Here is a 288358-nt window from a genome sequence, read left to right on the forward strand (position 1 = left end):
ATCGTGCATATTGATATGATAGGTCGATAAAATGAGCGCGCCACTGAAATTTAGCAATTTTCGACAACTGGTTGTTTTAACAAATTGAAATTATTCAGTTAGTCAATCTCAATTTCTAGCAAAATCATTTTAGTTGCTTCGTCTGACAGAAAAATCGATTGATAATAACTTTTTTTCTGAAAAACCTTACTTTGATGAATTGTAGTTTGCGAGCTAAAACAAAATACTAGAATATGGTAATATGGCTTCCCATAAAAAAAATTATTTTGGTGTTGAACTTTGGTATTTTTCATAATAGCAGCAAAAAACTGTTTAGTCAGGGTGTTACCGTTTTAATAGCTCTATAAAACTAACAGATTTATTGCGGTTTGACAAGTAACCGCGATAAGATTAATTTTGATTGGTGCGCCATTGTGTATTGATACGCCACACGTATGGTAGGTTTGTAAGAGGCATGGTGCAGCCAACAAGTTTTAACGTGGTAATACAAGCAACCACAATACATTTGCTTTATTAATAGTTTTATTATGGTTTTCTAGCTAGCTATAAGTGTTTTTGGACTCGTATCCAGAGATGCCAGGTGATTTTTTGAAAAGTCTTCACGAATCAAGGAAAAATGTCTTCATTTGTCTGCTTTCGGCTTTCCGCCCATTTAAATTGCATGGTGAAGACATGTCTTCACATGTCTTCAAGTGAAGACATTTCACTTTTTTGTAACAAAAATGTCTTCAAAATGAAGACATGTCTTCACTTCTGGCATCTCTGCTCGTATCCTCTTGGTATTGCGCAATACCACAATAAAACCAGAGGTAATGATCAATATCGCAATAAAACCTTTATAAAATTCAAGTAAAACCAAGTGGCTTTAGAATTGTTACTTGGGTTGTCACGCCAACAACCGATTCATGCAAATCTGATGTATTAAAGTGCATTTGCACCTCCGTGATAAGCGAAAGAGAAGAGACCCAAAGAGAATCTCTCATTGTTACTTAGGTCCTTTTAAAAAGTTTCGCGACATTTCTATGGATTCAATTATGGCAATTGCTAAAGCCGGATTTTTAGGAAAACTACCAGCGTTTGTAAACATAAACAACACGACTTGAGTTACTTTTTTACTTATTGTTATTTTTTGCTTGGGAGAATTAGGAACAAAGTCGCGCAGAATTGGGAACATGCGCATGAAAGTGCGTAGAAATAGGCACCGTAGCTGTAGATAAGTTTACAAAATGAAAAATATACTCAATTGTTGGTCGACTTTGAATACCCATACTTTATACCAGATATTATATGCAGTAGTTTTACTGCATCTAACAATATTAATACAAATCTAAAATATTAACAATAACCGGAGAATCGTAAAAATATCTTAACTACGCAGAATAGGCACATGCATGGTATATTTAATGCGACACCGGGATCGACCCCCTGATTGGTTCCTGAACAGTTTCTAAAGATATTTATATAAATACTAGCTGACCCGATAAACTTCGTATTGCCACAAATTATACTGTGTTGTGCATAAATCGTGAATCTCGGATGACCTTTGTCAAAATCTAGAGTTTCTGAGGAGCTCAATCTTAGATGATTCATTTTGGCAGCAACGTAACTATAGAAGCAAAGCAGGTAGTTTAACATACAAATTTGGAATTTTTCCTCATAGCAAAGTAGGGTCTTAATTCACCATATAAAAAAAATTCTTGCCTCCAAAAACACCCACTTACCAAATTTGGTTCCATTTACTTGATTACTTCTCGAGATAAGAGGGAATTTTTATTTTATTTGCATGGGAACTCCCCTCCTAAACAGGGGAGGGGTCCTAATTCATTAAAAATAAATTCTTGCCTCCAAAAACTCCCACATGCCAAATTTGGTTCCATTTGCTTGATTTGTTCTCGAGATAAGAGCAAATTTGTATTTCATTTGTATGGGAGCCCCTCCTCTTAAAGGGGGGTGGGGTCATAATTCCCCTTCTAAAGAGGGGAGAGGTCTCAATTCACCATAGAAAAAATTCTAGCCACCAAAAACACCTACATGCTAAATTTGGTTCCATTTGCTTGATTAGTTGTGGAGTTAACAGGAAATTTGTATTTCATTTGTATGAGAGCCCCCCTCCTAAAATGGTAAAGGGTCCTAATTCGTCATAGAAAAAATTCTTGCCTCCAAAAACACCCACATGCCAAATATGGTTCCAATTGATTGATTAGTTCTCGAGTTATGAGGAAATTTGTATTTCATTAGTATAGGAGCCCCCTCCTCCTAAAGCGGGGAGGGGTCCAAACTCACCATAGAAAGAATTCTTGCCTCCAAAAACCTTCACATGCCAAATTCGGTTTCATTTGTTTGATTAGTTCTCGAGTTATGAGGAAATTTGAGTTCGAGTTATGCGGAAATTTCATTTGTATGGAAGCCCCCCCCTCTTAAAGAAGAGAGGGGTTATAATTCCCCTTCTAAAGAGGGGAGGGGTGTCAATTCACCATAGAAAAAATTCTTGTTTCCAAAAACACCCACATTCCAAGTTTTGTTCTATTTGATTGATGAGTTCTCGAGTTATGCAGAAATTTGGGTTTCATTTGTATGGGAACCCCCCTCTTAGTGGGGGAAGGGGTCTTTAACTATCAGAAGAACCTTCCCTGGCCCCAAAAACCTCTACATGCGAATTTTCACGCCGATTGATTCAGTAGATTTCGATTCTATAAGGAACATCCCGACAGACAGGCATACAGAAATCCATTTTTTATACCTATAATTATTTGTTATAAAAATTTATTTCTATCCATCTATCAAAAAACAGTAGATTGTATATTTTCATAATAAATTTTTAAGCAACTGAAGGGAGTCTTCGTTAAAGCGATTGTCGTGTTCAGTTGTGCTTTGTCGTCGTGACTCTTTTCAATGAATCGATGAATCATTAAGCTTTAAAACACAAATTAAGATTTTATGCTTTTTGTTCCATGCGTAGTGTCTGTATAGTTTGGGTTTAAAATGTCCCCATTGTGCATTTCCATTAGTTTCATTTCAAGGCGATGTGATTTGGTGTGCCACAAAATGACTAATCATAAAATCCTGAAATGTCTCCAAAAACCGGGTACAGGATGTTCCAGAACCGATGGTGAAGTGGCCATTTGGCTCCAAAATGTGCTCATTGTATTTCCATTAGTTTTATTTTATTAAGTCGATGCGATTTTATGTGCCGCAAAATGAATGTCCCCCAGAACCAGGTAGTGGGTGTTTCGGAAATGACGCTGAAGTAGCCGGTAGGTTTCGTACACAAATTACGTAATACATATGTGGGAGATTCGAGCTTGCGTTGCTTTTTGTTGCATGGGGGAGCGGGAGTCATGAAAATAGTTATGCAACAAATTTATCGAATTGAAAAAAAAATCAAATAAAAGGGGTAGGAGTCTTGGAGCCAGGGAAGGTTCTTATGATGGTTAGAGACCCCTCCTCCCACTAATCCCCCCCCATACAAATGAAACACAAATTTCTGGATAACTCGAGCGTAACTCGAGAAGTAATCAAGCAACATGAACCAAATTTGGCATGTGAGGGTTTTCGGATGCAAGAATTGTTTCTATGGTGAACTAGGGCACCTCCCTAGGAGGAGGAGGAGGAGGAGGAGGAGGAGGAGGAGGAGGAGGAGGAGGAGGAGGGGGGGGGTCTCCCATACAAATGAAATACGATTTTCCTCATATCTCGAGAAGTAATCCAGCAAATGGAAGCAAATATGGCATGTGGGGGTTTTAGGAGGCAAGAATTTTTTCTATGGCGAATTCTGACCCCTTATAAATAAAATACAAATTTCTTCATATCTCAAGAACTAGTCAAGCAAATGGCACCAAACTTGGTATGAGGGGGTTTTTGGATGCAAGAATTTTTTCTATGGTGAATTAGGACTCTCCACTTTAGAAGGGGGGGATCGCATACAAATGAAATACAAATTTTCTCATATGTCGAGAACTAATCAAGTAAACGGAACCAAATTTGGCATTTGGGGGCTTTAGGAGGCAAGAATTTTTTCTATGGTGAATTAAGACTCCTTCCCACTTTAGAAGAGGGGGCTCCCGAATCAATGAAATACAAAGCTCTTCATAACTTGAGAACTAATCAAGCAAATGGAACCAAATTTGGCATTTGGGGGATTTTGCAGGCATGAATCTATTTTATGATGCTTTAAGACCTCTCACCCCTGTGGTAAGGGGATAAGGAGTCTCATACAAACAAAACAGAAAGTTTTGTGTAACTCAAAAAATAATCGAGCTCGAGAAATTTTGCACACTCTTCCATAAAACCTAACAGTCAATAACAAGACCACCAAAAACTACCTGCATCCCCCTCCCCCGCCGAAATCACCTCTGTCCAGGCATTTTTCGTCAAATGGTATATTCCGCGAAAATGGTATTCGGCGAAATGTTATAAAATCACGGCAAATATTTAAGTGCTATACGCATTATTTTATCTGACTAAGCAACGGGTGGATTGTTTTTTACTTTACTATGAGGAAAAATTCCAAATTTGTATATTAAACTACCCATACTTTCATAGTTACCTAACCACCAAAATGAATCATCTATCTTGAGCTCCTCAGAAACTTGCAAAACTCAAGACAAAGGTCATGCAAGGTTCACGATTTATTTACAACACAGTTTAATATGTGGCAATACGAAGTTTATCGGGTCAGCTAGTTAAATATAAATAATTATAAATATAAATACAGTGGTAACCCGATTTTGTCACTCCCCGATTTTGTCACTCCCCGATTTTGTCGCTCCCCGATTTTGTCACTCCCCGATTTTGTCACACCCGATTTTGTCACGTTTTTTACCCGATTTTGTCACGCTTTTGATTTATCGAAAGCTTAGTTTGAAAATCATTTTTAAACATGTCAAATGTGTTAAAATACTGTGAAAAGAACTGTGTTGATTATCGTGGAGTTTCCACAAAAGTTGTTTCTTATCTCCACAACTATAATAGCTAGAAGGTCACTTTCTTTGGCAAAGTTCTTTATAATAATTTTATCAAACATTTTGTAGAACACTGTTTTGTTCTATCTCTCACTGCTTGAAAAATAAATTTTCTATTTTACTTTTAGGGGGGTTAATCAAACAATTGTTTATACCATAAGAAAGAACTTTTTACGCTGTGAAATTTCTCTGAACATAGTTAACCAGTATAATCAACCATTTCGGCGCAATTAAAAAGCGCGTGTTTTCATACCTGTGGGACCTGTGCTGTGAACACGTGACAAATGCCAAAGAGGTAGGAGGAAGTGCGAAATGTCCAAAAAGTGATCATTATGAAATATATGTGGTTCGTTCTAAGTTATCTGCAAAACAATAAAAATTGAAAAAATACCCGATTTTGTCACTGTCCCGTTTATGTCACCCCTAAATTCATCATGGGGGTGACAAAATCGGGTCATTGCTGTATTTGTAATGGCCTTATAAGATTACAACATTGATTATAACAATGAAATATTGTGTCTGGCAGCAATTGTACGAGTCATACGCAAATTCATATTTTAATGATAATTATCCTGTACCTAAACCAATTACATTGAAACTATACTTGTCAAGCAAGGAGGGGTGCAGTGGGGAGGCAATAACGAAAAACTGATGGCTCAAATTGGTAAATTGTCAACATATGTGGGACACGCAAAAAATAACCACGTTAATAATTGACGCGTGGAAGTCTAAAAAGGTGGAATTTCCGTTTCTTTCTCTGGCATTGCTTACCACAGCGTGCTTTTAGATAGAGGGATTGGATATAGCAACGTTCAAAATTTATTTTTCAAAATATTAAAATACAGCTAAAAGCAATCATAATTTGTTTAATAAAATTGCTCAAGTTATAAGGTTTGAGAATTATTCTGAAAAAATCGATTTATTCAGGGCTCCCCGAGTATGTAAGTAACCTTGTAAAACGATGTCAATTTTATTCGCTTGCAAATCTCAGGTCTGCAGGATTGACATGTACGCATGCTCCAATTGCTAAGAGGCTGACCTAATTCTAACTTCGTCTTCAACGTCTCATGAGCTCCTGTTCTAGTTTGGGAGGTTGAAATTTCATTATGTGAAATATACCACATTTATAGTAATACAAAACCACTAGTTGTACGGTTTTCCGCAAACGGTACCACATGCTGTAGCTCTATTATTGCCATTATCGATCATGGTCGCCTGGATGAAAGAAAGAAATCGTGCACCGTTTCGGTTTCGGGTGGTCCAACTCCTGATTTCAGCGAATTGTTCAACAAAACAAAAAAGCTAATAGGCTGGTATGAACTCCTGGAAGACATGATACCAATACGACTGTAGCAAAAATGTATCTCGTTCAATTCAAACCATAAAGTTCTGGCATAAAAAGTAATGTCAGTAAGCAGAGAAAAGTCATCCATTCGGGTCCACATGTTCTGTCAGCTGACAAAAAGACAGTAAGCGCAGAACTTCAGTGCAGTAGCACCACTCACGGCTGTTGCTACCGGGCTGTAAGGAATTTGAGAAGGAGATTCTGCCCGAGCTCATGCTTTGACACTGGTCACTAATTAAACAAACGCGTTCCGCTAAGGGGCACATGTGGTCAATCAGCACTTCGTGCTAATTATTGAGCGGCATGAGTAGGTATGTTCAGACTTGGTTTGTTATTTTCACTCATTAACCTCCGAATTTCATCGGTTGCCAGAATTATGGCAGAGGTGATGCTGTCGGAAACACAACACTTTGTTGTCTGTTTATTTGCAAACAAACGTTTAATCCCCTTATCACATCGACCCCTCTAGCTCATTAGGTACGGGAATCTTTGCCGAAACTCGCTCGCCTGCGAATCACACACATTATTGAAGCGAAATGTTTCATCGATGTATATATATACTAAATTCGCATATACATTTTAGCTTCTAGTACATAAAGATTTCCCTCAGCAGCAGCACGACAGTTTAATTACTCTCCCTTGGATGTTTTATCTCAACGCACTCATCAGACGGAGACGAAATCGCACGTGCTCCATTTAGCAATTGCCACACGTAACCGTAAGGGACGCAAACTCCCCACGGATTGGCATGTTATACGAATAGGGTTCAGAGTAGCCCGAATGACATCGCTTTTGCCTCGAACTGCAAATTGCCTCTATACTCTATACAGGATTGAATGTTTTGATTTTATCAATATTTTTGGGAGTTCTAAAAACCTAAAAGTAAAATTTTTCAAAGATAACGAAACGCAAATAATTAATTTTACAAACTTTAGGAAAAAGCTTTCTAACTTAAGTTGAAGTGAGTGCTTCAAACGTGTTTTCCAAATAAATTACAAACAATATCCGCTTGTGACGTGAATGAAAACATGTCAAAATTTGTTGAAGTTTTTGTATAACTCGTTTTAGGAGTTCACTATTTACAAAACTCAGCTGTTTTGCTTAACTTTGAGTTTATCACGATTTCATTATATCTATATAACTCCAAGATCGGAAAAAGGGACTTCGCTATCCGTGCTTTATGTAAGCTATGTATGTATCACAGTGACACAACATCTCTATCCGTTGGGGTTCGGATCTGATGTTTCACTCCTTTTTTCAGGACAGTCGCAACAGCGCAGCAGCGGTATAGCGTGACGAAGGGAGAGTAATTAAAAAGCATTTCCCTTCCCTCTTCCATCATTCTTCGCGCAGATCCCAAAGTGTTCCCCTTGGTCACATGAGCACGTGGCGTTATGTCCGATCCGAACGAATGTAGCCTATGTAGCTGAACGCATCGCATCGTTTCCGCTAGCTACCGGTTGGCCGCTATGTTTTGGCTCTTTCTGGCAAATGAACGGATTCTGTCTGCTGGGGCAATTTCGTCTCTGATGTGTAGGTACACAGAATTCCGTTTCATGATGACGAAGACCGTGGACCACTGACTCCCACTTCCGATGTTTCGTGAAGCGGGAAGTTCTCCTACTTTTGTTTTCACGGCAAACAAACTTCTAGCCGAGTATGTGCGCCTGGTAGCGTTGCAGCTTAATGAGTGAAAACTACGAAGAGCCACGGTCACCAACCACAGCTGATTCGGTTGTCCTCACATCCTCAGTCTAATAATAGCCGCAATGTTGATACCAAATTCGGTGATACCGTCCAAATAGGGTAGGCATTAAATGATGCCACCGTATTTCGTGTTCGTTTTCTTCAGGCCAATAAATATTTATATAGGATTTATTGCTAATTCCCGTCGTAATAAGAGAAGTCACTTCAATTTTCATCATTTATTTATTGGGTGATTTTTAACTTATAATCCAAAAGTTATTGTGCTGATTTCACTAAAACACAATTACCTTCCGATCCGTGCACTTTTTCACTAAAAAGTGATTTTTATTTTATTAAAACTACGTTTGTCTTTTAAATTCGTCGTACCGTTTGTAAATCTTTCCATCAAAATTTTCCATCATTCGAAACCAAAATTACAACAATGCATATTCCAAGGGATTTTCATTTTTGTTGTGTATTGAAGAGAAGGGAAATGGGCAAGTACGACGAAGCAGCACCATACCCTCCCTTCGACGTTCCAGTATCTCAGACCATAGCGTAAGATGGCCGGCCTCTCAGCCGAACATCCAAAGTAACGTGGGTGAAGGCATTTTAGAGGTCGGAGAGGAAGCGGCGGTTACGAACGAGGAACTCATTGAGATCGCAAAGGCCCTAACGCAACGAGACCAGACGGAATCCCGAGTTTGCCCATTAAAGCGGTTATTTTAGAGGCTCTCGAATTATTCGGAGCAGTAATGAGTAGATGCCTGGAAGATGGCCACTTCCCGGACAGATGGAAGTGACAGAACCTGGTCCTATTGCCGAATCCGGGAAAACCTCCGGATGTCCCCTCGTCATATAGGCTGATCTGTCTGCTCGACACTGTCGGCAAGGTGCTGAAGAGGGTTATCCTTAACAGGCTCGTACAGTACACTGAGAGTACAAACAGTCTCTCGAAAAACCAACTCGGCTTCCGAAAAGGCAAATCTACGGTGGCTGCCATCTTGTCTACCACTAAGACAGCCGAGGTGGCAATCCAAGAGGACGCATATCCGCTATTGCGCAGTTGTCACGCTCGACGTAGCGCTAGTTGGTAGGGTATGTTACTGCTTCGTCGTAATTGCCTATTCCCGTCCTATCTAACACAAATTATTAAAAATATCAGCATTTTTATGACACACAATGCAAAACTAGTTATTCCCCAATATTTTAGTTTGTTGTCTATCATGCGCGATCAATCAAAGTGCGCTGAGATCTATTTAAATGCTTTTTATCATTAAAGAAGGCCTACCAGCCCGATTCTTGCATGACCTGCAGAAATTTTGCAGAATAACATTTGTCATGCCGTCCTACAAAAATGCATGCGCGTTAGCTTCGTAAACATTGTTGTGATTTTTAGTTCGGACGATGAAAAATTTTGATGGACGGATTTTAAAACGGTATGACGAATTTTAGAAATAAAGTCAGTTGCGTAATTTCAATAATATGCTTTAATAATCGCTTTTCAGTGATTTCAAAGTTCACGGATCGGAAGGCAAGTGCGTTTTAGTCAAATCAGTACAAGAACTTTTGAAGTATTCATTAAATCCATCCAACAAATGATGAAAATTAGAATGGCTTTCCTTACTACGACGGGGATTAGAAATAAACCCTACTCCCTTGTCAACTCGCTTCCCAAGTAACAATTTGGGTTTTATTATACTCTTATGATGGCATTCAAAACCAAAATTGGTCTTGAAGGCCATCATAAAACGGAGGTTATCGTGGTGAAAAACCGCAAGTCGATGCAACAAGCAAAGATCAGCATCAGGGACTGCACTATTTCGTCTGCGCGGTCCTTAAAACTCTTGGGAGTCATGGTCGATGACAAGCTCAAGTTCGGGAGCCACGTCGACTATGCCTGCAAGAAGGCTTCCACAGCTATTTCGACATTGTCTCGTGCGATGTTAAATAGCTCGACGGTACATGGCAGCAAGCGAAGGCTATTAGCCAACCTAAGTATGGCCTGGACCGGTGTGGTCATCGGCGTAAGGAACCAAAAGCTACCTAGGTAGGTAAACTGGAAAGTACCTATCGTCTCATGTGCTTGAGAGTGGCGAGCGCGTATCGCACAGTTTCACGTGACGCAATCTGCGTCTTAGCGGATATGATGCCTATTGGTATCATCATCAGCGAGGACATAGAGTGCTTCAATTAACGTGGAACTAGAGGCATGCGAAGTACCACAAGATCGGCCTCGATGGTCACATGGCAGCCGGCATGGTCTAATTCCACAAAAGGCCGGTGGACACATCGACTTATTCCGGAAGCATCCGGGTGATGGCCGTTATCATTCGTGTCGGTGTGCAGACTGTGGGGTCCTATTACCGGTCTATGCATTTCTTTCTTGCCGACTTGAGCATTCATATCCCCGATGACGATCTTAATGCCCCGTGGCGACCAGCTGTCATACGTTGCCTCCAGCCTCGCATGCTTGCTTGCTTTTCATCCTTCGGGTCTAAGGTATACGACCTTCATTTCTACCGGGGTTGGTTACCCGATCTCCACTAAGGTTGTGAACCATTTCGTTAGGATAAGGATGGATAGGCTTCAAATGGTGAGTTGACAACCTGGAAGGAGCGTCAAACACACCTATGGACCTCACAAGCTCCCGCCTCACGCCTCCACGAGTCATATGATACCAAATGCGGCGTCAATCAGACAATAACAAATTGAGGAGGCGCGACGCGAATAATGGCGCGGTAACCTTACCATGGCGGTAGAGGAAATGCTTCGCCAAAAACGAGCGTCTGTTCACCATGTTAGGGGCGGCTGATTATCATACTCGTCCTCGTGCCAGCAGGGACTGTAAACAGTGCTGTGCACGATGCTCCTCCGGCGAGACAGGGGGTTAGGGGCAGGCCCAACAAGCCGCCTTGGAAAATAAAAAATTACCAACAACGAAGAAGAAAATACGGATCGAAACAATCGGCGTCGACCTACGCGACGAAATAATACGATTGGAAACTCGGGACATGGAAATGCAAATCGCTCAGCTTCCAGAGTTGCGATAGGATAATCTATGATGAACTACATCCCCGAAACTTCGAAGTCGTAGCACTGCAGGAACTTTGCTGGACAGGACAGAAGGTATGGAAAAACGGGCATCGAGCGGCCACTTTCTACCAGAGCTGTCTACCGCGCGGCAGCTGGAAGCAGCGCCACCAACGGAAGAGCAACTTGGCGTAGCAACTCTTGAAGATGGTTGGAAAGGCATTAAGACTGCCATCGGTAGTACTGCTTTAGCGGCACTAGGTACAATGAATCCGAACCGATAAAACGATTGGTCCGACAGCGAACGCCAGCAATTAGTGCAGCAGAAAAATGCAGCACATGCGAGAATGGTGAAACACCGTACGAGGGCGAATGTGAAGCGATATAAACAAGCACGGAACAGGCAAAACTCGGTCTTCCGGAGGAAAAAGCGCCAACAGGAACAAGGAGATTGCGAGGCGATGGAAGAACTGTACCGTGCTAACGATAAACGGAAGTTCTACGAGAGGATAAACCGTTCGCACAAAGGCTATGTGCTATGCTTCTCACGAACGAACGTGAGGTGATCGAGAGGTGGAAGCAGTATTATGACGAGCACCTTAACAGCGATGTAGCTGAACATGAAGATGACGATATGGCAATAGATCTTGGAACACGTGCAGAAGACTACAGAATACCAGCCTCCGACCTCCAGGAGGTAGCAGAAGAGATCGATCGGCTGAAGAACTATAAAGTGGCTGGGGCTGATCAGCTTCCCTGCGAGCTGCTGAAATACGGTGGTAACGCACTGGGTCATTGTCAAGATTTAAGAGGAGGACCTACTACCGGAGGAGTGGACGGAAGGCATCGTGTGTCCGATCTACAAAAAGGACGACAAGTTGGATTGTTGTAATTACCGCGCAATCACACTGTTGAACGCTGCCTACAAGGTACTCTCCCAACTTTTATGTCGTCGATTATCACCATTTGCAAAGGAGTTCACGAAGTCCGTCCGGCTTCTTGGTTTCGCTGACGACGTTGACATCATTACACGTGCCTTTGAGAGGATGGGAAAGCAGAGTAAGTAAGTAAGGATGGATTGTGGCAGATATTCACATCAGTAAATCAACTCAGTCGAAGTTTCCTGTTATGAAATAGGTAAGGTACGTTGCTGCTTCGTCATAATTGCCTATTCTCGTCCTATCCGACACAATTTATTAAAAATATCAGCGTTTTTTATAACACACAATGCAAAATTAGTTATTCCCTAATATTTTAGTTTGTTAACTATCATACACGATCAAACAAAGTGCGCTGAGATCTGTTTAAATGCTTTTTTTTTCAATAGAGAATTCCTGGCAGCTAAATTTCCTACGTTTTTTCTTGCGACGAAGATAAAATGTCGACTAATCGTTTCAATTCCCGTCATTCATGAAAGAAAAATAACGCATTGTCGTTATTCTGCAGCCGAAAAACTTGCATGACCAGCAGAAATTTTTGCAGAGTAACATTTTTCATGCCGTCCTACACGAATACATGCGCGCTAATTTCATAAACACTGTTGTGATTTTTTGTTCGGACTTTTTCATCGTCCGAATTTGATGGACGGATTTTAAAACGGTACGACGAATTTAAGAAATGAAGTGAGTTGCGTAATTTTAATAAAATGGTTTAATAATCGCTTATTACTGAATTTAATGTGCACGGATCGGAAGGTAAGTGGGTTTTAGTCAAATCAGCACAAGAACTTTTGGAGTATTCGTTCAATCCATCCAAGAAATGATGAAAATTAGAGTGTCTTTAGTCTTTACTTATTACGACGGAAATTAGAATTAAACCCTACCAAAGCAAATACCAAACCGTTCGTGATGAACGGTGAACCCGACGAGGCATGAAACATTTTTCGTTAAATTTTCGTTTGTGAAAAAAGCACCAGAGGGTCACGGAGTAGAATCGGTAAGAATGGCTGTAGTGCGCTGTATAGCGTAGCGACATACAGAATACTCGTTCAAATTATCTGGAAAGGTATTTGCCTGGTATCCTTTTCTGTGAACTGCATGGACATTACCAAAGCAGTGAAAAGAAATTTCGATACGAATGAGCCGGTTTTCATACTTTTTCAAATCAATTAAACTATCGTATGATACTACTACCCCTTTTATGGACGATCCATTCTGCGTTATCAATGCAATGGAAGGACTGTAACAAAGAAAAGAAATAAATTAATTAAAACACCCAAACATTTAAGTAATGTTCAGGGGGAGCGAATGGAACAGCAGCCGTGTTGTTTAGTGTTCGTTGGGCTGACTATGAACAGGCGCCGAAGCGAGCGGTTGCTCTTAGAGTAGGTGCGATAGACGGGAGCAACAGGGGGCTGGGCTGGTACAATGAACGATGAGATGGGTGGGAAATTTTTTAATTATTACGATTACGTTTATCGCACCGACGGCAGGCGGTCGCTTTGCTACCTCCTGATTGTTTTGAGTGACCGTTCTACCGATTTGGTGAATGATGACGACTCTACGATCAAGTTCGATGTTTGATGCCATCCACACCACAGCTAAAGCTGGGTAATTAGATATAGCCAAAATATCCTGATACATATGCTTGAAAATGAATAATATTAGCGAATAATCAATGATATTATTTTGTGCCTCGAGAATAACTGCATTCAGCAGCTCTCGTACGTCTGCCTGCAATGACTTTTAAAAGCTTACTGGTTTCTTTCGCATCAGATGAATTCCATTCCTTGCACGAAGAGACTTTAGCGTTTAATTAACCGAAGTCTAGTAACTGATAAGAAATGAAATCGACTGATACCGCTACCGACTAGACAGGCTTCTACTATTTGGTCAGTCTGCGGTCCTGTGCCGAGCGGTGCTAAATGAGTAAAAGTTTTGTGAAATGGATTCCGTCAGTTAACTTGGAAATAGGGTGTTTTTGCTATTTGTTTTAATTGCTGACCACTCATTTGGTCGCTAATGTTGTGTTTTTGTCTGACGGTAACGTTTCAGCCCGAAAGTCGTAACGAGCGATGATTTATAGCGTTCAACCCATTGCTGTCACACGGCACCAGGCGGAAATGAGTAAATAGGAGGATTGGTCGTATTTGTTTCCATTTAGTGCGTTTTGGGGAGTAATTAAAACGCTAGTTAGTTCGCTAAAAAGCATCTCTGGTTTGCCGGAGAGTTGTGATAGTGGAAAGGGTTATATAATTTAGCGATTAAATGAAATTTTATGGCGAGATGCTCGAAAAACATTACACTGTAATAGTACGATTGTTTTTAACACTATAAGTCAGCTCAAAACAATGTGAAATAAACCAGGTTAAATTTTGTTTACTTCAAGATAATCGAATGGATTGCATTTTGATTGAACGACTCGATCGAAAAAATATTTTGTCAGGAAAATGTGGACAAATTTTCTCAGAAATTTTTCTACGAAAAATATGGTATGCGGAAAAAGTTCTTCGCGAAGTTTGCCACAGTGGGTGGTGCAAAGAGTGGTTGGAAAAAATATGTTCTACTTCGTGGAAATTAAATTTTTTTTTCTTGTTTAAAAACTTCTAATCTTTTAGTAGAAAAAAATTGTCGATAAAATAATTTTCTATTTCTGAATTTTGACCGAAGAGAAACAAATTTTTCTGAAATCTTCAATGCTGTTTGAGTGTATGTCCTCGATTTTTATCTACGACTTTTACACAAGTATGAACGAAACGATAATAAATCATACTCAATCCAAAGTCCATGATCTATGTAGTCCCCGTCAATCAACTCTTTAGTTTACAAGTGATTAACAACCTTTATCAAATCATCTTACACAAATCTCTAAATACCGTAAACCGGCATTGGAGGTACCATAAAAATACCTTAGCCGTGAGCTGGATTCAATTCGCTTTGGAATAGACACACTGTCGGACTGCCAAATTGCCGATTTCAGTTTGATATGTTATCAATCGAAGTAGCAGCCTAAGCAGCCGATAAGTTGCCCGCGCCACGGAGCTACCGAATAATGTCAAACTCATTTTCAAACCAGTCAGTCGTGAAATATGAGCCTACTTCCTGCCGCTTGTTTGCTGTTTTACGCAGTTTCCCGCTGTGTAGCGACGCAGAGCATCCACCAAGGGCAAGTAACCACTGCGGATTTGATAGTCTCGTCCGGTTATCCTGTGGAGCAACACTCGGCAGTGACGCTAGACGGTTACGTGTTGGGCTTATTTCGTATTCCTGGAAGTCCTACGAATCCTCCAGCGAAAGGAAAGCCGGTAGTCTTTTTGCAGCATGGCATTCTCTGTTCATCAACTGATTGGATCATTATGGGCCCGGGCAACTCCATTGCGTATCTGCTGGCAGACGCAGGCTTCGACGTTTGGTTGGGTAATACGCGAGGAAATACCTATTCCCGGAAACACATTTCGGAGGATCCCTCTTCGGTTAAGTTCTGGGATTTCAGCTGGCACGAAATTGGAATGTACGATTTGCCAGCCATGATCGACACCGTGCTGCAAAGCACCCACGAAGATATACTACATTACATTGGTCATTCGCAAGGAACGACCGCATTTTTTGTGATGGCTTCGCTTAAACCGGAATACAACGTAAAGATTCGTTCGATGCAAGCGTTCGCTCCGGTTGCATTCATGGGTAACCTGAAGTCACCATTTATACGAGCGATAGCGCCTTTCGTAAACCAGATTGAGGTCAGTGGTAATTTGCCTGGCTACTATTGTCTATTGGTTTCTAATTTCGATTGCCTATTCTATTTTAGTGGATAATGCGAATGCTTGGAGTGAAGGAATTTTTGCCGAACAGTGAAATGTTTACCTTGGGTGGTCAGAAAGCATGTAACGATGACTCCAGTTTCCAGGAAATTTGTGCTAATGTTTTATTTCTCATAGCTGGTTTCAATTCGGATCAGCTAAATAGAACGGTTTTGCCAACAATTTTGCAGCACACCCCAGCCGGTGCATCAGTGTCGCAGTTTGTACATTTTGCGCAAAACATGAACTCTGGTCACTTCCGACAGTATGACTACGGTATGTTGCTTAACCTACGACGATACGGATCTATTCTGCCACCAAACTATCCTTTGGAACGAATTTCCGCACCAGTGTTTTTACACTACGGAGAAAACGATTGGTTAGCTGCGGTATCCGATGTCCAACAATTGGAACGAAAGCTTGGAAACTCCGCTGGTCTGTTCCGTGTCCCTGACGATCGCTGGAATCATTTAGACTTCACCTATGGTATCGAAGCACCCAGTTTACTATATGCGAGAGTTATCGACGTAATTCGGCGACTGAACGTACCGATAGAAAAATAAATTGATCATGCCATTGACCTCATTTTATTTTATTCAGTCTATCGTTTTGCAAACGATAATTTTGTTGAGGAACTGCGCATCCGCAGCCGTAACCTATCACAGCTATGAATAAATTTTAATAGGCTATTTTCTCAAGCTACAATTTATGTTTATAAACTAACAATGTTTACGTTAAATTAATATACGTAACCAATGTACCTCGGCAAGTATTAGTGCAACGTGCTTTTTGTATGTGTTCGTTGCATCTGTCAAAAAACGCCTGCCTACAATATATCCATTACGTGTCCATTTGCTACAGCCGCACGAAGTATTTTGCCACGCTCTTCTTCGGTTTTCTTAGTTCTTGAAAATTTATCTGATCAGACAACTTAAAATACCAAAAAAAAAAATTTTGTGTGGAAAGAATTAGAAACGATTTCTTGTGAATTGCTTAGAGCCGTAAGAAACAATTACTCCGGTTGACAACTACTGTGATTGTATTGTGGCACCATATCTACACTCCTCCTTGACACTATCTCACTACTCCGATATTCTCGCGAAACGTCTACAATCGTAGATTTGCAGCGACTTTGTGAGAATATCTGCCAACTTAAGATCGGTGAGGCAGTACTCCAGAAAAAATGATACGAATGCAGCTTCGATTGTCGATTCGATAGGAGAACACTGGTTTGGAGACATCTTCGCCCATGTTGATCAGCAATTTTCGCATCCAGTTTGATTTCTGACAAGTTTCAACCAATGCCACTAACTCGCTTCGGTTGCCGATAGCGCAACACAATTCTATTTGCGGGATGCCCAACTAAAGACGCCTCCTCCAAGTCGAAGCTAAACACCGGAATGGGACTTCCGATATCGATGGTCTTCTGCGCTGTCCGCGTCCGCGAACATCTCCGGCCCCGTAGCGGTGTACCCTAGGTGTAATTTATGATCAGGAATAGATTTCAAATACCTCAGTACCATCTTGGGTTTTTGACAATCCAGCTGTGCCAGGCAGTTTGATTTTTGAGCTAGGATGGATACGCTTCCGGAAAACGGCGTCGATGCTTTAGTTCCAGACACGAGCGTACAAACCTTTCTTCAGCATGTGGACTGTGTTTCCCAGGGTGTAAACTTCTGGTTCATGGTTTCTTCCAGTTTTCCATCAAGATACGCCTTCTTTCCAGGTGTTTTACCAACATCTCACGCTGACTTGCGATGACGAGGAGCGTCCAGAGGGTCATATGCTTGGCGATGGGATTCTTCGTTCTGAAAATCCACTTGAAACTAATGGCCTTGCGGGTCGGGTTAATTCAACCAGGTCCCATGTACCGTTCTCAATCAGAGACAGATTTTTTTAGAGGCAGATACTCGTCATCTCTCACGTCGTTCCAGAGTTTCACCTATGGTCTTTTCAGGGCTTCGGATGCGTTTCATAGATTTCTATTGGCCAATGGTTGACGTCTGGCTGCTAGTTCCTGCTGTTGTGCGCTTGCCTCAGGTTCAGGACGACCGCAGCTTCCTCCAGTACTCTCGTTGGTAACAAGCTCGGAAAATTTTTTTAACCTGCCTATCAGGTTAAACACCTGTGACTCGGGTGGATTTGAATATGTTTCCGTGGGCCGCAGTAATGGTCACGTCACTTGTTGGGTGTTGGGTCGTCATGATCTTTACCATTGCTTGATTCGTCGTCCTCTATCGGTTTACTCTAAGCATCGATATCGTGTGCATTTTCTTCTTTCTGTGGGAGTTTTCTTGCTTCAGAGCCATTCTTGAACGGAAATGGATCATTCAGATCTAGATGGACTATTTTGCGATCAGGTGCCGCTGACTGAGTGTTGAAAGATGATGACGGATGCTCTCCTGAAATCACCATTGAATGTGACATCTCGGGACTTGACAATTATCTTGGATTTTATGTCCCACAAACGGTACGCCTTGGTGTCTTCGTCGAATACAGTGAGCATGCATTTGTAAGCTTTTGCATCCCACTTCTTGCGCTTTGGTCTGAGAACATGTGCCATCGCTTTCGACATTTGACCCGAATACTCGAACATGTGCCAGGTTGGGCTTCTGAAGCTGAACGTAACCGTATGCTTACGTTTTACAATCTGATTCACCGAAAGCAAATTTGTCGAAAGTTCCGGAATCATCTGCCACGCTAGGATCATCTGGGCAGCATTTCGGCTTTAATTTCATGCTTCCTTTAGCGATTACCTTCATTGTTCTTTTGTTGCTGGCAGCGACTCTTTCACTTCACTGCTGCTCGAGAAGCTCTCCTAGAACCTCTTCGACTTGGCCAAAAGATTAGAAGTACCTGATTCAAGGTACCAATCATTGTCAGCTTTCTCGAATACCGACAGCAATGTATACCACACATTACCCTTCTTGACAGGTTTGGAATTATGGCACGCACCGCCGCCACATTTTGGCCTTTTGCTGGATGCCGGACTCGGTTCTTCCTTTTTCTATACTGGGTTGTTTCAAGGCCTAGTACTTGCGTCTCTGACAGGTCCCTGACAGGACGTCATCCTTTCATAGCAATGCAATGGGTTGTATTCTCAGTCAACTCACTGGTCGACTGAGCTGTCCGACTGAACTGTTCGATTCGACTGCTCGACTCAACTGCTTGATTGGACAGATCGACTTGACTGCTTGACTGAACAGCTCGATTTAACTGCTCGAGAGGACTACTCGACTTAACTACTCGATTCGAGTGCTTGACTTACTACTCGACCCGACTGCTCGACTCAACTGCACGATTCAACTGCTCGACTGGACTGTTCGATTCGACTGTTCGACTAGACTGCTCGACTAGACTGCTCGACTAGACTGCTCGACTCAACTGCTCGATTCAACTACTTGAATCCACTGCTCGACTGGACTACTCGACTCAACTGCTCGACTGGACTACTTGACTCGACTGCTCGACTCAGCTGCTCAACTGGACTACTCGACTCAACTGCTTGAATAAACCGTTCGACTGGACTACTCGACTCAACTACTCGACTCAACCGCTCGACTCAACTGCTCAACTCAACTGTTTGACGTCTGTTTGATTCGACAGCTCGACATAAATGCTTGATTCAACTGCTCGACTGGACTACTCGACTCAACTGCTCGACTCAACCACTCGACTAGACTACTCGACTCAACTGCTCGACTGGACTACTTGACTCGACTGCTCGACTCAGCTGCTCAACTGGACTACTCGACTCAACTGCTCGACTCAACTACTTGACTGGACTACTCGACTCAACTGCTCGACTGGACTTCTTGACTCGACTGCTCGACTCAGCTGCTCAACTGGACTACTCGACTCAACTGCTCAACTGGACTACTCGACTCAACTGCTGGAATAAACCGTTCGACTGGGCTATTTGACTCGACTGCTCGACTCGACTGCTCGATTCAGCTGTTCAACTGAACTACTCAACTCAACTGCTCGAATAAACCGTTCGACTGGACTACTCGACTCAACTGCTCGACTGGACTACTCGACTTAACTGCTCGAATAAACCATTCGACTGGACTATTCGACTCAACTACTCGACTGGACTACTCGACTCAACTGCTCGAATAAACCGTTCAACTGGACTACTCCAGTCAACTGCTCGACTCAACCGCTAGACTCAACTGCTTGACTCAACTGTTCGACTTAACCGCTTGACCCGACTGCTTGACTCAACCATTCGATTCGACTGCTCGAATCAAGTGCTCGACTAGACTACTTCATTCAACTGCTCGACAGGACTGCTCGACTTAACTGCTCGAGTACGTCAAAAATGAAAAACTAAAAATAAAAATTAAACTGTTTCTTACTTGGCGCTCTTCGGGATGATTAGTTTTGCATGAAAAACAGAACTTGTGCTTCTTTTTGTACTTGTGTACAAAAGAAATAAATGAAATAATGAAGAATAAAGAAATAATGTACCTATTTTCGAGACAACTCGCCTTGAAGCCACAACACAAACCACATGCACACTAACAGCCCGGCTTGTCGCTTACCGCTCCTTACAGGGGCATAGTACCTTTTACGCCCTATTTTTTACCTTATCCCAACCCCAGTAAGAATTTTTCGTTCGATTCCGACGTTGCAACACCGCTAGCAAATGATTCGCTTGAGTTGGACGTCGCCTGTCCGACATCGTGCGAAAAATTCTTATTGGGAACTGGGATACGTTTTATGAACATCACACATCAGACATCACACTTCTCTTCATATCATGTTTGAACCGTCTCCCGTGTTGGGAAACACTGAATGAATACAAAAAGAAGAAAACAACTGCCTGAAGTTCAGTTAGGTAGTAGTTTTTATTTTCTTTCTGGCTTCTCCCATAAACCAAAATAAGCAAAGCGGTACAATTTCCGCAGTAGCCATCGCTAGTGCAACTGTATGTCGGTTCAGTTAGGCAGTTTGACGAACGGGAGCAAAGCATACTTACCTGGCATAGGGGTTACCGTGATCAGCAAGGCGGTTCCCCCAGGGTGAGGCCCTTCCATTGCACTTCGGTTGGGTTGACCCCTGCGATTATTCCTCATGTGAATAACTCGTTTGCGCAATTTTTGGTAGCCGGGACGTGCGTACGCGCACATCCCGACCACTCACTATAACTAAACTACCATTGAATAAATTTTATAAGTAGATTAAAAATAAAGAATAGAATTTGCCAAGTTACTTGAAAAGTTATGCGATGCGTTAAGTTTATTTTTCGTCCAAAATTTTCACATTATTTATTGTCATCTAAGATCTAAGTATCGTAAAGAGCAGGCTTCATTCTCGGTTTTTTGCTCATTTGACTACAGCGCCTCAACTAAACAGAATTCGAAAAAGTAGTGTAAAGGGCAATTCTAGAGCTAATTATTATCTACATTATTGTTGAAGAAAGTATAGTTCTATCTTTCGTATGTACGGCGCTATGGGGCTGCTGAGTGCTGCCCCGTTGGTAGCAAAAAGAGCGCTCATTTGGCTACCAACGGGGTAGCAGCCCCATAGCGCCGTAAATACGAAAGATGGAACTATACTTTCCTCAACAATAATGTAGATAATAATTAGCTCTACAATTGCCCTTTACACTACTTTTTCGAATTCTGTTTAGTTGAGGCGCTGTAGTCAAGCGAGCATCTACTGAGCAAAAAACCGAGAATTGAAGCCTGGTAAAGAGTTGACAATTCCAGCAAAGTGCAGTGCTGTCTGCTGTGTGCTGTGTGTTATCTTTTCGCGTAAATTTATTTTTTTTGGGTAAATTAAAGATAACGACCTAGTTATATAGAAAATCTAATTTAACGCGTGGCCAATTTGTTGGTTCCCGATTTTCACATGTTAAAAATTTTGTTAACAAATTTTGATATGCTTCTTATATTGGCGGTTCGCGGTAATATCGTGGAAGAATTAATTGTAATTTAATTTAGGCAAAAGCACGTTTTCATTTAATCAAGTATGTAAAAGGTCACATTGTGAATTGACAGTAATACAGTGGCGGTGAGACAAGTAGATCGAAAGCCGAAATTGTTGACTCCCAAGCCCAACACATATTTCGTTTGCTTTACTGAAGTTAGTTGTTTTGTTGCAATTTTTCCTCCGGCGTTTTTAGTATAGATAGTAGAGTAGTTTACTCTTCTATCTATAGTTTTTAGTGGTATAGCTGTTAGTTTGCGACTAGGTGGTGGTGCTGGTCGTTTTCTGAGCTCCTGGTGCATACAGCGATTCGGCATATCGATTCCTGGATGACACTAATAACCTAAGGTTAAACCACGTTAAACAGTAGAAGTTCGTTCAGTTCGTTGCAAACGTGCGATTATCTGCCGATCCCATATTGAGATACACCTTGTAACTTGTAAGCCAATAATTCGCTTCTTTTATTCAATGGCCAAGAAAATTTCCGCCCGGTTCGCTGGTCTGGCACCTAAACTTTCTTTCTCTCTCACTCTCTGGAAGCAATCGCACAAATAATTTCTCACGTTCATTGGGAAAAGAGCAAAATATTAATGAATGAAAACAAACTACGATCGCAGCGTGCTCATGAGACGGGATAGGGACTTCACCGCGGGTATCCCTCCAGCGCGCTTCAGTCGACTTCGAGATCCAGGCGCGTTCGGTTAGTGTGTTGCTCTAGTCGCGTGTGCTAGTGTAAATTTTGCATTTCAAGTGTTGTTCCTACAATAATCAGCAAAAAGGTATCTACGAAACAATGAATTTATTTTTTATTAAAGTATGACGGTCTCACGACCTACTGGAAACGACCCGCAGGAAAGTGTTTTAGTGAGACCATGAAGACTCGCACGAAGTGAAAAGTGCGCGCGTTAAATGTGTTATTGATATTGCGCTCGCCTGTAAACCTGTAAACCGCACCAGTCACCACTTTTACCAGATCGCATCATCATCATCATCATCATCATCATCAAAGTCGCATTCATTGTCTACAGAAGAAACAAACATATGCTGACTTGTTTATACCTACGTACATAACCCAGATCGGAACAAGTGATATGAATAAAGTCTGCTCCGGCTCACTGGTCGAATTTTAAATGAAGAAAAGTTTTTTGCGCGCGTCAGCGGGTAGCACGAAGTACGAAAATGTCATTTGTCACAACATTCTGTCACAGGAGACCAGGAAATATTTATGTACCTATCTGCTTTTCTTTCGATGTTTCTGCAACCTGTGGACGGAAAATGAAAGTTGTTGCTTGAACTTTAAACTAGCTAACACGGACGGATTAGTTGCAAAGTGAAAAATAATAAAGTGCAATTTTCATATCAATATTAAAGCTAACAGAAAAATTCGTTTTTGTGTATGTACAACAGTTTGGACAGTTGGTTTTTATTTAATACATATACCACTTTTCAGATAAGAACGAAATATACCTGTACCTATATTAAATTGGTTATGGGACACAAAATTGTCGAAGGTTGCAACTGTAGTCACTAGCTATGTAGTCTGTCTGTCGGATACAAAAATCCAATTTAAAAGTTTAAAGCGGAGCCAGTCGTTCTTGGCTGTTAGCTTTGGAATTGATAAGAAAAAAGTATTCCGATTGTAATGAAAGTTGTATCAACTAACATCAATGAGACGATATTAGCAATATTAGTATGCGCGGAAGGGAATACTGCTCCATATACTGTTTTCATTAGTTGCAGACAAAATAAATTCAGCAGAACCTAGGAGGATAAAATCTAAAATAACGAGGTTTGATACAAATTTGTTTCGTTTGGCTAGGTGGTCAGATCAATAAACAGTTTACAGATTCTTACAACAAATTCGTATGTATAAGATTCGTATTTTCTCGTCTATAATTAAGTCTTCAACTTTTTGGACGAACGAGGCATAATGCATAATACTTTGGTATGGAAATTACCATTATTTATGTAGGCGACGTAAAAGTAAAATTAAAAACAATCATTATGATGTTGTTCATAAATGCAGACTATAAAACATTTTTTTGATTGGAAACACAGCCTTGGGCTTAAACATCTTTTCTAAGATTTGACCCTTCTTTATCGACACAGACTACACAGCCGGCTATTAGAGTACAGAACAGTTACGGGGCTAGTGCAACAATCCTGCTGACTCTATCTAGCAGCACCGCCTAGCCGAGATTCGAACATACGACGACTAGCTTATTAAGGCCAGCATCGTATATCGAAACCAACTAAGCGGTTTTGAACACAAATATTTATACTGTATCAAAATTTATTATTATATGTTAATATTGTATTTTTCTTCTAAGATAATACGGAAATTCAAACAAATGTAGGCGAGTTAATGCGCTCTACAGACGGAGCGACAAGCAACAGAGTCGCTTAATGTGTATCAGAGCGTTTAACGTTGCCCTTTGACACACGCTCGGTATGATTAATCGTTTCGCGTGAAATCAACCAATACTGCCGGCTAAAGATGACGCAGACTGAGTTGATAAGCGCCGCCAGTGATTGTTTTGTTTTGCGATAGAAGCTAATAGAGCAGAATATGCCTGCCCTATTTGAGCGCGCGCCGCAGCGTGATGCAATGGAAGAACAATCATCATATGCAAAAAGAGGTACAAGTCTGATTGATGATTCATCCATTCTACTTGGAGAAGAAAATTTAATTGGGTCAATCCTTGTGCGGTTGTATATTATCGATCCAAAATATAGATATTTCAATTTCAATGTAAAGAAACCCATTTGGGTGTAGTGATCAACATCGGACCGGGTAAAGTCCGGAAAGTCCGGTCCGATACCCGGTCCGAAGTCCGATCGGAACGAAATTTTTGAGTCCGATTTTTTATCGGACCGGAACCGGAACGAAGCGTTCCGGAACCGGACCGGACCAGGTCTTCCGTTGAAAGTCCGGAAAAGTCCGGAGCACTTTTGATCGTAAAACTGACCGCAGTGGAAACGATGACTAAGACTTGCTTTATTTGTTTAAAACTAATTTCCTTGAACTTCCTCAGTATTGAGGAAAGACAATAATTTCGCTAGCAATAATACACTTTCTGTTGAAGGCTCCAAAACAAGTCCAACGAATCGATTTATTTTTGAAAAATTAGCAAATATCTGCGGGTCTTAAAACCGAACGTTTCGCAGCATCGGTTCGTGCCTTATGATCCCTCAAAATTTAATTTCAAAGAACTAATTTTAAAAGTTATGTAATTATAGCACTTCATCTGCTCGGTAATGCCATAGGTAACCAATATTCACGCTTATGGTCCAATATGAAAGATAACTCAGTAGTTTCATCGGATTTTTCAAAATTATCGTATAGGTTTGGGCCAAGAGTCTCAGATTTTCATGAAATTTCGCTTACGAGCATAGGGTGTTAACTTTTTAATGAAAACAATATGTTGTCCTGTTTTCCCAGAAAACTCCACTAGAAATTTTTCGATTTTTTTCGAACACAGCTCATTTCGAAAGTTTATACTTTTAAAACCAAGCATTGCAGAAAAAAATTTTTTTTATGAAAATACAATAAAATTTTCTCAGCAATCCAGGAAAAATATTAGTTGGAACAAGCTTTCCACATCATTTTCTATAACGGTGCAAAATTCTAAGCAAATATTGGAAATCCCATGTTCTAAGTCTTAAGAAATTTTGAAATATAGTGGTCTCTCGGAAAAGTTAATCGATTGGTAAATGGGTCGATTAACTTTTTCGAAATATTACCTATTCTGAGTAGTCCTAAGAGTCATTGAAAATGATAAATACAAAAGCGATAAATATATATTCTCGGATGCAGGATACCCATTGTTAAGTATCTGGAAGTTGTAACGTAAAGAAATATGTAGCAAGATCTTTATGAAATAATGCTTCCCTACGATAAAACTGAACCTTGTCGTGGTGTAGGGCTTTTTAACTAATCAAAAAATGAACAGTGGTCACGTTTACTTCTGAATGTGGGTATATGTCAAAATACTTTTATGATTTCAGGTGAAACTCGGGGTAAAAATTTACCAAATGCGATTGTTGCGTTGTTCAGAAAGTGCTTTTATTCCGTTTAAGAATAAGGCCAGTATGGGGATCTCTGATAATTAATAGATGAATGTTTTTGGGATTCATCCCTATTTATCACAGCTGTCACAAATATCTCCGAAAAATGTCGGATTGGTTGGGTCGATCGGGGGCTTAGGGTTAGTAAGGGGATGTAAGCGGGATACCTGATCCTGCTGGATGCCGAAGGACCACTCTACAATGATTACGAGTATAATAATAGAAGTTCTTAGGTAGCAGATGGGAAAATTAGGTCAATTCGTATCGTGTGTTCGAGTCTCAGCTGGGCGGTGCTGCTAGATAGTCAATAGGATTTTTGCACTGGCCCCATGGCTGACCTGTGCTCTGATGGCCGGCCGCGGGGTCTGTCGATAGGGAGGGGTTGAGTCTTAGAGAGACGTTTAAGCCCACAGCTTTACTGCACTAGCTCTTTGATCTCGAGGGTAGGAAGGCGGGTGCGTCTCTATAAAGCTTTATAAGCTCTAAAACTTCTGTCGACTACCGCGAACGTCCGGGTTGTACTGCGCTCAATTTACTTTGTATCTTGGGACAGTGCATAAATGCTGGGGGAATGAAAGATTCAATTTGCCCTGATAAGTTGATAATCGCCAATGATCCGAAATTTGTCTTTCCTATTAGTCCATTTGTCGTTGTTTGTGCTAGAAAATAGAAAGCGGGCGCGTGGTTGATGACCGGTGTCAGGCGGGGCTGACGAATCCTCCACTTCACTATACTACATTTTACAACTCAAGTATGACCGCATTTCAAGGTCAAGAATAAAAACATGAGATTACTCTAACTCAAGTAGTACAAAAAGTCCAAAGCACATTTACAAATTCGATCTATCATTTTTCTTATCATCATCATCATTATTATCATCGTCGTCATCATCATTATCATCATCATTACATTTAAAATATGGCATTCCAGCCTTTGGCAGAGAGATCTTAGAGTCAGTTCATGGAGTCTGCGCAGGACCGGACCGCCTCCGCCTGCGGGCATAGGTGTGACGGCTATGCTTGGGACTCTACCTGTGTTTAAGTGGGCGACATTGCCTGTCTCGTCAGGTAGAACTGATGTTTGAGGTCTCCCTGACACTTTGTTGACTTCACAAAAGGGCCCAGCGCAGAGTGTTATACGCTACTAGCTGACCCTTACGCGGAATGTCCCATTTCACGGAAAACCTTTTCATGAAAAGTACTATTTCGATCCTCGGGGTGATCCTCTCCTTACTCGTTGTCGCTCTTTCGGACCCAACTGAAGCAAAGTAATAGAGGTCAGTAGACTTAGGAAAACAAATCAACCTAGACAGAGCTGATTTCTGCGGGGGGCTGCAGAAAGTTTTTGGTGGTCTTGTTATTGTCTGTTATGTTTTATGGAAGAGTCTAAAATTTCCCGAGTTCGATTAGTTTTCGAGTTACGTATAAATTTCTGTTATGTTTGTATGAGAGTTCTTATTCTCCTACCCCAGGGATGAGGGGTCTCAAACTATCACAAAAAAATCCTGCATGCAAAGTCTCAAACATGCCAAATTTGGTACCATTTGCTTGATTAGTTCTAGAGTTATGAGGAAATTTGTATTCCATTTGTATAGGAGCCCCCCTCCTAAAATGGGGAGGGGTCCTAATTTACCATAGAAAAAAGTCTTGTCTCCAAAAACCTTCACATGCCGAATTTGGTTCCATTTGCTTGATTAGTTCTCGAGTTATGAGGAAATTTGTGTTTCATTTGTATGGGAGCCCTCCCTCTTAGTGGGGGAGGAGTCTCTAACCATCATAAGTACCTTCCTCGGTCCAAAAAATCCTACAATGCAAATTTTCACGCCGATCGGTTCAGTAGTTTTCGATTCTATAAGGAACATACCGACAAACAGACAGACAGAAATCAATTTTTATAGGTATAGAAGATTAAGCGACCAGTTAGATAACCCGAAAAAAGAAACAAACATCTTTATGAAATAATACTTAGTTCCTTTCAGTCAATTTAAAATAGTCGGTTATACTAGTTAACTTTTTATTTTTCGTATTCTACGCCAACGTTTTGATAATGTTCGCGTTTATTTTTCGTTCCTGCTGTTCCTTTTTTTGCATTTAAAATTCAATCTAAGTTTGCGCTTTTCCAATATGTTATCAAAAATCCTGAGATAAGTATGTGCCCGTATTGAACTGTTGCTACAACTGTCCAGTACAAGCGTTTAATTTTATCCCAGTTATGATGAGACTCAGTAAGAAACTGTGAAAAGGCGTCAAGAAATCGAAGAAGGAGAAATAAAGATAGAAGGAGAACACACGTGTGTGAATGAACGCTTTGGATAACCAAAAAATTTAAGCTCTCAGAAAAGTTAAGGCAAAAATTAACTTTTTAGAGTGTTGCATGGGAGCTAATATTTGCATAACTTTTCTGAACAATTAACTTTTCAGAGGGTTAACTTTTCCAAGAGTCCACTGTATTTTTTTTCTTATTTGATAATTCATTTGTCTGTCAATTTCACTGCAGCGATTTTATTTTTCTACAGGAGTTTTCCACCACCGTGAGAAATATTTTTTCCAACTGGTATTTTTGCTAAGTGGCTGAGAATTTTTTTGCCGTTTCATAAAACAAATTGTTTAAAAGTTATGAACTTTGTCCTATGTCCGAGAAAACTGGAAAATTTGATTTGAAGTTTCCTGAGAAAATAAAAAATCGCGAATTTAAATTGATTTTCATTAAAAAGAACATAAACTGTCGGTTGAAAGACAATTTTTTAATTAAAAGCTGACTTTCATGTCTGAAAGTGTACCATTCCATGATGGGTAAGCTACCAAGCACCAGTTAATGGTGTCACATTTTCATTTTTTTTAAATGATCCGTTTCAGGCCGGTTAGCGTTTAGAAGTTACAGAAGGTTTCACACATTCAAAGCTTTGCCTTTGACATTTACCTATTTTTTAAAAATTGGTCAATTTTGCATCCCGACAATTTCGGACTTCCGGACCGGAATCGGACCGGAACCGGAACAGAGCTAAATCGGACCGGAACGAAATCGGACCTAAAAAATTCGTTCCGATTTTTTACCGGACCGGACACCGGAACCCGGACTTCAATTTTCGTTCCGATGTCGAACACTATTTGGGTGAGTTTGTTTTGATAGTGGAACAATCACAGTTTCGTTTTCTGTTTAAAAAATGGAACAGTTGCATATATGTACTATGAAACAAAAGCATACCGTTAAAAAACAACCAGTTTTACTGTACTATGGTTCAGAATTACAATGTGAACGAAATATTTTTTTAGTGTCTTTGGATTTTCATTCACACACTTAACGTCTTTGAAAACGATGTGATAAGATTGTAGAAATAGTTGAAACAAAAAATTTCAGAGGTTTTTGAAAATAAAAATCATGGAATAAATCACAATGTAATAAAATAAAACATGTTGTTTCGCTTTTTCAATTAATTCAGTGGCTATTTCATTTAGTCGCACTTATGTTTTAAATTTGTATTTAATGTCACACCTATTTAATTTTAACGTAGGACTACGTCTTTCAGGAAGGTAGCTGGTATATGGGATCATTCCAAAAAATGTGTCTTGAAAAGAGGTCAGATTTTGAACGGTAATGGCTTTGCGATTTCCTATATTTTTAGACTAATCGATCTAAAAAGTACAAATAGAGAACGGCATTGTTTCTTGAAGTTGCTCTATTCAAAATTGAAAATAATGAAGCACTGTCCAACTAAAAATTCTTACTTCGTGATTAGTTGGAAAAGTTTTAACATGATTAACATTAACATTTAACATGAGAAAAAAGTGACAGCATCTGGGTAGCCATGAAAAGCACTTAAACAACGCTGCGCCTGTAAAGGCCCAAACAGAATGCTGCGTCAACGCATCCGTCAGCGTCAATTTGACAGTAAACCCATGGGAAAACTGTCAGAATAACGCTGACGGACGCGTTGACGCAGCACTCTGTTTAGCCCACCCCATCGGCAGGCAACCATGTTTTCGCTGCCAACATCTCGTGTGTGCGAAAATGAGATAGCAAGTCAGCACTGCGTTTCACTCAACTGCCAGCAGTCTGATTTGGGCCCGCTGTCAAATTTTGAGCCCAGGACATGCTGTCGCTGACGTTCACTCCAGCTCGTTATAGAGATGTCGATGGGGTGGTTTAGCCCTTAAGGAATGTTCCGACTCGAGGACGCCAGTCGTACATCCTCACAGGTAATCAAAGGCGTCGAACCATCTGGACAGTGGAAATGAATAGATTCGGGATTCGCGCCTACTATTTTTGCACAGTATTAAAAACGGACATGAGCGGTCTGCCTCGAGTACTGCAAATGTTCAACTAGGCTTATTCGCAGTTTTCGGGACGGCTGGATCGAACTGCGATGAATGCAAGACGACGAGCAATTCTACGGAATAATATGCTCTCGCAAGCAGATATCGATGAGATACAGCAACAGGTCCGTAGCGAAGTGGGCAGGAGGAATGACAGAGCGAGTGATGTGTCGAGATGAAGCTCAACGTGACGGCAACGTGATTCAAATGCAAGTGAGGACCACAAATCCTTAGCCCCGGTGGAGGTAAACGTAACCGCATCATTGCCAGAAGAACCACTGCTTGATCAGCAGCTGTTACGAGATACTGACCCTCTATTGCGGCACAAATTACCAAAATTGAGATTCTATTGCAAGCTAGTAAATGCACCTAGAGGTTTTGCATTTGATAGTGTTTTGTGCAGCTCTGGCTGTGACGGCTGAAACGCATAAGCGGTTGGAGCAAAGAATCTCAAACTAACGAGTTGCAATTGGAAGACTGAAGGCGTAAAGAAATGGCGGAAGAACAGCCAGATTGTGCCACCATGTAGCTGCGATCATGCAACCTACTGAGCTTCGCTTTCATCTGAGAGCTCACCAGACCTCGTGCAGAATTTCTGGTACAGTTCATCCCAAGATAGCCGAGTGCTTCAAAATGGTACTACGTGAGCCTCTCACACTTCCTGGTTTTGCCACCCGAGGCACCACTTTCCTCACCCCAAATTCAGCAAACCCATCAAAGTACAGGCCAGTCACATGCTTATCAACCTTGTACAAAGTACTGAATGTCATCATTGCCGCGAAAATCTCATTCCACTGTGATCGACAAAACATTCAGACGGAGGAACAAAAAGGATGCAAAAATAATACCCATGGCTGCAAAGATCAGGTCATCATTGATGCAGTCATTGTGGGACAAGCGGTACACAACCAGAGGAATCTTAGTATGGCCTACATTGACTACAAGAAAGCATAAGACGCCATACCTTACTCGTTCTTAATTAAGGTGTTGGAGATGTATAAATCCTCTAGTAGTGAGGTTCCTGCAGCATGCGATGGAGGAGTTGACTACTTCAGTACAACCACAGACAAACAGACGGGACACTCGCGTTAGCATGTTTCGCAACATGGCCACACCGCGGCGCGCGTGTGTTGCTTCAAGATTTAAGTATAAAACCATACAAATGTGAAAACCCTACAGCATAAAACCCTGCAAATGCCAGCTACTCCGCGACATGCATAACAGAAGGTGCTAGTGTGCAAGCAAAATGTGTAGGATGATGGTTTTTGAAGCATTTTCTTCTATGTGTCTATGTCTATGTGGGAATAAGGAACGAGCACTGAATACACTTGACATTCCCGTGGTGACCTACAGTTTTGGAATAGTGAAGGGGAGCAAAACTGACCCAGAAGATCTTGAGAGGAGGGTACGGCGAGAATTCAAACAAGTTGGTATACGCCCCCCTCAATTGACACTCGAGAGATTTACTTTACCACGAGTAGAAATAGTCGACATTTAAACACTGTACGCTGCGTGCGTCAGATGCGTGAATATTTCGTAGAATGCGCAACTCGACACGGAATATACAGAACTGTTTGTGCCGCTGATAGGGGCTTCAGCGCTTTACATCTGGCGTAACCAGACTACGACCTCAGATGCAATCTATTGATGATGGAAGAGAAGATTGCATCTTGGAAGCAGACAGTAGTATATGGTGCTCACCCCCTACCAATTAAACCGGCCTTATGTCGACAAGGTCGCGTCGAACTTATGGCTCTCCCGTGGTGAACTCCCTCTAATGGTCGAATCCAATATGATAGCCATTCAAAACGGGATTATGCCGACCAGAAATTGTAGACGGAATATTATCTGGCATCAAGATGTGGAGGATGTATGCCGAATGTAGCAAAGACATTGCACCAAAAATTGGCGCTGTAACATGGTTTGTTGGAGGAAGATGTGCCAAATTACCACTATAAACCATATCCTGTTTTAGAAAATGACCGTTTCAAGCTGTATTGGGACCGCGCCGTTCTGACGGACCTTTTTATTCACCATAACCGACCGGACATTATGGCTTACGATAAGGGTAGACGAATAGTATCAGTATTGACGGCGCCATTACACTGAGCCGTAATTTAGAGTTAATACGCGGTCACAAAATTGTAAAATATCGTCCGCTGGCTGTGGAGTTGAAAAAGTTGTGAAGAGGTCCCAAGAATAGTTCCGATAGTACTTTCCGCAACCGGACTGGTTCCGAAAGTATTGCTGGAAGACTTAAAGGTGCTGAGGTTAGATCGTGAGCTAGCTGCATTGCAGAAATCAACGATACTTAGCACCTGTGCAATTGTCCATCAGTTCCTAAGTCAAGACGACAGATATACCCCAGGATAATAATGCTATGTAAAAAAATGCAGATCAACCGACCCGAATGCTCCTTTGGCAACCTTACTGGGTAGGTGAAATTTCGCGACTTTGTCGTGAGTGTAAAAAATCGGGTAAAAAAGTGACAAAATGTCCCTGTCCCAACAAGATTTTTTACGTACCACGTACAATCCCCACGATAACATTTTGACATAAGCTCGGTTCATCGCTGAAGCTGTTTGCAGTAGGAATAATATCAGCAATATTAAATTCCAAACAGAAATATAGATCACTTTATCCTATTGGCAAAAATGGAACGTCTTGGTGCTCCGCCCGTCATAACAAAGCACAGCCTAGGTACTACATTCCGTTATCGAAACTTGAGCTTCTGTTTTTATACGACAGGCCTCGCAGCCAGCTGTTAGAGTACAGCACCATTGCAGGACCAGTTGCTACGATCCTATTGACTCTCTAACGGCCTCTCCCAAGCGAAATTCGGACGTACGACGACTGGCTTATTAGGCCAGCATCATACCTTCAGGCCAACTGGTAGGCTCCGCCCGTCATAGTAACATGGATAAAACTCTACCTTAACTGGTTACACTCTGTCTGAAAAATAGCCATAAATCACAGTTTTCCCAACTGCTTGGGCGTACCACATGGAAGTTACCTAGGACCAAGGATAGCTCGATCACTTTGAGTTACTTTTTCGTTCATTTGACAGTACTGTCTCAACCGAGTAAAATTTGGCAAAGTTATATGTATATCAGGCTTCATTCTCGGTTTTTTGCTCAGTAGATGCTCACTTGACTACAGCGCCTCAACTAAACAGAATTCGAAAACATAGTGTAAAGGGCAATTGTAGAGCTAATTATTATCTACATTACTGTTGAAGAAAGTATAGTTCTATCTTTCGTATTTACGGCGCTATGGGGCTGCTACCCCGTTTGTAGCCAATTGAGCGCTCTTTTTTGCTACCAACGAGGCAGCAGCCCCATAGCGAATATGAAAGATAGAACTATACTTTCTTCAACAATAATGTTGATAATAATAAGCTCTACAATTGCCCTTTACACTACTTTTTCGAATTCAGTTTAGTTGAGGCGCTGTAGTCAAATGAGCATCTACTGAGCAAAAAACCGAGAATGAAGCCTGATGTATATGGGACATTTGGTGTTAAATCAGACCGGACCAAGTCGCAAAATTAAAAAAAAATAGTTAATGACATCCATCGATTAAAAATGTTCTAAACTCTATTGTACTAGAGTAAGATGGCATAAATGTTACAAACAGCCAGAGTTTTTGAAATGATTTCGAACGATTGATAACTATAAAACATACAGTTTTTCTCGAAATCAGAGTTTTGTCACTTGGTTCGGTCTGACTTAACACCGACCATTTGTAGAACTATTACCATTTGTGGCTATTGTCTATAATTTGCCGAATAAAGTTTTGCTATATCTTCAAGAAAAATTGGGTTGAAAGGCGTTTATGCCGCCATGAGAAGCGTAAGAGAGGAGACGGAAAGAAAATCTCATTTGCACAGAAGGTCCTGAAATGTTGTTCGTGAGCAGCGATGCCACGATTGTCAGATATTTGAAACGCATAAAGTTAGGATCCTATCATTTTCTCCAGGGTATTTTATTTTTTCAGTCTAATATTTTGCATAACAAAAATAGTGTGTGGAGTTTCAGGAACATTAGTAGAACCAGAACTCATAGAAAGTGAAATAATTGGTGGTTCCCAAATTTATGCGTGTCAAGTACCTGGCAATCAGGCTTGGCATACACCCTTCGCTTCGATTTTGCTCTTTTAATTACTGCATCTCTGCCAAGCCAAATTTGAAAAAGTGATGTATGAGGCGTTTGTAGAACTAGTTTATTATCTACAATATTGCTGAAGTAAGCACTACTATGCCTTTTGCATATATGGCGCTAAAAGGCTGCTGCCCTCTTGAGCGCTCTTTTTGCTTCCAACGGCATTGCAGCCATACAGCGTCGTAAATACAAAAAATAGAATTTTACTTTCTTCAGCAATATTACAGATAATCACTAGCTCTACAAACGCCTCATACTTCACTTTTTCAAATTTTGCTTGGCAGAGATGCAGTAATTAAGAGCAAAATCGAAGCGAAAAGTGAATGGCAAGCCTGCTGGCAATAGTTGCATCTCTGCTCGTGAGATAACCGGCAAAGAATTACTTTATCCATTCTCCTATTACAGATTCTCTATCGTTAATGGCTTTTAAAAATGTTCTTAATTCGGTGTTTCCGAAACAATCAAATGATTTATTTTGGACTTTTTTGGAGCCTATGAATCATGGTTGATTTTGCTCGTCATGTTTACTCATTACTCTTGCAATATCTTGAGCAAGGTTTATTCATTTTAAGACTACCGGAACTAATTAGAAAGCTTTAACTAATATTAGCTGTTATTTTCGGTATACTGGCTGGTTCCAAGTTGTCGCCGTGCATGGATGTGTAGTTCGCAAAATTTTGACAATTTCACACCCCTTGTGTAGTGTAGGTAGAGTGTGCTCTCTGCACTCAGGGATGATGGATGACCGAAATTTTCAATTTCGATTACAGATTAATCGATGAGCAATTGAACATTGTCTTTTTCAAAAGGTCGCATAATGACGCATAATTTTGTACATTTGAATGGTTTTATACTGAAAACTCAAAGCAACGCTTGCGCGCCGCGGTGTGGCCATGTTGCGAAACATGCTTTTTTGAAAAATGTGTGGTTTTATATTGGACGATGGAATTATCGCGAGTGTCTCGTCTGTTTGTCTGAGGCATTACTTTCGAGCCGAGCTACCTAGCGCCTTAATGTCACTACCGTTAATTAACAATGCATAACATAGAACTTCAAACTACACATATTAGCTAAAATTTGCAAAATATGCAAAAACAACCGACCTGCTGGCCTATATATTTGAATTTTGTCTCTTTGAAGCATCCGACGCCTCCCGTTGTTCAACAAAGAAATAAGCGACAAACATCTGTCAACATTCGCCGACGTTTTCTTCCACTCTGCTTTCTCTTACAGTACCGGGTTCAACAACCATACCAAAACACAAACCGGCACGGCCATTCAAGAACCGGTTGGACGAGTTTTAAAAAAGCCATGACCTTGGCCAAAGTAACCCAGCATCGTTCGATGCCGGTCACTCATGGCCTACTTCTGTTGCTGCTGCTAGGAACCGGCCAGCGCAATTATGCGACCGCGGCCGTTACATCGCCCGGCAGCGAAAGCATCTTCGACAATTTCATATCTGGTCTGATGTCGAAGGCAGTGTCTGCAAAAAATTACCTAGAAATGGCTAGCTCGAATGAGCGTGATCCAGCGCTCCAGCAGCCGGTGCATAAAACGGACGTAACAACTTCGTTTTACACTCACCACGGCACCGCCGGTTCAACAGCCGGCATCATCACTAGCTCGACGGTTGCCACTAGAACTACTACATTGACCACCACCGAGAATACACCGTTCTGGAACCCGTTCACCTGGCTTAAACCGCGAGCTGTGTCTATTCCCTATAATCCAGATACGGATCTTACTACGGTAAGTGGTTTTTTAATGTCTTATTCGATTGTTATTAACTATCTGTTCTCCATAAACTGGTCGAAAATATCTCAGGAAAAGTATATTCGTTGATTGGTGTGGGGCGAAAAAGGAAAAAATAATTAAAGATTGAACGCCCATCTCAGTTAGTCTCCAATGTGTGGAGTGGAGCTGATACAATTTGTATTTTCCGCGCAAACTGCGTATTGCCGAAACCAGAAACTATATTGGAAATCATGCTTATCGCCAAAATTTGAAAGGTTTGTTGTTAGAAAATGCATAAATTTTTATGCTGCTACCTGCTAACAGGCTTGGCACGCACATTTCGATTAGATTTTGCTCATTTGACTGATACGCTTCAGCCCAGCAGAAATTGAAAAATTTGCGTGGGACATTTGTGGAATTATTTTATTATTATTCACAATATTGCTGTTCAGCATAACTTTATCATCTGCATTTAAGATGTTATAAGCAATAAGGGTGCAACCACGCTATTGTTGGTAGCAAAATAAGCGCTCATTTGTCTATTCATAAGAAAATTTGTCCAGCAGAGATTTTTAGTTTGTTTTACAATTTAGCCTGCCACTTAATAATTCTGTTTTGAATAATGATTAATAACGAATATTAGCTGCATGCTGTTAGCTAACACAAAATAAAATACTGCCCGCTGGAAGCCTTGTTTCCATCTAGTTAATTAAACCTGCGACCTATGAGGTTGTCAGTTGTCACGTTTTATACTCAGCTGTCATTAAAAATTAACATTCCTATTAAAATTTTCGCGATGTAATGATGATATTCGCAACCGCATGCATCTTCACCGCTACCCGCGAGCTCTACCGATACCGAATACCGATTGAAACTTGTTCATGATCTGACGTCGGGCCAACGCAAGTGACTCCTTTGACTCTTGTACGTTGTGCCTAACCTACCTACATAAATCTGTTCAATCTTCAATGTCTGACGATTCTCATGTCTGACGATTCTCATTGAGCAATAAACAAAAAGAAATTGATAAAGGAAACAACCAAACAGATAGGATCCCCTACGACTACGACTACCTTATGAATCCCATTTTCGCCAAGTAAGAGCCTAACAGCAGTCAAAAAGCGGGAAACTGGCATGCGCGAAAATCAAAACAGGAGGCTTCCACCCCAAAAGACTCACACAAAAACAACCCCTTGCACATGGAAACCGTAGACAGACCGGCCGGCCGGCGGTCGATGACGGCAACGACGACGACGCGTCGTTGCGTCGTAATCAGCGGAAGGGGAACAACGGAAAAGAATGTTTTCTAATCAAAGCGAAAAAGCGGAGGGAAAAAGTTCGCTACCCCATGCATGGCGCGCCGACGATATTTACGCTGTGTAGTTCTTTTTCACTGTCGGTTACACATCGCTAGCGTAGAAAGCGCCGGCCGGCAGTACTGCTGCCAGCGGCCGTTTACTCGTTAGCTTTGCGCAGTGGCGATATCGTAACCAATGAGGTTCTGCCGAGGTGCGATTATTGCTAGTTGAAAACTAATACCAATACCCCGCCTTGAGGACGTGAAATACCGTCCGCTATGGCAATTTTTGACAGCCCCGCAAGGGGACATAATTCCGTAAAAATATCTTACTTTTCTGCTCCTACCTTAGGGTAGTGATGGGCAAAACGGATCACTAGACTGATCGGATCAGAGCCGGTTCATTTAGTCAACAGTCAAGGATCCGGATCTTCGGAACGGTTCATCGGATCTTTAGTTACACAGAACATGTTTAGTTGCACTGGGGTTTTCCCTACTCTTCAGGCAAAATTTTAGAAAAAGAGTCAATGTTACTCCATAGAGAGAAAGACATAACTCTGAAGAAGATTCTACGGAGATTATGGTCACGCTCCACGCATGCTTTACGTGCACACGTTTCTCGTAGAAGCTAGTACTTTTAAACGGGTTTCCTCATCCCTGCACGAACGTCATTCTCATACATTTTTCTTGAAGCCGTTTGAGCCAGGCTTGCGGCTCGATTTTACGTACGTCAAATTTGACAGCAGCTGTAAGAATTACGCAATCATACGGTTTTATGCTTCAGAAAATTTGTTGCATGTGGGATGTAGATAATGAAACATGTTCGTTTTTTCTGTTATCGGCAACGTAAGAAAGGAAAAATTCTGACTTTTGATAATCTTATTTTTTACGATAAACGAAAGAGGGGAAACAACACGCTGCATTCGTCATACATGCGTTGTCTCGTATAAATTTTGTTTAAAAATTTGTTGTCTAGCTCTATTACCACCACTATCGGAGGCGGCTTTAGCTGACAACTGTCGTGACAGGGATCTGGTTTTCTCTCATTTTGTTAAAATGCGGTATGGCTACGGAGACATTTCCATTCAAACCCAAATTTGAATTTCTTATTAAAGCGCACGAAGAATAGAGCCATTAGGCCGTATGAATAAAACAGTTTGCTTTGCTTTTCCCGTTAACGTATGGGAGCATTTGCTCTGTTTTATTCACACGGCCTATTGTCTCTGATCTCGTTTTATCCTGCCTTGTCAGTAGTCTGTCTTCATGACAGCAACCTGAAATAGAGTGAAGAGAACGAAGAACTACTAGATAAGACATAGAATGAAATTTTAGGTACAACTGTCATCAGCGAAATAAAACCTAATGAAAACCGCTGCAAACTAAAAGTCGCACGGGCAAGATCCGTGTCTTAAAAGAGAAGATTCACGGATCAGTCATTCTTTTTACGGATCCGGATCTTTTACATGGATCCAGAGCGGATTACCCATCACTACCTTAGGGGAATGTCTGTTAATTCTTAACTGTTATTTGTTACCTTAACCGTATACCGAGACCGACTGTGTGTAAAGTGTAACGTGAACGTCACCGTGTAGTGTAGTATCAGCGGGGTGGTGTGTGGCTGTCAAACTACATACATTGTCCATGTCCCACTCATTGGTTTTGGTGCCTACTTAAAGGTTTATTCATTTTAAGACTACCGGAACTAATTAGAAAGCAGTTAAACACAGCCTTTTAACTATAACTTAACTAATATTGTACTAATATAACTTAACTAATATTGGCTGGTAAATGGCTAGGTAATGCGTACCATCGGTGCCTTGTGCACTGGGCATAAAATAGACCCCACAGTGGTTCACAGCCTCTTACCTAGCAACTCCTACCCCAACCTCCTCGTGGTACCAGCCGGGATACGAGCAACCTCGGGTGGAGATCGGGTAACCAACCCCGGTGGAAACCAAGGTCGTATGCTGACAGGGGGGGAGGGCTCCTTCGAGCTACGTTGGCCCTCCGGCGATACTGTGGGGTTGGTTGCGGGCTTTGCAAGCCTGAACCACTAAAAAAACCAAAGCAATGGACTCCGTAAGTAATAATAATAACTCTAATCGGAACAATCGGCAAAGACCCAGGCGACGAAAACGGACTAACGATTGGAAATTAGGAACATGGAACTGTCGGTCTCTAAATTTCCTCGGAAGTACCCACGTGCTTTCTAAAGAAGTGAAGAGCCGCAAGTTCGACATCGTAGCGCTGCAGGAGGTATGCTGGAAAGGAACGATGGTACGTACGTATAGAGATGGTCATACCATCTACCAGAGCTGCGGCAATACACACGAGCTGGGCACAGCTTTTATAGTGATGGGCGAGATGCAGAAGCGGGTGATCGGGTGGTGGCCGATCAACCCCCGAATGTGCAGATTAAGAATCAAGGGCCGATTCTTCAATATAAGCATAATTAACGTGCACAGCCCTCACCTCGGAAGTACCGATGATGACAAAGACGAATTCTACGCGCAGTTGGAGCGTGAATACGACCGCTGCCCAAGACATGATGTCAAAATTATCATCGGGGACTGTAATGCTCAGGTTGGTCAGGAGGAGGAATTCAAACCGGTGATTGGACGGTTCAGCGCTCACCCGCAAACGAACGAAAACGGCCTAAGACTTGTCGACTTCGCCGCCTCCAAGAACATGGCCATACGTAGTACCTTCTTCCAGCATAACCTCTACCATCGGTACACCTGGAGATCACCCAACCAGACAGAATCACAAATCGACCACGTTCTGATAGATGGTCGGCACTTTTCAGACATTATCGACGTCAGAACCTATCCGGGCGCTAACATTGATTCGGATCACTACCTAGTGATGGTAAGGATACGTCAAAAACTATCTGTTGTGAACAACATACGATACCGCCGCCCGCCACGGTATAATCTAGCGCGACTGAAGCAACCAGAGGTCGCCGAAAACTACGCGTTATCTCTCGAAACCGCGCTGCCGGAAGAGGGAGAGCTGGATGAAGCCCCTCTTGAAGACTGTTGGAATGCCGTGAAAACAGCCATTAACAGCGTAGCGGAGAACGTCCTAGGCAGTGTGGCACCGAATCGACGTAACGAATGGTTTGACGAGGAATGCCAGCAGATATTGGATGAGAAGAACGCAGCGCGGGTACAAATGCTGCGTAGAGCCACCCGTCAGAATGTGGAGCGATACAAACAGAAGCGGAGGCAGCAAACCCGACTCTTCAAGGAAAAGAAGCGCCACCAAGAGGAGAAGGAGTGCGAAGAACTCGAACAGCTGTACCGCTTTCACGACACACGGAAGTTCTATCAGAAACTCAACGGATCTCGCAAAGGCTTCGTGCCGCGGGCCGAAATGTGCAGAGATAAAGATGGAGGTATCTTGACTGATGACCGTGCGGTGATCGAAAGGTGGAAGCAGCACTACGATGAACACCTGAATGGCGTGCAGGCGGAAGACCATGATAGCGAAGGAAGTGACCACATTGGTGCAGCAAGCGACGAAGATGTGCCACCCCCATCGATAAGGGAAGTTAAAGAAGCCATCCAGCGGCTGAAGAACAACAAAGCAGCGGGAAAGGATGGCATTGGAGCGGAACTTATTAAAATGGGCCCGGACAAGTTGGCCGGCTGTCTGCATCAATTGATTGTCAAGATTTGGGATACGGAACGACTACCGGAGGAGTGGAAAGACGGGGTTATCTGCCCTATCTACAAGAAAGGTGATAAGCTGGATTGTGAGAACTACCGAGCCATCACTATCCTGAATGCCGCCTACAAAGTGCTGTCCCAAGTCCTCTTTCATCGACTATCGCCAATAGCCAATAGATTTGTGGGAAGTTACCAGGCCGGCTTCATGGAAGGTCGGTCTACAACAGACCAAATCTTCACCCTGCGGCAGATCCTCCAGAAGTGCCGCGAATTCCGAGTCCCCACGCACCACCTGTTCATCGATTTCAAAGCCGCATATGATAGCGTAAACCGACAAGAGCTATGGAAAATTTTGGACGAAAACGGCTTTCCGGGTAAGCTTACTAGACTTATCATGGCTACGATGGATGGGATCCAGTGCTGTGTGAGAATCTCGGGTGGATTGTCGGACCCATTCGAATCTCGCAGGGGACTTCGACAAGGGGATGGTCTTTCCTGCCTGCTATTCAACATTGCGCTTGAAGGTGTTATAAGGCGAGCGGCGATCGAAATGCGGGGCACGATTTTCAATAAATCCAGTCAATTTATCTGCTTTGCTGACGACGTGGATGCTGTCGGCAGAACATTTGAGGCGGTGGAAGATCAGTACACCAGACTGAAACGCGAAGCAGAGAAGATTGGATTGCAGATAAATACGTCTAAAACGAAGTATATGCTGGCGGGCGGGACCGAGCGCGACAGGGCTCGCTTGGGCAGCACCGTGGTAATCGACGGGGATGAGTTCGAGGTAGTCGACGAGTTCGTATACCTTGGCTCGCTGGCAACAGAGGACAACAATACCAGCCGTGAGATTAAAAGACGTATTATCAGCGGAAGTCGGGCCTACTACGGACTCCACAAACACTTGCGGTCGAACAATCTGAGCCCCCGTACAAAGTGCACACTGTACAAAACGCTAATTAGACCGGTTGTCCTCTACGGGCACGAAACGTGGACATTGCTAGAAGAGGACCTACGAGCACTCGGAGTTTTCGAACGGCGGGTGCTAAGAACCATCTTTGGCGGAGTGCAAGAGAACGGTGTATGGAGGCGAAGAATGAACCACGAGCTCGCGCGTCTCTACGGCGAACCAAGTATTCAGAAAGTGGTTAAAGCTGGACGGATACGTTGGGCAGGACATGTTGCTAGAATGCCGGACAACTATCCTGCAAAAATGGTTTTCGCATCAAATCCGGTAGGAACAAGACGAAGAGGGGCACAGCGAGCGAGGTGGCAAGACCAGGTGGAGCGAGATCTGGCGAGCACTGGGTGCCCGCGGAACTGGAGATCAGTTGCCATGGACCGAAACAGATGGAGAAATTATACTGCGCAGGCCTTGTCATAAGACGTTAGGCCAATTAAGTAAGTAAGTAAGTAAGTAAGTAACTAATATTGGCTGTTATTTTCGGTATACTGGCTGGTTCCAAGTTGTCGCCGTGCATGGATGTGTAGTCCGCAAAATTTTGACAATTTTACACCCCTGTGTAGTGTAGGTAGAATGTGCTCTCTGCACTCAGTGATGATGGATGACCGAAATTTTCAATTTCGATTACAGATTAATCGACGAGCAATTGAACATTGTCTTTTTCAAAAGGTCGCATAATGCATGCAAAAGGGTTGATTATGCGACCTTCTGAAAATTAATAACAGAATTTATCGTGGGCTTCGTCGCGTAGTTTACAAAGGACGTCCGGTATTTTTCGGCGTTTAAGAACCACCTCATCCCCCATCACCCCCTCTTAATTTTCATCCACATCAACTTAACCTCCCCAGCCCCACTAGAATGGACGTCCAATTCTAAATATTTTTAAAAAAATTTAGCCTTTTTAGCTATTGAGTCAATTCTATTGACATATAGTATTGACATTTTCATATCAAGCTGCAGCTAAATGATAGGTGAATTTTTTAATTGTTCTTGATTTTTGTGATTAGACCCTCCCTCCCCCCGTGCCCGTAGTCAAATAGCGTCCGTTTTTTTCAAAGCCCCCCATTCCCCTGTTTGACAGACCCCAAGTAACCAAGAGTTCGAATAATGGTGTCTAACAAGGGTTAAACAGCTTTATGTATATCAACCTATAAATTGCTAAGCAGCGTCACTTTTAAGTAATTAACCGAACTTTCAAGCTGTCTTGGGTTCACTGCATAGAACGCTAAGCAGCTTCGAAATAAACTGTCAAAAACAAATTTAGCAGCACTTCTATGTTCTATTTTTATACTTCTACCTTACTTCTATATTCGTTGCATTTGCCTGCTGTTGGGTTTGAACCCGGGTGTTCCGCGTTGTAAACCTATACCGATCCACTGCGTCACCTTTGTCGTATACAAGCGATGTGAATTTTGCCAATGAGTTGTTAAGTAAAAGTTCGTTTCAGAACTTGCAGCAGCTTTATGCAGCGCGAGTTAATTATAGAACATAAAGTTTGGAACCAGGCAATTAACTATAGTAGTGAGATACCGACAGCATATGCTACACAACGCAATAATGAAGAGCATTACATTCTAATTTATATTTGTAATTAGAAATGTGCGAGGATTAAATTTATTCAAGTGAAATAAAAATAATTAATCTCCAATAGTTCCAGGTTCTGCTGGTTTGATCACCAGAAATATAAACAAAAAAGCAGCACGCAGAACTTGTTAGCAACTAAAGTTACTTCAGAACTTCTTGTAGCATCCTAATAGCTTTGAATAGCTACGAAGTACTCGCAGCACTTCTTAAAGCATTAAGTTCCACGTATACTTGATATACACTATACAAATCAGCAAGAAAGTTCCACGGGACTGAATATGAACTAATTATGAACTTTTGAGTTCGCGTGTCAAGTAATATTCGAACTTTTGGTTGCTTGGGTAGTATTCGCTTAAAAATCTTCGAATATTTCTTTTGTTAATTCGATTAATCGAACGATAAACAAGGATTATTCATATTCATGTTCCCTTAGAACTATTCGAATAATCCAACTACTCATGCTGGCAGTATTCGATAAAAATTATTCGAATATTTCTTTTATTAATTCGATTAATCGAACGATTGACCCAGCATTAACTGGCTTAAGGGCGCATAGTACTTTTTACGCCATATATTTTGCTTCAAATATTTTTTTCTCGATAACGCGAAAAGCGATTCGGCTTTTTTGCATTCAAAACATTGCATTTTGTACCAATATTTACAATTTTGTTTTCATGCGTAAACTTCTTCCCCTCTCCCCTACGGCTCCTTGGACATGATCATTCGACAAAAACATGATTTGCGGTACCATGGATTGGCACTCGGGGGCTTATCCGAAATGAAAAATTCCAAAAGGACATGAAAGTATATTAAATTATCTTGTCTTTGGCCCATCTTTTTGTAATTCGAACGAATTTCCCAGATGGCTCCAGCATAGACATGTTCTGTCAAACACATTCGACGAACGTCTATGAACGACTGTCAAACTGCCTTGCAATCTGATTGGTCCACCTAAAAAGACTGGTTCAGATTAACCATTATCAACCGTCAACAACAACGGAACAGCAAGAAATTATGACGTGTAATCTGTATCAGCCTTAAAGTTTACTCTGAATATGCCACGTGGGGCTTAGAGTCCATTTATCGGCATGAGTAAAAGCTAGAAATACTCAGTGACAGAGATGCCATATTTTCTAAAAAACTACAAGGTATACAGCCCTAAGGGTTGTACGAAATGGTGACGTAGGACTGTGTCATATAATACTCATTATAAATGCCGTTGCTTTCGCCACCAATAGCCGTCGATGGTAAATACTGACCGTCCATCAGTGCGATTGTGCGGTGAATGAGCAGACGGCGAACCAAGAGTACCATTTTATAGTCACTGGCACTGCCGCTGCTGCTTGTAAGCTAGTGTAGGTGGTGGAGGAAACCATATCGGCTGATGCTGCTTAAATGATTGTCCGACACTGATTGAGCAAGCTATCGAACAATTTCGCATGTCTGCGATGGGGATAATGCAAAATGTAATGTTAAATGCATCGTGTGGGATTCACGTTGGCCATTGCCCTCTGATTCCGCTTGTCTTTGGGACCGGTGTTGCCGTCAATAGCCATCGATGTTGCCGATTGGATTGGAAAAGGGGTGTGGCTTACAAAGTGGTCTCAAGGTTATCATTTGGATCCAAATCCTTTGGTGTATCTAATTGTCATCCGTGCCTGTGAAGCTAGGCGATAACAAGGGAAATGTATGGAAAAATTCGACCTTGAATCTTTACACACATTTTCACTATTTAGCGTATAAAAAATTATTATTAGTATGTTACTATAAAATTGCTGGACATTTTATCTATCCAACGACATATTAACTGTTATGTTTCGTTCAGTAGTATAGTAGCTATTAGCGTTTGAAATATTTCATTCAAACGTTATACTTCTATTTCTCGTTTTTACAAAGTGCTACCCAGTCCCAGTATAGTAAACAAAGACGTAGTCCTACGTCAAAAATGTTTTCAACTGCTCGAAAACCAAAAAAGCGAGCAGTTTTCCGGCTACTCGAATTTTCTGGTTTAAAAATAATCTGCGAAAATCTGCACACTTTTTCAGGAAGTCTGTGAAAGTTTAAAGAGCTTCGAACAAAAATCTGCACCAAAACAATAAAAGTCAGAAAAACTGCACATATCTGCAAATTTATAATGATCTGCAAGACCGTTCCAAAAATCTGGAATTTGCAGACAAATCTGCAAGTCTGGTATCCCTGCTCAGTGGTGAGAGATACGCGGAAGCAGCCATCTTGGGAGCCAATCGAGCAGCGAGAGTTGTCAAAAGGAAGCCAATCGAACACGCGTACTTTTGCTTAAATGTTTGATTAACAAGTATTGAAATAGTTTTGAAATCTACTTAAGCTATTGTCACGCACCTTGAATATTATACTCGGACACAGTGTGTATAAAGCATTGCAATGCATTTTACATTGATTAAGTTGAAAGATATATCGCTCTATTATGCAAAATTGATGTAAACAAAACAGAAGCGGATCATGTTGAAAACATTCAAGTCACACTGCTACAGCATTTTGCTCCGCAGCAAGTTCTAGCAGTTTTTGTACACTGATGCCAAATCGTTGGCTTTAGTTTCCGCTTATCTCTTACTGTGAGTATTTCTATTAAAAGCTACCTACAATGATCCATTGCTTGAGCCGTTCTTGAGATATTTAAGGTAGGGTTACGGACCCTACCTTATTATTTATTGCGAGTTTTTATAAGAATTATGCCGCAACTGCGGCCCGCAAGTACTCAAGCTTTTTACACCAGATAAATCTGACACATCTTGCCTGTACATTAGAGTGTCCCAAAATAGCACTATGTCAGAAAACCCGGGGGCTCACCCCTCAAATGATAGCTTAGGGTGTCAAAACAAAACTTTTATATGACGTCAACATTGGTTGCCGCGATTTAGGGGTCGCACATTTGAGTTTTATGAAAAAATGGCAATTTTCAGGAGTAAATCCAGAAAAATATTTTTAGAAATGTTAAAGTAGGTGAAAAAAGGTACTTAACTATTTTTTTCACAATCATTGGGATCTGATACATTCATAAAAAAGTTATGGTGGCATATCTGGAGTCATATTTGGTTACAAAAATTTATTGAATTTGGCAAAAATTTAAAATTTTTCGAAATTTCATTTAAATAAACGTTGAAACAGGGTATCGAACAGTATCTCAGAGTAACGTACGTATACTGTATAGATGGGAAATTTTATGATGAACAACTTTGCCGAAGAAAGTATGGACAAATGTTCAAATCTCGTTGAGGTATTCACGTTTTTCTGAAGGCGGGACCAAACATATTTTCGTAATTTTCAAATTTTAGTAGTTTCACGTGAAAAAGGTAAATGAAAAAACTTGAAGTATTTATTCTAAACGTTACCTAGGTGTTTGATAGGAAGAAATATACACCTTCCACAGAATTTAGTACCATTTTGGCTCAAGAATTTAAAAAGGGCGTATTTATTTTAATAGGTAGGTAGGTAGCTCCCGAAACTAGGGTTGCTCCAAAATGATGCCTAAGCGTGAGTTGTAGAAAATTGAATTTTTAACCTGAAAAAATAAACTCTGAAATTTTTTTTTACCCTTTTTGTACTATCAGTAGATGGTAGAATTAGCAAGGTGTATTCAGACAAATTGAAAGGTAATAACACGGATAACACGGATATAACATAACAAAAGGGCACATTTAAAATAAAAAAATAAATATATTAAACTTTTTTTTTCAAATATCTTAAATACGGCTGCATTTAGAAGCTAATTATTATTTTGAACACGTGTTGTCAAGCACATACGAAGTTTTTTTTTTGAATTTGAAGTTGTTCTTCAAATTCAAATTACATATTTGTATAACGAGAAATATAAGAAATATAATAATAATCTTAGGATACAAAATATTCATAAAAGTCGTTGTTCTACAAAATCCTTTGATAAATGTTGCACCATTTCTGAAAGTCTCAAAATGCATCAAATCACCACTATTTTTCAAAAAAAATCGAAGTTACCGTTTGCTGTATATTTTATTTTACATTTTTTCCTGACTTTAGAACATAGTGATTTTTTCCAGTGTTTATTTTTTCATGTTCAAAACTCAATTTTCAAAAGCTCACGCTTGGGCGTCATTATGGAGCAAGCCTAGTTTCAGGAGATACAATTTCTCAAACATAGTACCTATTAAAATAAATACGCCCTTTTTAAAAGTGATTCTTGAGCCTAAATGGTGCCAAATTCTTTGGAAGGTGCATGTTTCCTCTTATCAAAAACGTAAGTGACGTTTAGAGTAAATAGTTCAAGTTTTCTCATTTACCTCTTTCGCATGAAACTGCTAAAATTTGAAAATTACAGAAATGTGTTTTGTTCCGCCTTCAGAAAACGGTAAATATCTCAGCGAGATTTAAAGATACGTCCTTACTTTCTTCGGCAAAGTTGTCCGTCATAAAATTTCCCATCTACAGTATAGCTACATTGCTCTGAGACACTGTTCGATACCCTGTTTTGACGTTTATTCAAATGAAATTTCAAAAATTTTAAATTTTTCCCAAATTCAATAAATTTTTGTAACTAAATATAACTCCAGACATGCCACCATAAATTTTTTATGAATGTATCAGATCCCAATGATTGTGAAAAAAATAGTTGAGTACCTTGTTCATCTATTACAACATTTCTAAAAATATTTTTTTGAATTTACTCCTGCAAAATGCCATTTTTTCATAAAACTCAAATGTGCGACCCCTAAATCGCGGCAGCCAATGTTGACGTCGTATAAAACTTTTGTTGTGACACCCTAAGCTATCATTTGAGGGGTGAGCCCCCGAGTTTTCTGACATAGTGCTATTTTGGGACACTCTACTGTACATGTATACGGGTCATTCCACGCGAAGTGTCCGAGACCTCCAAAATCGACCTTCACGGATTTGAACCAAATTTTGCCAGATTGTTTGTTTTCGATCAGAAAGTAAAAATCCAAAATTTGGTGCCGATCGGACATTGTCTCGATTGATGTGAGCACCTTAATTTTTAAGGAAAATACCCGTTTTTATCAAAACCTCTTATTTTCTATTGCTTATATCTCCGGAAATATTAGGTTTAAAGACACTATTTGCACATTTTCAAAGGAAATTATGCAAGGGAGCCGAAAAAGATATTATTTTTGAGCACCAGTGCTGCAAAAAAAATTTAAACTCAAATTGAAAACTTAATTTACATTTTTCTTTCAATGAAGACAATTTTTTCTCAAATATTCCAATTTCATCGTGTTTCGCCGATTTTTTTACATAGGAATCACTCATCGTCCCGAGGTATTCTTTGCCGATCCCGAGATACAGCGTTTTAAAGCAAGCAATCCCCTAATTTTAATGTAAAATTAAGAGCAAAATAACTTTACATTCTAACCGAAAACGAACAATCTGGCAAAATTCGGTTCAAATCCGTTAGGGTTGATTACACGTTTGAACTTTTTCTCGATCATTTGACGTGGAATGGCCCATACCGATTTAGCCCGAAAAAATTATTGAGACTTACCCCTATATCAACTCCTATATCAATGTACGAAAATGATCGTTATTGACTTTTATTAAATTCAGTAACGTAAATATAGCCTAATGAAGTACACACAAATTTATATTTTGTCGTATTTGACGATAGCAAGTGATTGACCTACGCCTTCCAGTACAGAATTGTATATAGCATTATAAAACTAATCGCTTTGATTCGGATCTTATCGCATACAACGACTTATAAAGTTGAATTGTCAACGTATATTTTGTAGTATTAGTATTAGGCCTCCAAATTAGTACGCATATGCTAGTTTTGTGCATCAGATACGATTTTTCAGGGTATATATAGGTACAAATAACTCATTTGTTACTCTGATATGTATATGAAAATGTTTACTGGGACATTTCTCAGTGGAACCATTTTTCATGCAACAGCGGGAGTTCGTCATTCGAAAAATCACTTCGTCAAGAGGCAGGATTTCTTTCGTTCACCATGGACAGACAGCAATTTCTTACAAAAATCTATGCATGTATTCTTGGAACCGTATGCAAGAGCTATCCAACTACTAAAAAAAGTGGAAATAGTTTGAATCCCAGCTCAAAATTTCAAGTAGCTACTCTTCGTCATACTCAAGCTTCTCTTCGTCACACTCAAAACTGGTAGGAAAACCAAGAGGACTTCTATTTTTTGCACAAATAGTGAAAAATAGTAATTTTCTAACATATAATCTTTTCCTCGATAGCGAAGAGACAATCTATAAATATCAATACCAGCGCGTAGTTTTTAGGTTAAATTATCATTTGGGCCACAAGACCTGTTGATGTACAACTAAATAAACAATAAACCAGGTTAGTTTGACTGTAATTTGGATCAAAATTGGTTATACGGCTGGTTTCTTGTCCATATATCTTGAAAGTAGACCAAGACCCGCCGTAGACGAACCCATCCAGCACCCTATCGGCTTTGAAAGTCCGTTTAAAGTTTGAAACGTAGTTTGAATGTTTTTGGAATTCATCCAAACGGTTTCAAACACATATGCTCAAAATGTCAATCTTTCGATATCTATACCTATAAAAATGGATTTCTGTCTGTTTTTCTGTCCGAATGTTTCTTATAGGATCGGAAAACTACTGAACCGATCGGAGTGGGGGGGCTCCGTAGCCGCAAGGTTACCGAGTCTGCTTTGACAAGCGAGTGGTCGTGGGTTCGAATCTTAGTAGAATCAAGCCATTCTATGTCAAGTGACTTTAGCATGGGTTTATTCTCAGGCCCCTCCATTTACCCTTCCTTCGTGCTGAATTCTATATTTACCCTCTGAAGCCTCTTGACAATGCAAATGTCCCTCCTATAGTTAAGTGTACTGGTCAGAGGTACGAATGAGTCCTCGCCAGGGACGGCTATAATATGGGATAGTGCTGGCAGCGAGGAATAAGTGGGTAAAGTAGATTAAGCTTTGAAGGAAGGGTAAACCCCAATACACGCAAGCACGCATAAAATTTAATAAGCATATCGCTCACTCATTGGCGATTATAGCAAAAAGAAATGCAGTGCAGGTCATACAGCAAACACCCGGGCGATATTACAATAGATCAACTATACTGGTCGCAGTAATGAGTCCACACATGAAAAAAAAAACCGATCGGAGTGAAAATTTGCATGAACCACTACATGGTTCATTTGGTGCCAGGGAAGGTTCTTATGATGGTTAGAGATCCCTCACCCCACTAAGAGGGGGGGGCTCCCATACAAGTGAAACACAAATTTCTGCATAACTCGAGAACTAAACAAGCAAATGGAACAAAATTTGACATGTGGGTGTTTTTGGAGACAAGAATTTTTTCTATGGTGAATTGAGACCCCTTCCCTGTGTAGAAGGAGCATTATGACCCCTCTCCCCTTTAAGAGGGGGGGGGGCTTCCATACAAATGAAATACAAACTTTCACATAACTCGAGAACTAATTAAGCAAATGGAACCAAATTTGGCATGTGAAGGTTTTTGGAGGCAAGAATTTTTTCTATGGTGAACTAGGACCCCTCCCCACTTTAGGAGGGGGGCTCCTACCCAGATAACACAAGATCGTAACAGAAAGTTCACATTAAATCGTTTTCATGTCAATTTTACATTGGAATTGTATAATGATTAGAGTATGTCAAAACAAAGTGAACAATAAGTTTATTTGCAGTCGTGCGTGTCTTGCTATACAACTCATGACTGTGAATTATAAAGCAGTATAGACGATTGCAATATTTAGTTTTATCTCAATCATATATTCAGGAGTATTAAGTTGCGTGTTATAAAAACCACTGTATAAAATGCAAGATAGAATTAAAAAAAATCGACAAAATTTCGCACGTATATTGCCTCCACTTTGGTACATATATGCTTTTATCTGACGTGAAATATATCTTTTTCGTTCAGATATGAAGTCGTATTTCTCAGTTGCAATCGAGGTATACAAACCAAATGGTTTACTGGGTATACAAATTTCCTCATAACTCGAAAACTAATTAATCAAATAGAACCAAATTTGGCATGTGGGTGTTGCCTCCAACATGAATTTATTCTATGATGAATTAGGACCCCTTACCTTTTTAGGAGGGGTGGGGGGCATTGGATGGTATTTCCGGTATGCTTCTAATTATTGGGCATGCTCTGTTTTCGTGTTACCTGAACCAGAAGAACCAATTTAATCACAATGAAACGAGTGTGCAGCCATAATAGTGTATATTGGTAAGAGTTAGTGATAATTTTCCCACTAGAATGCGGAGAACAGATGGTATAGGCCCAAAATAGAAACAGGCTGAAAAATTAGTACCGAAATCCCAAGAAATATTTATTAGAAAGGTACTATCGACTCGACTCTACATTAGTATTGCAGTGTACCCTTACGTGTAAAAGTTTTCTGATGCACATTTTTTTAAATTTTGCCTGAGATCAAAGATTTTGACGTAGGACTACGGCTTTGTTTACTATACTGGGACTGGGTAGCACTTTGTGAAAACGAAAATAAAAGTGTAACGTTTGAATGAAAGATTTCAAATGGTAATAACACAAATTTCCTTAGCACTCCAGAACTAATCAATCAAGTAGGACCAAATTAGGCAAGTAGGGGTTTTAGAAGGCAGGATTTTTTTCTAGGGTAATTCTGAGAATCCTTCCCCTTCTAAGAGGGGTGGGGGCTCCCATACTTATGAAACACAAATTTCCTCATAACTCTAGAACTAATCAAGCAAAAGGAACCAAATTTGGCATGTGGGGGTTTTAAGAGGTAAGATTTTTTCTGTGGTGTACTGAGACCCCTTCCTCTTCTAAGAGGGGGCTCCCATACAACTGAAATACAAATTTCTTCCTAACTCTAGAACTAATCACGCAAATGGAACGAAATTTTGAATGTGGGGGTTTTTGGAGGCAGGATTTTTTCTATGGTGAATTACGACCTTTGTCGTCTTTCCCATACAAATGTAATACAAATTTCCTCATAACTCGAATACTAATCAAGCAAATGGAACCAAATTTGGCATATGGGGGTTTTTTGAGCGCTGAATTTATTTTATGATAGTTTGGGACCCCTCACCTCTGTTGTAGGAGGATAAGGATTCACATACAAATGAAACAGAATTTTTTGCGTATGTGCCATATTTTCTACTATGCAATAAGCGGTAAGCTGTGAAAGTAAACTGGTAAAATCTTCTCGAAGCAAAAGACAGTGTACCGAAGCCACTAACTTACGTGCCTGTTGCCATTCATGTCAAAAAAGAAGGACATTCGAATGGATATTTGCGATGATTGTGCTTTGACTTTAATGTTATTTGTAACCAATGGCCCTTTTAAAGACCACAAGCAAGTTAAAGTAAGATTATTGAAACATGTCAAGCTACGCATAATCATATTTAATACAATAATCTGTGGGCTGGTCATTCATTACTATTTCAACCTTTATGATGCACACAAGTGATTTTTAAAAGAAATCTCTATGTCTCAATGGTTGCAGGCGTTGTGCTTATAAATCCCCGTCCACTTATTTTCAGTCTTTTTTTTAGCCTATTTTTAAATCTGAATATTTCGCTCTTCTCTTTTAACCCTTTATAAGGCAGTGGCAACTATATTGCCACCAACAAAAAATTTTTATTTTGCTTCTATAATTATATTGATGTCATTATAGACGCAAAACAAATATTTTTCGTTGGTGACAAAATAATTACCACGGCCTTATAAAGGGTTAAACATTCACTTAAACAATGGCACTCACAGATTCTTATAAACATACATGTGCAAGAAATGCAGTTTACATTAATCTTTAATATAATGACCTAATATAGTCCTACGTCACCCTTTCGTACAACCCTTAGGGCTGTATACCTTGTAGTTTTTTGGAATGGCGTTCTTCGATGTCTACTTGCAACTTACCAGTCAAAAGTCTTTTCTCGCTTTTTCTGACGTTTTTGAGCTTATGTGTCTTCGGAGAAGTTCCTTAAATAAGTATTCTGCATCTCTTGATATTTTCATATCATTGGATATTATGGGGATAACACATTTGAAACAATTAACTTTTTATAGGAACTAGATAGCATGTTCATGTTTTCGACAAAGTTGTAGATCTTTGAATTTCATTAAACTTTGTCGAAGATACTAAGTATCTGCATCATATGGTTTGCGAGATATAATTGATGTTCTGTCGTGACCTCCTTAAAATCAGTTTATTACACTTTTTGTGAACAAAACCTCTTTTAACGGGTTTGACATGTTCTACAAACTTTTTGATACTATCAAAATACGTAACTTTCTAGAAGGTTTAAATATCGTATGTTGCTTTATTTGCTTTAAAAATTAATTTGAAGCATAAAATTTCCCGTTTTCACAAGCATTTTTTTCCGTAAATAGGGACCTTCTGGCAGCTAAAGTTAGCATCGCTTGAACCGCCATAAAATATAGTATAAGTGTGCCAAAAATCACGGCAAAAATCAGGTTATGTAGAAACAGAACAACAAAAGAACCTAGAACTGAGCCTTAGGGTACACCAGACGTTATTTTTACCATACTTAAGAAACAACCATTACAAAGCACCGTTTGTTTCCTACCTAGTAGGTATGATTTGAGCAAGTTCACCGCAGCAGAAGAGAAGTTGAATTCTACTTCCAATTTGGCCAGTAGTTTGTTCAAAGTTTTGTCTACACTTTGCGCTCTGTAACAAATCCCTATTTTGCTTCACAAATAGAATAAATATGGGACAGGTTGCAGCATCGTTTCATGCAAATAGCGAATAGGTGTAATTACATATCACACAGCTCGTTAATTCACATTTATCGACTTGATTAAATTCAAAAATTTGCAAGAACCTATTCAATCGTGGCTATGCAATCTGTATCTACTAACAGTGTAGAAAATTCAGCCACGATGTTGTTTGGTTATTAACGAAAGTTGGTCAAATAACTGACCTGCTGGGAACATAAAAGCAACCACAAAGAATAAAAATAGAATTACCTTTGCCTGAATTCCTGCAGACGTCAGTCTAAAAATGACTATGGTTATAGTGTATACAGCGCCGCAGATCCACACTACTTAGCAGTGGGCTGGCTGGTGGAAGGGCATGGCAAGGCCGTTTCCTTGCTAGGCCAACGCTATAATTTACGGTCAACCAGCAGCAGCCAGCGGCACGATGGGAGTGAACCGGTAGTGAAAAATTGCCTCCCACTGTCTAATATCAGGAGGCACGGCAATCATAGATTTTCTTTTGCGATATTTGTTCGCTCGTTATGTGAACTTAAGTTAACGAGACGCAAAATGGAAAACTTATTTTCGAATTAGGAGCTCTGTTGGCTAGAAATGGTAATATTTTGAAGCTCAATTAACAAACAAAAATATATTTTTTGGGTTTATTCTGTTTCTGCATTTGATTGTAAAAGCAATGCATTCAAATTGTTCAGGAAAACCATTACGATGCATTTTAAATGCAAATTATCGATTTAGTTATTTTACTGCCATTCCTGGAACTGTGTTGGCGGAACCACCGTCTCGAAATGGCCGAGTTTCAGTGATTAGCGGTGGAATAATAAAGCAACCCTATTACTTCAGACGTTGCTGAAGCGTGAAGCACGCTACTACGATTGCTGCTAATCTATATTAAAGCCTTCAAGTCCAAGGAGTGGCTGAATGAGTTATTCATTTTTCACACGCTGGCCGGTGACAATAAACGTGTGTTTGGAATGCCCAGCCTTAAGGATATTGTTATTCGTTTTTCTTTCAACTGGACCTTCTGTCAAAAACGGAAACTCGTAAGGATACCTCATTGGTTTCATTATAAAGACGTAAAAACATTAATTTCAATGGTACAGCCGAAATGCTCACGTAGAAAAATATTGTAATATTGCGCAGATTCCATTTTTTTAGACTCCCACGTGAAAATTATTAACGTGGTTATTTTCTGCGTGTCCCATATATGGTTGCAATTTAGCAATTTGAACAATCAGTTTTTCGTTATTGCCTCCCCACTGTACCACTCATCGCTTGACAAGCATATTTTAAATGTATTTGGTAAGTACAGGATAAATATTATTAAAATATGAATTTGCGTAGGACTCGTAAAATTGCGACAAGGCACAATATAATCAAAGTATATGTTGGTGCCACGGGAATGACACTTCCAATACCAACCTGTACAAAAAAAAACGTAGCCAACATAGAGCGGGCCCAAGCTGACAGCTTCATAGATGGGCTCAAGCTGACAACCGAGTCGGATGTGTAAATTGTTAAATTTGGTTAGTTTTAGTTTGATTTTAGCCAATTTTATCTGTATTTTTTTTTATTTGACTTCTAAGGCGACGCTTTCTGATCAGTCAAGGTGGTTCCATAAATGCAATTATCTACCATCATCAATTAAAAAATAAGAACTGGACAGATTTTAAGCATTGGCACAGTAATTAATCAATTACTTATTAGCATAGCTGGCGTTTTTAACAGCACGTCGCTGTATATTAGCCTTTAATTGCATATCTGTTGAAAATTGGCATCTAGAATTAATTTTAATTCTTGTCGGTAATCTGCTGCAAATATGCATTGGCAGCACTATAAGATAGTTAGCAGTAGTGTAGCCGTATATTTTACCAAAATGCTTTTAAAGTAGCATTTAAGGTGACTTAAATACCCATAGGTTTGCATTTGAACAGCATTGGCGATGCTTATTGATTACTTAGGATATCAACAAATTAGAAACCTATATTCGTTTGTTTTTGGGATACAATTTGCTATGCCAAGGATAATTGCCAAGCCAAAGTTGCTAGAACGCAATGGAGGCCGGTAAAAACAAAACACCATCGGAATAACAATCACCAAACAAAAGTGTAGCAAATTATTCTCGACAGTACTTTTTCTGTTGAATTGCTGATAGAACATTAACATACTTAATTAGGTATTTATTTTTCATTCTAACAGCCAGAAATCGCCGTTCGGCATGGATACAGTGCAGAGTCCCACACCTTAAAGACGGCGGACGGTTACCTCTTGACACTGCATCGGATTCCTTGTGGTCGTGCTGGTTGCAGTTCAGCTGGCAAAGGAATGGGTCAACCTGTATTCCTTCAGCACGGTCTACTATCCAGTTCGGCCGACTGGCTATTGAGTGGACCAGAGAAAGCTCTAGCCTTCATCTTGGCTGATGCTGGGTATGATGTGTGGTTGGGCAATGCACGCGGTAATACCTATTCTCGGAAACATGTAACCATGAGTAGCGACGAGACGGCCTTCTGGGATTTTAGTTGGCACGAGATGGCTTTGTACGACATTCCAGCAGAGATTGATTTTGTGTACGCAATGCGAAGTAAGTAATGAAGTTAGTGTACTTTTAAAATCAACTGATAGATCACTTCTAAAATGTTGTAGAACTGGAGCACAACGACACCGCCCATAATCTACTGTACGTTGGACACTCGATGGGAACTACGATGGCCTTCGCACTGCTATCCAGCCGCCCGGAATACAACGAGAAGATTGAAGCTGTCTTCGCAATGGCGCCAGTCGCATTCATGGGACATGTCAAAAGCCCAATTCGTTTGCTTGCTCCCTTTTCTAACGATATTGAGGTAATTAGGAAAAAACTCACCTGCCTATTGTTACTGCTGCTACTCACAAATCAATGTTAACTGCTTCCATCTTTCCACTTACCATATACACACACAAATCCCTGTACAACTCTCATCATCGTCGTTCGTCCCTGAAGATACCGCTAAGTCAGTTTCCCAGTCTCCATATTCCCAATTGGGTAGACGGGCTCGCTAACGATATCCTCAAGCGACTGTCGCTGCGTCTGTTGGTGAGTTTGCTTCCACTTTACTACAAAAAATACAACCCCCGTTCCTCTAATGCTTTTGCTGTCCGTGACCCGATTCTGTCTTATTATCCTCTATTCTATATAACAATCTCCGTTCGTTTCAATCATAAATCTGTACAGCTCTGTTCACTACCAGGAAGAGGGTAATGTCCACTACGAGGTTTGCATTTCGGCTAAATCGGTGCAACATATTCCCCGTTTTTCACAAGCATTTTGATGCATCCCTTTCCGTTTTCTTTTTCGACAGATGATCCTGAAGTTCTTCGGTAGCAACGAATTTATGCCACAGAACAAAATCATTCGTTATCTGGCAAAATATGGCTGTGAGCTCACGGAAGCGGAAAAGTACATCTGCGAGAACACCGTTTTCGTGCTGTGCGGTTTCGACAAAGAACAGTACAATGCCACCCTGATGCCAGTTATCTTCGGCCATACGCCGGCCGGAACGTCGACCAAAACAGTGGTTCACTATGCCCAAGAGATTCACGAACAGGGCAACTTCCAGCAGTTCGATTACGGCGAAGCGGAGAATCATCGCCGGTACGGTCAGTCTAAGCCGCCCAGTTACAATCTAGACAACATCTCGACCCCCATTGCTCTGTTCTATGCTAACAATGATTGGCTGGCAGGGCCGCTGGATGTGGCCAATCTGTTCAGCCGGCTGACGAGTACCTCGATCGGAATGTTCCGCGTACCGAACGAAAACTTCAACCACGTGGACTTTCTGTGGGGTAACGATGCACCGGAAGTCGTCTACAAGCAACTGGTAATGCTGATGCAGCGATATAAGTAGTTTCAGCTGAGGGAGAAACCGAGGTGAATGTTGATAGGACTTGTCCTTTCAACGGAAAGCGTCAATCGGGACATGACGAGAAACGCTCTCTAGACAAATCGAGAAACGCTTAATATTTGTTATACTTTTATACTTAGAGCAAATGGAAGTACTTGTAGAAAATTAATTTGAGTTGTTTATGCTTTTATTTAAAAATATCCGAAATTCTATATTATCCCCTAGATTGGGTTGATATACACTAAAAGGCAAAGGCAAATCCCGTAAGAGTTCTTAACCCATTTCCTCCCAGCGTTGCGAAAACGCAAAGCGCCCTTCTCTCGATTCTAGGGAAGGTTAGTTTTGAGATATCAACTTGGACCATAAGAAACAAAGAAAGATTGGGAAAAAAATCTAATCGACTTGTTTTTGCTCAAACCTTAGATGTTATGTACCGTGGACCCCCGTTGTTTTGCACGACGTGCAAATTAAAAATGGTTCAAACGTCATACTCATTATGACATCATTTGCTTATGCAGACAATGCACATAAACATGATTTGTTTGTGCTGATCTAGCGTGTTTATTCTGTTTCACATTGCGTTTTCCCAACGATTATGGTAGAAATCCGATCGGAGAATGAATATTCGCTGCTTGCAACTGCCAACTGAATCAAACTACCAAAACAATAACAAAGAGCAGGGCAGCCAGTTCACACAAGTCCAGCATATTTAGGGTTACCAGTTGTTCAAATTAAAAACTAACCCCGTTAGTTTGCATGAGGAATCGTTCAAACGAACGGGGGTCCACTGTATAACAAAATTACACCCGTGTAAATATCGCAGGTCTTGCTAATTTTCAGTCAGCTTGAACTAGTAACACTGACGAACTGACATGACACTTAGAAGAAAATCCTTTAAAAACCATCGTCCTGCACATTTTGCTTGCACACTAGCACCCTCTGTTATGCATGTTGCGGAGTAGCTTGCATTTGCAGGGTTTTATACTGTAGGGATTAGTACATTTCAATGGTTTTATACTGAAAACTCAAAGCAACACTCGCGTGCCGCGGTGTGGCCATGTTGCGAAACATGCTTTTTTGTAAAATGAGTGGTATTTAATTGGACGATAGAATTATCGCGAGTGTCTCGTCTGTTTGTCTGTGATATACTATTGACCTGTTCGACAGAAACTTATGCGCTGACGGTGGTGCTCTTTGGAACTAGCCGAACGGCGAGAAAGTTGACACACGAACGAACTGACATGACATATAGAAGAAAATCCTTTAAAAACCATCGTCCTGCACATTTTGCTTGCACACTAGCACCCTCTGTTATCTAAAATTATGCATGTTGCGGAGTAGCTTTCATTTGCAGGGTTTTATAATGTAGGTTTTTTACATTTGCAGGGTTTCATTCTGGAGGTTTTTTACACTTGTATATGGTTTTATACTGAAAACTCGAAGCGCCGCGGTGTGGCCATGTTGCGAAACATGCTTTTTTGAAGAATAAGTTGTTTTTGAATGGACGATGGAATTAATGCGAGTGACTCGTCTGTCCCGGTGAAAGCGGGAACTTTAATGACAGTATTTCTGAATTCGTATCTAATGTTCTAACATCTCCGCAATGACAAAGCTATGTAAAAACTGCATAGCATTATCCCCACCACCCGCACCCCATGCAAGCAGCGCCGTAGCGTGCGGTTGGCTAGAATGGACCTCGCTTAGGGCGCTTGCTCTTAGGGGCACCAAAAAGGGCCTGTCTTTCAGTAAAGCATTAGCAATAACACAGGATATTTTTTATGCCACGTTATCAATTTATTTGCATCCAGCAGCCTTGGCGAAAACTGTCAAACAACTACGCTCGACGCTTTGTTCGTACTACAAGCTCCACTCCGGAGCGAACAAATTAGATACAGTGAAGCTCTTTGTATCCGCTGAACGGAGCCAATGTGGCATTTACAACATCCTCTTTCGCGAGAAAGGTGAAAGCGTTGAATGAAAGCCTGGTTTCGGCCGCCTGACAGTGCTGCGCGACCGTAACGTACAGCAGAAGCTGAAGTTGAAGACAAAGAGCAAGGTAGTCTCATCACTCCGCGCGTTGGACTGGGAAGTCGGAGCTACCGGTTAAACAGTGAAGAAGTACTTGGCCAAAATGGACATGCTTATGCGAAAGCGCCAGTCGAGGCTGGTTGTCTCTGGATAGCAGGCAATCGGCGAGGGGCAAGACACTTCATAATATTATCATATCTATTAATATATTAGGCCCTGTTAAAGCTCTATAAATGTATAAATAGATGTAACTTTATAGGGTTTTAGGTTATATTATGGGTGGGAAAGGTCAATATATTAAGGTTGAAAAAATATTTCCATAGAGAAAAGTAATATATTTTCAACAGTGTCTTGCCCCTCGGCAATCGGTCAGGGAACGGTCGGACCTGGCCTTGGCCCATCATGACAAGAACCACTTGGAGAGATGAACCGGCTGAAAATAAACGTACCGACGATCACCAACTCTCCCAACAGCCTCCAACTGCAACCAATAAAAAAATCGGAGCGGTTGTGCCCAAGACACAACCGCATAGGTGACGTAGGACTACGTAAGCCTCTTTGTAGCGATAGTAGGATGTATCCATGTATGTAATAATACGATTCTTCATGTATACAGGCTACATACGTTATGTTTATCAAAGTAGTAACATTGTATACATTCAATCCTCAACCGATTTTGGAGTTATATCCATGAATTGATTGAATCTATTTTATTAAAACGAATCGAAGTCACACTAAACCAAACAGTAAATAAATTTTCATGATCTGTTTCTACGTTGAATAGTGCTTTTTCTTTGGTAATTGGTAGACGGTACGCGCGAGTTTTCAAAAAGTTGAAAATTTTGTGCAACTTTTCTACGGCTTACAAAAGAACACTGATAATAAAGCATTTACAACCTGCAGACGTTTTGCAAATCGCAGAAAATGTCGCCCGTGACCAGAAAACTTATTTCCGTCATTTGTTGGTCGTCCACAATGGCAAAAAATTCAACTTTTCCCTCGTTGCCTGTGTTATTATGGTATTAACTGGGCAAGAAAATATAATAAACTCTTCAATCATTGTGTGGCCTTAAAAGGACCGATTGTTTGATTATTATAACTCCAGCTGCTTGCAATAAACTTGTGCTAAGCGCACTTAACGTAATCCTTTGTTCGGTAAATTGGAGTACCGATAACCGCAAACCAGGCACGGCTTGCTGCAACGGACCAACCGGCAACCATCAGCAGCTATGCGATCGACGAAGCTGTTCGTGTATGGTCCTGAGTCACGATGAAATACCACTCCAAGTGGCCAGTTGCAAGTGACGTGTGATGATTCTGGTCGTTTTGTTGTCGCGAGTAGCATATTTCCTGCCAATTCCAGAACTTCACAAGCCAGATATTTCATTACGGCAGTGAAACGAGTGCTCCAGCTCCAACACACGCTCAGCATACTTTCCTTTCCTCAGCAGCCGATGAACACGACCGACCGGGAACTGCAGACGTGCACGAGTCGAGCGTGGCTCGTCTGCCCTTGGTGCTTCTTCCTTTGTCGCGTCCAGACAATAAGCCTGACTGAATCATAAGCCGAAGCGTGAAAACGCGTTTCTACTTTGATGACGTCATTTCCAACAACCAATCACGAAACGAGAATTCTGATAAAACGTAGGTTCATTATTTTCAATTTTTCAATAGTTCAACATCAAGAATCCATACTTTTCTTCATTTGTGTCAATTGTTAGAAGATTTTCCAATCGATTGGTGTAAGAATATTGAAAATCGATCGGAAAACCGCTGAGCTATTAGCGCTCAAAACCTTTCATTTTTCGTGACGCTCGACTTTTTCGATTTTTTGGAATGACACCTTATCTCAAAACTTCCCAAGTAACCAGTAAGCACTAAACACTAGTCCTTGGACAACATTATATAAGCATACAGAACTATGATTAAAAGCATATTTTTCTTTATATACTTCTGTAAAACTCACATAATGCTAAAAAGGCGAAATAGCGGGTTGTTAAAATGCTACGCCACAAGCATCCAATAAGCATTATCAGTGTTTGTTTGAGGCTTAAACGAAACGTCATTTTGTCTACATTATCGACGTATCGAAAAAGTATCGATGGCATATCGTTTGCTTGTTATGGTAAATAAAAATAGATTCGGTCGGGATTTAAAAAACTAAAAAAGCAAGCGATTTTTTTTGCTGCATCTCAAGGGGAGCAGGATAAACAGAACCATTTTTGGAAATGCTGAATAATCTTACCACCTAGACAGGGCTCGAACCGGGAGTTAGTCATGAAACCTCATTCGTTTCCTTGCACCTTTGCTATCTAAACCATAGCGGATGTGATTGAGTGAGGTGAAATTAGTCGTATTTAAATCTTGGTGATATTCCCTCTCATATCATAGCTACTTGTCCTGCATTACCAATAGGTTAGAAAAAGACGGCAACCGTCAGATGGAAGAGGGCACAAATAGTGACCGTAGAATAGCAAAATAAGAAGTCAACTACAAGCCGTTCATCAACACTTACGGCTCGTTTTAATGCAATTGACTAAATGCATTATATTGTTACGTTATATGCGCATATATTGCTTTCTTTAATGCTAATTTACGTTAATGCTTCTATGCATCAACAATGTTAATATTCGTTTTATAAGCATTAAGATTGCTAATATACAAAAGTTTGGCACTTGGGATGCAGAATTATTTCCAATATACGGTTTTAGATTAATGCTTATGGTTACTTGGGTTACCGTCCCAACAAACATTTTTTTGAAGAGCAGTTTATTCAACCATTATACAGCTAATATCCAGTAAACAAGCGCTTGATAAGCTGTTATTCAACAAAAATGTTTGTTGGGGTAAGACAGTAGAATCAATATATATAGAATGCCAGTGTCGCTGTTTTTCTATAGGACTCATTGTGGTAAACATGATGCTAACAATCTGTATCAAGTCTGTGAATCGGGAACTTCATTGTCAAAGTTGCTCATTGTTATTTATCTGTTCTTTATCTGTGCGCTGGTTGGTGCTGTCATCAGTGCGTTCTCCGCTGTGTTTTTATGGTTTTAGAAGTTCTTTTTCGTTTCGTCCGGATGAATCGGATGAATAGAATCCCACAACTGCGCCCTTTTGCACCGATTTTTTCAGAAATTTGAAGCAAGCGAAGTTTCCAATCACATTACTTGGCAGTCATATTTGAAATTTTAAACTGGTTTTCAAAGTTTGACAATAAGATTCCCCTTTTGATGAATCTCAGGCACACACACATTTGCATATATAATGTAAATACATTATCTGAACATGTGTGATGTTTACCACGCGCACTGCAGCGACACTGGCATTCTATATATATTGATTATACTGGTAAGACGTAATCCTACGTCAACAATAGAGCCTGAGCGAAGATCGGGACCACCATTGTCCCAAGTATCACGTCTAGGTTCAAATACACGAAATATGCGATTAAAATGGTATTATTCGCCATCCAGTCCTCATTATTGATAACAAGAGCATTAATACTAATTGTTTTTAGAATACTGTAAAAGAGATACTTTGCGATCAACCAGAACAGAGCTGCGCGCAACTGTTAGGCGCACAACTAAACCGACGAAACAAAAATTTTAGATATTCACCTTTATTCTTGTTTACGGCCGTATCCTGCATTCGTACGAATAGTTTGCTTCGAACGAATCGGGAAGCACTATTCTCATATTCGAATGAATAAAAGGAAGGGGAGCTCGAACGTTCGAATTGATTCGGACGAAAACAAGAATACGAATCGGCTTAACTTTCGAACGAATATCATTCGAACGAAAACAAGAATAAGGGTGATTGTCAATTGCAAGGAAAATTGTACCATCCTAAGTGCGATATCGCTCATAAAAGTGCTATTTTGCATTAAATCGTTTCGGTATCTTCAGCGCACTTATTGCTTGGAAGATAACGAAAAAGTGCGCCGAAGATACCGAAACGATTTAATGCAAAATAGCACTTATATGAGCGATATCGCACTTTGGATGGTACAATTTTCCTTGCAATTGACAATAATAATCGCAATATAATTATCAATGAACTGTTCTTAAAAAAATCTTCACTTACATATTGCATAATTGATACATATGTCGACCAACATTTGAAAGGGGCGGATAACCCAAGTAACCAGTAAGCACTAAACACTAGTCCTTGGACAACATTATATAAGCATACAGAACTATGATTAAAAGCATATTTTTCTTTATATACTTCTGTAAAACTCACATAATGCTAAAAAGGCGAAATAGCGGGTTGTTAAAATGCTACGCCACAAGCATCCAATAAGCATTATCAGTGTTTGTTTGAGGCTTAAACGAAACGTCATTTTGTCTACATTATCGACGTATCGAAAAAGTATCGATGGCATATCGTTTGCTTGTTATGGTAAATAAAAATAGATTCGGTCGGGATTTAAAAAACTAAAAAAGCAAGCGATTTTTTTTGCTGCATCTCAAGGGGAGCAGGATAAACAGAACCATTTTTGGAAATGCTGAATAATCTTACCACCTAGACAGGGCTCGAACCGGGAGTTAAGTCATGCAACCTCATTCGTTTCCTTGCACCTTTGCTATCTAAACCATAGCGGATGTGATTGAGTGAGGTGAAATTAGTCGTATTTAAATCTTGGTGATATTCCCTCTCATATCATAGCTACTTGTCCTGCATTACCAATAGGTTAGAAAAAGACGGCAACCGTCAGATGGAAGAGGGCACAAATAGTGACCGTAGAATAGCAAAATAAGAAGTCAACTACAAGCCGTTCATCAACACTTACGGCTCGTTTTAATGCAATTGACTAAATGCATTATATTGTTACGTTATATGCGCATATATTGCTTTCTTTAATGCTGATTTACGTTAATGCTTCTATGCATCAACAATGTTAATATTCGTTTTATAAGCATTAAGATTGCTAATATACAAAAGTTTGGCACTTGGGATGCAGAATTATTTCCAATATACGGTTTTAGATTAATGCTTATGGTTACTTGGGAAGCCAACTGTCAAACAGAACGAGTGAGAGTTATTTTTTGCTGGAGCAGCATAGGAAAATGAACTCTCACTCGTTCTGTTTGACAGTTGGCTTATCCGCCCCTTTCAAATGTTAGTCGACATATATGATAAAGTTTCGTTGGCTTGGTCACGTCAGTCGCGTCACTTCCACACCACTGTTGTGTGAATGCTGATTATTAAAAGTAAAACGCCGGTAGCGCTACCTCAAAATGTGGCGGTTTTAGGAAGCATGCTAGATGCCCGAGGGTTATTGGTCTTTGCAAACTGACTATATAGTCTGATTAAATTAAACACGGGTAGTAGGGTAACCAACGTATTTTGGACCCCTTCAGTAACTGTACATAATTTGGACACTTACAGCAAAATCAAATAGAAGTGTCCAAATTATGTGGAAGGTATTCTTCATTCCGCCAGCAAAAACAAATTCAAATTCGGACGAAATCAAAATTCGTTGGAATGCAGAATGAGGATGTAAATTTACAAAACTCAATTTCAGTTACGCAAAACATTACTCGCGTGTAGGAAACCAAAATGCCTATTCAAGCACAGAGAAATTTAAGCGTGCAGATCTCTTGTGCTATTCTAGCGCCACATTATTACAGTGGCGAGCACGTACAATGGCTGTCGATTCAGCAAAACTGTCGAAACGAAATCGCCAAAACAACTGGAAATGTCACTTTGTTGCAAACTCATTCTCTTCTGTCAAACATTCAAGATTGAGCATTACACATTTTGAAAGCGTTTAGTGAATTTATTTCAAATAATTAAGCTATATTTCTCTATCTGAGTGGAGTCAAACTCGAAAACAAGCATTATGTCGACTGCGAACGTCGCAAGCTATCTGGCAGAGCAGAAGAAAACCACTGATAAAGATTTGGCCGCCGAATGGACTCAAATTGAAGAGCTGTACAATGAGAAGTAAGTTTTGCATAAATTTCTTACCATAATTTTCTTTCTTGATGTTTGATTGTAATGAATTTGTAATTCCTTACAGGCTGTGGAACGAATTAACCATTAAACTAAATAGTTTCGTAAAGAATCCAGCTTTGCAGAATGAAGAAGCTCTGCTAGCTTTGTATCACAACTTTATCACTTCCTTTGAGACGAAGTAAGTACTGTTTCTAAAATCAATGGTATTGTTTGTAAAGTTTGTGGCTTTATTTTCAGAATTAACCCGTATGGTTTGGTAGAAATTTTGACTGTCGTAATTTCGTTCATAGCGGACAAAAAGGAAGCCGTCAATTTCCTGGAGAAGCTAAAGGAAAAAGTTAAGGTGTGCGACGAAGCACTGTGGATGTGCAAGGTACTCCAGGGCCAGATTTATTTGGAGCACCTAAACGAGCTGGACGAAACGAAAAAGATAATCGAGGATCTGAAAGACATTCTCGAAGAGGCCGGTAATGTAACCCCGGTGCACGGCAAGTACTACATGCTAGCGGCTAACTATTACCGGTGAGTAAAACGTAGGCTACCGTACGAAACAACGGTGTCCGAGTTAAAAAAAAAAGCTTACTGTAAGCAAAAGCAAAGCTTCTGCTGTAAACGCAGTGGCTTTGATAACACTGCTTTTATGTCGGTAATGCAGCGCGATTCAACATTGAAAAGCTTCAAAACATTACAAATGTTTTGGGTTTATTTATAGCAACGATAAAGAATTTTCTCATATATTTATTTTTACTTTATGTTTTGAATGCAGAATGAGAGTGTAAATTTTAAAACTCAATTTCAATGTCACAAAACATTACTCGCGTAAAGAAAACCAAAGTGCCTATCAATACATTATGTTTAATTGACTTTTTAGACTGGTTGGACAGCATAGCGACTACTACCGATGTGGTCTTCAATTTTTGGGTTGCTCTATGGACTCCTACCCGAAGGACCAGTGGCCCCAACAAGCGTTTTTCCTAGGTTTAGCAGCCTTGCTGGGCGAGGGTATTTACAACATAGGCGAATTGGTAATCATTTTCTCCAATTTCTATTTTTAGAATAGAATATATAATGATTTTGTGTGTTTGTTTCTCTCAGTTGGCTCATCCCATTCTGGAATCGCTAAACGGAACCGAAAATGAGTGGTTAGTGGAATTACTGCGTGCATTCAACTTTGGCGATATCGCCAAGTTCGAACAGATGAAACCTAAATGGTGTACCATCGCTGATTTGGCCGCCCAAGAGGTAAAATTGCGCCAAAAAATATCCCTGCTGTGTCTCATGGAGATGACTTTCAAACGACCCGCCAATAAGCGCACCATTAGCTTCGAGGAGATTGCCACAGAAGCTAAACTTCCTATTAAAGAGGTGGAGATTCTAATTATGAAGGCACTGGCTCAGGGTTTGGTTAGGGGTGCAATCGATGAAGTAGCCGGGGTAGTTAATATGACCTGGGTTCAGCCCAGAGTGCTGGATCGGAAGCAGGTTGCAGCTATGGCTGGAACCCTCGACACATGGATGTCATCGATCACTTCCATGGAACAGCTGATCGAAAGCCGGGCGAGTGAGATTCTCACGAATTAAACTGCTAATGTAGATTTTTTTCTTTTGAATAAGAAACATTTTTGAGTAACATTTACCCTTTTTATTTTCTGATGAGAAAGCGACCGTTCCTAGTTACATAAGTTTCTAATTTTGGTTTGATTTGTCTGTTTATCGCTTATATAACGCGGAACTGAGTTTGTAACACATGGCGTGCTAGAAATACAGTTTGCAATAGCCTGATTGATTACTACACAGAAAGCTACATAAAATGTATATACATATAAGCCTCACATTCGGTAAGCATATCATAGTGGAATAAAAACGATTATAATTAGTAAAATGACATGTGATTCAAATGTGCAAACAGCGCAAATTTTTCTCTGGAACACGTGAAGTATATTCGAACGAAACGTGCCGCCGAACCTCTTCGTGCGAATCTCGGCGAATTCGACGCGGTGTACTGCCGAGTAAACTTCCGATAGTTACGTTCGCCTCCGCCACAAACCTACGCACCAGATCTTCCAGTTCGAATAGATGCGCATCAGCCGCCCCCGGTAGTTCTTCGCGCATGAACAGCGCCAATCGGATCAGATATTCGACATTGTGACCGCTCGGTCCCTTGCACTGGGCGATCTGACGGGCCGTTTCCACCACCGGTTCTTCACCAATCCATAGTTCGTTTTTCGGCGTTGCAATGTAAACCAACGCCAGGAATGCCTCGCCGCTGAAACCGGAATGTTCGCTTGCAACCCGCGGGAAAAATTTGATGAAATCCGTCGCGTAGCCTCCCAGGGTACACTCGCGATGCTTTAGATATTCCAGTGCCGGCCTGCCGGTCACGCGAAATGCGCAGCCCCAGGTGATTCCCTGCAAAACACAAGAAAAAGGCAATTAATTGTTGGTATGATTAGTGAAGGATAATTTGTTTTGACTTGGCCAGCATAGGTTTTGAAGACAGCCATTGATAAACTTTTAGAAGAATAATTTTGTTTGACAATTTTTTTTGCCCCCGATTTTTCAAGCCAAATTCAGAGTGGAAGGACAAAAACTTAAAAAATAATTCCCAATGGCCTAAATACATAAACGTCCTGTTTTTTCCTGTATTAGGCCGTATGAATAAAACAGTTTACTTTGCTTTTCCCGTTTAAATCGTATATGGGAGCATTTGCTCTAACTCTTTTATTCATACGGCCTATTGCCATAGTTAATGAATCAACCAATCACGTGCTAGCAAAGTTTTGTTTGCTAAGGTTGGGACAAAAACCGTATATACTTGCGAATTCATTTGCCTGTTCTCGAGTTATGAGGAAATTTGTACACTCAACCCCCGCTAATATGAAAAACAGCTCGTGCAGATTGGGCGAGTTCATTTTAATCTGAATATTTGGTAACTCTATTCATTTTCACACACGCGCAAGACGCGCACCCTATGAACTTGTTGTTTTGATTTGACGAAAACAAACGTTTTGAAAACATCTCAAACATGCGCGAATTCTAAAGGTTCGGTTTGTATAATACGAAATTGGCTCGGCAGTTTCGACTAAAATGGTCTATTTTGAGTGCTGGAGAGAGATAAGTTGCATATGAGCTACAGTCAGCCGCAAAAATGAGCGTACACACATGACGAAATTATTTTTACTGCCCTTTTGGGGTACAATAATATTTATAAATTTTTTTTTTTGATGCTATCTAATAGGTTACACTTTTATCTAGATTTGTATATAAATAAAGCTTCCAACAAGTTTTCAGTTAGTTTGTAAATCTAAAAACACTTTAAAATGCACTCCTTTCAGTATCGCAAAATTGAGCGTACACCTTTACATTTACCAACATAACACCAAGATCATAACAAAATAATGTAGCATTTTTTATCAGTGCCAAATGTCAATTATCAGCAGCTTATTGGAGAGTGATTGTTTACGTTTTTGTCGAAGTTGTAATGTGACTAAATCAAAATGTCGAATAAAAGGAAGGAAACGGATATAGCTACCAGAACATTAATAGTTAGTATGTCTTGTCGTGGACAATTTCTACGGGAAATAGCAGCTGCCGTCGGGCGACCACATTCTACAGTACAGAAAATCATAAATAAGTGGAAATACGAAGGAACCTTGAAAAACCTGCCTGGTAGAGGACGCAAACGAATTTTGAATTCTGCTGATGAACGGGCAATAGTGCGAACGCTACAACGAGATCCTAGAACAAGTGCTCCGAAATTGGCTGCAGAGGTTGCTGACACCAAGGGAAGGCCCGTAAGTGCAGATACTATCCGGCGAGTGGCACACAAAAACAACTTGAGAGGTCGGGTTGCCCGTAAAAAGCCTTTTATCTCAAAAGTGAATTCAAGAAAACGATTGGAGTTTGCCCAAGCATATGTGAATAAGCCGCAGGAGTTTTGGAACAAGGTTATTTTCACTGATGAGACGAAAATTAACATGTTTGGTTCTGATGGAAGACAGATGGTCTGGAGAAAGCCGAAATCGGAGCTACAGCCTCAGCATTTGATCCCAACAATAAAGCACGGGGGTGGCAGCGTTATGCTGTGGGGATCAATGGCTGCTGCTGGAACAGGAACCATGGAATTTATAGACACCATAATGAATAAAATGGGCTATTTGAATATCCTGAAACGCAACATTCAACCTGCCGTGCAAAAACTGGATCTACCTCATGACTTCTACTTCCAACAGGATAACGATCCGAAGCACACCGCTGGCGTCGTTCGTGAATGGCTACTGTACAATGTACCACATCAGCTTAAAACACCTCAATCACCCGATCTGAATCCTATCGAGCATTTATGGTGGGAAGTTAAGCACCGCTTGAAGAATACCAATTCAAGGAACAAGACTGAACTTAAAAAGGCGATTAAAGAGATATGGGAGCATATTCCATCAACTGTGACCAAGAAACTAGTGGAATCTATGCCACGACGTTTGCAGGCTGTACTGGACGCAAAAGGTGGTCACACAAAGTATTAAGTAATTGGTTTCATCAGTATTCTACAATAAAAACACTTGTTTTCCAAGAAAAATACGAACTGTACGCTCAATTTTGCCACACGTGAATTGGTGGTTTTGATTTATTTTTTTGAATAGTAAAAAAAGTTATAATCGCTTTTGTTTTTTTTCTTCATTACAAGAGAGTAAATAGGATATACATCATAACTCACGGAAGTTGTTTTTATTTATCTTTTTATTTATCCCAGAAAAACCAGATTTAACTGCTAAATCACGGGTGTACACTCAATTTTGCGATTGACTGTATATTGCCAAAGCTCCTGAGCAAGAGGAAACGCATTAAGATTTTTTGCTTTTTTTAAATTTACCGGTCCACTTTAACGTCAGTTGTGTGTGACGCTTGATCGGGTTTTAATGTGAACGCATTCATACCACCGGGGTACAGATTAAAAATGTTCAGATTAAAGAAGGTCATACCAACGGGGGTACACGGTATTTCATTTGTATAGGAGCCCCCTGTTAAAAGACGGATGGGTCTCAGTACACCCTAGAAAATCTTGCTTTCTAAAACCCCCAGATGCCAAATTTGGTTCCATTTGCTTGATTAGTTCTCGAGTTTTGAGGAGATTTGTGTTTCATTTGTATAGGAGCCCTTCATAAAATTACTCTCTTACCCCCTGCATAAAATTGCTGGTCATTTTATCTATCCAACGACATATAAATTGTTCAGTTTCGTTCAGTAGCTTAGTAGTTATTAGCATTTGAAATCTTTCATTCAAACGTTACACTTCTATTTTCGTTTTCACAAAGTGCTAATCCGTATAGTATAGTAACAAAGACGTAGTACGTCAAAAAGCAAAAAGGGTTCGACGACGCAGTTCACTCTTAGTAAGCCCCATTGTGCTTGTGAAACGGAAACTACGCGGGGTAGTCCCTGTTTTCATTACCTCATATATAACTTTATCCGTCTGGCGAATTTGCAATACGTCCATGGCAGACCATGCAATACGAAACAAAGATTAGTTTCTGACACTTTCTGTCCTCGGCCTGGGGACTTTACCCATGGTGCGCCAGTAAAGGCGAGTGAGAGTTATCGAGAAAACTCTTATGTGACCACGAGAATTGAGCTAGAGAGAACCGCTTTACCCTGATAAGTGCATCAATACCAGATCACTTATATACGAAGCGAAGTGCCATTTTAGTTCTAGCGATGGCTATTACGATAAGCTGACTAGTGAAAACTATGCTATACCTGCAGCATAATCCATGAATGAAATGCATACTTACATTATTATCTTCGATCAGGGTTGCCACTCGTCCCGGCTGAAAGTGTACGAGAAAAACAAACGCAATTTTAGACATTGTTTTTATTACTGACTTGACATTTGATAGAAAATGTGGAAGCCGGAAGGTTTAATACGATGAAGGAGTGTTGATAAATGGGCAACAGTAGGTAACAAATGAAAAATTTAAGAAAATATTATTTTTACTGAAATTCTCGGAAATAAATATGTTGTTTTAGAAATAGCGTCTTCATAATGCTTGTGTGTTGTGTTTAAAAATTATGCTGAAACGAATAAAATAGGTAAACGAACGATAATAAAATTTGTTAATTTAAAATGTCCTCCTTGAGTTCAGTCAGGAAACTAAGGCAATAATCTAAGGTGGATGAGCTAGCAGCTAGGAGCGATCAAAATAATTTACTACAAGGATAGATCCTTTGGATGCTTGGATAATGTACGCTTAAGCTTTTTGCGTTCATTAACGGATTAATAATAATGTGCTGCATAAGCCAGCCAGATGTCAGTTTCTTTTCTTTCCACCTTCATTAGCGGAAACAAAGCAATAATCAAGCTAATTATGCTCCAATCTTTAATGTTTTTTTTGAAAATCAGCGTAGCTCGGAGCAAGATCGAACAGAAATTGTCGAATATGACCGAACTATCCAAAAACTGTGGACTTATACTTGATAAAGTAAAGTCCGTTTAATTGTGACTGTAGTCGACAAAACCTTCCAAAGCGATCAATGCTGTACATATTTCATTATCGATGTAGAAACTCTCTTCCAGCTGTACTCTCCAATTACGTTTCTCATGCTCGTGCTCTCCCAGCCCAACTACTATTATATGAATATGATTCGTATTGTAAAATTCATTCATTCCTATTGGTCGGTATCGGTATATCAGGTAGAGCGTGAGCACAGGAGAGGTACCAAATCCGATAAAAGCATTTAAATTCTGGCTTCTGGGATATATGATATTCATGTTGATGCCGAATGTTCACATTCTTCACAAGCACAATGTTTGCCTACTTTTTAGTCCAATTTCCAAACCCGACAATAAAATTTCCAAAAATAACTACTTATACTTTGATTTAATAAGGAAGCAAATCAACACCCACATGGGGATGTAAGAGCAGTTGACATAGAACTGTCAATTTTTTTGTTGATTAAAATATATTTATTCCAGATTCCAGCTACCTACTGCATATCCAGATTTTAACCCATCAGTTGCAATTACATGTACTTAGTTTTAATAGGAATATCGTCGTATTTCTAAAGGTTTCGCGTGACTTATGTACAACCACGAATGCCGTTGTGCCAAATCAATTTAAATTTCACAGGGTTTTTGCTTATCAAGTAAAACCTCCTACACTCAAAATAATTTGCATAATTTCGATATGAAAATCCATATGATTATCATGTGCCACAAATAAACACAATCCGCTCAGAAGTACACTGAAGTCGCTTTTTACGCGACTATTTTTACGCGAATTTCGGAATTTACGCGGTTTTTTTACGCGATTTTCGGAATTTACGCGGATGTGCTCAAAACGTCTATTTTTTCGCGAAGTGTTGAAATCCACAGTTTTTTTTTACGCGAAATTTTGTTTTTTTTACGTGAATTTTGAAATTTACGCGTTTTTTTTCACGCGAATTTCGAAATTTACGCGGTTTTGATTTACGCGGGACGTATCCTTCGCGTAAAAAGCGACTTGAGTGTAGTGATGTCCGAAATTTTCAGAAATTTCGTATCAGTGGTGTTCGATTACAAATATTCGAATATTTCTTTGATTAATTCAATAGAGGTTTTCCGTCAAAATTTTTTTTTCCACTAAATGTTCGGTTTTGACTCTTAGAAATTATACCCATATAAAACTTTCTTTATTAAAACCTCTAACTACTGTAAAAATGAAAAACTAAAATACGTATATTTCAACCCGTCACTTCTCGGATGTATTACATGCCTTTTTGTACCAGTGTCCTCTATTTTCACCACTTCGAAACCATTTATGCCACTCTTTACTCTTGTGGCAAGCAACGCACGAAACGAAAAAGAAGGTAATCATTAGCTTCATTCGTTTTGTCCTTTTCACTCAACCGCTGCTACACATATGTCAATATCTGTTGTGCAATGCTGCCAGAAAATCTGAAAATTTTAATAAACAGTGCAGCCGAAACGAATTTTTTAAAACTCAACATTCGTGATTTGGTGAAAAGAAACTCACCATTCTTGCAATTTACATTGTTTGAAAAATCGTAGTAAATTCTAGAGTCAACGAAAAAAATATATTTTTGCACCATTATCACTCGTATTGGGAGTACTTTCGAGAAAAAATAAGAAAAGAAGGGGTATGATCTGACGGAAAACCTCTATTAATCGAACGATTATCGAGCATTATTTGTACTCATTGAACTATTCGATTAATTCAACTACTCGTGCTGGCAGTATTCGATTAAAAATTATTCGAATATTCCATGTGTTATTCGATTAGTTGAATTAATCGAACGATTAACGGACATCACTACTTGATATACGCAAAAAGCAAAAAATATCCCTTTTATTCTAATGCAAAACAGCAACATCGTCATAGCGAATACACAATACACATACACCAAACACCATAGCTCCTGAATCCTAATCCTGATTCATTCGATTAGATTTTGAATCTTGATTGATATGAAGGATTTAATAGGGAGACTAGACAGATTTAGAATTGGGATAACATTCCATTCATTCTAAATCTAACATATTATTTTTCGTCAAGCTTAAGGTCGGGATGTGCGCGTACGCACGTCCCGGCTACCAAAAATTGCGCATACGAGTTATTCACATGAGGAATAATCGCAGAGGTCAACCCAACCGAAGTGCAATGGGAGGGCCTCGCCCTGGGGGAACCGCCTTGGTGATCACGGTAACCCCTATGCCAGGTAAGTATGCTTTGTTCAGCTTCGACCGAACGATCAGACTGGTAGCCGGTCTGTTGCAGTAGTGATTGCCGGTACCGGCATGTTTTACTGTGCAGCTGTGCTATACACGAGACACGACCCGTGTGAAAGAGTGAGACAGTGGGTTGTGAAGTGAATACTATAGAGAGCCGTTTTGTTCGTGTCGCTCGCTGCTCGATGCTGGTTTCATCATTCTTGTTCTTGTGTGAGAGAAAGAAATATCATCTGTTTTGTGAGTTGTTATTTGTGACATGTTGACAGCTTTTCTGATATTTTATAGGAAAAAGCAAATGGATTTTTTTTTAATTTTTATCCAAAATTTGTGTTAAGGTTTTGTGCACTGTTAAACCTTAATAGAAATAGTGATGTCCGGTAATCGTTCGATTAATTCAAATAATCGAATAACACAAGGAATATTCGAATAATTTTTTATCGAATACTGCCAGCACGAGTAGTTGAATTAATCGAATAGCAGAATGAGTACGAATTATACCCGAATAAAGCTCGTTGATCGTTCATAATCGTTCGATTAATCGAATCAAAGAAATATTCGAATATTTTTAATCGAACACGAATAGTTGAATTAATCGATTAGTGCCGACAACGCTCACCGATTAATCGGTAATCGAAGAAGAAGTACAGATTCTGTACTGTACAGATTACAGATTTTTGTCACAAAGTACAGCTAGGTACAAATTTTTGACGTAGGACTACGTCTTTCAGGAAGGTAGCTGGTATAGGGTGTCATTCTAAAAAATCTTTCTCGAAAAGTGGTCAGGTTTTGAATGCTAATAACACAGACAAACAGACGAGACACTCGCGTTAATTCCATCGTCCATTCAAAAACTACTTATTTTTCAAAAAAGCATCTTTCGCAACATGGCCTCACCGCGGCGCTCGAGTGTTGCTTCGAGCTTCCAGTATAAAACCATACAAAGGTACAAAACCTATACAGTATAAAAGCCTGCAAATGCAAGATTCTCCGCAACATGCATAACAGAGGGCGCTAGTGCAGTGCAAGCAAAATGTGTAGGACGATGGTTTTTAAAGGATTTTCTTCTATGTGTCAGTTCGTTAGTGGTTTCTCCATCATTTATGGTTTTCTTGCTTTTAGACGTAAGACTACGTCTTACGGCAAGTTTTGAGATAGGGTGTCATTCCAAAAAATCGAAAAATGCGAGCGTCACGAAAAATGAAAGGTTTTGAGCGCTAGTAGCTCAGCGGTTTTCCGATCAATTTTCAATATTCTTACACTAATCGATCGAAAAATCTTCTAAGAATTGACCCAAATGAAGAAAAGTATAGATTCTTGATGTTGAACTATTGAAAAATTGAAAATAATGAACCTATGTTTTACCAGAATTCTCGCTTCGTGATTGGTTGGAAGATTCTTTACGATGATCTAAACCTATATCAATTCGATATCTGTGCTTGGGAAGTAAGTCAAAACAAGTGACTAAGTTTCCTACACCATTTTGATGTCCTTGCTTGGGAAGTACGCCAGGAAGAGTGACAAAGCTTCCTCGTGCCAACAGATTTCTTACGAACGCGATTAAACCTAGTCCAATTTGATGTCTGTGTTAGGGAAGTGTGTCAGAAAAAATGACACAAGTTCGTTGTCCCAACAGATCGCAAATTCTTTACTGCGAGATGATTAAACCTCGGCGAACTTGATATCTGTGTTGGAAAAATGTGCTACAGCTGTAGTGTTCGGTTATAACTACGACTCTGTATGAATACGCATGCTTGCCGTTTCATTAGAAGTGTAGTGGAAAGATGTGCTGTTGATAAAATAGGATTAAATTGGTAAAATCCCTTCAACGTGCGAAACCATGGATAATAAAAACAATCTTTAATTTCAGTAAGGTAGCAGGAAAGCAATAGTTTGTGTTCTTGATTTTGTTAAATTGTTTTCAAATGCACAATCTTTTGAGAATTGAACGTATGCAATGTTACTACTTTGATAAATGTTACATACAACGCATGTAGCATGTATATATGTTGCATATAGCATGTATACATGAAGAATCGAATGATTAGAAGCATGAATACATGCCACTATCACTACAAAGAGACTTACGTAGTCCTGCGTCACCTATATATGCGGTCGTGTCTTGTACACAACCCCTCTGGTTTTTGAATGGACGATGGAATTAACGCGAGTGTCTTGTCTGTTTGTCTTTGGAGAAACTATGCAGAATATTATTTCAAAACAGATTTGGTACTTTTAAGGCCGAGCCAGCGCTAGCATCAAACAGCGTTGGTGCGAACGAGAATGATAACATTTTGAAAATCTTGAACATTTCTTAAATAACGCTACAACATAGTTTTTCGAATACATACATCATTGTATGTAAAACCCGTACTTGATATGATATGTCACTACAGTTGAGTATTCAAAACCATCAAATAAAAGTGCACTCTCATTAAAGTTTTGCTTCGTCTTTTTTCTCTCTCTAGTGCGCTGGCCTGGCCTTAAATACACCCACTTGCGCTTAGTCAACTGTCGACTAGTTAACTTTAATGGAATGTATTTTATTTATTGGGAAATTTAACTAGGTAGCGAGTTTTATGCTTCTATGAAATCGAAAATTTAAGTGCGTTAAATGAAGATAAATAAAGCATGACTGAGTTAAACCAAACACAAAAATCTTCTGGGCATTTAGCGACATGCATACATACTTACTCTGTTCTAATGTGTATAGAACTAATGTATAGAACTAATGTGGTACTCAATACATGCATGTTGCGGAATGTCCTTGAGTTATGAACGTGTGATTTTTCATTTGTCCTTTTCTTACTTTCTTTTTCATATAGAAGAAAACAGTTTTCGATAGAACAAATTTAAGCTGCCGTGGGATGAGCAGATAGTTCGCCAGTATCCGGCCAGACCAACCTATTTTAGACCCTATGTGCAGCTGTACCCTAGGCTGGTTGTTTCGAATGTTATTATGATTTCCCTCTAACGGGCAACGTTGTAAAAATGATGCGATCGAACCAATGACTTTTTATGCGTGGAAGATGGAAGTACACTCAAAAGAATTATAATGATGGAGTTTTGCAAAATAATTATCTGGACACGCATCTTACAAGCTGGCGTTCAAAGAAAAGGGCAAGGGCAGAACATAAGAATACTTTGTGAAACACGGCAGAGGAAGTTGGATTTATGGATATATACACAAATAACAAATTATGGTTGAGCGAACAACCCTTACACAAAACTGAAACCGGGAACATTAAGAGTAAGTCCACAGACTAACAGACGTAACACTGAAGCCTCATTCCATCGCCAATAAAAACGATCATTTCAAATGTTCACTTAAGCCAAGACCCAAACAACAGTCGCTGTGCGAGAGCGCCGCTCGCTTGCGCTGGCGCTGTTGTCAGATAATATACAAGTAAAATTATAGCATTGCTAAATATATAGCAAGCTGCTTTGCGTAGCGCGAAGACTGCACCAGGTGATGCTAGTATGTTTTTCCAAGTTTTAGGGATGTCATTGAAACGAAGTTTTGTTAGAAAATTTGTTCGAAGTGTTACGTCTGTTAGTCTGTGGTAAGTCCTTCAATTTTCTTTCTTGTATTGCCACAGCTTTGGCTGATTATTTCGTTACATATTTATATAAACTGGGCTGGTAAACGGCTAGATAATGCGGAATATAGACCCCATAGTGGTCGTTAGCCTCTTATCCAGCAACTCCGATCCCGACCTCCTCGTGGTACCAGCCGGAATACGAGCAACCTTAGCGGAGATCGGGTAACCAACCCCGGTGGAAACTAAGGTCGTATACTAACCGGGAAGGAGGTATAGTGCGTCTCGGCACTATGAGATGGCAGCCCCATCGCGAGACTCGGTAGTGTTGCCCCAGTACGGCTACACACCTAAACTAAACTTAACTAACAACATTCAAGCATCTTCGGAGCGGAATATTCGGCATCGACCTAGGCGACGAAATAAGGACGACGAATGGAGACTCGGGACTTGGAACTGCAGATCGCTAAATTTCGCAGGTTGCGAGCGGGTGCTGATTGAACAGCTGGAACCCCGCAAACTCGGCATCGTAGCTCTGCAGGAAATCTGTCGCAAAGGAGAGAAGGTATGGAAGATCCGTGGCGGAAAGGCCCAGTTTTACCAGAGCGGTGGCGCTACCAACGAACTGGGAACGGGCTTTGTAGTGCTGGGCGGAATGCAGGATCGCGTGATAGATTGGAAGGCGATCAACGAGAGAATGTGTGTATTGAGGATAAAGGGCCGTTTCTTCAATTATAGCATCATTAACGTGCACTGCCCGCACGAAGGTAGACCCGACGATGAGAAAGAAGCGTTCTACGCGAGGCTGGAGGCTACGTACGACAGCTGCTCGTCACGGGACATCAAGATCGTCATCGGGGATATGAACGCCCAGGTCGGTAGGGAAGAAATGTATAGACCGGTGGTAGGACCCCATAGCCTGCACACCGACACAAACGATAACGGCCAACGATGTATAAACTTCGCAGCTTCCCGAGGCCTGGTGATCCGAAGCACCTTTTTCCCGCGCAAGGATATCCACAAAGCCACCTGGAGATCACCTGACCAACGTACAATGAACCAAATTGACCACGTTCTCATAGAGGGCCGGTTCTTCTCTAACATCACGAACGTACGCTCCCGTCGGGGTGCGGATATTGATTCTGACCATTACCTAGTAGCAGTACATGTGCGCTCAAAGCTGTCCACCGTATACCGGACACGTCAAAGCCGCCCTCCTCGGCTGAACATCAGGCAGCTAGATAACCCACAAGCTGCCGAGAACTACGCGCGAGTACTGAATGAGGCACTGCCTTCTTCCGAGGAGTTAGGTGCTTCAAACCTCGAAGACGGTTGGGGCAGAATACGCTCGGCCATCGGAGAGGCCGCTACCGCGGCACTAGGTATTGAGCCTCGGAGTACACAAAATGATTGGTTTGATGGGGAATGCCAACAAGCGGTGGAGGAGAAAAAAAAACGCTTGGAAAAATTATCTAAGTATTGCCACTAGAGAGAACCTGGCCAAGTACCGACGAGCTAGGAACCAGTTGACCACGATCCTGAGGAGAAAAAAGCGCCAAAAGGAGGACAGAGATCGTGAAGAATTAGAACAACTATTCCGAGCTAATGACACGCGCAAGTTTTATGAGAAGGTGAACCAAACTCGGAAGGGCTACACACCGAAACCTGACATGTGTAGGGACGAGGGAGGGAATCTAATTACAAACGAGCGCGAGGTGGTCGACAGGTGGAAGCAGTTCTTCGATGAACACCTCAATGGCGAAGTCGCAGAAGGAGGCGGAACGGAAATTAACCTAGGAGCGCCCATGGAAGATAGTGATGTCCTAGCACCTGATCTCCAAGAAGTCAAACGAGAAATCAGGTTGCTGAAGACCAATAAAGCCGCTGGGAAGGACCGCCTACCGGCAGAGCTTTATAAACATGGCGGGGAAACGCTAGCAAAGGCTCTACACTGGGTTATTTCGAGGATTTGGGAGGAGGAAAAGCTACCGGAGGAATGGATGGAAGGAGTGGTTTGTCCCATCTACAAAAAGGGTGATCGGCTAGACTGCTGCAACTATCGTGGTATTACGCTGGTAAACGCCGCCTACAAGGTACTCTCCCAGATCCTGTTACGCCGGCTGTCACCGATAGCACAAGGTTTCGTAGGGAATTATCAGGCGGGTTTCATGGGGGCTCGCGCAACTACGGACCAAATGTTTACTATCCGACAGATCTTGCAGAAATGTCGGGAGTACAACGTGCCCACGCACCACATCTTTATCGATTTCAAAGCAGCATACGATACAGTCGATCGAGACAAGCTATGGCAGATAATGCACGAATACGGTTTTCCGGACAAACTGACGCGACTGATCAGAGCTACATTGGATCGAGTGATGTGTTTCGTACGCATCTCTGGGACACTCTCGAGTCCATTCGAGACGCGACGAGGGTTGAGACAAGGTGACGGTCTATCCTGCATGCTGTTCAACATCGCTCTTGAGGGGGTGATCCGACGAGCGGGCATTGAAACGAGAGGCACGATTTTTACCAAGAGTAGCCAACTTCTAGGCTTTGCAGATGACTTCGATATCATAGCCAGGAACTTTGCGACGGCGGAGGCAATCTACGCCAGACTGAAAGCGGAGTCTAGGAGAATTGGGCTAAAAATAAATGCGTCGAAGACCAAATACATGAAAGGAAGAGGCTCAAAGGAAACAAATGCGCGCCTCCCACGGACGGTAACCGTTGACGGTGACGAACTAGAAGTGGTAGAAGAGTTCGTGTATTTGGGATCGCTGGTGACCGCGGACAACAACACTAGTAAGGAGATCCAGCGGCGCATCCAAGCGGGAAATCGGGCCTACTTTGCCCTTCGTAAAACGCTACGATCAGGAAGCATACGCCGCCGCACGAAGCTAACAATGTACAAAACCATTATTAGACCGGTAGTTCTTTATGGACTTGAAGCCGTGACGCTGCTTACGGAGGACATACGCGCCCTTGCCGTGTTTGAGCGGAAAGTGCTGCGGACGATATTTGGCGGAGTACAAACTGAAAGCGGAGAGTGGCGGAGGCGTATGAATCACGAGCTACAGGCACTACTTGGGGAGACTCCCATCGTACATCTAGCGAAAGTTAGCAGGCTACGGTGGGCCGGACACGTCGTAAGGATGCCGGACGACAGTGCGACGAAAACGGTCCTCTTCAACAACCCCACCGGCACCAGGAACAGGGGGGCCCAACGTGCACGATGGCTCGACCAGGTCGAAAGCGATTTGCGACTTCTGAGACGACTAGGAAATTGGCGACGAGTGGCCCAAGACCGAGTTGAATGGAGACGAGTGCTTGAAACAGCACGAGCCACCCCGGCTCTATGCTGCTGAAGAAGAAGAAGAATATTTATATAATTATATTGTTACTTAATTGTATATGTTACATTATATAATTACATTCCCATCAATCATTTTTGTTGTATAACAGCTTATCAAGCGATTGTTACCCAGGAATAAGCTACTATGAAATATGTTTGTTGGGGTTGTCAAGTATTTTCAGTGACAAACAGTGATTTAGTTTTATATATATATTTATTAAATGCCAATCAAGTGAGTATGGCATTGTTGATAAAGCCTTACAGAATAGACCAGTCGAGCAAAGTGACACTCAACGTGACTTACATAATAGGGCACATAGTTTGTTTCACAGCCCAAATCCCATTCATCCAGCACCCTATTATGTAAAAAAAATGTAATAAAAAACAAAAAAGATAACAAAAAGTGATCTCTCTGGTCTACATGCCATGGAAACACATAAAAACGAATATTTTCTATGTTTTTACGACCACAAAAATATTGAGATTCAGTTTCAAGTTTTTCGAAATTCGGTTCCGTAGTTGAAGAGTTACGAGTTTTTGAAAAAGAAAAAAAAATTATTAGCAAAATGACGATATTTGGGATCACCCCAATTCGAAAAGGAGTAAGCGCCAAACAAAAATAGTCGCCTAGAAAAATGAACATACAATTGTACATACACTCAAATCTCGTTTTACGTCCACTATTGGGGGGACGTAAATCAAATCGGTCGTAAAAAAAGTGGACGTTAATTCAAATTTCGGACGTAAAACGAGAGGACGTTAATTCAAATTTTGGACGTAAAACGAGAGGACGTTAATTCAAGTTTTGGACGTAAAAAAAGAGGACGTCAATAATTGGAATAACTCCTGATCCTGACCGTATAGAACGTTGGTGTCTTCGACATAGTTGTTTAGCAGATCAAGGGCTTTTCGTCGGATTGTATGTATTATAGAATTGCCTCACTACGTGGCGCTAGCGTATATGTAGCATTCTTATACAAGCTGTATCTTGCGCTGCTGACTATCTACAAAGTTGTGGTCTTCAGGAAGGTTACTTAAATGACTGCCGCCTTCAAAATAGTATGGAAAATAGCGCAGAATTGACTCACTACGTGGCGCTAGCGTATATGTAGCTTTCTTATACAAGCTGTATCTTGCGCTGATGACTATCTAGAAAGTTGTGGTCTTCGGGAAGGTTACTTAAATGACTGCCGCCTTCAAGATGGTATGGAAAATAGCGCAGAATTGACTCACTACGTGGCGCTAGCGTATATGTAGCATTCTTATACAAGCTGTATCTTGCGCTGCTGACTATCTAGAAAGTTGTGGTCTTCGGGAAGGTTACTTAAATGACTGACGCCTTCAAAATGGTATGGAAAATAGCGTAGAATTGCCTCACTTTGTGGCGGTAGTGTATATGTAGCATTCTTATACAAGCTGTATCTTGCGCCACTGTGGGAGCCACTGTACCCCCTTCCCTGCTAGCGTACGACAACCAAGGTTGCGTACGTCAGCCGGCACCACATGGAGGTAGGGATAGAAGTTGGTGAACAAAGGTTCTGAAATGTACATGTTAACCCTTCGCCAGGCCGCCTTGTCTTGCTCGTGAAATAGTGGAATCAAGAATCTTTCAGCTTAGAATTATCAATATATTTTCTGATAAGTGGAATCTTACTCATGATATCATGCGTTTTTGGACTGAAATCTTGAAATCACGATGATGTCATTTAGCTACTAAATGACAAATTTGGCTGGTTTATTTACATGAACTTTTAACAAATATCAAATCAACGAGGAAGCCGATCGACTCGCACACGATACAAGAAACCTACCCCCAGAAGACTACCCGATTCCAGTAACCGATGCACTGCAAACTACAAAACATTCGACAACACTGGGAAAAGCAGTGATTTGCATTTCGCGATGAGATACTCTATTAGTCCCCCCCCTCTCCGCGGAAGAAACCGTTGAATTTATCCGAGATACAAAGTCCCCGATGTTTCAAGCCGATTTCAAAGAAGGAGGGGGGGGGGGCGCTACAAAAACTTTAAAAATAATTTGCAATGGCCTTAGTTCTCAAGTTATACAGAAATTTCTGTTTCATTTGTATAGGAGCTTCCCTCTTAGAGGGGGACGGGTTACTAACCATCATAAGACCCCGGCCCCAAAAACGCCCAAATTTTTACGCCAATTGGTTCAGTAGTTTCTAAGTCCATGAGGAACATACAGACAGACAGACAGAAATTCAACGTTATAGGCATAGATTACGATGAATGACAAATGGTTAAAATCCGTTATTTAATTTATAAACAATATATAATAATTATTGGCGCATCACGAAGATCCTGTCCTAGTATATGTTAGTATCTGCGATCCTGCTACTATTCAAACAACTTTTCCGAAAAAAGTAATATCATAGGTTACCTGTATATGACGTATATGATATATGACGTACAAAACGTATCACTAGCACCGACCGATGAGAAGATTGTGAACTATTTTCTATACTATCTTGAATTTGACAGTCATTTGAATAAACTTATACAAGTACAAGAATGTTACATATACGGTAGTACCACGTGGCTATACGATTCTGTACTATTTTCTATAATATCTGGAAAGCTGCTATGACTCAAACAACATTCCCGAAGAAAGTAATATCTTAGGTAACACGGATCATGAAATATAGCGAATAAAAAGACGTCGCGTATATACTAGCGCCGCATATTGCGAATAAACTAAACTATTTTCCATGTCATCTCCGAGGTGACAGTCATTTGAACAACTTTTCCGAAGACCACAACTTTCTAGATAGTCAGCAGCGCTATACACTAGCGCCACCAAGTGAGACAATTCTGCGTCATTTTCTATACCATCTTGAAGGCGTAAGTCATTTAAGTAACCTTCCCGAAGACCGCAACTTTCTAGATAGTCAGCAGCGCAAGATACAGCTTGTATAAGAATGCTACATATACGCTAGCGCCACGTAGTGAGTCGATTCTGCACTATTTTCCATACCATCTTGAAGGCGGCAGTTATTTAAGTAACCTTCCCGAAGACCACAACTTTCTAGATAGTCAGCAGCGCAAGATACAGCTTGTATAAGAATGCTACATATACGCTAGCGCCACGTAGTGAGTCAATTCTGCGCTATTTTCCATACCATCTTGAAGGCGTCAGTCATTTAAGTAACCTTCCCGAAGACCGCAACTTTCTAGATAGTCAGCAGCGCAAGATACAGCTTGTATAAGAATGCTACATATACGCTAGCGCCACGTAGTGAGTCAATTCTGCACTATTTTCCATACCATCTTGAAGGCGGCAGTCATTTAAGTAACCTTCCCGAAGACCGCAACTTTCTAGATAGTCAGCAGCGCAAGATACAGCTTGTATAAGAATGCTACATATACGCTAGCGCCACGTAGTGAGTCAATTCTGCACTATTTTCCATACCATCTTGAAGGCGGCAGTCATTTAAGTAACCTTCCCGAAGACCGCAACTTTCTAGATAGTCAGCAGCGCAAGATACAGCTTGTATAAGAATGCTACATATACGCTAGCGCCACGTAGTGAGTCAATTCTGCGCTATTTTCCATACCATCTTGAAGGCGTCAGTCATTTAAGTAACCTTCCCGAAGACCACAACTTTCTAGATAGTCAGCAGCGCAAGATACAGCTTGTATAAGAATGCTACATATACGCTAGCGCCACGTAGTGAGTCAATTCTGCACTATTTTCCATACCATCTTGAAGGCGGCAGTCATTTAAGTAACCTTCCCGAAGACCACAACTTTCTAGATAGTCAGCAGCGCAAGATACAGCTTGTATAAGAATGCTACATATACGCTAGCGCCACGCAGTGAGTCAATTCTGCGCCATTTTCCATACCATCTTGAAGGCGGCAGTCATTTAAGTAACCTTCCCGAAGACCGCAACTTTCTAGATAGTCAGCAGCGCAAGATACAGCTTGTATAAGAATGCTACATATACGCTAGCGCCACGTAGTGAGTCAATTCTGCACTATTTTCCATGCCATCTTGAAGGCGGCAGTCATTTAAGTAACCTTCCCGAAGACCAAAACTTTCTAGATAGTCAGCAGCGCAAGATACAGCTTGTATAAGAATGCTACATGTACGCTAGCGCCACGTAGTGAGTCAATTCTGCACTATTTTCCATACCATCTTGAAGGCGGCAGTCATTTAAGTAACCTTCCCGAAGACCGCAACTTTCTAGATAGTCAGCAGCGCAAGATACAGCTTGTATAAGAATGCTACATATACGCTAGCGCCACGTAGTGAGTCAATTCTGCGCCATTTTCCATACCATCTTGAAGGCGGCAGTCATTTAAGTAACCTTCCCGAAGACGTTAATTCAAATTTTGGACGTAAAACGAGAGGACGTTAATTCAAATTTCGGACGTAAAACGAGAGGACGTTAATTCAAATTTTGGACGTAAAAAAAGTGGACGTTAATTCAAATTTTGGACGTAAAACGAGAGGACGTTAATTCAAATTTTGGACGTAAAAAAAGTGACGTAAAACGAAATCACGTAAAATGAACGGACGTAAAACGAGATTCTAGTGTATTATATTTTTTAATAAATATTTTTTAATACATCAAGAAAAGAGGTAAAGCTTTTCCAACTCATTACGTAGCAATTTTCTTTGAGCTAATCAAACTCTTACGGTCTTATCTGTGTAACTAATTATGCAAAGTGTCGACGTTCATCGCCGCTGCGTCAACATTACTAAACCGGTTAGGACTTTCAATCTGATTTGTAAATATGTATTCATCACGAGCGTCACAGCTGAAACAAAAGCGAATTTAGACCATGTTTTTTTTTCAGATATATATTGGTAGTATTTTTAAACGCTCCCAAAAATTAGCATTTTGGCGCGCTATTGATAAATATTTCGAAAGAAAAACTTGCGCCGCGCAGAGACCGTCATTAATCGTACACGTGTAACTCGACAGCACGAGAAGTCCGTCGTTCGTAAACAGTTTTTGCACATTGATGTCTAAATAGCAGACGGGGAGCGATGCTTGAGGTAGGCGTAATCTAGAAATCTTTACATTCGAAAGGTATAATAGCCATAGACAAGCAAATGTTGTATTTACAGAAAAAAATAAAAAAACAGCATCGAACGTATGATAAAAACTATCATATGTCCAAATATTTTTACAGCATAAAACCATGACGATATTATTGTGGAGCATTTCTACTGTTTGTCGTTGTCTACTAGTCTGTGGAACGACGGTTGTAGAACGAGGTTGCTTCGTGTTCATTTCACATGCTGCAACTTTGTGGGTAACCCGAGCTTTGCCGCTCGAGGGAAGCCGTTAACCAGCCGGCATTGACTTACCGCCAGACGTGGGACTTACCTTCTCTTTGGTTCCTCGGTGGGTTGTATTACCCTGCCAGAAACGTCTCACGTAGCCCCGGATGTAGCCGGTGATGCATTTGTCGTATTCGAAACCCGGATACCAGCAGAGACTACCGTACCCGAAGATCCATACCGATGGTTCCGCGACGTAGTGCGTTGGATTGCCGTTGTTATCAGCTGCTGCTGCCGCTTCTGCCATTGCTGCTGAGGATGTTTCGAGCAATATGTGTTATAATCACAATCACAATCTATCCGGAGCACACTGCACTTGTACAAGTGCCTTCTAACGTGAAACTATTTTTTCGATAGCTTGTTTACCTCTTGCAATGTCAAAGTCACTGTCACCGGGATTTATTGTTTTCACTTGCGGAGCAGAATTCGCACTGTAGCATTACACACACGCTCTAGGTCTCTAGTGGTTGTGTATTTTAGTTCGGTGCGGGTTCAAAGCAAAACAATAACAATCGTAAAGAAATGGGGCTAACGCGCAAAATTTGCACAACTGAAGCACATGTGATTATAGATTTAGACCTCTTCAAACTATTTTGTGCACGTCGAGGTGGTGCTTTTCCTCAATTAACGTTTGCGTCGAAAACTATGTTGCACTTCCGGTTAGACATTTCTGAGGAGTTCTAAGCTCAATTGACGCGGTGTTAAACGAAACGGCAAATGATGAGTCTGATGATTAAAGCGGTTTTTAGTGAACACAACATTGGCAACTCCTGAAGAAGTCTTTAATGCAATTTTGGAATAGGTTTTTAGTTCCGGAAGGTCCCTGGTGTCTGCTACGATCTTTGGTACTGCTAATCGTTGCGAATCTCGTCGAGCACTAGCTGCTGGTCTCATATTCTGAAAATGCAAAACGTAAAAAGTGTAAATTAGTCTGAAGTGTAGGCATTCTCCTTTGCTGGTATGCGTTGATCTGTGCCCGTGCGCTTGTTTGTGTGTCGTATCTTATCATGTCTGTACGACGTGATTTGCGGACAAAGAAACGCGCGCGTCTGTTCGATTGTATAAGCGACACTTGTGCTTGTTTATTAGCTAGTCGGGGAGAAAAACAGCCGCGCACTTTGATGGCATGAGACAAGTATTGAAACGCGACCAAAGTTTTCCACGACCTGTTACGTGCCCTGACAGCTTTGTAGTTCGATAACAACTGGCTCGACGGCTAAATTGTCTATAAGTGGACGTAGCATCTGCAAAGCAAATGTGCCATCCAGTGTCTGGCAATACACCTTCCATTTTGCACAACTGTTTGAAAGCAAATATAATTTTCGTACGTAAGTAACTGGCATTTATATGAGGATAAAACAATTGAATGATAGTCTTCACGCGAAATCATCAATAATTGTGGACGGCGACGCCCCGCGAGACTTAGAATTAGAATATGCCTATTACTTTTACATACATCTACCACTCGTCTACTGAGATCCTGTATCATTAATCGTCAATAGGAGATTAGATTAGTGGAGTAGGTTACAGCGTCTGGCGCATTATCAACGCACACCTTTCAAGGACGTCCTCTTTTTCACTTACGCCAATTTTTCGTTCTGGTGCCAACAAAATAGTAAAATCCACTGCCTCACTGCCTCAACAGGAACAACAACAACCCAAACAAGCCATGACTGAAAAACTGCTCTAATATTTATTTATAAACTGGGCGTCCAATACACAACACTAGCGTTCCGTACAGAAACCTCATTCAAGGCCAGTAGAAATCTGTTGCAAATTCACTTTTAATTTCCTCCTTCCTTCTTCGTAAACTTAACTCGTACAAATTCAAACACTTAACAAGATTTTTAGCACAATTTGGCAGCTGGTTGTTACAATTCAAACGACAGAAACTACTTGAATAAGAGGAAAATTTGGCAAGCAAAATTTCTCACAACGGTGACGTTTCGAGTGCGCAGAAGTCCGATGGATAAAAACGGCAAGGCGGCGGCGACGACGATGCGACGTGGTCAATGAACGTGCGAAGGAAAACTAAACTGAACGGTAAATCGATCATGAATGCCAGTGCCCACATGCACAACGGGTAGGTTATTCATACATAGGTAGATACTCTGGGTACTTGCTTTGGGTTTTACAAAGACTGTCGGTCAGGTATGCCAAAAACATGAATGAATGAATCAACCGAATCAGCAGCAGCACGTGTGTCTGTGTCGCTCTACGCGTACTCTCCCGTTTTTGGTTTTCGCTCTTTCATGCGAGAGTTAACGTCGAATGCTGTGAGATTTTGCGTGCTCTACTGACAGCAGTAGGCAGCTAGCAAGAGCAGTTTTATTTTGTACTAGCTGACCCGACAAACTGCGTATTGCCACAAATTAAACTGTGTTGTAGATAGATCCGTAGATCGTGAATCTCGGATGACCTTTGTCACAATCTCGAGTTTTGCAAGTTTCTGAAGAGTTCAACATTAGATGATTCATTTTGGCAGTTACGTATCTATGAAAGCATGGGTAGATTAATATACGAATTTGCAATTTTTCCTGACAGTAAAATAGAAAACAATTCCCTCCATTGCTTAGCCAGATAAAATAAAGCGGATAGCAATATTTTCCGTGATTGTATAACATTTCACTGAATACCATTTCGTGAAAAACCTTATACGGAATGTACCATTTCACGGAAAACCTTTTTGCGGAATGTACCATTTCGCAGTGGTGTTCCTCTCCTTACTCGCTATCGCTCGTTCGGAATCAACTAAAGGAAAGTAATAAAGGTCAGTAGACCTAGGAAAACAAATAAACCTAGACAATCAGTGGTGATTCCTGACCTACCCCGTAACAAAGTGACAGTTATTAACAGTTTGCCATAACACCCGCCAGTGTCAAAAATGTCGCGACGATCGTTTTTACGTGCCAGTCAAAATTGACGCACCTTCGATTTCCAAAGGAAATGTTAATTTTTGTTACGTTGAATGTGAACGCAAAAAGCTGTCTGGACAACGATTTGAAAAGTGCGTATTGATTATTGCACCTTGCAGCAATTTAACGAGTCCCACGCAAATTATTTTTTTAATAATAATTATCCTGTACTTACTAAATACATTGAAAATATGCTTGTCAAGCAAGGAAGGGTGCAGTGGGGAGGCAATAACGAATAACTGATAGTTCAAATTGCTAAATTGCAAACATGCGTGGTAAACGCAGAAAATAACCACGCTAATAATTTTCACGTGGGACTCTAAATAGGTGGAAACTCCGCAATATTTCAGCATTATTTCATGTTTTCGGAAAAACTGTTTGAATTCTTGGTGGGTTGTTTGATTGATTTGTTTACAAGATAAAAAGCGGTATTTATTACAAGATTGTCATTCTTGTGTACGAGTTGTCTGCTCTAAAGTATTTGAATATTGCGTATTTCATTAAAAGTTATCCGCTGCGCAATTCAAAATGAAATGCTCTTTCATGATTGCTGGATCGATTTTGTCGTTAACAGAACAAGTTAAGCAAAATTCAAGAGTAAATCCAAGCAATAGAGATCGTTGCAGTTGTACAAAAAACACACTGTTATATGACAGAACCAAATAGAGCATGTTATTATGATAGAAGAACCAGTTATGCTGCTATTGTCATTACCACGGAAACGTTTTGGTACTTGACATAATATTGTCAGTTCGTAAAATACTCTATTGAAATAATAAACCAATTCAAATCTTATATGCACAAGGGATTTATGGCAAAAACAAATGATAATAAACTCTTTCTTCGATATTTACGCCGCTTTCAAACATCTGTCGTGAACCATGAACCAGCAGTTTTAGGTATGTTTGATTAGTATGGGAGCTGTCACATTGTTACCGGGTTGTTCCTGACCCCCCCCCATAGAAAACACCATAGAAAAAGTTCTTGCCTCCTAAAACGCTCACATGCCAAATTTGGTTCAATTTGCTTGATTAGTTCTCGAGTTATGCAGAAATTTGTGTTCCATTCGTAAGGAAGCCCCCCCTCTTGGTGGGGGGAGGGGTCGCTAACCATCATAAGAACTTTTCCCGGCCCGTAGGGTCTCTCTATTCCTGATATCGGAGGTATATCCTTATGACAAGGCTGGAGCACCGTAGCCTCCCGACTTTCACCAGGGGTACGATGCTTCGTTTTTAGATCAGCGTAGATTGCCTTCGCCGTCCAAAGGTTTTTAGTAATGATGCCATGGTCCTCTGTTAGGAGTTGGTTACTTTTGTTGAAGATCTTTCCTCTTGTTTTGACGCCCACTCATACCTTCAATAGCGATGTTAAATAGAATTCGGGACCGTCCATCGACCGTTTCGATAGAACTCGAGAGTACTATCGAAACACGCGCATAGAACATCACTCGCTACAGGGTAGCTATGATCAGTCGTGTTATTTAGTTTGTCCGGCTAACCATTCATGTGCACTAATTGTCACAACTCTTCGCGCTCAACTGTATCGTATGCTGCATTGAAATCCACGCAAATATCTACAATTTTTCTGAACAAAGTTTTGATGTATCGTTTGTAGTTACAGTGCTACAACGCTAGTAACTCATCAGTGGCTAAATGAACGTTCATTTAGTCACTAACAAGATACTAGCATAGTAGCAACGTAACTACAAAAGATACAGCAAAACTTTATTCAGCAAAATTATAGATAATAGCCTGTTCTCCAGATATCCCATATATTTTGTCATATTTGGCCCCGTTAAGACGGTACTGTCAAATGAATCAAAATTGAGTCAAAGTGATCGAACCATCCCTGTCTGCTCGTGACGCTTTTTCCTAAGGATCATGGTCAACTCACTCCGAGCTCGTTGGTACTTTGCCAAATTTTCCCTAGTTTTTCTAAGCTCTTTCCTCTTCGTCGCTTGTACGATCACATCACTTATCAAGGTGAATCCTGATCCTAGCTAAGCTAAGCTAAGATATTTTTTCTTCTTTAACGAACCAACCATTCCGTGCACTTGAGGTTTCTTCTCCTAGCACCGCAGTTGAGGCTTCATCGACGGTTAATCCTATTCCGTCCTATCCATCTTCGAGTGTTGATTCACCTAGCTTTAAAGAGAAAGGTAGAGCCTCGTTTTGCAGGCCCGCGCATCTTGCGGGTTGTTTAATTGTTTATTCGAGGAGGACCGTTAGGTGTTTTGAGCGCACAGGTACTGGAGCTAGGTCCGCACCCCGTAAGAAACGTATCTCGATATTTTAGAAGCATCGACGATGACTGTTTGATAGATTTGGTTCAATATTCGTTGGTCAGGTGATCCGCAGGTGGCCTTGTGGAAGAAAAAAAAGTAATTCAGCAATCAGCAGGTCATCGGAAGGTCTAAAGTTATCGGTTGTCTGGTGTGCAGGCCATGAACCCGATAATCGGCCTCGATACATCGCTTCCGTACCATTGGCGTAGCTAGAAAATTTCCCTGGGAGAGGCCTGAGGGGTGCCTCAAAAAAAAATTCTTTTTGTACAAAAATTTATATAAGCGCCATCGTCGCCATTGTCGTCAGCAGCATAGAGGCGGAGTGGCTCGTGCTGTTTCAAGCAGTCGTTTCCATTCAACTTGATCTTGCCACTCGTCGCCAATTTCCCAGTCGTCTCAGAAGTCGCAAATCACTTTCGACCTGGTCAAGCTATCCTGCACGCGGAGCCCCCTTGTTCCTGGTGCCATTGGGGTTGTTGAAGATAATTATTTTCGTCGCATTGTCGTCCGGCATCCTTACGATGCATCTGGACCACAGTAGCCTGCCGACTTTCACTAGATGTGCAAGCAGCGCCTGTAGCTCGTGATTCATACACCTTCACCACTCTCCGCTTTCAGCTTGTACAAATATCGTCTGTAGCACTTTCCGCTCGAACACGGGCGCGAATGTCCTCCGTGAGCAGCGACCCGGCTTCAACTCCGTAAAGAACTACCCTACCGATCTTACCAACGCTATGCCTCTTCTTCCATCCATTTCCATCGGTTGCATCTCCACCTCACAAATCTTAGAAATTACCCAGTGTAGAGCCGTTGCCAGCGTTTCTCGGACATATTTATAAAGCTCTGCCGGTAGACGGTCCTTACCAGTGGCTTTATTGGTCTGCAGCAATTCTATTTCTCGTTTGACTTGTTAGAGATTAGGTGCTGGGATATTGCTATCTTCCATGGGTACTCCCAGATAAACTTCCGTTCCGTCCCCTTTTGCAACTTCGCCTTTGAGGTGTTCACCGCACAACTGCTCCCAGTTGAAGACCATCTCGCGCTCGTTTGTGGTTAAATTTCATCCCTCGTCCCTATCATGTCAGTTTTCGTAATTACAAACCTGTTGATGTACGTTTGGGTTTTGAGCGAGAAAAATTAATAGGGAACTATTTTTGGGAACAGCTAGGCACCCTCTCTAGTTACGCTAATGTTCCCTACCGACCTGGATGTTTATATCTCCGATGACCATCCTGATGTCCTGTGGCGAATAACTTGTGCGTCGCCTCCAGCTGCACGTAAAAAGCTTCTCTTTATCGGGTCTACCTCCGTCAGACAGTCGGAAGTATGCTACAATTACGAAACTGAATACGTAAAATCGAGCACCGAGATATCTATGAAGGCAAGATAACCTGTTTCGTGAGGGACTGATAATATCATACGAAACCAGGATTTAAACAATCGTTTGTATTTCAATTTCTTTAGTCAAGTACGATTTCATTTTGAAATCAGGATTATTCACTGTAAATCAGGACACCAGGACAACGTATGCGAAAACAGGACATGTCCTGGTAAATCAGGACCAGGAACCCAACACGGAAAAAAAAAAAAAAAAAATCAGGATCCTGGTCATAGCCATATTCTAGTATTTTTTTTAGCTCGCAAACAACATTAAGCAAAACAAAGTGTGAGTTGACTGAAGTTTTTTGAGCGTTTTAGTGGAATACGAAAATTGAAATTAAAGAAAACTTTTTCACGATTGAATTCCACTATTATAAATTGTATTAAAATTACAAATTAATATAGTAATGGAATTCAATCGTGAAAAAGTTTTCTCTAATTTCAAAGTGTGAGTTGCAGAGAGAAGGTTAATATCAATCGGGTTTCAAGTCACAGGAAGCAACTAAAATGATTTTGCTAGAAACTGTGATTGACTAATAGCATATTAAAGGAAGATTATTAAAGGAAGCAGATACGCCAGTCGTTGATTTCCCCATACATGAGTAAAAAGTATGCCATCAGCACTATCTACTGGCGGTAGGGTGAACTTCTCATTTTACACAAGTGTTAGTGACAGATGATACAATCAAACGTGTGCCTATGAGAACGCTTTACGAACACTATGACAGGCTAGTGCATCATGTTGCCGAATCTGCGAAGAGTGGCGTATCTACTTCTTTAATCATCAAAGCTAATAGACCAAATCAAGGTAACGTCATTTGGCAGATACTGGCGTCCTTGTTTACATAACAGATGGCACTAAGTTGAATTATACTAGAATTTAAAAACTAGATCAAGGGAAACCAAATCTGCTCTCTAGGGTCAGGTGTGGTCATAATTGGACATGTTTGGGGAACCCCTAGGGAAGTCAATAACACAATGTGGTATATGTTAGATAATAAATTCATGACTGGAATTAATCATTGTGCTTCTAGGTACTCAATTTGACTTACATTGATGTATTTTTTTAAGTTTTAGTTTGATTGAAGGTGTCATGTAATGAGTTTTTGCTCATGTTCGAAACTGGTAATTTCCTAGGGATTCCAGGAGTCCTCCAAACATGTCCAGGTATGACCAAACTTGACCCAAGATAGCAGATTTAGCTTCCATTGATCTAGTTTTTGAATTCTAGTGTGATTTAGGGCGTCGCACGATTAGTTTTTGTTCATAGACGAAACTTGCCACTTGTGGTGTTCCCGGAATTCCCCGGAACTTGTCCAAATATAATCAACGTGGTGCTAGGTAGTTGATCTGACTTCGATTGATCTAGTTTTTAAATTCTGGCGTAATTTGTTCATACTCGATACTGGCCATTTCCCACAGCGATAACTTAATCTGGAACTTATCCGGTGTTGTTGCATGATTGCATAAAAAATCAATACCGGCTGTGATTTACGTTCATTTTATAAGCGTCATTGAAGATTTTCATTTTCTTTATATGAGCAATCTGCCCTTTAAAACTTCAAAAGTGCTCAATTCAAAAATTCGTCGTACAATTTTTTTTAAAATTGACTAAGAGGTGTAGCATGGCAATACAAACCAACTGGCGTTTGCCGTTTAAATGGTCTATTTTATTTTTTAATAATGGTATTTTGAACACCGTGAATTAGTTAACAGATTTGTGGGAACTTTAATCTTAATATAAACTATTAAGGGAAATTGTCAAAAACCCAATTTCGGAAGCAGGTTTTGTGTCCAAAACAGGGGTCTTGCTAATCTGAACAAAGAGATTATATTTTCGTGAACAGCACATCAAACAAACACAAAAAAACCTTCTTTTAAAATTTACAGAATGAATGACGACTCATTTCTCCTTAACGAAACCTAGTTTATTACAAATCATGTTTATAAAACAGTTCATAAAATATCATTTGTTTTAAGTTTACTATATTCTACTGATCGGGTATACATTTCTGTACTATCCATAGACTGTCGTTTTCTCATTTTCCTTTGAACGTTGAACCACAAGCTGATGCAACAGTGAATCATCATTTCAGCATGCAGCAAGATTCATTGCATAGCCGGCCGCATGAATGGGCTTGAGAAATAAACGGGAGATTATAACGACATTGCGAGAATGAGAGCAAGCTTTATTTTCTACCTGTCAACTGACAGCATTTTCGGATTCATCGTACTTCGCGTTGCAAATTGCAATGGTGCGAGTTCGACGCAGTTCGAAGCGAACACGTGCATCTTGCTTGAAATCCATATTTTTTCAGTTGTTCAATTTCAAAAGTTAACGAATTTAGCAATTTAGCAAGCGTGTACTGTTTAGTACACTAAATACTTTGGAAAAAAATCCTTTCTAAGCCTAGAAGAAATGAACGTTGAAAGCTTCTTAACAATTTGTAGAAAATTTCGTAGTTCTTGGATATCTTTGTTATAGAAAACAGAGAAATCCGTATCAATCAATCATTCAATCTAATGTATACTCAACCAATTCGATCCGGGTGTTTATTAGAGCTAATCCATAATACATATCTTGTCTGCATTAATATTTATTCTGTATAATACTACTAGCTGACCCGACAAACTTCGAATTGCCACAAATTAACCTGTGTTGGACATGAATCTCGGATGATCTTTGTCACAATCTCGAGTTTTGCAAGTTTCTGAGGAGTTCAACCTTAGATGATTCATTTTGGCAGTTACGTAACTATGAAAGCATCCCAGGTAACTAATAAGCATCACCAATGCTATTCAAATGTAGGCCAATAAGCATTTAAGTCGCCTTAAATGCTACTTAAATGCTATTTTAACCTTCTTATAGTGCTGACAATGCTAATTTACAGCTAATTATCGACACGAAGAATTTTAATACAATTTTGGGTGCCAATTTACAACACCTATGCAGTCAAAAAGCTAATATACAACAACGTGCAGTATAAAATGCCAGATACGCTGATTTGCTGCTTATGTTAATGCTTATTAGTTACCTGGAATGGGTAGTTTAATATACAAATTTGCCATGTTTCCTCACAGTAAAGTAGAAAACAACTCCCTTGTCCCCTCATTGCATAGCCAGAAAGCGGATAGTAATATTCGCCATGATTGTACAACATTTCGCCGAATATCATTTTGCGAAAAACCTTAAGCGGAATGCACCATTTCATGGAAAACTTTTTTGTGGAAAGTACCATTTCGCGATCCTCTCCTTACTCGCTGTCGCTCGTTCCAGGAACCCCAGGGGACCTAGGAAAACAAATAAACCTAGACAGTAGTGATTTCTGCGGGGAGTTGCCTCCTCCCAGTGGGCGGCGCTTCCGACGGCGGGTCGTCGGCAACACTCGCGGCCGTCTCGTCCTGAATGATCTAGTGTTACTATAGGTAGTTTTTGTGGTCTTGTTAATGACTAATGTTTTATGGAAGAGTCTCGAATTTCTCGGGTCTGATTAGTTTTTGAGTTTCGCAAAAATTTCTGTTTTATTTGTATGAGAGTCCATATCCCCCTACCACAGGGGTGAAAGGTCTCTAACTATCATAAAATAAATTCAAGACTCCAAAAACTCCCACATGCCAAATTTGGTTCCATTTGCTTGATTAGTTCTCAAGTTATAAGGAAATTTGTATCTCATTTGTATGGGAGCCCCCCTCCTAAACAGGGGAGGGGTCTTAATTCATCATAGAAAAAATTTCTGCCCCCTAAAAGCCCCACATGCCAAATTTGGTTCCATTTGCTTGATTAGTTCTCGACCTAAGAGAAAATTTGCATTTCATTTGTATAGAAGCCCACCCTCTTAAAGGGGAGATGGGTCACAACTCGCTTTCTAAAGAGGAGAGGGGTCTCAATTCACCATAGAAAAAAATCTTGCCTCCAAAACCACTTACATGTCAAACTTGGTTCCATTTGCTTGATTAGTTCTCGAGTTATGAGAAAATTTGTTTTTCATTTGTATAGGAGCCCCCCCTCCTAAAGTGGGGAGGGGTCCCAGTTCATCATAAAAAAAATTGTCTCTAAAAACACCCACATGCCAAATTTGGTTCCATTTGCTTGATTAGTTCTCGAGTTATGAGGAAATTTGTATTTCATTTGTACAGAAGCCCCTCCCCCCACTCTTGAAGTGGGGAGGGGTCCTAATTAACCATAGAAAATTTTCTTGCCCTCGAAAACCTTCACATGCCAAATTTTGGTCCATTTGCTTGATTAGTTCTCGAGTTATGAGGAAATTTGTATTTCATTTGTATAGGAGCCCCCCCTCCTAAAGTGGGGAGGGGTCCCAATGCATCATAGAAAAAATTGTTGTCTCCATTTGCTTGATTAGTTCTCGAGTTAGGAGGAAAATTGTGTGGAAGCCCCCCCTCTTAAAGGGGAGAGGAGTCATAATTCCCCTTCTAAAGAGGGGAGGGGTCTCAATTTACCATAGAATAAATTCTTGTCACCAAAAACACCCACATGCCAAATTTTGTTCTATTTGCTTGATTGGTTCTCGAGTTATGCAGAAATTTGTGTTTCATTTGTATGGGAGCCCCCCCTTCCCCCTCTTAATGGTTGAGGGGTCTCTCAACCATTAGGGACCATCACTAGAGGTCTTTGGGGCCAGGAAAGGTTGAGGGACCATCACTAAAACCTTTCCTGGCCCCAAAGACCTCTACATGCAAATTTTCACGCTGATCGGTTCAGTAGTTTTCGATTCTATAAGGAACATACGGACAGACAGACAGAAATCCTTTTTTATAGGTATAGATATTACAGATATATGTACTGGTATACCTCGATAGTACGTACACCCTTGCTTCGTTGAGCGTACGTATTACTGAGATATACGTACTATCGAATCACAATTTTAGGTTTTGAAGCATTGTTGTATTACGCTTAATATTGCATGAAATTTGCGTACACTATTGAATAAATATATATTTTAGTGGTATTGATTTAATATAGCAGTTAATTTTTAATTTGTTTATATCAATGACTTTGCCTGGAATCAAACAAATAAAGGTTTTGCTGGAAAATGTACGTACTACCAAGGCAAAATGTACGTATTATCGAGGATACGTTACTATCGACGCAAAATGTACGTAGTACGGAGGGTACGTACTATCGAGCTATTCCTGTATAAATATTAAATCGACCAGACCCACTGAGTAACAATTACCGCAGATATGATTCCTTGAAATGTATCAAGATCAAACATCTTTGATACACGTTCGAATCTAAAGGGGAAGAAGAAAGGGGAACAATAGTACCATCCGTTTTTACATTTTTATATAAAACTAGAGGACCCGGCAAACTTCGTACTGCCACAAATTAGACCGAATATTTTAGATTGTAAAATTCAGACGAACTGAGAGAGCTGCGGGTTTTTAGAAAAAGGAGTGTACTAACGGTATAGGTAGAATTTTGTAATTTTTTGAAGATTCCAACGTTTGATGTAGTCTATAACTCTGAATTTTCAGAGATCGTATATATCTAACAACCGTATTGAGCCATTAGCAAGATACGAAAATTTGACAAAATCTCAAAATTTATAGCTACACGTTGGAAACATGTCGGTATAAAAGTTGGTTTGTCAGTTCCCAATATCCAACGGTTGTGTTGGTAGAAGTTGCATCGAGTCTTGTCTTATAAACCTCACTGATTGTTAAATTATTTTTTGTAAAAGTAAATTCGATGGCTTAAACAGCGCCGAATTGCGTCTGCAGCAGTTGATTTTCTTATTATAGGCAATATACCTTAAAAACTTCCTGAGAACATAATCATTACACCACCAACAACTATATTTTAATTGATGCTGAAATATATCATTGTTCCATTTAATGCTCTCAAACAATTGTTTTGCTTTAGTAAATCGTCTCATTATCATCTATTCTATTCTGTATGCTGGTTTTCAAATTATTGCCAACAATTTTTTGACACTCAAGCATATTCCCTTCATCACAATCAATGGTTCATTGGGAGTTCCTTGATAATTTAAAATTCAATTCAATACTCTGATATGTATTTGATGTCAATAGGGATATGATTTATGTTTTTATTAGATGTGTATGTTAATGGATAAGAATTAGCCGAAATAATTGAATTGCCGAATCTTGATAACTGTAATTTGCAAACTGCATTAGTAATAAATTACTGTTCAAGATAACTTCATTATCCCACAAAATGAATTTAATTGTTAATTTTATTTCTAACCGTCTCGTCAAATATGTTGAAATGCTAATAAAAGTATACATTTAAATCCATTTTTGTTCTTTCTGTTCCTTTGGTATTTCACGCACTAAAATAATTTAACACAGAAGCATAATTTTGTGAGATTTTTTATACTTTTAAGGAGTGCAATACGAAAAAAAACTGGGAATTCGTTATGAACTGTAGTAAAATTATAATTTATATAAGTACCTACTTTCAGGATAGATTTGTTGCTGAATTGCTGGAAAATCTATTTTAATACATATGTGGCATGTATTCTTCATTTGATGATTGGGAACTGGCAATTTAGTCAATTTAGTGCCTAAACCATTTGTATTGGATCTTCTGGATAAGCATACGATGTAAGAAGGCATAAAACAGTTTTGTGTTTGTTTCATAAATACGATAAATGAATTAACGAATCAATGAAATGCTAACTATTGTAAATGTATTTTTTCATTTTAATTTGTTTTGTAAAAGCACACAAATTGTTAATAGCATTGTTGCATGTGGCGATTTCAATGAAAGTAACCACGTGTTTGTTTATCAGACAACGAACGGTAACGGCGCTACTAAAAATCGAACGATGATCATAGCAGACACTGACATGGCGTTTGCAATACGCTGTGGATTTCATATGGAAAACTAATTTTTCGAGTTTTCGAGTTCTTTCCAGTAAATTTTCCGATTTTTCTTGCCGTAAAAACATAGCGGCGATGGAAACGAACATAATGAAAAAAAGCTGGCTCAAATCGGACGCTCCGTTCTCAAGTGATGCGCGGTCGAACTTTTTCACTTCCATTTTTATATATAAGATTATAATTATAAACGGTAGGAGTATCACAGCTAATAAATGCTGAGTGATACTCGGGACCCTCGGGGATTAACTTATGGCATTAACCACAAGCCAAGCTGCAACAGTCCAAGGTTATAACGCCTTATTTCGCTCTCTGAAAATAAATAGAACCGGCCAACTACCAAAATTACTTTAGTATATATTAATTTTACAAATAAATATATACTAAACGAATTTTAGTAATTGGCGAATTTTGTCTATTTTCATTTTATAAAATGAATGAATAAGCAAATGAGAAATAAAATACTTAAATTATCCATGGGACACCATGCAGCCTTCCTCGGAGCCGTACTTCTGCAAAATCTTCATTCGCCGAATAATCTTTTCCCACCCATTTCTTGTTTTCTTGTCCTGCCTGAAGCTATAAACTAGGTGATATCAATGACTCAAGCCACCCGCGAAAATTACGCCAAAGCGTTCCTAATCCAGAAAAATCCGCCAATCCATCCTGCCCCAATTCTTTCTTTTTTACTATCGTCATCCAGGGCCAGGGCCATGTGCCAAAAAAGCATATGTTTTTTTTTCTTTAGCTCAGCATACACACAATTTAGGAACTAAGTTGATTTCAAACCTGTCAATATATACTAAATTGTTCAGTTAACAACTATCGTAGAGATGGTTTAGTTACAATGAAAGCTAATTTTACTGGAAGTGCATGAACTTTGGCACAATCTCACCCCTTCTAGGAGGTGACATTGTGCCAAAAACATAAAGTTAAATACCTAAACAGTAAACATTAGCATGTTTATAAACAATACACATGAATATCAGTATAAAGTAGTTCATATGGAGCCGTCCTTGAACTAAGTGGACTATTAGGGGCAGGGGGTCGGCTAAAAATAACGCATCATACAAAAAGTATGAACGAAAATATCCCGGGGAGGTTTGAAATAACTAAAAATGAGTTCGTAGTCAATGGACAGCCTTTATATAGCCTGTAGCGTTTCTAGGGTTAACAAGGGGATATATGGAGGGCGAGTATCCTAAGGGGGCATACCTATTTGATCATTTAACAAAAGTAACCATTACTTCGTTCAAGAACTCGCGGCCGCAGAACATGTGGCCCATCTCACCTCCATCCCCCTCAAGCAACTGGAATTTCCAGTGAGAAAGTTTAAATTATTTAGCAGACCTATGATGCTGTTTGCTCTAAAATTGATGATACAATCTAATCTATCAAAATATTGTGCTCAATAGTAAAGAATGTGAGTGTTCTGGTGTATACTGACGTACTTTTGTTATGTATGTGAGATCCACAAATTGGATCGATCATTATGGCTTGGCACAATCTCACCCCCGTGAAGCTCGAAAAGTACAAAATTTCGAAAAATATTTTCGCAATCAAAACTTATCCAACGCATAATAAGCGTTATTTCCGAGTATTTTTGATCGCGAACTTTGAAGCCCTGTTTAGGCTAAATAGTTTGTTAATATTATCTGTGTTCCATTCTAAGTTATGAATAAATATGTTATGTGCATCATTTTGAATTTAGGTCACCAGTTTCTATAGATATAATAAATTTTCAGAAATAAACATTTTTGGTTTCTGGCACAATCTCACCCCGGATGGCGGTAGCTATTCTTGCAGCTGCAAAATTCACTACACTACAGGATCTTACTTTTGTACAGCTGGTCTTCCTCACTGCTGCATGATCCAAGAAACAACAAACAATCTTGGAAATTTTAATTTTCAGAGGCAGTATCGAGAAAATCTGCACTACACTATTTTGCACTGCACTATTTTATAGGTCGAAGAGACCAGCAGCTTGCTCCTTTCCGTAACACTAACCAGGCAAAACTTTAATTTCAATTGTACACTGAAAACCGACAAGCAAAGCAAATTTTTCATAATTCAGAAGGAGCGAAAAATGCGCTATGCTTTTACTTCTTTTACGATACACACGAGTGATAAATAAATAAATGATATTAACCACGTTATTATTTTTGATACACTTCATAATAATCTACTAATAATCTACTAATACATAATACTACTAATGCGCGAAAAGGTGAGCCGAGACCTATTTAAAGGCTATTTTTCATTGAATCACCTTTTTTCGTGCGACGAAGAAAAAATGTTGATTGTCCTTTTACAACAGACGTAAAATGTGCACTTGAATGATATTAGAAAAACACCTGAAATCACCATTTGGTAGCAAAATTTTGAAGTTGCAGAAATAATCTACGATTACTAGGCGCTTATATGTCTTACTGGAAAGTCTCTGATACATGTATTGTTGTGATAATTGATTCGGACGAAGGAAAATTTTGTTGCACGGATTTAAACCGTACGACGAATTTAAAATAAAGTCAGTTGCGTAATTTCAATAAAATGTTCACAATAATCGCTTTTTAGTGAAATTAAAGTGTACGGAGCAGAAGGAAAGTGTGTTTGAATCAAATCAGGACAAGTAGTTTTGGATATTCGTTGAAATTCATCCAAAAATGATGAAAATTGTAGTCGGTTTGCTTACTACGAATGAACATAATTATTATTTTGAGCATAAAAAGTATTTTTAAAATTCTAGAAACCAAAGACGCGTGTTTGAACCTTTAAAGCTTTTATATCCATAAATAACAATTTAAAATTACAATACGTGTAAAAACCACCCTTCACTAGGTGAAAAACTGCCAATCATTTATATGTCACAGCCGCACAAAAGCTTGAACAGTGTGAATGTGGACAGGAAAATTGGAAAATTTTCCGCAAAGCTTGCCGTGTTTCGCCTGCAGGTATACACCGGCACTATCAATCGCTCACTTTAAACTAGAAGATTTTCCGGCGCAGCTAATCCTCTAACTGCGCAAGACAGAGAAAAAAGGGGGAGGCCATCCTGTTTGCCCCGCCCACCCTAGTGAGGCTAATTCTAAGCTCAGGTACGTCGTCAACATGCCGTAGCGAGGAATAAGTAAAAACGGCGGAGAGCGATGTTATGTTAGAGGCATCGGGAAGAAACACACAGAAGACACATCGAATTTGTCATACTCGAAAACAGTGTCACAACATCTGGTCGATCACGCACGCACGATCGTCTTTGCGTGTTGTTGCTGCTGTCTAGAATTTGGACAGCAAATGAGTATCGTTTTTCTTGGTGACAACATATGTGACAAACGGAGTCGAGAATTCGTCGCGAACCAGACAGTCTGCTCGCGGATTTCGTCGTCGATGGTGAACTGGATCGCGTGTGTGTCGTCGAGCCGTGTATAAACCATGACCAAGTTCAACAAAAATCTCTGTCGGAAGTCGGTGCCAATGGCGACGGCGGGTTTTCGCTACCAAGAGTTAAAACAGGGGTATGAAATTGAACATCGGAGTGATAGTAAATCGGGGATCGGAATGTTGGGGCGAGTGAATTTTGGTGCAATGAATCGGCCTCCAACCGGAAGTGATAGTGATTTTTTGTGTGGTTCCGGCCAGGGCGAATTAACCGCCGAGCAGAAGCTGAAATTGAACATCCAACAGTTGCAGATCCGGCAAAAGCAGTTGCAGTTGACCGAGTACGACGATAATAGTGAAAGTTCTGAGGAGCACGTGCTGGCACCGGCCTCTGGTTGCATGGCCAGCCCTAACCGGCCTTGCCTGACATGGGCCTGTAAGGCATGCAAGAAGAAAACCGTAACCGTGGACAGGCGAAAAGCTGCGACCTTGCGAGAACGAAGACGCTTGCGGAAGGTTAGTATTCGCGGGAAGCGGTACTGTCTGTTGGGTGTATTAAAATTGAAATAATACTCAACATTGAGCTGATTTATTCGTTGAGTTGGTTTATGGCAGTTTAAATTTTTTTTAGCACGAGTGAATCAAATAAACCTTAATCCAAATCTATACGAATGAGTGAGGTTTAGCAAAGCGGATTACAAAATAAATAATATGGTTAAAAATAATGGTAAAACTACGCAGTAATGTTAGATAGTTTTGTAGTGCTATACAATAGAGAACCCGACAGATGTGTTTTATAACCTCCACCGGCCGTTGTAGTTCTGCATTGGTATTTGATTAGTTATAAAATCGAAAATTTAGATTCAGGCCAGCGTAGCATTACGACAAATTAAAAGATTTCAAACGTTGATAGTTATACCAATTCTGGAAAGTTTCAAGGTGAAACTTTCCCATACATTTTCTCTGTTATTACTTTACCCCAGTAGTTTACAGTAATTTCGATTATTTTCTATTAATTTATCTATACTTATAAAAATGGATTTCTGTCTATCTGTCTGTCCGTATGTTCCTTATAGAATCGAAAACTACTGAACCGATCGGCGTGAAAATTTGCATGTAGGGGTTTTTGGGGTCGAGGAAGGTTCTTATGATGGTAAGAGACCCCTTCCCCCATTAAGAGGAGGGGGGCTGTAATACAAATGATACACAAATTTCTGCATAACTCGAGAACTAATCGAGCAAATGGAATCAAATTTGGCATGTGGGTGTTTTTGGAGGTAGGATTTTTTTCTATAATGAATTGAGACCCTAAACCTCTTTAGGAAGCGAATTATGACCACTCCCCCTTTGAATGAAATCCAAATTTCCTCATAACTCGAGAACTAATCAATATAATGGAACCAAATTTGGCATGTGCGGGTCTTTGAAGGCAAGTTTTTTTCTATGATGAATTAAGACCCCTTTCCTTTTTAGGAGGGGGGGCTCTCATACAAATGAAATACAGTGGTATTCCGATTATATCTACACCTGGTTTAATCTACACCCGATTTTAGGTACCCCCGATTTTGTCTACCATTTTGACCCGGTTTTATCTACCTTTTTTTTTAAATTATTATTTTAACCATGCGGCATGAAAATTTGGAAGATTTACTCATAACAGAGAATATATCTTTTTATTTTATAGTTTACTATATGGCATTTGTGGTGTGTAATTATACACAGAATGGGTATAATAATGCTGAAGTCAAATACGCAAAGTAACTTCCATTTATTTTGTAACGCATAATTTTAACATTTCACAATGATCCTTTGTGAGATTTTTCTATACCGTAACGCTAACGGGCACACCTCGTCTCAGCTAGGAACTATGGTTATCACCTTTCTCTCCTTATAAATTCTCATCTTTTGAACCATTCTCATCTTTTTTAATGATTTTATTACAAAAAAATTATATTTTAATGAGCTTTTCAGAAAAAAACAATAAACTGACGTTCAAAGTTTTTTATGATTGCAAAAATATTTTTTGTAGGAAACCCTTAAAATCTCTTAAAACATATAAAATATTCGTTATCTATTTTTTTAATAATACATACAATGGCAAGCTAGTTGTTTACATACGATATCAAAAAAACAGATGTGACATTTTTTGTTTTTGAGATAGTCTTTTTTTTAAGAAATAAAGATACGAAAATGGAATGGGCTTGCATGGCGTTTTATTTTAGAGACGCATTCCTTTGTCAAAAAAACCCTTTTACTACTAGTAAAAACAAAAACCATTCGTCTCCATTGCATTCTCGACACTTTATGAAAACTTAGAGTTTCTTTGGTCTACACACCATATAAACACAAAAAGTGAATGTTTTCAATGTTTTGCGATAATAAAAAAAACTGGGCTTCAGTTCAATATTTTTTCTGAAAAGCTCATTAAAATACTTTCCATTTGGTATTAACATCATTCAAATCGGTTCAATAAATCAAAAGTTATGAATTTTTAAAGAAAGAAAGGTGGCAAAAATAGTAACTTTTGAGACCACACTGACTCAGAAAAGAGAACCCTAAGTGCCAAATAAAAATACGGATCTAAAATTTACTGCAAAGGAATAAGTACACAAAATTTGAATAAAATCGGAGCAATTTTGAATTTCGATATGTCTTTTTACCTTTGTTATACTATAACAAAGGTTTAAAAATTGGTCGAAAAACACGAAATTGATCCGAGGCCCGGAGGGCCAAGTCACATATACCAATCGATAGGGTTCGACGATTTGAGCAATGTCTGTGTGTGTGTGTGTGTGTGTGTGTGTGTGTGTGTGTGTGTGTGTGTGTGTGTGTGTGTGTGTGTGTGTGTGTGTGTGTGTGTGTGTGTGTGTGTGTGTGTGTGTGTGTGTGTGTGTGTGTGTGTGTGTGTGTGTGTGTGTGTGTGTGTGTGTGTGTGTGTGTGTGTGTGTGTGTGTGTGTGTGTGTGTGTGTGTGTGTGTGTGTGTGTGTGTGTGTGTGTGTGTGTGTGTGTGTGTGTGTGTGTGTGTGTGTGTGTGTGTGTGTGTGTGTGTGTGTGTGTGTGTGTGTGTGTGTGTGTGTGTGTGTGTGTGTGTGTGTGTGTGTGTGTGTGTGTGTGTGTGTGTGTGTGTGTGTGTGTGTGTGTGTGTGTGTGTGTGTGTGTGTGTGTGTGTGTGTGTGTGTGTGTGTGTGTGTGTGTGTGTGTGTGTGTGTGTGTGTGTGTGTGTGTGTGTGTGTGTGTGTGTGTGTATGTATGTAATGATTTTTTCTATCGCTTGTTTCTCAAAGATGGCTGAGCCGAATCGTTCGCTATTACTTTTGTTTGAAAGGTATTATTGTCTAGTAGATCACTATTGAGTTGCTTCGTGACACGACGTTTCGTTTAAAAGTTATAAGCAAAAATGTGAAAAATACGTGACACGGTTTTCTCCGGAACTACATGACCGATTTCAACGATCTTAGTATCAAATGAAAGCCCTTATTAAATCTAAATTATTCAGAAATTTTTAATTGAAAACAAACAAGTAGTTTAAAAGTTATGCTTAAAAAACCTGTTTTGATAAGGAAATAATTATCGCCTGTTTCTTAGAGATGGCCAAACCGATTTATGCGCTATTAGTCTCATTTGAAAGATAATATATGCTAATAGATCACTATTGAATGGTTTTTTGATTGGACGTTTAATTTGAAAGTTATGAGCAACCGTATACAAACCACACCAAAATTAACAATAATTCATAATGATTTTAACCAAGATAATTTACCTAATTTCAATTATTTTAATATCAAACGAGAGGTTTTGACACTACGAATATATATGCAAAATTTCATAAGAATTGGTTGTACCGGTCAAAAGATATTAACCCTCGAACACTCGCGCCAACTTTTGCAACACAGTTACTCGCGCGCACTATAACCCCAAACCAAAGAAAACGTGCGCACTAGAGGTTTGACTGGGAAAACTTGGTTTTAGGTTTATCGAACCTTTAGAATAGTTTCTTGAAATTAAAAGCTCTGTCGTCTGGTGGAATCTAAATTTTGATTAATCCCCCTAAAAGTGAAATTAAAAAAATTATTTTTCTTTAGTGTCAATATAACACATTGATGTGTTCTGCAAAGTTATAGAGCATATTATTACAAGAAATTTTGCTAGAGATAGTAACCTTCCATCTCTGCAGCTAAGATAGAAAAATCTTATTTGTTGTATATGAATTTGTAAACTCAGTTTTTATATTTTTGCTCTTTTTGTAATTGTTGTATGACTTTTTCTTGTATTACAAAATTGTACAAATGATAAAAATACACAACTTTGCTGAATTTAGTATACCTCTATGTTTGCTTGTTTAGGAACTGTAGAACTTTGATTATAAAAAATACCTTAATTTTGATTACGAATTACTCGACTACCAGCAGACGGATACATTTTAAACATTTTACATTGGCTAGTTTTGCTGCATACAGACACCATTTTTCCATATGAAGAAACGAAAGAAAATTCCACTTGGGGTCAATTGCGGTACACCTTGCGTGCTGATTGTTTCGTTTCTGTGATGACGGTTTATGCTGATCTATTTTTCCAACAATTTAAATTATTAATGCATTGAATAATTATGACATTTTGCTCAGAATAAGTTTATTGAAGAATATTCGTTAGTTAAACAACGATTTGTAACTTTATAACAATATGGCGTTGAAAAACCTACACGTGTTGTACAAAATACAACAGAGTGAGTAACCGAAGGTTAATAAAAATTGATTAAAATTATTCAAGTAAACTCTATTGATGTGAATCAAATAGAATGGCATTACAGAAAATTATACATAGTTCAAAAACCTATAAACTAGACCTTTACTAGGCAATGTATATGTTAAAGAATAAGGTTTCCTCTTACAACTTACGTTTATTTGCACTTACTCAAATTAATAACAACTTACTTATCCTTACTCAGCAATTACATGAAAATAGGATCCATCAAAATTTAAAAGTGTTCCTATTTTGTTCAAAATTTGTAAACTTATTCAATTTTCAAAAATTATGTAAACCAACGCATTACGCAACGTTAACCAATAGATGAATTATGTTCCGTAAACGTATCGATTTTTATCTCAAATACCAAGTAAGACCGTATAACAAAGGTTCCTTTCACCACTAGGTGGATTAAATCGGGTTTTTCATAATATGCTGAGTTGACGTGCAATATGGCTAATGGTTGATATGAATAAAATAAGCCCTAAACGCAAAATTACGCTGAAATGATACACAATTGAAGAAAATGGTCAACATTAACAATATTTATCGTTCATTTAAATTATTTTGGAGCAATTTATTTTTCCCCAAATTTGTCTACTTTCCAAATATATCTACCAAAAATTTTCGGATGGGTAGATAAAATCGGTAAACCACTGTACAAATTTCCTCATAATTCGAGAACTTATCAAGCAAATGGAACCAAATTTGTCCTATGTCGTACTGAGACCTCTTCCTCCTCTAAGAGGGCCGCTCCCATACAAATGAAACACACATTTCTGCATAACTCGCGAACTAATCAAGCAAATCGAACCAAAAGACTTTTGGGCTTAATTTAAACTATCTTTAAAAAAATTAGGTAAATCGGAGAGGAAGGTTTTGAGATAATTGACATTTTATGATTTTTATCATGGTTTTTTCTTTTTAGATCTTAAATTTGCAATAACTTGAGAACGGCTGGGCCTAAGAAAAAAGTTCACATGACATAATTTGTTCAAAATGATGCGTAGAATTTGATATTGACTGAGTTTTACGAAAAACTGGTGTCATTTTTTCTGGTACACTTCCCTAACACAGACATCAAATTGGACTAGGTTTAATCGCGTTCGTAAGAAATCTGTTGGCACGAGTGGGCTTTGTTACGCTTTCTGGCATACTTCCCAAGCAAGGACATCAAAATGGTCTAGGTTGAACCGCGGTGTTAAGAAATCTTGTAGATATGAGGGAACTGTCACTTGTTTTGGCTTACTTCCCAAGCACAGATATCAATTTGATATAGGTTTAGATCATCGTAAAGAATCTTCCAACCAATCACGAAGCGAGAATTCTGGTAAAACATAGGTTCATTATTTTCAATATTTCAACATCAAGAATCCATACTTTTCTTCATTTGGGTCAATTCTTAGAAGATTTTCCGATCGATTGCTGTAAGAATATTGAAAATCGATCGGAAAACCGCCGAGCTATTAGCGCTCAAAACCTTTCATTTTTCGTGACGCTCGCATTTTTTGATTTTTTGGAATGACACCCTATCTCAAAACTTGCCGTAAGACGTAGTCCTACGTCAAAAAACATAAACATGGTTCACTGCAACCGGTGTGGTCATCTGTGATGAAATGACCCAAATTATAGCATCAAAAAAGTGTCATGCTATTTCTTGACAATTCATGACACTTTCATCTGAATTAGCGATATTTTTTTTTACTGTTACTAAAGATGCTTTTACTAAAGAATATAAGAAAATGTTCATGCTTGATGTAAAAAATATACATTTATACTGGGATAACGACAATCCCTGAAAATGTATGGTAGCACTAAATCAATTGCGTCTCAAGTATCGAATAATGTCGTGAAAAAAAGAAAAAGAGAATCTTCTTCATTCATAGGTATTACAGTTCCAAAATCCTAAACATAATTAAACTTGAATATTTCAACAATATAAGTTTTATTGTACTCTAATTTTAGTCTTAAATGCCATCATAAGAGTGTAATAAAATAAGAAGTGTTACTGTGTGTCTCTGTTTGCGGGTCCGCCTAATTAATTTTGACCCTTCTATAACAGCTGTTATAGAAGGGCCAAAATTGATTGGGCGGACCCGGAAACAGAGGCACTTGTGCGCTTTACGGGGTTATAAGAATTGCCTTCCAGCAGTAGGATTCTTCCATGTAATAATCAATTTCGCTGTACTAACTTTAACACACGTGTTGATTTGTTTGTGAGAATGACGTGACATATTTGCTTCAGATTTTAAGGATTCTGGTAGGCAATCCACTCCATCATCCAGCCTTCCTCATATATGATATTAATGATATGATATTCACACACACTTATTCTTGTTTTCGTTCGAATGACATTCGACATTCGCATACACTCACCGGCAAACGGTATTCGTCGTCTTTTTTATTCTCTAGTGTTCTTATGGGAAACTGCGAGTTTGACGTCGCACTCGCTGTTCATAAGGATGGTGGGAGAACAAAAGAGGCAAACATAGCAGTGCACACGGTCCAACTTTAGAACAGTGTTGTCAAAGCAAATAACATTGAAACACATCGTCGCTTCATTAAATCACTGAGAAAATCTTCGAAAATTATTGAAAAAGCTGTCTTGTTTTTAATAAAGAAAAATTAATTATGAACATACATTTCTCTTGAAAGTATTGAACTACGTTTTCACCATTGGAGGTTTCAGTTAATTTCAAACCTATAATTCTTATTTCCAGAACCGAAACAGAGTCTTGGCAACACGATAGTTCATCAGTTATGTTGCAACTGCTGCTACTGGTGAACAGGTTCTGTCAATTCAGAATTTATTTTCAGCTTTGTTATTCGCGTTGACGAACGTAAGCTGCTGCCACCTCCAAAAGTTTACTGTAGGGGTGAAGCGGAATAGAAATTTCTGAAAGAGCGCAAGAGATCGAAACATTTTGGCAGATTTTCACCCACACGTACATACGGGCATTTCTATGAGTGTGCAAGAGATCGTTTAATGCCGTCAACGCGAATAAAATAATAAAACTTTCGGCAAGTGACAAAACCTTAGATAATAAAATAACAACCCGATTTAATCCACCTAGTGGTGAAAGGAACCTTTGTTTACGGTCTTACTTGCTATTTGAGATAGAAATCGATACGTCTTCGGAACATAATTCACCGATTGGTTGGCGTTGTTTTACATAATTTTTTTGGAAATTGAATGAGTTTACAAAACTTGAACAAAATAAATAAAACAAATAAAATTACCGAGTAAGTATAAGTAAGTTATTACTAATTTGAGAAAGTGCAAGTAAAATTACTCAAATTAGTTGTACGACGAAATATTATTCTTTAACAAATACATTGCGTAGTAAAGGTCTAGTTTACAGGTTTTTGAACTGTGCATAATTTCCTGTAGTGCCATTCTATTTGACTCACATCAATGAAATTTTCTTGGATAAATTTCATCAATTTTTATTAACCTTCGGTTACTCACACTATTGTGTTTTGTACAACACGGGTAGGTTTTTGAATGCCATATTGTTATAAAGTTACAAATCGTTGTTTAACTAACGTATATTCTTCAATAAACTTATTATGAGCAAAATGTCATAATTATTCAATGCATTAATACTTTAAATTGTTGGGAAAATAGATAAGCAAAAACTGACATCACAGAAACGAAGCAATCAGTTTGTGAGGTGTACCGCAATTGGCCCCAATTTTCTCTAGTTTCTTCATATGGAAAAATGGTGTCTGTATGCAGCAAAACTATCGGCAACTGTAAAATGTTTTAAATGTATCCGTCTGTCGATAGTCGAGTAATTCGGGGTCAAAATTAGGGTATTTTTTTTATAATCAAAGTTCTACAGTTCCTAAACAAGCAAACATAGAGGTGTACTATATTCAGAAAAGTTGTGTATTTTTACTATTTGTACAACATGAAAAATTCTTACAACAATTACAAAACGAGCTAAAATGGAAAAACTGATTTTACAAGTTCTTATTAAATAAAGAAGATTAATCTATTTTCGCGGAAGAGATAGACGGTTAGTGCGTCCAGCAAAATTTCTTGTAATAACATGCTCTTAAACTTTACAAAACTCATCAATGTGTTATATTGAAACTGAAGAAAAATAATTATTTTATTTCACTTTTAAGGAGATTAATCAATATTTAAATTCTACCAGACGATAGAGTTTTCAATTTCAAGAAACCCTTCCAAAGGTTCGATAAACCTAAAACCAAGTTTTCCCAGTCAAAACTCCAGTGCTCACGTTTTTTTGGTTTTGGGCTATTGTGCGCGCGAGTAACCGTGTTACAAAGGTTGGCGCGAGTGTTCAAGGGTTAATATCTTTTGACCGGCAAAACCAATTCTTCTGAAAATTTGCAGATATATTTGCAGCATTAAAACCTCGAATTTGATGCCAAACTAATTTAAACTAGATAAATTATCTAAGATGCAATCGTTAAAAACTTTTGTAAATTTTAATGTGTTGTATACGATTGCTCATAACTTTTGAATTAAACATCCAATCAAAAAACAAATCAATAGTGATCTATTAGGCTATATTACCTTTCAATTGGAACTTATATCGCACAAATCGGTTTAGCCATCTCTGAGAAACAGGCGATCATTTGTACCTAGTCAAACCAGGTTTTTTAAGGCGAACTTTTAAACTGCTGGTCCGTTTTCAATAAAACATTAGCGAAAAGTTTAGTAATAGCAAGAGCTTTTTTTGGTACTAAGATCGTTGAAATTGGTTGCGTAGTTCCGGAGAAACGCGTGTCACGTAGTTTTCACGTTTTTTTGCTTATAACTTTTAAACGAAACGTCGGACCGCAAAGCAATTCAATAGTGATATACTAGGCAATAATACCTTTCAAACAAAAGTAAAAGCGGTCAAATCGGTTCAGCCACCTTCGAGAAACAGGCGATATAAAATGAGCTGCACACACACACATACACACATACACACACAGACATTGCTCAGTTCGTCGAGCTCTATCGATTGGTATATGTGACTCGGCCTTCCGGGCCTCGGATCAACTTCGTGTTTTTCGACCAATTTCTAAACCTTTGTTATATAGATAACAAAAGTAAAAAGATAGTGAATAATATGGTATGTGACAATTGAGTGCTTGACTTTTAGAGTGGTTGTAATCAGTGCTGAAAAATGTGATGGATTGGTTAGTAGCGAGGTGGCGATTGCCTTCAGCAGCTGAAAAATGTACGTTTTTGGACAACAATTTTTAATTCATCATATATCTTGTCGGAAACCCAGTAAATTGTGTATGTGTGAATTAAATGGTTGAGTGATTTGTGAAGATCTTCCTATCAAAAGATTTTGAAAATATGAATAAAAAGTGCATTTTCTGCTCATTTATTTTCAACTGATTAAAATAGGTGACACTGCCTAACTCGTTCCTTACTCTATTTTTGCGTTATAAGCATTTCGGTTACAATAACTGATGATGACCGTGATATAAAGGCGCCCCGAGTAAGATCGGGCACTCAGCTAGTTAGTAACATAAATTTGAAAAAATCCAAACTAAACTAGCTAAACTCGCAAAATTAATTGAAATTTAGGTTCTTGGGGACAAAATGTAATACATTTACCTTATGTGATGTAAAAATATTCGAGTATTTCTTTTATTAATTCGATTAATCGAACGATTAGTAGCCATTATTCGTTTTTTTACAGTCATATTATGCCATTGGGCATTATTCATTATTAACAGTCATATTTAGTGATGTCCGATTACTTCTCGATTAATCGAACTAATCGACTGTACGCTAAAATAATCGATTAATTTTTAATCGATTGCTTTATGTTCCGATTATTAGATAATCGATTAACTGGCCGATTATGCCGGATTATGTAAAATTTTATTGTTTGACAATTTCTAACAAATTTAATTATTGCAGTGGCAGGCGCTTACCTTCTAAATTAACCACACGCAATCGCCAGTTCGTTGGTTTCGAGGTACGACGCTGATCTAAGAAACCAGAAGTCGTATGTTCAAATCTCAGCTAGGAGGTGCTCCTAAATAGAGTCAGTAGGATTGTTGCAATAGCCCCGTAACTGTCTTGTACTCTAATAGCTGGCTGTGAAGTCTGTCGATAAAGATGGGTCAAATCTTAGAAAGGATGTTTAACCCCAAGGTTTTGCTTTTAATCACCCAGTTTGCACGCGGTAGGCCGGTTAAATACCACGCTGAAGCCTAAAAACCAAACTAAACTTAATCTAGATATTAACCGTGCCACCGTCAAAAGATAATTCGAAATTTGTCAGTCTGTCAGACACGGAATTTTGTAAGGAATTTTTAGAAAACTGGGTAATACCCTTCGTCTTTTTCTATACAAAAACCAAAAAAATGCGATCTCCTCGATTTCTATGTAACTAGCCTAAGACTGACTACACATTCCAAAACACTCGTGGACAGTACTACGGGACGCAAAACTATTTTTTGGTTTCGGGGACTGTAACGAGGTTACAAAATAAATAAGGTAACAAACCCTATTGTCCAACCCCACACACAACCTTCACTAAAAGCCTGTTCGCGTTACCTGCCGTTATCCCCGAAAAAAGGTTAGGGTACAGCGACAGTACACAAACCCTGCTAATGCCCACCGGATGGAACCTGGAGAAACTAGCCGAAGTTGAAACGTCGGTCCCGTCGTAAAGCCCTGTGCTTGACAGGTAAATCAGTCTGGGGAATGAGCGATTTTAAAGACAACCACCTAAGAGACGACACGCAAGATTGGAAAGAGCTAGAAGTTAGAAGACGCAAAGTGATACATGAGAAGACGAAAAGTGAAATAAACTAGTATTCGGAAAAGATACAATAAGTAGAAGTAAAGTGGAAAAAACACTGGTAGAAAATATAGGCGCTAAAGCGAGGTTAGATTACCTAGTGAAACGAAGCAAAAGACCACCAGCACCCTCCTTCAAACGGAGGTCTTCCCTTAGGGCTTCAGAGTGCGACCGTCGTCAGTCGGCCTCAACACGTGTCGACCATGAGTGCGTGATCCGATTCTCCGAGCAACACACCGAGCGAGCAGGCAGTTGCTACCATCCGTGGCCCTATACACCATCGATCGTAGGAACCGATCGCCGAAGAGCCAACCGTATGCTATATACCCACCACATAAGCAATAGTTACTGCCGTGGATTCACCACCGTTCGTACCGGCTACCGGATGTCGGACCCGGTCGAACTAAAACATTCGATTCACCAGAAACCAGAAGTCGTATGTTCAAATCTCAGCTAGGAGGTGCTCCTAAATAGAGTCAGTAGGATTGTTGCAATAGCCCCGTAACTGTCTTGTTAGCGGCCTACGAAACCGCTAATGGTTTACCTGACTCACTGCGAATATGCGTATTATTGAAATAAAACGTAACCATACGTTTTATTCGTTTATAACGCATATGCAGTTAATATCGATAACAAACGATTTTTTATAAGTTGTGCTTTTCTTATTGCATTTAATTTGTAAAAATGTTAAAAAAGTAAAAAGCATAAATAACAATTCAGTTTCACAATACAATTATTGCGTACTACTGGCACATGAAATATAACGTTTAAGTACATTATTTTTAGTGATCAAAATTAACGATATTTTCGAAACAAGGGCGATATTTTTCGAAACCTTTCGAACCAACACGATCCCGCGAATACAACGCATATTCGCCGTGAGTCAGGTAACACAGTAATCTAGCACAGTCACCTGTTCATCGGAACATCAGAGACCCTTCGTCGACAAGAAGTAGCAGGCCGTAAGAAAAACTGAAGAAAACTAACCTGAAGATGTTTTAACCCTCGAAATGGTGTTTGCTACGATATGTATCCTCGGTAAGTGTGAGTCCCCGAATGTGCCCCCCCGGATCGGTTCGCGAGTTAGCCCCCGGTAGGTTAGTGTAGGACGCCTAGGGGACACTGCACTAGCCGATGGATGCTCTTGTCCCCATTGGCGTAGCTAGCAAATTTCTCTGGAGGGGGCCTAGGGGGTGCCTTTCAAAAAAATTTTGATTATGATCTTATTGCTCTGGCTTTCATCGATAGCACAAGGTTTTGTAGGGCAATACCAGGCGGGCTTGATGAGGGTCCGCGCAAACTGACGCAACTGAGCAGAGCTACATTGGAGAGAGTGTTGTGTTTCGTGTGCATCTCGGGGATACTTTCGAATTACTTTGAGACGCGGCGAAAGTTGGGACAAGGTGACGGTTTATTTTGCATGTTATTCAACACCGAATTTGAAGGGGTGATCCAACGAAATCGGAATCTAGGACGAGTGTTCTAAACATAAATGCGGCCAAGACCAAATACTCGAAGGAAACAAACGCGTGCCTCTCGCGGACGGTAACTGTTGATGGCGACGAACTAGAAGCGGTAGATGGGTTCGTGTATTTGGGATTGCTGGTGCACACGGGCAATAACACTAATAAGGGGTCTAGTTGCGCATGTAAGCGGGAAATTAGACTTCCTTTGCCCTTCGCAAATCGCTAGGTATACGCTATGTTCGAGTGGAAGGTACTGCGGACGATATTTGGCGGAGTACAAACTGAAAGCGGAGAGTAACGGAGACGTATGAATCATAAGCTACAAGCACTGTTTGGAGAGATTGCCATCGTTATCTGGAGAAAGTCAGTAGGCTACAGTGCGACGAAAACAGTTCTCTTTAACAACTGCACTAGCATCAGGAACAGGGAGGCTCAACGTGCAAGATGGCTCGACCAGGTCGAAACTGGCCGACTTCTGTGACTGGGAAATTTGCGACGAGTGTCCCAAGATGTAGTTGAATGGAGACGAACGCTTGAAACAGCATGAGCCGGGATGGCTACTAAGCTACTGACGACGACGACAACTACGCTTTTGCGATGCCTAGTGAAAAAAAAATATCTACACAGCAGGAACGTATACACTAAGTTTTTTCTCGGTTTCCAATTCCAATGAGCAAAATTTCTGGAGGGGGCCTGCAGAATTCTGGAGGGGGCCTGGTACCCCAGGCACCCCCTCTAGCTACGCCAATGCTTGTCCCCCTGTTGAGTCGGCCGAACGGATTCAACCGATTTTAGGTTCGTCGGCATTTCGCTCGTAAGTTTATAGTTGAGCATTTGATGGACCTGTCCTGAGGTATTCTAGCTGGACCGGGATTGTATCGCTAAACACGCTCCTTCACGACAAATTAATCCTTACCTGGCGCTTAAGTGAAGGTTGTTACTGCTCCCTGCCCCAAAACCCTTCCCGCCCCGTTACGATACGTAAAGGTTGTAACCAATCGATTATTTCGATTAATCGATTATGCAGCGCCGATTAATCGATGTCGATTATTGGCCGCCTAAAAAGTAATCGATTGTTAATTAATCGATTACCTGAAAAAATCGGACATCACTTCCGAACTATTCGATTAACTTAACTGCTTGCGCTAGCAGTATTGGATTAAAAATTTTTCGAATATTTTATCTATTTACCTCTATTTATACCGAATTAAGCCATTATTAACATGAGTCGAGTCAGAGTCATAATTTTGATGGACTGATGGTTCAAATTGCTAAATTGCAAGCGTGGGTGGGACACGCAGAAAATAGTCAAGCTAATTATTTTCGCGTGGGACTCTAAAAAAGGGGGAACTCCGCAATAGATGCAAAAATAAATAAAAAAAACTCTTCAGCTAAGATTGGAATATTCACGACATGGTGTGTAAATCTAATCAACTTACTACTTTTAATGAATTATGACAACCTACATGTACATTGTCTTATCGCCAAATCATTTCAAACATCCAAAAATCAACACTAAAACCAGCATGCGCTTTAGGAAGTTTCATCCATATACTATTTAGATAATATAATATAATATTTAGATAATATTAATATTATAGATAATATAACACAAACTCCAATAATCTGTGTTCTGTGATTTATCTCTACCGGCAGGTCAACGAAGCTTTTGAAGTGCTGAAGCGACGGACCAGCACGAACCCAAATCAGCGGTTACCAAAGGTGGAAATTCTCCGGAACGCAATCGAGTATATCGACAGTTTGCAGGCATTACTGGAGGTTTGTAGCTCATTTCTCCGTCCCGTCGAATTAAATACTTGAACGTACTATTCCACCAGGAAGCACCCCCGATTCGACAGAGTCCGGATATCCTCACCGATAGCAGTTCGACATCCAGCTTTTCGACAGCACAAGACTACATGGTAAGTGCGACGAGCTTGTAGCTGTAGTTACTTACGAGGACACATTAGCACCAATTAGTACCGATCGTTAAAGAAAAACCCCATCGCGTTTTCGGTGCGCATATCAGTTCACACCTCTCTGCTCGTCCAGATTCATTAGGTCATGTTGCGTTGTCATGAAATATCAACACCCTGCACGATCGCGCCTTGTTTTGTCATTTTCAAACGAGTGCGAGCGGCTGTGGCGCCAGATGATTGCGGGCGGGACTTTTGAGATATCGTCGTTTAATGATTTGTTGATAAACATATGGAAACTGCTGAATGGGTGGGACACTTTGCAGATGGTTGTTAGTCTCTCGTGGTATAGCGAACCTATAGGTAGTTTTGTGGTCGTGACATTCACCAAATCTCAGCTGCCCATGAACAGTACATAATAATCTCAATCATCGCCTGCTCCTGAGCGGACAAATGAAATGTAGGAATCCGTTTCAGGAGATATTTGTTTGCTCTACAGTCTATGTTCCGAGTGTAGCGGATCATCGTTTGCAATATTGTGGATTGCAGCTTTTCACGCGGAGCAATTCGCACAAGATTAATGTTGTTGACGAATGAGCCGCTCCAAGCGATCATTAATCGTTTGCAGATGATGACAAAATGATCGCGGGCGTACGTGTGAGTGGTTTGATAAACAACGTGGTACGAAATTCATCCCAATACTTTGTACCTAAATGTTCGAATTCCGTTCCAGTTCGACACGACTGTCATGTTGTCAAAACGCACCGATAAAATTAATGGATCCTTTTTTTTCTTTGCCGTACAAATCCGGACTCGTGGTCCGATATTGCAAGGGAAAATCTCAATTAGTGTAAGCGAACGTCCGCTGACAGGCAGTTCGATGTCGTCCCTATGACACCCACTGCTGTAGTTCGCGACACCGTCACCATGTGGCAGCATGCGAGGAGTTTGAAAACATAATTAGTTTACAAGTGCAGTGATCTTGTCATCGCCGGCACCTAGAGGAGCGTTTTCCGTGATTGTATGCTTTTCACACTTTTCCAAAATCTTTCGCATTGGATCACGATCTTCACATTGCCATTGCCTGCAAGCGGGCGGGGGGATCCAGCCAGTACATGGCTGAGTGGGGGTTGTTAAAAATTTCTTACCATTTATTTTACCGCTAGTCAAAATATGTCATGCTGTCATTCCGGCTTTAGCAGCAGAGAGGTGTACGTAGGATAAATGTCAGCATTAGTCTATGTTCGAAGAGAGGTACGGCAAAGCGGAAGAGGAGAGCTTGAAGCGGTCGAGGCAGCTACAATTGGATACTTGACAATATTATTATGCGTCCGCGCGTTGTTTGGGTGCCTTCGTACGAGCGACTTGGACAACATGATCCGCACGGTTCGGTGCTGGCTGAAGGATGGCAACGACGGCGGAAAGTATCGTCCAACGAGCATCTTACGGAATGGAATTGAGAAATTAGATTCGGTTCGAGTTCAATGACGCTGTTAACCTGGATGATGAAGGAATTTTGTTTGGATGATGCGCTCCGACGGCGATGACGGCGCTGGGTGGCACGTCGTAGGTTGAAGAAAAATTTGCCTGTTGGGGCCAATTAGACTGGCATGGTGAATTTGTATTGATTTTCTGTGCAAGGTTTGAATACTCTACATGTTTACCTTGGAACGCTGTGTCCATCAATTAATTAGACTATATTTTTATCAAGCATTTGAGCATAATGTCAACAAAAAGGTGCGATTGTACAATAAAATGCTAACTTTTCCCCTTCTCACGTTTACCATCATCTCTATTCAGATAAAAAATGAATATTTTGCTAATAATATTTGTCTTGTTGCTGGTTATTTGTACATTTTTGTTGCAATTACAATACAATAGTGTTGCAAAACAATTCTTGCAGTTCAATATTACAAGTAGATATGTATATGACTGATAATATCATCTACATTTACCAATTATTATTGCATAATAAAATACATGAATAAAATAATAGCTACGATTTGTACTTTTTTTCAAAGTGTGCTTGTTTCAATCTGGGGTCTGGGAGAGCAGATGTTCTGATTTCTTTGGATGCATCATACAAGGACCATAGCTTAGTATTTTGGGTTGTGTGCTTCTGATCGCTAGCTTGCTGAAAGATGTATATTCCTGTTAACCTAGCTCTGTCATACACGTTTTGTTTTCGTTTGTACAGACGCCTTTCTGTAGTTTCTTATTTCAAATGTTCATCTATTTGCATAGATTTCTACGAGAAAGACGTAGAATAGACAGAGTGTTGCAATAAGCATTTACCACGATGATTTTGAAATTCTTGGTTTATGCCAACATGCCAACAACCCTGAGTGAGATAATAATATCTAAATAGCATATTAAAAGAATAATTTAAGCAACACTCATTCATCCAAAAATTTTATTTAATACTAGCTGACCCGACAAACTTCGTATTGCCACAAATTAAACTGTGTTGTACATAAATCGTGAATCTCGGATGACCTTTGTTACAATCTTGAGTTTTGCAAGTTTCTGGGGAGTTCATGGGTGTTTTAATATACAAATTTTCCTCACAGTAAAGTAGAAAGCAACTCCCCCCATTGCTTAGCCTGATGAAATAAAGCGGATAGCATTTAAATATTCGCCATCATTACAAACCATTTCGCCGAATACCATTTTGCGGAACACCAATTCTCGGTTGACCATAACGGGGAATATAGAATTTCGCAGAATACCATCTCGCGAAAAACCTTACGCGGGATGTACCATTTCACGGAAAATCTTTTCGTAGAAAGTACCATTTCGCAGGGGTGACCCAACTGAAGGAAAGTAATAGAGGTCAGTAGATCTACGAAAATAAATAAACCTAGATAGAGGTGAACTCTACAGGGGGCTGCCCCCCTGAATTTCATTTGTATAGGAGCCCCGCCTCCTAAAAAGGTAAGCGGTCCTAATTCATCATAGAAAAAAATTCATGCCTCCAAAAACACCCACATGCCAAATATGGTTCCATTTGATTAATTAGTTCTCGAGTTATGAAGAAATTTGTATTTTATTTGTATAGGAGCCCCCCCTCCTAAAGTGGAGAGAGATTTCAATTCACCTTAGAAAACATTCTTGTCTCCAAAATTACCCACATGTAAAATTTTGTTCCATTTGCTTGCTCAATTCTCGAGTTATTCAGAAATTTGTGTTTCATTTGTATGGGAGCCCCCCCCCCCTCTTAGTGGGAGAAGGGGTCTCTCTAACCATCATAAGAACCTTCTCTGGCCCCAAAAACCCCTCTATCCAAATTTTCACGCCGATCGGTTCAGTAGTTTTCGGTTCTATAAGGAACATTCGGGCCGACAGACAGAAATCCATTTTTATAGGTATAGATTTGTATGAGAGCCCCCCCCTCTTAGTGGGGGGAGGGATCTCTAAGCGTCATTAGAACCTTCCCTGGCATCAAAAAACCCCTACATGCAAATTTTCACTCCGATCGGTTAAATAGTTTTCGATTCTATAAGGAGCAGACAGAAATCCATTTTTATAGGCATAGATTTGTATGGGAACCCCCTCTTAGTGGGGAGAGGGGTCTTCTGCCATCGAGAGAACCTTCCGTAGCCCCAAAAACCTCTACATGCAAATTTTCACACCGATCGGTTCAGTAGTTTTCGATTCTAAAAGGAACATAGGGACAGACAGACAGACAGAAATCCATTTTTATAGGTATAGACTAGCTGACCCGACAAACTTCGTATTGCCACAAATTAACCTATGTTGTACATAAATCATGAATCTCGGATGATCTTTGTCACAATCTCGAGTTTTTGCAAGTTTCTGAGGAGTTCAACCTTAGATGATTCATTTTGGCAGTTACGTAACTATAAAAGCATCCCAGGTAACCAATAAGCATCACCAATGCTATTCAAATGTAGGCCAATAAGCATTTAGATCGCCTTAAATGCTACTTAAATGCTATTTTGGCAAAATATACAGCTACTTTTCTGATAATCTTCTTATAGTACTGACAATGCTAATTTACTGCTAGAATTTGGATACAATTTTGGATGCCAATTTACAACACCTATGCAGTCAAAAAGCTAATATACAACAACGTGCAGTGTAAAATGCCAGATACGCTGATTTGCTGCTTATGTTAATGCTTATAAGTTACCAGGAATGGGTAGTTTAATATACAAATTTGCAATTTTTCCTCACAGTAAAGTAGAAAATAACTCCCCTGTCTCCTCATTGCATAGCCAGAAAGCGGATAGTAATATTCGCCATGATTGTACAATCAAGCCGAATATTATTTTGCGAAAAACCTTAAGCGGAATGTACCATTTCACGGAAAACTTTTTTGTGGAAAGTACCATTTCGCGATCCTCTTCTTACTCGCTGTCGCTCGCTCCAGGAAACCCAGGTAGACCTAGGAAAATAAATAAACCTAGACAGTAGTGATTTCTGCGGGGAGTTGCCTCCCCACAGTGGGTGGCGGGTCGGCAACACTCGCGGCCGTCTCGTTCTGAATGATCTAGTGTTACTACACTCAAGTACTTTTTTTACACGGTTTGTGTTTTCGAATATTGAGAACGGGGCTATTTAGGGACCATTCATTTATTTCTCAATACGTTTGGGAGAGGCCCGACATTCGTCACGTATTTTGTAAATGGTCCCTAAATTGCACCGTTCTTGAGTAATCGAAAAAAAACAAACCGTGTAAAAAAAACTCGAGTGTATAGATAGTTTTTGTGGTCTTGTTATTGATTAATGTTTTATGGAAGAGTCTCGAATTTCTCGAGTTCGATTAGTTTTTGAGTTTCGCAAAAATTTCTGTTTTATTTGTATGAGAGTCCACATCCCCCTACCACAGGGGTGAGAGGTCTCTAACTATCATAAAAAAATTCAAGACTCAAAAGTCTCCCACATGCCCAATTTGGTTCCATTTGCTTGATTAGTTCTCAAGTTATAAGGAAATTTGAATTTCATTTGTACGGAAGCCCCCCTCTTAAAAGGGGAAGGGGTCGTAATTCACCATAGAAAAAATTTCTGCCATCTAAAACTCTCACATGCCAAATTTGGTTCCATTTGCTTGATTAGTTCTCGAGTTATGAGGAAATTTGTTTTTCATTTGTATAGGAGTCCCCCTCTTAATGTGGGGAGGGGTCCTAATTCACCATAGAAAATATTCTTGCCTACAAAAACACCCACATGCCAAATATGGTTCCATTTGCTTGATTAGTTTTCGAATTATGAGGAAATTTGTGTTTCATTTGTGCAGAAGCCCCCCCTCTTGAAGTGGGGAGGGGTCCTAATTCACCATAGAAAATATTTTTGCCTCCAAAAACCTCCACATGCCCAATTTGGTTCTATTTGCTTGATTAGTTCTCGAGTTATGAGGAAATTTGTATTTCATTTGTATAGGAGCCCCCCACCTTAAAGTGGGGAGAGGTCCCAATTTATCATGGAAAAAATTCTTGCCTCCAAAAACACCTACATGCCAAATTTGGTTCCATTTGCTTGATTAGTTCTCGAGTTTTAAGGAAATTTGTATTTCGTTTGTATAGGAGCCCCCCTCATAAAGTGGGGAGGGGTCCCAATTCATCATAGAAAAAAATTTTGTCTCCAAAACCATACACATGCCAAATTTGGTTCCATGTGCTTGATTAGTTCTCGAGTTATGAGAAAATTTGAATTTCATTTGTACAGGAGCCCCCCCTCTTAAAGTGGGGAGGGGTCCTAATTCACCATAGAAAATTTTCTTGCCCTCGAAAACTTTCACATGCCAAATTTGGTTCCATTTGCTTGATTAGTTCTCGAGTTATGAGGAAATTTTTATGGAAGCCCCCCGTCTTAAAGGGTAGAGGAGTTATAATTCCCTTTATAAAGAGGGAGGGGCTCAATTTACCATAGAATAAATTCTTGTCTCCGAAAACACCCACATGCCAAATTTTGTTCTATTTGCTTGTTTAGTTCTCGAGTTATGCAGAAATTTGTGTTCCATTTGTATGGGAGCCCCCCCTCCCCCTGTTAGTGAGGGGAGGGGTCTCTAACCACCACTAAAACCTTTCCTGGCCCCAAAAACCTCTACATGCAAATTTTTACGCCGATTGGTTCAGTAGTTTTCGATTCTATAAGGAACATACGGACAGACAGACAGACAGACAGACAGACAGAAATCCTTTTTTATAGGAAAACTAGCTGACCCGACAAACTTCGTATTGCCACAAATTAACCTGTGTTGTACATAAATCATGAATCTCGGATGATTTTTGTCACAATCTCGAGTATTGCAAGCCCCCCAGTGGGCGGCACTTTCGACGGCGGGTCGCCGGCAACACTCGCGACCGTCTCGTCCTGTATGATCTAGTGTTACTATAGATAGTTTTTGTGGTCTTGTATTGACTAATGTTTTATGGAAGAGTCTCGAATTTCTCGAGTTCGATTAGTTTTTGAGTTTCGCAAAAATTTCTGTTTTATTTGTATGAGAGTCCATATCCCCCTACCACAGGGGTGAGAGGTCTCTAACTATCGTAAAATAAATTCAAGACTCCAAAATCTCCCACATGCCAAATTTGGTTCCATTTGATTGATTGGTTCTCGAGATAAGAGGAAATTTGCATTTCATTTGTATGGCAGCCCACCCTCTTAAAGGGGAGATGGGCCATAACTCGCTTTTTAAAGAAGAGAGGGGTCTCAATTCACCATAGAAAAAAATCTTGCGTCCAAAACCACTTACATGTCAAATTTGGTTCCATTTGCTTGATTAGTTCTTGAGTTATGAGGAAATTTGTATAGGAGCCCCCCCTCCTAAAGTGGGGAGGGGTCCCAATTCATCATAGAAAAAAATTTTGTCTCCAAAAACACCCACGTGTCAAATTTGGTTCCAGTTGCTTGATTAGTTCTCGAGTTATGAGGAAATTTGTATTTCGTTTGTATAGGAGCCCCCCCCTCTTATAGTGGGGAGGGGTTCTAATTCACCATAGAAAATATTCATGCCCTAGAAAACTTTCACATGCCAAATATGATTCCATTTGCTTGATTAATTCTCGAGTCATGAGGAAATTTGCATTTTATTTGTATAGGAGCCCCCCTTCCTAAAGTGGAGAGGGGTCCCAATTCATCATAGAAAAAAATTTTGTCTCCAAAAACACCCACGTGCCAAATTTTGTTTCATTTGCTTGATTAGTTCTCGAGTTATGAGGTAATTTGTATTTCGTTTGTATAGGAGCCCCCCCTTTTAAAGTGGGGAGGGGTCCTTATTCACCATAGAAAATATTCTTGCCCTCGAAAACTTTCACATGCCAAATTTTGTTCCATTTGCTTGATTAGTTCTTCAGTTATGAGGAAATTTGTATATCATGTGTATAGGATCCCCCCCTCCTAAAGTGAGGAGGGGTCCCAGTTCATCATAGAAAAAGTTTTTGTCTCCAAAAACACCCACGTGCCAAATTTGGTTCCATTTGCTTGATTAGTTCTTGAGTTATGAGGAAATTTGTATTTCGTTTGTATAGGAGCCCCCCCACTTAAAGTTGGGAGGAGTCCCAATACACCATATAAAATATTCATGCCCTAGAAAACTTTCACATGCCAAATATGGTTCCATTTGCTTGAGTAATTCTCGAGTTATGAGGAAATTTGCATTTCATTTGTATAGGAGCCCCCCTTCCTAAAGTGGGGAGGGGTCCCAATTCATCATAGAAAAAATTTTTGTCTCCAAAAACACCCACGTGCCAAATTTGGTTCTATTTGCTTGATTACTTCTCGAGTTATGAGGAAAATTGTGTTTCTTTGGTACAGGAGCCCCCCCTCTTAAAGTGGGGAGGGGTCCTAATTTACTATAGAAAATATTCTTGCCCTCGAAAACCTCCACATGCCAAATTTGGTTCCATTTGCTTGATTAGTTCTCGAGTTATGAGGAAATTTGTATGGAAGCCCCCCCTTTTAAAGAGGAGAGGAGTTATAATTTCCCTTATAAAGAGGGGAGGGGTCTCAATTTATCATAGAATAACTTCTTGTCACCGAAGACACCCACCTGCCAAATTTTGTGCTATTTGCTTGATTAGTTGTCGAGTTATGCAGAAATTTGTGTTTCATTTGTATGGGAGCCCCCCCTCTCTTAGTGGGGGGAGGGGTTTCTAACCATCACTAAAACCTTTTCTGGCCCCAAAAAACCTCTACATGCATATTTTCATGCCGATTGGTTCAGTAGTTTTCGATTCTATAAGGAACATACGGACAGACAGACAGACAGACAGACAGACAGCATTGGCGTAGCTAGGAACTTTCCCTGGAGGGGGCCTAGGGGGTGCCTTCCAAAAAAAATTTTGATTATGATCTTGTTACTCTGGCGGTCGCCGATAGCACAAGGTATTGTAGGGAAATACCAGCCGTGCTTCATGAGGGTCCGCGCAATTACCAGATATGTCGGGAATACAACCTGTCCGCGCATCACATGTTTATTGATTTCAAAGCAACATACGATGCAGTCGATCGCGACCAGCTATGACAGATACTGCACGAACACGGTTTTCCGAATAAACTGATGCAACTGAGCTTTGCAACATTGGAGAGAGTGTTGTGTTTCGTGTGCATCTCGGGGATACTTTCGAGTTACTTTGAGACGCGGCGAAAGTTGGGACAAGGTGACGGCTTATTTTGCATGCTATTCAACATCGCACTTGAAGGGGTGATCCGACGAAATCGGAATCTAGGACGAGTGTTCTAAACATAAATGCGACCAAGACCAAATACTCGAAGGAAACAAACGCGTGCCTCTCGCGGACGGTAATTGTTGATGGCGACGAACTAGAAGTGGCAGATGGACTCGTGTATTTGGGATTGCTGGTGCACACGGGCAACAACACTAGTAAGAAGATCTAGTTGCGCATTTAAGCGGGAAATTAGGCTTCCTTAGCCCTTCGCAAAACGCTAGGCATACGCTATTTTCGAGCGGAAGGTACTGCGGACGATATTTGGCGGAGTACAAACTGAAAGCTGAGAGTAACGGAGACGTATGAATCATGAGCTACAATCACTGTTTGGAGAGATTGCCATCGTTATCTGGCGAAAGTCAGTAGACTACAGTGCGACGAAAATAGTTCTCTTTAACAACTGCACCAGCATCAGGAACAGGGAGGCTCAACGTGATAGCTCGACCAGGTCGAAAGTGGTTTGCGACTTCTGTGAGTGGGAAATTTGCGACGAGTGGCCCAAGATGAAGTTGAATGGAGACGAACGCTTTAAACAGCATGAGCCGGGGTGGCTACTGACGACGACGACAACTACGTTTTTGCGATGCCTAGTGAAAAAGAAAATATCTACACAGCGGGAATATATACACTGAATTTTTTCCCGGTTTCCAATTCCAATGAGGAAAATTTCTGGAGGGGTCCTGCAGAATTCTGGAGGGGGCCTGGTACCCCAGGCACCCCCACTAGCTACGCCAATGCAGACAGACAGACAGACAGACAGAAATCCTTCTTTATAGGTATAGATTCAGGCAATGCTCTGGTTTCGAGTTATTCGCCGCATCCAAAGCTTAGTAACGGAGCCAGGAACCAGCATTTCGAGGTACACCGAAAGGAATACAACATTCGATAAAAGTGGAAACTACATAGATTTTCTCATGGTGCTAATTAGGTACTATAGTTTCAAACAAAAAACGCATGCATCACATCAACGTGGGGAAGGGTTGGCGATAAAAACATCCTTTGATATCTGTAAGGTAACAGGACAGCAGTAGTTTTGTCTTTGATTTTGCTAAATGCCAAGCCAGGGCATAATGTTTTCACGTGGTTCGGTTTGAATATCTTTATCAAGGCTCAAAACGGCGTGATTTAAATCTTCAAATTAAATGCATATTATATAAAACAACGAAAAAAAAATTTTTCTTGATTCGATTATATAGAAGATTTGATTATATACAGTGAAAAATTTTTGGCGACTCTATATAATCGAGTTCGACCTGTATGTGAATCGTTAAAATCGGTTTAGCTATTTAAGCTCTTTTTGTAATTATTGTACCACTTTTTGTACTTTTGTACAAAGTTGCACAAACAGTAAAAATACACAACTTTGCTGAATATAGTATACTTCTATGATTGCTTGTTTAGGAACTGTAGAACATTTGGTCGGTGTTAAATCAGACCGGACCAAGTCGCAAAATTTAAAAAAAATGAGTAATTCAGCACTCGATAAAGATAGAAATTTTATTTCTTCAGCAAAGTTGCTTGTATTTACAATATTTACAACTTTGGCGAAGAAACGATGTCTATATTTCCTATCACAAAAAAGTTAATTTTTTATTTTCATTATAGTAAGCAATGCATAACTTTTGACAGTTTTAGATTAAGGGGGATATTCATACGAACAAAAGTGCTGAAGACCATAAATGATAAAATGAAAACAAGAGACACTAGGAAAAAAGTTACACTTTTCGCCCTTTTGGACTAGTGTGCAGTGGGAGCAACCGAAAGTTAATAAAAATTGATTAAATTTATTCAAAAAAACTATCAAATAGAATGGCATTACACTCAAGTACTTTTTTTACACGGTTTAGTTTTTTGAGTATTAAGAACGGAGTAACTTAGAGACCATTCATTTATTTCTCAATACATTTGGGAGTAGCTCGACATTCCTCACGTAGATTGTAAATAGTTCCTTAGCTGCACCGTTTTCGAGTAATCGAAAAAAACAAACCGTGTAAAAAAAGACTTGAGTGTACAGGAAATTATGCATAGTTCAAAAACCTATAAACTAGACCTTTACCAGGCAATGTATATGTTAAAGAATAATATTTTCTCCTACAACTTACTTTTACTGGCACTTACTAAAATTAGTAACTTATACTTACTCAGCAATTACATGAAAAAAGGATCTATCAAAATTTAAAAGTGCTCCTATTTTGTTCAAATTTTGTACACTTATTCAATTTCCGAAAATTTAATGTGATATAAACCAACGCGAAGGGGGGCTCCGTAGCCGCAAGGTTACCGAGTCTGCTTTGACAAGCGAGTGGTCGTGGGTTCGAATCTTAGTAGAATCAAGCCATTCGATGTCAAGTGACTTTAGCATGGGTTTATTCTCAGGCCCCTCCAAATATCCTTCCTTCATGCTGATTTCTATACATTTACCCACTGAAGCCTCCTGACAGTGCAAATGTCCCTCCTATAGTTAAGTGTACTGGTCAGAGGTACGAATGAGTCCTTACCAGGTACGGCTATAATATGGGATAGTGCTGGCAGCGAAGAATAAGTGGGTAAAGTAGATCAAGCTTTGAAGGAAGGGTAAAGCCCAATACACACAAGCACGCATAAATTTAATAAGCATATCGCTCTTTCAATAGTGATTATAGCAAAAAGAAATGCAGTGCAGGTTATACAGAAAACACCCGGGCGATATTACAATAGATCAACTATACTGGTCGCAGTAATGAGTCCACACATGAAAAAAAAAAACCAACGCGAAACGCAACGTTACCAACAGATGAATTAGGTTCCGAAGACGTGTCAATTTCTATCTCAAATTGCAAATAAGACCTTATAAAAGTACAAGGGTCCATGCCTAGTGGCACGGGCGCAGGCTTGAAGTAGGACTACGAATGTAGCGCAATTCGTCTCCCAATGCTAAAGCCGGTGATTTTTGAATGAATTTCATATATAGATGCTCAAGTTGCGTATTAAAGAATTGTGTTCTTACATGTGATATATGTTGGTGCAGATTTGGGGAATTATTTCGAACAGTTTCGAGTAGATGCAGATTATTTTTTGCAAAAATCTGTTTAACGTGAGAATTGATTCATTGATAATAATCAGTATGCTATTACCTGAAAAGTTGAATCGAGAATCAGTGAGCGAAATCTTGTAAATCTTCATAAACAGTTGTTTGTCGTCCTGAAAAGGACGTTTTTTTTGACAATCAGCTCGATAGCTGGAAATCTACGCCTTTTTTCGGTCTTCTTAGGCAAGAGAACAGCCTGAATGTTCGAAAGAACACCTCCTTGAGCAATGGTGCACCGGAAAGGAGTTTGTTCAATTCTTCGTCATTACGGATGGCCAATTGCAGATAACGGGGGATGTTCTGATCTTGTTGTCGCGGGCCGCATTTCCTGCCAATTCCAAAACTTCAGTTGCCAAATAACACTAACACGCTCAGCATAGTTGCCCTTCCTAAGTAGACGGTGAATACGGCCTACTGGGAATTGGAGCCCAGCACGAGATGAACGGGACATTGCCTTTCACTTAACTTTTCCACCTTTACCGCGTCCAGACATGATTAGAATTTGTGTTTCGACTCAATGTTTACAGTAACTCGAACAGCGTCTAAATAATGCCGTTCACCGACTTCTTGTTATATATCTGAGCAAGCGACAAGAATCGACAATAAGGCCGTGCTACGTAGGTAATGGAATAGCAGAATAAGAAAAAAGAGTGGAGCTACTGAAGCATGCTTTGCTTGAATAAAAAGCACTACCTCGCCGCGCATGCATCATTTTCAAGTAAGCAAGCAAATGTGGATCAGGCTTCTGTAACTATACAACAATCAGCCCTTTTCAGGGCCAAATATCTAAATGAAGATGCAATTCGATTTTCTCACTAAACGCTTCGCCTCGAATTACGAAGTGGCGCAGTTTTCTTTTCAAAGGATTTTGCCAGGTAATGTGGCTTTTCCGTTTCCTGCTTTCCAGAAAGAATCACGAAGTGGCATTATTTTGCATATGTACGTAGGTATATGATCAGTTGTATTCACTCAAGTTCATTTAAAAATTCATTTAAAAGTATGTTATAGTACAGGACAATTATTCAGTAACTTTTTTTCTGCTCATTAACGTGCGCTTTTATTGAAACTGTTGGAAATTGGTGTGGTCTTTTATATTTGATAATTTGGCAAAACTATAATGGTCTTTTCGACTCCATAATGGATCTGTTGTGGAAAAGTTGCAAAAAATAAGGCAACTTATTAAAACATAATGAACAAAATGAAACCGTGAATGCTTACATTTGTTTGTTCATTTGTTACAATAACCTGATGCTTTTAGCATGGGTTCGCTCCATTTGTCGTAATGCAGTTTAAACAGCTAATTACTGTACGTGTACGTGCCTGGATAAATAAAGTGCCATGTGCATTTTTAAATGAGGAATATCATTCATGAGAAAAATCAATTCAACTGCTTTACTGCTTCATATACTTATTCAGTAGTTCTTAAAAGAACTGATTGTTTTCTACCAGATATTAATAATACAAATCGAAGAAATTTACTGCTTGGCAGCAGCTTTTTTTGGGCCGCATTCTCCGTTGGAACGACTTTTTTTGGCTTTGGAGTTTTCTGTGCCTTTGCTATGGTCTTCTGTAAGGCTTAGTAAGATTTTTGTTCGGGGGCAGCAGCCTTTTTTCTCCAGTAGTAGTCTTTCTGGCAGCTTCAACCGGAACCGCCATTGCTGCAGCAATTTTCGGCATCTTGCTTCTAGCTAGCAAGTTTAGTAGGCGAACGAACCGGAAGCGCCAGTTCTCTTTGTTTGGATTAGCTTTCTCTTGTTAAAAACTAGCTTTTCAAAGCCTTTTTCAGGAATGTGTCCAACCTTGAAACGTCACAATTGTAGCTGGCGGCGATATACTTCTAGACGGCTTGCAAGCAGAATCCGTTGACTCTTCGGACAACTTCCAATTTGTCATGTTCATTTTAAAATGAGGAAAAATATGAGAAAAATCAATTCAACTGCTTCGTATACTTATTCAGTAGTTCTTAAAAGAACTGATTGTTTTCTACCAGATACCAGTAATACACATCAAGGAAATTTACATCTGGGCAGTAGCTTTTTTCGGGCCACTTTCTCCGTTGGAACGACTTCTTTTGGCTTTGGGGCTTTCGGTGCCTTTGCTGCGGTTTTTATTGGCTTAGTAGATTTTTGTTCGGGGGCAGCCGCATATTTACTCCAGTAGTACAGCTTTAATCGGAGCCGCCTTTGCAGCAGTTAGCAAAGTTAATTTGTTATCGTCCGTTTTAACAACCTTGAACGAATCGGAAGCGCCTGCTCTCTTTGTTTGGGTCAGCTTTTCGACAGCTACCTAATTTCAAAACCTTTTTCACGAATGTGGCCAACCTTGAAACGTCACAATTGTGGTTGGCGGCGATTTACTTGAAAACGGCTTGCAGCGAGGATCCGTTGATTATACAGAGTATTGATAGCAGCGAAAACCATATCGTTCGCTGGCGGACGAGTCGATGGCTTCTTCGGTTTATTGGCGTCTCGCTCGGTGAATTTGGATGTCTTCGATGTCTTATTCCGGAGAAGCAGCAAGCAGCAACAGCTGAAGCCCAACAATTTTCGAGCGGATTCTATTATAGGGCGTAAACTAAATACAATCAAAGGGAGCGTATACCATAGCTCATCTCGTATATATTTCTGTCATCTGTGCTTGGGATGCATTGACGTGGGGAGGCAAAAAAATGAAAATATTGAATTAATGAATGTTCGTCTAATATTTTCTTAATTATTACACGTCTGTTAGGGAAACTTGTAATAAACTGTGTTGTAATAGATTTTTTGAAAAATTTCCAATCGATTGATACCAATATCTCTAGAATCTATTAAGGGATGACTGAGTTATAAGCGTGCAAACCATAACCACTTTTCGTTACATGTTCCCTTTTCGTTTTTCTAAAGTGCACCCCAATATAGAAATCAAAGAAGTAGTCCTACTTCAATAACAAAGGTTCCTATCACCACTAGGTGGATTAAATCAGGTTTTAGAACAGAAATTGAAAACTGGCTTTTAGGTCCGAATGTCCGCTATTTTGTTATGCGTTTGATTTTCATAAAAGGATCAGTCAAACAGGAGACAATTTGATATACTTTCATGTCGTTTTGGAATTTTTCATATTGAATAAAGGCATTATTAAAAATTATCATTCAAAATGGACCGAAGGGTCTCAGAATTTCATGAAATTTTGCATACGAGCATAGTTTACGAACTTATAATATCTAAAAAATCCACTGAGCCACTGAATAAGGGAAAATCCTTACACGTTAGAAGTTACAGGTTTCACACATTCAACATTTTGACATTAAGCTACTTTCCTAAAGCTAGTCAATTTTACATTCGACTTCCCAGTTGGCTTCGAGGTACGACGCTGGCCTAACAAGTCAGTCGCCGCATGTTCGAATCCCGACTGGGACAGGCTGTAAGAGTTAATAGGATCGTAGTACTGGCCCTGCAATTGTCCTCTACTCTAACAGCTGGCTACCAAGACTGTCGAATAAAAGCAGACGGTCAAGTTCGGAATGATAGCAGCAAGGCTTCGTTTTGCTTTAAATTTTGCATTCGGATAATTTTGGATTTCCGGACAGGAACCGTAATGGAGCTAAATCGAACCGGACCGGAATGGGACCTAAAGTTTCATTCTGATGTCGATCACTAAATAGGAGTAAGTATTTGTCTCAGATAGATTTTAAATTGTATGTTGAATAATAAGATAGCTAATCTGCGCATAAATGCGCCTTCTTTGCTATCATAGTATGGTAAGGCAAACATTGCGATCGATTTTGAAAATTCCCTGAGGATGGTAGAAATTCCCTGGGAATTTCAGGATTTTCAAAAGTAAATAGAAATGCCTAAGGTGAGGATCTCCGGTTTTTCAGGTTTTTCCAGGTAGTAGACATCCTGTTAACAAAAAGCCTACAAAAGAAATAAATCTTGCATTTTATTTCCTCATGGAGAAATTGAAAATTTTGTGCGGCCAAATTCAATATGGAACAGATTTTAATATGTATAATGTAATTGCGTGATCAGATTGAAGTGATCAATATGACAGTTTTTTTTCTATAGTGAAAGCTAGCAGTATTTAGTATAACGTTGAAAAACATTTGCCGTGTGCTCGAAAACGCTGTTCCGTTCAGTGCTATGTAATAGGTAATTGTGCCCTGGAGACTGTAGTGATATTTTCCGCTAAACCTTATCGGGCCATTTACGGTTCCAAAATTTTCTTATCCTTAAGTCATTTTCCTAGACGCAATCTGCAGACGGCTATTAAGAATCACTTAGCACTAATAGCGGCATTAAGTTACACACTGTATGCGTGTCAGTTGCTACACTTACCCCTCTTAAGGTGCCAGCGTCCATAAACAAAAAAGTAACAACACCATCGTTGCAATGTAGACGTATGATACCTACTTGTGCACTACAAAATATTTGTCTACACCTCATTTCCTTTGGGCTACGATTAAGCGCAGGAGGCCCGACGGAATATGCCAGGAAAATGCGGTAGCACAGGAGGGACGCTACTCGTAAAATTTGGAAAATACAAAAGTGGCAGAAAGGGAAAGAGAAATCCCAAAACACACCAAACCGGCGAGAGTGTCGACCATAATACGGGCCACTTAACATAAGATTTAAGATGGCATTTAAGATCGCATATTACAAAATCATGTATCCGTTAGACAGACAGCTATTTGTATCTTCAGAATCTTTTTTCCTCCCTGATCTGCTTCACTTGTGTGTTTCGGAGCGGTTTGCTACTTGAGCTACTTGAAATTGGAGGTGACATCCAGCCAGCGCGGCTGACGGTGTTACTTGCGACAAGCAAAGGGGAAATTCGGAAAAATACAGCTCTTTGACAACTACCCGTCAAAAACTGATTGTTTCTTGTTATGATGCTACTTGAAAAGGAAAACGAAGAAAAAATGTCTCCGGAATTCATAAACTTTCGCCGGCTGCTGTAGTGGGGAAAAATAATCCGTCCGGTATATTAAAAACAGTAATTTATCGGGGAAAACTAACGGTTATTACGGTGAGATGTCACCGTTTGCTTTTTTGCTGTTATAAAAATAAGCATCCCCTAAATCTGTCAGTCCCTTCGGCAAACACGGTTTACAGAGTAGGCTTTGGATACTCGAAGCACATCAAGCAAAAAAAAACTAAATTCCATCAGATGGCGTACGGCAGTGTGACAGCTAAGCCGTTTGGTTTGTTTACGAAACTTTATCCGCGCTACCGCTCCGGCACTCGTCGACAGTGGCACGATTATGCTATTTTACGGCGTGAAAATTAATTTATTGTATTTGAAGCCCTCATGAATCGTGCTGCAATCGTAAAATACTGTCATGCCATCATCTAGCAACGCAGCAGCTGCTTCTTTCCTGGATTAAAATTCAAACGTGCGAATATGGCGACTTCATCGAGATGATTCGCATCATGCCAGATCAAAATACACCAAAGTCACTCCCCAGAATCGCATTAAACAAAATGATTCAATCGTAAAAATGTGAAACTGTATTTGCTCCTGGCACAATTTTTGACGGATTCAACATGCATGGCCGGTTGGTAGCGCTTGATCGAAGCCGTACGAACATGACAATTTAAGACGGTTCAAACATATCTACCATTTAAAACAACGTATTGATTAGTTTCAGGGAATCAAATTTGATTATTTTTTTGGCTGCCAGTTCAAATATAGGTACTACACCTATTACAAAATTTTTGGCTTGTTGGGTGATCTCGTCACTGAAAATTTGAAACTATTTATAAACACCTAATCGTTCACATTCTCAACATACTCTATGTTTCATCGGCCAAAAATCGCACAAAGGGAACCAACGAGACATTTTCCATCGCCAAACCCATTAGCATCGCATTTTTCGTTCACATCCTGTCACGCTGTTTTGGGGGGAAAAACATCTCGGAATGAATTATATGGCTACATCTCTTAAGTTGCGCCTCACCACCATTTTTGCGTTCGAGCTTGTCACGAGGAAGGCTCATATTTTCTTCTGTAACTACCGCAACCCGTCCGTCCCCGTTCTCAGTTTCTTCTGCTCGATCGTATAGCGATTCGAGGAATGTGACTAATCGCAGCGATGATTTTACTTGTCCAATCGGAACGGAAAAGCCGTTTGAATGCTTTTTGAGCTACATGGAAGATGTTCATCTTTCATGTTATGAAGAGACGATATTTTTCGAATTTTTGCGTGAAATCCACGAAACTGAAAATGATTTACGAAAACATTACGAATAGGAAGAGCTAAAATGGTTACTCGGATAAATGACCAAATAAAGGATTAAAATTTGGTTGGACAATTGGTTGGTTGGACACACGTCCTTTCCACGTGAAAAATCGGGTAAATTTCTCTACAGGGAGTTACGTGACTTTCAGTTGAACATTATTGGAAAATACAATTACATCTATCTGACTTCCATGTAAATGCACGCATACTGATGCAAGCTACGTTAAATTCACGTAAATATTACGGGAAAAGTTGGATGGAAAATATTCACATAGCTTTCCCCATCATTTCGACGTGAAAATTAGTTTGAGTGTAGATACAATTTATTTTCACAAATAAACATTTTTGGTTTTTGGCTCAATCTTACCCCCTAACCTACATTTAACACTTAACTCTAATCAGATTACATAAATGTTTCAAACAACCACGCTGAGAAAACTTTTCGTATAGTTTCTATGTGTCCTACATATAGATTTTTGCAATGTGCCCAGTATATGATCTTAATGTACCAAACAGTTATCATTTATGTGCAAGCGAAAAATATGCGTATAATTTTTATGTGTATAATTGCACATACTATTCATACGCGTATAATTTTTATGTGCATTTCTGGAAGGATCGTGTTTATATGCGGCTCATGATAATCATATGGATTTTCATATGGAAATTTACTATTAGTTATGTGCAGAATATTTTGTGAGCAGAGACATAAGATGATATCGAACGATTTATAGCTACAAACATCAAAGAGTAGCAAACTTTGACATCGTTTTTCTCGAAATCAGAATTTTGTCACTTGGTTCGGTTTGACTAAACACCGACCATATGTCGTGAAAGAACATTTAAAATAATAGTGGTCCAATGTTAGTTCCTTGAGAATTTACAGAACTATTTGTAGTATAATCAGATTGCACTGTAGCAAGCTTGATGCAGGCGCTACAATACAGATATTGTATAATGTATATTGATATAATTTCAGCCAACGCGTAAGGAAAGATGGAGCACTTAATTGGTTCATTTTAAAATCAATATTCGATGATCCACCCAGGTGGCCCCGAGGTATGATACTGGCCTAATAAGCCAGCCGTCGTATTTTCGAATCTCGGCTGGGAGAGGCTGTTAGAGTCAATATGATCGTAGCAACTGGCCCTGCAATTGTCTTATACTCTAACAGCTGGCTGCGAAGTCTGTCGTATAAAAAAGAAGGTCAAGTTTCGTTAACGAAATGTAGCACCTAGTCTTTACTTTTTATTCGATGATCTACACGGTCCAAAGCTGCCTTCAAAGTTCAAATCAGTATATTCAGGGTCGATTTGATTTCCGTTTTCGATATTCATAAGGCAATGCGACATAAATTGAACAAGATTTGTATCACTAGATTACCCGGGAAAGAATCCTTGTTGATCCGGAGAAGTGTATGATATAGGAGGAACGAAACAGAATATTTTAAATCAAAATTTTAAGTAGCTTGGAATCTGCACAATGTTTTCTACTTCGAAGTAAATTCGTTAATGTGGTATGTAAATCCTGAATGTTTCATACATATAAACGAAGCAATATCCGTGGAAATTGTTTTATTACAAAATGGTTCGTGCGTTATACGAATGCTATTAAGGGTCATGGTAAAAATAGTATAATACCGACACCTTTCGGAAAATAGTGAAATCTCTTTTTTCTCCGAAAAAAAACTGACGGAATCGGGAATCTTGAGGAAGTTGAGGGGTTTGTCATATTACCATAGGAACAGCCGCCAATACGACAAAACAACAGAACTAGGACGACCGCTTATTAAGCATATCATAATTGCAAGTACATTTGCTCTTACATACCATCTTCGCAGCCCGATCTCGATAACGATAACGACGCCAGACAATAACCGTGCATCAAATGCGTTCTGGTGCAAAATGTACTACGAATATGTTCTCGTACCACATACGAATTATTCGTAAATCGTAATCACAATATTTGCGGTCGAATATATGCCTACGAATGTATTTAAATGGTATGAATTTTTACGAATAGTATTACGAATATTTTTTTCTAAAAAAGTACGAAATAATGTTCTCAATGTAGCTGTTCCCAACTAAATGTGAAACACTTCAGACTCTGAAACAACTAATAAGTGTGTCAAAATAAGCCAAATGAGAATGACTCACCGCATGGACCAGGAAGATCGAATATAGAGGCTGAAAGTCTAGTTTTACACCACCAACAGTAGAATGGGCAATTGATTCTTTTGCGCCATTCAAATCTCCAGAAGGTAATGAAATTTTCCAACATTTCTTTGTTTGTTTGTTTATTTCTGTCTTGATAGCGTAAAGGTAGCCCTTTTTCATTTGCTATTCTCGAATTCTTCAATTTCATTTCTCCAAAAAAGCAAGAATGTTATACAAAAATATATTCTTTCTGTATGGCAACTGGCCAAAGTATTCTTCATATTAAAGCCAAACAAAAAAGACAAATCTTCACCAAAATAATTTAGGCTAATCAGCTACTTATCTGTATTCCTGAAAGTAATGAAAAGGTTAATTGAAGTATACGTTGAAGATGTGATACTGTTTTAGTAAAAATGCATTCGCTTATCGAAGTGGCAAGTAAAATATAAAAGATTTTCGAATCCAAAGAGGTCTTACTAGCAGCATTTCTGGATATAGAAGAAAAATTTCATAATGCTGGTTGTATTCCAATGGAAAATGAAAAAAAAATGGTTTACAAACTGTTTTTGTTTGAATGGTTTGTTGAAATGCTGTCAAAACGGGAAATATAGGGTACTGGAGGGTATTTTCAGTAGGTTTCTAATTTCAGCCTATTCGCCTTTACTTTCGTGAATACAAATACTTTGCCGACATACAATTTTAATATGTTATAACTATTTTCTAAGTGGTGAATGACCCCTTGGGTTAAAACCACTATAAATAAAAAAACTATTTTCTGAAGACTGTAAGAAATCTACTATTTTTTATTCAAAGAACGTCAAAACCACCTGTTCTTCCGCTAGAACTAGGCCGTAGATCGAAAAAATAGATGTTTATTGGGCTGAAAAAACCCACCCGTGCCCTACTTTCCAATCTTGGCGAATCTTTATAAAAAGTTATAATTGCTAAAGCTTGTCCAGTTGGGGGAGTTTTACTTCCACTGCACTGCTTTGGCCTTTTGTAGACGAACTAAAGATTTTTTTGAATGCGATCTCAAAGGTCATATAAGTATTTTGAAATTAGTCCTTGTATTTTTTAAGCTGAAGATCTGATGGAGAAAAAAAAATGATTTTAACCATTTACATAACATCTTTGAACCAGAACGTAGTGAGTGGCAACGGGGGCGCTCCCATATCAGAGATGGTTCAATAACCTTCTACATTGATGGTTCGAAACTGGTAGTCAAACCGAAATAATATAAGACTGGTACCAAATAGTCGAAACTTAAATGGCCGAATAACAAATAACCGAAACCCAAATGGCCGAATTTCATCAAATGTGACAGAAGGCTGAAATTGTATTTGGCCGAAACACGAAAGTCCGACCCCCTACTTGCCTGAATCTTGTCCAAAACTATTCCCGCGAATAGTATTAAAAGTTTTAACAAAAAAAGCGCGCAGTCGCTCATAAAAATACTATTTTAGATTTAATGTTTCAGGTCGAAACGGCCGTGGGCCGCGAGTGTTACCCGGCGACCCACCGTCGGAAGCGCTGGCCACTGCGGAGCGGGCAACACCCGTGCAGAAACCACCTCTATTTAGGAGCATGCGTTTTCCTAGGTTTACTGACTAATAGGGGTAACCGCTTAGTTGAGCCCGAACGAGCCGCAGCGGGCTAGGACAGCATATACACAACATTTGAGCAGGTCACCCGATTTTTTATGACATTTTGTCATTTGTGATTTGGTCATTTGAGTATCGGCCATTAGATCTATTATGCCATTTTAGAATGCAAATCATTGATCTGCAAATCAATAAAAATAAAATATAGGAATGTCAATATATCTATTTTTTTAGACAGTCATGCAGCTCTGCAAGCTTTGAAACCTGTTACTTGCACCGCTAATTTAGTCTGGGATTGTGGCCTGGAAGAGCAGACGGAATAGCCAGATTTGAATCTGCTATGGAATGTACAGGCCCCGAACATTTCTGTGAGGTGTCTAATAGTATTTTCAAGATGGAACCGAAAAAATGAGAAGAAAATCAGCCCGTCATGCGAAATGGTTTACTATTAAGCCAAAGGCCTCAATCAAGCAGAAGCTATTGAATCTTTTGAAGAAAGATTTGAGTACTCTCAGCGGAATAGTTACCGGTCACTGTCCTAGTAAATATCGGCTAAAGGTCAAATGGGAAATTAACTACATTTATTATTTTCATTGTTATTTTATCAGGCCTTTAGTCAAGAGCGCGTCATTAATAGATGTCGTTTTTGATAGTCTACAATGTAAAAGTGCTCATCATATACTGTGCGAATTCAAGCCAATATTCAATAAAAGGAGCAAATTTCTTAATAAAGGGCTCTTGGAGACTTTTGAAATATGGACCAATTCTGCTCATAAAGTATGCTCATAAAGCTGGAATAATGCTTTCAATCAAGACAATAATTGAATCGACTGAAGTTTTTGGAGCGTCTTAGTAGAATACGAAACCTAAAATTAAAAAAGAAGAAAACTTATCCAATTTAATTCTACTATGTATACGACAGACACTGAGGAAGCCTGCAAGTCGTAGGCGAAATACGTATCTGTCGTGAATAAAATATACATAGGGTGGTTGATCCAATAGTTGTGGTAGTACCAATAGTTGCGCTACTATTCATTATTAATGCATATTTTCGTCACCGTAGCATTTTAAATAAAACAATTACGTTCATTATATAAAACAGGTTCTTAGAAGTATTGGTAGTTAGACTACACCATTTAAAATTAAAGCATTATTTGCTAAAATGCCAATTTTCCAAAATCTAACGCAACTATACGCGCAGTTGGAGCGCACAACTATAGGCGCTCATTTCTATAGTTTTGCTACGATGTTTTTTTCACTTAGCAACCTAGCAATGTATATGGAACAACACAATTAAGGGAACACCAAACTTAATTAAGGAAACATTAGCGCAACTGTTGGTACAATATAATTGAATCGGAAAATTCATTTTTTCTTTATAAAGCTTCTCGTACAACGAAAGCAATTGTCTTGCCTTGTGACAAATACCTTGTATTTGATAAATCTCACGATCATTAATTGAAGCATACACCTCAATAAACAAGAAAAATAAAGTTATATTGTGCTTAGTGGCGCAACTAATGGAGCATCTACCCTAGTAGAATTAAATTGGATAAGTTTTCTTCTTTTTAATTTTAGAATAATTGAATCGTTTGTTTGAGAACCCCAACATGCGCTTTAGACACAATTGTAGGAAAACAACCAAAAACTGATTTTCGAGAAATATTTTCAACCCCAATTAAAAGGGGCTTGTGGAACCAACCTTTTTCCAGAATTTAAGAGAATCACAAATTCAGAAAAAATTAACACGCGAGTGATCCGTACACAAAATATTCACTTTAAAATAGTTAATCGTTAACTAGACACTTTATAAAGCATTTCGAAAACACCGGTTTTGCAGCATCAATTTCTTCCTGCTACACAGCGGAGAGGATCAGTAAATCAGAAAACCCACCAGTAAGTTCAAAGAGCATGACTCTGTGGCGTCCCATTATAACTGCCGTGTGTTTGTTGATGTGCTCTGCAGATTCAGACCGCAGAACTAATAAGTAAGTGCTAATTGCATCAAACTTCGCCAACTGAAACGGACAGCAACGGGAGGCCCAGGCGGGGTCTGGGCCAGAAAGTACTTATTGCACAATTTCTTCGTAGGTTTTATGATCCTTTCAACACGTTCCGACATGGCTCTTTGCGTGACACGAGGGGAGTTCATTAGAGGAGAAAGTCAGCGCTCGTCGAGGCTAGGACAGTGCGCGCGTGGAAGTTCAAAGCGAACATGCCTGTGAATGAAGGTCCAAACGAGTGCACCCGCAGCTCCGCGCGCTACAGTGAGTTTGATTAATTAGGAAATTAGAACTACACTGAATGCAATTAATTAGAGAGGGAAGTTCTTAGGCCTTACGCGCACATTACGACTAGAGCGATGGCGGTGGCGGTTGACGTCTTTGAACTAACGCACAACCGTGAACCGCCTGGTCTGTCGCTTCCACTGTCAAAATGGGCGTCACTACATACTAGGTTGCCTGTCCGAAAAAGTATTCGCCGTCCTGCGGCAAATGCACCGTCTTAATTAGGCAAGATTTTTACTGGTGTAGGAGAAACATTCCACTTAATCGCTTTTTAATTAAATCGCTCTAGCTTGAAACGAGGAAGCGTTCTGTCGGCTGTCAGGGACTACTACGAGTTATGTACACCCTGTCGTAAACATTGTGACAGTTATGTATTATGCAGAACCGCATATCGCGCTGGGTTATAGCCCAATTTTTCAACTTTGAAAATTATGGATCCCTTGGGAGCATTGATACAAGAAAGATCTAATTCTTATTGAAATGTAACCTCACTGAGGAAGCGATCTGCTATTAGAGTCTCAAATTTCAAATGCTCACGCGTACCACATGTAAAACATGTGTGCAATTATCCCGGGTTCCTACTAGCTGATGAACGACGTTTTACAAAGAGGAATGGAAAACCTGCGCCAAATCAGATAATATTGGGCTTGAAACTACTTGCAATTTTTGTTTGACCGATGTCTCGCATGTGAGCGCGGGGTCGCGTACCGAATACCGCCATTGGCTGGCAATTCAGAAGTTGTTGCAAAATTTATTGAGACATGCAATTAAAATTCATTAAAGAGCATGTACTTGCAAATGTTGTACGACTTTCGTGCGCATTCTCGTCTGTTGCGTTTTCACACTACCCACAGTGCCTTGCGTCTTGATTCCAAAATTAAACCTCCATCTTTCAGTATGATCCACTGCACTTCTTCCTTTGCAAGCCGAACGTAATCGGGACGCGTTTAATTTTGTTGTAGATTTGAGCACATTTTGACATTTTTTGGACAGCGATCAATTTTCGGCTCGCCCCCGCAAGAAATGTGCGACGGCTAAGAGGTAACAGAAAATCCTGTTTAAGGTTTACTATATGATTGAAACAGGAAGAAAGTTAATCAACGAGGATACTGCTTCTCAACTTTGATCGATCGTTTCCTTCAAACTCAGTGGGCTTTTTCCAAACTCGACTCGTGCGGAAAACGGCGCGTGATCATCGAACTCGGCTGAATGGAAACGGTGGTGCTGAAGAGCGAAGAAAACAACGTTAAAATTTAACTTTCATGTCATTTGCAATGCCATACGCCAGACGTCGCGACGACAGTGACAACCGCGCCGTCGGTGATCCAGCCAGATGGCATCGGGAATCTCCGAGGAAGTGCATCGAGGCGAAAACGGGTATACAATTACAAACACCGCCGTGTGCGGTACAAGATGCACTGTCTATTTGTGCCGGCAGATGCGAATCTTTGAAAGTAAGATAAAAAACTCGACGGCATAATGCTGAAATTATCAGAATGTAATCAGTGCATATTGCATTATTTGCTCAAATGATGCTTTGTCGCTTACAGGATATAAATCGAAAACAGTGCATCAAATTAAAAGGAAACAAACAGCTATAAAATCGCTAAAATAAGATTATCCTTATGACTTGATTGTTGGTGCCGTTTGAAACTCTGGCGATAGTGAGAAGTGAGTTCGATTCCCGTTCATAAACCAGATTTAAACCACCTGGTGGTGAAAGGAATCTTTGACATACCAACTCATTTGTTATTTGAGATTATTCCGACTTCGGAAATTTCGCCTTTAGGCTTCGGCACATACAGTCGTTCCACAATTATGGGTCACTTAACGAATCGTCGCTCTACAAAATAAATTAATATCCATTTTAAAACACACCGCACACCATTTAGCAGAAAAATCATATATTCAAATTATCGTATACCTATCTGATTTATTATTTTAAACATATTTTAGCGAGTATTTCATCTTAAAATTGCATAATTTTAGAAAAAAGTGCTGGTCTAGCTAAAACCACAATTATGGGTCAGAATTCACATTGGTAACCATTATGGGTTACCCCTCGCTTGCCGGTTTTTGCGTGGTTTTTCAATAGTAGGGGGATTAGGGGCATAATGAGCACCCGGGGCGAAATGGGCACCCCTTTTTTCTACGAAAGTACGCATTTTATAACGTCATATGGCATGCGAAACACTGCTGTAGGTACTACAGTATCTATTTATCAAAAAATGAGTGATCTCTACTGTTAAAACACGGAGTTATATTAAAAAACTCAACTTGGTTCTCAGACGCTGAAAAAATTATAATTTTGGTGCACTACCAAATAAGCTTTTACGATCATTTAAATATTTTAAACTATCAAGTGCACACTACAGCATGATGTATACATTGTATCTCAAATTTCACCTTCATTGAAGTTTTGATTTTATACTATAATTAGTGTAAAAACCCATTTTTATTTTAACTACTTGAGTGGGGGCGAAATGGGCACCCTTAGCTGGGGTGAAACGAGCACTATGTCACATTAACGAACCTGTCAGTTTCTTTGTTTATCGCGTCAATGCTTGTTTACAGTGATGGTATAAATATGCCAAGAGAATCCGGAAGACATAATTGGTCAAAAAAGGCCTTGCAAGTGGCCTTGACCGCTCTAAGGCGAGACGGAATACTCACAAAACAAGTCGCCAAGTACCACAGCATTCTGCGGCAGACGTTAGCGCGGCCATACGAATGTGAGGCCATACGAAAGGGCAATTTCGGAGCAGGAGGTGGACCAAATTGATTCCTTCAAAACAGTTTTCGCTCCCGCTGCAGAACAAGAGCTGGTGGTCCATATTTTGTAGGTGGAGGTTCGATGCTACGGTATTTACTACCCGTGAAATCAGAGCTCTCGTATACCAGGTGGTAGAGGGAAACGGAAAAGCATATGTCTTCAACACTAAAACACAGCTAGCTTAAGCGTCATCCGAAACTTTCCTTGTGTGCTCCAGAGGCAACCTCCGCGGCTTAATTGCCTTTAAGCGGCTTGCGGTCAATAGTTTTATCGGCATTTTGACACGTTTTATGTTTGTGTAAGTATGGGTGTGTATGTGTATATGTGTATGTATGTGTTTATGTATGTGTATATGCATGTGTGTGAGTGTGTGTGTGTATGTGTGTGTGGTTGTTGTTCTTATATACATTCTTCAAGCATGTGTTTATAAGGGTGCTCATTATGCCCCAGGGGGTGCTCATTGTGCCCCACACACTGACCGATTTTTAGTTTTTGAAGCATTAGTTTAAATTGCAATTTTCGTCATCATATCAATTATTTTTTAATTTGTTAACAGTACGCCTTTAATTATCGATAGTGAATGTATGTTTTGCAATGACGACACTTTAAAAATTCCGTCATTTTGGGTGCTTAAATCAGTCAACAAGTTAGGGTGCTCATTATGCCCCTAATGCCCCTACGGACTACATCGTGTTGAACTTATTATTTTCTAAGAAAGAATTACCATTAACTAGCATTGAAATAATCAAAATTTTCGGCTGCAGTATCCATGGTGATCTGCAGAAAGACTGACCTATAATTGTGTACAACTTGGAAAATCATAACACAATTATGAGTCACTTTTATTTTTCTTCGAATGTCCATAAAACTTATATAAAACATGTGTTTTTCTCATGGAGAATACAAATTTTATCTTTGTTTTGATACGAGCATGACTTTTGAGATGTAATTCTTTTTAATTCACACTTACAAAGCTTACGAATTCACTAGTGGCATATTCAGATATTTACTATTTCAGCGATAGTTTGACCGTTTGCAAAATGAAAAAAATAAAAACATATTTTATTCGGCGTTCAAGCATACTATTGAACTTGTTTAGTAGTACAGAATGAATATATCTACTGATGAAAAATCTGATGTATGTACTAAATCATAGTTAAAATACCACATTTCTTGCATTATTTCAAAGATATTAGATAAATTAAAGTGTTCGAAGTTTGAATCACGTTTTGAGCAGTAATTCAAACTTCGAACAGCCAGGAAGAATATCAGGTTTTTCCGGGTTTTCCTTCGGAAAAACGAATTGTCTGCATTGTAATAGCTGTACAAAGTTAATTGCTTTAGATGTGGTACATGGAGTTTGAAAATATTAGCAACTAGCTGACCCGGCAAACTTCGTATTGCCACAAATTAACCTGTGTTGTACATAAATCATGAATCTCGGATGATCTTTGTCACAATCTCGAGTTTTGCAAGCCCCCCAGTGGAAGGCGCTTCCGACGGCGGGTCACCGGCAACACTCGCGACCGTCTCGTCCTGAATGATCTAGTGTTATTATAGATAGTTTTTGTGGTCTTGTATTGACTAAGGTCTCTAACTATCGTAAAATAAATTCAAGACTCCAAAATCACCCACATGCCAAATTTGGTTCCATTTGCTTGATTAGTTCTCAAGTTATAAGGAAATTTGAATTTCATTTGTATGGGACTCCCCTCTTAAAAGGGGAACGGGTCGTAATTCACCATAGAAAAAATTTCTGCCGTCTAAAACTCCCACATGCCAAATTTGGTTCCATTTGATTGATTAGTTCTCGATATAAGAGGAAATTTGCATTTCATTTGTATGGAAGCCCACCCTCTTAAAGGGGAGATGGGCCATAACTCGCTTTCTAAAGAAGAGAGGGGTCTCAATTCACCATAGAAAAAAATCTTGCGTCCAAAACCACTTACATGTCAAATTTTTTCCATTTGCTTGATTAGTTCTCGAGTTATGAGGAAATTTGTTTTTCATTTGTATAGGAGCCCCCCCCCCCCTCTTAAAGTGGGGAAATCCATAGAAAATATACCATAGAAAATATTCTTGCCTACAAAAACACCCACATGATAAATTTGGTTCCATTTGCTTGATTAGTTCTAGAGTTATGAGCAAATTTGTATTTCGTTTGTATGAGAGCCCCCCCTCTTAAAAAGGTAAGGGGTCCTAATTCATCATAGAAAAAATGGTTGCCTCCAAAAGCACCCACATGCCAAATATGGTTCCATTTGCTTGATTAGTTCTCGAATTATGAGGAAATTTGTATTTCATTTGTGTAGAAGCACCCCCTCTTAAAGTTGGGAGGGATCCTAATTCACCATAGAAAATATTTTTGCCTCCAGAAACCTCCACATACCAAATTTGGTTCTATTTGCTTGATTAGTTCTCGAGTTATGAGGAAATTTGAATTTCATGTGTATAGGAGCCCCCCTCCTAAAGTGGGTAGGGGTCCCAATTCATCATAGAAAAAAATATTGTCTCCAAAAACACCCACGTGCCAAATTTGGTTCTATTTGCTTGATTAGTTCTCGAGTTATGAGGAAATTTGTATTTCGTTTGTATAGGAGCCCCCCCTCTTAAAGTTGGGAGGGGTCCTAATTTACTATAGAAAATATTCTTGCCCTCGATAACCTTTACATGCCAAATTTGGTTCCATTTGCTTGATTAGTTCTCGAGTTATGAGGAAATTTGTATGGAAGCCCCCCCTTTTAAAGAGGAGAGGAGTTATAATTCCCCTTATAAAGAGGGGAGGGGTCTCAATTTACCATAGAATAAATTCTTGTCACCGAAAACACCCACATGCCAAATTTTGTTCTATTTGCTTGATTAGTTGTCGAGTTATGCAGAAATTTGTATGGGAGCCCCCCCTCCAAGTGGGGGGAGGGGTTTCTAACCATCACTAAAACCTTTCCTGGCCCCGAAAAACCTCTACATGCATATTTTCATGCCGATTGGTTCAGTAGTTTTCGATTCTATAAGGAACATACGGACAGACAGACAGACAGACAGACAGAAATCCTTCTTTATAGGTATAGATTACCTACAGAAGTATGGATTGAAACTAATTATTGCATAAAAAATTTAAATCACACTGTTAGGTGGATTTAAAAAGACAGTGGTTAGAAAAAAGATAAAATTTCACTTATATAAGTTGAATGACCCTAAAAACATCAATATTTATCAAAGTAATACATGTGTTCGATGTCTTTGACTGAAATATTCGAACTTTGAATGTCAACCATGAAAGTGTTCGAAGTTTCAATCAAAACCGAACGGCAGTTTTTTAGTGTTTTTCAATTTAAATCAACATTTTATCCTCATTTTTAAAATTTTCGCACGAAAATAAATAAATTGTCATGCTATTAAACCATTTTTGGGGGTAGAGTAAAGATGTTTTCGAACATTGTTCTTTGAAGAAAGTTTCAGCATAGCTTAAGTGTTCGAAGTTTGAATCAGAACGGTAATATTATAACGCAAATACACAGTTAAAGTCAAACGTGACTAATAATTGTGTGTAACCCATGAGTGTGGACTGACTGTAATTCAATTGTTTTTAACACTGTATTAGTTGCTTTATATTACTTCTACTGACATGCACACTTAAAAAAAGTACCGAATTCGGTAAAATTTTGCCGAAATCTCAACAACCGACCGTTCGGTGAAAGTTTTTATGTTAATTAGTAGTTACCAAACATTATCAAAGATCCGTAAACGTCGATATGCACCATCGACATTTTTACCGAACGTTCAGCTGTTAAGATTCCGGCAAAATTTTGCCGAAGTTTTTTTTAAGTGTGTAAACTGTTGTTTTAGCCATAATCAAGGTAACGGATTGGTTCGGAGTAACTAAAACAGGTCTATCTTGCTTGATGGTTGACTAACGAATGATAATCTTTATTGAATGCATTAAACTCAAATCCTTCTTCGGAAGCAGGGCAGAGCAAGGCTTGCTACACCTCCCCCTCTTAAAAATCTTAATAGTAGGATAGCCATCTTAGGAGTTTTGATTCGCAAGATAATTTAATCTTGATCGGTTGGCCTTAGCGTTGGTGGGGATGAAGCTCTTCTGTCTTCTGGGGTCTTCTGTTTCTTCAATAATCGAAACCAGACGTAAGGCTTGTTCGCGACAGAATCTGGACACCTCAAATTTGATATAAAACAAATTTGCTAGAAGTTTAATCCATGAAACAATTTTATATCCTTTATGTGTGTATCGTTAATAATTATCAAACAAATTAACATTACTTATTTGGTCTGCAAGAAAAATTGGCCAACTTTGGAGTTTACCCTTGCCATGAGGGTCAGTGCAGACTTGTTAGCAACCAATTTAGCTGCGTTTGTCCAAGATTTTCGAACTTTATCTATAGTTGTTACTTGTTGTTTGTGCTGGGATAGCTCTCTTTTCACCAAAGCCCAATACCGCTCGATGGGGCGTAACTCTGGACAGTTAGGTGGATTCGCCTCCTTCGGTACAATATGGACTCCATTAGCATCATACCTTTCCAAAACATCTTTGGCATAGTGAGAGGATGCCAAATCAGGCCAAAACAGCGAGGGTACATCATGGCTGTGTAGGAACGGTAACAATTGTTTCTGCAGGCATTCTTCACGGTATATTTTCTTGTTAACCGTTTCCGTAGTGATGTAACTTTTGCTTGCTCGACCACAGCTGCGTATGGTCTACCATACTAAATATTTTTTGGGGAACTTGACTTTCTTCTTTGTCCTATAATGCTCTGCAACGCCATTCCGTTTCTTGGCAGTGTAAAAAGACATGCCAGGAAGCTGTTTAAAGTTGTCTAGGACATACGTTCCTCGTCCAGTATAGCGCATGCAAACTTCGTTAAATATTCGCGATAAAGCTAACGAGCACGTGTTCTGGCCGTTGTATTTTGCTTATCATTACGGTTTGGCACAGTCCTCATCTTGAAAGGATTTATGCCTTGTCGTTGCTTAGAAGTGTGCACGAATGTTGGCGACATTTTTATTTTACGAGCAATGGTACGCACAGAAAGATCTGGTCTCCTCCGTAATATTTGTTTTACCTTCGCATCCTTGTGGTGGTCCCTCAGATCCGTTTTAGTTCCACTTCCCTTCTTCCTAGCAGTTGTCAAGCGAGTATCGAACGATTTTAAAACATTGCGAACAGTGCTTGGAGTTTCCAAGCTTTTTGGCAAGTTTTTTTAACGAGAGATCCAGATTTTTATTGCGACCGCACACAATTGCTTTACGCTGCTCTTCTTTCGACGCCATTTTACGCTGAGCGCTTGTAATATAAACAAGTGTTACATTTTCAGAAAGAACAGACATACGTTTACCACTCTGCAAAATATTTCACTCATTGTTAATGTATTTCCGAAGCTGTGTGTGTTTAGGGGTGTCCAAATTTTGTCGCGAACAAGCCTTAATTGTTGGAACCGCTCGCTGATGAATTGCCTTCCCTTGTTCGACATCAATGATGCCGGAATGCCAATCGGAGACAATCGCATAGTCTTCATCCAGTCGACATTAGGATGACACTAGACGGGACAGGGAGATAGCATTACCAAATTTGCCCATTGGAACATCCCAAGTAATAATTTCACAGATCACAGATCGACCACGTCTGGATCGACAGTCGGCACTTCTCAGACATTATCGACGTCAGATCCTATCGAAGCGCTAACGTTGACTCGGACCACTACCAAGTGATGGTTAAGATGCGCCCAAGACTCTCCGTTATGAACAACATTCGACACCGATGTCAGCCTCGGTTAGATCTCGCGCGGCTGAAGCAGCCAGACGTCGCCGCAAACTACGCGCATTCACTCGAAGCTGCGCTGCCGGAAGAGGACGAGCTGGACGAAGCCCCTCTCGAGGACTCTTGGGACGCTATCAAAACAGCCATCAGCAGTGTAGCGGACAGCTCTATCGGACATGTGGCCCGGAATCAGCGGAACGATTGGTTTGACGATGAATGTAAAAGGGTGATGGATGAGGAGAACGCTTTGCAGGCGGCCAAGATGCGCAGTACCACACGTTAGAACGTGAAAAGACACGAACAGAAGAAGATGAGGCGAAACCAAATCTTTCGGGAGAAAAAGCGCTGCCTGGAACAGCAGGAATATGCAGAGTTGGAGCGGCTGCATCGTTCTCCGGAAATACGAAAGTTCTACCAGAAACTGAACGGATCGTCGGGATAAGTCTGGCAGTATTCTGACGGACGATCGTGAGGGGACCGATAGGTGGAAGCAGCATTTCGACGAACACCTAAATGGCGCTCAGGCGGAGAACCATGGCGGCGGGGAAAGCAATTTTGACGGTGCAACAAACGGGGAAGAGGTGCCAGCCCCAACGATAGGCGAAGTTAAGGAGGCCATCATGCAGCTAAAGAACAACAAGTCAGCTGGGAAAGATGGCGTCGGAGTGGAGCTTATTAAAATGGGAACAGAAAAGCTGGCCGTTTGTATACACCGACTAATTGTTAGAATTTGGGATACGGAACAGCTACCGGAGGAGAGGAATGATGGGGTTATCTTCGCGATCTATAAAAAGGGCGACAAGCTAGACTGTGAGAACTATCGAGCGATCACCGTTCTCAATGCCTCCTATAAAGTGCTGTCCCAAATCATTTTCCGCCGACTATCACCAATTGCGAACAGATTTGTGGGAACTTATCAAGCCGGCTTCTTCGAAGGTCGGTCTGCAACGGATCAAATGTTTACACTGCGGCAAATCCTCCAAAAGGGCCGTGAAAACAGAGTTCCCACGCATCATTTGTTCGTTGACTTCAAATCCGCATATGATACCATCGACCAGGAAAGATCTATGGAAAATCATGGTCGAGAACAGCTTGCCCAGGAAGCTCATCAAACTGATTAAATCTACGATGGATGGTACACAGTGCTGTGTTCGGATTTCGGGTGGATTGTCAAGTTCATTCGAATCACACAGAGGGCTTCGTCAAGGTGATGGTCTTTCATGCTTGCTGTTCAACATAGCGCTACAAGGTGTTATGAACCGAGCGGATATCAAATCTAGTCAATTCGTCTGCTTTGCCGATGGCATGGATATTATCGGCAGAACATCTGTGGCGGTGGCGGAACAGTACACCAGACTAAAGCGCGAAGCAGAAAAGATTGGGTTAAAGGTAAATACGTCTAAAACAAAGTACATGCTGGCCAGCGGAACCGAGGCCGAACGACGCCGCTTGGACAGTAGTATATTGATCGACGGTGATGAGATTGATGTAGTCGACGAATTTGTCTACCTTGGCTCACTGGTAACGGCGGACAATGATACCAGCAGTGAGATTCGGAGGCGTATTATCAGCGAAAGTCGTGCTTACTATGGGCTTCACAAGCAATTGCGGTCGAGCAGACTAAGTCCCCGTACAAAGTGCACCCTGTACAAGACGCTTATTAGACCGGTTGTTCTCTACGGGCATGAAACATGGACAAGGAGGAGGACCTGCGAGTGCTCGGAGTTTTCAAACGACGAGTGCTAAGAACGATCTTCGGCGGCGTACAGGAGAACGAAGTATGGAGGCGGAGGATGAACCATGAACTCGCACAGCTCTATCGCGAACCCAGTAGCCGGCTAAAGCTGGACGGATATGATGGGCAGGGCATGTTGCAAGAATGCCGGACAACTACCCTGCAAAGATGGTGTTCGCCTCAAATCCGGTAGGAACAAGACGACCAGGGGCGCAGCGAGCAAGATGGTTGGACCAGGTGGAGCGAAATCTGGCGGAGAGTACTCGGTATCCGAGGAATTGGAGAGCGGTAACCCTCAACCGAGTTACATGGAGAAACTTTGCTCAACAGGCTTTGTCTTAGAACGGCAAGCCATCTAAGTAAGTAAGTAAGTAAGTAACAATTTCAAGTTTTATTACGTTCCACTAGTGGTTTTCATGACCAATTCCATATAACCGCTAAACAACTATGAGCTCCACGAGAACTTTCTGATGACGCCTATAAAACTGCCCTCAGTCCAAGTGGTCAGAAGGTTTTCATAACCTCTATAAGAATTAGGTCATAAGCTGAAGTAGTCTTATCGCGCTCTGCTGAAAGCAATAATAAATCCGATTGTGCTTTTCGCTGGTTGACAGCTACCGGCATAATTTAATGAAGCTTTTCGTTACCAAGTTATAAAGCATATACAGCTTGCTCAGGTGAAAAGCTAAGTCCGTCCGCCAGCTTTGTTAACTTGAAAATATATCCGTGAGCAGAAAAGTTAAAGTTTTACTGTCAGATCATCCTGGTCGAATTGGTTGGCAGCGACCATAATAAAATATCCCATAGAATAATTGAAAAATTTTAGCAGTTTACATTCGTTTGCAGCATTTGCGCATTAAATTTTATTGTGATATGATAGGTGGTTAAATTAACGCGCCATCGAAAATATGCAATTTTCGAAAACTGGTCGACGAATATATATTCAGTTAGTCAATCTCAATTTCTAACAAAATCAATTTATCAATTTATTTATATTTATCAATTTCAGTTTGTGACAGGAAAACCCATTGATAATAACTTTCTTTCTGCAAAACACTTTACTTTGACAGATTTTTCTTTGCGAGCTAAAACAGAATACTAGAATATGGTAATATAGCCTCGCATAAAAAAATAATTTCGGTGTTGAACTCTAATATTCTATGTATCTTTCTATCTACATATTTAAAAGCGAGCGTGAGTATGTTTGTATGTTCCACCATAACTCCAGAACACCTTGACCGTTCTCCACCAAACTTGGCACATATGCTTCTTGATATAAGAGAATCAGCACTGGGTGGTTGACAAGAAGAAGGGAGGGTTACTAACAGGGGGAGGCCATAGCTTCGAAATGCCTAGACGGTTCTTCATTAAACTTAGCACAGAGGGGGGGTCATAACAGGGGGAAGTTCCTAACTCCGAAACGCCTGGACGGTCGTCGTTCATAAAACTTGGCACATATGCTCCTTTACATGAGGGAATCAGCACTGGAAGGTTGCCAAAAGGGGGAAGCACTAACAAGGGGCTAAGTAATAGGGGAAGCGTTTCTCTTGCATTTAAATCGATTGCAGTTGTGCAAGAAATGAGGGGGGTTCCACCGAAGAGGAATATATGGTAAAAAGACAACACGATTGTTCCGTACTACAGTAATACAGTAGAAATACAGTAGTATTTCTCGGACATTCACGTATTTTATAAGTAATCTTCCCCTCCTTTCGTTAAAAAGCGCCACTATTACGAATACGGAGACATTCCCAATCAACGGAAAGAACGGGACAATGAATGTTAAGTCTTTTTTGTCTGTGATTTTACTTACGCTAAAACAGGTAAACAATCCTCTTGATTTCATCACAATTGAATTAATTGGATCCAACAATCCACAGTGTCTTTGTTTTTTTGAAAATAAGTTGGAAGTAGGTAGTAATCCGCGATCAGTCCCGTGAGTACCTACTTCCGAATTTCCCATACCATGCCATATAGACTTCCTAAAAATAGCGTTCCTTTTTTCCTAAAGTTGACACTTTCCGTCACCTCCTCTTACTTCATGAAATTAACTGATTTCTTCCGTTAAAAATAAAAACCGAGGGCAGGCAGAAATCTCACGAGAGTTACGACTTCATCTCATTTTATTGCCGAATGTCATCTTTTTTATTGACGATATAGAGGAATCGTAAAAGTGGTAACTTGGTTTTTCCGTAAGCACTCTTATTCACTTCAGTTTCGTACCTTCTTTCCTTCGAAGCGGATTGTTTACGTGGTCCCCGATTGAAGGCCCCCTTGTGAATGTGACATGCTTTAAATCGAGCATAGTAACGAATCTTAATGGTGTTGTTAGGTTATATTTGGATGCCGTTATTTATAGTTTAGGTAACAGGAAGGGGTGACTAAAGAGATTTAGTTTTGTTTTAACAAAATACCAAATTAAACCACCATTATTAATTTTGTTTCTCTTGTTTTTTTCGCAGAGCTGCTGCTCCAACAGTTACCTGCGCGAACGGTTGCACCAACTTAGCAAGGATAGCGATCGCTACTCTCCGATCACAGGTATGTGGATTTTGGCGCATCTTATATGTATATCCACCGTGCAGGGAGAGTTCGTTGCATGATGTGCATTCAGCAAAGTCATTACCATTAGCGTCTCGAAAAGACTAACATTACAGGCCACGCGCGCAGCGACTTGACATTTTGCCTCATTTGACAACCTGCCCGAGCAACGGAATGAGTGACTGCAGATCACGTATAAATCGCGAGAATCGACCATTTCCTGATCTTATCGTTTTGGACCGTCGGTTAATGATGTGCCAACAGACTCGCTCTCAGCTTGCTTTCGTTTTGGCCAGCGGCTTTTTTTTTTGTTCGATTTGCTAGTTACATAGTCACATAGGTGAGATCGCGCCCAAATGATGCGTCTTGAGCGTCATGGGTGGTGATCTGCTATGGGGAAGGGCAAAACCAGGAGGTACCAGAGTCCATATGTAACCGAAGTAGACCGTCAGACGAGTTGATTTTGTTCCAAATTAGAAAATTATTAATTCATCCGTGACTTAATTTATGTGCCGGTGGCTGCCTTCAGTTGTGTACCAACAGACGTTTAATTTAAATTTTGAACACTATTAGATTTCTTCGTCACATGGAAATAATTAAATATTTTCTACAAATAAAACACAACATATTTCGCCAGTGTCTTTCGAAAAACGGCCAGAACTACTAATAATCATAATCGCTACATAGAGAATTTGCGATTCTGTGCTTATCACACATAATCACACATAATCACACATCGTTTTCGCTGTGCACCCAAATGCAGTCGTTCAGATACACTACCTACAACATATTACACGAAACGAAAATGCGACCTTTCAACGTCCACGCAGTAATAACTCTTCCCTCCCAAAAAAAAAACCAACAACTTCCATTAATCCCAGTCATTTCTATTCTTTTCGCCTTCGAATTGCAGGCCACACACCGGCAAGCGCGGCAGCCAACGGCTCAAGCTTAGATTGCCTAAATCTGATCGTCCAAAGTATTACCAACGTGTCTACGATGGCTGGATCGGCATCATCGGTACCAGCGTCGAATGGCCACAGCAGTGCCATATTGCATCAAATCTCCTTCGCGTCCCCGCCGCCATCGTCATCGGCGTCTTCCGCGTCCTCCTCGCCATCGTCAGCAGGGATAGCAATAAATCCAACCATGACGATGACGACTACGACGGCACATTCGCTACCGCGAGGGAACTAGAAAGTAAACAACAAAACTAATAGTAAATCTTACCGAGAAATGCCATAGTTCAAAGATACCAGTGCCTCAGGTTTTTCTACACTGACGTTAGGAGCGAAGCAGGCAGTGTCAAGATAGACTAACATACAGGGGTTTCCCTTAATTAATTGTAAATATTCGCTAGGTTGAGAATAAACAATGCTTTTCGTTCAGGCCGCTTCGTTTCTCTAGCGTAGGTAATTGCAATGGGACGCAAAAAGGGTAGGCATTTTGGCAGAAATGCCACAGGACGACGGCCAGGGACGCACTAGCAGCACTTCAGTCGTGTGACGAAACAAGGAGAACAGTATCGCTTTTCAAGTCATTAAGATGCCAAAAAACGCCTACCGCGTACATAGGAAAGCAGTACAGAAGCAGCAGAACTGTATGATATGATACGTTAGGTCAACCGGCTAGAATAGGAATGTGATTATGTGTCATTTTGTAAATATAGTGGAGAATGTACTAAAATTAGAAATAAATTATTTCAATACAATTGCCAGTGTGTTGCGTTCTAAATATCCGAATATTAAACGCATTCAGAAGCGCCGGAGTGGAATCATATGATTACTTGCATCTGTTAAACAACTTTTCGCCACTTGTACTAAATCTTTGAAAATTACTAAAAAAACTGTGATACTGGAAATCTGGAAATGATGCCAATACTTCCTTTACAATTTTTGATTAGCATCAGTGAATCCTTTTGCCAGTGCTAGTGAAAAGAGAGGTACCAGGTCGAGGGGCGTAATGAAGGAAAATTCCTAAAAATACCGACACTCCAGCATGGATAACAGATATGTAGTTCGCTTACAACGCCCAGATTTTCAAGAATGGGCGTGACGGCCAATGCTGGCGATCGATTTTTACATTTCAGACAGGTAGGATACCTATTCTAATGCATAAAAGAAGATGAAGAATCTGTTTGATTATTCATCAGCAAAAATATAATAACTGCTGACACAGAGCGAATCAGTGATGATAAATTTGACCATTTAAAAATTTAGGTCTACACTAATTTTGCTGCTGAACAACACGTTATTCCTTACCATCCTTTTGACACTCTTTGTAAATTCTTCTGAATTTCATGCCCAATTCTATGCAAATTGGCTGCCAGCTCAAGCTGAGTTGGATGTATGGTGAAGAACGAAGTACGGAGTACACAAAAGCACCATAGAAGGACATCCGCCGGCTGTGGAAAATCCTGAAGTGAAAAGGGCACTCGTCGAACAACCAGAACAATGGGCTGGCGTCTAGAACGCCTTCGTCATAATCAGTGAGAATCAGTGCAGATGGAATGGTTGTTGTTATTAGTTTATTAGGACTACAACCATTCTCTTTGCACCGCCTGTGCAGAGGGAATGAGTTTCCGATGAAAGCTAGGAAATAATCGATGAGCGAATTAAGGCAAAGCCAGCATTGAGCGGATAAGGCAGCATTCCTCAAGGGTACGCCAAGCTGGAGAGGACTAGGACGAAAAAACCTGGATATAGGGTTTATTGCTAATTCCCGTCGTAGTAAGGAAAGCCACTCTAATTTTCATCATTTCTTAGGTGGATTTAATGAATACTACAAAAGTTTGATTGATCGCGAGAGACAAGAAACTAAAATATTAGGGAATATTTAGTAGTACAGTTTTCCGGACAGACTGACACGGCTGATCAAAGCTACCCTGGAGCGAGTGATGTGCTACGTGTGCGTTTCGGAGACACTTTCGAATCACGCAGAAGGTTGCGGCAAGGTCCTGTATGTTATTCAATATCGCTATTGAAGGTGTGATCCAACGACCGGGCATCGAAATGAGAGGATTTCGCAGACGACCTCGACATCACTACTAGAAACCCTGGGACGGCGGAGGCAATCTACGCCAGACTACAAACGGAGGCTAGGAGGATAGGGTTACAAATCAATGCGTCGAAAGCCAAATACATGGTAGGAATAGGCTCCAGAGAAAGCAACGTCAGCTACCCACGGACAGCGACTATTGACGGCGATGAACTGGAAGTGGTTGATGAGTTTGTACATTTGGGATCTCTGGTCACCGCGGACAATAATAAAGAGATTAAAAGACGCATTCAAGCTGGAAATCGAGCCAACTTTTCCCTCCGCAAGACGCTTCGATCAAGGAGCATACGCCGCCGCATAAAGCTGACGATGTTCATTCTCTATGGACTTAAGACAGTAACTTTGCTTACGGTAGATATACGTGCACTTGCCGTATTTGAACGAAAGGTGTTGCGGACTATTTTTGGCGGAGTACAAACGGAAAGCGGAGAGTGGCGGAGGCGTGAATCACGAGCTACAGATACTGCTTGGAGAGATTCTTATTGTACACCTGGCAAAAGTTGGGGGACTACGGTGGGCCGGCCACGTTGCAAGGATGCCGGACGACTGTGCAGTGAAATCCGTTCTCTTCAAGAACCCCAAGGGGCTCAACAAGCCAGATGACTCGACCAGGTTGAAGTCGACTTGCGTGTGTCGAGACGCGCAACGAATTGGCGACGAGTAGCCCAAGACCGAGTACAATGGAGAGCAACTCTTGATACGGCAAGAGCCACCCCGGCTCTCGGCTGGTAAAGTTAGTTAGTTAATGTTTATTTATAATGTGGCATGTGAAGATTTACTGTAATTCAAGGTTTAAGATGATGACATCAAAAAACTGATTTTCTCGAAATATTTCGACCCCTTTTAGTTTATGAAACCAACCTTTTTCCAGAATTTGAGAGAAGATGTAGGAATCCCCGAAGATTCAAAACAACCAAAAAGTAATGAAAATTGACTCAAGTCAAATGGCGCTTGTGGGATTTCTCAAACAAACGATGCAAATGTTTTTTAAAAAGTCCTGTTTCCAAATAATGTAATCCACCAGGAAATGAATTTTCGCGTCTTCATAAGTATTTCGATGCCAGATTTTACATTTTGTATAGTGTTTTTTCGACAATTGCGTGTTCTGTAAAATTCACTCAATGGTTAATAGAACACTATGGTTCGAAACGGCTCATTTGACAAGCCTGACAATAGCTCTAACATCGTTGATTAAGTACAAGAAGCAATCGCCTCGAGCAATGATAACATGATGAACTGATTGTGACCGCATTGGAATTTAAAAAATGCACTTCCAGCGAGGATCCCAACAATACAGCCCATTGAAGCTGAAGCCATCCGCCGAAAGCCGAAAACACGAACAGCCATTATTATTGGAGTCAGCTACCTACAATAATGCGCAGAAGCACATTTCTCAACCAACGGCATTTGCGGCATCTTTATTTATAATTTACAATTTCTTTATCAGTGCTTGACATTCTCTCAGACACAAAGCAGCCACACGCACACATGATTCACGCCAGCGAAGACAGACAGGTCGATTCCTCGTCTCGACGCGGATTTATGAACGATGATTGCCATATTTACTCTCTTTTACATTGTTTGCCAGACGTGCATAAGTTGTAATTTGACCACGGGTCAATCCGTGTAGCATAATTGCTGAAATAGCAATCGCAGTCTGCTCCGTACCGTCCACAAGTGAGTAACTTTCGTCGCGCTGTACTCCTAATTTTGGAAAAGTGTAAAACTCTATTGCGAGAGGTGACAAAATTGCATTGTAAACAATGCAACCACCCAAGGCAAACGACTTGAACTTGATTGTGCTAGCGCTGTTGTACTTGGCGGTTTCCGATGAATCGACTGGTGCGTTATTTCGTTCCAGATGAATAATGCTTTGATGTGACATAACCAACTTAAAACATTTTGTTTTCATTTTAGTTTCGGGCTCGCTTCCATGTGCATTACGTCAGTACCCGACCGGCTCGGTTTGTGTATGCAATGTGACCTACTGCGATACATTGGAATTCGAAGAACCAATCGCGGCTGGGGAGTTTGTACATGTGACCAGTGGCCGCGATGGCACAAGGTTTGCTCAGTCCCGTGGAAGGTTTACTCCTACGTCCAAGGAAAACATTATTCCGGAGGTCTTGCGAATTCCTAAACAACGTTTTACGCGCAGCACCAGGCCCATAACGTTGCAACTGGATCGCCGGAGAGTATTTCAAACGGTGGTTGGATTCGGTGGAGCATTTACTGGAGCAGTTTCTTACAATTTGGGACGGTTGAAACCAGAGTTGCGGTACAGCTTATACCGATCGTATTACTCTAAATCTGTGGGCATTGGATACAACTTGCTGAGGATTCCAATTGGTGGTTGTGATTTTGATTTGAAACCATGGGCGTACAATGAGCTTCCGACAAACGATGCGATGCTGACGAATTTCACTAAACTGGACGATAGAGACTTAATGAAAATCGCACAAATACGAGAGCTGATGGATGTGGCGGATAATCGTAATATCAAGTTTATGGGTGCTGCATGGAGTCCACCCAAGTGGATGAAATCGAATAATGACTGGAGTGGTTCAAGTCGACTCAAGAGTGAATACTATCAAACTTGGGCAGATTACCATATCAAGTACCTGCAGTTGGTGAAAGAAGCCGGATTAGATTTTTGGGCTATCTCTACGGGTAACGAACCCATGAACGCTGTCATTGGATTCCTCTTCATTCGGTTCATGAGTCTTGGCTGGACTGCTCCTAGCCAAGGTAAATGGGTTGGCGAGAATCTAGGACCAACATTGAGAAGTTCAGCTTTTCGTGACGTTAAACTGTTTGCAGGAGATGATCAACGGTATACTTTTCCCTGGTGGTTTTCACAGATGAACCAGGGTCATCCTAATGCAACGCAGTACTTAGACGGATTGGCGGTTCACTGGTATTGGGATGGCGTCACACCACCCGGTCTGCTGGACCAGGCAGCACATCTCTATCCGGATAAGCTAATTTTTAACACAGAAGCTTCGCTCGGTGATAAACCATTTCAAACTCATGGTCCAATACTAGGATCATGGGACCGTGCGGAATCATATATCACCTACATCCTGCAAGATTTACGGCATAATGTACACGGATGGATCGATTGGAATTTGATGCTGAATGAAATTGGCGGTCCAAATTATGCCAATAATTTCGTCGAAAGCGCTGTTGTTGTAAATTCAACTTCAGGCGAAGAGGCCTACAAGCAGCCAATATTCTATGGACTAGGCCACTTTTCTAGATTCATTACAGAAGGTTCTAGGCGATTTGAAACTACCAGCACCGATTCAGGAGTGCTTGTGGTAGGCTTCGAGAGACCTGACGGAAAGATTGCGTTAATTTTGTACAACAAGTAGGTGACTTTTGTGTTGAGATTGTCTCGAAAGTACTAACAGTGTATGTTTTATTATAGAAAATCTAGTTCCTGCGAGGTAACGATCAAAGACCCGGAACGAGGCACAGCTCAGTTGCATCTCCCACCCAAATCGGTTCATTCCATTCTCTACGCATAATTGAAACCGTGACAAATTTGTGAATAAAAGAAGAAAAACAAAAAGCAGTTACTATTCGTCAATCTTCGACCCTAACCTTATGCAACAAACGATCCGTAAATTTTTTCCTCAGCGGAAAGCGGACAAATCCCGCCACATAAACAAAGATTTGGCACGTTCAGGAACGCCACGAACAGATAATTCGTTGTCGTTATGGCTCTGTCTGCATCCCGTCGGCGCGAGGCTGACATTCGGATGCGCACGAGACAAGAAACTGTCACGGTCTATTTCCACCCGTACATGTTCGCATGTTCTACCCTGTCTCACATACCCAGTCCCTATATGCTTCCGCTGCAGCGCGCTGTGAAGCAAACAGCTACAGCCCGGGAAAGCGGCCTAACTTTAAAAGAAATCCAAGCATTTCCGCTGCCATGGCCGTTGCATTGATTTCATGATTGCACGATGGCCACCAGGTGCGCTGTTTGCAATTCTTTTTTGACACAACAGATCCATGACAATCGATCAAATGTGACTAATGACTGTAATTTATCTGGACTTAGACTCCAAATATCTTTATTTACAAAAGATGAAGTAAGCTTTTCAATTTAACCCTTGGAGAAAAATAAGTTTATAAAAGTTTGCACGCAGTTAGTAAACCTCTCAGGAGACCAATAATTTATCACAGGAAGGCAGGCAATCTACTGTTGTTCCTTTTTTTGTTTTCCATGACGCCTTTGACGGTCTTTCAACATTAGTGCGATCCATTCAGCAATCCACTTCAGCACCATCATCCACAGGAAAGCAAAAAAGCGAAGAAAAAAACAAGAACCAGGTCATCCAATAAAGATATCATTTCGGGAAATTTATAGTTTCTGATCCGCCGCCGGAGTATATTTTGAATGTAATTGAGAAGGATTAGTGATGCTACTGTGCGATCTATTTTGTCCCGCCCCGGTTCATCGAGATAATCTTCTACTGGCAAACTCGACTCAACCGCCGGAATGGATGAAAAGGGCAACCGAGAGTGAGCAGTCGTCTAGCGGAGAATAAAAAAAATAAAAACAGAACTTCACCGCAGACTGGGACGATACTGTGACTGTGAGTGCGATCCTCTTGTTTTTGCCTTGTGACGCGCGTGATCGTCATATTTTATGATCGCTTTCTTAATACCGCTTTTCACTGTGTAAAGTTTTATTTGCTTCGTTTTGTCACTGCAGGTTTCTCTGCAGGCAGCGTATTTATGGGTTGTATTTTGAAAAGCGATTTACTAACAATGTCGACTAAATTCGAATGAATGAAAAACAAAACGCACAACTAACCACGAGCTCTGTGTATGCAACCACGTATAACTTTGTCAAGAGTTGGTATTTCATGTAGCATCCTTGCATTTTTACAATGAATTGGTTGTTCGTGCAATTTGTATTCAGAATAAAATACTGGACATGTTACTCCGAGAATCAGTTGTGTACAGTTCAATCGGTTCAATAACTCATTTACAAATTCAACTAAAAACAGGAGTTAATATTATTGGGGGATAGTGTACCGAGGCACACATTTGTATGTAGAAAGGTTGGACATATTGGACTAAAATTTAATGATAAAATTATGAATTGCGACTTGGCGGGTAGGGGCTTTAGTAAAAATAAATCGAAAAAATCGACTGAAGTTTTTGGAGCGTCTTAGTAGAATACGAAACCTAAAAATAAAAATAAGAAAACTTATCCAATTTAATTCTACTATGTGTACACATAGTAGAATTAAATTGGATAAGTTTTCTTATTTTTATTTTTACGAAAAAATCGGATTTTTTCAGATTTGTGACGTTTATATCACGAAATCCAATTACCACCTAGAACGATGGTTTCTTCTACAAAAAAAATACGCGAACACGAGATCTTCAAAGTTACTTGTGGCATTTTACAGGATTTGCTTGCTAGGTGGCGTTTATCTAGAAAAATCAATCTTTTTTGGTCGCAAATTTTTTGGGTTCTACTAGTTAGAGTGATTATATACAGAGTGGCGACATGTCATCCCAAAAGTATGCAATGCTTTAGCAATGCTTATTTTCTTTCTCTTTCCTGCATACGCGTTGGATTGGTCGTCTGCCTGATTGGAATGACACTGACTGATAATTACCATTCCAATTTTGACATTGTCGCCACTCTATATATAGTCACTCTACTACTAGTGTAAACAGTGTATATAGACAAGATACGCAGTGAATATAATCCGGTGGTAGATAAAACCTTGGTGAACGGTTCCGAATTCATCCACCAAGTGGTGTAGGGGAAGACTGTCCAGAACGCACGGAGGGGTAGAATGGCCCATGCTATTAATTGTTTAAAAACGCGGAAACTATTTGGTAAAATTATGAATGCGCATTTTATTTTGGTGTAAAACAAGCTAATTCATAATTGTGTAGAATGTAAAAGCATCAAACATAGCCACATCCAATAAAATCAAGCGATTATCCGCGATCTCATTCCACAAGTAAGAAATCACGGGTTTCTCCTAAGCTTTTACCACTAGTCGGTATGCAAATTTTATAATAAATACAGTCTATCTAATTGAAATACTGTCATACTCGATGATTCATCACAAAAACGGCATGAACTAGGCATGTTTTTCACATATATTGCAAAAAACTTCAAAATACAAAACAGGGGTAGAATGCATCACAGCGGTATCGAACAGTTATAACATATTTTTAATTTGCAGTACATCTTTTGTTTCGGATTATTTATTAAAAATGTAGCAATATTATGTATTGTATAGGACTTAGAATTTGCCTTAAACCTAATTGTACATTGTTTAACTTACAATATTTCATCACACATCAGTTGGAGAAAAGTAGATGATTAAATTTTATTGCCAATTATGTTGAGATATGAACCCATTGTATGCCAGGCTTTTTTGAGCTTCGTTGGTCCTCCGGCCCAGTTAGCTTCGAGGTACGATGCTGGTCTAATAAGCCAGTAGGATCTTCGCACTAGCCCCGTCTTATAACCGACTGCAAAGTCTGTCGGTAATATAGGGTCTAGTCTAAAAGACGTTTATACTCAACGCTTTGCTTTTTTGCTTTTCCGGTGAGACAGGGTGTTAATGCCGCAGGCTTTGCAAGCCGCGATCGTCACCATAAAAAGCTAATAAGCAATGGACGATGAACAAATAAATTCTGGCTGTAAAATCGGAACAGACCCATGCAACGAAAAAGGACCATGGATTGGAAACTCGGGACGTAAAACTACCGATCTTTCAACTTCCAAGAGAACACTCGAGTGCTCTCCGACGTATTAAAGAACCGCAATTTCGACATCGTAGTGCTGCAGAAGGTGTGCAAGAAGGTCTAAACGGTACGTACGTTTAGAGTTGGACATACCGGTTACCAGAGCAGCGGCAACACACACGAGCTGGATACAGCTTCCGAGATGGCCGAGATGCGAAAACAGGTGAGTGGACGATGTCCAATCAATCCTCAAATGTGGAGACTGAGAATCAACTGGTTTATCAACATACACAGCCCTCACCTCAGGTGTAGCAATGACAACAAGGAAGAATTCTACTGAAGATGGAGCGCGAATACGACCGCTGCCTAAAAACTGATATCAAGATCGTCATCGGGAATTTGAATGCTCGGGTCGGCCAGAAGGAAGAATATAAACCGATGTAGACCCGCGGACCAATGAAATGAGCCTCAGACTTATCGACTTTGCCACCTGAAAGAACATGGCCGTAAGTACACTTCTAACCCAGACATAAAATCAAACAAAATCACAGATCGACCACGTTTTGATCGACTATCGGCACATCTCAGACATTATTGATGTCAGATCCTATCGAAGTGCTAACGTTGACTCAGACCACTACCTAGTGGTGGTTAAGACACGCCCAAAACTCTCCGTTGTGAATAACATTCGGTACCGAAGCCAGCCTCGGTTAAATCTCGCGCAGTTGAAGCTGCCACACATTGTGTTGTGCTGTCAGAAGAGGATGAGCTGGACGAAGCTGCTCTCGAGGACTGTTGCAACACGATCAAAACAGCCATTAGCAGTATATCGGAGAGCTCCTGCAGGCACGTGGCACGGATTCTGCGGAACGACTGGTTTGAAAATGAATGTAGGAGGAGGTTTGACAATGAATGATGGATGAGGGAAACGAAGCGAGGGCGAACGTCAGAACGTGGAAAGACACAGACAGAAGAAGTTGCAGCGAACCCAAATCGTCCGGGAGAAAAAGCACTGTCTGGAGGAAACGGAGTATGTGGAGTTAGAGCGGCTGCATTATTCTCAGGAAACGCGAAAGTTCTTCCAGAAATTAAACCGCTTCCGTAACAATGTGATATATACAGGTGTGGCAAAGTTGGTTAAGTGGTGTTAGTGCAATGAAGAAATTTCATCATGGTGTGGGTGAAATCGTAAATCGACCAATCACGATGAAGCGTGACGTAAAACTCCAAAAACAAATCCCATTGTCCGACGCGGTTTGTTTTTGTAGTTTGACGTCGTTTTCTGATTTTTCGCTACTAATACCATCAAATGTCTTCATCTGCCACACCTTTTTAAACCTCATTGCTTCCGTAAAGGTGTAAAGGTGTTTTGACGAACGATTGTGAGGTTCCACCTGGAAACATTATTTTGATAAACACCTGAATGACTCCCAGGTGCAGAATCATGATGGCGACAGGAAAAGCAATTTCGACTTTGCGACAAACGGAGCAGAGGTGCCAGCCCCAACGATAAGCGAAATTAAGGCCATCCTGCAACTAAAGAACCATAAATCGACTGGGAAAGATGGCATCGGAATTAATGGGACCAGCAAAGCTAACCATTTGTCTGTACCGGCAGATTGATAGAATTTGGGATACAGAACAGCCACCGGAGAAGTAGAAAGATGTAGTTAAAGGATGTCTACGATAAAATTGCAAAACACTCAAATTGCTCTAACTTTTGAAACGTTGGGTAAAATTAATTGAAATTTTGCATGAAGACAGCTCAAAGTGCAATGATTAATCTGTGTGAGTCATGTCATCAGGTGTGCAAAGATCTGAAAAATAGCGTCGAAAGAACAGCTCTTTCGCAAAAAATCGTGCCATCGGTAAAAATTTGAAAATCTCCAATTCTACGGTTTCTCGTGTCATAAAACGATTCCAAGAATGTCTGACTATCGATTGTAGACCATGATGCGGAGAAAAAAATCACCGGTATACTGTTAACTATCACACCCGCGTAGTTGAGGCCTTCGACGGGAAAATAAACTGCTCCGTTCGAGATCTTGAATTTGAATCTGAGCAAAGGTTCGTCCAGAAGGTCAAAATACAAGCTGGAATACGTACGTTCAAGATTCAGAAGGCCCCAACAGGATACGGCCGCGAAAAGCCGTGCCCGGAAGTTTTGCGATCAAAAGCTGACAAAGCACGCCGCTGCGTTACGTACGACGAGACCTGCGTGAAATCGGATTTCAACCAGATACCGTGGAACCAGTATTTCACAGCAAAAGATAAATTTGATGTTCCAGAGAACCTCCAAAAACAGTAAATGTCCAAGTATGCCAAGAAATTCTTGATTTGGCAAGCAATTTGTTTATGTGCAAAGCGGAGTACACCTTTGGTGAGCACAGATACTATGAATGAACAGGTGCATTTAAAAGAGTGTCTCCAAGCTACTTATTTCTCTTCTGAAGAATCACAACTGTCCTACGATCTTCTGGCCGGATTTTGGCTTCATGTCATTACGCGAAGGACGTGCTAGAGTGGTATAATGTCGATTTCATGCCGAGAGGCCTTAACGGGAAACTAGCAGTCAATAACTTTTCGTCGGAAAGCTCAATTTCGATAGCAGTTTTTGGGCACAAAACAGGGGATCTATATAAAAAAATGTATTCACTGCATTCTTTTTGCCACTCTGAACACAGTAAATATATTTTCATGAAGATAATTTTTGTTTCAAACAAAAAAACTGCTTTTGAAATGTACAAAATCAATGACGACTCATTGTGCGTTGCAATTTTAACGAGGACACCCTTCATCTAACCGATACAAGAAGTGCAATAAGTTGGACAGTAAGAACTATCATGCGATCCCCGTTCTCAATGCAGTCTACAAAGTGCTGTCCCAAATCATTTTTCGCCGACTATCATCAATTGCGCACACCCCAAGGAACATTTTTGTTGTTTTACAGCTTATTAAGCACATCTCCACGGGTTTTAGCTGTACAGTAGTTGAATAAGTTATTCTTAAACAAAAATGGTTGTTGGGATATTTGTGGAAATTTTTCGACATCGACAGAAAAATGCAATGGAAAATCATGGACGAGAACGGCTTCCCCAGGAAGCTTATCAAACTGATTCCAACTACGATGGATGGTACACAGTGGTGTATTCAGATTTCGGCTGGATTGTCGAGTTCATTACAATCGCAAAGTATTCGTCAAGGTGACCGAGCGGATATTAACACGTGGAACGCGATGTTCAACAAATCTAGTCAATTCGTCTACTTTATCGATGACATGGATATTATCGGCAGAACACCTGTGACAGTGGTTGAAGAGTACACCAGACTAAAGCGCTAAGCAGAAAAGATTGAGTCAAAGGTAAACATGTTTAAAGCAAAGTACATCCTGGCCCTGAACCGTAAAATGCATTGTGTCTGTGCCTTAAGTCCCCGTACGAAATGTATCTTGTACAAGACGCTTATTAGACCGCATGTTCCGTACGGGTATGAAACGTGGACAATGCTCAAAGTACCTGAGTACCTGCGAGAACTCGGAGTTTTCGAAAGACGAGTGCTAAGGACGATTTTTGTCGGCTTACAGGAGAACGGCGTATGGAAGCGGAGGATGAACCATGAACTCCCACAGCTCTATGGCGAACACAATATTCAAAATGTAGCTAAAGGTAGCCGGATACGATGGGCAGGACATGTGGCAAGAATGCAGGCCGGGCAACTACCTTGCAAAGATGGAGTTTGCTTCAAATCCGATAGGAACAAAATCACCAGGAGCGCAGCGAGTAAGATGGTTAGACCAGGTGGAACGAGACGCGGAGCGGAGAGTACACGGTGGCCAAGGAATTGAAAACCGGCAGCCCAGAACCGAGTGAATCGGAGAAATAGGTAACTTATTGTATCTTCCAAGTCCAAAATGAGATTAAGCTTCTAGGAATGTCTTTAGGATGGTAGTAGGCTTTGCATATGTTTGACAACTTTTTAATATTTTACGATCGAAAGATGAGTTCTTCGTTAGCAAAACTCCGCTCGATGGCTACCCAACGCTTCATTTTGCGACGCTTCCAACACACTATGCCGCAGGAACTGGAACAAATTGCCACCGAAAAGGATCCACAGTTTTCGAAAATGGTACAATATTTTTTCCACAAAGCTTGCGTTAAACTAGAACCAAGGCTGTTGGAATACCTGAAAAAATATCCAAGGATGAAAGATGAGAAACGGCAGCAACGGGTCCAAGCTATATTTCAGACGCTTAGTGGAACAGCGAATACATTAGAAATACGTTTTCCCGTGTTAAGGGATGACGGAAACTACGAGATTATAACTGGATACCGTTCCCATCATTCACTACATCGATTGCCGGTTAAAGGAGGCATCCGATATTCGATGGAAGTAACTAAGGATGAAGTGCAAGCTTTATCATCTCTAATGACATTCAAGTGTTCGTGCGTTCATGTTCCGTTTGGAGGTGCTAAGGGTGGTGTGCGAATTGATCCGAGTCGCTACAGCAAAAAAGAATTACAGAATATTACCAGAAGGTACACGACAGAATTGGCCAAACGAAACTTTATTGGTCCTGGAATTGATGTTCCTGCACCGGATATGGGTACTAGTGATATGGAAATGTCATGGATTGCCGATCAGTATAGTAAAACATATGGACATAAGGACATCAACGCGTTGGCAGTAGTTACCGGAAAGCCGTTACATCAGGGCGGAATTCGTGGAAGAACTGAAGCCACCGGTAGAGGAGTCTTTATAGCGACCAATTGCTTTGTAAAAGAAAAGAAATGGATGGAGGCCATTGGTCTTCAACCAGGAATGGAAGATAAAACGGTAATTATTCAGGGATTCGGAAATGTCGGTATGTATGCTGGTCGCTTTTTCCAAAAAGCAGGATGTAAAATAATTGGCATTCAAGAACACGATGTATCACTGCTAGACGAGAAAGGTATAGACGTAGAAGAGCTGATTAAATACAAGCAAGTGAACAATACAATTAAGTTTTTTCCCAAGGCGAAGGCTGTCGAAGAGAATCTCTTAGCACACAAATGTGATATTCTTATTCCAGCAGCGGTTGAAAAGTCAATAAACTCTACCAATGCTGACAAAATTCAAGCCAAAATAATTGCCGAAGGTGCTAACGGCCCAACTACTCCGGCAGCCGATCAAATCCTTCAAACGCGAAAAATTCTAGTGATCCCAGATTTATACTGCAATGCCGGAGGCGTGACAGCCTCCTATTTTGAGTATTTGAAAAACATCAATCATATTTCCTTCGGCAAGCTGTCCTTTCGACAAGAGTCTGAAAATCTTCGGGAAGTGCTCAAATCCGTTCAGGATTCGCTCAGAGATGCATCGGTTTGTGTCGAGGTGAACCCAACGGAGGCCCTCAGTCACTATCTAGATAACGCTAGTGAAGCAGACGTGGTTGCCTCCGGATTGAAATATGTGTTAGAAACTGCCGGACGAGGAATCATGACAGTCGCCAATCAGCACAAGCTCTGCCTGGATCTACGAACGGCGGCGTATATTTGGTCGGTGGAAAAAATCTTCAAAGCTTGCGATGGAGCTGGACTTAGCATGTAAATAACAAGTTTCCCTTACATAAATTAGATGCTTTCGTTGAGTATCACAATTCATTGAATTTCAAGAATTTCTTTTAAAATAAATAACGTTGACTATCAAAATAACTGTTTAAAATATATTACAGATAAACAATTATTTTACGCAATAACATTCTATTTTCCGAACTTACCTGCCCACTACAGGTCCAAACTCATGTCATCTGCACTAGTATCACTCACCGGTGATGCGTTCGAGTCATACTCATCAAACTTAAGCTTCAATCGCGGTGGTGGTCCATCAACGAGTCCGCCAGCATCACCGCCTCCGGAGCCGATTTTACTACTACTTTCATCAACCATATCGTCATCTCTTGCTTCTGAGTCGTCCTCTTCCTTCGCGTCTAGATCGATATCTTCTCCTTCGCCAGCATAGAACGGTAGCGGTGCTTCCTCTGCCAAATCTTCGATCACGTACTTCAAAATTGTTGTCGTAAAAACATCGTCCCTTTTGAGCGACAAGCTTTTATGGAATGATTCGACAGCTTCGTCCAGTTTTCCCATTAGCGATTGCACAAAGCCTATCGCCGTGTAAGTGGCAGCACTCAACGGTTTGAGAAACAAAGCTCTCCGGTGAAACTCTAATGCCTCCTCGTACTTGCGATTCTTCCGACAACAGTGGCCCAAATTGTTGAGCAAGGGCTCCCATCGGACCGAAATCGGCTCTCGATTAGCTTTGGCCATGCTTTGCACCATATCAAGCGTGGTTCGAAAAACTTCCTCTGCGCTTTCGTACAGTTTATATTCGAATTTTATCACTCCGAGTTCGTGCAGTACGTAAACATCCAATGGAGCAATGGACATGGCTTGGTAGAAGAATTTCTCTGCCATTTCCAGATTTTTTGTCAGTCCGCATTCCACTCCGATGTACAGCAGCGGCAAATGACACCCTCTCATGAGTTGGGTAGCCTTGAAGTATGCCGCCATGGCTTGATCATGTTCGTTCTCTTTAGCAAATGAATGCCCGTATGCCAGCCAGGCTGGACCATACAGCCGATCCAGAGTGGTCGCTTTCGATAGATACCGGCGGGCGGGATCACTTTTGCCAATCAAATCGTAGTAGCAACCGACAGCATACCAGGAGATAGCATCCTCAGGATAGAAATCTACTAGCTTGTGTGCCACGTAGAATAGTTTGTTGAAATCTTTCATCTCCATTAGGCAACCAATCTGCACGGTGAGACTGCGCTTGTGGTACGGGTCTCGCTTGAGAACTCTGAATAGCAAAAGAAAATAGAAAATGAAAGTTAGAGCGACATAATAAAAAGAAAGAATTTCTATGTATGCATACATATTTATCAAATATCACTGGCCAGGGCCACGCCCTGCTTAATAAAAAAAATTAACATCATATGGAAAGTATTACTTAGAATCCATACTGTCTGAAGCATTATAATTCGTTGATATTTAAAACATCCAATGACGTACAATAAGTGGTACCCTGACACGCTCAAATTGGATTGATGGAATGGGGTTACTAGTTTTCAAACTTAAACAGCAATGATACATGTAGATGATGCATGTTTGAAGTAAGATAGGTATGTATAAAAGGAATAAGTGATAGCCCCTTAGCGTTTACCGTTCAATTGAGTCTGATGTTTTGTTTATTTAATATGCATTAAAATAACATAGAACGAGTGAAAATAAATCAAAACACAGAAAGGTTATAAAACCAGTTATCGGTCTCACCTTTTATAAATGGACCAGAGTTTGCATTCAGTTTAGTTCACTTTCATCCGTATAAGCTCTAACATAATGGTTCCGACTGTTAAAACTGTGGTAGTTTTGTGTTTGATTCTAATAGTAAGAAGGGTTTCTAACTTATTCAGAACTTAGCAGTAACAGCGGTTTATTTTCTTAATGTCCTTAATGAGACGCTGGGAAAAGAAACTTCAGCGTTCATGGAATTTATCGTATTAAGAAATAAAGAACTTTTACGGAACATTTTGGCCTGCTTTTGGGAACGATATTTAGGGAACGTACAGCTATTATCGTAATCGATACTATCATTACATACTTTCATTACAGATTGTTCGAAACGTTGAAGGTATCAAATATCTCAGCGATTTAATAGCAAACCTCAACAAGACATGCAGCTCTTTAGAAAATTGGTTAGCGGTTGATGACTTTGTTACGATACGAGTTGTTAATAAAACATTTTTTTTTGTGCAGGCAAAACTGGATGAGCCCATCCAAGGGAAACCTTCCGCCGATCGGTTCCAGTTTCTCGCAAAATTGGAATCTCATAGATTCATGTAAAAAGGTACCGCTCGACGCAAGCGGAGTTTATCTGTTGCAGCCGCAATCCGACTCGGTTCCGTATCCCTATCCGGTTTACTGTGACCAAGAAAGTTTCATCGGCAGTCACGGTTGGATTGTCATTCAGAACCGGCAGGAAAATGGACGACTGAGTTTCGATCGTACCTGGAAGGAATACAAGGATGGTTTCGGAGATCCGAATGGGGAATTTTGGTTAGGTTTGGAGAAACTTCACCAGCTATTGAAAACCAATCGGTACGAGCTACTGGTGGTAATGAAAGCAACAAACGGCAAAATGGAAGGGGCGCGCTACGGATGGGTAACGGTTGGAGGTGAAGAAGAGAGATACATATTGGACTTGGGAAGTTACGTTTATGGAAGTGCTGGCCCGACGATGGAGTACAGCAGGGGAGCAAAATTTTCCACTCCAGATCGGAACAACGATGGAACGGGGAAAGAATGTGCCGATCAGCTCCGGAGTGGCTGGTGGTTTCGCGAATGCCGAGATTTACCGTGCGTTACTAACTTTACCGCAATACAAAACTATTCATAGAATTAAAATTTCCGTTTTTGTTACAGGGAGCATTCTAGTGTGAAAAATGGCAAAAACCTTTCACTATGCGATAAAGAGTATCACCCTTACGATGGAAACTTTTATATGGGGGACAGTTGCTTGGCAGAAACCCGAATGCTGATACGTGAACTGTAGTTACCTGGTAGTTAGGTATAGGTACTTGTAATGAATAAATAGTATCATACTCACTCATCTATGATTTTCATGCACTTCTTATAATCGCAGTTGTAGAAAAATTTCTCCGCCTTCGAAACAACCAAATCCACACATCCTTCCAAACGGTCGAAGCAGTTTTGGATTGCGATAGCCGATGGACTTTGCATACTGACTGGTCGGTTGATGCGATAGGGAGTATCTTGCTTGCAGCTGGTACTACCTCCGCCACCAGAACCAAACACGGATGACGCCTTTGAGAGAGATGATTGTATCAAATATGAAGGTGTATTTTTCAAATCGTCTAGAATTTTATTCGCTGGTGACATGATTTTGTTGGGCAAGGGAGTTGTGAAACACTTCGGCAGTGTGGAAGCAGTTACCGCTTTGTTACTTTCAATGTTTTTACTGTTTTTCATCTTCTCTGTCAGCTCATGCAGCAAATCAGAACTCATTGTTCCAACTGGTGTCTGCTCGATGTTTGTTTGAGGAGCAATCGATTCATAGTATTTTTTCAACTTACTTTCGTAGAGTCGCTTCAAAATCTTCCTTTCTGGTTCGGAACACTGCTGTTCCATTGGCATATGTTGCATCAATTCTTTCTCTTCCCAAGCCATCAGCATTTCATGTTGAACGAGTGCGTCCAGGGCTTCTGAACAGTAAACAGATTTGTGCAATGCTTGAACGTAACAATCCATTGCTAATACTCGGTTATCCATCGCTTCTAGGATTTTTCCCTTCAAGAAATAAATTGAACCTAGCAGATCACTTTTGTTAGGCTCTTCAAAAACTGGTCCATCAACCGCACCTGAATCGTCTTTGCAACTTACGCTTGCAGAAGAGACACTAACTGCTAGCTTTTCACAATCCACCGAATTTAGCACATCTAATGCTTCTTGAAACTCCTTTGCCTCGGCTAGGCATTCAACAGCCAAATAGTGACAGAGAAGATTCTGCTTGTCCAACCCACGGCTTCGTATAATGTAAGCCGCACGGTGATACTCCCGCAGCAGGAACATACACTGAGCTTGCCAGTATACATCTTTCGGTTCGTTGTTACTGAGGACAGTAACTTTCTCCGCCCAGAATAATGCTGTTCGATAGCGCCTCTGCAAAACAAATGATAAACAGACCTGTGCGAACAACATTTAATGCACTCCTCACCATGTCCATAAAACTCTTCATTATTTTGCGATAGGTGTCAACATCAATGAAGCAACTAGCATCTGATGTCGATTGTTCGGCCGCAGAATCGGTGCCGGTATTTGCGCGGAGGTTACCGGCAGTAGCTGCTGCTGTATCGGTCCTCATTTTCGATTCACTACCGTATGAGCCGCACTGCTGCCTTGGCATTACCTTTCTAAGCACAATGTTAGCAAAGTCTTCCCACAGGTAACGTTTTCCTCTTAGTTTTCTATGCTGAACGTGAACACATTCAACACAACTTAACTTCCAGCTTTCCAATCAAATCAAGTGCCTACACAGCAAAGAAGCAAAACAAAAATTTGTGATGGTGGTAATCAATGAGACTATCACACCTGGTGTGGAGAAGGGCATAAGGTAAGGCAGGGCCGCCAGAGCCGCAGTGGTAAGAAATAAACGTCAAATCACGTTTTGCGGTGTAAATCAGGGGTGTGAAATTGTTAAAACCAGGGGGGATCTATCGGTAAGAAATTGTGAAACTCACATGTGAAGGGGCAGGCAGGTGACCATAATTTTCAATGCCGCTCTTGCTACTTTTTTCTCACCGATTTGCTGTTCTTGCCTGCTTATGTAACTTCCGAAAAGTTTCTTAGTTTGTTTTATTTACGCTAAAAATCAGATAAATGCATTATCGGGATCAAAACAATACAAACGACAATTGCGCTGCGTGTTTGGGTTTGAGTTTTTGTCAACTGCAGCAGACAAAAATAGAGTTGCGAGTCCCTTGGCTCGAAATCAATCACACACCGTTTGGTCCATGACAGTACAAACGTCATGGACCAAACACCATCTGCGGTAACGCACCACATGTATGGAATTTGACAGCAATAGATCCCCCTGGTTAAAACCACAATTTGGCAGCTACGGGGTGAAGTGGCTGTCAAATTCATATACATTTTCGATGTCCCACGCATAGGTACCAAACTGGTAATTTTGACAGGAACCAAAATATTTGCTGGGAATTCCCCTTTACCGAGGACCATTTGAAAGCTGCTCTTTTCACTCCTATACATGAGAAAGAGATAGCAACACACCATGCCCTTGATCGGCAGGCAACCATGTTTTCACTGCCACACTCAAAAAAATCCGCACGTCAAGTTTACGTGAAAACGTAGGTAATTCTCACACCCCATTGGCAGGCAACCATGTTTTCGCTGCCAACATCTCGTGTGTGCGAAAATGAGACAGCATGTTAGCACTGCGTTTCACTCAACTGTCTGATTTGGGCCCGCTGTCAAATTTTGAGCCCAGGACATGCTGTCGCTGACATTCACTGCAGCTCGTTATAGAGACTTCGATGGGGTGTTCTCAAGGGTAAGTCGCTTAGAACACTGTTGCAGGCTCAATTTAGGGAACAGCTTATCTCATTGATTACAATTGCGGTTCATTTATTTCACAGTTTATGGCACACTGTGGCCCATCTTTTTGATATTTAAATTTTGAAATGTTAGAAATTGGCAGCCTTGCCAATGTTTGTTATTGTCAAAACGATCAAAACAGTCTGGCTGGGCGCAGGCGAGTTTGACAGGTTTCACACGATCAGCACCTCAGCGGCACAGTAAGGCACAGACTGAACAAAATATCTATGAATGAGGTTAACAGAATGTTCTCAGCGACTTGCCCTTGGTACGCGATGAATTATAACAGTATAATCAATATATATAGAATGCCAGTATCGCTGCAGTGCGCGTGGTAAACATCACACATAATCAGATAATGTATTTACATTATATATGCATATGTGTGTGTGCCTGAGATTCCTCAAAAGGGGTAAACATTGTCAAACTTTGGCAACCAGTTTAAAATTTCAAATATGGCTGCCAAGTAATGTGATTGGAAACTTCGTTTGCTGCAAATTTCTGAAAAAATCAGTGCAAAAGGGCGCAGGTGTGGGATTCAATTCATCCGGACGAAAAGAAAAAGAACGTTTAAAAACATTTCACTGGCATGACAACAACGATGAGCGCACTGATGACAGCACCAACCAGCGCACAGATAAAGAACAGATAAATAACAATGAGCAACTTTGACAATGAAGTTCCCGATTCACAGACTTGATACAGATTGTTAGCACCATGTTTACCACAATGAGTCCTGTAGTAAAACAGCGACACTGGCGTTCTATATACAGCAAAGTTTCGTTAATTGGTGGTTCGTTAATTGGGCGGTTCGTTAATTGGGCGTTCGCTAATTGGGCTATGTGACAACTTGAATGTCAAAATTGTATGGAATTTTCGAGTTTAGAATTTTCTAACAACTGTCAGTCGGCCCAATTAGCGAATCAGCTGGAGTGCAGTCGTGGCCCAATTAACGAATTCAGGCTGTATATTGATTCTACCACAGAGAACAGACATCCATTCAGGAACAAATTTTTCGGGAATTCTTGGATAAAATTTCAAATAAAAATCACCTAATATGCTAGCTTCACCACCACTATAGTTTCCCAACTAAATGATTCTTTTGATTTGCACACTGACAACCTTTGGCTCCTCTGGCGCTAATATATATGGACTATAAGCGTTATGTTGGCGCCAGAAGCTAGCTGTTGTGAGTTTAGTGTAGAATTTTATGCGCCTTCAGCGACATCATCACTATAGTTTCCCAACTAATTTGACATAAGTTTTATCCAAGTGGGGACCTTTCGCCTGGATGTCTGTTCTCTGTGATTCTACTATTATAACCGTCGCGGGCGAAGTAGTCGTCAAAATCGTTGCGAGGCAAATATCGTTTATTTTGTCAAGTAAATCAATATTGTTCCCAAGCAGCACCATTTGTTGCATGAAGGGTTACGCAACTCTAATTGAAACATTCAAATATGGTAAAAGTTCGCGTCAGTTACCTTTATCGAACTGTTATGTGATTGAAAAAGCGCAAGAGGTGGAGCCTATATGCAACCAATTGTTACACAATTGTTTTATGGAACATCAATGCGCGTTATCTATCCATTCGCGACTACGATACTAAAAGAGATTTTAAGCCTGTTCGCACTCCCACGAAATCCTATGCCGCGTTGTCAAAACTTGCGTGAAAACATAAACAAAAATACTTCCTTCTCTTTTTTTCTCGCACAAAAACCAATGCGCGTTATCTAAATACAAGCAGGTATTCGCGACTACGATACTAAAAGAGATTTTATGCCTGTTCGCACTCACACGAAATCCTAAGTCGCGTTGTCAAAACTTGCGACTACGATATTAAAAGAGATTTTAAGCCTGTTCGCACTCCCACGAAATCCTATGCCGCGTTGTCCAAACTTGCGTGAAATCAAAAACAAAAATACTTTCTTCTCTTTTTTCCTCGCACAAAAACCAAACAATTATGAGCAACTTCATCACGAATTATGTTTAGCGGGAACCGGGATTTCCTCTCAGGGCTCCAAGATGAAAATTATTTATATTAATATTCTTAATGCGACTTTAGTTTTTTGGGCCTATTGTGAGCTAATCTCCATGCCATTCAAAATTTATCGTGCAAAATATAATTTTGCTTTGTATTATTTGATGCGCCTCGTGAAAGTTATTAATTTATTTATTTTCAAGTTTAAAGAATTAACCCAGCCAGATTAAGAGTTCGTTTACGATGGAAAAATGCGGTGTAAAATCGAACTAGATACTGCAATCAAATATTTTAGTAACTGCCATGGATTCCTGATGAATGTTCGTGTAATTATTGTTAAAATAAAAACATTCCTTCGATGAAAAATATTTTTTCATAAAAATATGGCGGAATATGATGTTACATTGGTTGTATTTGTTTGGTTACATTTTATTTAACAATATGCCGTAATCAACATGATGCAACATCATGTGACATTATTGCTTAGCAATGGCATTATAATAACACGATGTTGCGATGAAGTTTCATGTTACTAGATATAGACTAATATATTTGTGACAGCCAGTATAAGTATTGGATAACCTGAATCCAACATATTAATAACATGAAGTTGCTTATTTGTTGCGTGTTTTAATACTGTAACCGGTGAAGTTTTTTGCAATTTAAACAAGACTTAATAGCCACATGGAAGATGTTGCAAGTGCTGCTTGGGTTGTTGCAGTTGAAAATCGTAATGATCGACGTGCGACATTTGGTTTTATTCTTGTTCTGTGTGTCGCAACTACGTCGCAGGTGGTGCGCTGTATACACTCAAAATAATCCACTCGTCCTTTCCACGTGAAAAATCACGTAAATTTCTCTACAGGGAGTTACGTGACTTTCAGTTGAACATTATTGGAAAATACAATAACATCTATCTGATTTGCAAGTAGATGCACCCATACTAATGCAAATTACGTGAAATTCACGTAAATAATACAAGGAAAGTTGGATGGAAAATATTCACATAACTTTTCCCGTAACTTCGACGTGAAAATTATTTGAGTGTAGCGCATCAATGTGCGAACACAGCGCACAACGTGCGACGTAGTTGCGACACACAGAACAAGAATAAAACCGAATGTCGCACGTTGATTATTACGGTTTTCAACTGCAACAACAATAGCTTACGTGCTAGACAAGCATAATATATACTTATAACTTGCATCAAAAACATCCCATTAAGAAGACTGGCAACTCTGCCAAAAGTTGAGCGACAGTAACAGCAATGCTATCTGCCGAGTTAAAGTTGAACTTTCACATACAGTGGACCCCCGTTCGTTTGAACGATTCTTCATGCAAACTAACGAGGTTAGCTATTAATTTGAACAACTGGTAACCCTAAATATGCTGGAGCTTGGGTGAGCTGGCGACCCTGTTCTTTGTTATTGTTTTGGTGGTTTGATTCAGTTGGCAGTTGCAAGCACCGAATATTTCATTCTCCAATCAGATTTCTACCATAATCGTTGGGAAAACGCATTTTAAAACAGATTAAACACGCTAGATCAGTATAAACAAATCGTGTTTATATGCATTGTCTGCATAAGCAAATGATGTCATATTGAGAATGACATTTGAACCATTATTAATTTGCACGTCGTGCAAACCAACGGGGTTCAAATTAAAAAGTATTTAGATTAAAAACGGTCAAACGAACGGGGGTCCACGGTAGTAGTGTGTGTATATTAGAATATGATATGGATGTACACAAACACTTATGCAATGCATTGCCTCGCTCGCACACATCTTTTCCCACCAATACATATCCAGCTTTTTACGAGCCATAATGGCGGACGTGTTCGTAATATTTGAACGATATTTTTGACATTTCCCTAATACATCGCACGTTTTCTTTCCGCGCGTTCACCGCAAAACTAAAGGAATGTACGAAAAGAAAACGTGCGATGTATTAGAGAAATGTCAAAAATGCTGTGCAAATATTACGAACACGTCCGCCATTATGGCTCGTAAAAAGCTAGATACACACAGCTTCAACTTTTGTCGGGAGGGGCGCGCTGTTGCTTCTGTTGCTCGTCATTTGCATGGGAGCGAGGAAGAGATGCCAGCCCAAGTAACAACGGTAGCTGAATTGCAAGAGCAATGGCTGTTTACGGGTTAGTTTAAGGCGATCAAAGCTGCATAAAGTAAGCACTTAAATGGTGTTTAAATAAGCGATGTTTAAGCTACTTTAAGTTTTTCAAACCAGTTCTCTCCCAAAAGCTGATAAAAAAGTTTAATGGCGGATTTTTCTGCCAAACAACCTGCTTCTAAGCAACCATCAACATCAAACCGTTTTACGGCTGCTTAAAGGTGTTTAAATGTAGAGTGAAAGCTTTCATTAGGTTCACAGCTTTCAAACTACTTTAAGTTTGCTTAAGGGTGTTAAAGTGGCTTTACAAACTTCTACCAAGTTTTCTTTCGGCTCACAGCACACATACTGTCAGATCATAGAATTTCGCAATTCGGCTGACAGCAAAAGTTTGTCAGTTATCGACATTATCGACTGCTTCACGCTAGACGGGCTAGGCTTCAGGTGTAAAGATATTCTCACTGTCTGTTCAGCAGATACAAATGGGGCGGATCATACGGTGAGTGCTTATGGATCAACAGATGGCGGGTTCAATTCCCGGAAAAAATACATGCATTTTTAATTAGCTAGCTTACTTGTACGAATTAAAGTTATTCGAAACTAAAAATATCGCGTTCACGGCGAAATAAAAATGACGCGTTCCATTTTTTTAAATTTAGAAATAGATTTTTTTTAGCTGCATAAAGGTTGATGAAGCGTTGATTAAGCGACTGGAAAAGTAGATTGCAAAACTATTTCTCGTTCTAAAAATAGAATTGACAGCATTGCACAAAATGGCTATTTAAAAGTGCAAAAAAGGTTCTATTAAGCTTTATTGCAGCTTCGAAAGCAGTTATTAATTAGCCTGAAGCTTGATAAAATCACCAGATTTAGATGTTTAAGAGCTGAAAAAAGGTTTTCATTTCTAAACCTAAACCGTAGATCAGCCACAGGTTGAATAAAATCAGCTATAAAAGCGTTTGATCAGCCTGAAATTGTTACTTGGGAGTCTTCTTGATGGAACGTCTTTGCTTACATACAACCAAGTAGATTCCTTCAGCGACGATTTCAAGCTATCAAAAAAGTGAGCAGCGCGTGTTGTTACTAAAGAAACGGGCAATATTATGGCTCGTATCCAGCTTTTTACAAGCCATAATGGCGGACGTGTTCGTAATATTTGAACGACATTTTTGACATTTCCCTAATACATCGCACGTTTTCTTTCCGCGCGTTCACGGTAAAACTAAAGGAATATACGGAAAGAAAACGTGCGATGTATGAGGGAAATGTCAAAAATGCTATTCAAATATTACGAACACGTCCGCCATTATGGCTCGTAAAAAGCTGGATATAAAAAGCTGGATAAGCAAAAGCAAAAACGGTGTAAAACAACTTCTGTCAAAATTTTTATTGGACCATAGGCGTATTGACAACCCTGTTCACCACACCGCGCAAGAAGATTACAAAGCAGAAGAGCACTAATCAAAAGTTGAAGAATCATCACTGCTACATTACATAGAGTAAAGCTTCGCGTTCGCATAAAGTCTGCCGGAGTTCAAGCAACTAATCTATAAGTTTGATGACGACGGCGATTTTGAATGCTGCGGGTAGATACACGTCTCGGTAGAGTATATTTCTAAAACAATAATTAGCTATTTTCGTGTGCAAAATATTCGTTAGTGGTTCGATCGGTTCTAAAAGTGAAACGCAGCTATTAGCAAAATACAACTAGAAAAATGATGGTAAGTTCCCCGCGATAAGCATAAAAAAGTGTACTGATAATGAATGCTATTCCTCCTCCCTCCTTTCTTTGTGTTAGGACGGAACGATTGAGGAGAATGGTAACGGAGCTTCGCTGCCGACTAGCCCACTCGAGGGTGGTAATCAAGAGTTTGTGCCCTCTCATAAAATGACATCCGGAAATGGATCAATGGCCGATGGAGCCCAACCACAACAACAGCAACAGGGCAATAACAAAGCTGAAAACACGACGCTTCCTCCTAATTCCCTACTGGTGAGTCATTCAATTTGTAAAATGTCTTCCTTCTATTTACATTCAGATAATATAATTTGTGATTACTATAGGTGGATATTTCGGATGCTTTGAGTGAGAAGGAGAGAGTAAAATTTACGGTCCATACTCGTACTAACTTACCAGGATTTGCAAAGACAGATTTTTTGGTTGTCCGACAGCATGAGGAATTTGTGTGGCTGCACGATCGATTCGAGGAGAATGAAGAGTACGCTGGTTATATCATTCCACCTTGTCCTCCCAGGCCCGATTTCGATGCTTCTCGTGAAAAACTACAACGGTTGGGTGAAGGCGAGGGAAACATGACCAAGGAGGAGTTCAAGAAAATGAAACAAGAGTTGGAAGCGGAATATTTGGCCACTTTTAAGAAGACTGTAGCAATGCATGAGGTGTTTTTAACCCGATTGGCTACGCATCCGGTGTTTCGCGATGATGCACATCTGAAGGTGTTTCTGGAATTCGACCAGGATCTTTGTGCTAAGTTAAAGAAGAAAATTGACGTGTTCGGTGGACTAATGAGAAGCTTGGGTAAAACAACTGATGAGATCTATTTGGGAGCGACGGTAAAGGACGTGAATGACTTTTTTGAGCGCGAGCTGCAATTTTTGGGTGAGTATCATGCCCATCTAAAGGAAGCGGCAGTACGGACTGAGAAGATGACCAACAAGCATAAGGAAGTGGCTGATTCACATATTCGGATCTCGTCTGCACTAATGTCACTCTCGACGGCTGAACATGGCAGTATGGAGCGTTTTCTAGCCAAAACGGCAGATATTTTCGAAAAGATTAGAGTGAGTGATTTTGAGGGATATGCTTGTAAGCAAACGTTTATGTGCTATCATTTTTAGAATATGGAAGGACGCGTGGCAAGCGATCAGGATCTGAAGCTGGGTGACACTTTGCGGTACTATCAACGGGACAGTAATGCTGCTAAAGCACTCTTGATTCGCCGATTGCGCTGTTTGGCAGCATATGAAGCAGCCAATAGGAATCTCGAGAAGGCAAGAGCAAAAAATAAGGACGTTCATGCGGTAAGTGCAGCAAAATTATCCGTGGTTTCATTTCTTAAAATCAACGACAACGATACACTTTGTCAGTCGTCTGCGCGCCGATGTTGTTCCCATTTCATTTTTCACTGTAACTTACATATTGCAATAGTTTTAATATTCATCCACTGCTCAATCTGTTTCGTTCATGTCTGAAGCCATTGGAAGTGCAAGAGGTACTGAAAATGATTGCAGCTTCCCCAGAATAGCTTGTAATTGCTGAATGTTTTTGTGTTGCATGTCTTTTTTTAACTTCTTTGTCAAGGGTTTCACAAATTATGGCATTAAAATGCTTGCAGTAGTATATTTGTTTTAGTCAAAAGTTGCAATTAGTTCGCATTTGTTCGCATTTGTTTTTAGCGGTGCTTTAGTAGGTAATGTGCTCAGTGAATTCTATGCTTTGGTACATGCTCCCAACAGTTTATTCATACCATTTGAGCCAACAATGCTTTTGGTTTGTCATTAATGCGTTTGAATAAAGTAAGTTTATTAAACAGTTAGCAATCACACGGTGTTAAATCCAGCATATATAATAATTGTGGAAGGGTTTGTGTCAAAAATTGGTAAACGACAGGGCGAGATGACGCAAAATGTGTTTGCTCTGTGATGGTCAGAACCATTGGTATGTGGCCTCGAAATCAGGTTTCCCGGTTACATGACTTCTTAGCCGACATTTGACTTCGATGTTACATATCTTTGCTCATCAACGTTTAGGCAGTCTTCTTTGGAACGAGAATAGTGCGAAAGGTCACAGCACCACATAGAGACTTACATTTTTAGACTAAAGCATATTATACTTTTGGTTGCCAAGCGTTTCATGGTCGCTTCACGTTCATAATTGTAACGAAAATAAAAAATAAAGTTGCTTTATCTCGAGGCATTACTGTAGTCTGTTTTTGAGCTCTTGCGAATCAAGATAAACCGGCTTAAATAAATGAACTAAACTATCACAGAAATATTATCCACAGATAAATATCAGTTTAGAAATCGTACAAAAGTGGGCATTAAGTTAGATCTAATTTATTTTTCTTCTAATTGGAAACTTTCGGGTTCTCCTTATCGAATTATATCTCGAAATCAACTTTTGATATAAAAATTCCACTGATAATGGATTTTCAAACTAGTTTACAATTGGATGAACATATAGTTTAGCTGCTCCTATTTAACATGAACGTATTCGCTTTATAGAAATGGTAACTTAAGGTAAATGATAATTTAGTGGTTGCTTGAGTTGCTTTGCGAACAGTAGATTTGTCACTAGCGTTGTAGTCAGTCCGTATTCTAACTCATACAAATTCATCTGTTCTCGTTTCGATAGGCGGAAATGGCTCAAACACAGGCATGCGAGAAGTTCGAATCGATGTCCGGTCGTGGCAAGGAGGAACTGGTCAGTTTTCGGCTTCGTCGAGTAGCTGCCTTTAAGAAAAGGTACCCCCTTTTTTATCCTATCCTCTGTCTCCAGCCATGACAAATCCTAATTTTTTTTACTCTATCTAGTTTAATCGAATTAGCTGAGCTGGAAATGAAGCACGCCAAAGCGCAGTACGAACATCTGCGTCAGTCGTTACTGTCGCTGCAGGACACTGCCGCCTAGGGGCCTAACTACAATTGCGATGCAAACTTGTGTGATAGATTTGGACCTTAGAATACCATGCGGACGTATGTTGTTTATAGCATCACTTCAGTGGGCTCGAGTAGCGAAAAGATAAAATAAAATAGATAGGACGTGATCCACGTTTCAACATACGATGGCAAAAAATGTCACCTGTCTGTATGAATGTTTGTATATGTGCGTGGAACAATATTGCGTAATAAGCTAGAAACAAAATTTATACGCGGATGCATCGGATAGTCGTGACTATAACAATTTCGGCTTAGACTTGACCATTGACTGGTCGGTCTGTAAGACGATAAACACGAAATTACCCCTTTAAATCCCTAGAAGCAAAATAGGAGAGCCTCATAAGACGAACGGATACAAGAAAAACGATATATTCCATACATTATTTCAAATGTTGCCTTTTGACTATGATTAAATCAAACATTCTAGTTCTCGTTACTCATGCTTTTGTTAGATAGTTTCTTATTCAGTTGCAACGTAACATTCTTATATTTTTATATGTATCTATTAGTTTGGAAAAAAAACTCCGAATATATTTTTTTATCGAATATCTAACCGTGCGATATATGGTCAGGTGTAATGAACTTCAACACGTGCATAGTTATGGTATTTTATTTACCATATTTTCGTCGAAGGATATATAAATGTAACGCAGATCATAAGACATTTGATAATTTTTTGACCATTTGGCAGAAATAGCAATTAACATTACAACAGAATCATAATAGAACACCGTTTCTTTTTAAGACTATATTATTATAATTATTACAATTATTAATATGATCATTATTATTATATATTTAAAGAATATGATGAAAGATTATGTACATGATTGTTATATTTTTTCAGATATTCGAAATATTGCCTAATGCCTTTAACTATATATACAACGCCGCGAATCGATATCACACAAGAAAGGGCAAATATCTTTTAAAAAGTCTTATGGTAACTGCTTGGTAATGGCTGGATAATGCGTACCGTTGGTCCCATGCGCACGTGTAAGCGTAAAGCAAACCCCATAGTGATTCTCGGCCTCTTATCCAGCAACTCCAAATCCGACCAATCGTACCAACTGGGATACAAGCAACCTTAGTGGAGATCGGGTAACCAACCCCGGTGGGAACTAAGATCCTATACTGACAGGGAAGGGGGAATCATCGTCCTCGTGTCAGTGTGGAATACTAAACATTACTGTCATGATGGTCCTGCGGCGACACACGGGGTTGATGCAAAATATAGGGGATTGTCCCCTGTTGTGAAACGACCCCGGTTGTGAACTCCCCTAATTTTTAACGTTTTTATTATCCTAGTGCTGTCAAATAACTACCAACGTCTAGTCTCATAGTAATATAACTTTTGAGCAAACTACGATCAAACTTCCACATTTACAATGCTTTGTAGGAAAAGTATTTGAAAAAACACTCAAAAAAGTTTTTTTTGCCTGTTTTGCAATTGATTATTTCGTGTACCAAATGGAATAAAAAAGATCCGGTAAAGGCATATAAGCTTAGTTTTGGACCTCTATTTCATCACACAGACAAATTTTAGGTGAAATAATTGACTCAAAAATTATTATATTTTTTTTTGCATTATGGCCGCCGCCCCGGTTATGAAACAGTCTAGTTCCCCGGTTGTGAAACATCAAGAAAATCAATTATTTTATACTTTAATGATCATACATTACTTCAATTAGGGCTTTATAATTTTTTATGGCAGCAGGATTCATTTAGGTTTAGCAAAAACTCAATTTCTTGTAACGCATGTAACAGGCTAGTGCATTTGAAATGCGCCGATATGACTGCTTGCTTTTTTACATGCATTCATTTTCATTGCTATTCAGATTTAGATGATTAAACGAAGGAATTGATTAATAATTTTGTTTTCAAGGTCAAGACTAAAAACTTGAGATTAGTCTATTTCATAGGAACGGGGCCTTCCCTCGAAAACCCGCGCCGAGAAACGCGGCTAACACACGCTGACACACGAACAACGTCACGTGCAGTACAGTACCTTGCAAGTCGTAAGGGCCGGCATAGTGTCGTCGTCCTGCCAGTAAAAACCAGTTAGATTAAAAATTCTCGCTCGGTGGTAATCTGCAATAGATGTAGGAAGAGGCACAATATTGTAGGGAACGAGCCGAGCTAGATGAATCAGCGTAAAACAAATCTAATGAAACTGAATTATTTACTTGAGTGTAACTGAAACCCCTTGCATAGGAAGAATACCGTCACACGAATGATAAGAGACAAGGAGAGAAATGAATCGTTCAATATGAGACTTACGCATACTGTGGCATGATATAGCATGCTCCAAGCAAGAGTCAGTTTTTGGACGAACGTAGACTTTGACGGACGTTGTTCCGTAAGGACTCGGTTGAAAAGGTTGAAAATAACCGACGGACACGACATTGGCGTAGTGCTCCCGAATAGTGAGTATAGTAAATTGATTATATATTGTGGCGTCTGGCAAGCGCCTATTCGAGAAAATTTAAAAGATGCTTGTGCGCATCTGGCTGTTTGCGTAACTGCCTCTGTGAGGGCTATTTTTTGTACATACTTGTGTGTATGATTTGCGTGCCTCTGGGAAGGCAGAATAGTTTACTAAAATACGCTGGTATGCGTTGTTTGTTCGCCTCTGGGAAGGCAGTGTAAATACGTTTGTATGCGATAGCTCCCCTGAGAGGGACTTTTAGCAGCTCGCTTGTGTGCGTCTAACTTTACTGGCGTCTGGCAAACGTCCATTTGAAAAAGTTGAAAAGATGCTTGTGCGCATCTGGTTTTTTTTAGCTGCCTCTGTGAGGGCTACTTTTTGCATATGCTTTGTGTGTGATTCGCGTGCTGAAACACGCTGGTATGCGTTGTTTGATCGCCTCTGGGAAGGCAGTGCAAATTCGTTTGTATGCGATAGCTCCCCTGTGAGGGACTTTTAGCAGCTCGCTTGTGTGCGTCTAACTTTACTGGCGTCTGGCAAACGTTCATCTGAGAAAGTTGAAAAGATGCTTGTGTGCATCTGGTTATTTTTAGCTGCCTCTGTGAGGGCTACATTTTGCATATGCTTCGTGTGTGATTCGCGTGCTGAAACACGCTGGTATGCGTTGTTTGATCGCCTCTGGGAAGGCAGTGCAAATTCGTTTGTATGCGATAGCTCCCCTGTGAGGGACTTTTAGCAACTCGCTTGTGTGCGTCTGACTTTATTGTAATACGCTGGTGTGCGCGTATTACTGGCGTCTGGATAACGTCCATTTGAGAAAGTTGAAAAGATGCTTGTGCGCATCTGGTTTTTTTTAGCTGCCTCTGTGAGGGCTACATTTTGCATATGTTTTATGTGTGATTCGCGTGCTGAAACACACTGGTATGCGTTGTTTGATCGCCTCTGGGAAGGCAGTGCAAATTCGTTTGTATGCGATAGCTCCCCTGTGAGGGACTTTTAGCAACTCGCTTGTGTGCGTCTGACTTTATTGTAATACGCTGGTGTGCGCGTATTACTGGCGTCTGGCAAACGTCCATTTGAGAAAGTTGAAAAGATGCTTATGCGCATCTGGTTATTTTAGCTGCCTCTGTGAGGGCTACTTTTTGCATATGCTTTGTGTGTGATTCGCGTGCTGAAACACGCTGGTATGCGTTGTTTGATCGCCTCTGGGAAGGCAGTGCAAATTCGTTTGTATGCGATAGCTCCCCTGTGAGGGACTTTTAGCAGCTCGCTTGTGTGCGTCTAACTTTACTGGCGTCTGGCAAACGTTCATCTGAGAAAGTTGAAAAGATGCTTGTGCGCATCTGATGGTTATGTTTTAGCTGTCTCTGTGAGGGCCACTTTTTGCATATGCTTCGTGTGTGATTCGCGTGCCTCTGGGAAGGTAGAATAGTTTACTGAAACACGCTGATATGCGTAGTTTGATCTGGCCTGCAGAAAATCGCTTGTGTGCGAAGGTTCCCCTAAGAGGTGATGATGAAAATGATGATTATGATGATGGAAATAATTATGGTAATGACGAAACTGATTCTGGTGATATTGAAAGTAAGAATTGCAATGAGGAAAATAAATATAGTAATGACGAAAGTGATGATGAAAATGAGGAAAATGATTATGGTAATGACGAATCTGACGTATGTGATGGCTGTAATGACGAATATTAAGATAAAAATGAAGTAAATGATGGCAATGACGAATCTGATGAAAGTGATGATTGTAAAGACGAAACTAATTAAGGTGATGATGAAAGCGATGATGCTAATAACGAAAATGATGATGGTAATGCCAAAATAGCAATGGTAATGACGAAAATGATGAAGGTAATAACGAAAATGATTATGGTAATGACGATAATGATAGTATTGATGATAGAAAATGATGACGATAATGATAAAAATGATAGTGATAATGACGTAAATGATGATGTCAAAAAATATGCAGACGATATTGACGGTTATTTTAATGATGTTAGTTTTGTTGAAATGGATGATTATCATTTTGATGATGCTGATAGTTTTGATGTCGTGGATAATGTTGAGGAGTTAGATAATGATAACTATTTGATGACGATGTTAATTTTAATTATTTCGATGGCGTAAATGATGATGATTTTGAACGTTTTGATGATGTTGATGATTTTAATTATGTTAACGATTATAATTATGATGATGGAAATGGTAATTATAATGGTAATGACGAAATTGATAGTGGTTATGATGAAAAGGATGCTGATGTCAAAAATGATGATGGTCATGAGATTTTTTTGGTTAATTAATCAGAAGAGTAGAGGAGGGGGTGAATGTAGGGAACGAGCCGAGCTAGATGAATCAGCGTAAAACAAATCTAATGAAACTGAATTATTTACTTGAGTGTAACTGAAACCCCTTGCATAGGAAGAATACCGTCACACGAATGATAAGAGACAAGGAGAGAAATGAATCGTTCAATATGAGACTTACGCATACTGTGGCATGATATAGCATGCTCCAAGCAAGAGTCAGTTTTTGGACGAACGTAGACTTTGACGGACGTTGTTCCGTAAGGACTCGGTTGAAAAGGTTGAAAATAACCGACGGACACGACAAATATGTGTCGATAACCCAACCAAACGCGTCGCTATCTTGATAAGTGGATTTTGCAGTCTCCTTTTGTCCAGCGCCTCACATTTCCGCTCACTCGCTCGCTCAAGACAGATCAGATATCACTGTATTACAATATAGGAGACCTCCGTTTCGCAATTAGTCTCCCAGTGTTCAGTCGGATAAACGAGAACAGGCGATCTCGTTCCTGATCTTCACGTGCTATAGCACAGAACACCATAGTGGAGGTGATAATATTATTTCATCGCATAAAGCACTGATTAACGGAATTCGTTCTCCAGATAATCAAGTGATACGGCTATCGTTGGAAAACTGCGATAAAGCCGGACACGAAACGTTGGTGACGATATCTAGCTGAACAAGCACCAAGACAAAAGGCTAGCAAGGCAAGCATGGGTAGGTAATAATTAAAAGTCAAAAACATAAGTGAATTGCGTCTAATACAAAAATTACCCGCACAGCACGCACTTAAGCTGGTATAACTCACCAGACTTTCTACGGGAAGAGCCACGTGCTGATGAGGCGACGACATACATCCTTAGCAACTAATACCACCCTCGGCCGAGGTAGGCACTTATCGCTAGATGGCATTTAAGATATTAATGCCACTTATTTTAGGGTGTTTTAAGGAGACCTGAAGTCGCGGTACCACGTGTGATGCAGTTATCAAATTCCTAACCTAGTTAAGCGTCTCAGCAGGACGGATCGTATCCGCAGGAGTTGGCACGGAGTGCCGAAGTGAGTTCCGTATAGACCTCGTCCCAGCAGGACGGGTCGAATCCGAGTGAGTAGGTACTGAGTGCTGAAGTGGCATCTGTTTAGTATTCGTCCCAGAAGGACGGATCGAATCCGTACGAGTAGGCACTGAATGCCGAAGTGACTTCCTGTAGATTTCGGTACAGCAGGACGGATCGAATCCGAGTGAGTAGGCACAGGGATTGCTGAAGTAACCACAGTCGTGTGAACCGATACAAGTGAGCGAGTCGAGTGTATCGCACATAGCGCTATCTAATGACAGCGCATTCGAACGCAAACGGAAGAACACATTCTCAACCAAGTGAACATGAATATAGCATAGGTGATATAGCAACTTAAGTAGGCATAGGCTAAGCTGATAAAAATGTGAGAATAGATGTAAAAGTACAAGCGCTGTTTAATATACTTCCATTGGCTGTCCGTGAATCTTAAAGACTGTTACATTTGCCTAGTCGGGCAAGAACAATGAGTGCAATAGGTTGCGTCCACCCAATGAGTTACCGTGAACATGTCGGGGAAGAAGAGTTGTAGAAACTGGAGAAAGTGTTACACTCATTGACTTTGCCGCCCCCAAAAATATGACCGTAGGAAGTATCTATTTCCGATATAGCCTCCCATATCGGTACACCTGGAGATCATCATGACAAATTGACACGCAAATCGTCTACGTTTTAATTGATGGACGACACTTCTCGGATATTACCGACGTTTGAATCTATCGTGGGGCAAATATCGATTATGACCACTACCTTATGAGGGTTAAAGTGCGCAAAAGAATTTCCTTTGTTACCAACATCCGGATTCGTCGCCCACCACGGTACAATCTGGAACGACCTGGAACGACTCGAGTTACCTGAAGTCGCTACCGAGCACGTGCAAAACCTTGAGGTAGCGCTGCCGAGTGAGAGAGTGCTAAACGAAGCCCCTTTCGAAGACTGCTGGGATACTGTTAAAGCAGCCATCAACAGCGGAGCGGAAGATGCCTTGGGTTCGCTGATGTAACGAGTGATTCGAGGAGGGCGTCAATGTTGCAGCAAAGGATTCGTCAACACGTGTAACGATATAAATAGAAACGAAGACAGCAAATCCAGTTTTTCCGGAAAAATAAGAAGCGCCACCTAAAAGAAATAAAGTGCGATAACATGGAAAAGCTGTATCGTTTTTAGGAAAAGCGTAAATTCTACAAGTGGACGCATCATGCAAAGGCTTTGTGCCGCGAGCCGAAATATGTCGGGATAAAGACGGAGAGATCTCGCTGAATGTAAGTGAGGTGATCTAATGGTGGAAGCAGTACTAGAATAAGCACTTAAATGGTGCAGTTACGAAATATCGAGACAGTAGGGGGTATTACTACATCTGTACGACGGATGATGATGATGTGCCGATTCCTAGAATAGGTGAAATGGTCGAGGCCATCAAACAGCTCAAGAACAACAAGACAGCTGGTAAAGATGGCATCGCAGCGGAACTTAAACAGAACAGCTACCGAAGCTGCGGAGAGAAGAGATAATAGACCCAATATACAAGAAAGCCAACAAGTTGGAATTTGGGAACTGCCGCGTGATCACTATTCTCAACGTCACCTATAAAGCGTTTTCTCAGATTGTCTGTCGCCGCCAGTAAATAGTTTCGCGGAAAATTATCAAGTCGGTTGTGTTGACGGGTGATTTTTGTGTTGCGGCAGATCCTCCAAAAGTGTAGTGAATACCAAGTCCCACAATCTAATTAGAAGTGACGGTCTATAACGAAACGACAAGATAGACGAGGTCGTGGCACAAGCAACTAGAATAATCGGAGAACCCTTCGTTACCATGCACCTGAATTAGAAGCAGAAATAGGCAAAATCATAAGGCAGGTTAGGTGTGACATAACCTGATCCCAGAAATAGTCTCAATGATGAGGAAATTTGTCCATTTCCTCAGAGCGTCGAAAATACTAGTTCCGAGGAGCTGCAAACGCGGTAGTAGAACTGAGAATGCCGTATATCACCCTTCTCAACCAAAGCCAATTCCGACAATCAAAAGATTTGCCGTAACGCGTTTGCACGTTCTTTAACTTGTTTAAAAGTTTATGCAGCAATAGAGCAAGCATAAATGCCATTCTAGGGCGAATGAATAAATATAACCGCATGTTAACGGCGTCTGAGTGGGCACTTATAGAAGAAGTAGTGAAATTCTTGGAACTGTGAGGTATTACGTTTTCAGAGTTTTAAAAAGATTTAAAATTATTTTTATGCGTTTTAGGAAATCGTAAAAATCTTGTCGATCTAGAAAAAGTCAACTATGAATAATGCTTTCTAATTGTGTTCTGGAGTTGAAGATTACCTATAGCCAACAAAGATGATGATACTTTGACAATAACGCAAATGAAACTAAAATGGTACAGAAGCTAACCCATAGATTTCCAGTGGATGATATGTTAATCGCTTCGACCTTGTTGTCAACACAAAACACGACTCGAGGTTGGTTTATTCCATAGGAACAGAGTCTTCTCCGGACACTCCGCACACTCGCGGCTAACACATTGACGGATGAACGATGTCACATACGATGTCTGTACAGTTTCGTTGTCCCGTCAGTAAAACGAGTTAGATTAAACTTCTCATTCGGTGGTTTAACTACAACAGACGGAGGAATAGCAATAAGTACAGTCTGCGCCTAAAAATAATTGTGGAGTTTCAAAGGTTCACCAATATCTGCAATCCACATGGCCTCGGAGGAGAAGTTAAATTCGAATCCGCTTATAATTAGTTCCCATTGGTTCGATCAGCGGATCCCGCAGCTTGGGTAAAGAGGATTGGTGCACTACCGCTTGTAATCAGGGGTAGCCTATTTTAACCCGTTGAACATAAATGAGCTTAAAATGCAAATTTGTTGATATTTTAAAAAAATGTTGATACCTCGGTGCACGCTGTGTGCATCCAGATATCACTAAGGTGGCGGGAAATATTGTAAAACGAACGGATAGGTATCACCAATGGCGGCGGCGGTTTCTCTTTCTGCTGCTAGGAAGGTAGTCTATGCTCTGTTGTCCCACAGACAAGTTTGTTTAACAACCCTCGCCAGGTCGGCGTATGGTTGACGGTCAGCTGTCTTAGCCGCTCTTGTGCATGCTTGCTTAGTGCTGATTTTCGCCTCTCTCCGTCCGTCGGTCGTCCACCAAATTTCATCCGAAATTCACGCCCCTCGCCTGTTAGACAAAACCATCCGCTTTAGCGATGTTCTAGTTTACTGAATAATGTCCAAATTTTTGACTTCGTTCCAAAAATGTAAAGTTAAGATATTGGTTAATATTGCGACCAACACTATTTACAATAAACAGTCAACATAAAAACATGTTCTGAATCAGCGTTTCCCAACTTTTTTTTGGTTCTAGTGGAATAACGTATACTGGCGAATCCTTGGGGGTTCACGGAGCCCCATATGGGGATTCTCTTCTAGGTAATCAAGTATAAACAAGTGTGTGTCATCTTAATGCAGTAGCGGATATTAGATTGACTCTAGGGCTCAATGCATAAACTTTATTTAAAGATTATTCTGCACAGAATTGATCAACCCGTTCGGTGTCTCATCTTGCGGATATGGTCCGTAAGGTCCTTGTGGATAGCTTCCACCGGGATGCGGATACGTTTGCGGAACTACACCGGACGGAGGATATGGGTATGGATTTGGGTACGGATATGGATAGTATCCACTGTTTGGAACAAACGGAGGAGATGGAACTGGGAATGGTAAGCTAATCGACGGGCCCGAACCAGTAGTTTCGCCTCCACAGTGATACATTCGATTGATCTTTTCAACATCACTGCGAGAAAATCCCTCCCGCTGGCCCATAGCTGTGCCGCTCAACGGATACTGTAAAAAAAGGTAGAGATAAAGAGATGAGAAGGAAAAGAGCAAAAGATGCTCGAGCACTATGTTTACAAACGTTAGTTTATTGTTTACAAAAGTTAGTTTATTGTTAGTCATTAGTTTGTTCGTTTGCAACGAGGTAGATCAGATTTTGTTCCTTCCGGCTCAGATATTCTAGTGGCTAGTGGCTCCAGTCATTCTGGGTACTGACGGTTTCGTTGTCACCCAGTGCTGCACCGATGAGATTTCCGATGAAACCCACTATTTGTGCTCCAGTAGGTTTATTTCCGTTGGCAGCTGGTTTTACAGGGCGTGACGGACGTTGAGGCTTCGAAACTGTGGTAGCGGTACCTGTGCTAGCACCTTTGCTACATCCGTACATTGCGTTGATTTTATTAATGTCACCCTGGGAAAAGCCGTTTCGTTGCCCCATTTTGTTTCCGCCAGTTTTCTGTAGGTTAGGTAAGTTAAAAAATGGTGGCCAAAACGTAGTGGTAAATTGTTCAATCAGTGTTTGGAGGTGTATAATTAGTAAAAGCATGAAGACTATCTGAACACACCATGTTGTTAGTATCAGTTTATTTTATTATATTAGACATACATGGTTAAAATACACACAAATGTTGAGGTAGTTGATTGTTAACTTTATCACTGTTGACCAAGAAGCCGCTTCGTTTATTTGCAGTTGTACATTTTATTGATCTTTTGAAGATCAAGTTTGCTAAAACCGTCGCGCTGCCCCATGACTCCATTAATGGTTTTCTGCCAAAAAAATTGTGAGAAGAAAAAATACCGAAACCAAAAAATCACAAACAATTCCTAGTGTGCAAGTGCTATAAAAAATTCCTTCACCATGCAATAACTGCCAAGAAATGTTTGCGAGATCGCTCACGCTTACCTTAGCTATAATAGTTGGCGCTCCATTGGACGAGAACGCCGTTGCAGAATAGTGCATGACACTGCCGTAGTCATACTGCACTCCGAATGCATCAGTTGTTCCACTCTTAGCTTTGACGAAATTTGTCTCCGTGCCACGTTGAATGTTCTGCGTTTGAATCGACACCCAATCGTCACGTTCGTATCGATTTTGCTCATGCAGAAAGCCCACCGCATGCATCAGTTCGTGAACGATTGTGCCCACCTTGGTCGTACAACCGGGCATCTGCAGGTTCACCTCCTGACGTCCTCCGGTACGTCCCACGCTGGACCAGCATCCGCTGTTGGAGCTCTCAATCGAAATATAATCCTTCTCGCCCATGCGGGGTTTGAACCGGACGCAGGTTTTCGTGTGATACTGATTGAAAGCATCTTCGATCATTTGCATTTCTTTAGCCTCTGCAGGGAAGTGAAATTTGCAAAAAAGGGTAAATTTATTTTCAGTTCAAGACATTCACTTCTATTCTCTATTAGTTTTAAACGAAACTGTCTCGATCGAATTGTTTTCCCATTTGATTTGTTTATCGTTTGAAATAGCGATCCGTCGAAATACAGAATAAGGGTAATTGGCTTTTAGAGTAATTGCATAGTAAATTTAAATTCAGGGTAAAGTTAGATGATTTGCTTCTGGGCCCTATTCTGTAAGTCACGTCGAGTGTCACTTTGCTCAACTGGTCTACTTTTAGTATTATGCGACACGATTCTGTCGTGTAACTCGACTGAGTCCACCGCTAAAAAGCTAGTGACTCAACCGCCAGCAAGTGGTGAGTGAGCTTGCTTTATTTTGGTGGTGCATTGAGCCGATATGCTGCCCGTTCCCCACACAATCGACACTGAGTCGAGTCGAGTTGCTCGACGCTTTCACCGAGGAAATTTTCAAAAAGGAATTAAAATAAACCTTGCTTAGATTTGAGTCATTGTCTGATAGAAGGCAACAGAAAACTCGTTAATTTAGTTCGACAGTTTGCTCGTTTTATTGATTCAAATTCGCTCTGCAAAACGGCCGAGACTACATAGGACTACGAATGGTTCGTGTTTCATTCTTGCCATTACTAACCGACTGCTGATGTTTAGTAGAAGAGAATCAGCAAAGTAACTGACGAAAACCGGCGAAGTTATATTCTGACATCCGATGAAACGGAACCACGGTGTCGCTGCAGTAAGTCATCCTAGCTTCAAAGCGGCATTGTGAGAATACAGATCTTTTCCTTACGAATTTCCTTTCCTTTCTTTCTCTTTCCAGTGCAGAGTTCAGTTTTGTTTTCGAAACAGTTGCTAACGCTGCGTCACCCTTTCAACATCTCTTTGCAGTAGCACAATGCCGAATATAGAGTGTAATTTTTACTGCTTCTATGCGTTGTGTTCGCGGGATCATGTTGGTTCGAAAGGTTTCGAAAAATATCACCCTTATATCGGAAATATCGTTACTTTTGATCACTAGAAATAACGTTATATTTCAAGTGCCAGTAGTACGTATGGCACTAATTGTATTGTGAAACTGAATTGTTATTTATGCAACTTTTTACAAGTTAAATGCGATAACAAAAGCACAACTTATAAAAAATCGTTTGTTATCGATATTAGCTGCATATGTGTTTATAATGAATAAAACGGTATGGTTACGTTTTATGTCAATAACACGTATATCGCAGTGAGTCAGGTAAAACAGTAGTCATCGTTGTCTTGCCTGTTGCTAATATTTACTAATGTCATTACCATGGTTTACGGTGGAGCTACAGAGACTATAGGTTACAAAGGCGACAAGGCACTCAAAAATCGCAGAATTTTGAATCAAAACGGAGAGTACCATCACAAATAAAGGTAACTCTCCATTATGATTCAAAATTTAGCGGTTTTTGAATGCCTTGTCGCTTCTGCAATCGACAGTCTCTGTAGGTGGAGCTACAGACGAACGCTTTTAGTGTAGTTGAGCTAGTATGTGTGGTATCAAAACCAGCTGTCATTATTGTTGCAAATTTATAGAGTTCCGTTCACGCGCAAGATGCTTTTCTAAAGTAAAAAAATATGTAATTGCAAAATAAATTTTAAAACCTAGCTTGTGCTAGTGTCCAACGACGGGAGGAGAAGGTTGGGTGCCGCTACGACGTCCGCCGATTGGAAAATCCTGAGGTCCTTTGTTGAACAACTTGAATCTCGAGCCTCGCAGCTGCCACCTGGTGGAACCGTCGAAGAGAAGAGCAATAGACCGGCATCAAGAACGCCTTCATCATGACCAGTGATGAAACCCTCGGCAAAGCGCGCAGCGGGCGGAGGGAGTGGATTTCGGATGAAACTTGGAGGAAGATCGACGAGCGGAGAGAGGCGAAAGCCGGCATTGAGCGAGCGCGGGCCAGATCGGGTAAGACAGCTGCCCGTCAACGATACGCCGAACTGAAGAGGGCTGTTAAACGTGCTTGTAGGCGGGACAAGAGAGCCTGGACTAACTCCCTAGCCGAACAAGGAGACACCGCCGCCGTCAATGGTGATATCCATTTGTTGTACGATATTTCTCGCCGCCTTAGTGGTGCCAGGACGAATACAAAGATGCCGCTAAAGGACAGAGCCGGTCAGCTACTGACTGACTGTACAGAACAGCTTAAGCGATGGACTGAACCTTTGGAGGGACTCGTCCGAGGTTCAAATGTCAGAGACCAACAAAACCAGCAGCGTATGACGCCTACAGTTCGTCGAATTAATCGCGTCACCTCGGAGGCGCTATCGCTGGATGAAATTGTAGCAACCATCAAGAGTATCAAATCCAATAGAGCGCCAGGGATAGACTGTATTTCAGCCGAAATGCTTTGCCCATCTTTGTCAGCCCAGATGAAGCATCAACTTTTCAGCAGGGAAACCGCAACATTTCCGGTGGACTGGATGCAGGGCATATTGGTCAAAGTCCCTAAGAAAGGAGACCTAACTGAATGCGGTAACTGGCGTAAGGTAATCCTCAACCGGATCCAGGAGAAGATCGACGCTACTCTCCGTCGGCAGTGAACTGGATTCCGTGCTGGCCGTGCATGTGTAGACCATATCACAACGCTCCGCATTATATTGGAGCAGGTCAACGATTTCCAGCACTCCCTTCTGCTGGTGTTCGTTGACTTCAAAAAGGCGTTCGACCGACTCAAACACGAAAACATCTGGGTCACTCTAACAAGCACGAATAATGGGGCTAATGCTGCGAGGCGAGTGAGATGACTCAGCAAATTTTTCATTGGGTGACATTTCTGTTTTGTTCGGTATTAGGAAGTCGAATTGAATGACGTAAAAGTTTCAAAGAGTTCAAGAGGAATCTTTCATGGCATGTGACAGGAAACAGTGGTATCGAATGGAATGCAGAAAAACCTAGATATAATCACATTGATGGTGTCCATAGGCAAAAAGTGCGAAATTTGTCTGGATTACCGTTTGAAAATGTGTATTTATATTTGTTATATTTGACTTGAAAATGGAAAAAGAATCTGCGAAAATGTGACCATCTTATTGGTCAAGGGTCACTAAATGTTTGCGAATATTAAAGTGCTTTAAAATACAAATTCTAAGCTTTTTTTTTTCATTATACAAAACCACTCTGTGGCGTACAAAAGGTTGACTAAATTGTCTTTTACGAGAAATCAACAATCTTCTTAAATTAGTTAATCGAACCAACAAGCACACTTACGAAAATTTCCACTTATCACGAACGGTACAACACCTCCCGGCCAGCGTGTACTTTTGTCAGCGAGCCCGTTTCGTCCGCCGGGCCTCGTAATCAGTATGTCCCCGTCGACGTACGTTCCCAGCTCCTCCGGGTTAACGAGATCCGTTTCCGGATTGTACTGAGCAACGCGTTCGCCGACCGATTCGTCCGGTTCTCCGTAGATATCCAGACCAAGATGGGATAGGTCGATTTCTTCTTCATCGCCACTTTCCAGCTCGTTTTCATCACGCATAATCACTGGACCAGATTCAACTACTATCGCAAGCCACGTGGCCAGTAGTAAAACCAACGGCAATGCCAATCGACTAGCCATCACTTCACTTGATTAATACGCGCCGTTTGTTTTTTCTTTACTTTGAATGTACGGAACTTACTTAGGCGGAGCTGCGGAGCCCTAGCGTATATCGGGTACTAGCAGCAGGTGAGAACTGATTACTTGTTCTAGAGGACCACCGCTACCTATTTATATTGAAAGTTATTGTGGTACGATTTTGCACTTTTCCATTTCTTTTATTGAACGCAGTGCAGGGTACTTTTGGGTACCTTCAACTTTGCGTTCTAAAGTCCCCCCCTTCTCCATCTCCAGCAAGCTAAACCAGCCTCTTATCAGTAGCTGCGGCATGGTTCTTACCAAACGGATCGATATACGCAGGTAAATAATTCTTGTTCTTTTGAAGGCTCGTTGTATATTTTTTGTGACCGATAACGTAAATTCGGTGTACTTATTTTATTATATTCTGTCTGCAGCAATAAAAATTTGGCTGCTTCTAAGGCATAACGAAAACGCGTAAAATCAGCGAACTTGTCAAGTAAAACCTAACTCGTTTTTTCGCAAGTTGGTTGTAAAACGGTAGACTGACTCGGGCGCTTCGTTATCAATTTAACGGCTTTATGAGTGATTGTTAACCTTTTTCGTGAATCGGGAGGGCGAAACATTTCTTTTGGACTTTTGTTTGGGAGCTGAACTTTTTCGTTCTCACGCCACGGCGTACCCTTCAAGGAACCCTGGATTAATTAATGTTTCGTGTACAATTTGTTACTTTGACTTAGTTTGATAAGTCGGCCAAAATGTTTGTCACTGTATATCCTGTTAATTTGTATTTCATTGTGTTAGCATCAAGAACCGACATATTTAATTATAAATTGACAGGATAGACAAATTAGTACCTACTAATTATACCGGCATGGTCTCAATAATGATAATTGGATTTATATGGCACATGTTCTATGGTAAAATCTAGACTAAGACGGCTTCTCAATATTAATTTATTTGTAACAGGCTATTAACCTGCAAACCCTAGGAATCTTTGCTAAATATCTACATAGATAACTTACTATAACTTAAAATAGATATCGAAGACTTAACAAAACTTCGCGCAGATAACGCTTTAGTTCGCTGTTTTTATAACAAAGCAAGAATTAGGAATTAAGAAACAGACGCTGTGAATTTTGACGTAGGACTACATCTTACGGCAAGGTTTGGGATAGGGTGTCATTCCAAAAAATCGAAAAACGCGAGCGTCAAGAAAAAATAAAAGATTTTGAGCGCTAATAGCTTAGCGGTTTCCAGATCGAATTGAAATATTTTTACGCCAATCGGTCGGCAAATCTTCTACGCATCCACACCAATAATGAAACTTGTTGATTTCAAAGTACATACTATTGAAAAATTGAAAATAATGAAACATTATCCAACTGGAAATCCTCGCTTCGTGATTGGTTGAAAGATTCTTTACGATGATCTAAGCCTATACCAATTTGACATCTCTGCTTGGAAAGTAAGCCAAAACAAGTGACAAAGTTTCCACGTCTGAACAAGATATTTCAACACTGCGATTAACACCCCTATTCTGTATTTCGAACGAATCTTTATTTTGTTCGACTTGTTTCGAACGAGATGTTTTGCGCATTTGATTTTGCTGGCAGAAATTTCGTTCGAAAAAAGTTTCGTTCGAAAAACCAATCCGTTCGAAATATAGAATAACGGTGTAAACCTAGACCATTTTGATGTCCTTGCTTGGGAAGTAGGCCAGAAAGTGTGACAAACCCTCTCGTGCCAACAAATTTTTGAAGTCTGTGTTTGAAGTCTGTGTTATGAAGTGTGCCAGAAAAAACGACTTAAGTCCATTGTCCCAACAGATCCCGAAAGTATCGATAATTGAATATCAATATCAAATCCGCCACTTTACCGATACTGTCGATATATCGTTCGTGAAGCATCGATATTAGATTTATCGATACTATTTAAGGCGGCATTCTGGGATTGGGAAATGCTACGCAAAAAAGGGATTCATAAAAATTAATCAATAGAAACAGCTCTCCACACTCTCTGTGCTCTCTGGTCAGTTCTGAATTGCTGAAAATCGCGTATCGTATGCAGTTACTGCACAATAAGCGTTAAACATGTAAGTGACATTGTTCAAGGTTTTGCATAAGAGTCAATTCTAATAAAGTAAATTTGAGAATTAAGCTTAGTAGATACCCGAAAAGCATGCTTGGCATACACTTTTCGCTTCGATTTTGCTCTTTTGATTACTGCATCTCAGCCAAGCAAAATTTGAAAAAGTGATGTATGGGGCGTTTGTAGAATTTGTTTTTATCTACAATATTGCTGAAGTAAGCATTACTGTGCATTTTGTATTTATGGCGCTATAAGGCTGCTACCCTCTTGGTAGCAAAAAGAGTGCTCTTTTTGCTACCAACGGCATTGCTGCCCTACAGCGCGATAAATACTAAAGATAAAACTTCCTTTCTTCAGCAATATTATAGATAATCACTAGCTCTACAAATGCCCCATACACCACTTTTTCAAATTCTACTTGGCTGAGGAGCAGTAATCAAAAGAGCAAAATCAAAGCGAAAAGTGTATGCCAAGCCTGCTGAAAAGAAAACAGCACCAGAAAAAATCCTTAAAATATTGCTTTCTTCAGCATTTCCTGGCCTAGTTTTAGCTTATATTTTTTCAGCTGCATATCCCGCTTTATCAAAACAGTATCGGGATGAAATTATCGATTTAGCATAATAGTCGTTATTATTGTAATAGTAATAGTCGTAAGTATCGATGAAATATATCGAAATATCGGCCTTCTAGTATCGATATCGCGGGTATCGATACGGTATCGCCCAATCCTAGATTGAATACAATATTACTACTTTGATAAATGTTACATAGGGTAAAGAACTAGTTTTAAGCAGTCTAAGCGGGTCACTGATTGTTTTACCTTATTACAAGCGATGGGTTGACTAAGTGGGGGATGTCAGCATACCAATCTTCTTGCTATCTTTAGTTCTTCAAGCTGTTACCATTGGAAGACACTATTGTTGAGCTAAACTTTTGATTTTTCGCTTTAAAAGTTGGAGCGGCGGAACTAATTTTGAACAGACCGAACCCATTTTTAAGCAATCCTGAAATCTGATTTTTTTTACGTCCCCTTAAAAAATCCCTCGAACTTTTCCCCCTATTCAGTAAGTTCGCGTTCCTATCCGCGACCTACTAATCGGCATCTGATGCGTAATCGGCATAGAGTATCGGCATAGATGCGTAAAATGCCATCTGTATAAATTGTTTATCGGGGCATACACTCACCGCACCGTTCGGCAAACGGTATTCGTCGTCTCTTTTATTCTCTGGTGTTCTTATGGGAAACTGCGAGTTTGACGTCTCACTCGCTAATCATAAGGATGGTGGGAGAACAAAAGAGGTAAACATATAGCAGTACAAACGATCCGACTCAGAACAGTGTTGTCAAAGCAAATAACATTGAAACACATCGTTGCTTTATTAAATCACTGAGAAAATCTTCGAAAATTATTAAAAAAGCTGTCTTTTGTGTTGTTTTTAATAAAGAAAAATTAATTATGAACATACATTTCTCTTGAAAGTATTGAACCACGTTTTCACCATAGGAGGCTTCAGTTAATTTCAAACTTAAAATTCTTATTTCCAGAACCGAAACAGTGTCTTGGCAACACGATAGTTCATCAGTTGCGCTGCAGCAGCTGCTACTGGTGAACAGGTTCCGTTAATTCAGAATTTGTTTTCAGTTTTGTTAGAAAATAATAAAACTTTCGGCTAGTGACAAAGCCTTAGATAATAGAAAAAAAGAGAGTGAATAATATGGTATGTGACAGTTGAGTGCTTGACTTTTAGAGTGGTTGTAATCAATGCTGAAAAATGTGATGGATTCGTTACTAGCGAGGTGGCGATTGCCTTCAGCAGCTGAAAAATGTACGTTTTTGGACAACAATTTTTAATTCATCATATTTCTTGTCGGAAACCCAATAAATTGTGTTTGTGTGAATCAAATGTATGGTTAAGTGATTTGTGAAGATGATCCTATCAAAAGATTTTGAAAATATGAATAAAAAAGTGCATTTTCGGCTCATTTATGTTCAACTGATTAAAATAGGTGACACTGCTTAACTCGTTCCTTACCCTACAACGCATGTACTGCTTATAGCATGTGTACATGAAGAATCGAATGATTATTGTGACATTTGCCCCTATTTAGACTACCCCGATTTACATGATTATCACAGTCGAATCTCACACACGATTTCGCTCAAGGAAAATGAAGTGAAAAAGAAGGGCAAGAAGGAAAAAGAAATCAAACGCATAAGTTGATTAAACTAAAAGCCACTTTAGTGTCAGATTAACAGTGAAAAATGCGGTATGTTGCATTAAATGATTATCACAGTAATCTAAATAGTCATAAAAGGGGCAATACATTCATGGATACATGCTACTATCACTACAAAGAGACTTACGTAGTCCTGCGTCACCTACATATGCGATCGTGTCTTGTATACAACCCCTCTGATTTTTTTTATCAAAACAGACACTGAAATCGGAGCTTTAGTCAATAATAAACATTTAACTTACTGCCCAAGCTCATAGATTGTGGTGCGCATTCATCCAGTCACTCACGATCGCTGTTGATTTCGAAAAAATAAAAGACACCTAACAGTGTGGTTAATATGGTAAAATCCATTATCGATTATGTTGTACCGAGCGCATCCAATCTTCAACGATGCTTATAGAGCGGGCGGCCGTCAACTTAATCTCTCTGATCTGATAGATTCACCGTAGACTTCCAAGGGGATGTCGTCCGCAAATCCGACCATCACAACCCCTACCGGGAACATTAGTTTCAACACCTCGTCATACATGACGTTCCACAGCACCGGGCCCTGTATGGAACCTTGCGGAACCCCTGCGGTGATTGGAATGAACCTCTGACCCTCCGTCGTGTTGTAGCATAGCACACGATTCTGGAAATAATTTGCCAGAATCCTGTACAACGACACCGAAGCGAAGTTGGCTATGGAGTCCCAACTAGCGCTATTAAACGCATTTCTCACGTCGAGCGTGACAACTGTGCAATAGCGGATACCCGTCCTATTGCGCTGGATTGCCACCTCGGCTGTCTTAGTGACAGACAAAATGACATCCACCGTGGATTTGCCTTTTCGGAAACCGAATTGGTTTCATGACAGACCGTTTGTACCCTCAGTGTACAGTACTCTCCAGCAGCTTCACTGCAGTATCGAGCAGACAGATCGGCCTATACGACGAGGAGACACCGGGGCTTTTCCCGGCCTCGGTAATAGGACCAGGTTCTGTCGCTTCCATCTTTCCGGGAAGTGGTCATCTTTCAGCGTCTACTCTTTACTGTCCCGAATAATCCGAGAGCCTCCAAAATAACCGCTTCAATGGCCAAATTCGGGATTCCGTTTGGTCCCGGTGCCTTGCTCACCTTTAGAGATGTAGCGATTTTAATGAGTTCCTCGTGCGTTACCGTCGCCGAACCGCCATCGCCCACGTTACTTTGGATGTTTGGCAGGGAGGCCGACCATCTTACGCTATGGTCTGCAAACTTAAAAAAAAGTGCCGAAGTCAGCAAAATTTTGCCGAGATTTGGACAGCCGACAAAACTACCAAAGTGATTTGGTATTCTTTTTAAAAAGAACTTACACACAATGTACACCTAGACTGCTGCGCGATGAAAGAGGATTAGCACCTCACGCGCAAGCGGTTTTATTGCTAAATATGCTTACATGGCTAAATTATCCTACCTGCACCTTTATTGGTGCAAACAATGTGGCGTGATATGCCACGTTGTCACGATGCCAACATAACGATTCCCCCCTTTGAAGAAAAGTCGTCCTCGACTTTCACGATCCTCCGCTATTGTGGGATGAATCTTGGTTGCCTGGTCGGGTGATCCATGTTGATGCTTCGCGTTGATCCGCCTAATGGATTAGCTTCATCCTTGTTGTTCGTCTCCTGATTGCCTTGTTGAATAACGATAGTTGCCTTCTTGGTCAATAGTATTTTGATGACACAGCTTAGCGTAATTCCGATCACAACGAGGGTTGACACCGAAATTGAGCCAAAAGATATCCAATGAAGCAGCTGAATCTTGGTGTGGATGCTTTCACTGGTAAGATTGAGGTGGTGGATGTCGTCTCGATGCGCCATATGGAGTACCTGTAAATATTCTAGAGGGATGCGATCTACCATGTTAGTAGTGTTTACCTTCAATCCGGTAGTTGGAATGAAAGCTTTGCTGGGAATTTCCACGTTAGTGTTGGTAAATTGTTCGCCATCTAGCAATATTGCACATTTTGAGAACTGGATGAGGTACGATCCTTCTAATCTGCTATTATGCATGCTGCAGTTAGACTTTAAGACGATGTTCGCCTCATTGATGATTATTGTAGCGTCATTGATTCGTTTTATTATGTTATGGCCATAAATTTTCTCCATCGGGCAATGTGCTGACGAACCGCTCATCAATTTTTGGATGCATTTCGATGGTGGTTCGAGCTGATTAGAATGACATATGAATTGGTCTATTTTCCGATCACATGTTGATCTTGTAGAGTAAGGCGTTGTTCCGTTCAAATAATAGTTTGCTTCTAAATGAATTCTGGTTCCGTTTGATATTGTTGGTTCGATCTGGTAGAGAGAATAAATTTCGTTCGTTAGCTTGGGTATTCTCAGGATATACCTTATAGAATTCTTAGTTGTTATAACGTATGCTCGTGCAATCTCTAGTACGCTCTCCGCTGTGGCTATGTCTAATCCTTGTTCTTTCAGCATAGTTTGAGCGACGGTCAATTCTTTTAGGCTAATCAGGCGACTGCTAGGGATGTTCCAACGAGCCAAGGTTATGGCTTCTCCTATAGTCTCTATCTGCTGAGTGAGTTCGTCCATATTGAGCAGTAGGTTTATAGATGAAAACCCTTCGTTGACGTCTGATGAAAGATCGTTGTATCTTGAGATGAGTGAGTTAATGCTATATGTAATATTCCTGATCCTAACATCTAGTCCAGAGTTAATTTTAATCTGATTATTTTCCTGATCGATTATTGTATTAATTGTCGCGTTCACTAGTCTTAAGTCGTCCGCGTCTGGGCTTCCTGAAATATACTTCCATCCTGTTCCTAAGCTGTCCCAGCGCTTTACTCGTTTTTCTACGATTTTAATCTTTCTGAATGATAGGGATAATTTTTCAATTTTTGATCTTATAATGGGATTAAGAACTTTATCGTTAACAATTTTTTCTTGAGCTTTTAAATAGAGATCGTTGATGGTTAGTTCTATTGGATCTAGATCGATTGGGTGTATAATTCTCAGATAGCTGTTGCAAATTCTGGCTGTTCCTATAGGAAGTATCACAATGGGATTTCGCCTTATGTCGTGTATATATATGTCCGCCTGTCCTTTCGTCAGCAAGAGTAGCCTGAAATTACAAAATTCGTTTTAAATGCTTTTTATGAGTTTTCACTTGATTTTGATCAGTAATCGTTTTGGGAGATTGGTCAGTTATTTCTGCTACTTTATATCTATTGTTGTATAATGTTGCTTTCCCTTTGCATTTTGCGTATACTTTTTGTTTTTCAATATTCTTATACTCTTCCTCGCTTAAACAAAGAATTTTGGAATTATGCTTTTTGACAGTCATTTCAATGTTATCTAAAGCTGTTTGAATTTTCCTACTATGATCATTCGAAATTTTGAGTTTGTTAAGTGAACTGGAAGTTCCGTACACAATTTCCCTAGGGGCCAGCTTAGTTGTGGAATGTTTGGTTTCGTTATATAGTGCTACAATAAGTTTTAGCCCTTCATATAGGTTTAGCTCGATTGTTTTCCTTCGGTTTGCTTGATACATTTCAATTAAAGTGTTGTGGAATCTTTCAACAATTCCGTTGCTGTTGCTACAGCTTGCAAAGTGTATTGATATGTCCAGGTCGGTTAAAAATTCTGTCATTGTCGGATTACGAAAACTTGATGCCTGGTCACATGTGATTTGCTTTGGAATACCGAAAGTTGAGAAATAACGTGTCAACGTCTCAACGATCGTTTCTGTTTGTTCGTTTTCAATTTTGTACAGTTGTGCAAATTTCGAAAATGCATCGACTATGGTAAGGAATTTTTCAGTCTCTTTTATAAAAACGTCCATGTAGATAATGTCGAATGGTCTGTCATACATACGTCTTGTAATCGGAATTTTAAATGGATGTCTTTCATATTTTGCTAGTCTGCAGTCCTCACAATTTCTAGAAAAGTCTTGCAGTTGTTTGTAAAGTCCGGGGAAGAAGACGGATTTACTAATTTCGTCGTACACAATTTTACAACTTCGATGACTGAAGTTATGACTTCGCTTAATAAATTCCTCTTGTTCCCTTGGTTCAATTATGTCCGGCAATCTCAGATTACAATATTCAATTTTGACTTTTTTCCGAAAAATTTTGTCCGCAACCTTTGTGCAGAGTCTCACCACCTCCAATGGTGCGAATATACCATTTGTTATCTTTGGATTGATATGTTCCTTAAGGAATCCGGTCAGGCTTTCCTCATCGTAGTATGGTCGGTGATAAACGTGCCTGGTGTAGCCTGAAAAAATTTGAACCAATAAGTACGGGCTTTTTCGTTTATTATCGGTTACCCTAAAAAAGATTTGATTTTTAAACCTATTCACAGGTGAAGTTCCGTACAGGTTGTCGTCCTCGTACACCTCGTTCTCCATCTCTCGGTTGTTGATTTCCGCCTTTGGGATCCTGGATAGGCCGTCCGCTACGACGTTCTGTTTACCTTTTTTATATAAAATTTTAAAATCGAATTGTTCAAGATACAAGCGCTGTCTCGTCACCCTTCCTGTAGCATCTGTGAGCTTCAGTTCTTTCGTGAGCGGCTCGTGATCAGTATAAATTGTAAATTGTTTTCCGTATAGATAAGGTCGAAATGTCTTTGCTGCAAAATAGATTGCGAGAAGTTCTTTGGCGGTGGCAGAGTAATTTTCCTCCGCTCTCGACAATGTTCTGGATAAATACGCTATAGGTCGTTCAACTCCGTTCACAAGTTGGGATAGGACGGCACCAATAGCGACATTTGAGGCATCCGTTGTCAGAATAAACGGTTCCTCAAAATTAGGATAAGTGAGAAGCAGATTACTAGTCATGATGTCTTTAAGTAGTTCAAATGTTTTTTCATATTCGGGGCTAATGTTGATATTTTTCACTTCTTTCCTCAATTGTGAGGTCATTGGTTTTGCAATATGGGCGAAGCGAGGGATAAACCGTCTGTAGTAACTGATGGTCCCTAAAAATGATTTCAAATCTTTTCGATTTTTCGGCAAAGGCCAGGATTTAATTGATTCAATCTTTTGAGGATTCGGACGAACACCCTCTATTGTGACCAGATGTCCTAAAAACTCAACTTCTTTTCTCAAGAATTCGGATTTGTCACATTGCACTTTCAGGTTAGCTTCTCTTAAGGTTTGAAGAATCTTTTGAATATCACTCAAATGAGTTTGTAAATTAATACTATAGATAATGATATCGTCCATGTATACAAAACAGCGTATGCCTAGGTGTTTCCTTAACACCGAGTCCATCAGCCGTTGGAATGTTGCTGGGGCGTTTTTCAGCCCGAACGGCATTCGAACGAATTCGTATTTGCCGTGGTCAACATTGAATGCCGTTTTTGGCACGTCTTTGGGGTTCACCTCAATTTGGTGAAAACCACTTGCCAAATCTAGAACCGTAAAGTATTGTGCTTTACCAAGTCTGTCTAGTATTTCACTAATTTCGGGGATCGGATATCGATCTGCCGGGGTTTTCTCGTTAAGTTTTCGATAGTCGACCACTATGCGAAACTTACGTCTACCCGAGTTATCAATTTTTTTGGGTACCACCCAAATAGGGGACGTCCATTGAGAAGAGGACTCCCTAATAATTCCACTCTCAAGCAGTTTTTGAATCTGCGTCGAGACTTCTTCTCGAAGATGATATGGATATTTGTAAGTTTTCTGATGAATTGGTAATTCATCAGTGGTTTTAATATTGTGTTTGACTTCGTGGGTGAACGTTAATCTATCGTTCTCCGCGAAGAAAACATCTTTGTACGGTTTCAAAGTCTTGCTTAGCAGCTTCCTTTCTTCCTTATTCATATGTTCAGCAGGAAAATTAAGTTTGAAATCTTTTTCCTCCTGCGTCATTGAAAAACATTCACATGCAAACGGCCTAAGAGAGCATTTCACATTCTTTTCTTTCGCTACGAGATGCACCGTGGCTTTATTGTTTATCGCTTCGTACATTCCCGGTTTAAGTATTATTTTGTTTGTGAGATAAATGTCCCTATCAATGAGGAAAGAACCGTTTGCTGTTGTGCATATTTCAAAAAGGTTTTCCTTCTGATCGTGAAAGTTTACTGAATTTACGCGGTATTTAGAAAACGGAAAGATTTGGTTTTTAATAATTAACGCATGATTGTTAGTATTAATTTTGGCTTTTAGGATGGCAAGGTTTTCATAGCCTAAAAGTCCATCAAAAAATTTATGGAAACGAAATACATGGAAAGGCAATTTTTCATCACCTGCTTCTGGGAAAAGGTTCACGTTTACCATTTTATCAATTTCAAAGGTTCCATTCTTATTCTTAACGACGGCGGATTGTTTGATCGTTTTTGCATTTTTGACATGTTCTGGATTCAAATATGATTTGTTTGCGCCAGTGTCAACTAAAATATTTAAATAACCTTTTGTTGTTGGTAGTCGAAGATATGGCAAAAAGTTTACGTCTTCGACTTTCTCACACGGACTCGCTGAAAATTTAATTCGTCACATTCTTCACTCGACATTTCTTCTTCTTCAATTTCTTCTTCACTGAGATCACTCGCGTGTCCGTTCACTTCGTTTGCGTTGGTTTCTGTTTTCATTTTTCGATTAGGTGGCGGTTTCCGCTCGGTAGTCGGCTTGAAATTTGTTTTTACGTTGTGGCTGGCGCCGCTGTAATTAGGGTTATTGTTATGTTTATGCCTTTCAAAATTTTTGAAAGGTTTTGTTCGAATTTCCGCATTCTGGTTGATGCAGACATCTTGGTATGCGGCTTCAAGGGATTTAGGATTTGATTGACGAATAATTGATGCCAAAGGTTCGCCAATGTTGTCTAAGTATTTAGTCACGGTAATCGCGTCAATTAATTCGTTTACCGTCATCGGATTTAGTTGCAGGTTGGTCTTTAGTTTGGTGTTCAGCTCTTTAGTATCGCTGAAGAACTTTAAATTACTCTTCTCTCCTTTCCTCAAGTGGAATAGGAGAGTTAAGTTTGTTGAAAGATCCTTTTGATCTCCGTAATTCTCCATGAGTATCGCTTTGATACTCGCAATGGAATTGGGGCTGCCATTCGCACATAAGATTGTGCGGGCTTCTCCCTTAATTTTGTTCCTGATAGCTCTTAGATAGTAGCGATCTAAGGTATCAGGTGCCCCGTTTTCGCCTTTTATGGCGAAATCGGTGTAGATCTCGTCTAGCTCTTCTAGCCACGACGAGAGTTCCTTTCTATTGCCGGTGAATTCCGACATGTTTTTTATCGAGTCAGGGATTTGATTACCCTGTCTCTGTTCAATTTTCAATTGGAGCTCGTTAAGCTGGGCTCTCAGCTGCTCGATCTCACTGAGTCTTGTTTCAGGCATGATTATGTTTAAGAAAATAAAGTGTAGGTAAGATACTTACAGTATTATAACTGTTAACATCTGATGCGGGTGAGTGGCGGATTGGTAAGCTGTTGTTCTGTTACCGGTGTCGCTGCTGCGTTGTTTGCTCCAACTGTTGCTTAGCGTGACCAGCTAAAGATATCTGTTGTTCCAATCGCTTTAGAAACCTCCTTGATTTGGTATCGATTTCCTCACACCACTGGATTTTCCGCAAATCCTACCGGCTGCGCCACAAAACTACCAAAGTGATTTGGTATTCTTTTTAAAAAGAACTTACACACAATGTACACCTAGACTGCTGCGCGATGAAAGAGGATTAGCACCTCACGCGCAAGCGGTTTTATTGCTAAATATGCTTACATGGCTAAATTATCCTACCTGCACCTTTATTGGTGCAAACAATGTGGCGTGATATGCCACGTTGTCACGATGCCAACATAACGCCGAGCGTTCGGTAAAATTTTTTATGATGCCAAGCGTTAGTAAAGATCCGTAAACGTCGATTTGCAAAACTAAAATTTTCACCGAACGCTCGACTGTCCCAATCTCGGCAAATTTTGCTGAGTTTTTTAAGTGTGTGAGATACTTGAACGTCGGCCGTGGGACGACTCAGTGGCCTGAGTCCAGGGTCTTGTCTCGTGGGTGGAAAGAGGCCCTCGATGATCCGCTTCAGTATCTCTGACGATCGCTTTGCGGGCGCGATCATGCACTTGGTCTTTGTTCTCACGACCCTGTAGGCATCACCCCACGGATTCGCATTGGCACTAGCACATAACCTTTCAAAGCAGGCTCGCTTGCTAGCTTTTATCCCACTCTTAAGCGCTGCGTGTGCAGCAACAAGTGCTGCTCGACATTCAGCCCTACCTTCGTCCGAACGAGCTTTTTGCATAATTCTTGTCGCATGAAAGCACGCTCCGCGGAGTTCCGCAATTTCATCTGTCCACCGGTGAGTCGGTGACCTCCCATACCTAGGTCGGCTTTTCCTAGGCATGATGCCGTCACACGCTCGTGACAGTACCTCAACCAAATGATCAGCGTTCGGATCGGGCCTACCACGATCAGCGCACTCTATTCGGATCGCTTCCACAAATACTTCAGAATCGAAATATGATGTCTTCCATCCACGTATGGTTGGAGTCGGCTCTATCCGCCGCCTGCCGCCTTGTTATCACGCCAAGACTGCCGATGATTCCGAATCTTTCCAATTTAGCAATCGCAATAGTATGATTGATTTTGTCAAACTCCGCAGACATCAGTTTAGATGACGTCTGTATGAGCGAGATCAGCTAAGCTTTCCGCAACATATGATGTGACACAAAGGAGATTCGGGGGGGTTGATCTACCTGCGATTAACTCATGTTGATCATCACTCAAGTATTGTTTACAGTGTGATAGCAGCGGAGTCTTGACTACAAGGTCAAGTACCTTGGAAATGGCACACAATAATAAGATTCCTCGGTAATGACATCTTTCTGATCCCCTTTTTTTGTGCACAGGAAACTCTCGGGCGGTTTTCTATGCAAGCGAAAATGCCCCGCTCGAGATGGATAGACCAGACACAAGCCGAAGAGGGCTTAACAGGTTTTCAATATACTTTTTTAAAAACACCGACGAAATGTTATCAGCGTCGGGTTCAGTAGAAGATTTTAACGTTAAGGCGGTTAGATTAATTTGAACGTTATTCCCTGTAATTTTCGGCTACGGCTAAACTGTCGCTACTCGGGACTAACAGTCCCATTTATGTATATAGGAAACTCCATAGAAAATGGGACTGTTATGCGATGAGCGGCAGTAAAGCCCGTTTGTAGAATATCTTACGTATAAACTTGTCACGGAAACATTGCTTATACTTTATTCAATTCATAAACATGCGTTATTGTTTTGTTTGTTCAAGAATAGTACCATGAGTGTGCATTTATACAATACGGTAGTCGTTTTCCGTTCTGCATGTATGTAAATGTATACATTCAGTGAATTTCATTGAGTACAGAAAACCAGTCTTCATATGCGCTAAGGCAAAGCGCATACCGCGATAAAATAGCGTAGCACTAATTGTAATCGTCACTAATTAGTGCAATTACTCAGTTCCAACTGCAGCCAGAAATTAGATGGGAGACAAACGCCAATACAGCAATTGCGAGCAACAGCTGTTGCCACTGAAAACTCCTACTTGCCTATTATGCACCAAGTGCTTTTTCATTAAGGATCAGCGTGAAGAACATTAACCTCTATAGAATTCGCGTCGCGCTGTTGGAGAGATAAATTTTTTAACTTATTAGAAAACGAGAAAAGTTAGGAGAAACCCATTTAATTCCGCGACAACTTAAAGAGATACGCGTATTGCGGTTACGGTTGTAACCTTTATCAATGTGATGAGTTATCTACTAATTTATAATTAGCCTATTCCTATTCTTAAGCTTCTTCATTTTACCGGACACAATCGGGCTAGAGTGCATAAGAGAATAAGATGAGTGTTATTATATTTTCGATCAATGATGAACTAAAAACCACGTAACTTGCTACAAACAAGATTACGTAGAAAGGACGCGCTGATAATTTTGAATGGATGTAGAGCAACCAGCGCTTTCAAGTGGTACCTCAAGCTCTCGGTACGAGATGTCGCAAACTTGGACTGCTGGGAGGGTCATCCACAATCATGCGTCAAACTAAAAAAGTGCCGTACTATCGACTTATGAGTTAGTGACTCCAAGTCGCGACCATAATCAAGACAATACGGCCCAAACACCACCCCGGAATCTTCGAGCTACGAAGTTGGCGAAGTTCGATTGCATGATGATGGATGACAAACACCAAGGCAGATTTCAAAAACCTTTCTGGCTAGCAGTTTTATATGGCAACCGGAAGGGAAAGGCGGCAGATATTTTTAAGCGTATGAAACTGTCGAAGTTCCCTAAGAAATATCTGGTTTGGTAAGCTACCTTTCATTGCAACTAGCACTGTCAACCAGGTAATTTGCGTGAACGATTGTCTGCAAAAACGTCCCTGAAGCAACTCAATTATTCCGTGCTGTTTTGGCCAGAATAGGTATTGCGCCATTACGGAACAAGCGCTACCCAAGTAACCAAAAGTTCGAATAATGGTGTCTAACAAGGGTTAAACAGCTTTATGTATATCAATCTATAACTTGCTAAGCAGCGTCACTTTTAAGTAATTAACCGAACTTTCAAGCTGTCTTGGGTCCACTGCATAGAACGCTAAGCAGCTTCGAAATAAACTGTCAAAAACTAAGAAAAGACAAATTTAGCAGCACTTCTATGTTCTATTTTTATATTTCTACCTAACTTCTATATTCGTTGCATTTGCCTGCTGTTGGGTTTGAACCCGGGTGTTCCGCGTTGCAAACCTATACCGATCCACTGCGTCACCTTTGCCGTATACAAGCGATGTGAATTTTGCCAATGAGTTGTTAAGTAAAAGTTCGTTTTAGAACTTGCAGCAGCTTTATGCAGCGCGAGTTAATTATAGAACATAAAGTTTGGAACCAGGCAATTAACTATAGTAGTGATATACCGACAGCATATGCTACACAACACAACACAATAATGAAGAGCATTACATTATAATTTATATTTGTAATTAGAAATGTGCGAGGATTAAATTTATTCAAGTGAAATAAAAATAATTAATCTCCAATAGTTTCAGGTTCTGCTGGTTTGATCACCAGAAATATAAACAAAAGAGCAGCACGCGGAACTTGTTAGCAACTAAAGTTACTTCAGAACTTCATGTAGCATGCTAATAGCTTTGAAGTATCTATGAAGTACTCGCAGCACTTCTTAAAGCATTTAGTACCACGTATACTTGATATACACTACTAATCAGCAAGAAAGTTCCACGGAACTGAATCTGAACTAATTATGAACTTTCGAGTTCGCGTGTCAAGTAATATTCGAACTTTTGGTTGCTTGGGTATTGAGTGATATGACGCCAACAACGTGTAAGTGCTGTCCAAGGACAAGAACCCTTCCAACACGCCACAGCTCTGCCAAATCGAAAAGTATTGGGCTATCGTCAAGCAGAACCTGATGAAGACCCTAAACACGGTACCGAGAAGCAGTTTAAGGCAAAGTGGCAAAATTTTATCAATTTACACACATTCGTGTTTGTCCAAATTTTGATCGTAGCACCCTTTATGATTCTATTTTATGAAGTGCTTTTTCTTAAAGGTACCTACTATCATTCCAAAGAATATGTGCCACTCATTTTCATATTTTCCATACTTCCATCGCAAGAAGCTAGCTGTGTCATTTAGCCTTCATTGAAAATTTAAAAAAATCCCTTAAACATTACCCGGCCTTTCTTGGTACTGGACAAGGCGGAAACGAAACAGCATTTAATTTTCACTTCTCGCTTGTTAGTTTGTAGTTGTATCCCAACCATCGGACCGAAGTTGTTATTAATTTACATAGCAGATAAGCAGCTTGCCTTCGAAAGCTACATGCCCTTTTTACTATTAACATTACTGTACCGCGCTTCGTCCATGATAGTTGCATGATCGGAGTCGAGAATACAAAAGAAAACATACATGGCAACCTGGAGGCGCCCGATCGAAATTTCCTATCCCAAGGTTTGGCATCGATTCCAAGTCCGAAATCCATCGACCGGAACTGTCGAAACGTACTGCGTACAGGATTTACCTCCGCACCGGTTGGACGATGCCATTGAACACATGTGCCGTTATTTCCTTTGCGATGAGCCGATATGTGCTAGTTTGAACCTGGCACAGGACCCGGTCGGAGTTGAGGAAATCACAGCGATATGGCGTTCGATCGCCAGGCAGCAGTGCATTGTTGTGTGTTTTGAAGAGGGTCGCGATGAAATTGTAGGCTTGAACATGCTGACCGTCATTTCAAAGGAAGATTCTCCATTGGATGTCCAGGTTAGTTCCTTACATAAGTTCTGTACATATGTGATAATGTTTGTGGTTTAACTTTAAGTTTCAAAGTGCCGCCGTCAAAACATTCGTCGAGTGCACTGTTTACATGACGAATGAAGCCAAACTGTTCGAACGCTATCAGCATGCTAATCGATTTCTGTCCGCCTGGGGCCTCTCGGTTCATCCGCGCTATCGAGGGCGAGGAATAGCAACGGAGATTCTGAAGGCGCGCATCGCTATCTGTCGTGCGTTCGGTTTGCAGCTCAGTGCCACCGTGTTCTCCCATCCCGGATCACAAGTGCCGGCATCCAAGGTCGGTTTTCGGGACGTGTTTGCGGTAAAATTTACGGATTTGGCACGGAAGGGATTCCGTCTGGCGGTTGATGTAGAATGGAACAAGTTAATGGTACTAGAAATTGTGTAAATGGTAATTTGATAGCGTTTGTATTTACGTAAAATGTTTGATAAGACCGTTTTCTGTACTTTTCATCTCTGCTGTTTTCTCTTGCGCCGGACTTGGGTAAATGATGGCTTCATTCTCTAAATTTAATCATTTCTTGGATGGATTTAATGAATACTCCAAATGTCCTTATGCTGATTTGACTCAAACACACTTACCTTCCAATCCGTGCACTTTGAATTGACTGAAAAGCGATTATTAAAGCATTTTATTGAAACTACGCAACTGACTTTATTTCCTAAATTCGTCGTAACGTTCTAAAATCCGTCCATCAAAATTTTTCATTGTCCGAACTAAAAATCACAACAATGTTTACAAAATAAGTGCGCATGTATTTGTGTAGGACGGCATGACAAATATTATTCTGCAAAAATTTTTGCTGGCCATGCAAGTTTTCCCGGTTGCAGAATAAAAACAATGCGTTGCGTGAGCTATGCGTAATTCCACGCAAAGTAACCGAAAAAAAGTTCAAACATGTAATCGATCCTTTCAAATTTGAAACAAATTGTGCATTATTGTTCGTCTTAGATCAGAACGTAAAAATTTAAAATTTGGTGCCGGGTGGACCTTCCCTCGATCACTTCCATTTTTAAAGAAAAGGATTTTGTTAAACCTCTTTATTTTCATTCGCCTAAATCTTCTGAAACATTAGGTTTAGAAAGACACTACTGTCATATTTTCAAAAGAAGTTACCCAAGGAATTAGAAAAAGATACAATTTCTGAGCAACAGTGCTTTGCCATATCGTGCGAACATATCGTCGTCGCGTCGTCGTCGTCAGCAATCGTCTCCATTCAACTCGGGCCACTCGTCGCCAGTTTCCCCCCTTCATCTCAGGAGTTGTAAATAACTTTCGACCTGGTCGAGCACGTTGAATTCCCTGTTCCAAGTAACGGCGGGGTTGTTGAAGAGAATTATACAATACATTGTACAATCGTACGATAGAAATCTCTCCAAGCAGTACGTCTCGACCACTCTCCGCTTTCAGTTTGTACTCCGCCAAATATCGTCCATATTACCTTCCGTTCTAACACGGCAAGGGCGCGTATGTCCGCCGTGAGTAGCGCCCGATTTCCCGCTTGAATGCGCCGCTGGATCTTCTTAATAATGTTGTTGTCCGCGGGCATCAGCGATCCTAAATACACGGACTCATCTACCACTTCTAGATCGTAGCTGTAAATGATTATCATCCGTGGAAGTTTGTTTCCTTTGAGACTCTTCCTTTCATGTATTTGGTCGTCGACGCTTTTTTCCAGCCCAAACCTCCTAGACTACGCTTTCAGTCTGGTGCAGATTGCCTTCGCCATCGCTAACTTCCTGGATATGATATCAAAGCCATCAGCAAAGCCTAGGAGTTGGCTTATCTGCCATAGCTGGTCTCGATCGACTGTACCGTATGCTGCTTTGAAATCAATTAAGATGTGATGCGTGGGCACGTTGTGCTCTCGACATTTCTACAAGATCTGTCGGATAGTAAAAATCTAGTCCATACTTATGCGAGCCCCCATGAAGTCCGCCTAGTAATTCCTTACGGGGAGTACCTTGTAAGCGGTGTTTACAAGCGTTATGACGCGATAGATGCAGAAGTAGAGCCGATCACGATATATCACGATAAATATAATCATAACCATAAGTTATTATATTTTTGACGTCATCTGACCGAGCTTCTTAAAGCCGCCTTGAGTAAACATCATATTGAATTATTACTCAAAGCGACGTGAAGAATAAATAACATAACAATGTCAAGTCACACACAAAGTTCACTGAAAAGTTAAACAGTTTCTATACTAATTGTATTCCAGGGTCAGTTGGCGAATTCGTTCGTTAAGGCCGTTGGTGCGATGCGAACTGACCCGCAGTAGTTCCGCTGGGGCCAAAGAGGGTAGTGCAACTGGAGCAGTGACAAAACAGCAGGGCAGTCATACGAACCCGACATAGTTTTATTGGCAGTCTTAGTTATGATATCCTTGCGACGTTGCTCAAGAGATGCAATGCCAACAAGTTGACAGAGATCCTCGTAACGTAGAAGGACATTCGGGTTGCTCCAAGGCAACATTTTTCAGATACGAAAAATCCAAAAGTCATATAGTACGGATTCCAAACTACACAGCTTGTCTCGAGGATGGAGCAAACCAAGGAACAGTAAAGAGTGGGTAAAGTACATGGATCGCAAAATTCTTTGCCGATTCTGAAGATGGTTTCCAGCTGACGATAAGCTTTAATTACAATGTAGGTAATGTACCGTTGATGCGACAGTTTAAAACCTATGGCTGTTTCTTGCGACAAAAGCTAATAGCAGTGCATTTGTGAATGCTGATTGACATCCTGTTACAGGAGCATCATATCGTAAGCAAAACAACCAATTTTCGAAGTGCTGAACCATCATCATTGGCGGAGTTAGTTGAGAGAAAAAATTTTAAACCATCCGCGTAGCACAACCTTGTTCCAGGAGACAGCAGCTTAGTACCAACGTTGACACACAGCGAACACAGTAAAGGTCCCAAAATGCTTCCTTGAGATATTCCGGAATCGTTCTGAAACCACTTTGATTGAGAAGAACCGAGTTTAATGGCAATTTTGCGTTATCGAAGATAAAGATCTTAGTCAGGAAAGTATGCTGGATAAAACTCCCAATTTGTTAAGCTTGGCTAAAAAGATTTGACGGTCGACTCGATCAAATGCTGCTTTCAAATCAGCATAAATGTCATCGATCTGGTTGCCTTGTTTCATGGTCTCAAACACAGCGAGGTTAATTCCAATAAGTTGGTTGACATCGAACGGCCAGGTTAAAAACCATGTTACGAAGTAGAAATAAAGTTTTTTACACAAAAAAAAAAGCTGATCGTAGACAACAGTCTCAAAAAATTTTGTGCAATCGGACAAGGAAGTGATTCCGCGATAGTGCTCCACATTCTTAAAAACAGGAAACATATACATAGATGATTTTCAGGTTTCAGGAAGTTTTTGGCTTTACAACGATAGGTTGATTATTGTAGCGATCGGCGATATCAGGGTATCACAGCATTTTATGATAATACAGATGGAATGCCATAAGGCCCTGGCCGACGGCAATAATAAAAGTTCCGACTGGAAATGCATCAGTGGGAACAAAAAGCAAGGCATCGGTACAATCGGAAGTAGCTAATTCGGGGCTGTTTTGTCGTTTAAGAACATAGTAGATGGTAGGCCGTCCACGTTAGACCACCAAAAACTACGAATCCAAGGAACAAAACAAGTTATAATGGGAGCCAATTATAACAGAGTTCAAACCCAACTTTTCCCCAGGCCCTACGGATCGTATATATTGGTGAACCTCTCCCAGCCCAAGTTACGCTTTCCCAAAATATGTGCCGACGGAAGTGTGAGACGCCGTGGAAAACTATAATATTTTCAATCGAAAACCTCTATATCTTCCTTCAGACAATAGATAGCAACTATCTAGAAGTTTAAAAAATGCATCATTTTACGCTCTAAAAGTCATCCGAACACAGTTTCCGAATTGGGATTCAAATAAAAAAGTTAAAGCAAAAAGAACTGCTTTTTTAAGATCCACCCTGACTTGATCTAGAAAATTCGTTGTATAGCGATATACAGATGAGATACAATTTTGGCTTCTTCAGCAAAGTTTCTGCAAAATAAATAAATTACAACTTTGTAGTACAAAGTAAGTGCTCTATATCGCAAGACTTAAAAGTTAAAAAAATTATAACGAGTAAAAGTGAACCATTCTAATGACCAAAAGATACCAAAAGATAGGTCTTTTTTTCTAAACAAAATCTTTTGAATACATGAAATATGTAGAGCCAATGGTTTTCGAGATATTGACTTTTGTCTGAAATTTTTGCATTTTCGACCATAGAGCACTGCGGAGGGGCAGCCCCCCACAGCGATCACCTCTATCTAAGTTTATTGATTTACCTAGGTCTGCTGGCCTCTATTACTTTCCTTCAGTTGGGTCCGAACGAGCGACGGCGAGTAAGGAGAAGATCATCCCTGTGAAATGGTACTTTCAACGAAAAGATTTTCAGTGAAATGGTACATCCCGCGTAAAGGTTTTCGCGAAATGGAATTGATTTGTTTTTTGATTGGATGGATAATTTGAAAGTTATGAGCAGTCGTGTACAGCATAATAAAAGTTACAATTATTTATAACGATTTTAACCAGATAAATAATCAGATTTCAATTATTTTAGTATCAATCAGGAGGCCTTAACGCTGTGAACATATCTGCTAAATCTTATTAGATTTGGCCTTACCAGTCAAAAGTTATTTGAAAAACATTGATGAAATTATTTAAGCAAACTTTACTGATATGAACCAAATAGAAAAAAACGCGATCATGTGCTCTTGCGCAAAAATGCTTAATTTTACAGGTAGTGTGTCTTAGAAAGAGTTTATTTTAAAAATATGGCGTAACTTTCTACACTATTACGGTGACCGTAAATCTACCTATTAGGGTGTTACAAATTTTTGTGTTTTTAAATGCGTCCAAAAAAGTACAGTGTCTCCACAAAAGTTATAGAACACAGTAAAATAAGCAACTTGCTGTACATAGTAACTATCTATCTCTTACCGGTTGCGAAGTGTAACGATTTTTTTAAAAATGCAGCGAAAATTAAAAAGTTGAGATATCGAAAAGCGGTTATGTCACAATTTAGATAAGTAATTTTTACACATCAAAAAAAAAATTCTCCCAAATTGATCTTCTAAGATACTGCTCTACACGCACAGTCGCTGAAAACATTTGATTTCGAGGAGAGCGCGTTTAAACTATTGTACAGCACTGCACTTCCCTTCAAGTGATCCAACAGTTTTACTGTAAATTCTCAACGAGACCACGTACCGAAAAATACTATGGGCTCAACATTTCTAAAGATAAAAGCCTTCTGAAAACAAAACAAACAAGTTTTTCGACTTTCCAGTGAGGGTCCCCCTTAAATATCAATCCTGCACAAGAACTTTGCACACGATTTTTTGATTGCTTTCAAGTATTCTACAAATCTGTCAGTATATTACATATGCATTGCATATGTGTTAATGATAACTACCATTACTGCCTATAAATGCATAACAGTCCCATGTGATTTTCACCACTTTTGGGATGAGCCTGGGAATCATCTTTAAATTGTTCATGCTTTCAATATTTCAAACAGTAATGTTATGTTTGTTTCCAAAATTTTGAAAAAATATGAAACTATGTCAGTTGCAAGTTACAAATAAACGCATAACAGTCTCAGTAGTGAAAATATAACAATAAACATCTGCTTTTAGAAAATGCCTGGACCGATTTGACTGAATAACTAACAAATGCAGAGTTTTATGGCCTAGAAGAATTCTATTGAACAGAATTTGGATCGGATGTACTGTTCCGAAGATATTCCGGAACAACACGTCCGAGAATGTTCCGGATCGGGGATCAGTTTCTGAATTCAGCTAAAGTACAACATTTGACATCTTTAAGTACTCAAAATTGCAAAAGTAGCTCATTTGTCGACCAAGGTTACATTGGCCACAGCTGGACACATTCTAGGAACGTTCCGAATACATCCAGGAAAACGGACAGTTGCCCACTTAAACCAAACCCCAGAATATCACCCCGCTATTCACTCAAAATAACAAATTATACAAATAAAAGGAAGACATTTTTTGATTGCTTTGGAATATTATACAAATTTATCAGTATAGACATGCATATGTATTGATGATAACTATCATAGTGTTATCAAAAAGTTGAGTTCCGAAGGCGTGTAGAATTGTAACTCAAATGACAAATGAGATGGTATAACAAAGGTTCCTTTCACCAATAGGTGGATTAAATCGGGTTTTTGTTAGTTAATGGGTTTTTTTGGATGTACTGTACATACAATACTGTTCGCACTTCCGTTCAAGTTGTATTTTTGCACGAATCAAATCACTTTATGGGGCGCAATCGCATTTGTCACGTCCCCTGCGGCGAGTAGAAAGGTAGTTGCACCTTTACTGGCATTAGAATTTGATGTTACATTATAAGTTACTCTACAGGTGGCAAATATGCAGTCGATAAGAGCAATGAATATCCTCTTGATATCAAGCCGCTATTTATTCTACGAAGTTGAATATTACCACATCTATCGTTGAGCGAGAAAATAAAGTGGCCGTGACTAGTCGATAGACGACCCCGCTTGTCATCTCTCACCAATGAAAATGTATGTCCACATTTTAGACCACACGTGATATGACAATCAAGAACCCTCAGATTTTAAAATATCTTGTTTTTCAGCAATTGATTTCTACTGAATTTGCTTTTGTTAAACATAAAATCGTATATTTACGAATCACGTTCTGCAAGGAAATTGCAATTTGCACCATCTACTCTAGTTGTTATCTAAGACAATTGTCGTCTTATCAACAAGCGTATCAGTAAAAGTAGCTAGGGTAGTACATTGTGAGTCTGCCCTCCTAGCAACAACATCGTGAGTGGCACTCGTTCTATGGCACAGTTGGCGCCCCTTCCCCCAAATTACTGCCTATTAGACCAATCAGTGCTAACTTTTGCGACGGCGCGCCCCAACCTACCACTACTTACTCGACGTTGATGTACATATACAATAGCTACGGAATACATCGAACGACAAAGGCGAGAAAAGTGATGCTCATCCTCTTCTCTAAATCATTCAATTCGCATTCTATCGCGTTTGCAGAATCACCGTAGCGCCTAAAGGTCCAGCACAAAATCGTTCACATAGTGTAATAGAAACAAGTGCATTTCAACGATGGTTTGGACACGTCCCGCTGATGTTCCTTATCCTGCAGTGTGGCACACCTTTCAGGCGAAAGACCTGGACAGCGAGGAACAGGTGACTTACGTTGTGCAGGATTTACCGGAAGAACGGTTCGAGGATGCTATCAAACACATGGTGGGCATCTTCATCTACGATGAACCGATGTGTAGGGCGAAGAGTGAGTAAATATGAGCTAAATTTGCTTCAGTAGCTGTGTTTGTGTTTGTTTCGAAAGAGACTTATGCTAAAATTCATTGCAAATTGTAGCGGTGTGATTAGAATAGAAAAACGTTGATTATTTTGTTGTTCATCTCCTAACTGTTTCTCGTGTTTGAGGTCTTCTCTTTGAAACAGTGATTGGCGAACATGATCCTGTAAAATAGTGATCCAGAATTAGAATGTAGCAACACTTTAATCTAAACATGTTGGAACGAAATAATTAACTGGGCGCTTCCGAGCTGCAAAGCTACTAAGTCCTGTTTGGACACGAGGGTGGGTGTGACTACGAATCCTCCTCGCGTCGTGACGGGTAATGTCATGTCACACCCCTTCACGTATTTTTTCATCGTACCTACTTCCGGTCGACATTAAACTGATGAAGGCTCTTTTTGGACCAGGCTATAAAGTTATGAAAAATTGGGGTTATTCCTTAGAACCTCTCAGGTTGTGTTATCTTCTACATTTCCGGTGGAAGATTACGCCTGTAAACGATAAGCATGTCTCAAAAAAAAAGCGCGAAATGCAAAATAAACTTTAAGACAGTATCTCAGTGGTAAAATAAAGCGGTGGCACTTTACGATGCTTTATACAAATAAGACGGTTGGAATCTAATCTGAATTCTGCTTTCTCTTTTTTTCGCAATCGTTTCGATGTCAAAGTAAAACCTTAGGTTATAAACGTCTTTACGTCTTACGCTTCTTTATCGGTAGACTGCGCAGCCGGTTATTAGCGTATAGGACAATTACGGGACTAGTGCAATGATCCTACTGGCTCTAGCAGCACCGCCCAACCGAGATTCGAGCATACGGCGACTGGTTTGTTAGACCAGCATCGTACTTCGAATTCGAAACTTTACTTTTTTTTTTACTTTTTTACTTTTCACTTAAATAACTAGGGTAGACTACTGCAGGTTGAGACTTGTTGCAGGTTGAGAAAATTCGATTATTTTCAAATGAATGTAAATAGCGCCCCAAATCTTACTCAAAACATCAAACGTAAACCTTTCCTTATACATATTCAAGTTGATTTAGAAGAAACTAGATGTACAGGGTGTTCAATAAGTTCGAATACACTTCAAAAATGTGTTTGAAAAATAAAAATACAAGATATTCTTTTCTGAGTCAATTTTTATTGAAGTAGTGTTTATTGAGAACCATCTGATCTGAGAACCAGATCTTGGAAATGAGCTTCTTAAATTGGTCCATAGTGCTGTTCGCTCTGCTTGGCCAGCATTTGAAAGACGCAATGATCTTTCCCGTAGAGGTCACGAAGTGCCGGGGCCACAACCTTCTCCACTACCTACTCCAGAACCTCGGTCTTATAGTACGCGGCGTTGATTTTCATGTTTTTCTCGATAAACACCAGTAACCAAGCTTCCCACGCTTGGTTACGGCCCTCCAAACCATCACTGATGCGGCGCTCTGGAACCACGGGATGTTTATGTGGAACGGGGGGATGCTGGCCAACGTCGACGCCCACAGCCGATCATTTTGGACATTGTGTGGCTGTTGCAAGATGAAGAGTTTCTCATCAGAAAACACGAACTCCTGACCAGCGTGCCGCGAAAGTATCAGGTTTGCTCTGTCCAGTCTCTTCTTCGTTGTAGCCTCCGTTACCCTGTGAACCTTGCGTTTCTTGTACGGCTTACATCCCAGGTTCTTCGCCATGATGGTGTGGGCAGTCCTGATAGATACATCCAGGTCAACAGCGGTCTTCCGGATCGAGCGGTTCATTTTTCGACGAACCCGCTCCCTCATCACCTTGATGGCTGCTGGCGTCCCGGCGGCCGACCGGATCTAGCACGGTTCTTGGCCGAGTCCGTCTCCCGGTACCGACGGATGATGTTATAGATGAAATTCTGCTTCATCCCGTGGAATTTCAACCGCCGAAATTTGTCGCCAGATCGCTCACCTCTCGCAAACAACTTTACTACGACGTTGCGTTACTCCTTCATCGCGCGCGGTAAACAAATAACAAATGACATCAAGTCGACACCTTACGCGTCGGTTAGCCTATATCTAAGGCTAAAGCTGACACCAATACCAATACACAGAATGCACATGATGCGCACTTACACAATGATGAAAAGTTGTATTCGAACTTATTGAACAGCCTGTATATTTTCTTTGTTAACCGAGCGGGTCATAAAAATGGCAAAAAAAATTATTATTTATGAGCCATTGACACTGGAAGTATTCCCAAGTTCGCAGCGGGCCATGGCAACCCTGTAGCAGGTTGTAGGTACCCCGGTGGAAGTGGTTGTTTAAGGGAATATTCTAAATCATGTCAATATGGATGTCAAACTTCAGGATTTTCAACCCTCGTAAATTTTTGAAGTTTGACATCCATATTGGAATGGTTTTGGTCATGTTTTAAAATGGTCATAAAGGTAAAACATTACTGGTAACATTTCCAGAACTGATTTCACTAAAATGACCATATCTCGGTTGTTTCTCGTCGGATTTCTGTTCTTTTTCGACCAATCGACTGGAAATGAAATCTAGTTTTGGGATGAAATACGAAAATTAATAAATTTTCATGACAGAAAAAGATACAGGCGAATAAAAAAATCAGTTTTTGACGTACCCCCAGACAACCCAGAATATCTCCGGTATCCGTTGACTATTATGAATTTTAAAATATTTTAGGAAAACTAGGAAAATTTTACTGTCGAATGCAATTAGTTTCATCTAAAAATGTTCAATTTTGTAAAAGTTATGGCCGTTTGAATTTCATCAAAATTTTGCCTGTCCCGATCATTTTGTCTAACCCCTGTATGTATTGTGATGATATAAAAATGATTATGTTAAATGGCTTGGCTGTGCTGCAGGTTGAGAAATCCTAATTTTTGTTAGTCGAAAATTGTTTTACAACGTTCTATCGATATTTCATGATTGTAAACTACTATAGAAATAAGTTAAAGGTTTTTGAAATTTGCGTTGTGCATTTTTATGCTTTATATTGGGTTGTCGGTTAAATAAACATTCGCATCCCTACCGGTCGCTATTGTCTTGTCTTGGCCATCATTTTCGACAGAAATTGGTCTAAATTTATTGCTTGATGTTGGAAAAATACCATATGTACAAATAATATGGATTTTGTTTTTATTATTGTGAAAACGAAAAATGTCTCATCCTGCAGCAAGAATTTTTTTCGCGAATTTTAAGGACTTTCACGAAAATTACCATAATTTCTTTATTTTTCCAAAAACAAATATTTTGCCATTTTTTCTGTATAGACAATAGAAATACATTTCAAATGATGTCTAACACTCATAATTAAAACAAGTTTTATGAATCGAAAACAAAATTGGTCTCAACCTCCCCTGTATTGTTTCTATGTTAGAAGGATTAAGTATAATATTAAAAGTATTTATGTTATTTAGCTATTACCAAGGTTCACAAACCCAAAAAAATATTACGTGGCAAATGTGAGGGCACTAACCTTAGTTGCAAGGAAATGCAACCTTGCAAGGGGCGGGCATAAAACATAAAACAGTAAAAGGAGAGGAAAATGGCGGGTGAGAAATTACGAGAAAAGAGTTTGAAAAAAAAAAACTAATCGCAGTGTTTGAGTTATACAAGTGAGTGGCAGTTAAAAAAGACAAAGTTGAGTTGAAGGAGTGTAAAAGCAGCTTGTGTTGGTAACTGATTCCTATGCCCAATCCAAATGCGGCTTACTGCCGGTGGAATCTTCGGGTAGTAAAACAAAGGAAAGTCTAGGTGCCGTTTTTCGAAAGTTGACCTTCAGTTTTTATTCGACAGTTTTTATTCGCAGCGAGCTGTTAGAGTCCTATAGACTCTAACAGCGTCTTTCCTCGAGGTCATCTGGGTAGACAGCCTTAATAGCGTCTCGGTGAATCCAATAATCCAATCTTCGTAAGTCAAGAGCCGCAAGTTCGACGGCGTAGCGCTGTAGGAAGTGTACTGGAAGGGCTTAACGGAACATACATTTAGAGATGGACATACCATCTACCAGAGCTGTGGAAACACATAAGAGCTGGGAACAGCTTTCATAGTGATGGGTGAGATGCGTAAAAGGGTGATAGGACGGTAGTCAATCAATCCTAGAATGTGCCGTTTCTTCAACATAAACATTACCAACGAACACAGCCCTCACCTCAGAACATGGCTTCTCAAACATCATTGACATCCGAGCCTACCGAAGTGTTAACGCTGACTCGGACCACTACCTAATTAAGATGCGCCAAAAATACTCCGTTGTGACTTGTGAACAACATTTGGTACCGACGTCAACCTCCTTGGATAAATCTCGCACGGCAGAAGCAGCCTGACGTCGCGTTACCATAAACTACGCGCATTCACTCATAGTTGCTCTACCGGAAGAGGTCTGAGCCCCTTTCGAGAACTATTGGAAAATCATCAGTCTGATCTCTAAGAACTGGACTGGACTGGACTGGACGTGCGATCACCGTTCTCAATACCGCCAACAGACAGGACAAAGTATTGTCCTAAATCATTTTTCGCCAGCAATCACCAATTGGGAAAAGATTTGTGGGAATTTTTCAAGCCGGCTTCGTTGAAGCATGGTCATCAACAACGGGTCAAATATTGACACAGCGGCAGAGCCTCCAAAAAGGTCGTAAATACAGATTTCCTACGTACCATTCGTTTGTTGACACGACGACCAGAGGCACAGCGAGCGAGATGGTTAGACCAAGTGGAGCGAGATCTGGCGGAAAGTGCACGGTGTCTAAGGAGTTGGCGAGCGGTAGCCTATCAAGCGAGTGAATTGAGGTTGTTCAGAAGGAAAACATATTCCAGTGAGGGCGGTTCATAGCAATCGAAATAGTAGTCTGATGAATATGGTGGATGAGACGAAATTTTTAAACACTTAAATTTTACGCTAATTGTGACCGGTATGGCATTATGCAACCGAAAAATGTCTTAGTAATAAATAACATACCGGCCGGAGTCCCGGGGTTTCTGTCAATGACCCCCTTCAAACGAATCTATTGATGCCGGTTCAGCTTTTTCATTATGGATTGATTCGTTTTCAGCAACTTATCAATTTTAGTATATTGCTTATACTATTAAATGCAGAGCATATTTTGGCAATGAAAATTCTATAAAAAATTATTATTTGTAGAGTTCGAAATATCACCAGATGTACAAAAAAGCTTTTTGATACATTGACTTCAGCGTGACGTTTAATTTCCTATCTTTTGGATGAATTGCAACGCTGTTAATAACTGCACACTTAAAAAAGCACCGAATTCGGTAAAATTTTGCTGAAATCTCAACATCCGACCGTTCGGTAAAATTTTTTATGTTTTCAAATGGTACTGACGATTATAGTTACTATATATGTATGGTTCGGTGGATACAAATTCGGGAGCCAATTTAAACGTCAAAAACGGAGCCAATCGTTTTTCAAAATTCGAAATGTAGAAATAATCTTAAAAAACACATTTTATTTCCATAGAACTAGTCATTTGCAACACCGGCTAGCGATTATTTTCTGTAAAAACCTGCACATTTCTTCATAATTTTAAATTTGATTTAAAAAGTCGGGGATGCCAATTTGCATGATTTTCTATCGGCCGAACTATATTATAGTAACTATACTGAAGTTCCGTAACCGTCGATATGCACCATCGACATTTTTACCGAACGTTTAGCTGTTGAAATTTCGGTAAATTATACCGAATTTTTTGTGTGTGTGCGGCGCGACGTGTCGCATGCCGTTTCGTGTGCAGGGCGTTTAAAAGCTGAAGATTCACTTGTTTCGGTTCATACGTTCATAGAGCTCCATTAATATTAACTCTATCTGTTTGCATATTGATATCATTTCCCGACATGTTGTTACTCGCGCGTTATCATATGTAATTAGTGCTATAACACCAATGTCAACTTACTCGTCTCTTTCCTCCGACATCCACGACATATGAACCAAAATGTTGTTTTGCCAATCATCCAATCATGGAGCAAAACATTCTGCCATCTGACATCGCATAATAACAAGTCCAAATTGTTTTTGTTTTTGAATGGAGAAATACGAATTATATGATAATTCACTATATAAACCAATAAGTAAATAAAATAGTAAATAAAAACATGTAAGTAAATAAACAATAACGAATATATCAGATATAAATAATAATGTTTCTTTTCATTTTGCCCAGGAGTAGCCAAAGTAGCCAAAACGTAACCAAAAATATTTCAAAGGATTTTAAGTCAGTTAATAAATTATACACCTCAAAAAGACATCATTTATTATTTCTGGATGATAAAACTTGTAAATAACTTGTCTTCACCTAGCACTGCACTGACATATGTGCTTTGTATATTGTTAAGCAAATATGAGTATGAGTGGTGGACAACCATTTTGTTAAAATTTTTTATCAAATTTATTCAGCATTATAATAACAAAATGTAAACCGTAAGTCGTACTTTTACGACTTCTAATTCTCTGTGGCAAATAACGCACTTTCAAGTTCCTACTACCAATTTTTTGGTTGAAAAACTATTCAAAATCTGAGTTTGTATACTGTAAGCGCATTTTGAGTAGTTTATACCAAGTTTTAGCTAAATTCAACCAATTTACGGGTAAACTCATTTAAGAGAGTAGGCTAGGTAGAGTCAGTCGGATCGTTGTACTATCCCCGTAATTGTTCTGCACTCTAATAACCGGCTGCGAAATCTATCGAGAAGGGTCAAGTTTTAAAGACCTTTATAACTGAAAGAAGGTTTTGTTTTTTTTTATTATTGTGTATTGGACAAAAAAATGAAATTAATGGTTTGCTCAGTGATAATCGCACTTCTAACTATATTTAACGGTCTACTATTTAATTAGTCAAACTAGTCCATATTCCAATCTACTTCATTAATCCACAGATCTAGCCGAGGAGCAGCGAAGCGTCGATGATATTTACGACCTGTGGCGGGAAGTAGTGAAGCAGCGATTGGCATTGGTTTGCTTTAGAGAAGGTTCGGATGAAATTGTTGGTCTCAATATGACTTACGCTTCGTGTAAGGACGATAAAAAGGACTACATTGTAGGTGTTTAGCCTTTGAGTAAGTAGAAATGAAAATAATACGCAATAATTTGAATTTAAGATACAAGGCTCCCGCTGGCGTGATGTTCATGATGCCGTTATGTACTTCACCGAACGCAGCAACGTGTATGAAAACTGCCAGGTCGACGTGTACCTCTCGGCGTTAGGACTCTCCGTTACGCCCAAATACCGCGGTCGTGGTATAGCGACGGAGATTCTACGGGCTCGCATCCCAATGTGTCGAGCCGTAGGACTCAAGGTTACCGCAACTGTGTTCACAGCTATTGGGTCCCAGATACCAGCCGCCAAAGTGGGCTTCGTCGAGTCATTCGTTATGGACTACGAAGAGCTGGCGAAGCTTGAAGCTAGATTTACCTTTCCGGGTATTCAGAGTCGCTTTTGTAAGAGTATGACCCTAAGGATTGAGTAGCATTTGAAATTGTTTTATTAAACCAGAGAAAGTACAAGTGAGAAATATCTCAGATGAACAATAAAGAACAAGAGTACACCACATGTAAAAACATTTAACTTAATTAATACAACTATGGGATTACTTCCAATGTTACGAAAGGGTTGAACTGAAAAATTGCACGCTTCGGTATTACAGTTTCCAGGTTCAATTTTATAAAATCTTCTGATATACTTTTAATAATCCTGAACTGTGCCACTCAGTCGTTGATAAAGCAAGTTTCGAAACATGGCCGCAGGCGACGAGTGTTGCAGCTTTGAGGCTTCATCTCACCTTTTCCACACTCAGATTATTTGTTTCGTTTTGGTTGTTGGCTATAGCACAATAACCATGGCCAGTGAAACAATTTTAAAAGGAATACCCGATGCACAATTTATCTGGCATCTCTGCTAGTAACATTCACTCAGTTGTATCACAGAGAACAGACGTCCATGCGAAAGGTCCCCACTTGGATAAAACCTATGTCAAATTAATTGGGAAACTATAGTGATGATGTCGCTAAAGGCGCATAAAATTCTACACTGAACTCACAACATCTAGCTTCTGGCGCTAGCATAACGCTTGTAGTCCATATATACTAGCGCCAGAGCAGCCAATGGTTGTCAGTGTGCAAATCAAAAGAATCATTTAGTTGGGAAACTATAGTGGTGGTGACGCTGGCATATTAGGTGATTTTAATTTGAAATTTTATCCAAGAATTCCCGAAAAATTTGTTCCTGAATGGATGTCTGTTCTCTGTGGTTGTATGTTGCTATTCAGTAATCTTATCTCCCTCCAAAAACAGTAGTATGAGTTATGACTCAATGTACTTATTTACGGTATTTATATTCAACAGTTGCTTACTAGACTGTTTGAAGCGTAGGTGTTCAGTTGAAACAGTAATGGGTTGGACAAGGCCGAAACAACTAGTTATTCCGCAAGTATGGGACACTTTTCAAGCAAAGGACGTTGACAGTGATCAATTGGTAACGTACAGAGTGGAAGATCTTACGGAGGATCGCTATGAAGATGCGATTCAGCATTTTGTGGAAAATTACTTGGATGACGAACCACTTCATAAAAATAGGAAGTTTTCGGAGGATGAACTGTCGGTAGCAGAAGTAAAAGATTTCTGGCAGTGGTGTTTCGATCAAAAAATGACCATCGTGTGTTACAAGGAAGGTTCTCGAGAAATTGTCGGTGTAAATCTTTTACACGTTAAAGGGTTCGATAAAATGCATGACTCAGAAGTGAGTGCACAGTACATTGAAAAGTAATTGATAACAGATACTATATTTAAGGGCAGACGAAAAGCGAGCATTTGAAGGATATTGAAGCTACCCACGAATATATGACGGATCAGTTCCAAGTATGTCAACATTATAACGTGATATTCTACTTGACCTCTTATGGATTAGCTATCAATCGGCGGTACCGAGGGCGAGAGATTGCCACAGAAATGCTGCGGTCTCGCATTCCTCTATGCAAGACTTTAGAAATAAAAGTGACAGCAACCGATTTTACTGCCTTGGGGTCGCAGTTAGCCGCTGCTAAGGCAGGTTTTCAAACGATCGTGGAAGTGACGTAAGTACAGCTACGAGTAAATTAAAAGTAAAAGCAATAAACATGTTTGTTTCTCCATAGATATGATGATTTTTCTAAAATGGGACCGAGGTATTCCTACCCTGGAATAAAATCGAAAAGTTTAAAACTGATGAGCTTAGAAATTGAATAACTTAATAAAAATCGTATATAAAACGTATAAACGACCGTATGTGGTTTTGAAGAAGATAGATTAGATTATAATGAGGAGGTTGATACCAGTGATGGTAAAAACTCAAAAACTTCAAACTCATCAAAAATCAAAATCAACTGTGAAGCATGTCAGCTTGATCCTATGCAGAAAAAAAGCACGTGTGAGTTTTTCTGTTTTCATAACAAGAAGTACAAAACTCATTCATATTACTTCCCGCTTGATCACATTCTGCTTTGCTACCCGGAGCTATGCACATATACATACAAATTCTTTGTTGAACAGCATAGGCATTCTCTCGTGCGATACGTAGCTGTGAGTGAGCGTGAGGGAATGAATCTCTAAATAAAATGGCAAAATTAAACTAAAACGCACATTTAAATTACATGTTTATCTAATTCTTATTAGGCTCGTAACTTTCTAGTTAAAAAGATGTCGATTCCCGCGAAAGAAAACTGTAAATTCCGCCAAAATGTTCATGAATTCATGAATGTGTGCTGCGTTTTTCGCTGCTGATGTTTTCTTTGACAGTAGATTCTCTTTTGCTCTCTGGTTCGTTGTATGAAATGCCAGCTGTGGAAGAATGAAGCAAAATGCTCACAGCTGAATTTGGTTCACATCGCATAGCAACAGAGACATCGCGTATAATAGCGAGAGAAATTCATATGTGAGTTTCTCGCTTGTGATCAAGGTTGAAATTTCATGTGCTTGAAATCTCATTGAGTTTTTTGTAGCTATGATCTATGAATTTTTCAACACTGGTTGATACTGTTATGAGGAAATAGGTGGTAAGATAGTTGCATAGTCTACTAACGTGTTTGACGCGATTTTGCTAACACTTCGTCTCAAAGGTACAAGGCTTCAGGACGCCAACAAGGTTAGGCAGGATAAATGTGCCGAGATGATGAATATGTACATCGGAATGGCAGTTTAATACAACGAGAGCAGAAAATACCCAAAAAGAGGCAAAGTCCCAACAATTGCGCGTACTTAAAACGGCTACGAAATAAGCCAAATGATCTCAGTCACGCTTGTAGCCACAGCAAAAGCTTCCATTCCAAGGTACACATTCTAAGTTAAGGCGACGAATGCAGCAGACCATTTACCTTGATGCGCCGATGGCGAATCTGCATTCGAGTCCGCACTAAAAAGTACCCTCGAAGTGACAAGATTCCGTTCAACCGAGAGATTCCTTCCTCAACTACCGCGTTGTGTGTTCGAGTCGCTTACAAGTTAGACGATAGAAACGTGGTCGACTAAACTTATTTTAGTTTTGGTAAAAGTATCAAAGGTTCTTAAGGTTTCTGATCGGATGGGCCCGATTGTAATGTAGAATCGAGCGATTGCTTGGAATTGTGGCCAACGTTTGTACTTACCATTGAATTTTGGTAATGGCGCCCTTAACGACTGCTGCTGCGACAATGGTCTGGTAGGATTCCAACCTATTCTTCAGCGATTTCATCACCAGGCGTGTCTGGTTGTAGAGCATTTCAAGCTCCTCGTAATTCTTCTGAGTGTCTCTTTGGTTGACAGTACACACACATATGATAATATCGTAAACATCATTGATCATTGGTAGATTTTCCTCGAATGTTACCAGTAAAATCTTTGTATGGAATGATGTACACTTTTTGTTTAATAAATTGTCACTATTTCTCTATTATATTTTCATTGAAACTCGCGTTTTCCTTTCCACTAGGTGTTCACTTAACTCTTTCAAAATCCGATTCGCATGGATGAAAATATCGCTCCTTCAGGCAGAGGCCGACACCAACATAAATCTGCTGCGACAGTATAGCATAATCGCAGCAACATTGACACAGTTTTTCGTCAAGAACGGAACAGTACTCGTTAGCAAAAAATATCCTTGAAAAACTCTTAGAAAAAAAATCCTATCTTACCTGTAGCATTGCCCTGAGCAACTTTACCTTCAACTTTTTAATACTCGGTCATTCGGAATATACTTCAAGCAAATCCGGGATAAAAAAATATCCGGGAATGTCTTGCAAAATTCGCAACGTCTGATCAGCTTACTGACGAAGAAGAGAAAAGCCGGAATCACATTGACCGTCAGTAATCGTCAACAGGCAACTTAACATGCATTTTCATTGTAGGTACGCTTTCACACGAGTTCGGAGCGTCACATCACGGAACGCCCATTGAAAATGCATGCGACCACAGAACAGAAGTGGAAGTCCGAACGATTCGGCGATCAAAACTGGTAACAGAGTCTTTTTTGCTTTTATTTTTCTTTTGGGAAGGTTTTCGCACAGAAGCGAATAACAGCAATATAAGCAGAACGCTCGCTACCAATCGCATAGCAGATTTCATATGCTTTCGTGTGCATTCGTAAGCGTTCGGGTGTTTTCGTCGAAAAAAGTGACTCGCCACCGCCAGGTTCGCTAGTATCTGCAGAAAGTAGCAAGTACGTGTTTGGATGTTAACTTCCACTTCTGTTCTGTGATGCGACCATCACCGACGTTCCGTTCCGTTACGTTACCGTTGAAGGGTGCTGACGGTCAGCATGATTGCCGCACAAGCCCACACACGACGAAAAAGTATTTAAGCAAAAATGGAATATGCCTGCCAAACAAGTGGATAAAAATTTGGTAGGTACCAAGGAGGATGGGCCATGTTCAGAGTAATGTTCGAGCAATGCGCTATGGTAAGAAGTGAGGTTGATATAATGATATTACAATAAACATAAAACTCAATAATATTTACCCGGTACATTGAAAAATTAGAAAACCCTAATCTTGCAATAACAAGACGTGTTCGATATTTTTCATGTTCAATGATTAAAACGAATAGTGCACAGAGTAGTACATTACACTGTAACAGTTCCATCGAATTTGTCTATGGCTTTAAATAGCGAAATTGGAGTCACTTGGCTTTGAATAATTCTCGCGCATGCGCTGATAGTTTTAGAGTCTGAAAGTGTGTTTCAGATGATGTCACACGGTAAACCAGAGGAACGTATGAAGTTTTGTTTTCAATTCTATTTTCAACAGTAATTTAAAACTTACACTGTGTGACAAATAAAATTTCGGTAGCTCTTTTCTCAGTATTTTGGTTTAAACCGAATTACTTTTTCTATAAAAATGATGGGTTACAACTAAATATTTTTATAATACCGCTTACTTTTACTTATACTTTTTCGCTGTAAATTTTTTTGGACATAGGTACACGAAAGCACCACTGTTCAGGGCGCCGAAATTGGCGCATGTGCATTATCTCTTGTTTCGGTACTGTTGGCCATGCGGCCATAGTCACCTTTGTTCTACGTAACCAGGATGACTTGCTAGTGATATTCACTCAGCTGTTGTTATTTCGTAATCTTATCATTCTCCGAAAGCAGTAGTAAATAAGATTAGACTCTTGAGCTGCGGCCCACATTTCCTAATATGTTTCTTATCATTTCCTCAGTGCTCATTTTGAATCGTCGTTCGTTGGGTTAGTTTAAACGTAGGTGCTAAAACAATAATGGGTTGGACAAGGCCAGAACAACCAGTCATTCCCCAAGTATGGTACACTTTTCAAGCAAAGGACGCCGATAGTGATCGATTAGTAACATATAGTGTTGAAGATCTTACGGAGGATCGCTATGACGATGCGCTCCAGCATTATATGGAAAACTTCTTGGATGATGAACCACTTTGTCAGAATAAGAAGCTTTCGGAGGATGAACAGTCGGTAGCGGAAATTAGGTTTTTCTGGAAGTGGTGTTTCGATCAAAAAATGACCATCGTATGTTACAAGGAAGGTTCTCGAGAGATCGTCGGTGCAAATCTTTTACACGTTAAAGGGTCCGATAAAATGCTTGACTCCGAAGTGAATATACAAGACGTTTATGAGGTAACTTATAACACTAAATAAGTTTATTCGTAGATGAAAAGTGAACGTGTAAAGGACCTCGTTGCTACTAACGAATATATGACGGATCAGTTTAAAGTACGTCAACACTACAATGTAGAGTATTATTTGACCGCTTATGGATTAGCCATCAACAAACGTTACCGAGGGCGAGGAATTGCAACGGAAATGCTGCGGGCTCGCGTTCCTTTATGTAAGGCTTTCGGAATCAAAGTGACAGCAACCAACTTCACCGCTTTGGGATCACAGTTAGCCGCTGCCAAGGCAGGTTTCCAAACGAATTTGGAAGTAACGTAAGTATAGCTAGAAGTTTGTCAGCAAACATGTATGTTCATGACACGCTGATTCATCTTTTTTATCTTTAAGAAGATGTGTCATCTAGATAAATGTGATAAACTTATGTATATATTTCTCAACAGGTATGATGATTTTGCTAAAATGGGACCGAAGTATTCCTATCCTGGAATAAAATCAAAAAGTTTAAAATTGATGAGCTTAGAAATCGTGTAACCTAATAAAAATCCTATTTAAATCGAATACTACTACTACTGCTAGTAAATACTGTTTCTAAGGAGAAAAATAAAATAGTTTCAAAACAGAGTTTGTTAAGAGTTGTGATCGCTTAACTTTTAAACGGTTTTCGGCAGATAGTCGCTTGCTCTAGATTTTCTCGGCTACTTAAGATGGAGTGCCTTACATCATTGAAGTAAATACACCAGGTATGGTCACCTTGCACACAGGGATATAAGTGTTTTACAGTAAGTCAAACAATATTCGGACAGTAAAACATTACACGGGTTTTTACTAACATCACGGATTTTTGCAAATCACTATACATACCATTTATTTAAATTCATGGCACCTAGAAGAAAAAAATATTATGGTGAAAAAAATCCTCCACACAGAGTATCTTAGGTACGAACTACTAAAAAATTTTGCGACATTTGCCCCTATTTAGACTACCCCGATTTACACGAATATCACAGTCGAATCTCCAACACGATTTCGCTCAAGGAAAATGAAGTGAAAAAGAAGGGAAGGAAGGAAAAAGAAGTCCGACTTATAAGTTAATTAAACTAAACGCCGCTCTAGTGTCAGATTAACAGTGCAAAATGCGGTATGTTTCATTAAATGATTATCACAGTAGTCTAAATAGTCATAAGAAGGGCAATATACAGTAGTATATAGTTATTCGGATAGCTAAATATTAACCGAAATGTTTGCATTTTCTTATTTTTTACCACTGCAGTGCGCTTCCCGCTGCTGGTGGTACCTAGACAGCTGGACTTCAGATATCTTACCAGAACGTTCGGGGACTAAAACAACTTTTCTTGCACTGTCACCGAATGTGACTAGGACATTATTGTGTTAACACTTAACGTACCAACTGAACTCTATGAAACTTTTCTGCTAACAGATCGAAAATACCACGATTGTCGATAGATTAGCGGTCATATTTTTCTCGATAAAATTATAAATAGTAGAACAGCAAGCCATGATTTATGTTTTCAATATATTTTCTAATACATTCCGCTTAACGGAACAATGTTGAACGCTGTGAAATTGAACCACAGAAAACAGACTACCAGGTAATTGACGAGAAGTGTGTAAAAGGTTTTTACGTAATCAACAAGTAATCCTTCGATGGAGCACCCCTCGAGCAGTAAGTGGCAAACTAAAACTTGATGTCGCTGCCATCGCTACTATGCAACTCCAGCACAAAATAATATTGGTAAAGGTGCATGCATATTTTTTTTATACGTTTGGCAAACTATATCTGGATGGCGCCATCGGCAGTTTTTACACACAAAAAGTCGATTGCTTTCTTCAAGCCTGTTAATCTGTTCTCTGTGATTGAACCAGAAAAGCAAACGGGGGTTTGATAATTCGCGCATAACTTTTCAAAGGGTCTAATCTCTAATGTAACAACACACTCAAGTCGACTTCAACCTGGTCGGGCCATCAAGCACGTTGGGCCGCTCTATTCCTGGCAGAGCCGGCGTTACAAAGCGCGAGGCCCTGTGCAGTTTAAGCAGCGAGGCTCTTTTGTATGCCACAAGGGCATAGGATTATAAGGCCACTATGACAGTCCTAATGTACTTCTTTTGAGGTGCAGACTCCGATTGGTCTACAGAGTTTACCCAGGTAACCAATAATCATTTCCAATGCAATTTAAATGCAAGCCAATAAGCATTTAAGTTGCCTTAAATGCTACTTAAATGCTATTTTGGCAAAATATGCGGCTACTTTACTGCTAGCCCTCTTATAGTGCTGACAATGCTTATTTGCAGCAAGTTACCGACAAGAAGAATTTAAATAGAATTGTAGATGCCAATTTACAACAGTTATGCAGTCAAAAGGCTGATAAACAGCAACCTGCAGTATAAAACTCCAGGGATGCTAATAAACGATTGATTTACTGCTTATACTAATGCTTATTGGTTACCTGGGTATGGACGGCTCATACCCACTGAAGGAGTTGACCTAGATAGTTGTAATCTTGTGCCCCGATTCGGGAGTACATTAATAAAATCAATGACCTTTTGGGATTTGGGCTCTAGGAAGGAAACTTGCGAAGAAATTGTGCATAGATAAAGCGAGAGCCCCGTAATTACAGAGCAGATGCGCTGAACTTTTAAGTTCATAGATACTTAAGCGGTAGGTTCCGGTATCATCCGATATTCTTTAAATGATAAAGAGCTAGATAGCGTCCAGCTAGGAGTCCCGGGATTGTGCGTAGTTCACTATGAGTTAAGTTGAGTAGTACTTTACCTACTGTAGGAATTGGGTAGATAAATTGTTTAACTTTTTAGTCTACAATTCCGTATTTGATTTCAACGGGGTGCTTTCTTAACAACATAATCTAAGCGGGCAGCCCAGTTAAGTTTTGTATCCACAATTATTTCGAGGAGTTTGACTTCATCACTGAAGCTTAGCCTGACACCAATCAGTATAGGGAAAGTAATAGTATGTTTTCTTCGGCTAGTAAATAATAAGGACTTTTTTGGTGGGGTTTATATTAAGCCTTATAAGCACTATAATATGGTGGTGTACGAGATCCTAACAAACAGCTTGACAATACTGCGTCAAACTTTCCCCTGACGATAAGTTCTACGTCGACGGCCTTAGCAATAGTCTCATAACCAAACTACGATATCTTGTGAAGGAGTGTGTCGGTTACCAGTGTCCAAAGTAAGGGGAAGAGAACTCCTTGTGGACATCCTTTGATCACCAAAATCGTGACCGACGTATCTCCCAATGAAATGTTTCTTCAACACACGATTGACTGCAACTAAATAAATAAATAAATGAGTAAAAGGGAAAATGAACCAATGAAAATCATACAAATATTTCTGAATAACGTTGTATGCAGCCAGGGATTGTCCACTACAATTTTTTTAATATACCTATTTAATATATTTTTAATAACCAAACGCGAGCCGTCCGTGGGAGGCGAACGTTGTCTTCTCTGAAGCCTCTTTCTCCTTTCCGCATCAGTTTGCCATAACTGTTCGAACAAGATTGTATCATTTGTTGCCCTAAATTCCTCGGAAATATGAAGCCTGGGTACATTGTACTCTCAATATTTCTGGAGGATTTGTCGGAGTGTGAAAATTCCATTCGTATTATAGCAAGGGCCGGGTGCGCGATGTTAGGCATTAGGAAACTTGGCACAATGGACATTAGGCTTAATGGGTGTCCCACATCAAATTGCATCACGGAAAATAACGCTGTAGAAAATTACCTAGTTTACCGATCCTTTTCAAATTTTCAATCAATAAAATGTAACCCATTAGTAAGCTTTTGACATATTTGTTTCAGTCAAATTCAATACTATAATCGTATGCTCGCTATGTACGCTTAACTCCCCTCAAAAGGTTTTACACAACATCTGGCTGTAGCTTCTTTTGTACGGAAACCCACTTTTTCTTCATGTCTTCGTCAGATTTGACCTCCTTGGGATTCTTCCGTAGTGGCTGTTTCATAATAGCCCAGTATTTTTCGATGGGCTTTAGTTCCGGTGCGTTGGGGGGGGGGGGAGTTCATGTCCTTGGGTAGGATGGAAAATGACCCCGTTGGCTTCGTACCACTCCAGGACATCCTTTAAATAGTGACACGAAGCTAGATCAGGCCAGAAGATCGTAGTGCCCTCGTGTTGCTTCAACAGAGGAAGCAGACGCTTCGGTCACTCCTTGAGGTAGATCTGGCCGTTTATAGTCCCGGTAGTCACGAACTGCGTTTGACACATGAGCAGATCGCCTACCAAATCATGCATTTCTGGGTAAACTTTGAAAGTTTCTGCTTTCTTACTTCTTTCAGAACACCAAATTTGTGCTGGGCGGTGAAGAATAGAAGCCTCGGAAGCTGCCGTAAGTCCGCCTTGACGTAAGTCTTATTATCCATGACGAAACAATGAGGCTACGTCAGTATCTGGGTGTATAGTTTCCGGGCCTGTCATGATTTGGAGTCTTCTGCACTTTGTACGTATGAAGTTCTTCTCGATCCTTGGCTCTTTGAATGAAAGACTTGGAAAGATTCAACGCTCCCACTTAAACGCTTTCATGAGACGCTTGTGATCATGCTCACTAATAGATCCATTCTGACCGCATTTCTCATTCCGTTCGATGCTCAGAGTTTCGCAGTAATGTTTAATCACACGACTCACCGTTGACTGCACGATTCCGACTTGTTTTCCTATGTCCCGATGAGAGAGTTGAGGATTTTCCAGGTGCTTGCTTAAAATCGATTCGCGACGTTGCTTTTCGGGTTACGCTATATTTCCAATTTTCGAAAAACTGACAGCGATAAAAGTACAGTGAAACAATATACTCTAAACTACTTCTAGTGCAAGCCAACCACAGATTGCCTAACGTACATTATTATCACACACTAGCTGACCCGACAAACTTCGTATTGCCACAAATTAACCTGTGTTGTAGATAAATCATGAATCTCGGATGATCTTTGTCACTATCTCGAGTTTTGCAAGCCCCCCAGTGGGCGGCGCTTCCGACGGCGGGTCACCGGCAACACTCGCGACCGGCTCGTCCTGAATGATCTAGTGTTACTATAGATAGTTTTTGTGGTCTTGTTATTGATTAATGTTTTATGGAAGAGTCTCGAATTTCTCGAGTTGGATTAGTTTTTGAGTTTCGCAAAAATTTCTGTTTTATTTGTATGAGAGTCCATATCCCCCTACCACAGGGGTGAGAGGTCTCTAACTATCATAAAATAAATTCAAGACTCAAAAATCTCCTACATGCTAAATTTGGTTCCATTTGCTTGATTAGTACTCAAATTATAAGGAAATTTGTATTTCATTTGTATGGGAGCCCACCCTCTTAAAAGGGAAAGGGGTCGTAATACACCACAGAAAAAAAATTCTGCCATCTAAAACTCTCACATGCCAAATTTGGTTCCATTTGCTTGATTAGTTCTAAAGTTATGAGCAAATTTGTATTTCGTTTGAATGGGAGCCCCCCCCCTCCTAAAAAGGTAAGAAGTCCTAATTCATAATGGGAAAAATGGTTGCCTCGAAAAACACCCACATGCCAAATATGGTTCCATTTGCTTGATTAGTTCTCGAATTATGAGGAAATTTGTATTTCATTTGTGTAGAAGCCCCCCCTCTTGAAGTCTGGAAGGATCCTAATTCACCGTAGAAAATATTTTTGCCTCCAAAAACCTCCACATGCCGAATTTGGTTCTATTTGCTTGATTAGTTCTCGAGTTATGGGGAAATTTGTATTTCATTTGTATTGGAGCCCCCCCTCCTAATGTGGGAAGAGGTCCTAATTCATCACAGAAAAAATTCTTGCCTCCAAAAACACCTACACGCCAAATTTGGTTCCATTTGCTTGATTAGTTCTCGAGTTATGAGGAAATTTGTATTTCGTTTGTATAGGACCCCCCCTCCTAAAGTGGGGAGGGGTCCCAATTCATCATTAAAAAAAAAATTGTCTCCAAAAACACACATATGCCAAATTTGGTTCAATTCGCTTGATTAGTTCTCGAGTTATGAGGAAATTTGTATTTCATTTGTACAGGAGCCCCTCCTCTTAAAGTGGGGAGGGGTCCTAATTCACCATAGAAAATTTTCTTGCTCTCGAAAACCTTCACATGCCAAATTTGGTTGCATTTGCTTGATTAGTTCTCGAGTTATGAGGAAATTTGTATGGAAGCCCCCCCTCTTAAAGGGGAGAGGAGTTATAATTCCTCTTATAAAGAGGGGAGGGGTCTCAATTCAACATAGAATAAATTCTTGTCACCAAAAAAACACCCACATGCCAAATGTTGTTCTATTTGCTTGATTAGTTCTCGAGTTAGGAGGAAATTTGTATTTCATTTGTACAGGAGCCCCCCCCTCTTAGAGTGGGGAGGGGTCCTAATTCACCGTAGAAAATTTTCCTGCCCTCGAAAACCTTCACATGCCAAATTTGGTTCCATTTGCTTGATTAGTTCTCGAGTTATGAGGAAATTTGTATTTCATTTGTATGGGAGCCCCCCCTCCTAAAGTGGGGAGAGGTTCTTATTCATCATAGAATTCTTGCCTCCAAAAACACCTACATGCCAAATTTGGTTCCATTTGCTGGATTAGCTCTCGAGTTATAAGGAAATTTGTATTTCGTTTGTATAGGAGCCCCCCCCACTTAAAGTGGGGAGGGGTCCCAATTCATCATAGAAAAAAATTTTGTCTCCAAAAACACACACTTGCCAAATTTGGTTCCATTTGCTTGATTAGTTCTCGAGTTATGAGGAAATTGGTATTTCATTTGTCCAGGAGCCCCCCCTCTTAAAGTGAGGAGGGGTCCTAATTCAACATAGAAAATTTTCTTGCCCTCGAAAACTTTCACATGCCAAATTTGGTTCCATTTGCTTGATTAGTTCTCGAGTTATGAGGAAATTTGTATGGAAACCCCCCCTCTTAAAGGGGAGAGGAGTTATAATTCCCCTTATAAAGAAGGGAGGGGTCTCAAATTACCCTAGAATAAATTCTTGTCACCGAAAACACCCACATGCCAAATTTGGTTCTATTTGCTTGATTAGTTCTCGAGTTATGCAGACATTTGTGTTTCATTTGTATGGGAGCCCCCCCTCTTAGTGGGGGGAGGGGTCTCTAACCATCACTAAAACCTTTCCTAGCCCCAAAAACCTCTACATGCAAATTTTCACGCCGATTGGTTCAGTAGTTTTTGATTCTATAAGGAACACAGGACAGACAGACAGAAATCCTTCTTTATAGGTATAGATTTTGTGTGAAAACAGCAAAGCAAAGTCTTGGATTCAAACGTTTTATGCTTGATTTGACCATTCTTTATCGACACACTTCGCAACCAGCTGTCAGAGTACAGGACAATAACGGGGCTAGTACAATGATCCTAATGACTTTAACAGCACCACCTAGAGGATATTCGAACATATGAAGACTAGCTTGTAGACCAACATCGTATTTTAAAGTCAACTGGGAGGTATACAATTTCAGCACAGTTCTTAGATGTCCTAGGAGTTCCGCAAGGTAGTAATTTAGGCTCACTGTTTTTTCTCTAGTCGTTGTTGATATATCGCTGCTACTTCCGGATGGTTACTGAAAAATCTATGCGAACGACATTATACTATTCAACATTGGTACGTAGCATTGCACATTGCGTTGCAATTCAGCAGCTAGATGACGTTTTCCATAATTGGTATTCTAGAAACTTTCTGACTGTCACCATCCAAGGGTGTTGCGCTATCTACTATCACCCACCGGTTCAAAATGCCTATTATGTGTTGTTACACCACGTGTAGTCAGTCGTGTCGTGACTCGTGCCTTGGAATTTAACCAATTTGGATGGTCATGAAAGGCATCGAAAAGCGAAAACGAAAAGGATTCTAAGACTTTATCTTTTCAATTTGGGAAATTGTTTTTGAAATCAAGTTATTTTCTACACGAAATGTAGTGAAATAGCATGAGATGACGCATTCTATCCGAGATCTGGCGCAACAATAAATTTATATTTACAGGAACGATGCACGGCATCTAACAAGCATGAGTTTGCAATAAGCATTACGACCTAAAGGAGGCACTTGCATACGATCAAAGTTTTCCTCAAACAGTGGACGATATCAAAAGATACTTTTTAAATAGCTTCTACAGTTTTATTAACTATTTATCTAGCAGCGCATGATTACAACCGATATTAGATGTGAGATTCACGTGTCTACTACAGCAATGAATCGTGTCATCTTCCGTAATCCTGATAAGAATAATTCAGGAGTAGGCATTTATGACTTAATTGATTTTATCTTTGAAGAAGAGCAGTACACGCCTATTAACTATTCTCGACCAGCTAGATATTTAAGTCAGAATCGTCATTCGTGTTAATCAGAGTTCCACGATCGTTACCATGGCTTGGACTAGACCGTTAGAACCAGCTGTTCCAGTCATTTGGCATACCTTCAGGGCCAAAGATGGTGACGATAGTGACGGCGGCATCGTAACGTATCATGTTCAGGATTTAACCGAAGACCGGTATGAGGATATGATCGAGCATTTCCTAAACCACTTCATAGAGGAGGAGCCGATGTGTGTAAGTATGGGTATTCCGAAGGATAAGCAAGCACGTGCTGGTTTAGTCAGCCTGTGGAGATCGATTTTGAAGGAAAAAATGACCCTCGTTTGCTACAAGGAAGGGTCCGATGAGATTATCGGCGCCAATATTATTTCTGTTAAGGACGACGAAAATTATTTTGAATTTGAGGTAAGTGAAAATCATATCTAAATTCCAATTATTGTCATTTTTTAACATCTAGATCAAGAATGAGAAACAAGATAAATTGCTGAATATTGTTGAATATGTTTCGAAGCAATTTAACCTCTGCGAGCATTATGGAGTCAAGCACCGCTTGGTAGCGTACGGTCTATCCGTCAATAAAGGATACCGAGGAAGAGGAATTGCAACAGAAATTCTGAAGGCTCGAGTTCCGATGTGCAAAGCACTGGAAATAAAACTTGCTGCGCATCCTTTCTCCGCTATCGGATCCCAAAAAGCCGCGTCTAATGCCGGTTATTTCACCGATTATGAAATAACGTGTGTGGTATCATATTAGTTCGAGCTGATACTGAATGACTTTACTCTGTGCTTTTTCAGATACGATGATCTTGCTAAATTGGGTCCAGCATACACGTTGCCAGGAATCAAATCCAAAAGTTTTAAGCTCATGAGCTTTCCGATCGAGTGATGTTTAAATGCAACAAGTTTCGAGCTCTGTACCAAAACATGAATGATGATGATAGTTTTATTAAGGACCCTTTAACCTAAAGTCATTCGGGTCCATCAAAACATGAATGAATAAAGATTCCATTTTGGGATGTTCGTTTTCAACATGCATATATTTTTTTGTCCAACACCACAAGTCTTGATTTAGATTTACTCCTCGAATCACAGTTTGTTTTAATACGTCAGGAGTGATGGGATGTGGTAATAATTTCATCTATAAGGTCATTTGATGTGAAAATCTAAAACGGATTAAAACTACAACAGTTAATGGAGTTTCTTTTAAAGGCACAATAAACAGCTTAATAAACATAATTTAATTCATGTAATGTTCAGCTTTTTGTCTGCGATTAAACTTTGTTCAGAATACAAATATTTTTATGTGGTTGCCAGTATACTATATATTAGAGAACTCGGATAATAAAATCGTGTTTTTGACAAACTCTTTTTTTAACGCGTTCAAAAATTTGATTTGGAAAAAGTAATAGCGTGGCTAGTGCTACGATCCTGTTGACTCTAACAGTCTTTCCCAATCAACAAGACTCGAACATTCGACGATTGGCTTGTTAGGCCAGTATCGTATCTTAAAGCTAACTGGGAGGTATACGTTTTCTGCACAGTTCTCAAATGTCAAAGGTGTTCCACAAAGCAATAATTTAGGACCGCTGCATTTTTCTCTATTCATTGTTGATACATCGCTGCCACTTTGATTGTGGAAGAAATAACTCTAAGCTAAGGTGTTCAGGTGTTGTTCCTTCTAATGTTCTTTCAAACTAAAAAAAACGTGAACTTGTCAAATTCGGAAATTAAAAGTTTATTAGTTGTGATTGAAACATGAAACTTTTCAATTTTAACACTTATTCAATAGGAAAACTCATGAGCTTAAAGCTTTCGGATTTGATTCCGGGCAAAGCGTATGCTGAGCCCAATTTCGCAAGATCATCGTATCTGAAAGATATGATATTAACTCTTATTAAATATTGCCTCTATCAAAGATTAAAGCACTTACCTTATTTCATAATCAGTTCGATAACCGGCATTAGAGGCAGCTTTCTGAGATCCGATGGCCGAGAAGGGGTGCGCAGCAAGTTTAATTCCCAGCGCTTTGCACAATGGAACTCGAGCCTTCAGAATTTCCGTCGCAATTCCTCGTCCTCGGTATCGTTTGTTAACGGAAAGACCGTATGCGACCAAACGATGCACGATGCCGTAGTGTTCGGTATAGTCAAACTGCTTTGAAACATACTCAACGATGCTCAGCGCTTTGTTTTGCATTTCACTCTAAAATATATTTACGTGTTAGATGCACATTACGTCATAGCCTGGAAGCCAACATAACACTTTCAGGACAAACACAAAGATGATAAATTCTAGCCACGTTTTGAAGAAACGACGACTCTTCCTCGTTTTCGTTAGATAGAATTAGGAACTACATTGCCAATATTATTTGGATCTTAGATACGGCTGTTGCTCACCTTCAAATCTAAATAATTCCCATTATCCCTCACAGCAAGAATGTTTGCACCGATAATTTCATCCGATCCTTCCTTAAAGCAAACGAGGGTCATTTTTTCCTTGAACAGTGACCTCCACAGGTTGGCACTTCCAGCACGAGCCTGTTGATCCTTCGGGGCACCCATACTAACGGTCATCGGTTCCTCCTCCACGAAGTTGTTTTGGAAATGTTCGACCATGTCTTCATACCGGTCTTCGGTTAAATCCTGAACGTAATAAGTTACGAGGCGACCGTCCGTACCATCGCCATCTTTGGCCTTGAAGGTGTGCCAAACGACGGGAACGGCTGGTTCTGATGGTCTAGTCCAAGAAGCCATAGTTACGTTTACGGAAACACTGGTCAACTTTGCCATCGCTTTTGGTTTATATCTCGTGAGGCGGCTGATAAATGCAAATCATAAACATTACACAAAATCAGTAACGCCTTGTGATTTGTCCCGTCATTCTTCTTATCTGGATAATGAAGTTTGCACGATGTACTGCTTTACTAGGCACGTGAATTTCACGTCTGATATTCGTTAACTGTTATCTTCCTGAGATTGTTACACGGAAAATTGAAAATAAGTTTGAAACATAAAACATTAGATAAAAGTTTCTATGTGTGTTTTATCTTGAGCAGTGATAAATAAAAAGTCTTGTCGAATAAAACATTGAATCGTTTTATTAAATACTGTAAAGACTTTTGTGGGCAGGTATTCGCCCAGAAGCATTTATTCGTGTTGTCGCAAGTATTACCTTATTTGGACCATCACACTTGTCGCAAACTCATCGTGGTTTAACGGCATGTGTCGTCCGTGTGGTTGAACCTTATTTTTCAACACCAAAACTGGTAGATTTGTATACCGTTTTGCATGCATTTTAAGCTGCGTTGTCATGTTTGTTATCTTTGGTATTGGGTGCGATGAGAGTGGTGATATTATATGAACATTTTCGATTGTTAACTCTGTAATAGAGCAGAATAGCAGAGCATATTGTCATGATGATATTAAACACCCCTGACTAAAGTTTGTAGTTGCATTTTATTACACTAAAAGTTAAACACAATATTATGTATTATTGATGCCTGACCGCAAATTAACTATTAAATCCGAAACCGTCGCTTCAATTCATTCATATTAGCTTGAGTAGGGGTGGTCATTTTTTAAATTTGTTATCTACTTTTTAGGAATGTTAGTTATTCTTGAAGGTACCCTTTCCTTAGTTTTTCGGAGTTTCCACTCCATCACGCTCTAATAGGGTTTTATTAAAAGTCAAAATGCATTTTTGGCATTAAATTAATATACATGTATATCATTATCAACGTCAGTGCTTAGAAATCGCATATTCAATTTATGCAATACGCCTGAATTGATGCAATATACTGCTCATTCTTTGCTGTTTCTAGTACAGATGAAATTAACTCAGCATTGCCAACCTGAAACCAAAGGTTCGAGCGAATCACTTGTGTTTATGTTCGTGTTGTTCTCTATATTCGCTTATTCTCGACAATAGTGCATGAAATCAAATGTGTATCATTCATTCATTTTTAACTGCCAACCAGCGTAAACGAAATTACAATAAACATAAACATTGCCCCGAAGTACTAATTGATTTTAAAAAGCAGGCGGTTTGAAAAACTTAACTTTAAAATTAAAAATATCAGTCAAGAGCAAGAAAATTGACTGACATGTTAGTCGAGCAATTATACAGCACTATTCATGGATGAATTGTATTGAAGGATAGAAAACTAAGAAAGACAAATACTATCAACAGTTTAGTAGTCATGTTTATGGGCTGACAGATAAAAAAATACTGCCAGGGATAAAACTGTATGCGCTGAATACATTTTATATTCGCCTTCATGCAGGTCTGTCAATTTTTTGAACTACTGATCGACGTTGCATCGGTATCGCCATCTAGCAAGGCGATGAAACACAAATGGCAAACAAAAATTCGTTACTTGGAGGTACAGATCACAGCAGCAAGCAGTTCTGCCAGAGCGGAGGCACTACAAACGAGCTGGGAACGGGGTTTGTTGTGTTGGGCAGAATGTGAGATCGCGTGATAGATTGGAAGGCGGTCAACAAAGGGATGAGTCTATTGAACATAAAAGGCCATTTCTTCAATTACAACATCATCAACGTGGACTGCTCGCACGAAAGCTCCCTGACGATAAGAAGAAGGCGTTCTACAAGCAACAGAAGGTAGCGTACGGCAGCAGTTCGCCACAGGACATCAAAATCGTCACCTCATAGCCTGCACATCGTCAACGGCCAACGGTTTATAAAATTTCTGGCATACGGGGTGAAAATGCTACTCGAGAAAGAGGAGTTGGATTCCTACTGAGCCCAGAGGCACATGCGGCCCTGATGAAGTGGGAACCGTTGAACGAAAAAATAATCGTTGCCAGATTCAGAACACGGGTTAGAAACCTTACAGCAATCCCGTGCTATGCGCCAACAGATGCTGCCGACCTGCAGGAGAAAGAGAGTTTCTACAGCCACGTGAATAGCAATGGAGAAGGAGCCTTCTTGATGTACGCAACAAACGCAGCGCAGCGTTTACACGTTGCACGTGTTCAACGACGGGAGGAGACGGGAGAAGAAAATTGGGTTCCGCTACGACGTCCGCCGATTGGAGAATCCTGAGGTGAAGAGGGCCTTTATAGAACAACTTGAATCCCGAGCCTCGGATAAGCAACCTGGTGGAACCGTCCAAGAGCAATGGACCGGCATTAAGAACGCCTTCATTACGACCCTCGGCAAAGCGCGCAGCGAGCGGACGGAGTGGATATCGAATAAAAAATGGAGGAAGACCGACGAGCGGAGAGAGGCGTAAGCCGGCATTGAGCGAGCGCGAACCAGATCGGCTAAGACAGCTGCCCGTCAACGTACGCCGAACTGGAGAGGGCTGTTAAACGAGGCGGGACAAGAGAGCCTGGACTAACTGCTTAGCCGAACAAGGGGAAACCGCCCCCGCCAATGGTGTTATTCGTTTGCTGTACAATATTTATCGCCGCCTTAGTGGTGCCAGGATGAATACAAAGATGCCGCTAAAGGACAGAGCTGGTCAGCTACTGACTGACCGTACAGAACAGCTAAAGCGATGGACTGAACATTTGGAGGCACTCTTCCGAGTTTCAAATATCAGAGACCAACAAAACCAGCAGCGTATGACGCCTACAGTTCGTCGAATCAATCACGTCCACTCGGAGGCGCCATCGCAAGATGAAATTGAAGGAGCCATCAAGAATATGAAATCCAATAGAGCGCCAGAGATAGACTGTATTTCAGCCGAGATGCTCGAAGCTGACCCATCTTGGTCAGCCCAGATGATGCATCAACTTCTCAGCAATATGAGGGAAACCGCAACTTTTTCGGTGGGCTGGATATAGGGCATATTGGTCAAAGTTCCTAAATAGGGAGACCTAATTGAATGCGGAAAGTGGTGTGGCATCACGTTGCTTTGTATTGCTCTTGAAGTACTTTGTAAGATAATCCTCAACCGGATCTAGGCGAATCCAGCAAGCTCCATTCTCTCACCGCTTCTGTTTCTCATCGTTATGGATTACATATTAGTTGGAGACAGTAGACTAAATCTAGGATTGCCTTGAAGTAGCTAAATGACCTTGTCCTAGCCGACGATATTGTCTTCCCGCACAAAGCCGAACCGCTATGCAGAGCAAGTTAGATGATCCCTCCGAGATCTCCTAGGCAGCAGGTCTAACAGTCAATGTATCAAAAACTAAGTCTATGGTAGTAAATACGGACAATTCCACCAACTACACAGTAGCGGGACAACAAGTTGAGTAGATAGACGCCTTTCAATACCTTGGTAGTCTGATAACGCCCAATGGTGGCACCAAGACTAATATAGCCCCATGAGTCAGAAAGGCCAGGGGTGCCTTTGAAGGTCTGCGAAATATTTGGCGCTCAAACCATATAATTCTACATATGAAAACCCGAATTTTGAATTCAAACGTTAAATCGGTACTGCTGTATGCCTGCGAAACGTGGTGCGTTTCAGCGGAGACAACGCAAAAACTGCAGGTATTTAGTAACCACTGCCTGTGATATATTATTCGTGTCTGGTAGGCTGACAACTGGATATCCAATGATGAACTCCATCGTCGATGTCCATGTCGTCAACGACCAATAACCCCAGAAATTCGTTAACATAGGTGGAAATGGATCGGACATACCTTAAGAAAAGGAGCGAACGAGATCTGCAGAGAAGCACTCGACTGGAATCCGCAAGGACAGCGTAGAAGAGCCAGACCCAGAGGCTCATGGCGATGCAGCTTAGCCAACGACATCCAGGCTGTAGACGAGAACCAGTCCTGGCGACAGGTAAAAGCTATGGCGGGTGACCGTCAGCAGTGGAGATCTCTGATTTCATCCCTTTGTGCTGCCAGACCGTTAGACATGGACACATAAGGAAGCAAGTAAAATCTTAGTTGGGGGCAGTCCTTGTAGAAACACCTTCAGTGGTTTCGCCGACGGGTTTGTTGTGCGTGAGTGCTGCGCTTGGGTGGCAATAAGAAATTTTTTCACCTGCTCGAATTGTTGCAGGCTGGAGCACACGGTTTTCATGCCCAATCTGGACAGCTGAAAGCGCGGTGTAGCCGTGGGTATGCTTGAGCCAACTCAGTCTCAAGCTTGACGATATCCTTGGTAGGGGTAAAGAGTATGGATGGGAAAACTATCATTAACTACTGATAGTTATTAGTAAGCATTATATCATTAAGTATCAGTAAGGTTTCACTGTTATTGATATTTGCTGATACAGTTAAGTCGTCCCACTAAAAAAATCAGTTAGATTAAACTTATTGGTCGGTAGTAGCGTACGATAGAGACAATCTTCTCCATTAAACTTGATCTTGGTCTAATTTCCCAGTCGTCTCAGAAGTCGCAAAGTAGGCCCGATTACTTGCTTGCTAGTGTTGTTGTCCGCGGTCACCAGCGATCCCAAATACACGAACTCCTCGACCACTTCTAGTTCGTGGTCGGCAACGGTTACCGCCTGCGGGAGGCACGCGTTTGTTTGCTTTGAACCTCTTCCTTTCATGTACTTAGTCTTCGATGTCAGTATGTCCGGAAAACCGGTTTCGTGCATTGTGTACCACAGGAGCTGGTCTCGACCAACTGTATCGTATGCTACTTTGAAATCAATAAAGATGTGATGCGTGGGCACGTTGTACTCTCGACATTTCTGCAAGATTTGTCGGATACTAAAAATCTGATCCGTAGTTGCGCAAACCCGCATGAAGCTCGCCTGGGGAATTACAACGGATACTTACAATGTATAACGCAGTTATAATATTGCCCCTTTTATGACTATTTAGACTACTGTGATAATCATTTAATGCAACGTAGCGCATTTTGCACTGTTAATCTGACACTAGAGTGGCTTTTAGTTTGATCTACTAATGAGTTTGACTTCTTTTTCCTTCTTCCCCTTCTTTTTCACTTCATTTTCTTTGAGCCAAATCGTGTGCGAGATTCGACTGTGATAATCGTGTAAATCGAGGTAATCTAAATAGGGGCAAATGTCGGAATAGTACAATTTAGTCCAGCGCCTCTATGGTTCAAAGGTACAAGTACCAGCGAACCACATGCCCTGGCGGGTGTTGTGGGTTCGAATCCGGTTATAATCTCAGATTACAGCTTGGCGACTCATGCACCTTCCAGCATTGGACAAAAGGTAGGAGTCAAAATGACTACTTGTCAAGCATAGCTACCAATACTTCCCCCCCCTTCCTTTCCGCTCTTCCCCTCCTTCACCAAAAAAAAAAATTTTTTCATTTCTTTCCCCTACCGTCCCTTCATCAATTGTAGAACCATCGTTTCAAAAAAATATTAATATATATGTATGACCGCATTTCAAGGTCAAGACTAAAAACTTGAGATTAGTCTATAGTACAATTTCCTATTTTTTTGCTTCAATGTGATGGGTTAAATTACTGATGTTTACTGATAGTTATCAGTAACGTACTGGAAACTACTGATATTTATCAGTAACGATTTATAATGATAGTTCCCATCCCTAGCAAAGAGCGGGTCCTTCGGGATATCCCTCGGGAGGACTGAACATTTATTGCTCTCAGGAGCCGAGCTGTTGTTGCATCCACGGTGGCAGTGAACTGCGTACGGGCTTCTTCATCGGTCACGACTCAAGGCTTGCTTATTGGCGAGCCGCAAAAGAGACTCCAAACGAAAGTTGAAAGCTTTGCAACGATGAACTCCGTTTCGAATGTCCTCACTACTAGATGATCGAATCACTTCAAGATGATGAACTCTGTTCTTCCAATTAACTCTAATCGTTTACTAGAAATGCTCAGCTTTATGAGAATTTTGTTTATGGACGTCAATCAACAATAAACACCAGATGAGAAAAGTTTACGGGGAACATTTCTTGTATACAAAATAATTGTTTCATGGAGGTTTAGGTCATATGACGGTAACATGATTCTCCTTAGAAACAGTGAAGAATAGTAATGGAACGATGATCGGCGGTGAGGATAAAATTTAATTATGAGCGATAGATAAAACGAATGATTGCAATAATTATACAACAAATCAATCTAAACTTTTCTTTAATTAATTTTGAAAATTAAAGTATCATTAGTATTTTTAATGATACTTTAACTTTTAATGACACATTAATCAAATATCAATTGAAACGAAAACAGAAATCATCGGTTCTTATATACTGTGCTCTCAAATAAATAAAAAGGTAATTACAGCTCTTGAGATAAGAACTGGTTCATAGCAACCAGAGTATGCAGAAAACGTATACTTATATTAAATTTGTCGAAGTATTGAAATGAAATGAAATAGTTTATTCAACATACCCAAAGGCAATAAATAAGTGCAACGATAGTTGGTAGATAAGTAACATCAATAAAATTTTGACATCATTAAATTATATGAAGACAATTACATCGTGGGGTGGCAGGGACGAGCAGGGTACTTGCTTAAAGCGGCACGCTTAATGAGATCGGAGTTGTCAACTTCTTACGGTTTACCTTGACCCGGTTATCAACATATGGTGGATAATGAGCCGGCTTTTCGTCCTACCTATTAGGGTCATTCTGAATTGGGATGGCTTCGTTAACGATTGATTCATTTGATTGATTGATTTTTAGAAGGATATTCTCAAACATTCAGGTACCAGGGATAACGTACGTGAAGCTACTTAACGAACTAGTCCCGTTTGACCCTTCATACAGGAGCTGGTTAACGTGATCAATCGTTATTTCTTTTGTTAAATATGCCGAAAAAACACAGAAAAAAGAAGCAAATAACAGAAGTAACAAAAATATTCGTTTTTATTTTCAACAAAGATAAAGCTTGCTTCAGGTAGTGTATTGTAACGAAAACAATTGCGTGTATTTCAGTTATTTATTATTAAATTCAAGATCTTTTCTTACATAGGGTACGGGTGGGTATTTCCAGTCCATTAAGCGGTAGCCTGAACAATATTCAGGAACTACGTTGAAACTATATTTATTCGAGACAAGATTTTTATACCAGTTGATAGAATAATATTTACTGAATATCAGCGTGTATTTTGGTCTTAATAAAACGCTACTAAATTTGAGTTATAATCGCGAGAAATGATGAAGTCGCTGCGACTAAATTGAGCCCATTTTCTATAGTGGTGTCTGTGTTTTTTAAATCTGACAGGCCGAAATAGCTAGCACAGCAATTAAATGCTTTTCAAAAACAGATCAAAAGATACAAGAAAAGAGAGACCGATAAATAACTCCTCGCTATTGCCTACATTCCGGGCTCATTGAAGATAATTAATTTTGCAGTGACAACAGCTTGCTGCTGGCGCTAGTGTATCACTGAATCGGTCATATACACTAGCGCCAGTTGTCACTCAAATACCAGGTATGTCAGCACATATATTGGTAGTAGTGTAAGTAACGCACCATACGCTGGAAATAAAAACAAAATGTTGCTAATGGCTAGTGAATGAAAATTGATTTATATTTTCATATCAGAGGGGAATTTTTGTGTTCTTCCGTGATAAAAAGAAGTAGAATTGGTCTGTGATAGCATATTCACAGCTGTTTAGTTTCTAAAATAAGTAAACGTGATCATAATTGTGTGTTTTCCAAACCATCATCGAGAGCGGATACGCGTAAGCGATTGCTGCTAGTTTTTTCAGCCTGGTTACGTGCCAGTGGAAAAACAGTGGTTTTGATGTTCATTGAATAAAATTAAGCAAACTGCTTACATTTTTATGAAAATAGTAATAGCCTATGAGTGCTACATTCGTTTCAGTATTGTTATATAGCGGCAAAGTTTTTATTTGGGAAAGTGTAGCCAAAAAAGGTAATGTATGCCGAAATTAGTAGCGTGATGGGAATACCCTCCCGTACCCTAAATGTAGCATTTTCTTCATATTTTAAGAAAAAAATGCAGATAAAATTATTCGTCTCGGTTTCGTAGGAATTCTCGAACTATTCCTGTAATATGGCTCATAGCGGCGCACACTCGTTCTTCGTCCATTGTTTTGGCTATTTTATTCCACCAGGTCTTCATTTGATTGATGTCTTTGATAACTTTTCCCTTTGCCTTGAGTCTCCTCTTCATGACTGCCCTGTATTTCTCAATAGGACGGAACCGGGGGCAAATGGGTGGGCTAAGGTATTTCGGGACAAACTGGACCCCTTTCTCTGTATACCATTCTTGAACGACTTTGCTGTAATGACAGCTTGCCAAATCTGGCCAAAACATCACGGGATGATGGTGGGATCGATTGAACGGCAAAATTCGTTTTTCGAGACACTCATGTTGGTACAGTTCCGACGGCATTGTCTTATTTGTAACTAAAACTTTCGTTTTTCTGCCAGAACTGCAAATGCCCTGCCAAATCATAAATTTTTGTGCAAATTTGTCGGCAAAAACAAATTTAGATTTGTTTGGAACATCCCTCCGAGCCGTTGCCAAGTAAAATTTTTGACCAGGCATTTGCCCGAAGTCAGCCTTGACATAGGTTTCATCGTCCATTAGAAGACACCCGCCGAACTAGGTTAGCACCCGATCGTATAGTTTTCTAGCACGGATTTTGGCCACACTATTCTGTTTTATGGTTCGGTTTGGCTGTTTGCTAGCTCGATACGACTTGATTCCTTCCCGGAGACGAATTCTCCTCACGGTACTATGGGCAGCAACGAATTTTCTGTCCAGATCAAGGTCCGACAGATTGGGATTCCTCTTGATGGTCTTCAAAATCTTACCACGCAGTTTCCGGTCGACAATTCTACACTGATGATTAGTTTGAGGCATCCGAATCGTCGTAAATGTTTCCTTATACCATTTGATAACGCGCCATACGGTATTTCTGGGCAATTTCAGCTGTTTAGTTAGCCTAGATGCAGACCACAATGGATTTTCCCAGTAACTGTGCACAATTTTTTGCCTTTTTTCGGCTTCCATGTTGTTTGTTTACAAAATACAGTCGTTTTGCGGAATGTCACAGATACATAGGTGAAGCTAATAAAATTTCCGACACGTTGGCGCCAAGAACTTTCAAATCCGTCTGCCAAGAACGCCACAATATGAGCAAAAGTTTGTTCCAATTCTAAATGAAGCAAGATTTAAATAAACTTTTTTGTTCATTTAGCATATTTTGCATCTTTATTCATGATAAGATGCTAATATTTCCATAAACTACACGCTTATATTAAAAGACGTGCTGTCGGTAATATATCGGCGGCCACACTCAAGCGGCACTCGTGAGAGTGTGGCGCGGTTTGCTCTAGCTACCTTACTGATATTCTCTCGCAGCGAGCAGGAGTTCCTTGCGAGTTTCCAGGTGACCTGTGCGCTGTGCCGTGCCGCACAATGCGCGAGGAACCTGCTTCTCGGTGATCGCTGCAGTATTGTCCAGCTGCGATCTGACTCAACGTCTTTCTTCGATCAGTCTAGCCGCCATTCTTGCCAGTGCTGGTCACGTTTTGTTTTCGTGCGCAGATTAGCCGTTACGCGAAGCGTCCTGTGTTTTTTTTTCGACAGTGGGTACGTCGCGAAGTGACGATAACAACCGGCTTTTCAATGTATCTTTGGGGACTCTGCAATCAAGAGGGGTCTAAAGAAAGTTAACATGTTTGAAAAAATGCCTCTGAAAAGTGCTAAAAAGTTGCCAGTTGGATGATTGCAGATTGATTCGCATATTTCTGCTTCTCAGAAGTTAGAGTCAAAGACAAAAGCGGGAACAACAAGGAAGTAAGCCAAGGTACAGAACTAAATTTAATTAGCCTTCGGTGCTAACGATCCCAGAGAAGGCGGATCTCAAACTCGACCAGTGTGCGGTGAGTGGAAAAAGGAAGCAGCAAAATTCATTCACTTGGGACGGTTCGTTCCTTGCCAAACCATGCGTTCGCGAGCCCGCGAGTGTGCAAGGCAGTGCTTATGTGCATGTGCGCACATACCGTGCCATTATACGGTCCGTTGCACTTTGGAAATGTCCGTTTTTTTTTTCATAAGCTTCTTGGGTCAGCTCCCCTCCCACCCGGTACTATCTCGATAACAGCTACCATGATGCGAAAGTTTTTTTTCGAGAGTGCTACGATGCGACGGCGGAAAGGGAACCCAAGCGACGGACACGGTTCGGAATTTCAAAATCAGTTCTACCTTGCCGTTCGTAGCGGGTTCGGTCTGCAACACCAGGCCAGTTTAAGCACTGCCGAAATGGTAAGCGTACGGACCTGAACACGGCGGATTGTTTACGAAACAAAAAGTTCGTAAAAATTAAGCTAAAAATGCATGGGCAGAAAATAAAGAAATAACAAGGCAAGTTCAGTTTTCCATTTATGGACTCGGAGATAATTCACTTTCAGTGCCAAAAATGTGTTGTAGAAATGGCACGGTTCGGACGTGCTTGCTATCCCGATATGCGAGAAAGGATCAAGCAAGTTATTTGGTGAAATGTATAGAAAGTACTTGGGCGATGAAAGATTTTGCTGAGCCTCTTTGAATCGAGTGATAATTTTGAACTTGTCTTACTTAATGTTAAAAAAATGCGGTCATCATATTATCATTTTATGACTTTTGTCGAACGATTTTACTATTAGTAAGTTTTACCGTTGAATTTTTTTCCTTACAAATCCGGAGTACACACGCCGACGCACATCAGCTGGCTGAGACAGGATCGCCCCTTGGCACCGGTTCGATTAGTACTGCATGCCTGCTATGTGGGGTCGCTCCCATGAAACCGAGCGCAAGGCGCAGTCGTTTATTTTTTCCTCTCAAGTAGGTATCTGTACTCTTTTCTGTGCTGCGGTTAGCACAAGCTCGTATATCACCTGTTTGAATCTTGTTATACGGCGTTTTTGTTTTGCTTCTCCCCTATTTGCGATGTTGTTCAAACTCATATAACCGTGACTCTTTTGTGAATGGAAATAACTTTTCTAGCAGTTGCAGACCTACTCCAGGGTAACTCTTGGTAGGCAGTTTATTTTGTATTCGAGGCTATCTTTATTTTCTTGTGAAGAGTTGATGGATCACACGCAAGGATTGTAGTTAGAAAATACCTTACTGTACTATATAGTCATATTCTTACCGATATCAAACCTGAAGAGACTGTCGAAGGTAATAAGTATTTAATACAAGGAAATTAATACACCAATTCAAATTGAATAAACAATGACTTTCCAATTGCGTGTAAATACGAACTTTGCGACATTTTTGTGGAGATAAAAGAAGAGCAAATTATTGGAACCAAGTCATGCAAGGCGAATAGAGGACAATTCCATATACAAATTGAGACTTGAGACCAATTTTCCGCAAAGTACTTCTGGCTGTGGGTTCTACCCCACTCACACTGTCTCGTTCTCGTCACACTTTTAGTTCGTCTTAGTTCGCTGGGCCCCTGAGTTTCGCCGGTTGTACGCTCGAAATCGGTAATTTATAACTTTTACATTGTTGTTACGACTATCCAGTGCTCGGCGTCCGGTGCGGAACTTCGGTCGGATCAGCGCAAAAAGTAATTATTGAATTAGATTCCCGTCTCGGCAGCGTTCTTCAGCGGTTATTGTTTGCTTGAATAAACACCAGACAGCATGCGGCAGCAAAAATCAATTTATCTGCCACTAGACAACCAACAGCAACAATAATGGCCCACTACGGTATAGTACTTCGAACAAAAAATGATTAAATTATACTTTGAATTGCTGAGCTGATGAATAAATCAATTTGATTCCCGCTCCCGCTGTGTTTCCTCCACCAATAAAAACAGCGCAGAAAAATTGCGCAAGAAAAGCACACCCGTCGAATGATCTGCAATCAAACTCCATCTACCGCGCTAAAGCCATCGCTTTTCACGTGGTAGAATTTCCTCCCCGCAAGTCTCTCGAGTGATCATTTTCTGTAAGGTTCAACAACTGTGTCCATAGCTAACTGTGTTTATGAGTAGTTCGTTTGTGTTGGAATACAAAAAGTGCACCAGCTAGCGTTGACTGGAAAAGTATCAAATTGCCCGGCTCGCTGAATCACTGTAAACCTCCTGTAACCGCCGTGTGTGGGCCTGTGCAGCCAGACATCGATCCCTTGGCTTCAGGAGTGCAGCGAGAAAAAAGACCAGGTGCCAGAAAAAAAAAACCTCCCTGGGAAACGGAGATTAGATTGAACCTGTGGGCTGGCTGACATCTGTGATGGTAAGTAATTGAGCTTTTCGTAAATTGATTTCAGCTTGTCCGTAATGAAATTGTAAATTAACTATCATCGCACAATTCCGGAGTGGTCCTACTGCATTTTTCTAAACAAATACTTCGATCGCCGAAACTAATGAATAAAAACTGGAAATTGTTTGGATTGGGAACTGAGGATTATGTGTATCCGTGAGCAAAAACGGTCATGCTCATTCTACATTCAGTGTGTAAATAAGAAATGTGACCATAAATGCACACTATGCATTATTATTTTTTATTTACCCCTATATGACTATAGGCGGTCATGACGTAAACTATTTTGAAAAGGTACCCAGCAAACACCAACTCGTATATCAAAGTACGAAAATTATCGTTATTGATTTTTAATAAATTCAGTACCGTAAATAAAGCATAATGAAATGCATACAAGTTTATATTCTGTCGTATTTGACGATAGCAAGTGATTGACTTGCGACTTCTAGTACAGAATTGTATAGCATTATAAAACTAATCGCTTTGAGTCGGATCTTATCGCTTACAAAGACTTATAAAGTTGAATTATTAATGCATATTTTGTAGTACGTATGTGGTCTCCAAATTAGTACGCATATGCTAGTTTTGTGCATCAGATACGATTTTTTAGGGTATATATAGGTACATATAACTCATTTGTTACTCTGATATGCATATGAAAATGTTTACTGGGTAGGAAGTATCTGATGCAAAGAATGATAATTTGGATGAACTGAAAAATTTCGATATAGACCAAAAATTTGGCAAGTGGGGCTCGCACCCACGCTCTTTCGGTTGGCATCCGAATGTTTTACTTACTAAACTACTGCCGCCTGCTCTGCCCATAAATGAAGAATTGGTTAATATGTCACGAACATGAAGTTGAGAAAAACGCAATTTTATTACTTTTGTCTGTCAAAGAGGTTTTACGCGATAATGGCAACCTCTTTAATGTGCATATTACCCGTCATACATGCCGGAGTCATGCCGTGGAATTGAAACAGCGATACCTGAGGCCAAAAGACTTCCGGGGCACGTTTTTAACGCAGTAGCCATTTTTTCATTTATTAACCCATGGAGAGTTAACAATCCAGGGAAAAATTTGGCTAACGTGCATACGTTGTCAATTATTTTATGCTGGCGAGTCTTCAAAATGGTTTTGACGTAGGACTACGTCTTTGATTTCTTTTCTATCTATATGGGGGAGCACTTTAGAAAAACGAAAACGGAACATGTAACGAAAAGTGGTTATAGTTTGCACGCTTATAACTCAGTCATCCATCAATAGATTCTAGAGATATTGGTATCAATCGATTGGAAATGTTTCAAAAAATCAATTACAACACAGTAGATTACACGTTACCCTAACAGACGTTTAATAATTGAGAAAATATTAGACGGCTATTCTTCATTTCATTTTTTTCATTTTTTCGTCTTCCCACGTCAATGCTTCCCTAGCACGGATGGCAGAAATATGTAAGAGACGAGCTATGGGTTAAGCTTCCTTATGATTGTATTTAATTTACACCCTAGCTGTTGCTGCTTCCACGGCAACGAAGACATCCAAATTCACCAAGCGAGACGCCAACAAATCGAAGAATCCATCGAGTCATCCGCCAGCGAACGATATGGTTTTGGCTGCTATGCCTTTTGCTGCGCATCGTCAGTCGGTCGCGACACATCGATAGGAAAGGTTGTATTTGAAACATGGCTTCTGCTTGAATGCCTTTTGCTGCGCATCGTCATTCGATCGCGACACATCGGCTAGTTCACTCTTCATCGCCTGCAGCACTATGGCACCACGTGTTCTTCAACGGGTACCCCGGAGCTGGTAATATTCAGGGACCTACCGGTCCTTCACTTCCTCGACGGCTTATCCGAATCATTAGCCGATCACTACAGTTTACACAAATGATCAATTACACTTCCCTTGTGGTCAGGTACTTTTTCGCAGACGTATTCACTGATTCGACGACAGTCATCTTCCTATAACACGTGCTTCTCGTTGTCTAGAGGGACGAGGCCTTTTCTAAGCCCTACCATCGACCAACGTTCCCAATTCGTGCGACGAACATTAGTTTTTCGGTCACCAATCTGTTACTCAACCGATCGCGAAATTGCACTTTTACTCCGGTCGTGTAGTTAAACTTATGGGAACCATGTGGTTCTTTTTCAATTAAACCTGCGAACAACGCGGACGTTCCGTACATGTTCTCCTCTCGATGGTTAAGGAAGGAATCTCGCTACTCAACGGGATCTTGTTATTTGGGGGTGATTTTTGAGTGCGAGCTCGGGTGCTGATCCGGGATCCAGCTCTCTTCGGGGGTGCTTTTTAGTACAGGTTCGGGTGCGAATTCAGTAGAGCTTCGGGATCAACTCATTAGGGTGAGTGGTCTGCTGCATTCACCGCCTTCGTCGCCTCGCCGCCTTAACCTAGAGTGTGTACCCTGGAATGAGAGCTTTTGCTGTGGCCACAAGCGTGACTACGATCATTTGGCTTCTTTCGAAGCCGATCGTTTTGAGTACGCGCAATCATTGGGGCTTTGCCTCTTTTCGGTTTTTTTGGTTGTTGTATTAAACTCTCACTCCAATGTACACACTCATCATCTCGGCACATCTATCCCCCCAGCCCCTTGGCGTCCTGAAGCCTTGCCTGCCTCTTGTTGCGCATTGTCATTCGGTCGCGACACATCGGCAAAAAAGGTTGTATTTGAAACATTGCTTCTGCTTGGCCTTTGCTGCGTATCGTCATTCGGTCAGCGGCTTTGGTTGGCGACACATCGGGTAAGCAGCATTCGAGTCGCATCCGTGGCATCATTTTAAAGGTTTTATTTGAAACACTGCTTGCCTTACGGCGCCTTAGCGGCACATCGGCAAGCAGCTAGCTGGCGACACATAACATCACGTCAACCAGATCTCCCCTTTTTTAAACACTGCAGTCTGCGTACTATTTGTGCTCCAAGATTGCAGAGCAAGTGTTTCGAGGTTAAATATCATCTTGTACGAAACTGAGATTACGGAGATGACATTTACTCAGACAATGTCCTGTCGCAAGACCGGTAAGCTTGCTGAGATCTCTCTTATTGAGACCCAGCAACTTTTGAGTAACCTAGGGGTGGATACTCGACGTTATATATTTTTTTAGATTGTTTGAGCGATTGTACAGCCATCCTACTGGCTATAACTGTTCGGCTCTCCTCCTGTTTCAGCCCACCCTCCAGCACATAGTCAGAGATCAGGCAGAGTGAATCTCGACCCGTGAGTAGAGAGTTGGAGCCACATCATCGTTTGTCGACTCACAACGAGTCGGCGTGTTGAGGATAGACGAGGATCACGACTGAACCTCTGCTAGCACATCATTCAGGTCCTGCTCCTCCCCTGCTTTCCTCTCCACCTCATTCGTTTCTTTGTTTTTTCGGCAGAGAGAGCTTGCACGGTAAGAAATTGTCCACTGCATCAGTGACCGGCTCGATGCAGCAAGGGCATTGCTGTGGAGGACACCCTGATACTCCACAGGCTCCGTAGCGGCGAGAGAATTTATAGAACCCCCTCCACCATTCATCTCTCGGCACGGGTCGCGTCACACCCTGGATTAGGGGTTTATCCATTCAAGTTTTTCCATAATAGCCATGGATAACAGCTATTACAACCTTCTCCTTTAGGGGCTTTGGACTCTGCTTTGGTTCCTGGGAGTCAAGAGAACCGTCCTGCAGGCGGAAAGTTCACACTTCAGCCTTCGCATGAGTGCCCCCTTCTCTGTCCGCATACGACCCTAGTTTCCACCGGTTGTCCGATTTCCACTAAGGAACGTATGCCGGATGGTACTACGAGGAGGTAGTGATAGGAGTTGCTGAATAAGAGGCTGTGGAACGTCATGGTGGTTCTGGAGTGCATTATTCAACCATTTGCCATCCAAGCTTTGACACAATCGCGCCATCTTTGCCGTTATTGCCTGTCGATTATCACCATCCACTATTCATTTTACTACTTGATGAGGTGGACTTACCGATATCGGACGCTCTAAGTGGACAAATCAAATTCGACTACTCTGCATGTGACTACGACATACTAAATTCAATTTTTTGCAGACGTGGATTGGAGTAATCATCTTTCTGATACTACCCCGTAACAAAGTGACAGTTATTAACAGTTTCCCGTAACACCCGCCAGTGTCAAAAATGTCGCGACGATCGTTTTTACGTGCCAGTCAAAATTGACGCACCTTCGATTTCCAAAGGAAATGTTAATTTTTGTTACGTTAAATGTGAACGCAAAAAGCTGTCTGGACAACGATTTGAAAAGTGCGTATTGATTATTTCAGCATTATTTCATGTTTTCGGCAAAACTGTTTGAATTCTTGGTGGGTTGTTTGATTGATTTGTTTACAAGATAAAAAGCGGTATTTATTACAAGATTGTCACTCTTGTGTACAAGTTGTCTGCTCTAAAGTATTTAAATATTGCGTGTTTCATTAAAAGTTATCCGCTGCGCAATTCAAAATGAAATGCTCTTTCATGATTGTTGGATCGATTTTGTCGTTAACAGAACGAGTTAAGCAAAATTCAAGAGTAAATCCAAGCAATAGAGATCGTTGCAGTTGTACAAAAAACACTCTGTTACATGACAGAGCCAAATAGAGCATGTTATTATGACAGAACAAGAACCAGTTATGCTGCTATTGTCATTACCACGGAAACGTTTTGGTACTTGACATAATATTGTCAGTTCGTAAAATACTCTATTGAAATAATAAACCAATTCAGATCTTATATACACAAGGGATTTTTTGCCAAAACAAATGATAATAAACTCTTTCTTCGATATTTACGCCGCTTTCAAACATCTGTCGTGAACCATGAACCAGCAGTTTTAGGTACGTTTGATTAGTATGGGAGCTGTCACATTGTTACCGGGTTGTTCTGATATTGGTTCAGTTGACCTGATGCTTTTAGATTTTTATGATTTGCTCTTAGATGTTGTAGTTCGACACGTACTAAAAAAAGACAAAGATTGGCCTCTAATTTCAAGCAGCCGTGGTAGACTCCTGCACTTCGCAACCTACATAACAACCTATGTAAAATGCGAAACCAGTACTTCCAAACTAAAAACGAATTTGATAGAGTTAAACAGTATAATCAATATATATAGAATGCCAGTGTCGCTGCAGTGCGCGTGGCAAACATTATACATATTCAGATAATGTATTTACATTATAGTTACTATATATATAGTTCGGCGGATAGAAAATCGGGAGCCAAATAAACGTCAAAAGCGGAGCCAAAAGCTTTTCAAAATCCAAAATGCAGGAGTAATGTTAAAAAACACACTTTATTTTCATAGAACTAGTCATTTTCAACACCCGCCAGTGATTATTTTTCGTAAAAACCTGCACATTTCACCATAATTTCAATTTTAATTTCATAAATCAGGGATGCCAATTCGCCTGGTTTTCTATCCGCCGAACTATATATATAGTAACTATAATTTACATTATACTTGCATATGTGTGTGCGCCTGAGATTCAGCAAAAGGGGAATCTCATTGTCAAACTTTGACAACCAGTTTAAAATTTCGAATATGGCTGCCAAGTAATGTAATTGTAAACTTCGCTTGCTTCAAATTTCTGAAAAAATCAGAGGGGTTGTGTACAAGACACGACCGCATATATAGGTGACGCAGGACTACGTAAGTGTCTTTGTAGCGATAGTAGCATGTATTCATGCATGTAATCATTCTATTCTTCATGTATACATGCTATATGCAACATATATACATGCTACATGCGTTGTATGTAACATTTATCAAAGTAGTAACATTGCATACGTTCAATTCTCAAAAGATTGTGCATTTGAAAACAATTTAACAAAATCAAGAACACAAACTATTGCTTTCCTGCTACTTTACTGAAATGAAAGATTGTTTTTATTACCCATGGTTCCCCACGTTGAAGTGATTTTACCAATTCAATCCTATTTTATCAACAGCACATCTTTTCAATACACTTCTAATGAAACGGTAAGCATCCGTATTCACGGGAAACTAGCAGTCATTGACTTTTCTCCGGAAAGCCCAATTTCGGAAGCAGCTTTTCGACCCAAAAGCGGGATTGTGTTTATAAAAATGTATATACTGCATTCTTCTTGCCAATCTGAACACGAATATATTTTCATAAACCGAATTTTTGTTTCAAACAAAAAACAGCTTTTGAAATTGGCAGAATCGATAATGACTAATTTCACCTTCATACAGAGTCGTATTATAACCGAACACTACAGCTGTAGCACATTTTTCCAACACAGATATCAAATTCGCCGAGGTTTAATCGTCTCGCAGTAAAGAATTTGCGATTTGTTGGGACAACGAACTTGTATCATTTTTTTTCTCACACTTCCCTAACACAGACATCAAATTGGACTAGGTTTAATCGCGTTCGTAAGAAATCTGTTGGCACGAGGGGGCTTTGTCACTCTTTCTGGCGTACTTCCCAAGCAAGGACATCAAAATGGTCTAGGTTTAACCGAGGCGTTAAGAAATCTTGTTGAAATGAGGAAACTTGGTTACTTGTTTTGGCTTACTTCCCAAGCACAGATATCAAATTGGTATAGGTTTTGATCATCGCAAAGAATCTTCCAACCAATCACGAAGCGAGAATTCTGGTAAAACATAGGTTCATCATTTTCAATTTTTCAATAGTTCAACATCAAGAATCCATACTTTTCTTCATTTGAGTCAATTCTTTGAAGATTTTCCGATCGATTGGTGTAAGAATATTGAAAATCGATCGGAAAACCGCTGAGCTATTAGCGCTCAAAACCTTTCATTTTTCGTGACGCTCGTATTTTTCGATTTTTTGGAATGACACCCTATCTCAAAACTTGCCGTAAGGCGTAGTCCTACGTCAAAATCGGTGCAAAAAGACTCAGTTGAGGGATTCAATGCATCCGGACGAAAAGAAAATGAGCGTTTAAAAACATTTCACTGGCATGAAAACACAGCGATGAGCGCACTGATGACAGCAACATACAGTGCACAGATAAAGAACAGATAAATAACAATAAGCAACTTTGACAATGAAGTTCCCGATTCACAGACTTGATACAGATTGTTAGCATCACGTTTACCACAATGAGTCCTGTAGAAAAACAGCGACACTGGCATTCTATATATATTGATTCTACTACTTGATTAAATCTCGTGAACGTGAGGCAGAGTACACAACCGTTCTTCTTGCAACGCATGAAAACTACCTGCACATCATTCTGTCAGCTGTCAAACAGGATCCTTCTCGTTTCTGGGATTTTATCAAGAAGCTGAAAGTCGGTAACAATATTTCTACGTCCGTCAGTTTCGAGGAAACAACTTCTCACTCCAACTCGGAGGCAGCCAATCTGTTTGCATCATCTTTTAGAGTGTATTTAGCATTTTAGCAGTTTCTAAATATCAATCTGCGTTTACATAGCTTTCTGCAGACGAAGTTCAGAAAGCCCTGGAAAAACTCGACTTACCGAAAGGTCCCGGAACAGACGGTCTACTTCTATTTTGTCTGAAAAACTGTACCGTTTCGCTGGCACTACCAATTACCGCCGTTTTTACCCGCTCGCTCCAGGAAAAGATATTCCCAGCTACATAAAAATGGCATCCATAGTTCCAAATCACAAGTCGGGACGTCATAATTCGGTTGCCAGCTGTCGGGGTATACCCATCCTTTGCTGCCTTAGTAAAGTATTTGAAAAACTGATTCACAGAATCTTGTACAGAGTACTAGAGTAGCAGTACCGTTGATTTCGAATAGTCAGTACGGATTCGTGAAACATCGCTCTACAACATCGAATCTAATGTGCTATGGGACACCGACATCGCGTGAGATTGAACTTAAGCGACTCGTTTTATTTTGATTTTGCCAAAGCCTTTGATACTGTCACACATATGTAATCTCGTCATCTACAAATTGAATCACATGGGATTTCCATCATGGATCACTGAATAGCTAGGCTCATACCCTACGTCGGCGCGCACAGCCAATCATTTTGAACATTGTGCGGCTGTTACAAGATGAAGAGTTTCTCATCAGAAAACACGAACTCCTGACCAGTTTGCCGCGAAAGTATCAGTCTTGCTCTGTCCAGCCTCGTCTTCGTTGTAGCCTCTGTTACCTCGTGAACCTTGTGTTTCTTGTACTGCTTGCATTCCAGGTCCTTCGCCATGATGGTGTGGGAAGTCCCGATCGACACATCCAGGTCAACAGCGGTCTTTCGGATCGAGCGGTTGATTTTTCGACGAACCCGCTGCTCACCACCTTGATGACTGCTGGCGTCCTCGCCGAACGCGGTCGTCCGGATCTAGCACAGTCCTTGGCCGAGCCCGTCGCCCGGTACCGTCGGATGGTGTTATAGATGATATTCCGCTTCACTCCGTGGGATTTCAACCGCCGAAATATGTCGCCGGGTCGCTCACCTCTCGCAAACAACTTTACTATGACGTTGCGGTACTCCTTCAGTGCGCGCGGTGAACAAATAACAAATGACATCAAGTCGACACCTTGCGCGTCGGTTAGCCTATATATAAGGCTAAAGCTGACACCAATACCAATACACAGAATGCACATGATGCGCACTTACATAACGATGAAAAGTTTTATTTGAACTCATTGAACACCCTGTAAGTATCGTTTTGTACAGTGTGCACTTTGTACGGGGGCTCAGATATTTCGACCGCGAGTGTTTGTGGAGTCCGTAGTAGGCCCGACTTCCGTTGATATTACGCCTTTTAATCTCATGGCTGGTAATGTTGTCCTCTGTTGCCAGTGAGCCAAAGTATACGTACTCGTCGACTACCTCAAACATATCCCCGCCGATTACCACGGTACTGCCCAAGCGGGCCCTGTCGTGCTCGGTTCCGCACACCAGCATATACTTCGTTTTGGACGTATTTATCTTCAATCCAATCTTCTCTGCTTCGCTTCTAAAGTCCGGTGTACAGACTTTCCACTGCCTCAATTGTTCTGTCGACGACGTCCACGTTGTCAGTAAAGCAGTAAAGTGCCCCGTATTTCGATCGCCGCTCGTCTTATAACACCTTCAAGCGCATCTCCTTGTCGAACTCCCCTGCGAGATTTTAATGGGTCCGACAATCCTTCCCATCCATCGTAGCCATGAGACTTATCAGTAGCCAGTAAGCTTACCCGGAAAGCCGGGTTTGTCCAAAATTTTCCATAGCTCTTGTCGGTTTACGCTATCATATGCGGCTTTCCAATCGATGAACAGGTGATGCGTGGGGACTCAGAATTCGTAGCACTTCTGGAGGATCTGCCGCAGGCTGATGATTTGGTCCGCTGTAAACCGACCCTCTATGAAGCCGACCTGATAATTTCTCACAAATCTATTTGCTATTGGCGATAGCCGATGGAAGATGACTTGGGACAGCTTTTTGTAGGCGGTATTCAGGATAGCGATCGCTCGGAAGTTCTCACAATCCAGCTTATCGCCTTTCTTGCAGATAGGGCAGATAATCCCGTCTTGCCACTCCTCCGGTAGTCGTTCCTGTCGTATCCCAAATCTTGACAATCAGTGGATGCAGACAGCCGGCCAACTTGTCCGGGCTCATTTTAATAAGTTCCGCTCCAATGCCATCCTTTCCCGCTGCTTTATTGTTCTTCAACCGCACCTGGTTCAGTTAGTCTGAAACTAACAAAATCGTGATTTTTTTCAAAATTTTAATCCCCTTAATAGATAGGAATTGACATTTGGCTACAGGGAATAACCTTGTAAAATTTACGCCGCAGAAGATCGATTCGGACCGCTGTGAAAATTCGCGTGGAACGCTTCTAGTCTTCAGAAATTTGTCCAACCACTTGGGCAATGCAAATATTCATTCAATGTCACCGGATTTTATTTTCCGGTAACCCACATATCGCACTGTACTCGTTGTTACCTACAAGCGCGTCCGCCTAATTTGTATAAAACTCCTTTTGCGGTTAACGGACGCATAAATAGACAGCTCTGCCGCCGCAAGCTGCACCCAACTCATACACGCAAACAGCAGGCAGCAAACTTTTATAACTTCTTAGTACTTAAAACCCCCATAAAAGCAGTCGGCGTGACCTTTCGCTTCACCTTACTTTCATAGATAGAATCGCATACTGCGTGGCTGTGGCCGAAAAAGGCCCACCGCAGGCCAATAAACCCTGACCCGCAGAAAACGACGCGCAGGCTGAATTTCGCATCGATTCCAGTATAAGCTCGCTTGCCCACAAACATTAAGCCGTCTCGTACGGACTTCTACAGCTTGAGTTGACTGTGATGGATAAATCTTCTCCAACGGTGTGGTTGACGGGAAACTTCAAACTGCTGCTCGTCGTTATGACTTAAGATTTTTAGATTACGAGGATCAGGAATAAAGTTTTACGTACCTACGGGAACTATCGAGCTTTCGGTTTAAATCTGATAGTGCGGAATTCCCTAGAATAGAAAAACTAGAGGTATATCATGAACCTACAACTTTCAATGCAAAGCAAAAACAGGACACCCATGTTCATCACGTTACACCTGATTTTTTGTTCGAAATTATTCTCCAACCCATGTAGGTGAATAAAAAGCCAGTTATCGATACAACATAATATGGCTGTCCCGCCCCGTTGTTGGTTAACCTCGGCACATTAGGCATTGAAGACAGAACCAGCATCGGCAGTGCTGCACCAAATACAGCCTCACGTCGTGACCGCGAATCCGACTGCACGATTATGCGAAATAGCTTGTTTCGGCCGCCCGAGGAGAAAATAAACAAACGGTTATACGTTCGTTGAACTTGCTTTCTCTGGCTGAGGATGGCTCAACACGAGGCAACGGATATTTTAACGCGTCTCTCGATGCTAACTGGCTTGGTCTCTTGGGGGAGTAACCGGTGGAACTGTCACAACTCAGCGCCATCCTTCGATCCGGTGTTGCAACGAGGCCTTTGACAAGACCGCCGCCGCCGTACCGCAAAACGAGGGGGTAGAACATAGCTAAAATAAAATAAATAACTATCCGTCCCGTAATGCAGAGAGGATGAAGATACCTACTGAAGCTAAAATTAAAAAAAAAACAACAGCCGTCGTGATTAGGGCATAAGGCTGGGAATTCAAGTTCTTGATTAATTTTCCCATACCGAGATGGATCTCGCCTTCGCCGCCACCGCAAATAAAAAATAACATCGGAGATGATGCGCAACGGGCCATAGTGAATTTACAGAGAAAAAAAAACAATCATGAGCTGGCCTTACTGCAAAGCCGCAGTTTTTTTTTGTAGCTAGTAGGTGAGCGATGAGTGTTGTGCTCTTATTCAGCCAAATCAGCAAAAACTCCCCAGGAATAGCCTCGAGCTTCGCATCGTTGCGGGAACTAATTTCAGTCGTTGACGACGCCTGCAACAGATGGCGTGCAGAAAGCAAAGTAGACGAAGCGACGTAGTCAACGATGATCTCTTAATAAAATTTTCACACGTTTCTGGCCTCGAGAGTTTTTCTGAGATGGATGATGGAAGTACGACCACACAATTTTCACAATGCTGGTACGTTGCAGCAAGTTATAATTTGTGGCTTACTCGACTGTGTACAAAAACTAAAGCAAAGAAGATCCTATATACGGCTGTCTATTTACAATGTTGCGTTCTGGAACGGAGTATTCAGTCTGTTTGCTAGGAAGTGATCGACATCGACACGGCCGACAGGAAAGATAAGAGACTAACTTGAGTGCATTCGTACAAAACTCAAGTCTCAAGTGATAAGAACCGATTGGTGCAGACTGCCTGTTTATTTGATTTAGATGACCGTCCAAGGAAAAGACAGGAAACATAAGGCAGAAAGCTGTTTTTAGGTTTTCCGATTTTTGAAGTTGAAAGTTGTACTTCTGCTTCTTTTGTTTTCGGTATTCTCGTTTATTTCTTCCGACCATTCAATTTCGCTTTTTCACTTGTCCATCACCTTCAGTGTAGATCCCGTCGCCTTCAATAGATTCAGTCTGCTCGAGTGTGTATACATATGCGAAACAATATTAAAATTAATATGCGATATCGACGTCAGCATTAGTCTTCGGATATCTTTCCAGAGTCGGACTAGCGCCCGGACCGCTTTCCTTTTGCGTTCGACGAAACGCTAAAACCGTACGCTATGATTCGGACCACCCGTCAAACGAAAACGAAAAGCATCATTAAGAAGACAAGAAAAGGAGAGATAAACATCTCGCCGAGACCGTCCCCGTTTTGCCCCGGCCGTTCCCGAATTGATGAGTCCTGCTAGCGTTTTGTCTATATAGAGAAATATGTGTCTAATGGTTTTGAAACGCCTCAATTTATTGATTAGATTTATTGATCTTCTCGGATGATCACGACTTGTTCCCTTTTCGAACGACTGCCAACAATGGCAATGGAGTGGAGCCAAAGTTCAAGCCATTGTTGCTCTTCGATTGTTGAACGAAAGTTGTGCACTTTGGGCGCATGAAACCCGTTGGAAAGTTCGTCTAACGGTAAAATAATGACATTAGCGAATAACAGATAAGCTGAGCTGCTGTTTTATTGGGATGCTTCGGGAATAATAGTCTAAGAATAAAGCATGTTGAGGCAAGTTTTGCTCGATGTCACCCAAGTTTGACCTTTATTTTGAGCTTATCTTTTCTTTTATTTGAATTTTAATTTCCAACATCGCTTGTTACTTGATAGCGGCTATTTTTAAGTGCATTGTTGCAAGTTCGAACAACATTTCCATCGTAGCATCCATCGTAGTACATTGAAGCATTATGGTACTGCAAATCTCAGTTTACCTTTCTTTTATTTATCTCCGTTTGTTTGTTGGCCTTTTTGCAAACAAACGCCAATCATTTTTTTGTTGACCGATGAGACGGGAAACGTTTTCTGGTGTGAGATCCGCTTGTGCCAACACCTCACCAGCTGTTGGCTTAGTCGTCTACTTCTCTAAATAGCCGATAGCGATTTCACAATAAACCAGCTAAATATACACCCTGCACCGGTTTTAATAGTTTGCAAATTAGTACTAATTGGACTGTTAAATAGGGTGCTTGACATCTTCGTCTACGGTCTGTATGTATTCGTGTACGTTCCGACTATAGTTACTACAGCCCGGACTCGATTATCCGGGTGACAATTTTTATTTTCAGCCCGGATAATCGAATCATCATTTTTGGTACAAAAATTTTTTAGGCATATCAAGTTTTTTGACTTTTAGGTATCAGAAATGTTTTATTTATTATTGATCTATCTTCCCAAAAGTCGATTTTTTCCACTGATAATTTTTTTTTGGTACAATATTATTTTTTGTATGTTATGTTTTTCAATATCTAGGTATTATAAACGTTTTTTATTATTGATCAATCTCCCCTAAAGTCATAAAATTCCTTTTTTGCAATTTTTTTTATTGATGATTACGATGATGATGATGGTAATGGTGATGATGATGATGATTTTTAAGTAAAAAAATTGATTCCATCATCGCAGGATTTATTTTTGTTTTGTTCGCCGATAAAAGGAATATAAGAAAGGAATTTTGTAGCTTTAGGGAGAAGTTGGAGTCAAGTTGGAATCATCATGTAGCATAAAACTATAACATTAAGGTTTGAAATAAATCATTGAAAAAAAAAAATAATTTTTTTTCACCCGGATAATCGAGTCTAAAAACCCGGATAATCGAATCCCCGGATAATCGAATCCCCGGTTAATCGAATCCCCGGATAATCGAGTCCGGCCTGTATATATATAGTTCGGCGGATAGAAAACCAGGCGAATTGGCATCCCTGATTTATGAAATTAAATTTGAAATTATGGTGAAATGTGCAGGTTTTTACGAAAAATAATCACTGGCGGGTGTTGAAAATGACTAGTTCTATGAAAATAAAGTGTGTTTTTTAACATTACTCCTGCATTTGGGATTTTGAAAAGCTTTTGGCTCCGCTTTTGACGTTTATTTGGCTCCCGATTTTCTATCCGCCGAACTATATATATAGTAACTATAGTTCCGACCATAGTGCCATTTTTGTCTTGATTATTTTTGATTGGAATGAAGTTTTGATATGAAAAAATCTTGCAACACTGTAGCTGTTTGTTTACGTTATTTTTGGCCGGAATAATATTTTTAAGTTTTGTCCGTTATTTTGTTGATTGTCGCCACTAGTGCTTCGCAAACCAGTCTTTAAACTCCTTTTGTGCTCTATCGAAGTGAAATTCAGGTTGATAAGGCAAATCGAAAGTGAAAAATCCACGCAAAATTATAGAGAGTGAAGTGTTTGTTTGCATCCATTGTTGTGTGTCTGTAGACAAGGTGATTCAGATTAACCGTCACCGAAACACCAACGAAAAAGATGATTTACATTAGTCGTCACCGGAACGCTAACGAAAAAGTCCATTTTCATCACTTTCTAAATTTTTATCCTGTTTAAAGATAGAAAACATTTGGGATCAGTACGCTAAACCAGTTCATGCCGATGGCGAATATATTAGGTGCATGGGTTTTTGTGACCAAATCGCACACTTTTAACACAGACAAACAGACATAACACTCGTTTTCCATACTTCGTACCGATTAAACCGTGTGTGTGTGTGCGTGTATGCGTGTGTGTGTGTGTGTGTGTGTGTGTGTGTGTGTGTGTGTGTGTGTGTGTGTGTGTGTGTGTGTGTGTGTGTGTGTGTGTGTGTGTGTGTGTGTGTGTGTGTGTGTGTGTGTGTGTGTGTGTGTGTGTGTGTGTGTGTGTGTGTGTGTGTGTGTGTGTGTGTGTGTGTGTGTGTGTGTGCGTGTGTGTGTGTGTGTGTGTGTGCGTGTGTGTGTGTGTGTGTGTGTGCGTGTGTGTGATACAATCCATCGCCCGCTGACCGGCAGCGCTTTTATGTAAAAAAATTACTTGCATCTTTTAGTTAGAAAGTTTGTCTTCCTAAATGCAAATAATTTTAGTCCTGGAGATAGAAGGTGATAGCTCTATTGTTCATCCAACGACCCATTTCTAGAATGCCTGGATATACACGCACATTCCGAAGTCGCCTTCATAAACAATAAGCCCCACATGGATACTTTTACATATCCACACTTCCAGAATAATTTTCATTATTCTGGCGCGTATTTAATTTGACAAAATCATAGTTATAATTTGAAACAAGCAGCATGCGAAGCTGATTTGAAATAGTTCTCTTCCATATATATACCGTTTAAGTTCTATTTTGGAGATATTGCACTAAACACGAAATTTCATTCATTCAAATTATCCGCTTTTATAATTTTAATCAGAGAACATTTCAGTTGCTCAGCTACACATTTCAAAACTCTGCTTAACTATTTTAATTTTGATGCATAACAGCATCATCTGTACCGTAGCGCCAACTACATGTCAAACGAAACCCATATTGGTCAATAAACATCGAAAACAATAGGCGTTTTTGACAAGCTATCGCCCGTAGAGGCGCTGCATAAAAAAAGTGATGAAAAGTAAAATCGCTGTCAAACTCCATACATTTTTGAAAAAAGCTGAAATAAAATGCAGTTTTTGATTAACCCTTTCAATTGTCAGGATTTTAGATAGCGAAATTTGTTTATCTACGTTAAGGTAAGTGAAAATATTCGAATTAATCAACTTTATGGAAGAAAAAAGTTAATGTTCGATTTTGTACCGCATTAAACAAAAGTACTTAGAGTCAGCTGTAAAGTTTACGTATCCTGGATAGAGAATCACCAATAATTTTCAGTCTTTAGTGTATTCTAATGTGTTTTCAAATGCTAACGGATTTATTTTCGTGATTGGCATCACCTGCGCCAAGAACCAAACATATAACCTATCAGTTCGTAAACATAAATACACTTGCGAAGCTCTAATAATTTCCCGAAACAGAAACAATATACATCAAATGAAAGGAAATGCTTTTTCTTACCTTTATTATCCATTTTCATCATTCCCACTGTTGGCAATTCTATAAAATATTACATTTAAAGTCGTGTTCCATATAGGTGCCAGCAAGCATTTTGGGAATTGCACTTTTTTTGTAGTTCCAATAATCACAACCAGGTAGCGAACGGTTGCTCTTAGTTTTGCTCGAATTCGCCTATTGGCAACTTGAATTATTTTTTATGGGATATCTATGACATGTCATCGGACACTACTTTAAGTTTGAAAATGTACTTATCCGTGCTTATCCTTTGTAAATCAGCGGGATTAGGAAGCCATCAGCACTAAACAACACACTCGCGCAAACTACAGAAATAAATACTGAGTTTTAACACTGAAAATTTCGAAAGCAACGGAGCGATAAAATAAAAACAACTATTCTGAACCGTGCTGCCAGAACTCACCTTTTTACCGATTAAACCGATCATTTCAAATTCGGGCTTAGTTGGGAATGTCTCCGTTTTGGTCAAAGTGGCGCTTTTTGACGAAAGAAGGGGAATTCCCCATAAAAAAATACTTGCTTCTTCGAGGGATACCCATGTTGCTATTTGATATTTGGGAATGTCGATCATAGATGGTGCTCAGGTTAAATGTGAGGTACGATAATTTTGATTTTTCTTCCAAGAGTTAAGTCTGTTTGTCTGTGCTTTTAATGCACAAAAATAAACACGGCTTTTATGAAAATTTTATGTGAGCCTAATTTTCTGTGGATGTGCGATGAGTGGGTCAATCTTATGAAAATGGCTCGCTTCAAAGGGGTCATGTCATCGTTGAGTTGCGCAATCTCATCGATCACTGATAGCCATGGCGAAGCCATTAGCGAATTAAAACAAGCTGTTCTGGTCAGTGACCAGCGTATGAAGCAACTCTCCATGAAGTTACCGAAACAGTAATTACGCCGTTAACGTCAAGACACGCGACTGGAGAACCGCCGAAGAAGCGTCACTGGCAAGAGCGTGCAAATGTCAGCAGGCCGCACTTTATCGGTACAAAGTCAACCGCTTTGCGAACATGATAACCGCTCCTCCTCCTAAGCAACTATTCTGGCTATACCTGTCCCGAATTCACCGCAGTGTAAAAACTGAAGCTGTCGTCGAGTTAGTCAAGGATTCTTTGCACTACGAAGATCCAATCAAGATTATTCTGTTGATAAAAAAGGATGCCAATTTGAACACGATGAACGAAAAGCATCTCGATGTTGCACTGAATATGGGCTGCTGGCCACAGAATTTCAAAGCGCCGCCGTTAAAAACTTTTGGGCTCCACACGTATCTCAGGGGTCACCGATTGCTCCCCGTTTAGGAGTAACCCGAACGAACAATCCTCTGTCTTCCAATACAGGTGCGGGACCGTCACAAATGGAGTCGTAGACTCCGTTTGCAGAACTAACCACCTTCCACCGTTCAACTGGATACTGGGATGTGACAACATTAGTATTATGGAAGCTCTCAATCTCTTCACCGCAGGCGAGCCTTTGCTGCCAGCGTCTAACAGTCGTCCCGGTTCTGCGTGTGGGTGTGTGGAACAGTGTGCTAATGTGTACCACGCTTTCAGTCTATCGTAAATTTGCGGACTATGTCGCTTCCTGATCCGTGCCTGTTTGAATTGGTACCAGGAAATCACTTGCTTCACTTCCATCGCTGTTGCAGGATATTTAACCAGATTCCGAAAGCAAGAGTGGCAACGTTTCGTCGCTGAACTGGACACTGGGACGCAATGACATCTCTCAACCCCCCGCCGCAGTCGAGCTACTACCGCCAGCGTAGAACAGTCGTCCCGGTCCTGCGTGTGGGAGTGGGAAACAGAAGCTCCGGAACCCATCTCAGAGCAAGTATATTTTGTCCTAATCTGTGCTCTGCTGATGCGTCTCGCGCTTTCAGGCCAACGATAACCCTCTCGTCACTAGAAGATAACTTGCCTCCTGATCCAATTTTTCCATCAACGGAATCCACATCAGAAAGTATGATGAAAACCAGATCCCTCAGCCCTCAGCCCGCCCGGCATAATCGAGCATTGCTGTTTCGTCGATCCTACAATCAATTCTTGCAATCAGAGCCCTTCTGTTCCTGTACTTGGTACCGGTGACGAGGGTTTCAAACTTGCTTTCAAGTACCGGCAAGTACCGTCGTAGTAGCTCATCTTCGGCCTCTGTAGCGATGTCCCTCGTCGTCGAGCCTCTGGTCTTCCCGCTCTCTCATGCTGCTCTCTACCGGGTACCTTAACTTTAGAGTTGAACAACAGAGCTGTTATAACTAGCAATGTGAAAGATAACCACCCCATGCGCTGTTACTACCAGAACGTGCGAGTATTATGGATAACGGTAGATCCATTATTTCTGGCTGGAAGCGAGTGCGACGACGATGTTATTGTATTGACCGAGACATGGCTGGACAATTGTTTATACAGTTTGCTGTCTATCGGACCGATCGCAACCCCTCGAACAATAAAAAAACCCGCTGGAACAACTATATCGATCCAACGCTTGTTTTCAATGCTGTATAGTAGCTCTGGGTTAGAATCGCTACGTCTCGTCGAGTTGTGAGTGTGGGTGTCATCTATTTGCCCCCGGGTTGTCGTAACGGTATTAGTAGCATTCATGAGCACGTGTACTCAATCGGTGCTGTTGTCTCTAACTTGGAATTCAGTGATTATGCTTTGCAGTTTGGGGAATCAGCCTCAGCTTCGGTGGTGTAAGTCAAATGACGGGTCATTTCAGGTCGATTCTCTAATAACTTTATCTACCGCCAGTTCTAGCGACGGTTTCGCTCTACATGGGTGCATCAACTTGCCCCAACCCATTAACCCAGTCAATGGCATAGCCAAAAGAAACGCTAGATTTCTTGGTTTTGTCTTGACTAACGAAGCTGCAACACCCATCCGTTTCGGTAGTTTGTTTTAGCGTTCATGTTTATTCAGTAGACGCATCAACCTATGCTAATGTAGGACTGACTGCCTAATATTTCTACTATGTAGTTTTTATACTGCACGCAAATTTATTGCTCTCAGAGCATATGGTTTGATAGCAATATCGTCTTGATTTTTACGTAATCAATTTCCCCCTTAAATGTAACTTTCTATCATCTCTGTTCTCTGTGTTTTTACCTTTCGTAAGGAATAACCACAGAGAACAGACGTCCAAGCGAAAGGTCCCCACTTGTATTTAACTTATGTCAAATTAGTTGGGAAACTATAGTGATGGTGTCGCTAAAGGCGCATAAAATTCTACACTGAACTCACAACATCTACCTTCTGGCGCTAGCATAACGCTTGTAGTTCATATATACTAGCGCCAGAGCAGCCAAAGGTTATCAGTGTGCAAATCAAAAGATTAATTTAGTTAGGAAACTATAGTGGTGGTGACGCAAGCATATTAGGTGATTTTAATTTGAAATTTTATCCAAGAGTTCCCGAAAAATTTGTTCCTGAATGGATGTCTGTTCTCTGTGGAATAACTTTTTCAAATTAACATTTTAACTCAATCCAAGTATTTAAATGGATAGATTAAACTATAATGAGAAGGTATGAGTGTATATTAATATATAAAAATAAAGTATCAGAGTTTTATAGCGACTTAAACAGAAATACTCCTAACCCGCCAATTGGCGGGGTTAGGCACTAGAGGGTTAAACGAATGTAAATTCAAAACAAACTCGCAATCTGTGTTGACATTAGAATACATTCTAAACGAAAAATATACAGACACATCTGTGATTACCCCATTTCTAATTAAACACGTCTAAAAAACACTGGCATTTATTACAACGCACCCTGTAGTTTCAAATAAAATTCGGCAACTGTCAACATTAGCACTGGGTCAACTCGAATCACTCGAACGAACCTTTCTGCTGCTGGTTTAAATTTTGCAGCCACCGTAACCCGAAAAGGGAATCCGACCGACTGGCTGTGGTCGCCATTATGACTCCTTACCCATATATGTACAGTCTCCACGGCTCAACCGCTTGAGCTACTTGGAAAGGGAAAGTGGAGGGTTAGCATTGACGAAATTAATAAATTGATTCAACACAAATTGCTGATGAACCTTGAGCAAAACCATGCATGAGATGCGTGTTGAATGTAATATTATTTTTTAAAGACTGACGGTTGTTGTTAAATTTTCTGATTGTCACTCAGTCGCGGGTGACAGCGGAGCAGAAACGATTACCTTCGTCTTAATTTGTCTCGCTGCCGCCTACAACCCAGCCACCGTTAATACCGTTGTTGCGGTATTGTAGCACATTATACCAGCAACACCTTTACGACATTCGACCTAGACGGACCTGTAGACTGATGGAGACAAGTTACCCTCATAGGTACGGACCTCTTTTTAGTGTGAATTTTTGACTGAGGACACAACTTGCAAGTTAAATGTTATTGTATTTATGGTTTGTACAATTCGCTGTCTTTTATGCCATTCTCGGCTGATAGAGTATAATCGATATATATAGAATGCCAGTGTCGCTGGTGTTTCATGGATATTTTGGTGGCAAACATGTTGCTGGTTCGTGTCTTGTATACGGGAACTACATTGTCAAATTGCCCAATAGAAAATTTTCCTCCCTACGAAATACCCCAAAACGACCAAATCGGGTGATTTATCCTACGTGATTTACGGAAAAGCAGAAGGATTTTTTATTGGGTTGCCTTTTTAGTTTGACAATCAGATTCCCGTTTCGAATCGATCACTCACACATATGCGCATACAGTGTAAATACGTAATTTTCAAATGTGTGATGTTTACCACGAGCACTGCAGCGACACTGGCATTCTATATATATTGATTCAACTGCTGATAGAGTAGAATCGCAGCGGTAATTTCGTCGCAGCGTAACCACTGAAATGGTCATGACTTTCATTGAAAATTAATTTTTGTGTTTTTATTTGAGATACAGAAAAGCTAAGATATTTTTTCTGTATTTGCAATCCAAAAGTAACTAATTATTGGAATTGGAATTGGATCAACCAGATTGGTTAGTGATTTTGTAAGTGGCTAAGTGTATATTTTATAACTACCTCAATGACATATTACGGAAAGTTCGTTCCGTAGTCCGATCGAAACGCAAATCTGATAGTCCGATTTTTGTCGTACTGTAAAGCAGGCTTTAACGGACCGGGTTTTCTTTCCACATGTTTACGAAGGAACATGTGAAAATAAAACGAGCGATGTATACAGAAAATGTCAAAAATACTGTTCAAATATTACGAACGCGCATTATGCCATTCGCCATTATGGCTCGTAAAAAGCTGAATTTCGAGTTTATCGAATTAATAATTTTTTGCCTTTTCTCAAAAGATAATAGAGGAAAGACTAAACAAGATTATTAGAAAATAGAAGGGAGCAAGTGTTTTCGGAAGCAGCGACCTGTTTTCGGAAAATGGACTTCCGACAACCACCGAATCCACATCTGTCAAAACAGTATAATCAATATATGAAGATAGAATTAACAAAAGGGCGAATCTCGCAAGCGTAAACAAACCGAGCAAGGGATGATTTTCCTATGCTGGTCCAGCAAAAAATAACTCTCACTCGTTTTGTTTACATTTGCGACATTCGCCCTTTTGTTAATTCTATCTAGATATATAGAATGCCAGTGTCGCTGCAGTGCGCGTGGTAAACATCACACATGTTCAGATAATGTATTTACATTATATATACAAATGTGTGTGTGCCTGAGATTCATCAAAACGGGAATCTCATTGTCAAACTTTGACAACCAGTTCAAAATTTCGAATATGGCTGCCAAGTACTGTGATTAAAAACTTCGCTTGCTTCAAATTTCTGAAAAAATCGGTGCAAAACGACGCAGTTGTGGGATTCTATTCATCCGGACGAAAAGAAAAAGAACGTTTAAAACCATTTCACTGGCATAAAAACACAGCGGAGAACGCACTGATGACAGCACCAACCAGCGCACAGATAAAGAACAGATAAATAACAATGAGTAACTTTGACAATGAAGTTCCCGATTCACAGACTTGATACAGATTGTAAGCATCATGTTTACCACAATGAGTCCTATAGGCGAATTCGAGCAAAACTAAGAGCAACCGTTCGCTACCTGGTTGTGATTATTGGAACTACAAAAAAAGTGCAATTCCCAAAATGTTTGCTGGCACCTATATGGAGCTCAACTTTAAAAGTAATATTTTACTGAATTAACAACAGTGGGAATGATGAAAATGGATAATAATGGTAAGAAAATGTATTTCCTTTCATTTGATGTATATTGTTTCTGATTCGGGAGATTATTAAAGCTTCGCAAGTGTATTTATGTTTACGAACTGATAGGTTATATGTTTGGCTCTTGGCGCAAGTGATGCTAATCACGAAAATAAATCCGTTAGCATTTGAAAACACATTGGAATGCACTGAAGACTGAAAATAATTGGTGATTCTCTATCCAGGATATGTAAACTTTACAGCTGACTCTATGTACTTTTGCTTCATGCGGTACAAAATCAAACATTAACATTTTTCTGCCATAAAGTTAATTAATTCGAATATTTTCACTTACTTTAACGTAGATAAACAAATTTCTTCCAATATTACGCTATCTAAAATCCTGACAATTGAAAGGGTTAATCAAAAACTTCATTTTATTTCAGCTTTTTTTTAAAATGTATGGAGTTTGACAGCGATTTTACTTTTCATCACTTTTTTTATGCAGCGCCTCCAAGCGGGTGATAGCTTGTCAAAAACGCCTATAGAAAAATAGCGACACTGGCATTCTATATATATTGATTCTACTGTCAAAACACACGAACGCTTTCGTGTTTCTTTAGCTTTAGGTACTAGCAAGCTTTTCAGCAATTTTGAAATACTCGTTACAACAGTCTGATTCTAAATTGTTTCCATCATCAAGTATAATAAATGATCAAACCTTTTTTTTTACTAGTGCGAATGTCGTGCGGTAGAATCGTGAAACGTTCCCCATCGAAGCGTAACATTACATAGACGACAGCAGCCCGAAGCTGGATTGGCTGGAACATTCCCATAAACGGTACAAATCGTGTGAAACGTGTAATACATTTCCGCTTTCGGCTGGCTCCTATCATCGCGCGGCATATGACAGAAGAAATCCGTAAGACGCCTGTAGGAACCGAAGAGTGAAATGTTGCGATTTGCAGGGCGGCAAGTTTCTTTTTCTCATTCGTCCCTTACAGGCTAACAGGTAACTAGTGTAGTAGTTGCCTTGCAATTCCTCAACTGGACCCCGTGGGGACCGAAAGAAAGCTTGTTTTTGCTGAGCAAAGTTTTTTCCGGTCTTTCCCATGCCATTACAGGGAGTCTATACGCAGGCACTGGCCGCACTCCGACGAGTCAGGTACCGCAACCGGAGAGGAAATAAATATTTGAATTTAATGTGCCGCGCACATGATCAACCACCTCGCAAGCACGTCATTCGTCTCCGGTGTACTACAGTGTGTGGCGGTTGAATTGAACAAAACGGCCGTTTGCTGCATAGAGAGAGAGAGACGGAGCGAAAGATATTGAAAGAGGTGCGGCTTGGCTCAGGTGGTGGTGCGCACAACCACTGGAACCGCCAAGGGAACCTGTGGCGAAGCTGTTGGCCTACATTTTATTTTATCTCAGCAAACCATGAGAGCTTTTTATGTAAAGTCACATACATATATTTTGTTTTCTTTCTGCGGCTCCGCCGAGTGAATACCCCCGGAGTCAGCCTGTGGTCCAACTTCGCGATCGCCAAAGACCGCTCAATAGTAGAGGGTGTATAGGACGGCGGTACGCTACAACTTCACGTTGTGAAAGCAAGGCGAACGGCGAGTTTGGCTGGATTATCAACTTGTTGCCGATGGAGATCTGGGCAGGCATCACGGCCAGGTCGGAGTTCAAGGGTGCCAGATTGTGGATAACGGTGCTATATTGTGACCGTGAATGGGCACTAATATGGTCAAGAAATCTCATTTTGGCGGCTAATTAAGAGATATCAATTCAGGCACATAACATGCAATGTAACCCTGAAGTAGTAACTTTATTCTATTAACCTATTTCTGAACATGGCTTTGAAAACGAAGTTTAATACGGAACTACCCGACGTTAAAATATTTGTTGTATATACTGACTAGCTAGCATTTTCATACGTATATCTTGCTGATTGCAAGCAAAATTGTACCATTCAAAGTGCAAAATCCTGCATTAAATTGTTTCGGTATCTTTGGCGCACTTTTTCGTTACATTCCAAGCAATAAGGACGCCGAAGAAACCGAAACAATTTAAGCCAAAATAACGCTTTTATGAGCGATTGCGCACTTATGGGGCAATCTTCCGTACTAATTTGGAGGCGATATACGTGATTAAGAATATTATACGCGTTACAACTATATAAGAATTTATATACGATAATATCCGATTAAGCGCGACTCGCTTCGTAATGCTATACAATTTTGTGCTGAAATACATACGATTTTCAGTCAGTTATTATCATTATATACGACAGAAAACTTAGGCCCACTTTATCAAGCTTTAGTTACGACTTCTAATGTGTTAAGAGATATTTTCGACTTTATATACGGATTTGTGTTAGCAGGGTGATCCTTCAAAGACTGTTTTTTTTTGAATAATAAATTTTATTCTGTATTATCCAATCCTGCATCTTTCTCTAAATTACGCCGCGGGGCGCTCGGACCATCTCGAATGGCCGCGTTTTAGTCACCAACTGCTTTGTGCAATCTATGAAACGGAGCGAAACACTAATCTGGTCACTTTCAAGGACACCCTTTCAAATCGTACCATTTTCAAATGGCTGTTCAAATGGCAAATGGTAATTTGTTATCCTTTAAGAACTTTGTGTTGAATTTTTGAGTAAAATTCGTTTAAAGTGTATTCCTTGTTTACACTATGTATGCTGTAACATAGCAGCTGTATAATCGTTGTAAAGCTGGAGTTAAAAGAACAGTAGAGGCGCACACTAGTTTTGTGCACGTACTTCTAAAATCCGGATTTTTCTCAATATACCATTAACAGAAAGCTGGAAATAGTATAACCTATGGTAAATCGGGTTATAAATTGGTACAAGGGGCGCTTCACCATCGATCGGAAGGAAAAAGTGGCTCAAGTCTTAGATTATTAAAGAACATAGATAGGTACGTCACTCTTCGCAGATTCAGTCATCAGTAAAGTGGTTGCTGACTGCAGTATGGTTTACTAACGTGTCATAGTATTCATAGACCGTTCTCATAGGTACACGTTTGATTATATAGTCTGTCACTAACACTTATGTAAAATGATAAGGCGATACAAAGACTATGATAGTCTAGTATACCCTACCGCCAGCAGATAGTGCTGATGGCATACTTTTTACTCATGTATAAGTAAATCAAAGACTGACGTATCTAGTTCCTTTAATAATCTAAGCTAAAGTTGATCTCCGTACAACGCCAACAAACGCAACCTTTCAAGACGAATCCAAAGAGTTTTCGAGGCCAATTCCGGTGTGGTAGTTAGCATTCACGCCTCTGCTCTGGCACCGAGGGCGCGGACTAATATCCCAACATCGAGGAAGTCATGGATGACCCAAGCTATTAAAGTCACTATAATCAAATAAAAAACTACAGTGCAGTTAGAGATGATTAGCTTAACTTAACTTAGGTAACACAACAGTTCAGTTAGAAATGCGGCGAAAAAACTATTTTTCGTGCAAGATGCAAAAAAACGTGAAGGACTACGCACTTAGAGGAAGGAGGTATAATGTGCCCCCTTAAGAATAAATGGATATATCTCTATCGTGCTTCCCAAAATTAACGTTACAATGACAATGAGTGTATGTTAGTATTTGAGCTGAAAGCCGGATTTTAATTTGAGATAGTTTAGGAAAAACCGAAATGGGGTACACTGTCCCGCTGGGGTACATTATACAACTTTCCCCTACATAGTCCAAAAGGAGCCGCGATGTAGGGTAGAATACGGCAAGCATATAATCTGCACCCCGGAAGCTCTGCACCCAGATGTTGACAAAACAAGACCTACGTAAAAGCAGACTTCCGGGGATCCAGTTCTTCATTGCTGGACGGTGGACATCAGAAAGCACAAGATGCAAATGTACGTCGAACAATACATGTGTGCAAAGCAATTTGCTCGTGTAGCAAGCGATACACCCCATTCCTGACAATTCGGATAATAAATAGGCAGGTATTCTCAAAGAAATTCCTTCAAAAGCATCTGTTTCCACTTCTGATATCACACGATGGTGCTAAGCTTTTCGGGCCGGATTTAGCCCCGTATCATTAATCGAACGATGTTCTGGAATGGAACAAGACTAAGGAGGTCAGGTGAGTGCCGAAGGATCTCAATCCCCGAACGCACTTTAACTGCGGCTAATTGAACAGAATAGGGCCATCTTCAAGCAAACATTTCACGGAAACCTACTTAGGAAGTGAAATCTAAGGAAGATATGAAGAAAAAATGGATTAGCACACAGAAAGGGTGTCTAAACGTTGCACTGCAACGTTGTACGAGTAGTGTAAGTGTTCGTTCAGATTTGACCTCCATGGGAAGCTTCCGTAGTGCCTGCTTCATAATAGCTCAGTATTTTTCGATGGGCCTTAGTTCCGGTGCATTTGGGGGAGTAGGGGTTATGTCCTTGGGTACTCCAGGACATTCTTTGAATAGTGGCACCAAGCTAGATCCGGCCAGATAATCGTAGGGCCCTCGTGCTGCTTCAACAGAGGAAGCGGGCTCTTCTGTACACTTCTTGAGGTAGATCTGTCCGTTTACAGTCCCGGTAGTCACGAAAGGTGCTTGCCAAATCATGTATTTCTTAGCAAGCTTTGAAAGCTTGCTTTCTTACTTCCTCCGGGACATCAAACTTGTGCTGGGCGGTGAAGAGCAGTAGCCCCGAAAGCTGCCGGTAGTCCGCCTTGACGGAAGTCTCATCATCCATAATGAGACAATGAGGTTTCGTCACCACCGATATTTTGCCATTCGTCACGATTTGGAGCCTTCTGCACTTTGTACGTATTCTGTTCCTCCTGGTCCTTGGCTCTCTGAACGAAAGATTTGGGCAGATTCAACTTCTTGGGCACATCCCTGATTGAAGCATTGGGATTCCGCCTAAACGCTTTCACAACACGCTTGTGATCCTGATCACTAATAGAATATTCATTCTGACCACATTTCATCTTCCATTCGATACTCAGAGTTTCGTAGTAACGTGTAATCACACGACTCACCGTTGACTGCACGATTCCGAATTGATTTTCGATGTCCCGATGAGGGAGTTGAGGATTTTCCAAGTTCTTGCGTGAAATCAATTCGCGACGTTGCTTATCAGGCGAAAATAAACAATATACTCTAAACTAGTTTTACCCAAATTTTCAAGGGAAAATACCGAATGGAAAATATTCTAAAGCGTTTTTTCTGTGATGCAATTTGATATGGGACACCCTTTACCCTGTCAATTAGCATACACTCAAAATAATCCACACGTCCTTTCCACGTGAAAAATCACGTAAATTTCTCTACAGGCGGTTACGTGATTTTCAGATGACGGTTATTGGAAAAAATAATAGCATCTATCTGATTTTCACGTTAACGCATTAGTGTGCGTGCGAACTATCTGAAAACCACGTAAATAGTACAGGAAAAGCTGGATGGAAAATATTCACATAACTTTTCCTGTGATTTCGACGTGAAATTTATTTTGAGTGTAGTTCATGTTTCATGCCCGTAGAAAAATACCAGGCTTATTAGCGTTTTATATATGATATGATGCATTTAGTACCGGGATGAAGCTCGCCAGACCTGAAGGTCTTCTGGAGGTCGTAGTACGTACGACTTTCGGCAAGAATACGTCTGCATATTTCTCTGCTGCAGTTGCCATCGGACGTCATTAACGACCCGAGGTATACAAATTCATTCACGACCTAGAACATGTCCACGTAGATTATCATACTATTGGCTATGAAAGTTCGACCGGTCT

General features: G+C 40.4%; 16 protein-coding genes and 3 non-coding genes across 19 annotated transcripts; 14 read left to right on the forward strand and 5 right to left on the reverse strand.

Annotated features, from left to right (window-relative positions):
- The first annotated feature begins 15052 nt into the window (after positions 1–15052).
- On the forward strand, positions 15053–16326 carry LOC128745581 (lipase 3-like). The gene is made up of 2 exons (XM_053842659.1): positions 15053–15703; positions 15772–16326. Exons 1-2 carry the CDS (start codon positions 15053–15055, stop codon positions 16324–16326), a joined length of 1206 nt encoding a protein of 401 aa, XP_053698634.1.
- A 4413-nt stretch (positions 16327–20739) lies between these two features.
- Positions 20740–20903, forward strand: LOC128733220 (U1 spliceosomal RNA). Its single transcript, XR_008411896.1, has one exon. It is a non-coding gene; the product is annotated as a U1 spliceosomal RNA (small nuclear RNA).
- Positions 20904–22381: 1478 nt separating this feature from the next.
- On the forward strand, positions 22382–58253 carry LOC128740043 (lipase 3-like). The gene is made up of 5 exons (XM_053835552.1): positions 22382–22479; positions 35475–35990; positions 56407–56791; positions 56854–57053; positions 57549–58253. Exons 2-5 carry the CDS (start codon positions 35553–35555, stop codon positions 58092–58094), a joined length of 1569 nt encoding a protein of 522 aa, XP_053691527.1. The 5' UTR covers positions 22382–22479; positions 35475–35552; the 3' UTR covers positions 58095–58253.
- On the forward strand, positions 37440–37580 carry LOC128733224 (U4 spliceosomal RNA). Its single transcript, XR_008411900.1, has one exon. It is a non-coding gene; the product is annotated as a U4 spliceosomal RNA (small nuclear RNA).
- A 7625-nt stretch (positions 58254–65878) lies between the features above and the next one.
- Positions 65879–67710, forward strand: LOC128733184 (26S proteasome non-ATPase regulatory subunit 13). Its single transcript, XM_053826861.1, has 5 exons — positions 65879–66071; positions 66148–66261; positions 66321–66605; positions 66955–67108; positions 67179–67710. The coding sequence occupies exons 1-5, from the start codon at positions 65968–65970 to the stop codon at positions 67662–67664; spliced, it is 1143 nt and encodes a 380-aa protein (XP_053682836.1). The 5' UTR covers positions 65879–65967; the 3' UTR covers positions 67665–67710.
- On the reverse strand, positions 67703–89078 carry LOC128733193 (glutathione-specific gamma-glutamylcyclotransferase 1). The gene is made up of 4 exons (XM_053826873.1): positions 88599–89078; positions 87061–87911; positions 71873–71908; positions 67703–68492 (listed from the first exon to the last, which is right to left on the reverse strand). Exons 2-4 carry the CDS (start codon positions 87259–87261, stop codon positions 67977–67979), a joined length of 753 nt encoding a protein of 250 aa, XP_053682848.1. The 5' UTR covers positions 87262–87911; positions 88599–89078; the 3' UTR covers positions 67703–67976.
- On the reverse strand, positions 74640–74803 carry LOC128733221 (U1 spliceosomal RNA). Its single transcript, XR_008411897.1, has one exon. It is a non-coding gene; the product is annotated as a U1 spliceosomal RNA (small nuclear RNA).
- Positions 89079–103886: 14808 nt separating the features above from the next.
- LOC128745582 (myogenic-determination protein) lies at positions 103887–156794 on the forward strand. The gene is made up of 5 exons (XM_053842660.1): positions 103887–104348; positions 118490–118612; positions 118672–118755; positions 155519–155597; positions 156511–156794. Exons 1-5 carry the CDS (start codon positions 103887–103889, stop codon positions 156792–156794), a joined length of 1032 nt encoding a protein of 343 aa, XP_053698635.1.
- Positions 156795–160297: 3503 nt separating this feature from the next.
- On the forward strand, positions 160298–162191 carry LOC128742373 (lysosomal acid glucosylceramidase-like). Its single transcript, XM_053838717.1, has 3 exons — positions 160298–160496; positions 160572–162024; positions 162085–162191. Exons 1-3 carry the CDS (start codon positions 160418–160420, stop codon positions 162182–162184), a joined length of 1632 nt encoding a protein of 543 aa, XP_053694692.1. The 5' UTR covers positions 160298–160417; the 3' UTR covers positions 162185–162191.
- Positions 162192–169385: 7194 nt separating this feature from the next.
- LOC128745583 (glutamate dehydrogenase, mitochondrial-like) lies at positions 169386–170975 on the forward strand. Its single transcript, XM_053842661.1, has one exon. It carries the CDS (start codon positions 169386–169388, stop codon positions 170973–170975), a length of 1590 nt encoding a protein of 529 aa, XP_053698636.1.
- A 135-nt stretch (positions 170976–171110) lies between these two features.
- Positions 171111–175457, reverse strand: LOC128741456 (cell division cycle protein 16 homolog). The gene is made up of 3 exons (XM_053837285.1): positions 175161–175457; positions 174033–175105; positions 171111–172226 (listed from the first exon to the last, which is right to left on the reverse strand). The coding sequence occupies exons 1-3, from the start codon at positions 175347–175349 to the stop codon at positions 171152–171154; spliced, it is 2337 nt and encodes a 778-aa protein (XP_053693260.1). The 5' UTR covers positions 175350–175457; the 3' UTR covers positions 171111–171151.
- A 6686-nt stretch (positions 175458–182143) lies between these two features.
- LOC128737721 (sorting nexin-32) lies at positions 182144–186168 on the forward strand. The gene is made up of 6 exons (XM_053832421.1): positions 182144–182384; positions 182462–182656; positions 182728–183465; positions 183523–183705; positions 185039–185148; positions 185218–186168. Exons 1-6 carry the CDS (start codon positions 182379–182381, stop codon positions 185312–185314), a joined length of 1329 nt encoding a protein of 442 aa, XP_053688396.1. The 5' UTR covers positions 182144–182378; the 3' UTR covers positions 185315–186168.
- Positions 186169–194690: 8522 nt separating this feature from the next.
- On the reverse strand, positions 194691–199966 carry LOC128745584 (hatching enzyme 1.2-like). The gene is made up of 3 exons (XM_053842662.1): positions 199615–199966; positions 195916–196352; positions 194691–195020 (listed from the first exon to the last, which is right to left on the reverse strand). The coding sequence occupies exons 1-3, from the start codon at positions 199964–199966 to the stop codon at positions 194691–194693; spliced, it is 1119 nt and encodes a 372-aa protein (XP_053698637.1).
- A 5874-nt stretch (positions 199967–205840) lies between these two features.
- Positions 205841–209120, reverse strand: LOC128745585 (uncharacterized). Its single transcript, XM_053842663.1, has 2 exons — positions 208993–209120; positions 205841–207401 (listed from the first exon to the last, which is right to left on the reverse strand). Exons 1-2 carry the CDS (start codon positions 209118–209120, stop codon positions 205841–205843), a joined length of 1689 nt encoding a protein of 562 aa, XP_053698638.1.
- A 7038-nt stretch (positions 209121–216158) lies between these two features.
- Positions 216159–217391, forward strand: LOC128745385 (uncharacterized). The gene is made up of 2 exons (XM_053842445.1): positions 216159–216554; positions 216613–217391. Exons 1-2 carry the CDS (start codon positions 216201–216203, stop codon positions 216973–216975), a joined length of 717 nt encoding a protein of 238 aa, XP_053698420.1. The 5' UTR covers positions 216159–216200; the 3' UTR covers positions 216976–217391.
- A 6330-nt stretch (positions 217392–223721) lies between these two features.
- On the forward strand, positions 223722–231485 carry LOC128732586 (uncharacterized). The gene is made up of 3 exons (XM_053825867.1): positions 223722–223949; positions 230848–231008; positions 231070–231485. The coding sequence occupies exons 1-3, from the start codon at positions 223763–223765 to the stop codon at positions 231436–231438; spliced, it is 717 nt and encodes a 238-aa protein (XP_053681842.1). The 5' UTR covers positions 223722–223762; the 3' UTR covers positions 231439–231485.
- An 869-nt stretch (positions 231486–232354) lies between these two features.
- Positions 232355–233191, forward strand: LOC128732724 (uncharacterized). The gene is made up of 3 exons (XM_053826044.1): positions 232355–232710; positions 232758–233040; positions 233101–233191. Exons 1-3 carry the CDS (start codon positions 232359–232361, stop codon positions 233189–233191), a joined length of 726 nt encoding a protein of 241 aa, XP_053682019.1. The 5' UTR covers positions 232355–232358.
- Positions 233192–236692: 3501 nt separating this feature from the next.
- On the forward strand, positions 236693–237631 carry LOC128745587 (uncharacterized). Its single transcript, XM_053842664.1, has 3 exons — positions 236693–237040; positions 237098–237375; positions 237502–237631. Exons 1-3 carry the CDS (start codon positions 236693–236695, stop codon positions 237590–237592), a joined length of 717 nt encoding a protein of 238 aa, XP_053698639.1. The 3' UTR covers positions 237593–237631.
- A 7838-nt stretch (positions 237632–245469) lies between these two features.
- LOC128745588 (uncharacterized) lies at positions 245470–246304 on the forward strand. The gene is made up of 3 exons (XM_053842665.1): positions 245470–245823; positions 245876–246153; positions 246214–246304. Exons 1-3 carry the CDS (start codon positions 245470–245472, stop codon positions 246302–246304), a joined length of 723 nt encoding a protein of 240 aa, XP_053698640.1.
- Positions 246305–288358: the final 42054 nt, after the last annotated feature.

Source organism: Sabethes cyaneus, chromosome 1 (genome assembly GCF_943734655.1).
Source record: "Sabethes cyaneus chromosome 1, idSabCyanKW18_F2, whole genome shotgun sequence".
Classification (NCBI taxonomy): Eukaryota; Metazoa; Arthropoda; class Insecta; order Diptera; family Culicidae; genus Sabethes; species Sabethes cyaneus.

Bases quoted from the DNA above. Each gene is read 5' to 3' on its own strand.
- LOC128745581 (XM_053842659.1), top strand. From the start codon at position 15,053: ATGAGCCTACTTCCTGCCGCTTGTTTGCTGTTTTACGCAGTTTCCCGC. The intron at 15,704-15,771 runs GTCAGTGGTAAT...ATTCTATTTTAG, and splicing joins CTTTCGTAAACCAGATTGAG to TGGATAATGCGAATGCTTGG.
- LOC128740043 (XM_053835552.1), top strand. From the start codon at position 35,553: ATGACCTTGGCCAAAGTAACCCAGCATCGTTCGATGCCGGTCACTCAT. The intron at 35,991-56,406 runs GTAAGTGGTTTT...TCATTCTAACAG, and splicing joins CAGATACGGATCTTACTACG to CCAGAAATCGCCGTTCGGCA. The intron at 57,054-57,548 runs GTAATTAGGAAA...CTTTTTCGACAG, and splicing joins CCTTTTCTAACGATATTGAG to ATGATCCTGAAGTTCTTCGG.
- LOC128733184 (XM_053826861.1), top strand. From the start codon at position 65,968: ATGTCGACTGCGAACGTCGCAAGCTATCTGGCAGAGCAGAAGAAAACC. The intron at 66,072-66,147 runs GTAAGTTTTGCA...AATTCCTTACAG, and splicing joins GAAGAGCTGTACAATGAGAA to GCTGTGGAACGAATTAACCA. The intron at 67,109-67,178 runs GTAATCATTTTC...TGTTTCTCTCAG, and splicing joins TTTACAACATAGGCGAATTG to TTGGCTCATCCCATTCTGGA.
- LOC128733193 (XM_053826873.1), bottom strand. From the start codon at position 87,261: ATGGCAGAAGCGGCAGCAGCAGCTGATAACAACGGCAATCCAACGCAC. The intron at 71,909-87,060 runs GTAAGTCCCACG...GTACACTTTCAG, and splicing joins ACCGAGGAACCAAAGAGAAG to CCGGGACGAGTGGCAACCCT. The intron at 68,493-71,872 runs GTAAGTATGCAT...TGTGTTTTGCAG, and splicing joins CCCTGATCGAAGATAATAAT to GGAATCACCTGGGGCTGCGC.
- LOC128745582 (XM_053842660.1), top strand. From the start codon at position 103,887: ATGACCAAGTTCAACAAAAATCTCTGTCGGAAGTCGGTGCCAATGGCG. The intron at 104,349-118,489 runs GTTAGTATTCGC...CTCTACCGGCAG, and splicing joins AACGAAGACGCTTGCGGAAG to GTCAACGAAGCTTTTGAAGT. The intron at 118,613-118,671 runs GTTTGTAGCTCA...CTATTCCACCAG, and splicing joins GTTTGCAGGCATTACTGGAG to GAAGCACCCCCGATTCGACA.
- LOC128742373 (XM_053838717.1), top strand. From the start codon at position 160,418: ATGCAACCACCCAAGGCAAACGACTTGAACTTGATTGTGCTAGCGCTG. The intron at 160,497-160,571 runs GTGCGTTATTTC...TTTTCATTTTAG, and splicing joins GGTTTCCGATGAATCGACTG to TTTCGGGCTCGCTTCCATGT. The intron at 162,025-162,084 runs GTAGGTGACTTT...GTTTTATTATAG, and splicing joins GCGTTAATTTTGTACAACAA to AAAATCTAGTTCCTGCGAGG.
- LOC128745583 (XM_053842661.1), top strand. From the start codon at position 169,386: ATGAGTTCTTCGTTAGCAAAACTCCGCTCGATGGCTACCCAACGCTTC.
- LOC128741456 (XM_053837285.1), bottom strand. From the start codon at position 175,349: ATGCCAAGGCAGCAGTGCGGCTCATACGGTAGTGAATCGAAAATGAGG. The intron at 175,106-175,160 runs GTGAGGAGTGCA...TTTGTTTTGCAG, and splicing joins TGAAGAGTTTTATGGACATG to AGGCGCTATCGAACAGCATT. The intron at 172,227-174,032 runs GTGAGTATGATA...TTTGCTATTCAG, and splicing joins TGCATGAAAATCATAGATGA to AGTTCTCAAGCGAGACCCGT.
- LOC128737721 (XM_053832421.1), top strand. The intron at 183,466-183,522 runs GTGAGTGATTTT...TATCATTTTTAG, and splicing joins ATATTTTCGAAAAGATTAGA to AATATGGAAGGACGCGTGGC. The intron at 185,149-185,217 runs GTACCCCCTTTT...TACTCTATCTAG, and splicing joins GTAGCTGCCTTTAAGAAAAG to TTTAATCGAATTAGCTGAGC.
- LOC128745584 (XM_053842662.1), bottom strand. From the start codon at position 199,966: ATGGCTAGTCGATTGGCATTGCCGTTGGTTTTACTACTGGCCACGTGG. The intron at 196,353-199,614 runs GTAAGTGTGCTT...ACTTCCCTGCAG, and splicing joins CGTGATAAGTGGAAATTTTC to AGGCTAAAGAAATGCAAATG. The intron at 195,021-195,915 runs GTAAGCGTGAGC...CTTTTTTTACAG, and splicing joins CGCCAACTATTATAGCTAAG to TATCCGTTGAGCGGCACAGC.
- LOC128745585 (XM_053842663.1), bottom strand. From the start codon at position 209,120: ATGACTAGTAATCTGCTTCTCACTTATCCTAATTTTGAGGAACCGTTT. The intron at 207,402-208,992 runs GTATTTATCCAG...TTGTAATTTCAG, and splicing joins GGAGTTGAACGACCTATAGC to GCTACTCTTGCTGACGAAAG.
- LOC128745385 (XM_053842445.1), top strand. From the start codon at position 216,201: ATGGCAACCTGGAGGCGCCCGATCGAAATTTCCTATCCCAAGGTTTGG. The intron at 216,555-216,612 runs GTTAGTTCCTTA...TTTAACTTTAAG, and splicing joins ATTCTCCATTGGATGTCCAG to TTTCAAAGTGCCGCCGTCAA.
- LOC128732586 (XM_053825867.1), top strand. From the start codon at position 223,763: ATGGTTTGGACACGTCCCGCTGATGTTCCTTATCCTGCAGTGTGGCAC. The intron at 223,950-230,847 runs GTGAGTAAATAT...ATTAATCCACAG, and splicing joins ACCGATGTGTAGGGCGAAGA to ATCTAGCCGAGGAGCAGCGA. The intron at 231,009-231,069 runs GTAGGTGTTTAG...TTTGAATTTAAG, and splicing joins ACGATAAAAAGGACTACATT to ATACAAGGCTCCCGCTGGCG.
- LOC128732724 (XM_053826044.1), top strand. From the start codon at position 232,359: ATGGGTTGGACAAGGCCGAAACAACTAGTTATTCCGCAAGTATGGGAC. The intron at 232,711-232,757 runs GTGCACAGTACA...ACTATATTTAAG, and splicing joins AATGCATGACTCAGAAGTGA to GGCAGACGAAAAGCGAGCAT. The intron at 233,041-233,100 runs GTAAGTACAGCT...GTTTCTCCATAG, and splicing joins CAAACGATCGTGGAAGTGAC to ATATGATGATTTTTCTAAAA.
- LOC128745587 (XM_053842664.1), top strand. From the start codon at position 236,693: ATGGGTTGGACAAGGCCAGAACAACCAGTCATTCCCCAAGTATGGTAC. The intron at 237,041-237,097 runs GTGAATATACAA...GTTTATTCGTAG, and splicing joins ATAAAATGCTTGACTCCGAA to ATGAAAAGTGAACGTGTAAA. The intron at 237,376-237,501 runs GTAAGTATAGCT...ATTTCTCAACAG, and splicing joins CAAACGAATTTGGAAGTAAC to GTATGATGATTTTGCTAAAA.
- LOC128745588 (XM_053842665.1), top strand. From the start codon at position 245,470: ATGGCTTGGACTAGACCGTTAGAACCAGCTGTTCCAGTCATTTGGCAT. The intron at 245,824-245,875 runs GTAAGTGAAAAT...TTTAACATCTAG, and splicing joins AAAATTATTTTGAATTTGAG to ATCAAGAATGAGAAACAAGA. The intron at 246,154-246,213 runs GTGTGTGGTATC...GTGCTTTTTCAG, and splicing joins TTCACCGATTATGAAATAAC to ATACGATGATCTTGCTAAAT.